The following is a 218,518-nucleotide window of genomic DNA, read 5'->3' on the forward strand; positions in this document are numbered from 1 at the left end:
CAGACTGTCAGAGGAAACCGAGGCACCGGCATCAGCAGCAAACGTCCTGCAGAACCCAGTCTGCTGAGTGTCGTAGGTGCAGCTGTCAAGATGAGCCGAAGGGGAGCTTCATCCAGGCTTCAGTCGACAACAACCCAGCAAATCTATGTGACTGCTGGTAGTAGGACGCTGCTCGAACCCCTGACGGCTTACCAAGCTCACTGTGCTGTGAGTGGAGAGATCCACACCTCTGCTGAACATCCACACACTCAGCCGACACCACCTGCTGGTCCAAAACCTCTGAGGCTCGTGTCGCAGAGGAGACGTGGAGTCGTCCCAAAACCTCGTGAGAAGGCAGTGCTGGGGCACTAAAAGGAGGAAAAACACTGAGCTCAAACAGGACGTCCCAGCAGAGACAGCTGAGACTCAGACTGAACAACGAAAAGAGGTGCAGAGCAAAGATCCAGAACAGGAGACACATGAGCACGTTGAGGACTCTTCTCAGTATGATGACAGTGCTCGTGAACCTGATGGGCGACCAAGGGCATTGGGAGTCATAGTAGCAGAGGACGCTAAGGCTGGAGATCTCAATTTACGCTGACCCTCAAGACAACACGTGCCAAGCACAGAAGACCATCTTCCATCATGATGGCCAAGAACGTCTAATTCCATCAATACACACCAGCAGGAAACTTAATCAGTCATTAAAGAAATAAATAAAAAATGGAATGTTAAATGTGTCATTTAGCAATCAAGTTTTCATTTGTGTTTCAGTTTATTTATTCATAAGAGTTTCGTCTAGTCCTGCTGGGCCCAAACATAGTGCAGGAACTGCTCTATAGTGGAAATAAATTTGACAAGTGTGTTGTTTTAAAGCCACTACAGACGACCTGCAATGATTTACTGCTTTAAAAAGGATGAAAAAGTACAACATGATAAAAACACCAGTGTTCAATAAATAACTCAATTTACTTATATAGCCTGTGTATATATTTAATTTAATTTAATATGATTAAATATAATTCAATATAATATAATCTGGTTTATTCAATAAAAAGTTTAATTTAAATTAAATGCATTTATTAACTTATAGTGGAAAAAATTTAATATAATAAACAGTGAAATAACACAACTACACTTATAAAACTCAAAACATTTATTTTACTACTACTATTATTATTGTTGTTGTTATTAGCCTGTCATTATCATTAGTATTAATATTGTTATTAGTTTATTCATATAGCAATATACAACTGGAACAGCTCAAAGTGCTTGACATTACATCCCAAACAATTACATGGAAATTGAATATAAACAAATCTAGTAGAACAATGTACTAAATAAGTGTCACCAAGTGAAATCAAATCTGAAAAAAGAAATGAAAAAGAACAAATAGTAAAAAAAAAAAATGAAACCAGCAAATAAAATGGTATGATAAATTATTTTTAAAAATCATTTTTAAAATTTTATATTTTCTACATCATTTTATTGTAGCAGCTGCCCTGCACATAGTGTGAAAACTTCATAATGAATGGATCAACACAAAAGCTCTAAAATTACTTAGAATAAAATCAGTTTCCATTAACTTACGGGGGAAGCTGTTGGAGACCATTCGAAAGCAGTTTTTTGTGTGCATTGTTTTTATGAACTAATTTCTGTTCTTCAGAAAAAAGAACCCGAACAGAACTTGCACACTTGACTGCAGGTTCTTTTCAGCATTCTTTTTTTCAATATGTCATTTTGGTGCTTTCCATCTATTGTCCTCACTGAGTGGTAGATATGAAGGAGGAGAGCTATCAGAAGAGTAAAAGAACCTCCCTACTGGAGAAACGACAGGTTCTGAGCACAGAAGCACAGAAGACCGTCTTCCATCATGATGGCCAAGAACGTCTAATTCCATCAATACACACCAGCAGGAAACTTAATCAATCAATCAATAAAGAAATAAATAAATAAATTAAAAATGGACTGCATTCTGGAGTGTCTGTTTCTTTGTATAGAAAATGAAGGATTATTGTGCTTATTACTATTATTTATTATACTGACTATTAGGCTGAGAACATCAAAAAAACATGGATTCTAGGTGTTATAACTTACTTACAAGCAGACTTGGTGTTCCCACTGTGAACATCCTGAAGGTTAGTATTTCTATGCAGCAGCGCAGGATCACAACTATTTTTTTTTTTAAATAGATAATGTACCAGACAGTTTCTGCAATCACAGCCCAATGAAGTTCAGCCTCAGCCCAGCAGATAACATGAAAAACACACAGTGCTAAAAATAAACTTCATTGTTAAGTCGTTTTTTGTGTCGTAGTTGTCTCAAAATCTAATATTAAATATTAATAATTGGTATAATCAGTGGTGTAATCCCAGCCTTGTGCCTGCAACTGCAGCACACTGGTACCAGTATCCAAATTTTGGGCCCAGGGCACAGCAGTGAGCCCATTGCAGTTGGATCAGAAAAGGAAGAGGTGCTGCTCTTTCTCAGTCAGTGACTGTGGCTGCTTCTGGATCTAACACTGTGTGTTTTTCAGGTTATCTGCTGGGCTGAGGCTGAACTTCATTGGGCTGTGATTGCAGCAACACTGTCTGGTACATTATCTATTTAAAAAAAACTGCTAACAGACAATGCTAATGTAACAGAAATGTACTTTCTGCATGGAATCAATCCTGTGCTTGTTTATGGTTATTACAAATGACTGCAAAGGAAGCTACTGGCTAATTAGATAACCTAGCTAGCTCACATTACTACAACATATTTACAGTTTGGCACTTTAGGCTCATCTACTTTCAAAAGGAAATGAGAAGAATTTGCCTGCCCTCTTTTTGCCCCCTTTCTGTCTCTCTTCACCCCTTTTCGTTTCTGAAATATGTATATGTATACATCTATTCAGCTAACAGCAGTTTAGCTCCACCCATTCATGCTGAAGTTATAAAGTGTTTCAGCCCAGACATCTTGCTTTTTGAATAAGGCCCAACACAGGGCAACCAGTCAGAACAGAGCTCATTAACATGTATCAGTCTTAACGGCACAGTAACAAAAACAGCATGATAGATTCTAAGGAATAAGGAGAGGTTGGAAAATGGGAAAATGAATTATGACTGTTTTGGTCCATAAAACCACACAACTGTTATAAGCAAACCTCAGGGAAAAAAATAAAATACAAGAAAAATATAGGATATGGGCCCTTTAACACTTGTCATTTGGTAACTCTAGGAAGCTGATGTGTAAGCTTTGTAGTTACGAGTAAGGAACTGAAGCGCAGACCCACAGGAGTGTTTAAGGCAGGGATAAACAGATTTGACTTCAGGCCAAACACTGTTTAGACCAAACCCCCGCTGTATCCCCCTCCCCAGCACCCCTCTTACTCTCTCTATGTGTCTCTAGCTCTCCTTTCTCTCTCTCTTTTTCCAGTTATCATGACAGTTGATATGTTTTGCTACACATTCCATCCAGAATTCTGTCTTCAAAGCTGGTGGAGACTGACCTCTTTTTTCCAGCCCATCACCACCAATTGCATCAAATTTGAGCAAAGTCATATGCCTTGTGAACAGAAAGAGATATATTTATCGTAGGAGAGGAGTGCTCGAGGTGACCTGGGGTTAGTTTGTGCTGTTTAAGTCATTTCGAGCACAGCTCTTCAGAACAGGAGGAATCAAAGCTATACAGTCCTAAGGCTTCTGTTAACATAATGCAACTGGAATGTACACAAAAATCTAGAAGTGAATGCTCACGGCCTTCAAGGCATATGGGCATAATGATTTATGTAAAATAAAAAAAATACATATGTGTAATTTTTAGTTCATATTTATTATAATCATCATGCTTTTTATATTGAAACTTGGCCAGTATTGTAGCAATACTCTGATTTCATTATGTTTTGGTGTCTAGGTAGATACAGCCAAACAAGCTTTCCCATTGGTTAGGACTTCAGGAGCTGAACTTAAGGCCTAAAGTGTCAGATAATCCACTGACATAATTCGGATCAGACAGTGGAATCAACCAGTCACGATTTAATTCACAATTTGACCAATTTTCCAAAATAAAAATTCTCCACTGAGTGCAGGTATGAGTGGTACTCTGACCAATGTGTTTCATTCAGAAATAGAAAGCAGTGGTGGCAGCTCTTTGCCAGGACTCTTTACTGAAAAAATCACTGTAAAACTGATACAAGGTCAAATATCTGTTAAAGGAGAAGTCCACTTTTTTTTCAAAATCTATGTAAGATTCAATGGTTGAGATGTTTTCAAAGGCATTCAGCATTTTTAGTTTTAACTTTAGTTTCTCAGTTTTAATGTGAAATGCTCCATTCTAGATAAACTCAGACATGTTTACAGTGATGGGAACCAGGGGTTGTGATGTCTAAAACACAAATATAGTCATTTTATTTACTATGCAAAACCACCAGTGAACGTACACGTCTTCTGAGGTTTTATATATGCAATGTTGATGATGTTAAAACAGTGGTAAATCTGGATTTTAAAATCCAGAAAATAGTCTGCATGTATTTTTTTTACAAAAAAAATAATTTTAGTTTTAAACCTTGCCCCTATCATAAACAATGCCCCAAACATCTGACAGCTTATTTGTGACTATTTCAAGTCATACCTTTCTGTTAGCGAGCTTTTAGAGGTGGACATCTGGTTCCTATCACCACAATTATGAGCAATTCAACTGTGTAAGTTTCTCTAGAACAGAGCATTTCACACCAAACCACTCTGAATGACTTTGTTTACATCTTAACCACTTCATTATGCTGAAATTTTCAAACATTGGTGGAATGTTTTGGATCAAGCTTTTACAATTATGGCCCAATTTAATAGTCATGGTTTGCCACTGTTAAAATCATCAAATACATATGGCTGTTGTCGGAAGAAAACCTCGTATCTCCAAAATGGTAACTTTACAGGAGAAGGAAAAAACCTACTTTAATTTTAATGCAAGTCAATGGAACCAGACATTTTTCCAAGTCATTTTGGGACGTTTATTTTGGTCTGTTCTTCATGAAATTTACATACAATGTAAAGAACAACAGGTATTTTCAAATTTTTCAAAAACTGAGGTTTTCTTCCGACAACAGCGATATGTACGTCTAAAGGTCGGTTCGTCCAAATAAAACGTTTGCTTTGGCTGTGAGCTTTGCTGTGCTTGTGATTAATCACTGCCTATATTATCACACCAGGCTCATAATAACAGCATTAAACATATCACTGATTTGCCAATGACTCAGGCAGGAGTCTGTGGAATTTCCTTGTAGAAACCAGTACCTGGGGACATTTGCTTTGACTCATATAACTGATTTCGAGGTGCAATCCATCAACCTGTTCTCCCTCATCTGGCTCCCAGTCTGCAGTGAGCAAACATCTTCGATAAAGGCCGTCTTAAAACAGCCTTCCCTTAAGGCACCCTGCTGAGGGGCAACATTTACACACACACAAGCTCAAAATGAGAGATGATTGCTAAAAGCAAGATGATAAACGATTGTGACTAAGCGCTCTGTGGGAAGTTTTGATGTGAAGCAGCAACGGGAGCCAAATGCAGAAGCTCAACCACCACAATCCAGCACGATTCACAACCGCTTTTGAATTTTTGATCAGGCTGTTAGAAGCTATAAAAGCTCACTTTAAGTGTTTCTAAATGCTCTCATCCGAGATGCTCACTCACTAAAAGGCTGGAGTCTTTTAATGCACCATTTCAAACAGCTTTTCATGCATGCTTCTGGCATTTAAGCACGAACAGTGAGAACCCACCCTTTCATACTGTATCTCGTTCTTCAAGGATTAGGATGCTTCAGCCTTTTGTATAATCAAGACATGTTTTCTGTGCAGTTGCTTTTTTCTGAAAAGAAAAGGATTTTTTAGTTGTGCATCAAATGTACACGCTTGTCAGATTTTGTACATGTATTTTAATCATCTGGTTAAAGTAAGAATAAAAATTATATGCTACCACGTGGCCTGTCAGTGTGAAATGGGTCAAAATGAAACACTCACTTACTGTCCACTTTATTAAGAACACTTACCTTGCGTTTCCACTCACCGATCACATTATCAGGAACACACACACTGTGTTTTAACTCAAAAAACGTTGCTTGAAAAGTTACTTCAAATAGTACATCAACAGAACTTGAGACATAGATTCTTGTTCTGTTCACTGACTGTTAGAAGTTCAACTAACTCAAAAATTTAAGGCAGTCCAGTAACTGATTTTTTAAGTTAAAACCACAAAACCTTCTTCTTCCACTCACTGGCCAATTTATCAGAAACACCTACCTTTTACTTCCACTCACTGGCCCCTTTATCGGAAATATCTACCTTGTACGTCTACTCACTGGCCACTTTATCAGAAACACTTTTTAAGTCCACTCATCGACCAATTTATCGGAAATGCCTACTTTGTATTCAAACTCACTGTGAGTGAACTATGAGTTCTACCTACCTTATAGGTCCCCTATACCGATGTACAGTTGCAGACTGTTGCTGATCCGTTGATAGAATTTTTCAGCCCCTCTGCTTCATTCATCCTTGGTCTATTTCTGACCACAGGGCCACTGTTGCCAGATATTATTAAAAAGATCCAACCCCAGTTTATTTGGGCGACTGAAATATTGGGGATCACGCACTAAACGACTTGGGATCACACACAACTCAATTTTTAAGTTGAAGCTGAATTTTTAAGCTGAACTGAACCAAACCAAACTCAACAAACTCACACAAACTCAGGCACTCTCTCATTACTAGGCGATGCAATAAACAGATGTAGTGCAGCTCACTGCTGCTGTTTTCTCTGTTGTTTGTGCTGATACAATAAAGAAGCAGCAGGTGAACATATTAAAGTGAAGGTAATGCAAGTAATGACATGATTAGTCTGGTAGTTTTTAGAGTTTACTTAAATTCGAATGTGCTCACACCTTAAACCCAGTTCATTAAAAAGCTTCGCTAAACATATGTGACATTTTTCTTTTTTACTTGCTGTACTTCTTTCATGCTTTCAGTTTTCACTGGCTTCAGAAGTCCATTCAGACTGAGTCGCTGTCCAGTATAGACTACTAGATTATGCGCAGAGTTAGGTCGAAAAAATTCCAACGTTTGATATTCACCTACTTCCCTGAAATGCGATCTGATACTGAGCAAGCAGCAGCAATAATTTTGCAACGATGGGCCACCACTGCAAAATATATATAGTGTGAACACTGGCATACACAAAGGATGTGCCTGGGGGATCTGTAAAAGCAAGACCTAGTATCTCAACAGAGTAGAGAATGCCCATTTATAAAGTCAAATACAAATAAAAAAACAGCCTGAGTTAAAATAAAAGCTGCTTTGTCCTTCTCAGTTTTGATTTGTGAACTGTCAACTCGATCCCATAAAGGCATTAAAGGTAAGATATAAATGGACCATAAACATTTCCAGGCCTGCCATGGCAGTATACTTTATAGTATGCTTGACAGTTTTAGTTTTAAATTTGCTGGTGTTGTTTTCTTCATCGTTGTTATGTTCATTTCCTCTTTCAATTTATGTTGTCCTCACTGGGGTAAATACATGCTTTGTAAGGAAATGCTGCAGTCGTGGTCGGGTTTATGCTAACCTGTGTTCTTGTTAATGTGTGTGTAATCTTGTAATTGATAATCACTGTATGTAATAAAATATCTTTTTTAAACAACAACACATAAATGACAAATAATGTAACTTTATATTGGGCAACAAACATCACAGAAATAGTGAAACAGTTACTTACAACTTAGACAACCTGCAATTAGTTTGGTATACCACAAGCCCCAGAGTATGCAGCTTGGTCAAACCATCCAATAATGTTCTTCCAAAAATGTAACCACACTGTGATATCATAAAAAAACACAAAAAAGGGGGCCTATAACCTGATGACTCCGGGAGCTACAAGGTAGGAGTTTTCAAAAAAGTGGCCGGTTAGTGTAAAGTAGGGGTGAAAGGTTGTAGCAGCAGGACATCACTCATCACTCTCTTTCATTTTCTCCAGATTTGTTTCTTGTTGCTGAGGTGAGTTGCTGTGCTGGTGTGGAGAGACCACTAGTGCTTTAATAAGTTTTTCATTAAAAATTATATTATCAGCATAACAATCTGAGTGAACAGTAGAATCTTTGAAATTTCATCATGAATCTCAGGATCTCGTAGTGTTTGTCCCCCTTTTTGCTTTAATGACAGCATGCAGTCAAGCTGGCAGGGACGCTGATCTCTAACAGTGACAAAAGCATCTGATCAGTGGATCAAATCCACCTGACAGTCGTCACAAGCTTCAAGGGATAAGACTAAAAACATATGACCCTTTTGTACAAAGACCCAAACATGGTCAATTTCACAAATTTCAGTTTGAGTAGTGACCTAGAAACAGTGCAGAATCCCGAATCTTCAGTTTACTTGTCATCTCTTTTCTTTCTGTGTTTTCAGTTTTTCAAAATGCGAAAACCACGTCACAATTGTTGCAGGGCTTAAAAAGATGCTTAAAATATTAGGCGCAGCTCCAAAAGTCTGTATGTATGTTTAGACATTTGACCTAAGATTAAATAATATATTGCCCTTATGATTTCTTTGATTTTTTTTATTTCTTTTTTCTTCATCTCATAAACGATTTTAAACATTTGAGAAACCATTTTTAATATAAAACGATATTTTTAAGAGGCTCAACTTAGGAATTTGTATAAAACAGATTAATGTTTATTTTTTATATCATTAACTTTATACTATGCTTAAAAATATCTATTTTATTTAAAAAAAATATTTGTTACAGAGATTTTGGTCACTGGTGTTATCAGGACTCTTATGTTACATTTTAACATACTATTTTCAGCTCTATTAAACTGCTTCTTTGGGTCGAGGCTCATCAGAGAGGAAGCATCTCAAGGCATGAGAAGTCCACACTTATAAGTAATTTTGTTTATCAGGCAGCACATAATGTCTGTGTCACCGGTGTTATGTGCTTTAATGGCTGGGTAATTAAAATGTTGTCAAAATAATCATTTCATATATCATTTTTATTACTATTACTATTTATTTTAAATAGTTGCACAAGGTCACCTGACGTCAATGAGTCTGCCAATTTACAAAATCCTCAGTTTTAACTGGAGTCACCATCTCTGGTGTTACACCATATTCATACACCAGTGACCGTAAAATATGTTTGGAATTAAGCTCTCCTTTTGCATATAGGATAATAGGAGATGTTTATATATAATGTTAAGATTATTTAGTTTTGCGATGAAAGAAATTGATAAATGTATCCGCCTGAATTCCCACTCCAAATGGAGAATGACCCAAATAAATAAAAAAGTCACAGATTTTAATGTGGTCTCAGTCTACTTTTCAGACTGTATAAATTATAGCACTAATCTCATGCGAATAAGTTCTGCTTACTGAGCATCCTGCCCTCAGGGGGTTGTGACTGGTGGCTTTCTGGTTATATAAGCAGGTTCATGTTCAGCTCTTGCTGGACTGCTAACAGGCACAAATGACTGTTTTCCATCCTGGACAACAGACCTCTGAAGTCATGTTTCAGCAGACTTTCCCTATGAAAAAACTGAATGGCGTCAGAACAAAAACGTCCCAAACCGATCTGCTTTGTCCTGTGTACATTACTCCTCCAAATGTCTTTTTCATAAAGATGCCAGTCACCATTGTGACTAATCTAGTGTCCAGACCCATCACTGGTTTTAAAAGTGCTGCCAAAGAAGGACTCAGAAAAAGACGTAGAACTAATATAAACTCTAAATGAGAGTTCAAAATCCTCATCTTTTTGAAGCCCACATTTCCACTTTAGTCATGCACATAATCTCAATATTTGGAAATGTTAAAAAAGTGCATTTTTGCTCGTTCCGTTTGAGAGCAAAAATAATTATGTGGCATAAAGTGCTGGGATGACGTCGGTGGAAAGAAATCATCCTTTACCTGTGGTTCACACATGCAGCTAAAGGTGCCTCTGAAATGACTAACCATCATTACTATGCAAGACTCAAAGGTTTCGGCTAAAAAGAGAGATTTTCGCTGCCTACTGGTCCGCGGAGAATGCGTCCACTGATGAAGAAGAGTTTATGATGGAGGAAAGCAGCAGGAACTTCAAAGGTGCTCATTAAGGTGTAATATGGAAATAAAACATGGCTCTGCGTTAATAAGACAGCCTAATGTGCTTCGTTCTCTTACTGTGAGCTAATTCATATGCATTTTAGGATTACGAATAGAGTACATTTGATTCCGGTTAATGCCGTTCCCTCAGTCTCCATTATTGGACTGTCTCATCTTAGTGAAAGCACCGTCTTTCTCAAGCACGCTAGATTGCCACTTCATTCTTTGAAAAGTGCCATTAAAACAAAGCAAGAGCTCCTCAAACAGAAGTCTGGGTCTGCTTTAGTGTCGGCTCTTGAGATTTGGATCTGTTCTGAAATGAACTCATAAATATATGCACCCAGAGGAAACAGCAATTCAGGTGTTCCAGTGGAGCCTCGGAAAGTAATTTAGTGATAAAGGTTTTCATCCCTACTCTACGAGGCAACATAGTAAAAGAACACAGCCAGCATTTATGCAACAGATTCCAGATGGTCAACTAATGATGGAAAAACACACCTCCTCAACCAAATGTGCTTTGAGGATAATTTCACCATCTGGTAAATCCCAAAACTTCAGAAACACCTAAGTCAATTACACTGAGAGAGAGAGAGAGAGAGAGAGCAGTGGAGAGAGAAAGCAATTTTATTTTTTGTAATCATTTGGAACAATTTGGGGAAAAAAATATTTTGTTAACAATCTGTTCACTTAATTTTGCATATTTGCATATGCTGATTATTGAGGTGAAAGTGGAACAACCTTCTGCAGCAAACTACTATTAATATTAATGGACAAATACTTACAAGTTTGGACACCCTACTAAGTCAGAACTAACACCCTCTGTGGCAGATATCACGGCTTGGAAACACTTTTTGTGGCCAGATTGGAGTCTTTCTATTCTTCTTTTAGGAACTTTCACCCACTTTTCCTTGCAGAATGCTTCTAGCGTTCCGATATTCTTGGGCCGTCTTGCATGCACAACATGTTTAAGATCTACCCACAGATTTTCAATGAGGCTCACGTTAAGGGACTGTGCATAGTATTCCAAAAGCTTCAGCTTGTGTTTCTTGAAGTAGCTTTGGATCATTGTCCTGTTATAGAAGGCAGCATCTTTTCTGCTTCAGTTTATTGACTGACTGTGTCACATTTACTTCCAGAATTGGCTGATATTTAGTGGAATCCATTCTTCCATCTACTTCTGCAATATTTCCGGTGCTACTGCCACACAACGTCAAAGCATAATAGATCCACCCCACACTAAACAGTTCAAATCAAATGCTTCTCCTTTTTCTCCAAATATACTTTGGTGATTGTGGAGTGTTCCATTTTTAATTGATCAGCACAGCACTTGTTTCCAAAATGCACTTGTTTTCTTTCTGGCTTGCCTAGATTTTGTGTTGCATATATCAGATGTTGATTTTTATGATGAGGTTGCGAGTAAGGTTGCCTTCTGATGACTCGTTAATGCAGATTATGTTTGTGCAGCATTACTTGCACAAACATAATCTGCATTAACAAGTCACCAGAAGGCAACCTTACTCGCACAGTAGACTCCTGTGTCAGCTAAACCTTCCTCAGGTCCTTTGTTGTCATGTGGGGTTTTTGCTTTTCCTTTTTGGCCAGCATATAAGCAGTCTGTGAGCAATATTAGAGTTTTCTTGGTCGCCCAGATCTTACCTTGACAGTTCTCCACAGTTATTCACAGTGCCCCTTACTTGCCATTTCCTAATCACACTTCTGACATTGGACATTGCAAGCTGGAACTAAGCCTTCCCCTGCTTTACAGGCATCTATTAGCTCCATTTTCAGATCCTCAGCCAGCAGCTTTGTGGAATCCATGGCTCTTGAGTGTTAGCTCAAGATCTGAATAATCATCAGTGGACAATTCCAGTCTTAATGACTTAATTAAGGCCTAGTAATGAATTAAGTTCTAACATTTTACAACTACTAGGGTCTCTAAACTTTTGCATATGCCACAATTACTTTTGACCCTTTTTTAAAGTTAATTCCATATAAAATAATGTAATGAATGTAGTGAATACTAAATAGTTTGCTACAGAGTTTGTTTACTTCTTTTCTTTTCTTTATTACAAAATATATAATTTGGCCCATGGTGCCCAAAACTTTTTCATACAACTTTATCTTCTACAGAAAAAAACACTGCTTACCGACTGCAGCCTGTCCTAAAGCAGAGCGTCTTCTCAGATGACAATATAATCAGACAGTTCAGATGAGCGTGAAAACCGGACTCTCTGCTTTTTAATGGATTCTGGGGGAAGAAGCGTCACGCTGGCATGAACCTCCACGGCTCTGCTGTCTGAAAACTGAGGGCAGACAACACACACGAAACAGACAGCCTCACGCTTACTGAGTAACTACGCTAGGTGTTCAGCTACAAGCTAGTGTATTATGGTAGTTTAAATATTTCTAAACAGTGCTGAATATATAGCTACATATATACCTCTATGCTGGTATTGATGTCATACAGCAATGTTCATTTTTAACTTTGGCTCTATTGGTAGAAAGCCAGCATTACATCCACGATAGCGTTCTGTTTCATAAAACAACACTGTATTTGTTACCATGCTTGTGTAAATACACTGTGTAGCATGGCCTAATTCTGCTGCTAACCTAGACATACATCCATGTAAAGTTACAGGGCGGGGTCGCCGAGTGCTGAGGAGCGTAGTGCATAAAAGTCACCAATGCTCTGCTGGCTCAATAACTGCAGAGTTCCAAACCTCCTCTGGCATTAACATCAGCACAAAAGCTCTGTGCCGGGAGCTTCATGACATGGGTTTCCATGGCTGAGCACCTGCATGTAAGCCTTACATCACCAAGCAAAATGCCAAGTGTCAGATGGAGTGGTGTAAAGCATGTCACCACTGGACTCTGGAGCAGTGGAAATGTATTCTGTGGAATGATGAATAACGCTTCTCTATCTGGCAGTCTGATGGACGAGTCTAGTTTTGGCGAACGTCAGGAGAACATTACCTGCCTGACTGCATTGTGCCAACTGTAAAGTTTGTTGGAGGAGGGATGATGCTATGGGGCTTTTTTTCAGGGGTTGGTCTAGAACCCTTAGTTCCAGTGAAGGGCAATCGTAATACTTCAGCAAACCAAGACATTGTGGACAATTCTATGCTTCCAACTTTGCGGGAACAGTTTGGGGAAGAACCTTTTCTGTTCCAGCATGACTGAGCCCCAGTGCACAAAGCAAAGTCCATAAAGGCGTGGCTGGACGAGTTTGGTGTGGAAGAACTTGACTGGCCCTCACAGAGCCCTGACCTCAACCTCATCAAACACCTTTGGGATGAACTAGAACAGAGATTGCGAGCCAGGCCCTGTCATCCCACATCAGTGCCTGACCTTACAAATTCCCACAGACACACTCCAAAATCTTGTAGAAAGCTTCCCAGAAGAGTGGAAGCTGTTATAGCTGCAAAGGGTGATCAACTCCATATTAATGCCTGTGGTTTTAGAATGGGATGTCATAAAAGCTCTTGTAGGTGTAACGTGTAGGTGTCCCAATACTTTTGTCCATATAGTGTATATGTGTTGGTTTTTGTGACATCACAAAAACAATTAGTTCAAAACAAGCTGTATGTTGCTTATTAGTTGTTTTGAAACCTTATGTTTACATTCTACATCAAACTCTTTTATTTCAGTTTTGGTTTTCCATGATATGGGCCCTGTAAGCTATTCAGATCATAATGGAAGGTTCTGTGCTTAATGCTAATATGAGTGAATTTTTATTTATTTATTTATTTTTTTTGCACAAAAGCAAGGGCATTTACTTTCTTATCTGAAAGAACCCAAATCATGACCTCTTTCTCTGCATGCTCATTTTGTCTAACTGCAGGGCTCCTGGGGAAAATCAGCTAAAGGTCTCCTGTTTGTCTTCTTTATGAACTGTATTAAATTGAGGAGTTCATGTGAAATGTTTATTTTAAAAGTCTTTCCTGGTGCTAAATCTTTACTGTTTGTTATTTATTGTATTGTCACTGGAATCATGGCACATTTGTATTGATCACCATTTACTGAACTCACTATGGCATGGTTTAATTAAGAGTGCTGCTAGCATAAGTTATTTCTGACTGGCAAAACCCAACAGGCCTCATACTCTAAGATACAGACACTATGAATTTCCATGCATCACTCAGTTCCCTTATAAACAACAGGTGTGTTGCTTTTTCTACAGCAATGATCAATGGTTAAAACCACAGACACAGGTCATTTTCTGATTGTCCTACTGACATCCTTTTACCCCCCAAAAGCATGCATAGTCAGCGAAATATGGTGGGTAAACAAATGTATTTTTTTAACTTTCTAAATGTGCATCATTTGTTACACAGACAATCAAACAGGTCAAGTCAATTCACTCTGCATCTTCACACCAGCTCTAATATTCAACCTAATCAGATTAATGCATCATCTGTATTTCGTTTTGTCTCATTTGCTTAAGTAAATTCCCCACGGCCGTAAGTGTGTGTGGGAGAGAAAGCCTATAGCTATTGATATTCCAGACGCTGCCTCTGCTACAGTGCTGAAATACCCTAGACCTCTCTGTATAAATTACAGCCCAATAATATCTCTCTGCAGTGGGGGACTGGGGCGCCATGAGCACAGACTGTGTTCTCTCATTGATCTTATGAGGCGCAGAGACACGGGCCCCATGCTTATGTATCCAGCCATGAAACGTCCCAAACGCCGTGCATTTGCTTTTCCAAACTGCGAGGGAAACACAGAATTAAACAAATTCCTACAGAGTTAAATTCACACCTGCAGAGTTCTATTAGATACGGTTTACTCTGTGGGAGCTTGTTCGGCACTGTTGATTTTGCTTGGAATGTCATTTGCACAAAACTACCACAAAGAAAGCCCTAAAAACAGATACTGGAAGAATAAAGGTTATGTTAAAATGATAAGTCTGCACTACACGCTCGGAAAACTATGTATATGTGCACAGTAGAGACGGCATATTGGCACTGATGGGTATAAGAATTGGGCCAATATCAGCAGAAAATGCTTGAACAGATATCAGAGGGAAAAAGAGCCAATCTAATCCAGCCCTGTAACAAATCTATCCTGAAATGGTGATGTTTTCCTGGTTTTCTAAGTGAAAATAAGTTAGCACACCCTCTATCAGGAATAAACTAAAATATGTCATTTTTTTCTGGAAATTTTAGTGCACAATTTCTGTTTAATTGCTTGGGTTTAACATATTGGAAAAACGTAAACATAAAAAATGTGCCAAAACTTTGGTGAAGGCCAAAGTTTTAAAAATACGCCGCTTACTGCATGCTTAAGTCATCTTGCTTGACTTGCTTCAAACAGTGTCCAGTTGTTAAGTAATCTCATATAGAATTGTTTACATGGTTTCTGGTAGAGATCGGCACGGGACTGTTTTTTCAGTTTTGTAGTCCTGCTCCTGCCCGGTCCTGCAGAAAATTGTAATCATTCGTCCCGCTCCCGCCCGCGACCGAAACGTTTTGCTCCGCTCCCACCTGCACAGTACTGTCACCAAACGCCATTTCTTCATAACTTCTTAACGCCATTTATTCCCAGTAAAAGCAGGAATTAAACCACAGAACGGTCTTTTGTGTGTGTATTTGTGTATATATATATATATATATATATACACTGCAGGGAGATTTACTCGAAAGAGGCCCTGAATATTCTATTGTAACTCCCGTTAGGATGAAGCAAATACCTTGACATATGTGTAATCGATTGCATTACATGCAATGCTGGAAGTGATTTCTGTTTTCTGCCAGACACATGAAGGGGTACGGGGGTATGCACCCGGGAGTTGCAAACGGAGGTTAAACGTCACGATGGCTGTCCGGCACCTACCTCATCGCTCCGACGCAGGGGCGTCCCAGCTTGTTTGAAGCTCCATATACTAAGGAGCACATTGCACGTTGTTTCGCTCAGATATGATTTAGTGGTTGTTTTACTTTATTTAAGTTATTCATTAATTTGTGGGATTTCTCTTCATGCGTGCTTCGGCCTGTTCCCATCTGCAGTGGGCTGGTTTCCCACCCGCTCCTGTGCACAACACTGAAAATTAGTGCTGTGCTGCAAGTTATTGTGGCGGGGCCCGCGTGAATCCACGGGAGTGCAGACCTCTAGTTTCTGGCACTGTATGGTATATTGTTATCAACAAAAAATGAATAAAAGTACATACAAAATTCAGGCTTCAATAAGCATGCTACTACTGTTTTACTACTGTGTTGAAATACTACTTGAGGTACTTATATCCATGTTTATAGATAATTGTTTGTCATGCAGCATCTACATAGTGTATTTGCGGCAACTTGACATGATCTGAAGGAAGCATGTGATGACTTAGCTGCGCAGTTTGGAAGATGCTTATTGCTGGTCTTATTAGAAACTTCCATTACTTGTTAGCTGCATTAGCCTTATTGCTCCAGTGCAAAACTACAGAGGCAAATTCAAACCCATTTAAAATGCTGACTAAAGGTAAGAATGTAAGTATAACAGGTGTAGAATGAGGTGTTGCAGTGAAACCTCTTACAATGTCTTCTTGCTCCTCTTTAAAAAGTGCAACCTTAGCCACATAGCTACAGCTATTACCGCACTCACATTAAATCAGAATTAACTCTGCCACTTTCTCTTTTTGAGTATAAATCATTCATGGATCTCTCTTATGAACCGCTGCAACTCTCAGGTGTAATTATGGGCCCCTAATCCCCATAGAGACAAAACTTCAAGCCTTTAATATTTCAGTGGTCATCATTTATATTTCATGATATCAGCTGTTCCCTCCATTGTCAGAGAGGTTTCAGAACTGCCCAGGAGTGAGTTTAAGTTAGAATTACAGCAGCAGTGACAATGATCAAAGCCGCTGCCTGGGGTTAGCTTTCTCTGGAGCCTGTCTGTTAGCCTAGTGTTGCTCCTCCCTCCTCCTTCACTACTCACACTCTCATCTGAAAGGTTCATGGTCCACTGAGGATAAAGGGCTGTGAGGAAGCCCCCAGTGCAAGTGAATATCTGCTGTGCGTTCAACAGTTCACTACAGTGCCTGACTCACAGCAGGACCTGCTCTTAATGCTGACAGGCCTCGCTGTCATTGTAATGAAACCTGTTCTGTGTTCTGTTAAAAATGTACCCACTGTATTCTGTATTGAACAAAGTGTATTATGTCTGTATACAGTCCGCGTGGTGCAGATGGCTGTTTTATAGGCTATAAAGCATATAAAGGAGGAGAACCACTGCAATAAGAAGTCGTCTGTGCTCCATGCTTCCTTTACAAAATATGAAAAAATGCCATTCATCCTAGTCCTAAACTCTGTGGCTGGCTGACCTGCGACACTGAGATAGGAAAAAGGTTTGTGATCAATGATGCGTCAATCTGAAGGTGACAATTCAACTGCATTGGTTTTGGATGCCAAACTGAAAATAATATTCCTTAAATATGCCCTTATTTATTATTCAAAATACTTTCAATCATAAAAATGTGCATTGTTTTGATTGTCTATATTCCACTACAGTGAAAATAATTCCTGTAGTTCCTTTTTGTGTACTTGCTGTATTTTTATGGTGTAATTTAATGATGCTTTAAATCACATCAGTAAACGTCAAGTATGGAGCTCATACTTGTAGGGATGCACTGATATGGGAATTGTGGCCAATGGCAATGCGCAATATTTTTATGTACATGTATGATGACACATTTATAAAACATAGAAAATAGGACTTGAGGTGTAGGAGCGAGATCCTAATGCATGGCCATGACTTAGTAAGGCGAGGAACGAGATAATTAAGACGCTAAGTAATTAAGTCGTGGTCACAAACTTAGTAAGGCATGGGTACAAGATAATTTGACATGGCCATGACTTAGTAAGGCGTGGAAATGAGATTAAGCCTTGACCACAGCCTAATAAGGCATGATCTTGTTCCCATGCCTTACTAAGTTGTGGCCACGACTTAATTATCTTGTTCCCACGCCTTACTAAGTCATGGCCATACATTAGGATCTCGTTCCCATGCCTTACTAAGTCAAGGTCACAACTTAATTATCTAGTTCCCTCACCTTACTAAGTCAAGGCCATGCATTAGGATCTCATTCCCATGTGTTAATATGATGTGGCCACGCATTATCTTTATTTATTTATCACCAGCAGGGCTTCGTAGGTTCCTGAGGGTTTTGTAATGTGTTGTGGCTTTTTTAATAGGTTGATATCACAATGAAAAGGAATGTAAAGGATTCTAAATGATTTAACAGGTGACCAATGGCTGATTCTAAATGCATGTAATGGTTTCCTAATGGGATCTACAGGTGTTCTACAGGAAACTAGTGGTCAATAATGGAAACCATTAAGCCAATTCCCATTAGAAGGCAACACAAACCATTTGGTTTTGATTCTAATAGCTTCTAATGGTCCTTCTCCAGCAGTACAGCTAACTGAGCTCTGGGGATTAAGAACTTATAGGCCAAGACCGACACTGTTCAACAAATACGTGACAACATCGCTGTTAAATGACAAAAAAAGTTATGTACTGTTTTCATGCAGAATTTGAATACTGGATGTGCTTCTAAAGTAAGATATGGTGCAAAATGACTTCCACAGAGCATCCATCCAGTTTCAGCTTCAATATATTCGTCTACTTGTATTTAAGCATTAAAACAGCTCAACAACATCTTGTCCTCTGGTTACTCAGACGGTTATGAATGACTATGTTAGCATATTTTAGCATGAAATCATTACTTGCCCATAGCTGCAGTTCAGTTACCTGTGTTCCTCCGCTGCAGGGAGAAGCGAAGGTGTGCAGAGACGCATCACTACCCACAACATTCAAACAAGTGTGGAGCGGTAAAATAGTCCCAGAGTTTTAAGACTACGAATCTCACAGAAAGCATGACTTACACCAAAACATCACCAGCATTGTTTAAAACAAAAAGGTCTGCTGAAAGTGAAAAAAGTGTTTGTGGGGAGAACAATGCTGGACTATTCATTTAAACGCTCGAGCGGACTGCTTGTGAGTTTACTAGCCGGTAGGCGGAGTTTGTCGGAAAACGGGTGGGAATAAAAGCTGTTTTGAGGTGCGCGCGGGGCGCTTTGCCTTCACTAGCCGGCAGAGTTGAGAACTTACGACACGATTCTCATGTCTCTTCTTCTTTATTTTGTACATGACATACGAAACGAGTTATTTATAGCTTTTAATGACTAAACGGGACATTCCTTTTCTCATTTGGACGGTTTTTAGAAATAGTATTTGAAAACTGAACTGAGCAGCACTCGCCCTCCTGTGGATGCATGCAGTATTACACAAACAGTGTTTACCTTGTTCTTTTGTACCTTGCATCCTTTTTAAGGCGATCTTATCGATTATTTCCATCGTAACAGACTCCGGTGTGTCGCTTTAATTCAGTTTTCCAGCCGGTGTGGTTTCACATCTGAACTCGGGCATAAAGAGCGAAGCTGTTATGAAGTTCAGCCGCTGACTGAGCGCGTCTGAACTTCAGTCTGAATCAGGCTGGAAAAGTGAGGAGCGTGCGTGGCTGCGTGCGCGCGTTTTTCTTGGCTGCGCGCGCTTGGCGCCGCGCAAACGAACACCGAACCGGCGAGAGAAGCACCGCGCGCCCAGCTGCAATGGCTCCACGTGAGACGCGCCGGGGAAACGAGAGCGGGAGCGTGAAGGTGTCTTCCGTGGTTTTCTGAAGCGGAGTGAGATGGCGTGCACCAGGAGAGTCAAAACTTTGGTGTCGACGTGCGTGATCCTAAGCGGCATGACCAACATCGCGTGCCTGCTGTACGCCGGGTGGATCACGCGCTTCGTCTCCAACGGGAGCGCCAAAGTCCCGGAGAGAAAGTTGGAGGACGACCCCGGAGAGACGCTGCGGATCCTGGAAAGGCTGGACAGGCTGGAGAACGTGGTCAAGCAGCATATCCAAGGTACGGACACACGCGCGCGGACACGGGGGAAGCTGTGTGGGGGGTGGAGGGGGGGGTCATTCTCGGGCCTGTAGTTTCACTGTAGTTCAGTTTGAACTTTTTACCGCTCAGCCAATGAGGTGCATTCATTTCAGCGGCTCTTTTGGAAAACAGTAACAATGCAATACGATATAACACGAAGTCAACAAAGAAATAAGGAGCGGCACAGTGTAGTGGACTTCAGATGCACGAGCAGCACAAAGCTGCAAAGAGCTCCAAAAAGTTTTGACGCACGAGGAGCTAGTCAGAGCCTTGAACTTTTTTGTGCATGCTGTTAGAGTGGATCTCTCTCTGCTGGGGCTGAACGATTAATCATTTTATATCGAAATCGCAATTTAAAAGGCTGCAATTTTCAAACTGCAAGGGTTCTTTAGTAAAGAGACTGGTTCTGTAAAGAACCATATGCATGCTTAAAGGCTTCTTTGCATGTTGAAGTTGTCCCTCAGATTGATGGAGAATGTGTTGTATGTGGTTCTGTGTAGAAGTTTTTTGAAAACGGTTCTATGTAGCACCAAAAAGGTTCTTTTATCGTTACATGTTTGACCTCATAACAATACAAGAACCTTTTTTGGTATATATAGAACCGTTGTCTTTACTAAAGAGCTCTTGAAGAACCGTCTTTTTAAAGAGTGTACTTTATCAAAGAGCTTTAAGTGGGAAAATTCAACCTAAAAACACAGAGCTTGTGTACTGCTTGTAGAGGAGTTAGATCCGGGGTGCACAACGCCGGTCCTAGAAGGCCAGTGTCCAGCACAGTTTTGTGGTTCCACTACTCAAACACATCCCCTAAACCTGACATCCAGCAACCAAACACCTGTGAGCTGTGACATCACAACCACAAACACCCAGAAACAGTGCGAATGTTGGTCTTCTTCGTTAAAAAAGGGCCTCAATTTATAGAAAACAGTGCCTGTACAGTGGTTTCTGCACTAACTTGCTGTAGACTGGGGTGCACAAATGTTTTGGCGGGCCGAAGTACAATGTTTTTGGTGGGCTGAGGCACAAAGAGGCATAAAAAAGGCAGTTAAACTTTTTCTATTTTTATTTTATAACATGATACTAAAATACAGTTTTGAAGGGCCTGCATCCTGCAATTTTCTTGTGTTTCTTGTGTTTCATCTTGTGGTCCACTTACATTGTTTATGTGGTTTTATGTACCAAAAGCAGTCATAATTCATTTTTACAGGACCATTTTCCACTCTCTCATTATCCCTTAGAATTAAACAGGCTGTTCCTGTTACTGAACCTTTTAGACGGTTTCTAAAAGTCCATGCTCTGCATATGTAATGCTTTCTACCAGGGTGTGCTAGATGATGGAAAGCGCAACATGTTGCATAGTGTAGGCTCTCCAGGACTGGAACCCCTGATATACAGAACGATGTTTTTCGGACAGTTACTCTGTTCTGAACTGTGTACCGATACTGCACAGTTACTTCCACATCTTTAGTCTCTTGCATTTCTGTGGTCCTGAGCTGGTGTGAGGGGAAAGCTCCGTGTGGGCTTTGGGGTGGGGGTGTGTGGTGTTGATCAGATTAAATTTAGCACTTGGCAGAGTCCTAGCACAAACATTAATCTCCGCAGCTGGTGTCGTGTTCCACTGATGGACACATAGGAACTCAGCTGGGCTCTAGTGTGACACTGTAGGCAGAGAGAATGAGAGCTAGCGGAGACTTTCTCCCTCTTTACCTTTCCTTATTAACCAGAGCACAGCTGTTACATTCAGAAGGTGCTAATAAGACTTAATGAGTTTTACTTGACATGAATTGCAGATAAGAGTCCTTTAAGTTTTTTATTCTTGACTTTGAGTAGTTTATATTGCTTACATTAAACTGCCAGATTGAGCTCAGCAGGTCATTGTCAAGTTCTTCTTGAAGTGTCTCAACCGTGTTCGAGGAGGAAAAGCTGCTGAAAGTCTCTGGTGCAGTGCAGGGTAAGTAAGTTTGACCGTGGTTGAGAACCGTTGCCTAAGGCTGTACTTTTTAAATCTTTTATAGCAAAAGTGTTGCACTTGGCTGTTTTGTACAGTGCTGGGGACAGTACCAGGCCTAGGGAGGAAAAGAAAACCTATGAAACTTAAGTGATCAGTGAGAAACAGGTTCACAAGCCAGACATCCTAATATCATCGTAGAATCTGGTGTGTTACGTCATTCAAAGTGGCCAAGAACTGCATACTTTAACCCCATAAAATCTCAGGCTTAATACATACTACAGCTTATTATGTAGTAACTACATGGACTACTATGCAAACTGGCTGAGTTATTTATTGTAGAAGTGTGTAGTAAAACTTTGGACCCACCGGTGGGTCCTGCCATTTAAGAGGTAACAAGAAAACATCATTTGACGTGAAAAATGACCAGTCACAAACTGTGAAGGTAATTGTCAAAACAGTGCTACAACAAAAACGCGCCCATGTTCGTCAGCAAACATGCAAAGATATTTTGTTTACTAGCTGCTGACTGTTACTAAGAAAACTTTTGAATAACTTCTAAAAATATGATGTTGTGAACACTGTCAGTCTAGCAACTAAGGCCCAATCCCATTTCTTATTTTTACCCCTACCCCTTGTTTTCGAGTGTCACCTGCCCCTCAGAACTGAGTCACAATGGGTAGTGTTTGAAATCTCCCCCTATGAAATGGGACCCTCAAATTAAAAAACATTACTTCATTAACAGGCTACTAGCAGTGCTCTGTAGGTGACCCTGTCAGTCTGCAGTGACAGCAGAGGAGGGTAAAGTTCTGCAACCTCACTGCTGGTCTTTAGTTAAATTTAGGGCGTCATATGCCTTCAAAGAGGGAGGATATGACTATTATTTATTATCGCCCAACCCTAATTCTTTGGTGATATAAAGCTGAAGTCTGGGGTTTTTTTACATTCTGGCACGTCAGGCATCAGAACTGCTGGACTATTTAAGGTGGAATGGGAAATTTAGCTAGCTAGCTACCAAGACATTAGCAAATGCTTACGATTTTTTATGCATGTTATGAAGAAAAGGACCATAATACTTTGAAATGACATTAAACTAAGATAAAACAATGATTATCATAGTTCGTTAATGGAGAAAATACTTACATGTGTGTGTTTCTTTGGTCGCTTGCACAGTCACCTTGCCTGTTTTTCTTTTTTTCCTCATAAAAAAGTGAAAAAACTCAGTTTGAAGGGCCACGCTACCCCTTCATCACAACAAAAATCGAGACACCCTACCCCTAGATGTGAAAGTGCAAAACGGAGGGCTAAGGGCTAAGTGGTAGGGGCAAGGGGTGGAATGGGTTTGGGCCTAAATCTTACTCTGAAAGGCTTATTGTTGTCATGGCACACAGAGCAGGAAACAGTTTGCAGAAGTTTGTTTACCATCAGACTGGTAGGAACTGCTCCTCAGAAGTGCGTACATGTGAAAGTGGACATTACCAATCAGAGTGCAGCTGACAAAATTCCAATAGCTGTGGCCATCTCAGACCTCTGAGGGCGAGACTAGGTTCACAATGACAACCACTTAAAGATGTAGTAGTGTCTTTGTGGGCCATTATGTATTTACAGCAGTGCCTCTGTGAATCTAGATAAGCTTGCTGTCTTTATGAAATTGGTGTATTGTAAAGAATGGCTTATCAACCTTAAAAATTAGTTCACGTTCAACTCAGGTAAATGCTTTATAGTCTCTCCAGCCTCCAGGCTCCACCCATTCATAGTAAAGTTATAAGGAGTGTTTCACCTCTGAGTGCTTTTCATAGGATATGGATATGGGCCCTTTAAATGAAACAGCTGAACTTGCAGTGTGTGCCACAGGGTGCAAATTAACCTCTTTTTTATTGTCATTTATATTAGCATTGGCTATCCTGAAACCATCTTCAACAGCCTATGCTTTGGTGCGGACATTTCTCCAGTGTCCTGACTGTAAATTATATCTGTGCACCTCACATGGAGCAGAAGTGAACTGGTTGGTCTCCTCTAGTTCAATAACGCATATATTCCTTCAGGAATTCCTGCAGTGCCATAATCACTCACACTGAAGTGCACAGCTCTCTGTTGCAAGTGTTTGAAACACTTGGCAGTGTTGTACAGATGGAAGGGATGAGCTGTAAGAAAATATCCTATCCTGATGCCAGTGAGCAGTGTCGTCATGGCTTAGTATCATCACAATATTGTTAAAATGTAAAAATCTCAAAAAATTATCTCACCCCTGGTATGTAACCCTAACCGTATTTTAAGTAAATTGCTACTGTTTGCTGTTCAGATTATAACTGTGTAAACATGGGTTGCCTTGCTGTGTACTTTGTAGGGAGGTTATTTACTTCCACCAGATGTAAAATCTGAAACTGTATGATCATCTTTGGGTTTAATACTACTGTATATCATTAATGCTGGTAAATGTCACATGCTTGGCAGCTGGTGCCTCGAAAAAATGCTTAAAAAGATTGGGCCATTTTGTTAGAGAGTTACTCTGGACTGGAAGTGACTGTTTAGGGTCAAAGGCTAAAATATATTTTAAAGGACAGAAGTAAGTGACTCCAACTGTCCATTGCATGATTTAGGTTAAGCGTCCTGACAACAAGCTTTGGCAACACATTGTGGTCACATGAAGCAGGTTAGAGCATGAGGTTGAACTTAGTAGCAGGTGACACTTTAAATAGTTGATAAAGAATATGTATCACGGTATCTCATTTTTCTGGAATGTGCGAAAGTTGGAGCAACTTGAAAAAAATTAATTCAGTGTTTGCAAAAATAACCTATTTTAGGAGATTCAGGCAATTAGTAACATAGATAAAAAAAAATGATATAATGTACTGACGTCCAGTCAGCACTTTGGTCTACATCTGTATTTTTTATAATGTATGCGGTTGTTCAGTATTCTAGAAGTTCTGATGATATACTCTGATGATATATTGTCATGCAATTTATTGTTAAACTTCTTTTCCTTTGCCGTGAATATCAACGTACCTTAAAAAATTCTAATTGTGTTTTTTCAAAGTAACATGTCAACAATAAAAATCCTCTACTTTTTCATAATTGATGCAACATTGATGATACATTTGGGAGAGAGCCAATATGGCCAATAATATCTGCCAAAACTTAGAACACACAGTTGAAACAAGATCAGCTGTAATGCACTGATTATGATCTATATATACATAAAAATGCAAATATATATATATACAAAGAAATAAAAGTGGGCCAAGTGTAGGGCCTTGTAGTACACCACAGAGAATATCCTGCTTACCTGAGACATTTTCACCTGTACTAACAAAATATTGTTAACCGGTTTACCAGTTTAACACAGTCCCAGACAGCCAACCAAGTTCTCTTAAGAAGCTTTGTAGGATGTGTAGTGTCAAATGCAGCAGTTTGAGCACATGGTCATATTGCCCACTTCTAGGTGCAGTATGAAAAATGTATTTTGCATCTTTTCATTCTGTACTGCTGGTCTGAGAATTTCACTGTCTTTTATAACATGCTTGTAATTTGTTCCACCAATTGGTGGGTATGTAAATGTTTGAAATGTGCTTTCAAGTCTAAAGGCGTTGTTGTTTTCCTTTGTCCATCCTGTGCTGCGCTGCTGAGTGAATTAGATTTTTCCGCAGGCTGTGCATTCATAGCGTGATCAAATATCCGCTGAATTTTCTGAAGCATATGGCAAAGACACGTTCTGAGAGGTATTCGGCTGTGCGTGCCGTCTGCCCCTCAGTTTTCAGACAGCAGAGCGGCGGAGGTTCATGCCAGTGTGGCGCTTCTTCCCTCAGAATCCATTAAAAAGCAGAGGGTCCGGTTTTCACGCTCATCTGAACTGTCTGATTACATTGTCGTCTGTGGAGATGCTCTGCTTTAGGACAGGCTGTGGAGCGGTTTACTGAAGGAGACAGAGTGGAGCACATTAGCAAATACAGAATTCGTCCATTTGCTCTCTTCCACTGCCTGTACAGTAATTAGTGAAAGTAAATGGTAGTGGGTGTAAGGTCACCGTGGTAACACCATGGTTACTGAGCACCAGCATGAATGTAGATGTTGCACCTCAGAGCCAGCAGCAGCTAATGCTGTTTGTCAAGCACTGGGGAAAGAAGAAGAAGAACAAGTGCAGAGGCAAATAAAAGGATGTCTAAAGAAAAATATGTGACTAAGACAACAAAATAAAGTTAAACTTTTCATCCTTGAGCCCTCAGTTTTATTTCAGCTCATCTGCAAAGCTGTAAAAACAGACACAGGATGTTCACTGTGAAGGTCTTTAACCAGCCGCAAGGCTGAAATTGATTTCATCACCAAATGTCAGCTTCTTCTCTTTGTCATTCAGGTCAGAGTTGCAGGGAGGGTGCACGGGAGGCTGCTGAACTGAGGATGACTGCGAGTTACAATAACAAGCCTTTTGTTAATGAAGCTCTCTGTCTCTCCTGTGCAGCCAGAGCATGATGGAGTAGCAGCTTTCCAGGCAGAACCGCTGCACAACCTGCACAAAAGGACTCCATATTTATGAGCTCAGGGGCTGAGAGGTCCCCAATCCAGCCCTCAAGGACCCCAAGCCAGTCCTCATTTCACCCTGTACCCACTCTCTACACAAGTAATCGATTGCTGCACAGTACGGCCTTATTAAGTATACCTGGACCATGTCAACGCCATCCTCCTCCACTCATTCCATTGGTGTCTGTTCAGTCAAGCAAATTTCTGCAGAAGTGATGATTTTATCTCAGGATAATGCCATCATTGGGATTTTTTGGCATGCAGTAATCATTAAGATTTAACTAATTCTAGGTGTGACCAAAAATCTCTAGCTGAGTTGCAACTAACAGCTTACTCTTTTAACTCCAGACTAAACAAAACCAAACAACTACCAAACATGCTGTTGTGAATATACTTAAATAAGAACTTGGTGTACGTATTAGCCCTGCTAGATGCTCACTTCATGCAGTGGAACAGTCAGCGAGGAGGAGGTCTCAGAATGAATTATGCAGTGAATAGGACCAATCACAGTCAGGGGGGAGGTCTCAGAATAAATTATGCAGTAAACAAGACTAATCACAGTCAGAGGAAGGTGTTAGAAAGAAGGACATTGCAATTAGGGCCACCCACAGTCAGTGGGAAGTCTCAGAACAACTAACCTTTTAATTAGGACCAATCATAGACCAGGGGAGGTCTCAGAAACAATCATCCAGTGAATAGGATCAATCATAGTCTGGGGGAGGTCTCAGAATGATTTATGCAGTGAATAGGACCACCTGAAGTCAGTGGGAAGTGTCAGAACAAATAACCTGGTGATTAGGAATCCAATCCAGGGAAGGTCTCAGAATGTATGGTCTGATGATTTACAACACTTGAGTCAGGAGGAGATCTCAGAACAAACAAATCAGTAATTAGAAGCGCTGTCCAACAAGCAGTGCACACCACACCAAACCAATTCAAATGTTTATGTCGGTTTTGAAATGTTTAACAAACACCTCAGTGTTTCACATTGTCTTTAAATCTAAAGACAGTGTATAATACAACATTGTATTATATGAACATTGTAACAGGGCACATTTTTTTAAGTAAATGAAACGTCAATAATAAAAATCCACTTCAGCATGTTTTCATAATCAATGTTGTCAGCTTTTACATAATCTCTATGCAACATCGATGATTTTTGGACAGTGCCCAATATCGGTTGGTTGATAATATCAGCCAATACTGACTTATAGTTTTATCGATATCAGATACAATTTCACAGATATTGTGCAGATTTTGGTTGCTTTTGTCAATCAAATGCTTCACCTGCCGAATGAATGTCTGCCGGGAATAACAAAAACATGTAAAATGTATTCAATTTTAACCTTCAGCATCAGAATGACTTGTTATTGTCATTAGTCATTGGCTATAACATGAAAAGAACTGATGAAAAATAAGAAAAAAATTGTAGCTTCCAGAGCTACAATGTTTATATTATTTAAGGCAGTGAGTCTCTGCTGTTCATTTGAATATTAAAAATGTATTGGAGTATAAATGTAAAATATAAATGTCAAATTATTATTTGGCCAACAATAATATCCCCCAATGGTTAACGGAATTTTTTGCCCGTAAAATAAGTATCAGTGCTGGCTTCGAAAGTGTCCTATCAGTTGGACCCTAATTTGGATTGTTGCACAATTATGTATCCATGAATATTAGTCATCTTCTTTCAGCAATACATGTGCCAGACCTAGAACCTTAATTTAAGCCAGGCAGTTGTGTTGGGAGCCAGAAAAGAAAACTATAACATAAACTGTGAAGTCCTTGAGGGCTGGTTTGGATAACCTTTAGATAACTGCTGTGGAAGGAGCATTGCTAGTGTGCAAATCCTCCAAGGCTACAGCCTTTTAGGAAGAACAAGTTGGCCTAATCATTACAGAAACCTCAAGGTATTTAGAATTGATTTTGAATTCCAAAGCTACAAAATGCCTAGAGGGCGTAAAGGTATAGTTCGTTTTCAGTTACTGGTAATAAAAGTCAAAACTGTCAAAAGTGGAGCTTTCGCGGTGAGAGAAGTGGGCTGGTTGTTTTGTTGTTGGTCTACGGGGAGCCGGATCTGCACCAACGACCAAAAATAACTTCTTCATTCTCTCCACGTTTCTTCACACAGCTGTGCTGGGATCAGTGGGGTGTCGGAGTGCTACGACGCTCGTATCTCATATCGTACACTTTGCTTCTGCTGTAAACTTTCAAGTCAGGCTCCGCCTGGCTAGTTTATTTTGGGCTGTCTCGTTATGGGGCTGTTGTTTGATCATTAGGGCTGGGCGCTTTTCCACATAGCCTGCACTCTGCATCCTGAATCTGTTTCCTCCCCGTGATGGATCCAGTAACGTGCCTCAAGGTGATTTTTGCCGTTGTTGTGAGTTTTTGAAAGTCGGCTTTTATTTCAGCGCTCACTAGGTCTCGTATTAATGCCGTGCTTTCATAGCTGTGAGAGGAAAAGCGAGAAGCAGGAAGCAGAAAGAAATGTTTGACAAAGACTTCTTTCCCTCAGTCTATGATCCTCTTCTGAGTGTTTTAATGTGCTGTCTTTCGCAAAAAAATGTTGCACTAATGAAGGATAGTAAAGTCATTGTGTAACTATTGTAAATGTTTGGTGTTGTAAAGGGTGAGAAAGATTTTGGACTCTGGAATGAGGGAATTTCTGCAGTCTGGCACTCAAGGCCCTCATCATTGTTGGAGAATTTCCTTTTCTGAAAAGGCTTTTATGATAAACATTGCATACAAATGCTGGGATTGGGTATTGATGAGGTCTAGACATGCATCCTGGGAAATATTTATTGTGGTGGAGATGTCAGACATGATTAGGCCTGATTTCCAGGCTGTAGGACCACCTGGGCTTCAGGTTGCTCCACATTAGACCCAGTTGTCCTCTTTCAAATTCGAGCCAGTTGGCTTCTTATAAATCATATATTCACTGTCTGATGCACTGAGTTGGATCAGGTCTGAGACTTGCTTATGTTTGTACTAGGGATGTGTATTTTGGCTAATTTTGATATTTGAGTATCCTTTAGAGGTCATGAACGAATGTCCGGTTATCCACAGGGAGGGAGAAACTACAGCAAACAAAACCGAAAATAATGACCGAAAACAATGCAGGGCTATAGGCTTACCTTCGTAGGTGACAGTTGGTATTGCACAAAAAACACAGCAGCACAAAGTAGAATACACTCTAAAAGATGTTTATTATTCAGAAACAGCTGAGGGACTTTTTAAATGTGCTCACTAAAAGGTAGTCTGACCAAGTACTTCTTTTTATTGACTTACTCAAACTCCTCCCTTGATTGTTAATCCTATCATTGTCTTTAGATATGTGTAATGTTATTGTAAAGTGAGGAAAATGAGTTTGTTGCCCTGAGGCAACATCGTGCATTAGAGGGTTAACACATCCTTGGCAATGTGCCCATGTTCAGTCACTCATTTAGCAAAGTATAACATAAGATATAACAAGCAAAACCGTCTTGTTTCACTGAATTGTTAGCCTGTATGTTTTGTCTGTTTTCCTGCAATGAAACGTAATAAATATCCAAATTACACTATTTCAGTTTTTGACTACTGGCACTTAGTACAGTTAACCAAGTATTTGAGTACCCATGTACATCCCTAGCCCACATAATTCTAATTCTCCAGTATTCATTTGTCTTGTTAGATTCTCTGTTTAGTACTCGACAGCTTCTGGTTTAGTTGACTGCATTATAAATTCATGCTGGGCATCTTATTTCGGCCTAGAGTGCAACATACTGTGCCGCTTTCCAAACTGCCGTTGAAGCTAAAGTTGCAAAAATGCCCAAGAAACAAACAAGAAGAAAAATGCTCAGTGCAAAATCTCTGCTAAGAGGCTGGTACACCATGAAGTTTGATTAATCATCTTAAATTTGTTACTACAGTCATCCTTATCTGACCACTAGTCACTAGTGAGGGCCAGACCAAAAACGACAAGCTCAGAGCCTCAAGCTTGTGACGTCTGGCAGTGAATGAGAAGGGGAACGCCGGCGCTGCGGCTGTCGTCAGTGCTTGCAGACACAGGAGTCTGGCACGGGGTGAAGTTCACTCCAGCCAAAGACCCTAGTGGGCAGCAGGCCCGAGAGCTGCATTCCATGAGGTGGATGTGATCACAGTTTCAGCAGCCTCGTTGCCTCGCAGGCTGTGTCCTCTGAGCTCTGCTTTCCATGAATGAAAAAAGGCGAACTACCCAAATAACTTTTAATAAAAAACCTAACTAAAACAAAACGTATTCTTATACTTCTTATTCGTTCCATACTTAGCATGTATGTGCTAATAAAAGCTGTATTTGAATGAGAAGCTACAGTTGAGGCTTAGGCATGCAAGAAGCTGATCTTACTGTATATATTTTGTTACTGTGGCAACACACACACACACACACTCACACACACATCTAAGCTGCTTCTCCTTCTGGGTCGCTGGGGGTGCTGGAGCCTATCCCAGCTGTCATCGGGCGGAAGGCACTGTGGCAACAAACTTACTTAAAATTAGGTTTAATTGTTCGGAATTACCAAGACGTTTTCGAAGTCTGAAAAGTGCAGTTTGGGTCAGCCCTAGTTTGTACTTTACAGTTGTTATAGTGTATTGAAAAATATCTTTTCCCCTTCCTGAGTTTCTCTATTCTGCATTTTATCACAGCGAACGCTTCAAGATCTTTAAACAAAATGAAAACTTATTCCAAGAGAATCTTACTAAATACATAATATAGTGTTTTTATTATTGTTTCATTTATTTAAGGAGCAAAGTTGCCTTTAAATGAATCACTTGTTGCATGGCCTTCAGCGTCTGTAACTGCAACCAGCTTTCTTATAGATTCTTGTCAGCTTTTCTCATTGTTGTGGAGGAATGCGAGCCCTCTTTTCTTTGCAGAACTGCTTTGATTCAGTGATAGGTGTAGGTTTTTAAGCAGCATCTTTATTGGGTTCAAGTCAGGACTTTGACAAGGCCACTGCAAAGCCTTCATTTTGTTTCTTTTCAGCTGTTCAGATGTAGATGCGTTTTTCTATTTTGGATCATTGACTTGCTGCATAACCTGATTATATTTCAGCTGCAGTTCACAGACAGATGAACGGACAGTGTACTTCAGGATTCTGCGATACAGAACAGAATTCATGGTTTCTGTTCTGCTGTTCTGTGAATTCCACTTTTGCCCAGTCCCTTTCTTATTGTAGAGTCATGAACATTGACCTTAGCTCAGGCTAGACAGACCTGCATTTACTTTGATGTTCTCCTGGAACCTTTGGTGACCTCCTCGATGTTTACTTCTGTGCCCTTGGGGAAATTTTGGCAGGCTGACCACTCCCGAGAAGACTCTTAGTGTTCTTAGGGTTCTCTATTTGTAGATAATAGCTGTGGCTCGGCGATGTCCTAGAAACTAGAAATGTTTTGTGACTCTTTCCTGTCAGTTGTCTATCAGCTGAATCTCATTATCAAAGAAAAGAAACTTGCTTGAGTAATTAAGGGGGTAGTTACTTTTTCACATGGGTGATTTGCATATTGGATAGATAAAATTGTATTTTAAAATAATGTGTTATGTGTTTATTAAGGTCCAAATTAAATTGTGTCTGAAGATCTAAAACTGTTCACTGTGACAAGTACTAAAGGAAATCAGGAGGGGGCAAATACTTTTTCACAGCACTGTATATAGTTTGATAACATATCTATATATTTTCCCTACATTTCTGTTCTATTATAGGCTAATTTTTTACTTTTTGCAAGAGTTTGGTGTCATTTTTGATGGTTACGAAGGGGAGCAGTGACCCATGGTTTCTTGACTGTGTTTGTGATGTAAGCAAGTTTAAGTCTAGGTTTAGTTTTAGGTTTTTTCCATAAATTACCTGTATCAAGAAGTTAATAAGTGATGAGTCAGTATTCTTTTCAGTGGATTTCTGAATACATTTTGTTTGAATAGATGAAAATGTTATGTAACGTCCTCAACTCCTTAGAACTTTAAATGTGCAACTCGCAACAACTAGAATGGAGACTAGAAGCTGCCAGTTGTTGTGCCTTGTGTGCGTAACAGTGGGCTTATCAGCTTAGGCTCTCTCAGTTGTTGTCCATCTGGCTGACGTTTGATCTCCAGAGAAAAGAGATCAGCATGTAATCAGACTGGAGCTATAGTAATCCTCTCCCACATGACCTCTAATGAAAGGCGGGGATTTAGGTTTTATTCAGTGCAGGTCATGTGATGCTCAGTAGTCTAACCTGATGCAGAGAAGAGAAGAGTTTATCTGTGATGTATTGGCGTGTTGAGATGATTTAGCACTTTTTTCCCTGAGCACATCATTAGTACAATGAAGGTGTTGTGTGGGCCGGACTGGAGATGTCAGATGTGATTAGTCTCGATTTCCAGGCTGTAGGACCACCTGGACGTCACATGAAATGCTTCACATGATCTGAAAATGCCAGAGCACTCTAATCATTAACGGACTCTTGCAACAGCCACTGGAAACTGAGAGCACGAAAGAAGAAAATACAGCAAGTAAATAAAGAAAAATGGCGAAAAGTCATTCACATGTGGAGTGAAGCTTTTTAATGAGCTGAGTTTACCGGCAGCGATTTTTCGTCTCTTGTCGCCCAAATCGCTGACCGCTCATCTGTCAGAACTCCAGCTGACCATTGGTTGCCATGGTTTCATTATGCCAAGCACAAATCAGATGTGTTCCCGCTAAAATTAAAAATCCTGGTGAGAAATCCTTTGTGTGCTCATTTTTATTGAATCCCTATGTCTGTGCAGTCAGTATGTGAGGAAAACAGTGTCTGGTCTTCGTGATTACTGTCTATTTGCAGTGAAAGCACTGCCGCCATTATTCCATCTCTAGTAGGAACAATTATCTAGGAACCAAAAACAGAGCGCACTGTTTCATAGTGGCAGAGATAAAGCTCATACTACACTGCTGAATGCTCAATTCCTATATCCCCTTTGAACTTAATAGTTCAGGATTAGTCTTGCAGAGCCAGACGTTGCGTTGCAACAAGAACATCTGGAGACAAACGAGTAATTTTAGGGTTAATGTGATGGGACCATAGACTTGGATTTAGACCATTCTAATTAGAGTGAAATTTTTAAACCAATCCAACATCTCACAAAGCTGAAAGGAGGGGATGATGGTGCATTTATCAGCATTGTCTCATAGACAACATGCCTGTCGTTAGCCCACAAATGTAATGTAAGTTAGCACTTACTGAAAAGTCTGCCCAATAAAGTACAATTAGGCATGTACACTGAACAGCCACTTCACCAAGTACACCTCCTTGTGTCTACACTCAGCTCCGCTTACCATATATGTGCACTTTGTAGTTCTACAATTACAGACAGTTGTGTCCAAAGAGAGGACAGTGAGTTGACACGGTTGTTTTGGAGAACTGCACTGCAGGATCAGCACAAGAAAGGCCAAGTTTTAGTGGAACCAGAGGAGCAATGGGCTGCAAGAAGCTCTTGTAGAATCTCTGACATTGTCGTCTGATGTTTCAGAATGTCATACACTTCATCCTGCGGAGAGTTAATTAAAATCACAGAATGGTGATCAAATGACGCTTAGGATGACCAAATTACATTCCCTTCAGTTCCCTGTGGCAAACTGCTGCAGATGCCTCATTGTGTGATTTAATGTTTCTGCTCTAAAGAAAGACAGCATAAAATACAAATGTGAACCATGAAGAATCTGAAGCCCTTAGGCTGTTAGTTGTTCTTTTTTGGTTTGTTGCATCCGCTTAGAGTCCTGCTGTACAGTTAATCGAGTGGAATAGACGGCTATTCAAACCCTGCCTTTGTGTATTTAGCGTAAACAAGCTCGCACGCTTGTCATTTCTGGTCTGGCGTTTTGTTTTCAGAGCTTTGATTGAGGCCTCAGTAGCTGCTGGGCATGGGCAGTACAGTTCACAGTTGGTTTTAATCTCCCCACTGAATCAGTGGCTAATCGGGTTATAATTGGGTTGGACTGACCTTTTACTCTGAACCTTTTCTGTTCCTATCATTAGCATGTATTAGCATGATTGGAATATTACACGTGACTTCATCGGAAGTTAATTACGTTTTTATTGACGCAAACTTTTCTCTCCGAGGCTTTAATGCATTCCTTCTGAAATGAAAGTCGCTGATGCAATTTTCCACTGGCGCAGGTCGTTTTCTTCCATTTCTTATTCCACTGATCTCAACGCAGACTGAAGCAGAGGAATTGATCAGTGTAATTACTTCTTACCAGGGCCAACAGTAGTCAGTCAGATGGAGTGAATGTCAATACCGGGGTAATGTGAGTGGCAGTGATAACCTTGAGTGTCACAGTGTGCTGACTTTGCATCGCTATTTCTCCGCTGGATGTTTAGCTGCTGATGACAGGAAAGGTTATTACTTCATAAAATTAATTAACCCCTTTAACTCCAGGCTTAATATTCGATTATTCTTCTTAAGGCTTATCATCCAGTAACTGCTCTGAATTATTCAGTAACTAAGTGGTGGGCGACATGCCATAAATATAGCATCACAGTACTTTAATGACAATATAATGAAGCATGATATGTATCATGATATTTCGTTTTTCTGAGTTTGTGAATACACTGGAATGGACAAAATGCACCAGCAAAACAACAGGGCCACATTTTAAAAAGTAAATGGAAAACTATTCATAAACATTTCAGCAGGAACATTCAAACATTTGGTAAAAATTAATAAATAAAATAAGATGATGTCATGATAAACTGCCATCTAGTCAGCTTTTTGTTTCCATGCATTTTTTGCAGTTACTATTTGTTGTTGCTGATTCTGTATATTTGGTCTAAATCTCTTTCTTTGTACATGCAGTTGTTCAGTGCTCTAGAAGTGCTGACCGTAGTCATCATATACTCTGAAAAGCATAATGTGATGTAATTCATCACAATAATAACTGTTAGGGATGCTGTCCTGTGATAGACTGGCCACCTGTCCAGGGTGTTTCCTGCCACTGGGATCGGCTCCAGGATCCCCCCGTGACCCGGGAGGATAAGCAGCTCAGATGATGAGCGGTGATGAGTGAGTGTTAGTGATGCACCGATATGAGAATTCTGGGCTGAAACTGATGTCCTATATTTGTCATGTACATAACCTAAGGGTTCTTCAGAATGTGCTGTAGATGTTTCTGTGTAGAACCTTTTTGAAAAGCACCCAAAAGTGTTCTAACAATAGAAGAACGCTTTTCAGTGCTATATAGAACCCTTTTCAAAAAGGTTCTGTATAGAACCATCTACAACACATATATCACTTGATTTTCTTTAAGAAAGAACCCTTGAAGAACCGTCTTTTTTAAGACTGTGGTCTATTTAAACATCACCACAGCATTTCCCTCACACTTAAAAAGGATGGTTCTTCAAGGGTTCTTTCATAAAGAAAATCGTTCTATATAGAACCATGAACACTCAAAAGAACCCTCTGCATAATTAAAGGGTTCTTTGCTTCATGAAAGGGTTCTTCAGATTGATGGAGAGCGTGTTTTATATGATTCTATATACAACCTTTTAGGAAAGGGTTCTTCTATTGTTACAGGCTTGACATCGTAACATTAGAAGAACGCTTTTTTCATTTAATGATACAAAGAACCCTTTAATCATGCAAAGACTTCTTTAAATGTTCATGGTACTATACAGAACCATTTCTTCCCTAAAGAACCTTTAAAGAAACATCATTTTAAGACTGTAGTCTATTGTATGTAGTAGCAGTGTGTTTGCAGCAGTGTACAGTCTGACTTTGACATTAAAAAAGCAAAAAAAAAACCACATAGAAAAGGCCTTAAAGCTATTTTCAAAGCACTAGAAGAAACCATGGTAACTGCTTGTCATGAATAGGCGTCTCATGTGCTGACCCGTGAGGACTTGGTGAAGAAGAGCATTCGCGTCGTCATGCAGGTTAACCTGAGGGGCTCAACCCAAATGTCACTGCATGGTCCTATTAGTCCTCTCCCTCCACAAGCATATGTTTATTTATTTATCTCTTTATTTGCTTACTTATTTATTTAGCTGTTTAACAAAGACAGGAAGTGTAAGGGGAGTGGTGGAACATGTACCAGGTATGTCTGGAAAGTTACCTACTTACAAAACATCTAAAAAGATAGAAATAGACGTTCATACACTGAACTGTGTGTGAACAAGGCTTGGCTAGTTTTGGTGCATTTGGAATCTTGTTTTTGAAGTTATTCAGTTGAAAAGATTGTTGTAATACCTTTAGGATGTTATTGTTACAGATTTGAATACCATAAAACACATATCTAAGATTAAATAGGTGAATTAAGTTAGCAAACATGTTAGAAAAGTTATACTTTGTAGCCTAACAGACTTTCAGTATAAGGTGGGCAATATGGTGATATTTTAAGGTTATTGTGATAAATTTTGTTACCTTTTCGTGAGCATATTGTGGCTATTGTCAGTAATTAAAGAACCTTGGCCAACTGTGTGTTTCATTACAAAAATAATTAGTATAATTATTATAAGTATAACTAAGTATAATTAGTCTTGTTTAATTGGATTTAGTGCAGTTGAATAAAAATCATTGCGCCCAAAGTTTTTGATGGCAGTTTTTAAAAATGCTAAACTAGTGCTTTAGTGCATAATGTCTATGTGTCAAAATATTGTGATATGTATTATTAAACGTGTTTACATACAGGGTGATTTAAAAAGATTCATCTGATTTCAAAGCGCTATAATTTTGCAACCGTGAGGCGCCTAGGAACAAATCACCTACCAGTTGAAAGAGGCCGTCACAGAGCTTCTGACTGTCACTGGAAGACGGCTCCCTTCAGTCTGTGAGGAGATGAGACCCCTGAGCAGAAAGCGTTTTGCGTTCTCCACTTCAATAAGAGTCAATCAGTCATAACTGTGCAGCGTGATTTTCGTGGGCGGTGAACCCCCAACAGCTCAGAGCGTTTGTCGTTGTTCCACAACACTGAATGATCTCCGAATCATGTTGGTGTTGTCCGATAAGCTGGAGGAGGTTATATTGAGCATGCGTAAAATTACAGAATAAACTTTATGTTCATTTAAACCGTTTACAATTTACTGCATTGTTCTGTAATGGTTTACAAGTGAAAGAAATCATTTTGAAATCAGATGAATCTTTTTGAATCACCCCATATTATGATATGATATTTTTGCCATGTCGCTCAGCCCTAACCCCCAGTGTTTTTTCAGGAAATATTTGTTGCCTTTGCTCAGCCTTAGTTACCAACCAGTTTACAGCTTGAATTCTGCAGCTTGTATAATAAGCAGTTAAACTGCTGCTGTTGTTACTGTGGTCATTGGTGGGCGGTTGTCCTCATCTCTCAGGCGGGTCCAGGGAGCAGCGTTTATTAGCATTCTTCATAAAAAGCTAAAGAGGCTCAGAAATGGTGACATTTTAACACCGCCTCTGCAGTGTACTGTCTATCAGAGAGAAGACAAGGCCAATCACACCACTGACAGCTCATCCACTGCTGAAGAGAGGGAGAGAGAGAGAGAGAGAGAGAGACTAGGACTGAGCTTGTTTGTTTAATCAGTTCGACTGTCGACTTTTTTTTATTAGTTCCATCAAAAGAACTATTTCTGTCATTTCCTCTTGGAGATGGACCGAGCGTTTTGTAAGGTCAGTACTGATTGCTGATTGTCCTTTACCGTGATCAGCCAATGCCGATTGCATTCGGGGGCAAGAGCAGGATGAGGTCACTTAACTACCGAGGCAAAAACACCAAACATGGTTTAAATTGTTTTAACAACCCTAACACTGCGACAGACTCATGTGAAATGTGTGCAGTCTTACAGCTTCATGGCCAAACGCTATATACCTTAAATCACTGTTATAGGTAATTTTTGTAGGAGTGTAACGATATGCACATTTCACAAGACAGCACATGTTGTCGCATCATGATACGATACATCTCAATATTAAATGTGTGATTCTGTGTAAAGTGTTGCTCTTACCTTCTGGCTGAAGTGAGTGTGAGAGGATTTTCTAATGTTCCTCAATCACTCCAGCAAACTGCAGACTCCACAACTGAATAGAGGTGCAAAGCAGTATCTGATTGTTTTCCTACGGAGTGAATTATTTGTTTTGTCTGTTCAGAATCAGAAGGAGCCGAATTCACAAAAGTGTCTTAAGAAAGAAATTTTTTTTTTCTTAACTTCATTCTTAAGAAAAAAGTAACAGGAAACTTTTATTCTTCTTAATAATTTTTTTTCTTACCTATATTCTTAAGAAAAAATTTAAGAACTTGTGGTGCTCTTGAAAACATTGTTCTTAAATGGTTTCTTAACCTTACGATAGCCTCACACTTGTCTTAGGCTGTAAGAGTTGACAAGGTCAGCACATCCTGCCCATCCTCTTCTGTCACCGCCAATTATCATATTTTCCAAGAAGGATTTTTTTCCTGTTGGCTGTTTCTTCCAAAACAGCCTCTAGTTCTTCTTTACCCAGACTTTTTAATGGCTTGGTTTGATGTTTTTCCTCCATTTTGCTCCTCTGAGTGTATTCAACTAAATACTGAAGTAAATAACAGTTAATACAGATTCAAAATCTATCTTGCATCGTTTATGGTACACCGTGAAATACAATGTAGCATGCATAAGAAAACAAAGAAGATTTTCTTAAGAAAATAATTAAGATTATCTTAAGAGAATAGTTGAGAACAGTTTTTTTGAGAATTGCATTTAAGAACAATCGGCTTCATTCATCAACCGTTCTTAAGAAGAAATTTCTTCTTAAACCCCACTTACGCAGTTTTCACAAAGATTCTGACGTTCACCAATGTTTTCTTATCTGGGATTTGTTCTTCGGTACGAACAGAACCTACATACACTCAAGAGCACAAAGGTGCGAACGATTCTGCGGTGTACGAACACGTCATAAATCTGACGTAGACTTTTTCTTAGGACCTCCTCAATAACATTTTAAAGAAAAAACTTATATTGGTGAATGAGGCTCGTTGTTATGAACTTCTTAGTTTTTATCTTAAGAACCTTCGCAAGTTTTTTTCTTAAGAAATCATTCATGAATCCGGCCCCAGAATTTCTGTTCTAGTGTAAATGGCGCAGCAGTTCGGAACGGAAAATTAGAATAAAAAACTGGCTTACAGAGTCCTGTAACTGACACATTTGGGTGATGCAGAAATGAGTTTGCATATTTGATATATCAGCATGAGTGTCTGATCCTCACGTTAAGCACTGCTGACGACCTGTCACCATTCAGTCTGCCACCCTTTTTTCGTTCGTGGTTATCACGTTTAGGAATATCATGGGCTGTGTTAAACAGAACTATAGAAACCATTTCCATTATAACACATTTTATAGCGGGAAATCTAACTGTATTTGATTCACAGTGCATATCGTCTTAAGGTAATTTGTGACACAAAGCTCCTTCTTCACAAGGTCTTGGAGAGGTGGCTCTAAAAAGTCTGCACACCCCCCCACATTTAGCCTAAATTCTTTCACAGTTGTCCCCTGGCATGTAGTCTCATTACAAGATCATGTCTGGCCCCGCGAGACTGCCCTAAGACAGACAGATGCAGAGTGAGAGAGATATCAGAGCGGATGAGAGATAGAGAGCAGACAGATTAGTCAGGGAGGTAAATGCTGGAAGAACACGGTGTACCTGGCTGCGACTGAAAGGCAGTGCTGCGATAGATACTGTTCTCACTGAATGTCGGTAATGATGATGATGACTTTGGCACGCGGTGCTCAGGGTGAGCATCCTTGCTTTGCCTTTGGATGCCTTTGGGACGTAATGATGAACGTATATAATTCATCCAGCCTCTCCTCCTTCATCGTTGGAAGGTCACCAAAGGTGTCTGGACTGAATGGTTTAGGCTGCTCTCTCATTATGAGCTGAGCTCTGGAGACAAGGCCTGAGCTGCCTCGCTCATAATTATCAGCTTTTCTCAGGGATTATGGGCTGCATATACTGTAGTAATTAGAGGCAATGGACTGTGACTACTGATTCATTGAGCAGAGAACCATTGAGGTGTGATGAGCAAACCCAGAGAGAGAGGAGATTGAGTTATAGAGTTGGCTACACTCTCGAAAATAAAGGTGCCAGAAACGGTTCTTTGGATGCTGTAGAAGAAGTACTTTTTGGGTCCCTAAAGAGAAAAGCGAAAGTGAAAAGTGGTTCTTCTATGGCGCCGCTCCAAAGAAACCTTTTTGGCACATTTATTGTTAAAGTAGTGGTACAGTGAGAAATCAAGCTTGTGCAATTTTCCACCTATCCCAAATGGAGTTGATCAGCCAAGACGTGTTTGGTGCCCAAATTTTTCCTCTTTTGTTTAGCGCTGCAGCTACGAGGCTGATGTTGCTAATCCTAGAAATCAATAGTCACCCAAATCTGTTCTGTGAATACATCCCAAAAACTTCTCACAACTCTCTCAAAACACATTCAGGTCTTTATTAACCTCTTAAAATCACAGGTTTATTACATACTAAGGCTTATTATTTAGTAACCACAGGGACTTCAATGCAAACTGGTCGAGCTGTTCTTAGGTTATAGAAGTGTGAAATAAAACTTTGGGCTTGCCGGTGGTCCCTGGCTTTTTAAGGGGTTAGGGTGACACAGTTTTTTGATGTGTGTTAGGACATAAAACTTCACCATGTAGCTGAAGCCACTTGGTATAGATGAGCAGTGCTAGGTTTGCGGATTAGGCTGGAATGTGGATTACACTGAAGCACCTTTGTATTCGTTTATTCATGGTCTTTAGCACAGTTCATAGTCAGTCTTGATTTTATTTGGTTAGTTAGGCTCCGGGCAGCACTGCGTGGGTTTCCTCCGGGTACTCCGGTTTCCTCCCACAGTCCAAAAACATGCAGTCGGGCCAATTGGACATGCTAAATTGCCCCTAGGTGTGAGTGTGTGTGTGAATGTGTATGTCTGTCCGTCTGCCCTGCAAAGGACTGGCGACCTGTCCAGGGTGTATACTGCCTTCCGCCCAATGACAGCTGGGATAGGCTCCAGCACCCCACCGCGACCCAGAAGGATAAGCGGTTTAGATGATGTATATGTATGTAGTTAGGCTCCATATGGGTTTGTCTTTAATGAGAAACATTAGGCCATTATGCACCCATAGTATGTTAGCCTCTATACAATACCTCAGAGATGTCATGGTCCATATATTCCACATAGAGATGAATGGCTCTCATGCTTTCTTCCTAGTATGGAGGGTGGAGTCCCCTTTTATACTCATCAGTCTGAACATGTGTGGGCTAAATCAGCCAGAATTTATCAGCCTGCAGGTGGGAAGCTTCATTTGGGGGTTTGCAGACCCCTAAGCAAAGGCTTTGTACTCTATTCCTTGCTTCAGAAATGCATAATATTAAATGCATAAAGGGGACAAAAAGGAAGCGAAATGAAAGACTGTGACAAACAAATATCCAAGAGGAAAAGAGCGTGAAGATGAAGAGAGAAGAGAACTGAAAGAAAGAGAAAGGGATCTATGTACTTGTTTTCCTTTTTTTGTCCCTGAGAGGTAAAATGTTTACATCCTGTGTGTGAAGTATTGAAAGAAGCCATAGTTTCCTTTAAAGTAGTGTTTCCCGAGTTTGAGGCCTGGGAATAGTCCTGCCTCCACAGTTCAGTGCTGTCACTGCTGAAACCCTCCTGCTTCTGCACACATCCCTAAAAATAGCATGCATTTTAACATACGTGTTGCTAAAAGAAACCAGAGATGCTGATATAACTATCACTATAGAAATCACCGCAGGTTGGTCACGATTCAAACACTAACACAGGCTAAAGAAAACAACCCTAGAGCTTATGTAGCTCCTGTGTGGCACATTTTCTAAGTTAGGAGCCTCTTGGATGTAGTTTGTGTGTGATTAGATTCATTATTAAACCTACTGGGAAAGGTGGAATAAATTACTTTCTAATTGCAGACTGACATTTCTCTATAACAGTGTGAAATTGGGAACAGAAACCATTTAAATGGTGATGTGTTCTGTGGCACGGTTTCAAAAACAAGACACCCTCAAGTAGCAGCGTTTATTCAAATGACAGTTTTTTAATGTCACGGTTTAGCATGGATGCAGAAATGTCACCTAAAGAGTGTTTTAAGCTTTTATAGTTCACCGGTTTCCGTAATCACCAGGCAGTTTGTCTGTCTGTCTGATTCAGTCTGGCCAGAAAACAGTTTCTTCTGAATAGGTTTATGCTGTTGTAGGGATGCACCAGAATGTCAGCCACTGAATATTTTCAGCTGAAAATGGGTTTTTCAGCGCAAAATCAAAGAACTTTAATGGTAATGAAAGTGGGAACTCCTTCACCGGTCAGTGCAGACGTGTTCAAATAGTTTGAGTAACAGCAGATCAACAGTGAAAATGTTGGATATGTAGGACTGTTGCACGGTTTCTACAAGGGAGATTAGACAAGAGATATGTCATCTCTGTTCGAGCTAAGGGTCAAGTGGGGAAACTGGATCAAGACCAAAGAACTTCTCCGCTACAGCTTTGGAACCACTTGAGAACACGCCATCCGTCCCAACAGCTTTTAAATGACGAAGAAATTCACAAACCACAGAGCCAAACAGCAAAGTGTGGCTAAAAAGTGATGAAATTCAGTTTCTCAGATGACCAGCAGTTCTCTGTTGTTGAGGACATTGATTACATACTTATCCTACACTGATCAGGCATAACATTATGACCACCTCCTTGTTTCTACACTCATTGTCTATTTTATCAGCTCCTCTTACTATATAGGTGCACTTCGTAGTTCTCCAATTACAGACTGTAGTCCATCTGTTTCTCTGCAAACTTTGTTAGCCCCCTTTTACACTGTTTCTCAGTGGTCAGGACCCCCATGGACCCTCACAGAGCAGGTACTATTTGGGTGGTGGATCATTCTCAGCACTGCAGTAACACTGATGTGGTGGTGGTGTGTTAGTGTGTGTTGTGCTGGTACGAGTGGATCAGACCCCACAGTGCTGCTGGAGTTTTTAAACACTGTGTCCACTCACTGTCCACTCTATTAGACACTCCTACCTTGTCAGTCCATCTTGTAGATGTAAAGCCAGAGACGATAGCTCATCTGCTGCTGTATAGTTTGTGTTGGTCGTCCTCTAGTCCTTATTCAGTGGTCACAGGGCACTGCCCACAGGACACTGTTGGCTGGATATTTTTGGTTGATGGACTGTTCTAACAGATTGACAGTTCTAATAGATGGACTACAGTCTGTAATTGTAGAACTACAAAGTGCACCTATATAGTAAGTGGAGCTGATAAAATGGACAATGAGCGTAGAAACAAGGAGGTGATCATAATGTTATGCCTGATCAGTGTACATGTTGTAATGGTTTTATTAAGGTTATTTTATCTGAACTGTTTTATTTATTGTCATTTTTTTTCGGGTTACAGTTTTCATTTTGGTGCATCACTATGCCGAGGGCTTAATCTGTAAGAGATGAGGTCCAGAAACATTGAGTAGTGATGGATTCTGCAGGTCAGTGGGGTGAGGGGAAATCCTGGAATAGTTTTTTAAAAAGTGCATCAGACATGCAGCTCAGAAAGATTTCCCCATAACCCTGAATCTTTAGTTAACGAGTGTGTTAATGAGGTTCTTAAGCATCGATCTGGTTTCCCAAAGCTAAAAACAGCTTATTAAACATAATTAGTGAATAAATCGATGTCACAAGCAGTGGTGTCAATATTTTTGAACCCCGCTGGCCTAGGCCCACCCTAAATTACTTCTCAAATTATCTTTCTGTATTAAAATCTCAAATAAACCAAAACCACAAATAAAAAAGAACTTTTTCAGCTTTTGATATTGACTGATTAGAATTCCAGTTTAGCTGATGACCAAAACTATGAGGCATTTGCTATGCGTGACCTCTTCTGAACCTCTTCCAAAATCATCTGCACCACATGGAGGCATGAGCACTGATTATTCAGAGCACCAAAGTAACCAAGCAGATCATATTTCATTAACTATACTATACAATAACTACAGACTGTTATCCAACTCTGAATGTGGTTCATTATATCCAAAGGCAGAAGTGCCAGAGTAACAGAAAAAAATCATTGCTCAAAGGGAGGTATTTTTTTCTGTGTTCTGAGCTTTCTGTTTCTCAGTTTCAGTTTTTTTTCTGATTCCTCATAGTTATGGTGAAGTGCAGTAGCCACCACCTGCATGAGTGAAATTCAAGGTTCAGCCCACCCACAAATTTATTGTTAAGAACTGCCGTCCTGCTGGTTTCACAAGCCCGTGATTTAGCTCAATTTGAGAAATGAAAAAATCACAGCAGTAGTGGCACATTTGTCATTAATAACGAGTGTCTGTGTTGTTTTTTTACAGTGTTTTCACATATAGTTAGTTTTAAAAGAACCAAACTGTGTTCTGTTAAAGTGAACCTGGAAGGGAACCAACTGCAGATGACCTCAGTTCTTTTTGTGTTCATAATGTAAGTGAACTATAAAGAGGACTCAGTTTTCTTTCTGGTCCTTTGAGATCTCAGACCACTTGTTGGCTCATTTTTGGGGCCGTTTAGATGGGTCTGAGTTCGTTTGGCATGTTCACATATGCAAAAGAAACCATGACTCAGCGGTGCTGAAATGGCCCAAATGTGAAAACACCTTTGTTTCTGTCACTGCACTTTCAAAAAGGAGTTGAAAGTGAAAGTGGGTGCGTGACACTAAAAGATACATGCCACTTTTCAGTTAACACAATATTCAGTTAACTTTTAGTTATGATATATATATATGTGTGTGTGTATATATATATATATATATATATATATATATATATATATATATATATACACATACACACATATATATATATATATATATATTTATTTTTTTTTCGTTGAGTTGTTTGTGGAAAATATTATTGCGATTTTTCTTGATATATGTCTTCAGATTGGTGCTTGAACTTATTTAACGTGAACGAGATGCGGCACAAATTAAGCACTGACTTTGGAATAGTAATTTGGGAGTATGACCAGTTTCCAACCTCATCAAATGTTTTATTATTAGCATTACAAATAGTGATTGATTGATTTGAATAATTAGATTGATTTAGATTTTTGTCCTTCACTTTTCAGTGCATTTTGTCAAAGAAAGATGCTAGGACTGACTTTGTCAAGTAACTGGAAAATTGACATACTTGTCCATGTATTATTCCTCAATAATTATGCCTCATCAAATTATTGTGTCTGGACACTTGGAGAACATTGATTACATAGATCTACAGGCAGCCCTCTTGCCATTTCCTCAACAACAGCAATGTGAACCGGACACAAGCCTTGCCTGTGGCTGCCATGACTCACTCTTTTTCAATTAGTGGACCTAAAATAACTGATGCTTGTTAAACCTGCACCCCCATTGCACACCACAGGGCCATGTCAACTACCTGCTGATTCTGCAACTTCCAGCCGGGCTTTTAAAGGCCACTCATGAACTCATGCAATAGAAGCCGTGGCTACTTCAACTTGAAAACTCCTCAGAAGAGTTCTCACAGTTTGCACAAGGTGATTGACAGAATGGGATCTGTCAGGGTTGTGGCATTTCTTGCTCTTTTTTTGGCCGTTTGTGGAGCGTAGCTGAGCTCACTCTGACACCAGGTTCAGATGCATCGGCGGGTCTCTATGAAGTGTAGAGAAGTTGCATTTTGATTACATCAGTGGCACTGTGACACTCACAAACATCAAGAGCCTTCAGATCAGCGGAGGGCACATACTTACCGTCTGAAACACAAAACTAACTCTCAAAGCATCAAGCTGCTGTGAAATTTCCCTCTAAAATATTACAAGCTCTAAAGGTTTGGTATTTGTATTTGTATATATTAGCATGTTTGGGATGGAGAAAGAAGACTAGAAAAGAGCAGGGTTGGGTTAATTAAGGATTAATTAAGGTTGGAGTAGGGTTGCGTAAGACTGGTCAGGGTGCAATAGTGTTATGTCCAGTATGATAGGATAGAATTGTGTAGGGTAGTCCTGAGTATGGCAGGATTTGGTAGGGTGGAGCAGATTGGTGTGGGGTAAGATGGAATTCAGAGCATGTTAGAGTAGGATAGAGTAAAGAAGGTAGGGTAGTGTGGTAGTAGAGAAGTAGAGAGGATTGGGTAAGGTATAGTAGGGTAAGGTTGGGTAAGGCAGAGCATACTAAAATAATGTTGAGTAGGGTGGAGAAGGATGGACTGGAGTACAGAAGAGAAGAATTAAGATAAAAAATAAGGTAGAGTATTTGTAGGGTAAAATAGGGAAGTATATTACAGAGTCAGTTAGTATAAAGCAGAGTAAGTGGACTATAATAGGATGCAGCAGGATAAAGTAGAGTCGAGTACAGTAGGGTAGAGTGGAGTGGAGTATGGTAGAGGTTGAGTACCGTGGAGTATGGCAGAGTAGGGTAGAGTAGAATAGAGTATGGTAGTATATAGTAGTGTGGAGTATAGTGGAGTAGGATACGGTGCAATGGAGTATGGTAAAGTAGGGTAAAATTGAGATGAAAAAAAAGAGTATAATAGAGTAGGGTAGAGAACAGTGGAGTATGGTACTGTACTGTAGCCACCTCTACAATAATGTGGAGTATGGAAACGTTGGGTAGAGTATAGTGGAGTATTGTAGAGTAGGCAACAGGGCAGTGGTGTATGGTAGAGTTGGGTAGAGTACAGTGGAGTATTGTAGAGTAGGCCACAGTACAGTGGAGTATGGTAGAGTGGGGTAGAGTACAATGGAGTACTGTAGAGTAGGCCACAGGACAGTGAAATATGGTGAAGTTGGGTAGAGTACAGTGGAGTATTATAGAGTAGGCCACAGGACAGTGAAATATGGTGAAGTTGGGTAGAGTACAGTGGGGTATTGTAGAGTAGGCCACAGGACAGTGGAGTATGGTAGAGTACAGTGGGGTATTGTAGAGTAGGCTACAGGACAGTGGAGTATGGTAGAGCAGGGTAGGGAAGAGCACAGTGGAGTATTGTAGAGTAGGCCACAGGACAGTGGAGTATGGTAGAGTACAGTGGGGTATTGTAGAGTAGGCTACAGGACAGCGGAGTATGGTAGAGTACAGTGGGGTATTGTAGAGTAGGCTACAGGACAGCGGAGTATGGTAGAGCAGGGTAGGGAAGAGCACAGTGGAGTATTGTAGAGTAGGCTACAGGACAGTGGAGTATGGTAGAGCAGGGTAGGGAAGAGCACAGTGGAGTATTGTAGAGTAGGCTACAGGACAGTGGAGTATGGTAGAGCAGGGTAGGGAAGAGCACAGTGGAGTATTGTAGAGTAGGCCACAGGACAGTGGAGTATGGTAGAGCAGGGTAGGGAAGAGCACAGTGGAGTATTGTAGAGTAGGCCACAGGACAGTGGAGTATGGTAGAGCAGGGTAGGGAAGAGCACAGTGGAGTATTGTAGAGTAGGCCACAGGACAGTGGAGTATGGTAGAGTACAGTGGGGTATTGTAGAGTAGGCTACAGGACAGCGGAGTATGGTAGAGCAGGGTAGGGAAGAGCACAGTGGAGTATTGTAGAGTAGGCTACAGGACAGTGGAGTATGGTAGAGCAGGGTAGGGAAGAGCACAGTGGAGTATTGTAGAGTAGGCTACAGGACAGTGGAGTATGGTAGAGCAGGGTAGGGAAGAGCACAGTGGAGTATTGTAGAGTAGGCTACAGCAGGGGTTCTCAACCTTTTCAACTCCAAGGCCCACCTGATTTTAACTATAAAGCGTAGCGGCCCACAGGAAAACTAAAATGAACTTTTTTTGATCATAGAAAACAAAATTTGCTTGTTAAAAGAACAAAAATATGTTTGCAGAGATGTCAGAAAAGGAGGAAAAGATAAAAAAGAATGGACTGTGATTTGGACCTGCAGGTCATCATTTTCACTGAAAGTTCTCTTGTGGCTTTCCTACAGGAGTAGGAAAATAAACCCACTCCACCCACTGGGCTTTTGGATTAGCATCATCACAATCAACAATAATAATAAACCTTACTTGATATCGTCTGGTTCGTCTGTCGTTGACAGAGCGAAGTAAAGAAAATAGTTTGATAGGTCCACACCGAACAAGGTAGGAGAAAGTGCCCTGATGAACCTCTCCATCTCTGGCTGGCTGTCTGCCCTGTCTCAAACTGATGTTTAATTAGATGTTTAAACTGTTTAATTAGCCCATGCTGCGATGTTTTTATTTATACTTCTCTGTTAATATTTCTATTAGTCATAATTTGGAAATGTTTGCTTCTTCGATTATTCATTATCAGGCCTAAGTTAATCTTTTTTTCACTTTTTTATGACTTACAGTGCCATTACTAGCCCACTATGAACTACTGCCTCTCCCTGAGTATAGGCCCGAGGACCACTGGTGGTCCGTGACCCGCAGGTTGAGAAACACTGGGCTGCAGTACACTTGGCTACAACTCAAAACATTATTGGTTCACTGCTAGCCAAAGCTTCCAGGAACTCTTGTCTGTAGTTGGCTGAATTTAGCCACCTTGATTAAAACTTCAGATTAACACCAAGATGTATTATCATATATAAATGTTTTAGACATCGTAGCCTTTGTGACCTCTGACAGATCCCATCCACCATCTGTTCTCAATAGGCCATTTAATATCTCTCTAAAGAGGGCAGCTCTCTCAGCTGAGATGTCTTTTCGCTGTTGCCACGGTGGCACCAGGAGGTCGAGCAGTCTGGTGTATGGTTAGATAACAGCTCTTAATGAGTGGAGCCCAGATCGTGGCCTTCTTCCCAATGAGAGGTTTCCCTTCGCTGCCTGGCCGTGCCCTCCCTCATCTTAGCATGCAGGCTGTCAGCTGTTTGAGAAATAGATTTGGGCCTGATTGTGTCAGTAATTGGGTTTAAGGCTCGGCTCTTTGAGAATGTAGTTTCATAGCGATTTAAAAAATGGCTTTCATTTGCGTTTTGTTGGAGCAGAATTTTGTTTAGAAGAGGATGCAGCTCTTAGCATCCTTTACATAAGGCAGAGATTGACAATAAATGCATTTGATATTGCATAGCTGTAGGCCTTGGTCTGACTCTGACCTCTCCCCTCCTCTTGCCCACTCCCTGTGGTTACACTAAAGCTGGCGTATGTCCAGCCTGTTCTCTACTCAGGCAGATGGGCAGCCGGATAGCGTTCCGCTCTGCTCCCCCTAGCTTTCGCTTGGCTTCCACCAGGTCAGGGAATCAATCCGGCCTCTCTGGCACTCTCTTCCCCTCCCTCTCCACCCTTTCTATCTGTCTCTTCACTTTCTCTCTCCTCTCTTTCCCTCCCTCTCTCTCTCTCCAGAGAGCTGCAGTGAAATCTGCCTCTGCGAGGAAATGAATTAAATATACTTTCCCGGGACTGCCTGCAAGCTGTCCAGCCACATAAGCAGCTCAGGCAGAGGCGGAGAGGAGGGGGTGGGGGCTCAAGTGGGTGCACAAATGTAGCGTTTAGCCCATTAGGGGACGCAGGTTCTCTACCTCATGGCCCCTGTGGCTTTAGGACGCTGCCTCAGGTAACGGTGCTGTGCAGTGACTGAGTCCTCCATCGTCCTCCAGCTACATTTGCTTTCATAGACTCGTTTGGCAGCAATTACACTATAAAAGCTTCTTACATTGCTGAGTCATTACATAGGCAGTAAATCAGCTAGTGAATCAGTTATGGAGCTGATAATTTTATTATAGGGCTGTCGCTATCAGTTATTTTGGTAATCGAGCAATCTGCTAATTATTAATCAAGACATCAAAGTTTTAGAAGAATGACGAAACAGCTAAGAAGTTTTTAGAAAGACTTACGTAAAAACACAAATTACATAAAAACAGTAAAAACTCAGTGTGTCCCATCACACAAAATAGTCATTTTACGGGAGAAGGCAAACACGTTCTTTACTTTTAATGTAAGTTACTGTAAATAAGATTTATTCCAAGTAATTTCGGAGCATTTCTGTTTATGCATTAATTCTGACGTTTTTATACAAAATAAAGGACAGCTACCATGTTCAAATGATGTATAAAAATAAAAATCAACAAAAAAGTTGCCAATTCTTCAAGAAGGTACATTTTTAGGGCTGTCCTGAACTGCATTTTACAAGTTTTGATTCTCGTTGATATTTTCAAAAAGGTACTTGAATACTCATTCTCAATATAAAAATAAATAAAACACAAATGTTTAAATCGTTTTTAGTCATTTTAACCAATTACCAGCTGCACATCATACATTCGTCCAAAGCACAAACTCTATAGAGATCCTGTCAAATCACACGGCCACTTTCTACAGTGTTCTAAACTACAGTGGAAAAGGTTTGGGTGCTTCTGGTCCTTTGTAAAAATAAGCTAACACGTCTTCTACAGAGAACACACTTCTGCACATTGTAATGCACAATTAGTTTATTTACTGTATTTAACATACCAGGGAAAAAATAAAACATAAAATGTGGCCTGTGAAAAAGTTATGACACGTTTAATGCTTTATTTTGTATTTTTTATGATATGTTAAACCCAGCAAATAAAAAAACTGTGTGCTAAAATTAGCAGACAAATGCCATATTTATGTTTGTTCCCCACAGAATTGTTAACTTATTTTCACTTTGAAAACCAATAAAACATGTAATTTGACCATGGGTGCTTAAACTTTTGCACACAACTGTATATTTGAAATAATTCATCTTCTTGGTGTGGTAGTTGCAGAGCAGCTCCTGTGCTGTACTAACAGAGTGTGGAGGAGACTCTTCTCTGATACAGCAGTAAAAATGTTTTTATTTTTGTTTTTTTTGATGATCGTAATTGTTATTTTTCATAACTCACAGATCTGCTGGTTGAGTTTTAAACCCTTTGTAAAACTGTTTAATGAGAAAATAAAGGGAGAAAAAAGAGTTAATATTTCCACCTGAAGCGATTATGTGACAGAGCTGGAGCCAGTGACTATCAGACCTGCAGCAGTATTCAGATAAGAATCACTAGATTTACACTTTTAAAATGATCTATCAGACCTGTTGTTCCTCCATGCTACAACAACCTCTTCACAAATTCTGCACTACGCATTCGTCTTACCATTTGATAATTTAAGGCACTCCCACATATGTAATTTATTTATTTTAAATATGTTCCATGTCTGAACAAGATCTTTTCTATATAAACAACCTTTGCTGATCAAATTTAGTTTAAGGCTACATTTTTATAGTAAATAAATGTTACTAATAAACTAAACATTAATACCTACTACTAAATCACTCTTTAAAATAAAGCTGCCAGAAAGGGTTCTCAGCGTGATGCCATAGAAGAACCATTTTAGGTTCCTGAAAGAACCTTTCAGTGGGTGGTTCTTTAGAGAATCACTTCTGTAAATGAAATGTGTGTGAGAAATGTAGAAGTTCTAAGAAGAACCCTTAAACCTTTTAAAAGCTCTTCACACTCATACATCTCATTTACAAACAATTCTTTGGGAATGGTTCTATTGCATTTGCTCAAAGAACCCTTTGTGGTGCCTTTTGAGAGAGTAGATCGTAATAAAAACAACAGCTTTTTACCCAGTTTTGCTTTAAAACATATCAAATAAGCAAAAACCCCCAAAGAGTCTGAGGTAGAGGGATGAGAACAGAGAGTGCTTATGGAGGCTTTCTTTTCACAGGGCAGTTTGATGTTTTATACTCTTCTTTCTCTCCTTCCCAGGTGAAAATCCTGCGTATTTAAATGGTCGATTTCTTTTTCATGTGCGGCTGTAAATGTGCACATTCTGCTGTGACCTCCAACTTGTCATTGTTCCTGCAGAGCCATTTTTCGCCCCTCAGCCATTCATCGTCCTGCCCACATCGCCAATCAGTTATTGAATATTACGCATTCATGCTTCACAGCTGCCTCTGCGTGGCGAACACTGGTTCGTTTTTCAGACAGTAGAGTTAGAAGCGGGCTGTCTAGGCCTCTCCCACACAGAGCCATTTGCAGCTACGCCAGGGGAGTGATTACCCTCCGTGGTGAATTTCTTTGAGCTGAACAGGATTCATGATGTGTAGACTGTACTGCTGAGGAAGCAATACTGTGCACTTTCCTCTGGACAACTTTTACTGTTATTCGCACGCAGGGAGCGTCACGTGACCTGCGGCGCCTTTGCCGTCCACAGCTCCTCTGTTGTTTTACGTGTAATGAGTTGCTAATAAAATTCTTTTCAGTTCTCAGGGCTCGGTGTGGAGAGCGATGGGATATTCCGGGTCGCATTGTTCTCTGCCTCTTAGCTTAACAAGGCAACAATTAAATGTGATCTGCTGCGGCTGTGTAAAGAACACTTCAGCAGCTTCTGACGCACAACACAAAAGTGAAAACAAAAGCATCCGAAACAGCAATTAAACCCCTACAATCGGCCCAGATATGCTCGGCTGGGTCCGTGCGTTTGTGCTTGTTAGCTGCGCAGGAGAGGGTCATTGGATTGGAATATTTTGCTGTAAGTGTAGTTTCAGAGGAGCACAATGAGGCCTTGACCAACTCAGAGGGAATAGTCACTGATTAGTGGATTTGGTCTGACAGCATCCATGCTCTGCTCGACATTCTAAAGCTGGACACGCACAACTACTTTGCTCTGCTTTAGTTTAGGCCTCGGCGATTTAACTAGATATCAGCAATTGACAAATAAGCCGTTGACGATGCTCCAAAGGCGATAATCGCCTTCACTGAGCACGATAGCCAAGACAAAAGGGACATCAGGAGAGAATCCAGTAACCAGTCCAAGTTCAAAAACCTAAAAGGGCATACATGAAAAAGCAAGTGAAGTGGTGCGCTGGAATAAATGTCTTTTGGTGGAAGAGTCATGTGATCTCCCACTGATTCATGGGAACTGGAGTTTTCCATATAGTCCTTTGACTTGCATGTGTAGTAGTCTGATGTTTCTTCACAAGGGGGCGTGCAAGTCACTTTTGCGTTCTATTCAAAGAGAGGGTTGGGTTATGATATAATTAATAACCCTGGTTTTTCAACAAGAAAATATTGTGCTGATTATTTTCAGGTATTATCCAGCCTATTAAAATGAATACACTTAAAGAAAACATTAGTATACACCAGGGGATGTCCAATCTTATCCACAAAGGGCCAGTGTGGCTGCAGGTTTTCCCTCAAAACAAGTTGGAGCGAGCTTGATTCCCCTTGTTTAATCAGTTGGTTTCAGTCTTCAAACTACTGATCAGGTGATCTCCTACTTTGTTGGAATGAAAACCTCCACCCACAGCGGCCCCTTGTGGATTGGACACCCCTGCTATACACTTTGAATAAGCGCAGTTAAGACTTTATTTTAATTTTATTTTTTATCCTGTTGTCTGGATGCGTTGCTGATCTAAAGCATGTGGAAAGTGTTTTAACGCGTAGTTTATGGCTAAAGCTGGTCCTCGCTCTTCTCTCACTCCATTAGCGCATGCTGAATCTTATCACTTTAACAAGCTTGCTCCGAAAACTGCCAATTTGGGTTCAGGCCGATAACGAGGTTTGTTTGATGTTTGGAGATTAAACATTAATCCCTAAAAGGAAAAGTAAATTTTGCTTTGCTTGCTAATTAAGTAATAAAAGTTTTAGGCCTGAAACTGTGAACTCAAAGTACATCTGTGTTATACTCGTCCTAGTCTAGAATTATTACTGCTGTTTTGTATTTTGTTTTATTTTTTCCAATATGTTAAACCCAGCAAAGAAATAGAAGTTGTGATGAAATGTAAAGAAAAAATGATGTATTAGCTTCATGTTCAATATTCAAACTAAGGAAATCCTGTAATTTGACCAGGGCTGCTCACACATTTTCTTCCAACTTACTCAAGATATGTTTACAGTTATATATTTAAAATAATAACTTACTAAAACATTTGATCTTCTTGGTGTAGTAGTTGCAGAGCAGCCCCTGTGCTGTACTAACTTTGTGTCTGAAAACAGTGTAACATAGGATACGTTGAGGCAAGTATGCAAATGCGAGTTGATTTTATTTAAATGAGATTCAACAGAATCCAAAAACACAGTGGCAGAGGTTAGTGGAACAGATAAATCTATGACAAGTCAAAACAAATTAAAACAGAACTAAACAAGAAACAGCAACAGGGTATATAGACAGTGCAAGACAAAGGGACTAAGCAAACACAGGGGTATAAATACTAAAAGAGAAAACGAGAAACACCTGAGACCAATGAGAGGGCGGAGCTAGAAGACAAAGAACAGGTGAAGACAGGGCAGGACAGGGGAGGAGCTAACATAACAACAAAAGCACGTGTCACAAGAAAACAAAGGCACATGGCAGACATAGAAAAACACACAGCACAGGGAAACCAAGAAAAAGGCAAAAACAGAAAGACCAGGACAAAGAGTGAACAGATGTTACATACAGCAGTAAAAACTTGTGATTGTCGTTTTGTCGTAATGAACAGATCTGCTGTTTGTGCTGGTGTGTTTTAAACCTGCTGTAAAACCATTTACTTAGAAAATAAAGGGAGAAAAAGAGCTGATACCCCCCCCAAGCAATTATGTGACAGAGAGACAGAGCTGGGTCGGAGTGTAGATTCATTATTGCTGTTTTGCTGTACTGTTTAAATGTAAATAATTACATGAATTATAATTCAATATGTAATGAATTATGTTGAAATCAGATTTACATTCTTTATCAACAGATTTGAGTTTGCAATTTTGACTGTGTTCGTGTGTGTATGTGAAAGAAAAAAAATCTGTTTTCATTGACTTACATTAAAAGTAAAGTATGTTTTTTCCTTCTCCTGTAAAGTTACCATTTTGGAGACACAAGCTTTTGTTCCAACAGCAGCGATATACATATATCACACACATATTTATTTATTTTTTTATTTATTCATTTATTCATTCGTTCATTCATCTTGCAACCCCTGTATCCAAGAAAAGGAATCTCAGCGTGCGTATCAAGACACCCCTATTATTTGGAGCAAAGAGATCTCATGGTTCTAATGTTCTAATGAGAAAGTATAATGACTGTCTCAACTGCACATTGAAAATCCTAATCTGCTCTTCGATTTTCAAAACTTCCATGACTGTTTAGATATTCAGACATTCTGATTCATCCCTAAAATATGATACAGATTGGAACTGATTGGTATGGATTCGAATCTGCACTTTGAACAAAGTTATCGATAACATGATTAAATGTGGGTCGATTTGATCATTTTCTTGGAAAATGAATAGCAAAATGTTTCTCAACAGAAAAATAACATGAAAATCAACAGAATAATGTTCAGCTGAATGTACAGTTTGAATCTAGATCTCACATCATTTTACATTCACTCCATCTGTTAGAGGTACAGGAGGCCAGTCTCTGTACCCAGCTGCACTGTGGGCCTGCGTGTGGGCAGGGTTTGTGTGGGCAGCTGGTCGTGCTGGGCTGTGACGAGGGGCTATTCTGGCAGCTCTCGACTGCCCTTCAGGCTAATCTCCTGACATGATGCATATCGCTGGCTGTGTTTCCGCATTGAGAGGTGATCTGCAGCTGAGGAGAAGAGAGAGACGGCGAGAAGCAGAGAGAGAGAGAGAGGGAAAGAGACGTATTTGGACAAAAGAGTAAACGTAACGCTTAACTCTGCGTGAACTCCGCAGCATGTAGAATAAGCTGCCTGATGGCGGCCTTCACTCCAAACATTTGCTCTGGCATGCTGAGAGCCAGCGAGACAGCAGTGGAGCGGCAGACACCAACCAAACAGCAGTGACCTCCTGAACAAACAGCTTTCTGCGCTCACTGCGGAAGAGAGAGCTGAAAATAGGTGATATGAGTCGTGTTCTAATGTAGGCTGAATATCAGGAACGGATGAGCATGAGGCTCTTCGTAAATAAGTGCTGATAGATGAGAGATGCAGCAGAGACTTGTGCACCTCAGCTTGCCTTCAGGGCAGCGCGATGTGGAGTGTGCTTTAGGGTTTGCGGTGTCCCAGAGAGCATGCAGTAAAACATTAAAATGCTTGCATGATGGGAAACCTGTGAAGGTTATATTAACCATCCAAGGTTGAATGAAAAAATAAGACAGAAATGTAATGAAACACTGCTCAAAAACCAGCTGGACGTGCTGATCAGATCTACAGTATCCGTGTGGGTGTAGCCCAGTTTTCTAATGAGCACGCCTGATTGACATCCCTTTGTCCACAAAAGCCAGCCTGCTGTGCCAGTCAAGCAGAACTATACACAATATAGAACTATACACAATGGGGTGGGTTACGGGACTTCAGTCATACTGCCAGGTATCTGATTTTTATAAGCAGACAGTCTACTTGAATGTAGGCCACCATGCGATCTACAAGTAGTGCATCATTTTTTAAAACTGCATCACTTTTTTAGCCATCAATGTGTGACATATGGCATATGTTGATAGCAGCCGTCTGTAGCTAGCTCAGGGGTGGGTTTAGTTAGACTGTTGGGCTATAGCCATGGGTCTTTTTTCTGTATCCTCTTTTTTTTTACATCTGTCTTCTGGAGCACATTTAACCAGCGCAGCTCCATTTCTAGAACAACTTTGTCTGTGTTATTTAATATGAATATGAATTATGGGCTCATACAACCACTGAATCTTTTGTGGTAAACGTATCCCTGCCTCATCCCTGCCTGAGCTGCTAGACTTAATGACTTTTGAGACCCTTTTTACTTTGTGACTTTATTTCTAAAAAGCAACGAATCCCGCAAGGGGGGGAAGCAAGAGATATAAATCTTTTATAGGGCTATTGTAATTTATTCCCATGCATGCTGACCATTTTCTTTATTGAGTGTTCCATAGTTTACTGTAGCTTTACTCACCATGATAGGCTACTGTATGATTTTCTGACATGGTTTACAAAGTTTCTTAGTTAGTACTCAGTTTTATCAGTCGGCCTTCACCAGAGTTTATCACAGTACAGCAGTTACCGTAGTCAAAATACATGAAAGTGGAACTGCCCCCTTTTTTATTTCATAGATAAAAACATTGGATATTTGAATGATATGTTGATCGCTGAACAGAAAATGTCCCCAGTTTTCAGAAATCTGGTCCACAGTGTTTACTGAAATGCACTTTTTTGCATCCATTTACTCGAGAAAGATTCAATTTTAGTGCATATGCTATCACTGTGACTGCTCCCACATCCTCTTCAGTGTAACAGACTGTTACAAAATTACTGGTCAAAGAGGTAAAGGAACCCCCCAGCCCTGTTTAACCATTTACCGTGGTATGGATAAGAGGACACTTACTGGCAAAAGCCTGCTTCTACTTAATCAGTATTTGCTTAACTTACAACCTGCACTGTAATGAATAAAAACATAAGCTGCATTCCCAAAAGCCCAGGCTGCAGTCAAGGTAGGCTGCATTTCTCGGCCCCTACGTCATAGAAGGCTGTTCCAAAGTGAAGGACCCTTCATAAACAGCCTAGAAATGCAGCCTTCGTTCTAAGTGATTTCAAGGATGCAACTGATGTACATCTCCTCCATTTCTGTGAAGAAATGAAAAAGCAACAAACTCAATGCAACAGGCTCCATTTTCCCTCATCAGTTCCCTCACAAGTTTCGCGCCGCAATTTCAAGAGGCGGGACCTTTCCGGTGATGTCACCTTGCTGCCTCATTAGAACTGTTTCATATGAGTGACCGATAGGCTACTAAGGAGGAGTCATCATAGGACAGTCGTACAGAGGACCCGCACTACCTCGGCTGCAGCCTAGGCTTTGGAACGCAACTATAGAACGATCATCAAAACTTCACAGATGTGCACTTGATGATTCACAAATTGTGTATATTAACAGCTAAGGTACAATCTGTAACTGTAGACCTACAGAGTGCACCTGTATGGTCGCTGTTTCTGATAAAATGGCCAATAAGTGTAGGTACAAGCTTTGTCTATCTCATAAACTGGCAATTCAGTATATGCCTTGTGCAATTTGAGTGTTAAAACCTGTGCCTAGTGCAGTATGACTCTATCAGAGCTTCAGGGCGGTACGCTGCAGAGTTCATTTAATTCAGTGCCGCATCCTGTTACCTCTCATTCTCTCATCCATGCCCAGCTTCAGTTACGGGGATAACAAAGGAGCTAATGAACTTGTGCTTTCCAAATGAGTCTTACATCATTCAGGCAATGATGAAAGCCTGGGAGGAGATAAAATGCCTGTAAGGAGAGTAACATCAATACAAACTCTGGAGGCAGCGAGGTTTAATCTGTAATAACTGTTATATCTGTTCTTTGGCTCAGTAGAGCTGTAGAAAATAGCTCTACAGCTAAGGTTAGCCTGCTGTTGAGGAGACTGTCATTAAAGCCGTGTTTATTCAGCGTCTCTGCACAGCCGCTGATAGCGTTATTCTGACTGATGGAGAAACATTAGATCGGCTATGAGGCTCATTAGGCTTGTAGCATGTAGCCGGCCTTTTTCAGTCGCCTCCACTACCAGATACAAACAGAGGGCACAGAAGCGTTGCGCTCTCAATATCTTTCTCTTTCTCTCTCTCACACATGCACACACTCGCTTATATTCCAGAGCCTCGTTTTCATGGCAAAGAAAAGCATTTCAGGAGAAAATGGAAATGATGTCTCTAAAAATATATTTTTGTTGTCTCCGGCCCCAGACTGTGTTTGTGTGTTATATAAAGTCCTGCGAGGCAGCGCAGAGTGGCAGCCAGCAGCCTTTAGGCAAGGTCACTGATGCCAGCTGCCTGCCGTGACATGAGACTCCAGTGGCACTCTCGCCTGGAGATGGTGAAGGGATCTTTTAGGGTCACTCTCTTCTCCTTACGCGTTCAAGGAGTGAGTCATGAACAGTGAGCAGACAACATTTCTCCCTCTACATTTCTGTGCTTTATTTGATTAATTTCCAGTCAAAACAGCCGTTAAGTACAAGTTATTCATTCTTCATCAGCCACGTTTACATGCAGCCTGATAATCTGTTAATAATCTGACTAATAACTCAATCGGATTAGAATACGTAAATGTATTCACCTCAGTCGAACTAGACTAGTCCAACTGAGGCCACTGGGAATACAGTTTCTACCCGATTGAACGAGGTGGATAATCCTGTAAATAATCCGTTAAATAGAAGAATGATAACCATGTAAACACCTGTATCCGATTACATTCCCAGTCGGAAAGTTTTAAGTACATTCTGCGCGTGTGCATTCGCGTCTTAGTGAAAGTTTATAGCGTTCAGCATGGCGGGAGCAGAAACTGGTCTGCAAAGGAGACGAAGTTTACGCTCTTTAAAAGACGGTGGTGAGACGGGCATCCAGCTCATGTGTCTCCGAACACGACGTCTTCCTCTCGCCCCTTATTTAATAAGTACGTGTGAAGCATGTTTTCCTGAGTCGCACGTGATGCTCGTTGTCATGGCAACGTCTACACTAAGTGGCCCTCTACGCATGCACAAAATTTTGGATTGGATAACTTGTAGTGAACATGTAAACAGAGATTTTTCATCAGATTGTTGAGTAGAGTGAGCATATAAACACCTCAGTCTTCTATAAGAAGAATGTATTCAATTGGATTGGCAAAAATCTTGTATGTATCTTGTGCCTGTAAACACAGCCATTGTCAGGAAAAAAGTAGAAAACAGAGAATAACACAGGAGCCTCAACAGCTAAATATAATATCAAAATTTTCTGTACGTAGTTTGTCCTGTATTACAGCTTCCATTCTTTTCAGGAGACTTGCTTTCAGTTTTTTCAATCTGCAGGGATATTTTTCCACACTTCCAGAGTTCAGTCTTCAGAAGCCGGTTGCTTTTTCTCCTTCTCAATCCAAGTAATGCCAAACACATTCAGTGAGGTTGAGGTCTGGTCACTCCATTGTTCTGAGAACACCAGCAGCTTCTTTCTTTGGTTTGCAAATGCTCTTCTTTTATATCCGTCTCCTTTTCTCAGTGCGGCTTCTTGACAGCTACACATCCTTTCAGACCCATAGCGCTGAGTCGTGATGGGTACTTGGATTGCTATGATGTAATGTAATTTTTAAAGTGAGTGCGGTGATTAAGAAAAGCTCATGGAAAGTAACAACTCTGGGCTGGACAACTTGCTTGGGGCATCTGAATATTCAGGACTTAAGCCCCAAAGTTATAGCTCTAACAAAACCCCTGGTGAGAAATGAAATATTGGAAATGCCGTGAAGTAAATAAACTTATTTGTCTCACTTTACACTCTGCAAGCTAGGACTGACTTTATTGGCACTGGCAGGTTATGAACACTACTTAAAATGCATTATGTTAGAAACTCATAATGCATTCAAAACATGGTTATAAAGTGTAATTCATTCATGTTTATAATGCCTTATATCTCCTAAAGCTTGTACTTAATGTCTGTTTTGACTGGCAGTGAAATGAAAGGTGGTCTCTGACTTTTGCACAGAACTGTAGATTTTATAAAGCAACATCTTCATGAACATAAAAGCAAGTTTTGGCCAAAAAAATCTAATTTACACAATTTACCCCACATGTAGCCGATCAGCCAAGACATTTATGGTGTCTGAAGTTTGCATTGGTTTTGCACTGGAGCTACAAGACTGATGTTGCTAAGTAATGGAAGCTTATGACTATCAGTTAGCAAGCTGCATACCTAAATCAAACACTTGCCTTAGACTGCATCGAGTTGTTCATTTATCTCAAATTTAATTGATCTCTTTCTTATCTGCAGTAGCCTCGTAGCTCCAGTGCAAAACTAAAAAATAAAAAATTTTGACACCATAAATGTCTAGACTGGCTGACTAGTAAGGTGAAAATTGTGTACATTTGACTTCCACTGCAAATCATCCAGTGAAGTTAAAAAGCCCATATTAAAAAGCCCATTTAGTGAAATTTGCTTCACTTGTTCCTGTTTGGGCCATAAAACAGAATGGCTGCCAACTAATTACATACTATGACACAAAAATTGTGTGTATGTGTGGAGATTCAGCAGTATTTAGGGCTGATGAATGTCATAAACATGGAAAATGTCACACTGTTTCATTGCTGTAGTGCTACAAGGGCATTTTGTTGTGCTTCTCAGCCAGTATGTGTTAGTAAGACCAGTGATTAAGAACTAATTGCATCCATGCATCTTAGAAATATGTCTGCTTTGATTGTAATTGCTTGGTTATTTCCTCTAAGACATGTTATTATCTCATTAAACGGAGCTTGTTGCACCTATGCATGTCTTCTAGTAATCAGTGCTGGCATGAACATCCATCCAATATGCCACCTAGTGTGAATGATTCGCAGTTGAGTTTCAGCGTCGTTTGTCTTTCCTGTGAAGAGCGCTGCATGCTGCGCAGCAGGGGGGAACAGCGTTTAGCCCACTTCAGAGTTCTCCCAGTGCAGGTAAAATCAGACTTAGGTGTAGCTACGGTGGGACTGTGTGTGTGTGTGTGGGTGTGTGTGTGTGTGTGTGTGTGTGTATACATCGACCAGCCACTTCACCAAAACCACCTTCTTGTTTCTGCACTCAGTGTCCATTTTATGAGCTCCACTTACCGTAGATGAGCACTTTGTAGTTCTACAATCACAGACTGTAGTCCATCAGTTTCTCTGCATACGTTGTTAGCCCCCTTTTACCCTGTTCTTCAGTGGTCAGGACCCCCACAGGACCACCGCAGAGCAGGTACTATTTGGGTGGTGGATCATTCTCAGCACCTCAGTGACACTGATGTGGTGGTGATGGTGTGTTGTAGTGTGTGTTGCACTGGTATGAGTGAATCAGACACAGCTGGAGTTTTTAAATCAGTGTCACTGCTGGACTGAGAATAGTCCACCAACCAAAAATATCCAACCAAAAGTGTCCTGTGACCACTGATGAAGGACTAGAGGATGAACAACACAAACTGTGCAGCAACAGATGAGCTACTGTCTCTGACTTTATGTCTACAAGGAGGACCAAGAAGGATAGAACTTTATTGATCCTGAAGGGAAATTGCAGAACGAGGCCAAGTACACTGAGGATGCAGTGTAGACTGCTGCACGTTGGACGTTTTGGTCAAACAGCTTCCCATACCGGGAGTCGAACCCAGGCCACCTGGAAGAAAACCAGAAATCCTGGCCGCCAGACCATATGTGACCAACAAGGTAGGTGTGTCTAATAGAGTGGATAGTGAGTGGACACAGCTAAAAACTCCAAACTCTAAACTATAAAAACTATGATCCACTCGTACCAGCACAACACACACTAACACTCAGTGTCAGTGCAGTGTTGGGAATGATCCGCCACCCAAATTATACCTGCTCTGTGGTGGTCCTGATATATATATAGGTATATATGCCACTGAACATGTTGTAGCTGCTCACCTGTTCTTGTTTGTGAGTTATGCTAGTTCCTAGCTACCCAGCACATGAGTTTAATGGCGAGTAGATAAAGTTGAAACTGAGACACGTTAATTGTTATCATTATCTTAGCAGTCCTCCTAGACTTCTACACCTAGTGCTATTGAAGGTCGATCTCCTTGGAATTAGATAAATTAGCATATAATTCACTGTGGTTTCACTGTGTCTGTTGTTTGCTGTGATATGCAGTTAAATGCCAGGTAAACATTCATATTTTATAGTTAAACTTTAATATACTTTTTCTTTCAGCTTATGGTAATTGGGCTTTATTTTCTTATTACTTCACTAGAGTGAAGTAAGCTGGCTGATAGTTGTCATTCTCACCATAGCGATGTCTCTGGTATAATCCTTGTTAGCTAGGTCCTCCAACTTGTAACAAGTCCCCGCAAAATGAAAATCCTGGTTCTGGTTTTGACACATATTTAATGTCTGATTCACAATTAAGTAGATGAAGCAAGTTTTTGATGTTTGGAAAAGGATATTTTACCACAGATTCTTCATAAGTATTATGTTCTTTTTGCTAACAGTACTTAGTTTATCTGTTCATTTTGAGTATTTTTGTGGTTGTCCTGCTCTAAAATGATGTCATACATCAACAAAAAGCAAAAGCAACCCAAAATTAACAACTGTTTTTTGCTCTTATCATGACTAAATTTATGTAGCTGTTCTTTCACTTCTGAAGCAGCAGGCCCACACAGAGTTTTTCAGAGATTTTCAGTGCTCTCTCTCCTCCGCTGAAGGCAAACCCAAACCCCCTTACCAGGTTAATGCAGCCCAGGTCGATACTGAGGTCTGTATTGTTGTCTCACCTCTATTCGTCTCTCAACTCTTTGGTTTGTCTTAACTTGTCTGCCTTCTCTTTCTACAGTGTAACTGCATCGATTAAGCAGTTGACATAGTCGTCCAGATCAATAGGTGTTGCTGTAAGAGAAGCGGAGGAGAGAGTCTGAGCGAATAGCCTTGTTGTATCAGTCAGAAATTGAGCTGAACTCGAACATTCTGGCCTCAGGAGGGCTGCTGAGTTTACAGAAAGACACACAGTAAATGTACCTGTTGGTTGCAGTATTGCAGATGTTGTTGGAGGTCCTGTGTTGTTATAGTATAAAAACAGCCTGCTGGTTACATACATACATCATCTAAACCACGTATCCTACTGGGTCGCGGTGGGGTGCTGGAGCCTATCCCAGCTGTCATTGGGCAGAAGGGAGGATACACCCTGGACAGGTCGCCAGTCCATCACAGGGCAGACAGACAGACATACATATACAATCACACACACACTCACACCTAGGGGCAATTCAGCATTTCCAATTGGCCTGACTGCATGTTTTTGGACTGTGGGAGGAAACCCACGCAGACAACATGCAAACTCCACACAGAAAGGACCCCGGTCACCCGACCAGGAATCGAACCCAGGCCATTTTTGCTGTGAGGCGACAGCACTACCCACTGCGCCACAATTGCAGTCCCTGCTGGTTACAGTGGACTGCAAAAAGGAAGAAATGATTAATATGATTGATATTGTTCAACCATTTTCTAGACACTTTTTACTCATCATTTTACGCCGTGATTATTAGGTATGCACAATTATGGTAGAATTATATCATATTGGCAGATAAATAAATAACAGCATTGGGCAGATGTATAGTTTTGACCCATATTTCAAACCTACATTTTATTCCATTGACTGATATTTTTTCTTGCTTTAAAATGCTTAAAGGAAAGAAAAATGATCTGTTAATGAAATAAGATAATTTGCTTAAAATTTGTTACAAGTAAACTATTCGATATATTGACTAGATTGTAGCTGATTTTACTTGCCAGGATGTCATTTTTTGCAGTGTGACTGGTTGTGACTTTTGGGCCTAAACCAGGGGTCGGCAACATGCGGCTCTTTTACTGCCCTGTTGCAGTTCCACAAAAGAATTTGATTTTCTATAATAAATAAAATAATCCTCCTTTGCAGTAAAATACAGCTCTGCTGATCGTTCTAACACAGTTTTAGGCATAAGTGGTCTTAAACGCTGGAGTTAATGTAGCCTATAACTGCTAGTTCACCAAACTTTGACCCTGAAGATCAGCACGCAGACTGCTGGTCACATAGCACACACAAGTCTTGCCTAGCTAGTAGCTAACAAAAAGGCAAAGAGAAAGATTTAAGATAAACATTGATAATTTGGTGACAAATTGACTTATTTGCATTTATAAGCCCTTAGCTGGTTTCCTGATACGTTTAATCTGCAACAAGAAACTGTCTAACTTTAAAAATAAAGTTGTGAAGCTGAAGTCATCTTCTTGTTCAAATTGTCGTGTTTCACCTTAAATGGTGCAGCAGTTACATTCTGAAACCTCAGGCACCATTTAAGGTGGAACGGAAAAATTCAAACAAGAATGAGAAGCTGACTTCAGCCTCGTAAAAATGAACATTAAGTGACATTTTACAAGAAACTGTTCTACTTTTGTGGAAAAGTTTCCTGCCAGAGATGCGAGAAAAGCAGCTATAGCTGAGCTAAAAGCTTAAAGCAGAGCAGCGTAAGTCTGTGTTGTTGTATATGTTTTACTTTTTAGCCTATACTGGAACATTAACACATAATGAGACATATTTACAGCCAAGATGGTAAAATGGACATAAAATGTTGTGAAGCTTGTTCCATTTTTGTTGAAAGGACAAAATAGGTCCTTTTAACATTTGGGTTGCCGACCCCCGGCCTAAACTTTTGACTAGATGGTGATTCCTCGGTGGTCCATGTCTGAGCCCAAGGCTAAGCTTAAATAAATCTGTTTCTCAAAAAAATGACTAAATGAATAATATAATTTTCTAGTGAGAAAGCCTTCTTAGGAAAGCATTAGCCTTGCCTGGGCCCAGAAGAACACTCCATGGTTTAGTATGACTTTCTAAACTAAATTTAAGTTTAGTCCAGTACTTTAGTAGTTTGGTCAAAATAAAATCCCTATTGAAATATAACCTACACTCAGATACAACCTACACTCAGTTATGTTTTATCATGTTTGTGTGGTCAGTCAACAGAGACATTGTCAGAAAACTACTTCATGGTGTCCTCAAAACACTTGGAAAGTATGAAATGTGTAAAAGAACATTTTCACTCAACCTCTAACCTCCAGTGGGGTAGTGAAGAGTGGAAAAGTATGGAACCCAAATTACATTTGACAGTCGGTTATTTACTGACAGTCGTTCTGCTATGCATTGCTGCAGTTCTAGTCAAGGTCACTGAGGAAGAGTTCTGAATGCTTTTCATTTTCATTTTACTGAGGATTTTATAATGCTGTATGATGTGAGCTTCAACAGAAAGCAGTCATGTATGGGAGGAAACATGGGCTAATTGCCTTGAATGGACTGTATTTTGTGCATACAGGACTGTGTGGCTTGTTTATAAGTCTTCTGTGGTCCTTTGTGGTCAGCTGGAGGCTGTGTTAGATTGAAGCTCCGTCACTGCAGAGGCGATAGAGCTGAGGACTGGCACAGTGTGCAGGCTAAAATTAAATAACCTCTGCTGTTAATTAGCATCCCTTAATTACCTGCATCAGCCTTTCAGCGCTTGTTTCGGCAGTGAAGTACAGCGAGTGAACTGCGGCTGCAGTGGCGTTGGGCTCTGCCGTCCTTCAGTATTTGCTGTTGATGGCGGTGGAGGCGGAAATTACCATCTCATTTCGCCAATTATGATTCAGTGATGCTGTGCAAAGAAAGTGCAAATGAAAAGGTTTGCATTCCCACAGCAAAAAGGGCAAAAGAAATGTACAGCTAACTTTGTGAGTCCGAGTTCAAGAAGTGTTGGTGATGTCATATGCGAGGCCTGGAGGCGAGTGGACATATGTGCAAATTTGCATTAATTATTATTTCCAATGAAAAAAAACTGGGGAAAATAACAAGAAGACAAAAGAAATGAAACAAAGGCAAACAGGGATGGACAAAGGAAAGCTATTCAAGACAGACAGTTCCCTCCAGTACTTGATATCAGTGTTGTCAGAATAAAATCTCGTTATCTCCATTTTTGACGATTTTCAGTTTTTAACAGAATTTGAAAATGCCTGTTGCCCTTTACATTGTGTGTAAATTTCATGATGATTGACCCAAAGAAATGGCCCAAAATTACTCGGGGGGGGGGGGTCTGGTTCCATTGACTTACATTAAAAGTAAAAAGCCCACCACCCACTGCCTCCTAGATGGGCACACAGTGACACATAGGGCAAGGACGATAAGTCAATAAATCAGAACAAAACTATTGATAAATATCAATATTTTCTTTTTCTTCATTTGTCTCCACCGTTTAGTTATGTCCAATTCCACCCGCTAACTGGGTCTCCTCAAATCACACGATGCTACCAGTGCTAGAGGGTGAAGGCTAGCACGAGCTTCCTTAGAGTCACGTGAAGCGCCACCACATGTTCTCGAACCATTGCTAACACAGTGGCATTGGACAGCTGAATGTGCTTGGAGGACACTGCTAACTGCCAATTCTGTTATGGTAGCTGATTCAGCCCATTTTCATAATTTAATACTGCAGGTATTTTAAATTAGCTTAAATTAAAGGTAAATTAAATTAACTTGTCAGAACAAAACCTTGTATCTCCAAAACTATAACTTTACAGGGGAAGGAAAAAATAAACTTTGGGCCATTTCTTTTGGTCCATTCATCATGAAATTTACACACAATGTAAACGGCAACACACACATTATCTAAGCAGCTTATCCTCCTGGGTTGCGGGGGGTGCTGGAGCTTATCCCAGCGGTGACTGGGCAGAAGGCAGGAAACACCCTGGACAGGTCTCCAGTCCATCGGAGGGCAGACAGACAGACAAACAGACTCACACACACACGCACACACCCCACAACCCAGCAGCATAAGCGGCCTAAAGGGCAACAGGCGCTGGCAAATTATGTCAAAAACTGAAAAACTGACCAAAATGGAAACAGCAGCGATGTTCTGGGTATCTATGAGATTTTATATTTGCACCAGAGGGAGCGACAAAGTGCCCTGCTTGATGAATCCTTCCACTTTGCTTTTTTTTTGCACGAGTGTTTCATTAAAAAGCACTTCAGAGCAAACATTTCAGCGCATTAAAAATCACATCCACTGTTTTCATCCGTGAAAATGGCTTTGTTTGAAGAACTCAGTACATCTAACATTAAACTAACACTTAAGCAGTACTATGTAAGATTTTTTTTTGTTAAAATTGAAAGAAGTAGCGTTACTGAGTCAGGTAGAAAAAAAGTTTTTTGTCAGTGAGCTGCTGCAAGTCACTCTGTAAAGCCTGAAATAATCATTTAAAAGTCACAGCCTCAAAAGAAAGGCCTGGCTCAATGTTTAGGTCTCAAATGCAGAATTAGCATTGTACTAATGAAGAAGTTTTGACTGAGTTCTCTTTGAATACTCTTTCAATACGCTTGCAGTCATCAGATTCATCCGCACAGGCAGAAACACAAATGAGTAGGCGGAGGAGAGGGTGGAGTCAGGATGGAAACCATGAGATGTGATTTTTTTTTATTTTACATTAATACTGTAATTTGTGGTATTTAGTTAAGTCCAGCTTTACTGTAATTCCTCTCATCACAGCCAGACTGAGAAATTAAATATTAGCTTTCCAAAAAACAATAAATAAGACAGCAAATGTACAGTCTCTCAAAAAATTATATAGTAGTTTTCTGTAAAAGACCTACCTAGAGAACAAGAAGATCAAGAATTTATAAATTAAATATTTAAAAATATGGGAGATCTTAAATTACACGAAGTCTGAATTTGGAGTCTGGGTTACTGAGCATTAATGTCTTGTTTCTTGGCTTATTTTTCTTCAGCTGTTTCTTTTCCCTTTACTTTCGTCTGTTCCTAGCCCCTTCTCATTGTATTATTTATTTTATTTATTTACTTTTACTTTCTTTTATTTAGTTATTTTTATGATCACTGTTATATTTTGGATTGCAATATGTTGTATTCTCTAGTCACCACAATAAGCAGATTATAGAGAAACATATACATTCCTTAGCTGCATGTTGTTAGATGTAGACATAGTTATATTTTTTATGTTTCAAGTCTTTCTCTAAATAATACAGTCAGACGTGTATTAAAAAAACAAATCAAAAGTAGGTTAATATGTGTGAAAATACTGTCAGGCTTCCTAAAGAGTGTGAGAGAAGTCAGGCGACAGCTGCCCTCTGTGTGCTCTCGCTATCAGATTCTTCAGAAACATGAAGTCAGTGACAGCCCCCCACGCAGGGCCCTATAGGCTAATTGCATCTACTCTGCTTTCTCTCCTCCACAGAGATGCCCCTGAAGGATGGGGAGGACACAACGGGCCTCTCGCTCTCTGACTCTCGTCTGTTCGCTCGCTGGGGTCATGACCTAGGCCCGGAGAGCCGCCGGGTGGCCCTGCAGAAGTTCCAGTATTACGGTTATAATGGATACCTCAGTGACCGTCTCTCTCTAGACAGAGCCATTCCTGATCTCAGACCAGACGGGTAAATAGTTCCACAAAATCACTCCTTCATCAAACACTTACTGATTCATCAGACACTCACTGATTTACCAAGCATTCACAGATTCATCGAACACTCACTGATTCATAAAACATTCACAGACTCATTAAAAAAAACAGTTTCATCAAACACTCACAGATTCATAAAACATTCACAGATTCATTAAAAAAATCACTGTTTCATCAAACACTCACTGATTCATCAGACACTTACTGATTAATGAAACACTAACTGATTCATCAAACATTATTTGATTCATCAAACACACTGATTCTTCAAACACTCACTTAGGTATATGGTTAATATATGAACATATAACTAATATATAACCTCGCTCTACTCTCTGGAAAACTGGCCTTCAGATTTGCTTGCGGGTACTTTCAGGGCGCACTGTTCACACTAATGACAGATGTGGGTCACATACAAACACAAAGGCAGAAATACTAGATCTGTAAAAGCCCCAGTTAAAGCTGGGCATTCTCTACATTAGAATTTAGCCCAATATTGGCCCCAGTTTGCCCCTTCTGACTAATATTCACTACAGGAAGTGAATTTCTAGTTCATTATTGGAATTAAATGCTCAGATGATCTAGTATCTTGAGAGGGGAAAAAAATCTTTGGACTTCCAAACTAGCTGCCAAGTTATCAGAAGCCTCCCGATGTTTTCAAATGTTGGATTTCTATAGCTCATTGTCTAGCACTTATCTATTTCATCTATTTCTTGCTGTAAAATAGAATGACATCCACATTTCTCAACCTCATATTTCTGCACAGGTTGCATTTTTGCTATGTTTCCTGAATGCACATAAAGGCTTTTGCCGAAAATTGTTATGCATGATGCACTCTCTCTGCCTAATCATGTGTGATGTTTCGTGGTAAAGGCATAGACCACTTCAACCCCCGTGCTGTGATCTGCTTTTGCTTTGTGCCACTGCTTTCTGGTGTCATTGATGATGTAGTAAAAGTTGGTTAAAGGACAGAGCGATACAGTCTCTGACCAAGACTATTCATACTGTAAGTTTTTGTCACCTTGGTTTGCTTGATGATAACACATAAATTTAATTCTTCGACTGGTCAAAAAAACAGAGCCTGCTGGACACACCCATGTATATGTATTTTTTGTCACATAGGACATTTATACATATTCTTTGTGAAATCTTTTTAAAGGCTTCCTAGGTTGTGTTTTTTCTATGTAGGTATTTTTGAATCTTTGAATGCCTACAATTGAAAGGTTTGTTCTTGTTCAGATAAGTCAACTTTTATCATGTGGTCGTTTTTTCTCATCAAAATAATGAGTAGATTGTTTGAATACTAATATATGTGATAGTGGTAGCTCTACAGCTAATCTAAGAACAAACTAAAGTTGTGGAAACCAAGAAAGAGCATCTCCCAGATCTGAGCAAAAAACTTCAATTCATGTAATGTGAAGGAAGCCTAAACTATCTCTCTTTTCTGTGGCCACCACTGCTCAAACTGACTTACAGATACCAGTGACATGGATGGTGCCCTTGGAGTAACTTGGGATTAAGTATGTTGCTCAAGGGAACAGTATGAAATAGCCGCATGTTATCAGCTGGAACCAAACCCATAGCCACTTGGTTCACAGCCAAGGTTTTCACCCTGACCGTTGGGCTAGTGCTACTTCTCTGCTTCTTTTCTCTTTCTCTGTGCCCCTCGATTTGTATGCAGGGTTCTCCACCATGTTGAGCAAATTGAATTCATCTCGAGTGACATTAATGAAAAATCGCAAGAGCGCAGTTCCGAGTTTCAGATGTAGGAGAAACAGATGAAAATATATTAATTCCCACCAGTTGGGATTTCTTTTCTATATCAGGCGAAAAGCTGGCGGAGTGCTGGAGCAGGGGCAGTCTGGGAGACGGCTGGAAAAAAAGCTTTCAGCTTGCTCTGAGCAGAAAACGTGCCCACTCTCTTGTGCTCTTAGTGGGTGTCTGAGGCTCCAGGCAAATGGCTCCACTCATTTTACCTCTGGCTTTAGGCCAGCAGTCATCAGTTCCGGTCCTGGAGGGCCTTTGGGTCTTGGATCCAGTGCAGATTCAGCTCATCAGTTAATTACGAGAGACCAGCAAAATCACCAGACAGCGCTGAACTAAGACCCCAACTGTGCTGAACTTATGCTCAAACTGCACTGAACAAAGTCCCAAAATGTGCTGAGCAAAGTCCCAAAATGTGCTGAACTAAGACCCAAATTATGCTGACCCAAGATCCAGACTGTACTCAACTAAGACCAACTAAGATCAAACTGTGTTAAACTAAGAGTCAAAACGTGTTAAACTAAGACCCAAACTATGTTGAACTAAGACCCAAGCTGTACTGAACTGGACTAAGACCCAAACTGTGTTGAACTAAGACCCAAACTGTGTTGAACTAAAACCCAAACTGTGCTGAACTAACACCCAAACTATGCTGAACTAAGACCAAACTGTGCTGAAGTAAGGCCCAAACAATGCTGGACTAAGACTCAAAACGTGCAGAAGAAAGACCCAAACTCAAACTGTGCTGAACTAAGACCCAAACTGTGCTGGACTTAGTTTCATAATGTGCTGGGCTAGGACCCAAACTGTGCTGAACTAAGACCCAAACTGTGCTGGACTTAGGTTCATAATGTGCTGGGCTAAGACCCAAACTGTGCTGAACTAAGAGCCCAAACTGTGCTGGACTAAGGCCTAAACTGCAAGGCTAAAACCTAAACTGTGCTGAACTAAGACTTAAACTTTTCCCTAGCCACTGGTGCATGGTGACATAATCAACAATCAGAAGATGTTTTAGAGCTGGACAAAAGTCATTACATTTTGACGAAAGATTACAGGAATTCAGAAATTTTGTCTTTTGCATTAAATATAAAATATGAAGTGATAAACGGCACTTAATATGACGAACAAGGTAAAGAAGGTCAATTCAGGTAGACTTCAAGAAGATGTCATGCTTTTCAGTGGAAGAACTGTAAGAAGGTAAATTTCACATTCTGAGAGGATGTGAGTTAGTTAGTGTGTTAGTGTTTATAAAGCTGATGTGCAGCCTTTGGTGATATCCTTGCTATCAAAACTAATTAAAGTGTAGACGCTGCCTTCTACACCTCTAGGGGCCCAGGCTGAAGAGGCTAGTCAGGCTTTTTCTTTTTTTCCTCTCCAGGTGCAGAAACATCTCCTACCACGCCAACCTTCCCAAAGTCAGCATCATCTTCATCTTTGTCAACGAAGCTTTGTCCGTTATCCTGCGGTCCATTCACTCGGCCATGCGCAGGACCCCCTCCCACCTCCTGAAGGAGATCATCCTGGTTGACGACAACAGCAACAACGGTGCGTATCAGCCGAGCGTCCTGTGGGACACTAGAGAGAGGGGGGGCGTATATGCGCAGTCACACTGAGCGCTCATTACTATGCCATAGGGCTGCTTGTTTGTCTGACAGGTGCTACATTGCGGGCATTATAAGCATGTGCAGATGTGTCTGCTGTTGCAGTGTTCTTGTATTAAAATGACACTGGCAGCAGAGAAAGTGTTGTGTTGTCTGCATAGCGATTCAGGTTGCACATGTGTATTTGCATTCTCTGTGCTACCCTACACTTATGGATGCTGTGTTTGGTTGCTATGGAATTCACATATGCACTCAGCACACACCCCAGTGTTTAATTACATAGTGAGCAACAAGCAGCTTGACTTTTTAAATAGATTTCTAATTGTGCTACTCTAACAAGATCACAGAATATAACCCTTAAATGTTGCAGTTCAGGCAATTACAAAAGCGTGGTGTGAATATAAATGGATCACTTCTCAGTCATAGCCCATTGAAACAAACGGAAAAGATCTGTTGAGTGCGGATTCCAAACTTTCAGTCTGTATCACATTTGTAATTGTAGAATGTAGAAGATACATTTTATTATTGTGTCTTTTGACATACTTTTTTATATGACCATTTCATAGTGTGCTTAATATTGACTTTTGATCCAATTTGTTTGACCTACCTGATGATTTAGGTAATAATTATATTTTATATAATTATATTATTTCTAAGTTTATATGGGCCTAATATTATACATTTTAAATTGACACTTTTAGTTGAATTTTTAGACAGAAGTTAATTTTACTACTTTTGTGAAATAAACATTTTATAGTGCCTTAACCCTTGTGTGGTGTTCAGGTCTGTGGGACCCATTATTAGTGTTTATCAAAATAAAAAATGATGCGATTTATAATTATTTCAACCTCAGATTGCTTGGCCGTTGCTCATTTCCTGTGAAGAACATATAAAATAACACATTTTCAGTGCCTTCACACTGTTCACCCCCCACACATTTATATTACACATGTGGTGTTAGGCTGAACCAGTGGGGAATAAAAGTGTGGAGGTGCTGTGTCCCTTCACTCTGTTCTCCTCCTACATGGCCTGCTGTTAGTGTGTGTGTGTGTCTGTGTATATGTTTGTATATATGTGTGTGTGTGTGTGTGTGTGTGAGGGTGGACATCATGGACAGGCTGCTGACTGGCTACAGCTGCTAAAGGAGAACCCTACACTGGCCACTTGTGATATTTTAAACATCTGGTATTTTTACATAAATTGTTATGGCTGTGTTGATTTAAAAAAACAGTAATGCAGCGGTCCACCAGACCACTGAGTAACAAAAACATCAACACCACACAAGTGTTAAATACCATCTTACAGTGTTTTAAGTACGCTATAAGCTCATATAGCTCTAATGTATATGCAGCAGCTTGTCCTTGGTCTTGAACACGGTGGTGAATGCTGATTTTCACCCAGAAGCAGCACGGCCAGTAAAGCAAAACATTTCTGAGGTACTTTCTTTTTTACCCGTTTAGGACTTGGGAGTGAAAAATGTGGGGAATCTATCTTCTACATAGCCTTGGTGGAATGCTGCTTGCGGTAAATGGCAGAAAATAGACTCAAAGAGTAATAGCCTCATACTCACTTTCTTATATGCTGAATATTACACATTTTCCCTTTCTGCTTCAAAAATAGCTCCACTACAGACATTTAAGCTGCTTTGTTAACATCTGAAAGAACGCCTCACTGCTGCATGTTGTGGATAATGTCATCTAATGGCATCTGTGAGAGAGTGCTGAAAGTAGAGTGCAAAAAGTATAACCATACAGCCCTTATAACTGAATAACCGGGCTGTGAAAACAAAAAAGGATGAAGGAGAGATTTTTAGAAGTAGAACTAGTATACCTGGAGGATAGGCAGCAGTCATTTATGGCTGATAAGAAGAGAGGCTGCTGCACTCCTCATAACTGGATGGAAAAATACATACAGTGGAGTCCAAAAGTCTGAGACCACATTGAAAATCTGGTAGTTTTTTTTTTCATTTGAACTTAGAAATAAACAACAGAACATTTTAGAATTAAAAAAAAATAGAAACAAAGAAAAGTTATTAAAAGGAAAGAAGTTATAAAAATGAAGAGGATATATTCAAGAATGTCACTTAGCATATTTAAGCAGATTTGTGACACTGACCATGTTAAGGCCTTAAAATTTTACTTAGTCTCTTTTAATAAAAGCTTCAGTGCAAGCTGTCATTAAAGCAAAGGGGCGTCCTGTTAAATTCTAAGAGTCACACATCCCTCCAGAACTGGCTCCTTGGAGAACTCCAAGTCCCAGAACCCTCTTGGTGATCATTTCATCGATCCCCTTCGTCTGAATACTAATCTGGTGTCCCTGTCTTGTTTGTCATATTACCTGTGATAGATAGTATTTAAAGCCAAGGCTTTAGTTTAGTCGTTGTGAGGTATTGCTTCTTTCACTAGAGCTGCTGAGTGGGCCATTCTGTGTGTTTCCTATTTGATTTCCTGTGTTTCTGACTATGTTTTTGGACTTTTCCACTTTGCCCTTTGCCTTCTCCCTTTTTGCATTGTGTTTCCCTGTTCCTGTCTTTGTTATGTTTGTTCTTCTTTGTATCTGGCTAACTTTGGATTTGACCCACGCATGTTTAATGGCCATGAGTATTGATTGTATTCTAACTAGTAAAGCCTCATTTTCTATGTTTACCTGCACATTTCTATTTCAAGAAATTCTAAAATTCATGTACATTTTTCAAAGATTGTACTTTTCATTCAAATTGTTATGATGATTATAGAATTTGTAATGAAAATCTCTATTACATTAGAAAGTAATGCAAAATAGAAGCATTTTCACTAGTGCTCTCAGACTTTTGGACCCCACTGTACCTTTAACAGAAAATTGTACAGAAGCCTCAGTGTGTCCACTCTTCTATTCTTTTCAGGAAACTTGTTTTCAGTTAAAAAAAAATCTGTAGGGATATTTTTCCACACAGTTCAGTCTAAGAAGTTGGTTGCATTTTCTGCTTCTCACAATCCAAATAATACCAATTTAGACTCATCAGTGCTTAAAACCTCCCTCCACATCTCAATCCAGTTTCAGTGTTCTATTTCCTTTTCTCAGTGAGGCTTCATGACAGCTACACATCCTTTCAGACCCATAGCGCTGAGTCGTCTTCTCACAGTGGAAGGATGGACAGAGACACCTGTGGATGATTTCAGATCTGAAAGCAGCTTGATTTTCTCCTCTCTCTCAAAGATGAAAGCTTTAAATGCTGATGCTGACATTTTGGTGGTCTACCAGGCCTTGCATGGGTGTTAGGGGTCCATTTTCTCTATAGCTTTGAAGTTTTGGAAACTTCTGTTTTTTTACTTATTTTCCTTTGCAATGGATGGGTTTCCTTGGGAGAGTTAAAGTGGCAGTGGGATGAGCAAAAGTAAAAAGTGAGCAAATTAATTACCGCTATGTGTTGTACTGTCTTGAATGCCTCTTACATTGAAAAATGAATAACTTGTACTCAATGGCTGTGTTGACTGGTAATTAATGAAAAGAGAAGGTGGTCTCTGTCTTTTGCATAGTATTGCAATCAACTGTTTAATCAATTATACAATAGTATGTTACATATAATTATACGCCTATGTTATATATTAAATATTTACATAAAGTATGTTTCATGTATAACAAAACGACAACAGCTTCAGGTTTCTAAGAGGTCAGTGTTTGAAGGCAATAGTTAAGGTGCTTTCAGAGCGCAGTGAGAGTGTTGTGGGGGTTTGGGGTGTATTACTGAATGCACTGGAGATGCCATAGCGCTGTATGCTGGGTGTATGAGTGCTGAACAGTCTGTTATTACACTGATAGAACTGTTGAGCACAGAAAATACAGCCCTGTCAGCCACAAGATTTCAGACTTTTGTGCTGTGTTCCTTAGACAGCACTTTGCTCCAGTGATTTCCACTCTGCTGACCATCACGTGTTTTGCTCGCTCAAATTTACTTGTATTGGGAGTTTTTGTCCATGTATAGGGAGTTCTTTTCCCTTCACAGCAGACAGCAGACGCTGAAGAATGTTGAACAACAGCCTTGTGAGCCTCCAGAGATAACGGCAAATCACGTACTAGAATGGTTTGTGGTTTTGTACTTGTCAAGCTGTTTTGCACTACAGGCTTCAGAACAGAATGCTCGTGCCTTACTAACAGTGGCTGCTCTGGTGAGTATGTGAAGACAGAGCAGTTGTGATGTATCAATGCTTCCGATTCTGATTCTGCTTCCGTTTGAGAATTGATCTTCACATGAAAATATTGATATTTAATTTAAAAAGGTCTAACGGCTCTGAGGTGGCCAAAGCTGTGGTCATGTGAGTAAAATTTACCTGACGAAAAATCCAATTCACTTGAATAATCACTGGCTTTGATCTGATTCAAAGTATCAAAACCCAGATGTCACATTGACTAATTGGCTAAAGGTATCAGTAATGTTTACATGTTCACTGTAAGCTGACCACTCAGTTGAAAGGAAAATACATCCAGTTTCAGTTGCTGGAGTTATGTGTGTCTGTGCATAGAATATAGCCACTCATAAGTGTGATGCATGTGGAATTATTAAGGTAAATATAATCTGTTCTTCTAAGTTTAGTGTTTTAATCAACACCATTCAGCTGCTGAAACCTCAGTAGGGTTGAGGCCCAAAAAAAGGGTGGTAATGCCAAAAATTCCAAAAATTAATCTCTCTCTCTCTCTCTCTCTCTCTCTCTCTCTCTCTCTCTCTCTCTCTCTCTCCCCTCTCTGTTACTCACAAGTGCCTTCCCAAATGATTTTGATAAAAAAAGCTTATCTTATTTGTGATGACTCAGAGAATGTGCGTCATCGGAATTGTTTAGAACACAGAACTCCAAAATAATCATAAGGCCCAAAACTGTCCCACTCATTTCTGCAGTCTCTATCTGTTCCAACGTATCAAACCTCAGAGAAATGGAATATTGTGATACATATCATTGAAGTGAAAATGTCTTCAAGTACCAAAAGCAGTTAACAACTTGCATCATGTTTTTTCAGTGATCCAATCATGTTTGGATTTCACTTGACTGCAGCTAGGACATACTGTGATCAGGTTACGATTGGGTCCCTTCAGAGGTGGCTGGAGACAAATCTTGACCACATTTAAAAGTGTAAATGAAATGTTTTTTCTTTATTTGCTTACAATTATGTAAGCGGACATGTGTCCACCAAGTGCTGACTTGCTACAAACTGAGGATAAACAAGAAGCGCAAGATGGAGGAAACATGAGGCTGGAGTTATCCCCAAACCACTATGTCCTCTGGGCTAAAGACCACTCAGCTTGTCAGTGCACAGTTCAAAAGCCAGTATTCATGATGGTATAGGACGGCATTAGTGCACATGGGATGGGTGACGTGCACATCTGTGAAGGAACGATATATACATGTTTTGGCAACATATGCTGCCATCCAGACGACGTCTTTTATTTATTTAGGCCTTATTTATTTCAGCAAGACAATGTCAAACCACATTCTGCATGTATTACAACAGCATTGCTTCGTATTAAAAGAGTCTGGGTGCTAAACTGGCCTGCCTCCAGTCCAGACCTGTCACCACTGATAACATTTGGCGCATTATGAAATGAAAAATATGACAAAGGAGACTGTGAACTGTTGAGCAGCTGAAATCCTATATCAAACAAGAATGAGAAAACATTTCACTTTCAAAACTACAGCAAATGGTCTCCTCAGTTCCCAAACGCTTACAGAGTGTTGTTAAATGAAGAGGTGATGAAACGCAGTGGTAAAGATGCCCCTTTCCCAACTTTTTTGGAACGTGTTGTTGGCATCAAATTCAAAATGGGCATATTTTTTTCAAAAAACAATAAAAATTTTCAGTTTCAACATTTGATATGTTGTCTTTGAAGTATTTCCCTTTAAAAATATGATTTAAATGATTTACATATCAATGCATCCTATTTTAATTTACATTCTGCACAGCATCCCAACTGTTTTGGAAATGTCGTTGTATATCTAGATACAATCCAGACACGACACACGTTTATGCAAGATGTGAACAGCCCCATGGTAATATAGTTGTGCCATATTGCCTAACTGTAGAAAATAATTGTGAGAAATAGGAAGTTCTTTGCATTCTGTCCTCTCCCTCTGATTCTCGTACACTCACAGACACTGTCAGAGGCGGAGTGAATCATCTACTGTTATTATAGGTTATTAATATTGTGCTATATATTGATCTATTGTTATTTCACTCCATTAACCAGTATAATAGGCAATTTACTTAATATTAATGCAGAGGCTTCCAAACGTCTACTGATTTTAACTGTAGAAAGCACAATAGCCTCCCTTTTTCATGAGCACAAGAAGATTTAAACATACCACTGTTGGCGTGGTATTGAAATATAAGCCTTGTGTTGCTTGGTATCTGTAAATCTGTGGTATCGCCCACTGCTGAGAGGAAAAGCTCAGGTGCTCTTAGTGAAGCCACATCTCAGACCAGTAAACACACACAGCTTTCTATTAGCCGACTGATTTCAGCTCACCACACAGCCTCCTGTGAATAAACAGTCCCTCTGCACCACAGGTAAACAAGTCAACAAACCCAGATTAGGCCGAGTCGATGGCTGTGCAGATCTGGAGGTAATTTGGTTAGTCAATATTGTATAACGAGTCACGTGTTTATATCTGTTTTATTACAGAGGACGATAAGGCTGTGTACCGAATGCTTTCAACTATGTTAAATTCACGTTCTGTATTTGTCTGTGTTCTGTTCCTGTGTTACCGTCATCCAGAGATAAGAAATGTACAGCTAATGCACCTTCATGCATGTGCTTCTGATGCAATAGTAAACTGAAGTTGTTACTTTTATTGTTGAAAAACAGAAACTGTTACATGCAGAACCTCATTATCCTAGCAGTCCTGTTTAAAAGTGTGGGCCAATAGCATAGGTGTCATTTTAAGCATACAGACACTGGAGCTGGACTGCCCAAAGAGAGGTCTACAGGCAGACACGGGGTTAGGTAAACTTTGTAACCCCAACCCCGTCACCCAATGAGAGAACATATATTACATATACATTGCTGTGCAAAAGAGACTACATTTTTATTTTATATGTACTTGCTTATTTATAGCCATGAAGTACAAGTCATTTATTTTTCAGGAGATATTTCTGAGGAGATATAAGGATATATATAAGATCTGCCTGAACAAGGAAGGAGAAAGTAAAATAAAAATAAGTTTAAAAATGGAGTTACTAAAACTGGAGTTCAATGACTGAAAGAAAAGACCTCAATCTTATCAAAAAATACACATTTTTCTCAAATCTATGTGTCACAGTTGTTGGCACCCTTTCGTTCAATACTTTGTGCAGCTTCACTTTGCAAAAATAACTGCTCTGTGTCATGGCAAGAGATCTGAGACCATTCTTCCATACAGAATCTCTCTAGATCCTTCAGATTCCGAGGGCCACGTTAGTGGATTCTCATCTTTAGCTCATCCCACAGGTTTTCTATAGGGTTTGGGTCAACAGACTGGGACAGTCATGGCAAAACCATAATTCATAAGTCTCATCTGACCATAGAATATGCTCCCACTGAAAGTGCCAGTAATGTCTGGTATACTGTAGCCACTTGAGTTTGTTGGTCCTTGATAGGAGAGGCTAATTTGGGAGATGTTCTGACCCCAATGCCTATCTAATGTTCTGGGGTCAGTATAGATATACATTCTGTTCCCAGCAGATTCTTAACATCTCCAGTTACTTTAACTTCTAAATTATTGCCCTGATATTTTTTGCCCTGGCATTTTTTAGAACTGTTTAGCTATTTTCTTGTAGCCATTTCCTGATTTCATTGGTTATCATTGCTGTATTTTCTGGTCTTTCTCATAGTGATGGATGACTGAGGGAATTTGGCCTGTGTGTCACCTTGTATTTATGCCCCAGTGAAATAGGACCTCATTGCTGACCATTTAGGGCGTCCTAATCACTCAAGTGAACTTAAAAATATAACATGAGAATGGGAATATACTTCAGTTAGGTTTCACTCATAAGAATTTCTGGGGATTGGATTTCCAGTTGTGACACACATAGATAGAAAAGTCAGAAGAAAACCTCGTATCTCCAAAATGATAACTTTACAGGAGAAGGAAAAAACGTACTTTACTTTTAATCTAATTCAATGGAACCAGACTTTTTTCCAAGTCATTTTGGGCCGTTTCTGTTGGTCCATTCATCATAAAATTTACTCACAATGTTTTCAAATTATGTCAAAAACTGAAAACCACCAACAAAAATGGAGATACGAGGTTTTATTCCGACAACAGCGATATATTTCATTAAAACATGCAAGTTTTTTCTTTCAGTCATTGTACTTGAAATAAAGAAAGGATAGACAATAAAGAATGTTTTTTTTTACAGCTGTTTTGCTCATGTTTACCAGGGGTGCAAATATTTGTGCAGGGCTCTGTAAACAGTACTTAAAGCTTAAAGGAAAAAATCAAGCTCCACAACGGCAAGAAACAACTCAGCACTATAAGACGGAAAAGATGGGTAGCTGTCAAGAAGCCCTCACTGAGAAAAGAGAAGAAAATACATTGCACAGAGAAACTGAACATCTGAGATGTGGTGGTTTTATAGACTGGTGAGTCTAAGTTTGCAGTTGAGATCTTTTGGATTGTGAGAAGCAGAAAATGCGACCAACTTCTAAGACTGAACTTGTAAGATGGAAAGATTTTCCTGCAAATTTATTTGAAAAACTGAATGCAAGTCTCCTGAAAAGAATGGAAGCAGTAAAAAAAGGCAAAGAGTGGCACATGAAATGTTGAAAAAAAGTATATTTTGTTGTTGAGTGTTGAGATCTGTGTAATTTTCTGTTAAATATGTTTCCTGCTTATTAATGGCCATTTTGATTTGCACACAGCTATATGTTTTCTTGCTTTAAGATGATTATATTCTCATATTATTTTTATTTCCTATTTCTTATTTTCCTTTTAAAATGTAATTTTTGCAGTATTTTAGTAACGAAAAAATTGTATAAACACATTTTTAAAAACTGCATTTTAAACCTACCTACCTTCTTTATTTGCACATTTTTTGTGTGTTTTTGATCCTTGGCCCACCACAAACATTGCACAGCCCCCATGACAAAAAAACAGGGCACCCCCGCTCTAAAGTGTGGAGATATTTCAGTTTTCTGAGATGTTTGTATGAGTATCAGCACTAGAGCGCATGCTGTAATGATGTTTGTAAGAGTGAAGACTAAGGGCAGATCGTGAAGTTCTGAAATATTCCCGGAGAGCTGGTCAATTTTAGTCTGTGTGGGCTGTAAAGTGCATCTCTCTACATCTCTCTCTCTCATTCTGACCCACATAGACAGGCTACCACTACTCTTGAGATGTGATCCCTCCTGCCTCTTCTTTGAATGTGATTGGTTAAGCACAATATCGACCAAAGTTTCATTTCTCCATCTCCTGGGTTGGCGGTGTAGGCTAGTTTGAGATGGAAAGAAAACAGAAAAGGTGGTACAGAGAAATCTCATGGTAAGAAGAGAAGCTTTACTGGCAGAATCCACAAAGTTCTGTATCAACTGACCTTCTGTGAGTTACTGGTGGTGATGGTGACAGTGGGGAGAGCAGTGAACATAAGTTAAGTGTACAAACAAATATGCGTTCATGTTGTAGATGCTCCAGAATTCTAACGTCTTGGTTTAGGGAACATAACGCAGCATTCGAACAGTGCAAAACACGCAAAGGTTATCCTGTTTAGCTGAAAGGCTGAGTGAGGGATGTTTCAGTCACGTTTCAGTATATATAAACACAGCAGGTCCAGTTTGTTGTCAAGGAGTGGTCAAATTTGGAAAAATGTGGAAGGAACTGACTAAGCTTTTAGTCTAGCATGGACACCAGCTCGCTTGCCACGCGTGTTGCTTCTTCTTCATTCTTTGGTCAGCTGTGTTAGACGACGCTGTGGTCTCAGAGCCAGGTCCTCATAGCAGGCCAACTTCTCAGCTGCTACTGATTACATGAACATCATGTCATGTTTACCAAACCCCAGCAGTGTCTGATGGTTGTAGATATAAGCATGAATTTATGAGGTGCATGGATGAGACCTGTTACCTGAGGAATTTGGATGTGAAACACATTTTGTGCTGCTTTTGCCTCACTTGGAGAAACTGCAGGACGCTTACATGTACGCATCTTTTGTCTTGTTAGAGTTATATATATTGTTTATCGTCTATGTATTGTTCAGTGAAAAAATCTTAGACTTGCTGCATTTGGTTAAGGAACAGCCCAGAAGAATAAGCCACTCTTAACCTACAAAACAAGTTTACTCAAATTTAACTATATATCTGCCCATTGATCTGTCTGACTGCCTGTCTGTCTGTCTGTCTGTCTATGTGTTCGTCTATCTGGATCATCCTATGAAAACCCGTTTTGGACTTTTAACTGACGGACTTTAGAAGAAAAATCTGTTTGCTTGTAATGACAGGTTTAGCTAATTTTGAGGGTAATTAAAAAACGCTAGCCAGTGCATGACTAGCAAACACAGCTTTGAACTATTGTGCACACATAAAACCATAATATTTTTGATTAAATACAAAAATGTTCACATAATTGCAGAAAATAATGTTTTGGTAGTGACAATTCTTACTGTTCCACACTGATTTTCAGACTTTGGGACACATTTACTTCAAAACAGTGGGATCTAACTGCTCACCATGTGGCCACGAGGGACAGGGATGCAGTCTCACTTCCTGCTCTAGAATGCAGGTGTGTGGCTAAAATAATGCTCCACCCGTTTACAAAGACTCTTTGTGTTTCAGTAGTGACATGAAAACGTGGGACAGCATTTTTTATTTAAACATTAAACTCATAACAAATCTAAATAAAAATAACAAGATTAATTAATTTTGTAATTTTGTACAGTACTATATATACGAGGTGCAACTGAATTAATTTAGAATTTAAAAAAGCAATTCGTCTGGGCAGTAAACATTTATTTGCTTAGGAAAATGCAAATATTGAAATAAATAGAAACAGCAGAATTATTATTGATTTAATGTATGACAATGTTTTCGTTTTATCATTTCGAAACCTCCTCATGGCAGACCGGTAACGCTGGTAGTCACTGTCCAACACCTAGTTTGGCTAATCAGTTCTCCATTATGTTAAATTAGGAGTTCTGCTGATGAAATTGAACAGATCCAAATCTGTGATGATTTGGGCTTTGAGGAGAAATCTAGAACTTTGTTCCACAAACTGGTTCCGAAGTTATCAGCTACTTCTTTTTCAAATAAGAAAATCATGTTACTGTATTTATGTTTATTTACACTTATTCTAATGGCATATGGTATTTTTACTGGCAATATTTTAATGGACATACAACCGTTTACTGGTGGCCAGAGTAACTTTATTTGCTATGATCTCAGCTACTTGCTGTGCTGCAGAACCCAATGTTTACAGTGAATTTTATACACATGCACAATAATTATGCCCAGACTTACACAACTGCTTCGTTGTTGCTTTAAAATAAATGCAATAATTGATATCCTCTCTATCATTAGCAGACCCAGGCCTTTCTATAGAGAATGTGTTTTTATTTTATATGTTATTTCAGACACATATAGGGTGCCTGCTGTAAAGCAAATGCCCGGCCTGATTTTCTCCCCGCTCTGCCTGTGGTGTAGACTCTAGAGTGCTGAAAGATTGATATTGATTCTTTAAGAGTGTAAGTTCTTTATTGTCCTGTAATATTGGGAACAATCCTTTTAGAGTGCAGGTTCTTTATTGTCTGTTGTAATGCTGGGTTTGATGCTTTTAGAGTGTGGACTCTTTATTGTCAGTTGTAATATTGGGAACCGAGGCTGTAGGAGTGATTTGGAAGCTAGGAGGAACATTTTAATGCTGGGGGACTGAGGTTTACTCGAAATTCAAAATAAACAGTCTGAGTCCTGCGTGAGATTTATGTTGTGTATTAATCATAGCACCAGTTTAATAACAGAAACACAGTTTTGTTATGTGGGAGATTAGGCAGCTACTTAAATAAATACTGTTTCTGCGCGATGTGAGGGATGCTGTGATGTGACTGCAACAGTTACACGTTGGCCATTCATGCATACAGTGTCTGTACTAGAAAACACTGCTGCAGTCTTTAACTGCTTTTAACCAACTTCTACAAATGTCCATTTTACAAATGGATAAATAATCAAGTCATTTATTTTATTTAGCTTATTGAAGACATTAATCATAAAAGACCATGTTGCATTTGGCAGTTTTCTGGTGTGCGATTGGGCAGTCATCTCAAGACCACAGAGGTACAAGACAATGTGGTATTTTTGTTTGATAATGGTCGTGAATTAAAGAATTTTTATTCAATGTGACATTTTTTTTTTGGGTAAAGGGGTCGTGACCCCAGGAACAGTTTTAGTTCCAGAGAATTTTTACTTCATCCTATCCAGTTTGGACACATTAAGCACTGTATTTGAACTTTTGTGTAGACAAGCAACAGGTAAAACTACATATATTGAAAAGGTGGACTCTCTTATGTCCATGCTGGGGGCATTGCTTTAAAGGACTCATTTCCTACAATTGGCTTTGTATTTCGTTGTTTTCACTGAGGTCGTTATTATGGTTTTGTGGCTTTAAAAACCGTCATAATTCGTACACACTGGCCACTCATACATACAGCAGTAGCAATGTGGATCCTTTTTCCAAATGGATAAATAGTCATATCAGTCACTCTGCTCAAAAAGAAATACTTGTAAAAGTGTACATTTGTTTACCCTCAACAGCATTTTGACTTGACCGGACAGTGGCTTCAAGCCTCGTAGACTTACTGGGAGATCTGCATGCGGCACATAATGTTTAACCCCTTAAAAGGCCATGAGGCTATCAAAGGGCTTAAAGTTTAATTACACACTTCTATGACTTATGAATAGCTCAACGAGTTTGCACTGAAGTCCCTGTAGGTACTGAATAATAAACCTTAGTATTTTATAAGACTGGAATTTTGAGGGGTTCACTAGTATTTCACATTTTATGTATTAACTGTTCATATATTAACTTAAAGAATTTGCCTGAGCTGGACCAACACCGGTGGCGTGGTGGGTAGTGCTGTCACCTAACAGCAAGAAGGGCCTGGTTTCGATTCCCCGGCTGGGCGACCAGGGTCCTTTCTGTGTGGGGTTTGCATATTCTCCCCATGTCTGCGTCGGTTTCCTCCCTCAGTCCAAAGACATGCAGTCAGGCCAGTTGGACATGCTGAATTGCCCCTAGGTGTGAGTGAACGTGTGTGTCTGTCTTTATACTAACAATGTTTGCCTACCGGTAGACCAGAGGAAGATGGGTTCCCCTTCTGAGTCTTGGTTCCAAGTTTTCTTCTTCCTGTTTCTCTTAGGGAATTTTTCCTTGCCACTGTCGCCTCTGACTTGCTCATGGTTGCTTGGACCTTTCTATAATGCTGATTTTTCTGTAAAGCTGCTTTGTGACAACACCTGTTGTGAAAAGCACTATATAAATAAGCTTTGCTTGCTTGCTTGCTTGCTGTCTGCCCTGTGGTGAACTGGCGACCTGTCCAAGGTGTGTCCTGCCTTCCGACCAATGGCGGCTGGGAGAAGCGGCTTAGAAGGTGTGTGTGTGTGTGTGTGTGTGGACCAACACCTTCTAGGACCAGAATTGGACGACCCTTATCTAGACTGTGCGTTCTAAGGCCCAATCCTATTTCTTATTTTTACCCCTACCCCTTGTTTTTGAGTGTCACCCTAACCCCTTGGAACTGAGTTGAAGACTTCCTCTACGAAACGGGACCCTCACATAAAGAAGATCATTACTTCATTAACAGGCTACTAGTGGTGCTCTGTAGGCGACCCTGCCAGTCTGCAGTGATAGCAGAGGAGGGTAAAGTTCAGCTCCCCACTGTTGGGCTTTAGTTACAATTAGGCAGTCATATGCCTTCAAAGAGGGGGGACAATTATTTATTATCGCCCACCCCTAATTCTTCAGTGATATGAAGATGAAGCCAGCTCTTCACCAGGTTCTCGTTTGAATTTTACTGTTCCACTTTAAATTGAGCAGCAGTCACATTCTGGCACTGCAGGCGTCAGAACTGCTGGACTATTTAAGGTGGAATGGGAAATTTAGCTAGCTAGCTACCGAGACATTACCATTTTTTAATGCTTGTTATGAAGAAAAGGACCATAATACATTGAAACATCATTAAACTAAGGTAAAACAATGTTTATCGTATTTTTTAACGGAGAAAATTCTCACATTTGTGGGTTTCATTGTTCGCTTGCACAGCCATCTTGTTTTTCTTTTTTCTCATAACACTCCTTTTGGAGTGTGCCTCTGAAAAACTTAAAGCTCATGTAGCCCTAACACTTTGCCCTTCCCCTCTATCGCTACAAAAATCGGGACGCCCTACTCCTAGACGTGATCGCGCAAAACGGAGGGCTAAGGGCTAAGTGGTAGGGGTGAGGGGTGAAATGGGATTGGGCCTAAGTTTCACTGAGGCTGGGGTTTTAGAGCAGACTGTGGCTGCGTTTGCGGCCGATGTTGTTGTTAATGTCACCGCAGTGCGGTGTGGGCATTTAACTTTCTTGCTGGACGTTCCACTTCATATAAGGCTGAGTCTCTGGGCAGCTCCCCAGGTCACACCGTCTGCTCACCACCGCACTGTGAGGGGACGACCACCCAGCTAATAAACACACAGCACGGCGGGCAGATGGGAAAGCAGCAATCACTGGCCTTCACCCAGACACCAATAAAAAGCCAAATAGCAGTGAGTGATGTGATTTATTGGAGTAAACAGTCCTCCGGTGCAGTGAGGAGCGCGTGGGTGAATTTAGATTAGAATGTAATAAAAGTGCTCAGGCCAGACTCCTTCACTCCTCACGCCTCACTCCTTCACTCTGTCACCTTTCATAAGTGTTCAAACACTGCAGCCCTGACTGACTCGAACACAAACTTTCAGCAAGACACTGAGAGACGATGTGGACAGAGGATCTTCATTCACTCAGTCTGTGACTCAACTGACTGACATCCTGTCTTCTGTTCATTTTCTTTCTGCTGTTTTCTTTCTTTCTTTCTTTCTTTCTTTCTTCTTTTTGTCTTTTTCTTTCCTTCTTTTTCTGTCTTTCTCTGTTCTTTCTGTCATTATTTCTTTCTTTTTAATTCTTTATTTGTCTTTCTTTGTAAATCAACCTTTCTTTCTTTCTTTCGTTTGCTTTCTTTATTTCTTACTTTTTTATTTTACTTTCTTTTAATTATTTGTTCTTTTTTATTAATTTGTGTTTCTTTTTAAAACCTCTTTCTTTCTTTCTTTCTTTCTTTCTTTCCTTCCATTTATTCTCTCTCTCTCTCTCTCTCTCTCTCTCTCTCTCTCTCTCTCTCTCTCCTCTAGATGAGCTGAGGGAGAATCTGCAGAGGTTTGTAGAGGAGACTAATCAGCGCCATCCTGACTTCATTAAGGTGGTCCGCCACACCAGGCAGGAAGGCCTAATCCGGGCCCGTGTGAGTGGCTGGAGGGCTGCATCCGCACCTGTAGTGGCCCTATTTGATGCCCATGTGGAGTTTAACGTGGGGTGGTGAGTAGAGATATTTTATTTTCCATGCAGATCTACAGGCCAGTGATTTTAAAAGTTTCAAAAATATTTTTCACTTCATTCAATTGGACAACAACCAGTATACCACATATTAACTGACTGTATTGTAACTGAAGACGTTTTTTTTTCTGGAATACTTCATTACTAGACTCTCACTGTAGCGTATTCAGTGGGAAAAGGCTTCACCCTGTTCATTGATAACAGCCCCAGGTGAACCTGAATGAGCGTAAATTTAGACTTTAGCATGTCAGCTGCGGTTTTTATTGATCAATATCTCTGTTCTGCTTTGTAGGCTTCTTATTCATAAAACAGATAATAAATATGACTAAGTTCTCTTTAGAGAGAGAGAAACTCACAGTTTATCGTGTCACCCGCTCCTGTCTGTAGCTGTCCCAGCTGAGTAATTCGATTGCCTTCAATATTCTAATTAAGGTTGCGTTCCTCCGTCAGTTGATATTGGACTGTAATTGAGCCCAACAAGGACATGTAGTGGTTTTCACCCCCTCCTCTGTACACACTGAGGCTCCATCATCTGACGTTAGAACCCAAATGCTTTGCTGTCTCTTGGGATTACTGCGTGAGGCTCAGCTGTCATCCCTCCTAAAGAGTTTATGTACTTGTTAATTATTTCCCCCTCAACCTGTCAGTGAGATGATAAATACCTCAGAAGGCTTTGGATGGATTCCAAAATGACTCAGCTCCTGAGCTGATGAGGAGAAAGCTGGTGTATTAAATAAGCTTGGAGCGTTTAAATGTGCTTCAACGTCAGTGTCCCTCTCTAAAACTGTGTGGTCAGATTTTGGTACTTAACATTTCAGACCTACATTAAAGGGCCTGTCAAAACGGCCTTAATCTCTTTATGCTTTTAGGTAAAGGGTCCTGTGACAGTTTAGTATAAGCTGTCAAATTAAGAACAGCGTTGGTCATTTCAGTTGCACTTTTATTTTTCCCTGAAATTGACTTGGATTGGATCATGTTGGAAGAAGCTGATGTCAGGTGGTTCCTTGTACCAATCAGAATTAGATTAGATTTTTAGTGAATTATTAATTGCCACACCCCACACACCCACCCACAAACCATTACAGCTGTTTGAATTCTGCTTCTACTTTATTGGAGTGAAAACCTGCAGCCACATCATCCTTTCATGGATAAGAATGGACACCCTTGGTCAACATGGTTGGTGGGGGATCTTCTAGCCAGCGAGGATTAAGGCTGCATTCAGACAGCAGAGCGTATTCTGCCCAAAACAGCATTGTATGCTACGGCAGGATGCAGATTCCATTTGTTCCACTGTGCATTGTGGATTTTTGCACCGCAGATCCTCAACCAACTTAAAAAAAAGTTTAAGTGGAAACACTCCACTCATCATGAGTCATTTTTCACAAGGTGACCAATCAAAAAAGTCAGATAAAATTAAACCAGAGAGTGAGCGCAGGGCTGTACAGTAGAAGTTTTGCTGCGTAATAGTAATATAAATATTTAGTTCAAAATATTAATTCACTGGCATATGATAACAATCCTCTACACTGATATCACAGAGGTTTGCTCGGTTTGAGAAACTGACGATGAGTACCCCTCACCACCGTAGCTTGGTGAGTAGTTTAATGTATAAACACAATATTGTGTCACTTTAATTGATTGTAACAATCAAGGCACTTGCTTACGTTGCTAGTGTTTAAATGGGCTGAGCAGAAGTGTAGAAGTCAGAGGAAGCCAGTTCCTGCATTAAGCCTGAATTCTCTTTAGTTGAGCCTGACTTAATACCAGTGAGTGTTTTAGCTAGTATTATTAGTAGGAATGCAGCATTATAGGAATTGTGGCTACACAGTTGGGTTAGTAGGACACCAACTCTTCAACCTTTTGCTCTTATAGATTACAATAAATACATCATATATCAGTTTGAGATAGCAGGAAAATGTAAATATCTGTAAATATCAGAGCGTACTTTCAGAAAGATCAGCACAATTTCAGACAAGTGGAGAGCATGTTGTTGATAGACCGTCTGCTATCACTGGATGCCTGATGCTGCCAGACAAAGAGTGCAAGTGAATTCATTTCTATCTGCATACGCTAACAGGGTTTGCCTGATGTGTTAGCCAAATTCCTGCTTACAGTTGTTACGACCCGGTCTAGGTCAGGCCGTAAGAATATGAATATAGTGGGTATTAAACATGATGTGGGTGAGGAGACGACACACCAGACATAAATATTAAGCTCAAAGACTGTATTATATGATTGATATGAATACAAACAGTGATATGAGTTCACACGCCGGCAACAACGTCAGGAATGGCCCAGGCCAAAACAACAAACAACCCCACACTAACTTTCCAACACAAACTACCTACCCTACATACAAACAAAAGAAACAGAAGACAGTATGCTAACCTACCTCCCTGACTAACCATACACACAGACAAACCCTTTCCCAAACAAAATGGCAGCCACTCCCTACAGCCGGTTCACATTTACTATTTACAAATATATATAAGATATATACAGTTTTAGGGTCAGGCTAAATCGTAGTCAAAACAAAGCAGTGGTCAGTAACAAGCAAGGACTCAAGGGTAACGAAATGCACACAAAAACAACAGCAACACAACGAGGAAGTCTCCTGTTCAACCAAGCCATCCGGGTCTCTTTAAGCAGGTAGGAGGAGAGGAAACCATGGAATGGAATGGATCAGCAGGGTCCGGGAGCGGAAAGGGTGAAGTCACGGGATGAAATCTGGAATGAATACAAAACACACAAGACCAGGCAAAAACACAAGGCATAACACAGTAGTCACTTACATGTCACTCCAGGTTGAACTCAACTTTACCTTCATTATCCAGTGTCTCATAGAATCAAATTCAGACTCCTGCCAGAAAATAAAAGCTGGAGGTTGCTTACGTTGCCCTACCACAGTCAGGCGGTTTTCCAGCTTTTAACTCCATTTGAATCTGATTGATATCAAATCTGACTTTAGTTTAATTCTCACTTTCTGCTATTGCATACCTTTTGCACGATCATGTCAGTTTTAATAATCATAATAAAAGTATAATAATAATGATCTTTACTTATATAGCACTTTTCATGCTGGTGGCAGCTCAAAGTGCTTTACAGACAGGTGATGAAACTTAACAGTAATGCAAGAAATTCTGAGTACTAATTTTACAATCATACAAGAAAATGCCAAAGATCAAATTAAAAACACAAATACCGAGAGATGTACAGTTTTAATTAAACGCTAAGTTAAAGAGATACGTTTTTAAGTGTCTCTTAAAAGTGTGCGCTGAGCTTGACTGGAGTGATGTCAAGCTTTAGTGAAATTAACCTCACATGTTATAGCTAAATCTATAGATTCAGCACAACATCAACTAATGAGAGATCATCTCAAACCAGGGGTCTCAATTTACTGGCATGAGGGCCACATTCGCCACACAAGACAGCTTTATACGGCCCCTCACATGTTTCAGATTCGTCCTTAAATATCTGCAAATCAGTTTTTATGTATTTACATAGCTTTCTTACAGGCTGCTGAAACAGGAACCCACATTTTCTTTTTTTTTTCACTTGACTGATTACATGCCTGTAACCTGGCAACAGGCCCAGATACAACAAACAACAAAAAATAACCTATTTGCAGTACATCTACAAAAAAAGACTGGACATGCACATCTGCTGGCCTGCCTTTGACAGCAAATGCTAGTCTGTCCTTGTAACATTGTACTCGTAAAGACAGGATGCTGAGTTTCTTTTATTAAGTCCCTCCTCAGGGTCATTTGCCCTTAGCAGGGGGACATGCTGAGTAGGGACAATACACATTGAAAACTCATACTCACAAAAGATTGACTGAGAGTAGATATACTGCAAGCCGGAAAACTGGACTTATGAAAAAAAGAGTTTTCCACAAGCAACTAAAATCAAGAGGAAGTATTTCTATGAAACGCAGCCAACCAACACAGGTGATTGCCATATGTCAAAGACAATCAGTGATGATGTAGAGGTGGAGCTGGGCCAGAATAGAGCAGGCAAAACAGACATGGACTGGAGCTGACCTGGAGCAGAGCCATGGTGGAGAGCAGCCATGACAGGTCAGATGTGATGGTCCTTGACAAAATGTCTGTTTCAGTCTTTTTAAAAAGAGGAATACTAAGACATGCTTAAATGACGAGGTATCCCCCAGTTTGAGATCCCTGCCTTATATTTTATTATTGTTAATTTTATTATTTGATGGTACTGTACAACAAAGATTTGTTCATTGCTGTCATTGTACAGTAGTTTCAGGTTTTGAATTTGTCATTTGCACAACATGTCAGGACATTTGTGCATTGAAATGCTTGTGGTGAGGGACAGTAGGTATGTAAAGTAATGTGCTTGACCTAGTTCTTCCCAAATAGATAAACATTTAAGGTTATTTAACAGTTTCAACTTTTGGTATATCTATACAATCAAACTCACTACATTCAAAGTGCATGTAAATTTGAGCATAATAGTTGAACAGTCTACAAAGGTGCTTGATTTACTGGTAACTAACCAAAAGCATTATCAATTTTATCTTTAATTCTAATAGTAGAATAAAAATTGAAAATAACTTTGGGTCTCATTCATCAGTATCTTCCTAAGTTTTCTCCTAAATTAGTTCTTGAGAAAAGTCTACATCAGATTCATGACGTGTTCTTAAACTGCAGAATTGTTCGTTCCTTTGTGCTCTTGAGTGTGTGTTGATTCTCTTCTTACCTAAGAACAAATCCCAAATAAGGAAACATTGGTCAATGTCAAAACTGCGTACGTGGGTTTAAAAGAGATTTCTTCTTGCTGTGTGATATGATATGTAAATGATGTATGTAAACTGTTAGGCTGTTGCTTGAATTCACGCACTGAAGCTGATTCATCATTCCTGCTTGTTTTCACATCGCATGAAAGCTTCATGAATCAGACGCAGATCAGTTTGTACATAATTAAAGGCAGTCAAATCTGCACTCTTTTTTTCCTGACCTTGATGAATTAGGACCAGTGTGTCCATCAACCAGAAATATCCAGATGACAGCTATGTATCAAAAATGTAATGGTTTATTTTTCTAAGGCCTTTTTGCCACATCTCTTTATCCCTCAGAATTAAACAGGCTGTTTGCCTTTAAGAATGGTGTACGCAAATCAACTCTGTTCTGATAGGCTGTCTTCTGTTGTGCCTCATTCAAAAAGCCGTGAGGGCTGAAACACTCCTTGTAAGTTCAGTGTGTGTGGGTGGAGCTAAATACTGCTGGTACATATATCTAAATGTTTTTGGTGACATCACAAAAACAAGGAATTCAAAATGGGTTCTTTTTGTATAATTTCCATATTAGGACTTTATGGATTGGGGAGCGAGTGGAATGTTTTGAAACAACAGTGTTTACATATTACATTAAACTCCTTTATTTCAAAAAAGTGAAGAAATACTGTTTTCAGTGATATAAGCCCTTTAAATCATGCCATATTTGTGTGTTGTTATGCTGTGGAAATTGTGTTATATTAATTTTAAAATTATGCAGCAACTCAGTGACTTGTTTGTGTGTGTTGGTGTTTAAAAGGGCTGAGCCGATCCTGCACAGGATCCAGGAAGACCGGACGCGGGTCATCTCGCCTTCCTTCGACAACATCAAATTCGACACGTTTGAGGTGGAGGAGTATCCTCTGTCAGCGCAGGGATTTGACTGGGAGCTGTGGTGTCGATACCTGAACCCACCTAAATCCTGGTGGACCCAGAAGAATCACACTGCACCCATCAGGTGGGACGGCAACACCACCAGCAGAGCTAAAGTAGAAAGCAAAAACTAACCTACTACATATACAGTTTAGGCCTTGGCTGGCAAGGCAACAAAAACAGTCCTAAAAAAGAATGTGATATTTCAGAAATGAAGAGTTGATGGAAGCAAAATTATCAGCCAATGTGATAATTTCACTTTAAATAAGTATAAAATATGTAGGTTCGGTGAGCTTCCGTGCAGAGCGCTAGGTGAGATAATTAATCTCTTGAGAAAAACTATTGGATTCGTGCCTGTGATTCAAAATAGTTACTCTCTTTCTACGCTGAAAAAAGTAATGAGTTGAGTTTACTTGCTTTTGGCTGTTTATTCATGTGGAAATGATGTAGATGTTTGAATCAGGTCATTTCAGATCATTCCTGTTTTTCACTGAATATCCTGGGAGCTTGTCCTTGAATTTGGTTGCTATAGTTTTGCATTCAGTAAATCTGCGGCAAATTTCACTCCGTTATTTTTGTTTGATTCAAAAACATACACTCACTGGAACCATTTTCTGTAGCTCGGCCTTGCTTAGTGTATAGATGCAGCCCATCCTTTGATATACAATTAGCCATCCTCCAGTCCTTCATTAAAGATCAATTTCTGATAACAGAGTTGCTCATGGTTGGATGTTTTTGGGTGGTGGGCCTCTCTCATCTAGGTCTGCATGATGAATGATATTTTTTTCATTATCACAATATGAGTTTGTATGATTAACACATCGTTAAAGGCTTAATAGATCGATGTGACTTCAAATACAAACAGATGTGCACAGCTGAAACATCATTCTGTCCTGATCTACTAACCTGTAAAAATACTTCAAATGTGATGTCTGTTCTCTCCCAAAGAAGGAAAGTGTGTAAAACGCGTGAAGCAGTAATCGCTATGGCCACAACAAACCTGCGTCACCATAAGCAGCTTTAAAAGGAATTAAATGTATATATATATATATATATCTTTATTGCATTTCAGTGAGTGGAAGTAAACGTTTCCGATAAAGTGGCCAGTGAGTGGAAGTAAAAGTTGTTGTTTCTGGTAAAGTGGCCAGTGAGTGGACATAAGTTTGGTGTTTCCGATAAAGTGGCCAGTGAGTAGAGGTAAAAGTTAGTGTTTCTGATAAAGTGGCCACTGGGTGGATATAAAAGTTGGTGTTGCTAATGAAGTGGTAAAGTGGTCAATGAGTAGAAATAAAAAGTAGGTGATTCTGATAAAGTGGTCAGTGAGTGAACATAAAATTGGTGTTTCTGATGAAGTGGCCAGAGAGGAGGAAAAAAATGGTGTTTCTGATAAAGTGGCCAAGGTAGTGATGATGATAAAGTGCTCAGTGAGTGGACATAAAAGTTGTTGTTTCTAATAAAGTGGCCAGTGAGTGGAAGTAAACAGTAAGTGTTTCTGATAAAGGGGTCAGTATGCGGAAGTAAAGAGTAGGTGTTTCTGATAAAGTGGTCAAGGAGGTGTTTCTGATAAAGTGGTCAGTGAGTGGACATAAAAGTTGTTGTTTCTAATCAAGTGGCCAGTGAGTGGAAGTAAAAAGTAGGTGTTTCTGATAAAGTGGTCAGTGTGTGAAAGTAAAGGGTTGTTGTTTCTGATAAAGTGATCAGTGTGTGGACATAAAAGTTGTGTTTCTTATAAAGTGGTCAGCGTGTGGAAGTAAAAAGTAGGTGTTTGTAATAAAGTGGACAGTTTATGCAGTATCAGTGTCAGTGTTGACACTCAGCAGTTTGAGAGATTAGTTCTTCTTAGTGATGTTTGAATGAGAAAACTGAGCCATTACTCAGAGAGACGTTCAGAAGTGCTGTAATTGAGTTTGGATGAAAACGTGCCTCAGGAAGTCTGAGTGCTCTTTGTTTTTGTTGTACCTGTGCATTATTAATGAAGCCGGTCCAGCACTCTTCCTGTGTTGTAACTCGTAGATGTCATAGACACAGCATGTACCTGAAGTTCACCCGAGGAAAAGCTGATGAATCATCGTCTGCTTGTCTTCCTGCTTTTAACAGGAGCCCAGCCCTGATTGGCTGCTTTGTGGTGGACCGAGAGTACTTCCAGGAGATTGGTCTGCTGGATGAAGGCATGGAAGTCTATGGAGGAGAGAACGTGGAGCTGGGAATCAGGGTAGAAAATGCTTACCTTTGCATATCATCACCATAATACTAGAAAACGCATTTTTATTTTTGTTATTCTAATTGAAAAAGATCAGCTTCTCCTTGCTTTGTGTGAACATTGCATGATCAGTGGATCAGTAGAAATGGTCCAGATATACTTGGAATAAGAATTACAATAAAATACATCAAAGGGTATCACTTTACTGAAGGGCAGTATTCATAACAATACACAACACCTACGTAAGCCTTTCAGAACAACTGACATAAACCTATACTGCCATTTATAAAAGCTTATTCCAACAAGGTGGCAGGTAAAATGACATCAAAGTGAAAAATGTAGCCTCTATACTAACTTCTGCTTGTTGGAGTAGGATTTTCTAGAAGTTTAGTTTATGTAGGTTTATGCTAATTGTCATAAAAGGCTTTTGTAGGTATGTAGATAAGTTACTATTTCAGAAATGCAAAGTTTTATTTCTGACAGTGACAAAATCTAGAAGGCACACAGAGTTGCATGTGTGTGAGGTGATGAAATCACACTGATGGTTTAGCAGTGAAGTGCGGATGCATATGGATGGGCTTGGGACACTGTGTAGCGCTCTTTGATTAAAGAGGATGAAAGTCAGACTCCTCTCTGCTACATCAGATGAGTCACACCTAGCTGTGTGTGTGTGTGTGCATGTGTGGGTTTGATTATTTGTTTTTGTATATTTGCAGGACAAAAATATCCCAACTTTGTGGGAAAATCAGAGAAAAACTAAGTTAAACAGCAGGGACCAACAAAATACTCCTGACTTTGTAAATTGCTTTTTTACAGAAGATCCATGTCTTGTTTTTAAAAACTGACAAAGCAAAACCCTTTCTTTAAACTGAGGTTAACAATAGGGTTGGAATTAGGCTTAGAAAATTCTTATTACATATAGATACTTAGATGGGACATGTTATTATTATTACATATAAGTACTTACATATATAGTAAAAATGAGTGTAAAATGTGTTTTAATGCTGGCAATCCCTTCCGCCACAAAACGTAGTACCCTTTTACTGTACAGGTGGAACCATAAAATATCAGGTTCAGCTCAACTTTTTCAATAATCAGTCAATCTTTGAAGTGATTCACAGCGCATGTTGTTTGCTGAAATGTATTCTGAAAATTTCTGTCCAAAATCAGCTGCCGTTAAAAAAGCTTAGTTAGTTCGGGATTTGATGTACACCTGCTGTCACACTGTCCTTTGAAATCTGACCAAATTCTGTGTCTGTTTTTATATGTGCTAAAGTAAAAGTGTAGTAACGATTAGCTGCAGTGTAAAGCGAGTCGGTGCTAAGCAGATACAAAGATTGTAAAAAAAACATTCCGTTATCAGAAAAAACAGCACAAGTAGAATACTTCTCAACCAATCAGGTTGTGGCTGTTGTATAATTACATATATGTAGTACATGTAGGACATGTCTAAGACACCTCACCCTGACAGTGTGTAAAAACAAACGTGTGTGTGTGTGTGTGTGTGTGTGTGTGTCCCTGCCTGAAGCACAACAGTGTTACAATATCAGACTGCAGCTCACTAACTTCAGCCTCCAGCACTTACATTCACAAGGAGCCACAACACGACTGTTTCACTGTGTCCTACTGACACCATAATTACCAAACACAGTCAGTATAGACTGCCAAAGATAACTCTTACACACACACACACACACACACACACACACACACACACAAAGACACACATCTTCATTGTGATTTAGCCCAAAGAATTGCCATCTGGTCACAGCAGGCTTTCACTGCTGTTCTGCCATTGTCTCCTTTGTGTAGTAGTTCCACAGATTGCTGTCCAGTAATGAGAGAGATTTTTCTGCAGCCTTTTTATAGTACAGTAAATGTTGGATTAACCCTTTCCTTCCTTAACAGTATACCTTTTATAAAGCCATACATTTTATTTACGTGATGTAATATCTTTATATTTAATTATGTAATTAACTAGTCAATTAACTAGTTAATTATGGATGAATTACATTAACATTTGACCAACATTCTGTATTGAATGTTTTGGTTCTGAGTCAGTTTTTCAAAAAAATGACAAAATGATGGGAAAAAAGTAAATGATGTTTTTTCTTGAATAAAAATTTTGTCCCTGGTAGCAGAACAACTGAGAAACTGACAACTCAATTACAACACACATTTACATAATATAAACAATATTGTCTGCACTTACAGTGTAATGGGTGAGCGATTTAGGAAAAATATCTAGTTGTGTTTTTTCTGACTAATATTGCGACTGCGATTAATATTGCAATTATTTTCTATAAATTAAGGCTCAGTTTTTTTTTTGCCAGGAAGACCAGAATATCAACTTTTTCTAGTTTGAAGTTTGACACCTGAATGTAGTGTGCCAGACTGCCAGTACGTTGTGGTTGTGATTTCACAACACATGGAGGTTTGGCTGCCTCTGATTGGTCTAACTCATCTACAGGCAGTTCACAAGCTCTGTGTTATTAGGTTAAATTTTCCCACTTAAATCTTAAGACAACGTTTTTGATAATATAGGCTATAATTAAAAAAAATGCAGCTCTTGCGATTTAAAAAATTGCGCTCTCTTAAATTGTGATTAGCTGACGTAACAGAATTGACGGTTGCCGTTCTCCTCCGAGTGCATTCAGTCCAATGACTTTGCATTAGCGGTCGTTTGAAAAGATGCGGTGGTGCTTCACAGGTCTCAGAGGAAGCCTGTGCTACCTTTCGCTTTCCTTGTGCTGGTGTTATCGTGTGATTGGGGGAGTCCTAACTAGTGACCAAATGTGGACTATATGACCAAAATGGGCAGAAAACTGGGAAAAATACAAGAAAAAAAGAATTTCTGGAATTGAACAGCTCTACTAACTACTGAACTAGAGAGCTCTCACTTATGTGTGGAGAGTGAAGAGAGGAAGAGGTGGTCTCTTTAGCAGTGGCAGGCTGTGTCTGTGTTAAGGGTTTTAGTGCAGTGAGAGTATAATGACCCTCAGCAGCTGTGCTTCCAGCTGTTTCTGCTGCCTTCATCTGAAGCTTCTCCACTTGGGGCTCTTTCCCGCTGTCCTGAAAGGAGACGTGCCTCTGACACCCTGCTTCCTCCTTATCTGATGCAGTCTAACGGAGGGCCGTTTGCTCCTGCCCCTGCAGTCTGGCCCAGGAGGCTTCGCTCTGTAGTGAAATCCCAGTAAAAATGAAAGCTGTTTTGCCGTAGAATACTAAAATAATAATAGAGCCTTACCGATGCTTTATTGGGCTTATCCTCTGGCATTTACCGCTGTCGGCTGCCGGCGTATGAAGGTTAGATTGGTAGCCGACTTTATAAAGACATGTTCATATCAGCATATCATCTCTGCCATATCCAAACCTCATAACTCTCTTTCATGTCAGTTTTTATTTTGTACACTATTTGGAAACATCAGCTGTCTTTACGCTGTGGGAACACTTCATGGTGAATGGATTAAGATCTTGTTACATCACTGAACATTAAAGTTAATTAAATATAGTTTGTCCTTCTCCTATTAAGTTACCATTTTGGAGATACAGGGTTTTGTTGTGGCATAATATATAAATGTATTCTGCCTGTATGTCCGCTGGCTGAGAGATCTCTGCAACGAATACCTATTTTTACCTGTTCTTAAACTAGTTATACAGTACCTGTCAAAAGGTCGGACACACAGTACTGTGCAAAACTCAGAGACCAAATTTCATTTATTTAATTTCCAGTCCAAACCGACAGTAAGTTATTTCTTTTTTTAAAGAGATATTTCTGAGGAGATTAGATATGTGATAATCCACTTGCATAAGGAAGGTGAAAGTCAAAGGAAAATAAGTAAAGGAAATCAGGAGTTTCCAAAACTGGAGTCTAATAAATGATTAAAAGCTACAGATAAACAGCACTTAAAGCTTTCATCTTTGAGAGAGAGGAGAAAATCAAGCTGCCTCAGGTCTGAAAACATCCACAGGTGTTTCTGTTCATCCCTCCACTGTGGGAAGACACTCAGCACTATGGGTCTGAAAGGATGTGAGCTTTTCCCTTTTTCCGTATCTTATTCTCATACTAATGGTCAAACCTTATTTTCTGCATGTATTGCTCTTCAGTTATTGTTTTGCTGTCGACCAGAGGAGGAGGGGTTTCCTTGGTTCCTCTCAAGCTTTTCTTCCTCTTGTTCTTAGGGAGTTTTTCCTTGCCGCTGTAACCATTGGTGACGCTCATGGGGGGTTTGGACCCGGATTTTTCTGTAAAGCTGCTTTGTGACAATGCCTGTAAATAAACTTTGACTTGGCTAACTTTGATGTATAGCTGTCAAGAAGGCCTGAGATTGAGAAAAGGAAACAGACACAAAAGAAGAACATCTACAAACCAAACAGAGAAAGCTACTGGTGTTCTCAGAACAATGAACTGACCACCCCAGACCTCCACCCTCCAGACCTCAACATTATTGGATGTGTTTGGGATTGCTTGGATTATGAGAAGCTGAAAATGCAACCGACTTCCAAGACTGAACTTTGGAGGTGTAGATTTCTTTGATAAACCGAAAGCAAGTCTTTGAAAAGAATGGAAGCTGTAATAAAGCAAAGGGTGAAAACACTAAATGCTAAAAAAATCTTGTGTTGTATTTAGTTCTTGAGACCTCCATGTAATTCTATGCAAAATATATGTTTACTGCTTTTTTCATGATGCTGAAAAATGAATATGTTGTACTTAATGGCAGTTTTGACTGGAAACCTTTGGACTTTTGCACAGTGCTGTACTTACTCATGAAGGGTTTTACAACATTTTGCACATTTTAGAATAATTACGATCAAAATTAATAACTACATAATGATATTACAGTACTGGCTTCATATTTGCTGTATAGTTCCTAATATTACAGCTTAATGCAATATACACTGACTGTATCAAAACCATAATGTGTCTTCAGAGCTGTATTTGTTGAACAACAGATAATAAACTGCAATTTACAGTGTGCAATATAGCAAAAAGAGATGAGTATACTCAGTGTGCTGCCCTTTCACTGCTGTCCTCCTCTTACATGAGGCCTCTTTTCCCTTCACTTCAGTCTCCTCTCCAGCCTCCTCTATCTCAGCTTCATCCTCCTTTACATCCACTATGGGTCTCTATCCTTTTGTCTCAGCCTCCTCCTTCACTACATCTTTAGCATAATAATGTTTTCTTTCTCTTCATTTGATTTGAGCTATGTAATTCCACACAGCACCACAAACAGCACAAGAAAATGTGTTCATCAAATATAGTAGCTAAAGCTGACTTAACTTAAAATTACTATGTGTCTAATTAGCTTGCAGATTTAAGGCCCAGTCACACTAACATTTGCCAAAATTTCACTAGCGAAATTACATTCATTTCAATAGAATTTGCTGTGACAAATGGTTTCACATCCCAAACTTTCAGAGTGAATAAATGCTGTGCACAAAATTTTGCTCTACTTTGGTGAACTTTGACATACAAATACATGTCTTTGACCACTAGTGCAGCTGCATTGGCTACTTTGACACCTGAAGGAGCGGCCCATTATATAGCAACCCCGGACTTCCAAAACAGAGGTAATGCTAATTTTAGCAGTGTTTAAGTGCAAACCTTTAAACATGTTCACACCACTGGCTCTAAATAAGCACAAAGAAAGACTCCATGATACACAGTGCAAAACCTTATTCTCTGTTCATATTGTCCATGTTATTGTTTGCTATCCGGTGTTGACCAGAGGAGGCTGCGTTCCCCTTTTGAGTCCTGGTTCCTCTCAAGGTTTCTTCTTGTAGCTTTCAGGGAGTTTTTTCTTGCTACTGTCACCATTTTCTTGCTCATCGGGGCTCAGACCTGGATTTTTCTGTAGAGCTGCTTTGTGACAATGCCTGTTGTAAAAAGTGCTATATAAATAAACTTTGACTTGACTCGACTCAACGTTAGCGCTTTGAAGTCACCCCACTGTCGCCAGCATTGTGTCGGATTGTGTGTTAATTGTGTATCTCAAATACGCTTATTCTGTCTGATTCTGTTTATCAGAGGAATCTTTCTGTCAGGCTTCTTAGAATGTTCTACACTTTTCCTCTGTCTCTCTATCATGGGTGCATAACTTTGAGACTTAGAGCAAAAAGATTGTTTGGGCCAGTTGAGGGTGATAACACTCGCTTTAATTTTTGTTTGCTCCCACTTTCTGTTGGAGACGGAACCAAACCGGTGAGCTGTGAACATCTCTTTTTGTCCTCAAAAGTGCACGACTAAGTCTAGCTTACCTGTGGGCCTAAACTCAGAGGGAGGCAGTAGTTTGTAGTGGGCCGGTAAAATCACTCTAAGTCATAAAAATATAAGTGGAAAAAAGATTAACTTATTAATTGAAAATCTAAGAATTAAATGTTTTCACATTATAACCAATATAAATATTAATAGAGACATACAAATAAAAATGTTACAGTAGTGGGGTAATTAAACGTCATCGGTTTGAGACAACGCAGCCGTGGCCGCGCGATGCAGACAGCTAGCCAGATATCAAGAAGTTTCTCAGGGCGCTTTGTTTGGTGTGGACTTATCACACCTTTTTCTTTAGTTTGACACATGTGAACACTCCACCTGTGGGTCTGCAACAAATAGCTGAACCGGTCCAGCAGAAACCGTGGGTCTTGGTCCGCTTCAAACCGAACCCTCTTCAGTTCACTGCTGATGGAACCACACTCTGTGATCAAACGCGGGAATTCATCAGTAGAGCTGGCTTTACTTCTCTTCTTATGGCACCTCGTCGCCTTCTTACAGACTCTCAGCACAAGCTGCTGTATAAAACAATAGACGAGCCACAAAATAATAGTGAAGAGATGTGTTTGATTTCAGTTCATGGATTGTGGAGCGTATATTGCATCCGCGACCTGAGTGGTTAAACTCAAATTGATAAAACAATGACAGAGAAGCAGATATTAGGTAACATTTATCATTATTGTTCATTGTGATGATGCTAATCCCAAAGCCCAGAGAATGGAGTGAGGTTTATTTCAAATGACTCACAAAAACCCTCAAAACTAGAGACTCGAAACCAAACAGTCACTCTTTTGAGAAAGCCAGTGGAGCATTTTCAGTTAAAACACGATGGACTGCATCTCCAAATCACATCTACCTTGTAAATTTCTATTCTTTTTTTCCCCTTTTTAACAACTATGTGTACAACTGTGTGTTTATAACATATTTTATGTTTTTTTTTTTATCATACCTGCACCTTTTGCAAACCAGAATGGCCGATCTGATCTCTTTCAGGACCTAATTTTCAGGTTTTCAGTGTCAGCATTTAAGAAGTTTATTTTAGTTTAGTTTTCCTGTGGGCTGCTATGCTTTGTAGTTATACACAGGTGGGCCTTGGGGTGGAAAAGATTGAGAACCCCCGATATAGGTCTGATTTAATTTGGCATACCTGTAAGATAATGCTAGCTAGCATTTACAGCGATGAAAGATAGCTTGATAGCCAGCAAAGTTTCATAGGCTGCATCATTCACTTTTCATTTGATCATGGAAGATGATCAAATGAAAAGGAAATAATATATTAAAATAGATATAAAAATCTAAAATCTAAACTAAACTCCTGCACAGTCCAAACACAAACATGAATCACGCCAATCAGAGGAACAAACAACAATCAAATCTGGACGCAGTCAAGGCTCATAAAATGTTAGTCCACTCTCCTTTGGAAAAAAAATATGTTGTGTTGAATGCTGCTGTAATATAATGTGAAGTTTATTTAACAAAACAAAAACTGTACATTATACACACTTTACGCAAACTGCTCACTTTATCTAGACTGCCATAAACCAGCTACCTTGCCAGCCTATTAAAACCACAACAACTTGTAATTTTTCAGCTGTGCAATTATGGCAAATTCTGTACGTTTTTACATGGTTACTTTGCAGAATCCCAAACGGTCTTTTCTTTTTGGGCTGTGGAGCAGATTAGCAGATTGAAACAAGATCAAAGCAACTCAACTGCTGCAGGAATTGTATGCAAATGTGAGATTTTTATGGAATGCTGGAGGAGAACAGACGTTTCATTCATGGCTCATCAGCATTGTTGTCAGTAATTATGCAAATGAAGCAGCCTGACAGCGAATCAGAGCACTGCACATCTGTCTCCTCCCTCTTTACTATTTGCATAATGAATGGTTGTATTGTGGTGTGTTCTAGTTCTAGTGATCTTGCGCTTGTTTCTCGCTCTCGGGACTGCTAACCCCACACAGCCATGTGATGCCTGTTCATGCAGATATGATGAATAAATATATCTCACTCAACTGCTGTTCACCAGTGTGGTCGCTTTCACTGGATTTTTCTGCCTCCATAAAAGTTTAACCCTCAGAAATCATGTCATTACTCTCTTTGTTGTATTGTTGAAATGTATTAATGTAGTTACATAATGCATAATGAGTTACGCAACAACATTTACATTCAGTTTACATTCTGAACCAGGGGTGTCAAACTCAACCAGTAAAAGGGCCGTATTAAAAAATCTCATCAAAATTGTGAGCCAACGAAAAAAAAGTTTTTATTTCATTTTTAATTAATGTTGTGCTGAAACCCAAACTGGCCATTGTTTATACAAAATACGCAAAAACATCAGCAGTAAAACACAGACACTTATAGTAGACCTTGAAATATTATATGGATACATGGAAATATTCATAATTTAAATGTCCCTAGGAGCTCAGCCTTTTAAACCTACCTATTTGCTTGGACTAGACACCTGGCATCCTTTCTTTGCTGCAAGTTCATTAAGACTCGGGATTTCTGAGCTGCTGAGCTGATGTTAAGTGTTTATACTGGCTGAACTGCAGCTGAAATGCATTTCGGTGATATGACGAGTGTGGAATTGTGCAGAACTGTGTAGAATTGAGGTGTAACTGTTGTCCCATAGACTGTTGTTGGGGGGAGGAGAGTTGGAGCACATTACATTGCAGTGCATGCTGGGGACTGTAGTGCAGCACATTGTGAAACCGGCTAATATTAATAGAAAATGAAAATACTTTTGCGGGCCGGATAGGATTGTGTAGCGGGCCTGATGTGGCCCGCGGGACTTGTGTTTGACACATGGGTTCTAAACTGACAGCTGAAGCTCTTGTTTCTGTGAACTACAGCAGAATAATAATAATATGTTTTGAATGTTTAAGGTTTTGAAGAGAATCCATCATTTACTTCATAGTTTTGGTTCACTTAGAGTTTTCTCTCTGCTTTTATAAAATCCATCATGCTGCTGTTTGACCTGTATAATCCCAATGAGGGGTCTTTTTTTATAGATCACTTTTACATTTTATTTAATATAAATTCACAATGGCCATTAAGTACAAGCTATTCACTTTTCAGCATCGGAAAAAAGCAGAAAACATATATTTGTTTCGTCTGTCTGTGTCTGTTTTGTCCCCTGTGCTGTAGCCATGTGCTTTTAGCCATGTGCTTGTGTTTTGTTTTGGTTCCTTGCTCCGCCCCTTTTCCCACCTTCCCTAATAGGGTTCTCACCTGTTTGTAGTCCCTGTCTCCTCCCTCTCCCATGTGTCCCCTATTGTTTGTAGCTATATCAAGCCCTTTGTTTCAGTCCATGGTTTACTAGTCTACGTGTCACTTTGTTATATGTAGTGGTTCTGTGCCTGCCCTCTGTTTGTAGTTTTTATTTTGTACTCAGTGTTTCTACTAGTTTGTTTTGTTTATTAAAGTTTGCTTGCGCTTACATCCAGCCTCCTTATTCACCATACATGACAATATTTAGCATTTTATCATTTTTACTGCTTCCATTTTTTTTCTTTGCAATAATGATTTTTATCATTATTGCAAAGAAAAAGGAGAGCAAGAAAGACAGAACTACCCCCCTGCCCTATCCCACTCACAACAAGCTTGCTAGACATAAAGGTGGTCGGTCTAGAATACAAACACAAACAAACAAACTTAGCCATCTGCCTTAATAATAACATCAGTAACATCGTCAAGTATAACATCTCGGCCAAACCTGAGCAAATTCAACAATTTCACATATGTGATGTGGAAGACTGGAAAGGAATGGAGACCAAGTGCGCTCAAATTCAGCATCATTACCTTTAGTTCAAGCACAATGAGGGTCTTTAAGATACATACAAAACATGAAAAATAATGTGTGTGTGAGAGAGAGAATGAGAGTCAGTGAGAGAGGGCAAAAGAAAGACAAAGAGCTGGAGAAAGATAGAGAGAAATGGAGAAAGAGAGAAATGGCCAGTGATATAGAGGAAGAGAAATGAAGGAGAATAACTGAGAGATGATGAGAGAGAGAGAGCAAGAAGAGAAAGACAGAGATGAATGCGAAAGGAAGCAGGAAAGAGGGAGACTGAGTGATGGAAGAACGAGAGGTGAAGAGAGTGAGAGAGGGAGAAAGGAAGAGTTGGAGAATGAGAGAAAGAGATGGAGAGAAGTGGAGAAAGAGAAATGGACATCAGGATAAAGAAATAGAGAGGGCAAAAGAAAGACAAAGAGAGAAATGGCCAGCGAGATAGAGGAAGAGAGATGAGGGAGAAAAGCTGAGAGATGAAGCGAGAGAGAGAGCGAGAAGAGAAAGACAGAGATGAATGAGAAGGGGATCTGAGGGGACAAAGAGAGAGACTGAGTGATGGGAGAGTGAGAGAGAAAGAGAACGATGAAGAGAGTGAGAGAGGAAGAAAGAAAGAGTGAGAAAGAGAGATGGAGAGAAGTGGAAAAAGAGAAATGGACGGCGAGATGGAGGAAGAGAAAGAAAGCCGTGGGGAGAGAGAGGGGGATGTGGAGTTGGTGGTGGCTCTCAGCTGGAATGCAGTGGGTGGATGAAAAGGAATCAGAGCGAATCAGAATCTCACTGAAGGAGCGTCGCTCGGCTGCGTTTCGCTACAGAATCTGTCTTTATAGCCTAATTCAGCAGATCTCTGTGCAAACGTGTTCTAATCCCTGAAAGCACTGCAGGCTACACTGTACTCCACCAGCACACACAGCTGCACTGTTGTATTTAACAGCTCTTCAAACACGGCCTGTAAACCAGCTCCCACTGTCTCCTCCATTACAGAGCAAGAGATCCAGAGATACAGAGTTAAATGGTGCGTACAGCTGCAAATGAATTTCCTATTATGAAAGTAAGAAGGACCGTTGTAACACCCTTTGAGCAATTTTATTGGCTGACGTGAACGATGGCTCCAAAGGCCCTGTAGAGGAAATACAATGTAGTAAAGAGTGTTTCACTGTCTTTAGTCTGTGAAAAATGGGTGAATGTCTTCTATTGCATGTATTGTGTTGTCTTGTTAAAAGGTCATTGTAACTCACTACATTACTTTACCCTTACTGCTTTCCTTGCACGCTTGATGGTCTAGTTTGCTTGTAGCCCACAGTATTTGTTTTTTGAGGGTTTAATCTGGTTTCTGCTGCTGGCTAAATTGTGATAAATTAGCAGTAATGGGGTATTTTGTTTGAGTAAATTGTTCTAAATGGAATCCTGACATTTAGAGGAATTAGTGACTGTGAGGTGCTGCATGTTTCAGGTGAATTTGGACCAAAGCACCTGCTTTATAAATGGTCCCTTATTAATGGCCCCTTACAAATCCTTTAACGCAGAGGCCTTGTTTTTCTCCCTTAATCTGCTCTTGTTTAATAACATCTTAATGCTGCTTATTTTGGAAGGTCAAGAATGTCATCTAAAAAACTGAAAATATATGGAGCAATAAGAATATACTTCCACTTCTAACTTTAAGTTATTCTGATGCAGTGGCAACTATGACTATTAGCTCTAAGCCATCAGCTTGGAACATAAATGTCAAAATTGAATTAAAACAAAGGAAAAAACACCTATTATTAATGAATTAATTAAACCTTTTGACCTGTATCCAGGTCACCAAAAGACAAGCACAAAGATATTTAATGTTTCAATTAATTACGTTTATTGTTTATTGTAAATACATGGTTATTCTAAAAATGATGTCTGCAATATGCAGAAAACTTAGAACAGGGGCATGTTTACCACTGTGTTACATCACCTTTCCTTTTAGCAACATTCAGTAAGCGTTTAGTAATGAGGACCCTGTTTGTTATAGTTGTGAAAGTGTAATGAATGTTGTGTTTGACAGTCCCGGGTCTCTGTTGTCGTATATATGTGCTTCATAATGTGCCATATGTTTTCAATGAGAGACAGATCTGGGCGGCAGGCAGGTCAGTCTAGCACCAGCACACTCTTACACTACAAAACCATGCTGTTGTAACACATGCAAGATGTGGCTTGACATAGTCTTGCTGAAACAAATATGAACGTCCCTGAAAAAGACGTTGTCTAGATGGCAGCTAAGTTGCTCCAAACTGTTTACGTACCCTTCAGCATTAACGGTGCCCTCACAGATGTACAAGTTATCCATGTCACTGCTACTACTGCTACTAACACACCCCACATCGTGGACTTACTTGTAAGTTTATGTGCAATTATATGTCTTGCTACTGAAACACTGCAATTTCCGTTCAGGATCATTAAAGTTTTATCCATCAATCCATTCGTCCACCCACCCACCTACCTACCAACCCATCTACCTACCTACCTACCAGGATGGTCTTTTCCTCTTTAACCCAAGGAACATGATGTCCATTATTTATATATTCACAACGTGAAAACTCTAAATTGCTCTCATTTGTTGAGAAATGTTGCTCTTAAATTGTTGGACTTTTTGCTTACGGTTTTTCGAGTGGTGAACATCGACTTATCCTTGCTCATTAGCACCTGAGCCTTTCATGAATGCTCCATTTATACCCAGTCATGATAGCATCATCTGTTACCTCTTCATCTGTTTACCTGTGGAAAGTTCCAAAACATGTGTTTCTGATCAAACTTCCCAGTCTTACATTTCCCCTGTCCCAACTTTCTTTGTAATATGTTGCAGGCATCAAATTTGGAATTAGCATGTTGTGGCATCAAAGCATTCCTGTGTTCTGTTTAGTTAAAAAATAATAGGATAGCTTGTTCAGAAAGTTGTGAGCATTGTTGGTTTTAGGGAACTTTTGTTGTGACTAGGTTCTGCCAGGACGTTGGTTGTTGTAGCAGAGCTAGAGAGGGCTAGAGCCAGCTAACAATAATGAATAATGAAGTCAATAAGTTACATTATGAACATTATTTTAGTTACATTATTTTCTTTGTGCTATTTTCAATTAAATACCTGTAAAATACAGATCAAAATACAAATCACTCTTCCTGTTTTTATTTCTTTGTAACCTACTGTCCCAGCTTTTTTGGAAGTGCATTTGTAGATTAAACACAGACATCTGAAGGTCTTAAAAGACATTCCGTGTCTTATTTGAAGCTTGTAATGGTCAGTAACATATATTTGAAGTAGCAGTTAAACAGAAAGTCTTTCAGTCCCTCAGTTCAGCTCCTGAAGTCCTAACAAATGGGAGAGGCTGCTTGGATGCATCTACCCAGATACCATAGAGAAAAAAAACCTGATTGGAAATTCTATTTAAATTTTAAACCCATGGTGTACAACCAAAACTTAAAATAAAAAATAAGAGAAATAATAATAATAATAATAACCATAATTAATAACTGGAATAAGAGAATTACTATAATACTTCCAGAGTTCAAACACAACAGCCATGAGGAGTCTATTAAATAAATATTAGGTAAAAATTACAGGTTTTTTTGTATTTTGCTGAAATCATTAGGCCTGAGTGCTGAGGCATCCCCACTGCTCTGATGAAACATTTTAGCAATAAGCATTTCGGTAATGATGTGCACTGTGTTCTGAATGTGTGTACATGCTTGCTTAGAGACACATAGTGCAACCAACAAAGGCAGCTTGGAGCTTCTTTTATACAGTGATAGGAAACAGTAGCACCCAGAAAGCTTCAGTTCCATGTACTGACCCATTTTACTGACCATTGTGGAATCTGCGCTCACCAACTACTCTAGTGACAGATTTTAATGAGTTATAGGGGACAAAGATAAAGTCTCTGAATGGAAGACTGACGAGACGTTCAGTAGGGGTTAACCTTATTTGTGTGTGTGTTACTAGGTGTGGCTGTGTGGGGGCAGTGTGGAGGTTCTCCCCTGTTCCAGAATAGCCCACATTGAACGCGCTCACAAGCCCTACACTCAAGACCTGCCAACCCACGTGCGCAGGAATGCTCTGCGAGTGGCCGAGGTGTGGATGGACGAGTTTAAGGACCACGTCTACATGGCCTGGAACATTCCACTACAGGTAAAGCAAACCGAGCTATGAAACTGATCATTATATTTAATATTATGTAATAAATGAAATCCCCAGCTTGGAAAGGATAGATTAGCACGCCTTTATCTTAAATTTTCTATTAAATTTGCAAATGAGAGTTCATCTGGAAAAGCAGATATCTCTGTTTTAATGAATTTTCAGAAATCATTAATTTCAGAAAACTGAAATTTTCAGTTTTTTACTGTGCTTTCCAGGTAATAATCAAATTGCAGCTGGGTTACTGATGAAGTAAAAATAAGTCAATAAAATGCATACAACTTACAAAATTAAACTTTTTTCAAAAACTGGGGTTTTTTTGTTTGTTTAAATTTTGTTTTTTGGCAAAAGCAGATAACTCCAGTGGTCATTTCATGTTAAACAAAGCCAAGTAATGGACACAAGTTTCTTTTAATTGCAAAATTTCAGGTTCTTTAACTTCAAAACATGCTGGTAAAGTGCTGAAAATTGCAACAAAAACAGCCCATTAATGGTCAGTATTAAATGTCTATAAGATCACACCTGAAAACCCTAAGGCTAATCTCAAATGGCTCACTGCTCCCTATATAGTGCACTATGTGAGTTATGAAATGTTGGCTTTTACACTGAAATATTGCTCTTTATGTCCAGTATGAATTGTGTGCACGTGGCTGAATCCAGAGTGGTTCTTTGTTAGACACACTTTGCTCTGTTTTGATGCAGTAGCCATTATTTTAAGACCTATGTGCTGCGCTTTGTAGGGAGAAAGGAGCCTTTCGAGATTCTGTCTAAAACAGTTCCCGGTCATTTTGCCTCACCTGACCTGAATACTGTGCACTGATTTGCTGAACAGATTTATCGGGTTCTGCTGGAGAACAGCGTTTGGAGAACACTGTTTGACTGTTTCTGCAATGCCTTGACGATGGATAATAACAGCTTTTATTACAACACATATTCAGAGCTCAGAATGTTCTGTGTGTTAAGAGTGACTCACAACAGATTATGTTATTAACCCTAAGAAGTTTTTGTTTGTTGAGTTCTGATATTTTGCTATAATGTTTATGTTAATGAAAACGTCCTGGAGGTCAGACGATTCACAGAGCTGAGCTATTGCACTTTGATTCATGCTGCATTCTCCGTGATTTGAGGGCTGGCGTAATTCACATGTTCATAAACCCTGTATGTGTGTAGGACTCAGGGATCGATATCGGAGATATCAGAGAGAGAAAGCTCCTGAGGCAGCGCTTGCACTGTAAGCCCTTTCGCTGGTTCCTACATAACATTTACTCGGAAATGAGAACATACGCCGACACCATCGCCTATGGCACGGTCAGTATGCGCTTTCATGTCTCTCAGCAACAAATTGATTTGTTATATAAGTCGACAGTAAGAGACATTTCTGCTCTTCAGAAGAGTTCTTTTCTTTTTCAGAAGGCTATTAGAAACCTTAGGCTCATTTAGCCAAATGCAGTGCCAGATAAATTTACTTTTCTAATGGTGAATAATAAAACATTTGTATTAAATATTATAGTCCTGTCTCAAGGCAAGCTCTATTAACATTTGTAATTCCTCCATTTGTTACAATCCTAGGCTGGCAGAGAAGTTTGCTAATTGCCATTCTTTTGTGGAATGCCATAATTAACAGCTCCATTGTGAGGACAAAGCCAAGTTGAGCTCCAGGGCTTTCTGGATAGCATATTGGCCATTAGCAGGCAGAGCGAGAGCGAAATGCTTTCTGAATTCATAATATGAATCTTTCTCTGTGGTTTTTGTGGAGAAGAAATTGGCCTGATCTGCTGGCTCTGACTGCATGTGTGTGTTTGCACAGCTGAAGAATGGCTTGCGGCCGGATCTGTGCATGGATCAGGGACCAGACACAGACAACATCCCAATCCTGTACCTCTGCCATGGCATGACGCCGCAGGTTAGTGCCTGGTCTGCTCCATATGACCATATACTGATCAGCCAACAGGGACACATATAAGTGAATAAATAATTATGTATATATATATATATATAGATAGATAGATAGATAGATAGATATTTAATCAACTACAGTAGTTAGACATTCCACTACAGAAGCCAATTTTGTTACAGATACGTGTATAAATCAGGGGTGCAATGATAGGGGTTCTGAGGGGTCTCAACCTTTTCACTCGGAACCCAGGTTTCTGGATGAACCTGAAGGCATTGTGTCATTTTTCCTCCTTAAACTGTTAACTGTCACCCCGTTTTTGCCTGATGGCATACCCAAAGTTAAAGGGGGCACTATTCCCACATTTGCGCTACAGTCATGATCTTAGTCTCATTTGAAAGGTAACGCTCACTTTTTTTCCCAACCATCAGAATAATTGTGTCAATTACTGACACACAGTAACAGAGGATAGAATGGAGGAGTTTATTTCTGCCTGACTCGTAGATCTCCAAACTGATCTCTGACATGTTTTAGATTATGATGTCTCTGTAAACATAGCAGCAAGGCTTTGAAGGTAAGGACCCACAGATTGGCTTGTGTTTGCCATTTGGTGCTTATGGATCATAAAATGGTTTGCGGGAATTGAATTCTGAGATTTCAAGCTTTCTAATGGTATATTGCATCACCATATTGCTTGATGATTTGATGCATAAAAATTATGTTTAAAAAAGTGGAAGTGAACGCTTCAGTGGAAGTGTTTTTTGTGCAAACAGCATTACACTGCTCAAATGTTTCTGTAGACTGTGGGACCTTTGCTGAGATGTGCTGGTTCTTAGCAAAGGGTACTACATACCTAGCTAGTGGTAAAGAACCACTTTACAAAGTGAAGTACTGTGAAAAAAATGAGACATCACAATCTTCAGCTATTCACCCCAGACATGCTTAGTGCTGTAACAGGACAGGGTTCTGGTTTATTAGCCCTTAGCCAGTATGGTATGCTGTCAGGTTTTTTTATATATATTTTATATATTTTTTCTCTCTGGGAAATCAAGTGTAGCTGTTATCTTAGCTTTAAGAGGCACATTTTACCTTTAGGCCTGTTTGTTTTCCCAAATAGGATGCTTTGCCACAGAGGAAGTGAGGCTTTCTGAAAACAGTCGAAAACATTGACCATGAATAGATTAATACATCTTCCAAGTAAGTCCACAGTAGCTAGTAACGGTGATATTCTAGTAATAGGTAATACTGCTGTTGTGAAGGCCAGTATCACAGTCAATATATTGTGCAGCTTTACTGCAACATATGATTTGTTGGCCAGTATTGTGATATTAGCCCTTGGCTGCAGTATTTGTCCCTCATTCAACAAGAATAAACAAAAGTTTGTAAAATAATGCAAGTCACTGGCTTTATTTTCAATATGTTACAATATTACAGCTGAAACGTAGCAATATAATAGCAAAATTTGTTTTTCATAGCATGCAGTTTTCTGCTTCTTTGTGATTTCTGGGACCTCCTTTTGTCTTACGCTTCAAAAGGTGCACGGCTGCACATAACATTAATATCATTCTGCACTGTTGCTGATTCTGCTACATGTAAAAATACACCGTATCCCATTATCAGCCTTAGAAATTCACCACTTTAAAGTCTTATAAACAATCTAGCCATTGTGTGTAGATCATATTTGAATATTATATTTGAAATTAATTATCTTTGGAATGCTTATAGCCACTTCATACATTCAGTCAGTGTAATCCTCATACAACCTGATTCTGCACAATTGGAGGTGTATGCACCGATGGTCAGATACTTCCACACTAATTTAGCAGGAATACATTAGACTACTGCTCTGCATTGCCCTGCGCTTGTCACAGCTGTCAGCTTGCAAGCTATTTTAAGTGTTGCTGTATAGAAATACTCTGTTAAGATTGAATGTGGCTGTGACAGCCAAAGTACATGTCAATTAAAAACCGCACAGTAAACTCATCAGAGTAAAATTAACTCCAACATCTGAACCCAAAAGAACTCAGCTCAGCCTGCAGCTTTGTCACTTTCACTGAGTCTTTTTTTATTGTTTGGAGTGATTACAGAAAATGCCTAGCTGGCAAATACAGCAGTGCATATGTACTGGCTGTCTTCACTGCAGGCCATTATGCACAAATTGCCACCAATGCCTGCCCCTAGAGAAGGGGTAGCTGTTCTTTATTTTAAATGTCATGCTTACTTCACTGCACTTCACTGTTGGTTGCATTTTCTACTTCTGGAAATGGAAAAGGAAAACGGAAACAAAATCACGATGTATCGCCTATTTATTCTAATGTTTGTGTTTTTTGAAGTAAATGCTTAATGCCCAGATAAATGGCATTACAAGATCTTTACTTACCATTTTTCAGGTGCCTAAGACTTTTGAACAGTACTGCATCTCTCATCATGAAATAAAATTTCCTATTTAATAAGATAATTATGCCTGTTTTCCCTGTTTTTGTACTATAATACTTTATACTAACAATGTTTTACTATCCGGTGTCGACCAGAGGAGGATGGGTTCCCCTTCTGAGTCTTGGTTCCTCTCAAGGTTTCTTCCTTTTTCCTAGGGAGTTTTTCCTTGCCACTGTCGCCTCTGGCTTGCTTATGGGGGCTTGGACCCGGATTTCTTTCTGTAATGCTGATTTCCTTGTAAAGCTGCTTTGTGACAACACCTGTTGTAAAAAGCGCTATATAAATAAACTTTGCTTGCTTGCTTCTTATGATCCAAGTAATCCCCAACACATTCAGTGATGTTAAGGTCTGGACTCTGGGGTGGTCAGTAACATTTGTGTGGTTTCATATGCTGAAAAGACACATTGTTCATTCTTTCATGACCATTTCCCAACCTCTCTTCATCTCTTACCCTGCGTTCACACCGGCAATGACACAAAGCAACAAAGTGGCCGCAGTTCATTTATTTTCAATGAGAGCTGGCAATTTCTGGCAACAGTGGTGACTACCAATAGGAATTGAGCATTGAGCAGCCTAGTACACACTTTATCTCCACCACTATAAAACGGTACGCTCCTTTTTTGGTTCCTAGATAATTGTTCCTACTAGAGATGGAATAATGGCGGTGGTACTTTTGTCACAAAAAGACAGTAATCACAAAGACCAGGTATTGTTTTCCTCACATTAAATAAAAATGAGCACACAAGCTTTCACCAGGATTTTTATTTTTAGTGGGAAAGCGTCTAATTTGTGCTTGGTGTCAGTGAAACCATGCTGAACAATGTCAGTTCGAGTTCAGAAACGCCCACAGGCGAAGAGCAACCAGCGATTTGGGGGGAAAGGAGGCGAAAAAAGTTGCTGCCAGTTTGAATGCAGGGTTAGACTTAAACAAGCTGTTTTTGCTACTATGCCTATAAGATTGATATTTGCAAATGAGCTGTGTTCTGATTGGCAGCTCTGTATTGTGCTTGATTTAAATAGCAGCCCAGGCTGAAACACTCTTTATAACTTCAATATGAGTGGGCGGGGTTAAATAGCTATAGGATAAATAAGCTGAAATGTAAATGCACTTGTGTTTGTGACATTACAAAAACAGTGAAATCAAACCAGGCTGGTTTTGCAGCTTAGTTCCCATGTAAGGACTGTATGGACTGGGAAGTGAATAATATATATTTGAAAGTTATTAATTACATACTAACTCAAACTCTTTCATTTCAAAAAAGTGTTGGAAATTCAGCCCTTTAAGACTTTTGCACAGTATGTACTGCCCAGGTTATTAAGAAATCACGCTCACTTTACAGTGTAAAAATGTCCACTGTACGTCAAATACAAGAAGAAAAGCAGAAACTTATTTAGCTGTGTGCTTTTGAAAGACACATTCATTAAGTGTATATTGATATCTAGATATATACGTGTCTCCATCCATATCTCTTCCTCGCCCTCTTGGTAATGGACTGTCTGTCACTGGCAGCCTACTTACACCAACAATATGAAGTTATGACTCAGCTATTACTTTTATGAAAAAGTTATTAACTGGAAGGCACTTCTAACTTTTTCCCATTGTGAAGACTTTTATGTGAATTCTCGGCCTGCTTTATCTCTCCACGATCTGCTGGGCTTGCACTTCTGCGCGTGCCCTCCCCTTCACAAATGATTGCAATGTTTCACGGAGATATATGGGACAGTTTCGGCTGTCGTAAAGAAAAGAAACCCTGCTTTATTTCGAATCCATAAAACCGGCTCATTATTTTCCCGCGAAAGCCCGCTGCCCTCGTGCCACTGGATGGATTACGCTGCTCGGTTCTACAGCAGCAGAAGCGCAGGGGGAAATACGGTGGAAAGTGCTGCGTTTGGCCCTGAGTTTTCAGCTGCCCGCGCTAGTAGCGCTCTCCCTCAGAGGGGGATGAGGATATATTGCAGAATCCGTGCTGACAGTGATGTTTATAGATGATAAGTTGGAGGCAGGTTCCAGGAGCGTTTCCACGGTAATGATACTCAATAAAGATGGATGCCTTGGACCATAACCAGGGACAGTTGTTTCTATACTACCAGAGAGAGAGAGAGAGGGAGGTGGGGGGGGGGCAAGCAGGGAGAGGCAGACAGAGGGAGGAAGAAGCAGAGAGGAGAGAGAGAACAGGGAGGGAGAGAGCAAGGAATGAGAGACAGAAAAGAGAGATGGGGGAAAATGGAAGAGAGTGAACGAGAGAGACACAGTGAAAGAGAGAAACAGATGTAGAGAGAGAGAGAAAAAGAGAGGAGATGGGGAAAAATGGAAGAGAGTAAAAGAAAGAGTGAAAGAGAGACACAAGTAGAGAGAGAGAGAAAAGAGAGAGTGGAGACGGAAAAACGGAAGAGAGTAAAAGAGAAACAGTGAAAGAAACAGAAGTAAAGAGAGAGAAAAAGAGAGGAGACGGAGGAAAATGGAAGAGAGTAAAAGAGAGACAGTGAAAGAGAGAAGAAGTGGGGAGAGAGTAAGACAGGAAAACAAGAAAGAGATGTAGAGTGGATTAGTAGGAGGGAGGGAGAGAGAAAAAGAGAAAGGGAAAAACAGGAGAGAGTGAAAGAGAAAGTGAGAGAGACAGAAAGAAAAGTGGAGAGAGAGAGGGAGAAATGGTCAGAGTGAATCTGTTTAGTCAGCAGTAGTGTTCACTTCTCACAGCTGCTGATTTCATGTCTAAACCTGCTCACACGTGGCTTTTTGGAGCAGACAAGTTGGTGCCAAGTGATAAATTACAATATTTCTACTAACTCTGTCCAGACAGCGGCCAGCATTTGCAAAAACTAAGTTATAAAATACTGTAGTTCATCATTTCGCTGTTGTTGGAACAAAACCTTTTATCTCCAAAATGATAACTTTACAGGAGAAGGAAAAAACATACTTTACTTTTAATGTAAGTCAATGGAACCAGACATTTCCCCAAGTCATTTTCAGCCGTTTCTTTTGTTCCATTCATTATTACATTTAGACACAACGTAAAGGACAACAGGCATTTTCATATCATGTCAAAAACTGAAAAACGACAAAAATGGAGATAAAAGGTTTTGTCCCGACAGCAGCGATTAGCAACACTATTGTTCAGAAATTTGGAATGTATGTTTTCACTGTTATACAGCCAGTTTGGTTGCAAATAAATGTATAAATAAAAAATGTATAAATTACAAATAAGATTATAAATAATAGACGTGGAGCTAAATCTACATGTGTCCAGACTGATTAACAGAGATGTAGAAGCTTCCTTACTAACTGAAAAGGCTGTAGAACATCAAGATGAGGTTCTAATAAATGTAATTAATAATACTATAATACTATAATAATTGTTGTAAACAGACAATTGCAGGATATTATTTATCATTTAGAAATTTCTCAGTATCATACTTGACATATTGAATAAAACATCTACCATTTTGCGCAGGATATTTTTATTGTTATTTTTGTTTATGAAATTTCAAAGATTATTAATATGAAGCAATTCCAGACCTTTCAACAGTAGCGTGCTGGCTACACACATTTGCTTCTACATGTACAGAAGCGTTAGTATTCATGTGTTCCTGAGCTGTACGGTTCCGTGTGTTCTCACATTCAGGAGATTTAGTGTGGATTTAGCTTCCTCCACACTCAGCACACGATGTTGATTGATTTATTTATTTTTATGTTCCTTTCTTGCTGACGTTCTGGCTTTGGCTATGGAATTTGCACGTATTTTGTGCCAAAACGGAACGTGAATAGCATTCATCTTTTCTGTCAGTGGATAGTGATCTACCCAAGGCCGCATTATCCTCCAGTATAGTAGCAGAAAAGCTCTGAAGCACTGAACACTAATCCTCTACCTGAGGCAACAAAACAAACCGCTCACGCCTCGCTGTTTGCCTCGTTTAATTCTCTTTTACTTTTCTGCACATTCTTTTACTCCTCACTGTTTGTCAGAAAACCCAGAAAGATGAGAACTTCTCTTAACGATGACTGTGCATACAGTTCTGCGCAAAAGCCTCAGGCAGCCATGAAAATTGTTTAAACCTTTTGCTCTGTTTACTCAAGGAGTGTTTTTGACAATAAAAAACCACTATATAACTTTAGAAGAAGTTAGGGCTTAATCACTTTTTGTGTAGTTAATAGCAATTAAGTGACCCTCAAGAAAGAGCTCTCGAGTGGAACTGGAGCTCCACTTTGCTGTTACTTTTGTTAGTTTGCTGCTTGTTGATTTATTCATAGGTGTCACAGCTATCGCTTTAAAAGCCATTAAAAAGCTGTATTTGAATGAGGGCTGCAGTAGCCAATTCAGTCACAGCAACACATGGCGTGCTGCAGCTGGGCTTCAGCCTGTATAACTACAGATGGTTTAAAGGGTCAAGAAAAATGTATTCATGACGTAAAAAGTGTCGCTAATAGTTTATTGCATTATTAGCAGGTTAAGTTATTAATGTTGAGTTTATAACAGCACAAAAACAAATACAAATAAACATAAACACAATAAAAAGTGATGGTTTATGTTACAAAATCGGCACAGGTCAGATGCACGCAGATAAAAAGACAAGGTTGAAGTTTACTTGATAGTTTGGTAGTGTTACAAAGAGCGTAGTCATAACAGGCTAGGGTCAGTAACAGAGAAGGACAAGAAGGACATCCAGAGATAAATCATAAACCAGTCCAGGATCAAAAATGAAGAGCACAAATAGTACACAACAATCCAACCAAAAAGGACAGGTCAAAAACACGACAAACAGGTCATACGCAGAAAAAGCTTTACAGACAAAGAAGACTCAGTACACACTTGAAGGAGTTGGCAAGACTCCAGTGAACTAAACTAAAGCCTGGGCTTTTGCTGCCTTCAAGTCCTGTTGGAGATATTGGAATTCCAAGATTAATGCACATGAACACCACCGCAATGTCGTATTTACTAGTGGGAAATTGATTTTTCGAAGAGCCCTGGGTTTCTGAGTTGGGGCGTGTCAACAAAAACGTAATGGTAATAGCTGATAAACTGGCTGTATTTCAGTTTCACCCTTAACACTTTACCTTAGCAGCTTTACACATCATCGTTTCAGATGCATAAGACTTGTGTGAGTATTTTCATATACAGTCATTGCTTCATGTAGAAAATGAGCTCTGACTGCAGTTTTCTTTTTCATTCGTTTCTGTCTTAAGGCCCCTTTCAAAGTGTGAGCAGCTTTAAACGGTTATTATTCTAAACCCTGCTAGAAAAGCCAGCATAGGCCAGCATCCCTGGTCACCAGCAAAACCAGCATATGTTGTGCATATGATGTGGGAAAGCATTCCCAAGGCGGAATGTGAGTGTTGGAAATATTCTGTTAAAAATAGTACATGGATGCAAGAGTGGCAGAAAGCATATTCAGCTGTTCGAGACACTAAGATCAATATGGACTCAGATCTGTCGGGAGAAGCGCTTTCAGTGGGAACTGCACTCCGTCTGATTTTAGAAAGCCATTCTTAGCAGCACTTGATGTTTTCACCAGTACAGCTGGCTGCCTTTGATGAACAAAACCCACTGACTTGATTCCTGTGCACTCCCGGGCTCCTTTCCCAAACCCATCATCATAAAAATCATTTTTTAAGATGACAGAGTCAGGATCAGTATCACAGTATCAGTCTGTACACTCTCTTACAGTTAATACTGAGAAGCTGCAGTTTGCCTGCAATAACAAAAGCATGGTGTAATTTTATATGAACTGTATCTGACTCGTAGCTTGTTGAAAAAAGTGGAGGAATTCTGTAGAAAGTGATTCTGAACTTTCAACACATACTACATTTGTGTTTGGAAGTAGACAATGTGATATTTTATTATAATTCAAATTTGATGAAAAGTTATTTTTGTACTGTCTTGTATGCAGAAGAAAAGCACATTGTTTACATTTCACGGTTTTTTTTTATTAAATCAAACAGAAAAAAGTCAGGAGTGCAGGCTTAAACTTGCGGATACAGAATGTAAACTGAACACAAACAATTAAGGTAACACTTTATTTGGGGTGGTCCTTTGTAGATAATTAATAAGCTTAACAGAGTATCAGTAACACATCAACAACATATCAGTGACTCAGCAGTAGTGCAGCATCTGAATACATTGAAGTAAATATCTTGTAGATGTTCTGTTGATACGTTACTTACATTAAGTAGATGTATTGCTAATATGTTACGTCCATTACACAAAACCTAATCCTCACCCAGGCTCTAATCCTAACCCTCATGTGTTTTTGACTGAGAGAGTCTGTTGAGTGTTTGTTTGCATCTGAAATGGACCACTCAACATAAAGAGTCCCCGTAATGAATTTTGAAAGTAACTAAAAAGTAATTAAATTAAACGTGTAATTACATGTGAACAGTGGGGGAGAGTAGGGCACAAGTTGTGTGTCGATTGCTGAGTTGTGTGTATAATTCACAGAATTCATCTATGGCTAGCCAAGCTAAAGTTCAGCTTCCACATGGCAGGGTTAGTTTTAACACAGTGTTACAACTAAGCGCCCTAATATAAACACTGGTAGAATGCAGATTCATCCAAAAAAAAAAAATTATATTTCAGTTTTATCACACTGACATTAGCTCTTCTTCTTTGTGGTCAAAAATATATCACGTTTGACACAATCTCTTTCTCTATCTCCTGTTTTCTACATAATTTAAAAATTGCCCTTTATGTTGTGTGCAGACTTCATGATGAAAGGATCAATACAGATAATCCAAAAGTACTTGGATAAAAAGATCTTATTACATATAAATACATTGAAAGTATAGTAAAGTAAAGTAACGTGTTATAGTTTTGCTCGTATCTGTGAGTGTGTGTGTGTGTTATATATATATATATATATATATATATATATATATATATATATATATATATATATATATATATATATATAGGTGTGTGTATGATACTATGCCACTTCAAAACACAAGTGCTTTAATGTGAGCGCATTGTCAAGGACGTATTGTTAAGTACGTGTTTGAGAAGGCAGGTGTAGCGCAGCTTTATTGCAAACTAGGCTAACTGTTCTAGCTGATATTCGCAGACGTTAGGTCAGTAAACAGTGGAAACATATTTCTCTGACAAACTTACGTGTTGGCACATCTTCCACTGAGGAATCAAGACCTCATGTAGAAGATGAGTCCCTATCAGCATCCAGTAAGTGTAAGTTGCAGCTTTAGCTAACATATGAAAAGGCAGCCTCCGGGCTCAAAGTGTGCCAAGAAAACATCACACCACCTCCACCAGCCTAGACAGGTTGGCTCTATGGATTCATGCTGTTGGCACCAGATTCTACCCCAACCATCGGTGTGCCTCAGCAGAATTTGAGATTTGCAAGACCAGGTCATGTTTTTCTGGTCTTCAACTGCCCGATTTTGGTGAGCCTGGGCCCACTGCAACTCAGCTTTCTGTTCTTGGCTGAAGCTGATGTGGTCTCTTGCTGTTGTAGCCCATCCACCTCAAGGTTCGATGTGCTGTGAATTCTGAGATGCTTTTCTGCTCACCACTATTATACAGAGTGGTTATCTGAGTTACCGTAGCCTTTCTGTCAGTTCAAACCGGTCTGGCTATTCTCCATTAACCTCTCTCGTTAACAAGGCATTTCCGTCAGTAGACCTGCTGCTCACTGGATGTTTTTCTTTTATTGCACCATGCACAGTGAGCTCTAGAGACTGTTGCATGTGAAAGTCCTGAGAGATCAGCAGTTATAGAAATACTGAAACCAGCCTGTCCAGCTCCAACAAGCATGCCATTGTCAGAATCGTTGAGACACACATTTTTCTTCATTCTGATGGTTGATGTGAACAATACCTGAACATTTTTAGTGAAATCTGGAAACTGCATTCACCTTATTTTCATGTTCACCCTGCAGTCATGTAGTTTTATATTCAAGTTAAATCATTGAAAGTAATAAAAACTTTCTGATGAAGCTTATTTTGTCCACTCATATAGCTTTTTGAATAGAAAAAACTCTTTCTTTATGGTTTTGGGTGTATAAGACAAATGGGATTAATCATTATTAACAACACAAACTCAGAATATAAGTAATAAGTCTCGACTTAAAAGTTACAATGAACTTAGCGCTCTAATGCTCTTGGAGTGCTTGTATAACATAAGCCTAAATCTGATCAGTCACTGGTGGTCAGTATGTCTAGGTTTTTTGTAGTCTGACCAATTTGGTTGGTCACGTTGGTTATAAGTGGTCCGTGTCATGGCCAATAGAGTGCCGTAAAAAATTCTGTCGGGCTGACTGGTGCAGATTTTCTCAGGAAAGCCTTGTTTTCCAATAGGAACATGGATTAAAGCATTATTGTGATTGAATCGAGTCTTGGCAGGAGCACTACTGCGTTAATGATCCAAAGCAAACACATAGCATGTTGGAAGAATCTGTTTTCCTGATAAGGTGCTTCCAATTACCGCACCGTCAGCCCTCCTCACATCTATTCATTAAAGCGCAGAGCAGTTAATTCTGCATTAATTTCAGCATCTGCTTCCATAAGATACATTTGTCCTAGAACAGGTCGGAATTATATTTCAGACCAAACAACGTTGATGAAAGCTACATTCTTATTATGTAGGACAAGGAAGGGATGGGGAATTAAGTCGCTTGAATGGCTGTCATTTGATAAAAGTAAGCTGCCTTCAAAGATCATTCTCTCTTAAGCCTCTTACTGTACTGTTCCACACATCATATAGATTGAGATATGAGTCACAGCTTTCAGAAGGGAAAAATCAGTCTGATGAATTATTAATTCTTTTCATGTGTATAATGCATACTTGTCTGATGGACAAGCTGGCCCACAGTTGGCACACATTTTTAAATCTTTCCAACAGAAAATGCTCAAAAGTGGGTTGCTTATCTTCAATGATTCGGCTTATGCAAAGTTAAGACTGGTGTAGAAAAATTAATTGGTGTCTCATGCATTGAGATAAAGTTTAAGCAAGAAAAAAAGTAAAAATGTTGATGTTTATTTTTCCTTAAACTTCTGTTTCTTAGCCATGTATGTAATCTGTAATTTGTCACATATTAAGGAATCCCTCATTTTCTTTCAGAATGTGTACTACACCAGCTCCCAGCAGTTGCGTGTGGGTGTGTTGAGTCCGACGATTGATGATGATGATAATAAGTGCCTGGTGGACGTGAACGGACGCCCGCGGCTTCTGGAGTGCAGCTACGCTGGAAACAAGCACATGAAGCTCTCCTGGACGTTTACTCAGGTTTGCTTCTGTCATCCAAACCTGTGGTCCTGTCTCACAAAACCCTACTCCTGTCTCTAATACCTCTGCTCCTGACCCCCAAACCTCTGCTCCTGTCTCCTGTACACACTTAAAAAGATGGTTATTCAAGGATTTTTTTAGTAAAGAAAAATGTATAAATAAACTTTGAAGATGAACCATAATTAACTGTTAGCAGGATTTTTGGGACAGGAGTAAGGCTTTGTGGGACAGTAGCAGAGGTTTGGGGGACAAAACAGTGTTACACTTAAAAAGGGTGGTTCTTCAAGGGTTTGTTAATAAAGAAAATGGTTCCATACAGAACCAGGAACACTCAAAGAACCATTTGCATGATTGCAGGGTTCTTTGCGTCATGAAAGCGTTCCTCAGAATAACTAAATAACAACTAAATAATTCTATATAGAACCATTTTCTTGACTGAAGAACCCTTGAAGAACCACATTTTTTTTAAAGTGTACTTCTGCTATTGTCCCCCAAAGCTCCCCTCCTGTCCCCCAAAACCCCTACTTTTGTCCCAAATATCTTGATAATAGGGAATAATTGTTCATCTTCAAAGTGTACCTATATGGTAGGTGTTTCTGCTAAAATGGCCAGTGAAGGCAGGTACAAGGTAGGTGTTTCTAATAAAGTGGCCAGTCGTAGTTTAACTATGGCAAATGTGTCCTGCAGAGAGTGAAATTCGGGTGTCTAAAAGGCAGTACTACAGTGTATGTGAGAGGTGGTGTGAATGGCTAGCCTTTGCAGTCATCTGCAGTCATTATTTGTCCTCAGAATAGTCTTCAGCACCCCCTTCACGTTAAAGGCCATTATTCTTCACCAGCTCGCTGCCTCATTAAGCACTGCTGTCCCCCAAGCCTGCTCATTATCACATCACTGCTTTAGTAAATCTTTAGTAAATGTCAGAATCTCTGTCTAAGTCAAAGAAGTCCACAGATTCCTCCCTTAAACTTTCAGACATTGATCTTTGGCTAGAACCAGCTGTACGAACTGTTATCATTCATGTTAAGATAAAAAAAAAAAAATCTTTTTTGCAATTTCCCCTTTAAAAGTAGATGAAATCTTATATATCTTGGTATGGTATAAGAATATTATAAGATTATTAAACCTATTTATGGGCACTAATGAACTAATTCTGCACTCCTGTATAGAAGTCCACCACCATTCATTTATTATTTCTAGTCAAAATGTGCGGTAAGTACAAGTTATTCATTAGCAGAAAACATATTTAACAGAAAATTAGACAGAAGCCTCAAAACCTATATATTATATTTTTTAGTATATGTGTGTCCACCTTTATTACAGCTTCCATTCTTTTCAGGAGACCCACCTTCAGTTTTTCACACCTCAAAAAATCACAATTACAAGTTGGTTGCGTTTTCTTACAATCCGAGTAATCCCAGTTACCAATTTAGACTCATCAGTTCATAAAACCTTTCTGCTCAGACACCCAGGTTCGGTGTTCTGGTGCAAAGGCTCTTTTTGTCTATTTCCTTTCCTATAAGAGCTTCTTGTCAGCTACACATCCTTTCAGACCCATAGCGCTGAGTCGTCCTCTCACAGTGGAAGGATGGACAGAAACACCTGTGGATGTTTTCAGATCTGAAGCAGCTTGATTTTCTCCTCTCTCTCAAAGATGAAAAGTGCTGGTCTGATAGGGGGGATTGTTATTTTGGTGGTCTACTAGGTCTTAAACAATGGTTGTTTTTGTGGTCTATCAGGTCTTACATGGTAGTTATTTTGGTGGTCTACCAGGTCTTACACTGTTATTGTTTTGGTGGTCTGCCAGGTATTACGTGGTTGTTGTTTTGGTGGTCTGCCAGGTTTTACATGGTTGTTGTTGTTCTGGTGGTCTACCAGGTCTTACACAGTTGTTGTTTTGGTGGTCTACCAGGAGTTATATGGTTGTTAGGAGTCTCAGTTTCCCTGTTTCGTTTCATAATGGTTAGAACTCCAGTTTTAGAAACTCTTATTTTTTCACTCTTTTTAGTTTGTTTCTCTCCTTCCGTGTTTAAGTGGGTTATCTTGTATCTAATGTCCTGAGTAACATTTTCTGAAAAATGTATAACTTGTATTTAATGGCTTATTCAACTGGAAATTAAATAAATTAAGGCTGGTCCCTAACTTTTGCGCAGTATTGTACTTCCTTCAAGCATTATGTCTTTAAAGAAAATTGTCGGTGCAGTGAGACAATTTCACTTGATAAAATAAAACAAGTATAAATGTCTGTAAAAAGGTTTAATAGTCTTATAATATTCATAACACTTATAATGAGAAATATTAGAGAAACTGCCTAAATTTGAGATGTGTCTGAGATGCACTTGCCAAAATCCCATTTTTTGCAGTGCTGGATGTTTTTCAGATATTAAGTGTTTAGAATTCCTTTGGGTTTCCAGTGTCATGCCTCAGGAACACCTCAGCTAATTCAATTCCCACCCTGTTCTCCAGCACTGCAGACATATCAATTTCCTCTTCTCCTTGCATCCTGTTCCCTTCGCTAGCAGAATAATGCATGATTTCTTTATTAGATATGAGGCGGGAATTAGCGTGCCAGTCTGTTCATGTCAGGAGGTGTCATCTCCAGGGTGTGCGCAGCATCTGAGCTGGTTATTATAGCCTGATATGCCATCACCCTGAAAGCGGTGTCACAGTGCACTAGCGATCCAGCGCTATCCTGCGTCTGTGCTGACAATAGCAGGCGGATCAAAAGCGCTCAGACTGGCCCTGGGGACCGTGTGCGATTTCATACCTCAAACGAGGCGAGCGCTCCTCTTGGCCGTTTGACGCCAGCAGCCTTTTCCGCCGCACTCAGATGGAGAAAAAAAGTCAAATCCACCGTGGCCAATTCCAGACTGTGAATTATTGATAAAGGGGCCAATGAGAAAGTGAATTGTCTTTGGGCCTGTGGGAAAGGCTCCCAAAATGAGCTCGGATCAGCTCGCGTCTGCTAACCATCTGCTTTTGTCCTCTAAGTAGGGCTGTTTCTGAACATTCGGGATCTCTAAGTGACATACTGCTTGGGGGCCTCACCTCCAGAGGGGTTAACTGGTACCATATTCTTAATTTCGTGTACTCAAGTAAAATATTTATGGACTTTTCTAAGTATCAAATGCTAACACTTTTCTATTCTAGTATATCGTCAGTGTCCAAAGAAAAAAATGTCTCTCCATTTTTGTTGATTTTTATTCATTTGAACAGAGCAGCTGCCCTTTACATTGTATGAGAATTTCATGATGAATGGACCTATAAAAATGCTCCAAATTAGCTTGGAATAAAATCTCTTTACATTAATTTACACTAAAATTTAATGAAGTTTTTTTTCCTGTAAAGTTTGGAGATACTGTTTTTTCTTTGGACAGGGATGATATTTGTCACAAAAGGCATCTATTTTTTACTAGAGCTAATGATATTGAATTACTTCAGTACTACTAACTAAAAATTTTAATGTTATTTAATAGCAAATTTCAATACCTATGTGGTCGGTCTCATCAACATCCATGCTTGGTCCAAAATCTAGATTGGTGATTGGCTGTTTAGCCACCCATTTTAATACTGGTTTTAAAAAGTCCACTTTGGCTTGCCTTTCCCCTCAGGGGGAATCCCAGGCACCACCTTAAGGGCCGTTCCATTACTTTGTTAGTGAATTGATTTAGATGAGATCTCAAGAAAGACTTTAGCAGTACAAATTGTCCAGAAATCATTGTGATCTAACACATTTCTCTTTTCAAACCTAAAAAAAAGGCAGACAAAGCTGTGTCCAGCAGTAGAAAACTTTAAAGTGCTTTATGTTGTGGCATCGGCGTAGAAAGAGATCCAGGAGAGATCATTATTTCTGCCATGAGAAGTGCTTTTTTATTGACACCAGCAGAAAAGGTGCATGCCATACAGACGGAATGGCAAGGAAGGTCACTACTGGCCATATCGCTTCACTGTACAATAGACACACAACCCACTCGAACCTGCAGTCAGACACAATAGAACACCCTCAACTCATACACACAACTTTAACTAATGAACAACATTAACAATAACAAAAACAGCAACACATGTGCTTCTCAGTGATGGGGCGGTGCAGCTTTGCATACCATGCCACTTCTGAAATGTGGAGCGTGTGCTGGACGCCACAATATTTGTAAATCGTAGCATCTGATTTGCTGGGCTTTAACTACTTCATGTGTTATACATCACTGCTAATGTAACGTCATTACTAGTGAGCAAGCTAAAGGCTACATGGCTAACAATAACAGAAATAAAGGCAGTACACAGCAGTTCTGAACCGAAGCTACAGCCAGACAACACATTTATTCACAGACATTATGTATGTTATATTCAAACCTTTAAAAAAAACAGGTTGCACTACAAAGTTTGCATGGCTACCTCCGCTTCTGCTGCTTACACAAGTGGTTACTTGTGTAATGTAGGTATGACGCGTGTCTGAGTCAGAGTTAGTGAGGTTACCCTAAAAAAAGGAAAGAAACAGGCCTAAATGACTTTCTGTTTGTGTGTTATTAACTTCAGCAATTCTTGATCAGTCTGCAGCTTGTTGCATATCTAGATACCCCACTTTCATCTCACACTCCTTTCTGGTTTAAGCCACACCCACGTTCTCTTTGTAATTTAAAAGAAGGCATAGAAAGGTATCATACAGGAATCAGTATCAAAGTCTCAGTATTGGTATTGAAAACTTTTGAACGATACTCAGTTCCACTTCACTCATTTAGTTCCTTTTCTGGGTTTCATTTTGTTCTGCGACAGTAGTTCAGCATCTGTGCTGCTTTGTGATTGGAGATTGACTTTGGAGCTTGATCCTTTTATTTTATTCTTATTTTAGGCTGATAAATGCTGCATATACTAAAGAATTCCACTACGGTTCTATAAGTTACTTAGCATTTAAGTACAACCCCAATTCCAAAATTGGGACGGCGTGTAAATAAATGTAAATACAAACAGAATGTGATGATTTGCATGATTTGCATCTCATACACCCATATTTTATTCACAATAGAACATAGAACACATATCAGATGTTGAAACATTTTACCATTTCCTGAAAAACATTAACTCATTTAGAACTTGATGGCGACAACGCATCTCAAAAAAGTTGGGACAGGGGCAACAAAAGGCTGGTGGTAAGTGGTACTAATAAAAAACAGCTGAAGGAGTAATTTGCAACTAACTCACAGGACTGAGTATAAAAGAGAATTTTAGAGAGGCAGAGTCTCTCAGAAGCAAAGATGGGCAGAGGTTCACCAACCTGTGAAAAACTGCATCTAAAAATTATGAAAACATTTCAGAAAAATGTTCCTCAATGTAAAATTGCAAAGACTTTAGATATTCCACCATCTACAGTACATAATATCATCGACAGATTCAGAGAATCTGGAGAAATCCCTGTACACATGGGACAAGGCCGATGGTCAATATTGGATGCTCGTAATCATCGTGCCCTCAGATGGCACTGCATTCAAAACAGGCATGATTCTGTACTGGAAATCACTGTGTGGGCTCAGGAACACTTCCAGAAATCATTGTCTGTGAACACAGTTCACAGTGCAATCCACAAACACATGTTAAAGCTTTATCATGCAAAGAAGAAATCATATATAAACAGGATTCAGAAACGCTGCCAACTTCTCTGGGCCTAAACTCATTTAAGATGGACTGAGGCGAAGTGGGAAAAGTGTCCTGTGGTCCAACGAATCAAAGTTTGAAATTCTTTTTGGAAATCATGGACACTGCATCCTCCATGCTAAAGCCCTCCCAGCTTGTTATTTGCACACATCTGTGAAGGCAGCACTAATGCTGAATGAAATATACAGGTTTTGGCAACATATGCTGCCATCCTGACAGTGTCTTTTTCAAAGAAGGCCTTGCATATTTCGGCAGGACAATGCTAAACTACCCTAGCATCCACCACAACAACATGGCTTTGCAGAAGAAGAGTCCGGGTGCTGAACAGACCTGCCTGTAGTCTAGACCTTTCACCAATAGAAAACATTTGGTGCATCATGAAACGAAAAATCTGGTAAAGAAGACCCAGGACTGTTGAGCAGCTAGAATCTTACATCAGATAAGAATGGGACAACATTCCTCTCCCAAAACTCCAGCAATTGGTCTCCTCACTTCCCAGACATTTACAGACTGTTGTTAAGAGAAGAGGGGATGCTACACAATGGTAGACACGGCCCTGTCCCAACTTTTTTGAGATGCGTTGCTGCCATCAAGTTCTAAATGAATTAATGTTTTTCAGGAAATGGTAAAATGTCTCGCTTTCAACATCTGATATGTGTTGTATGTTCTATTGTGAATAAAATATGGGTGTATGTGATTTGCAAATCATCACATTCTGTTTGTATTTACATTTATTTACATTTTACACAGCATCCCAACTTTTTTGGAATTGGGGTTATAGATTTTTGAGCTGCTGTTTTGCCTCTGCTCAGTTAGTTTTTGGAAAGGCACTTTCCAAATGAATTATTGATTCATTATTTCACAGACGTAACTGTATTTTATTTGTGTTTTGGGTTAGGTGTGGGTTTAGGCAACACTCGTTTTTGCTTTCTTGATTTTCTTGAACAGATGATGTCTTCACATCCTCTGCCAATTCCATGATTGACACAAGTGATGTTTAAAAAAAACAACACTGTAAAAAAAAAAACAACATTGGAGGCCCTGAGCAACTGCTCGTTCTGCTTATTTTAGGAAACAGCCTGTCTGCAAGATCTATATATATGTATTTCTGCATGTATATGAGGCTCTGCTTGCCATCACACCTGAACGCATCATTGAGCTTTTCTGAACACGTGTTCTGGGGAGATATTTTATTTAGTTGACGAACAGTTTTGAGCACAGTGGTCGCTGTGGCTGGTAATGGTAGTATGATTAATTTAACAACAGCGATGTTGAAATGAATGAAACTCGAGCACATCTCACAGAGGAGAAGCAGCAGATGTTAGTGAGCGCGTGTTCCCCTCGTGTAAAGTCTTCATATGGGAGCACAAGTCAGGACCACAGGAAAGGAGTTCAGACCATACAGAGAGCTCTTATACGCATCAAAAGTTTGGGGACCCCTAGCTTTTCGATTTGTTTTTAACACAATTTGTTATTATTAGACAGCATTATTAGTGACTGTCCATGCTGTCTTGGGAATAAGACCGAAGGCCACACATTTGATGACCTCATTGTGATGTCAGCACTCCTCTATACTCAGACCTTACAGGTTTTTAAACCACCTTTGGACCAGAAGAGTTTCACTGTGTACTTTTAGCAATAGTTTGGAAAAGAAAACCTGCTCCTTATACCAAGAAAGATGCCTTGAATACAGATAGTAACACAGAGACTTCCCCAACACGCAATCAAAACACTGTCTTAATGTCCTTGAAATGGGCTGCAGGTGTGCGGGAGAGGAGGAGAGTGGGCGGAGCCAGGGAGAGTCCAAGTCAGTCTCCTCAGAGGTTGGGGTATGACAAGGGGGAAGACCCCTGCCGTGAAGATAATTCACACCTCTAATCCAAGACAGCCATGCTGAGATAAATGAGATACTGCAACTGCAGCTTCCTTCGTATCAAAACATTGTGTAAAACTGCCACAATAATCAGTAGCATAAGTAGTAACACTTCATCTTCCTTTTGCCCACTTAGGAAATCAAAAATCCAGCTCGCTTCCGTTTTGTAAATCATACACATTATACAAATATTATTACATATCATACATACTGTCATACAAATGGTGTAAAAAAGCATAAGGACACAACTAAAGGACCCCAAAAATCATTAGCAAATTGCATTTTATGGCTGCTGTGAAAAGGGGTTAAGTTATACTTTATTGATCCACCTAAAAGGGGGCGGTCATACATCCAAACTGGGAGCAGCACAGTGTGACCAGTAGGGCAGCTCCACCTGGGGCACTGGGGGGTTAAGTGCCTTGCCCAAAGAAACATCCAGAGATTTTGGTCATGTCTTTGGACGAGAGATTTGAAAACTGGTTGCAGGCTCACTTCTCTTACCGCTCAGCCAGTGACCACGCCTTATTCACTCAAATGTCATAGTGAAATCCAGCCATTACTCAGAGGATTTCAAAAGAAGACACTTTTGACTGGCAGTATAGCTCAGAATATCAGCTGTAGCTTCTTTGCACCTACCTACCTACAGTGCCTTTGGAATAAACATAAGAATAAGATTTAGTCCTGTTTGGTTAGGTCTTTTGTTAGGTCGTATTTATGAAATATGAGGTTCTGTTATGGCTTCTTCAGTGTGTTCTGTTCAGAATTCGCTCCAAATTAGTTTGTGGACATGATGAGGAATGTGTGTGAGTACACCTGCCTGAGTGTAAAATGTGTTGAAAGGCAACGTATAACTGTAAATAATATTTATAAGGACTTTATTAAAAATGTTGAACGTAGTGCGTTATTTACTGCAGCTTCGACTGCAGCCTGTACTGGCCACTTTATTGGAAACTCCTACTTTGTACCTTTGTATCAGCCATTCTTCATCAGTGGTCAGTTTCTGACCACAGAGCCATTCTTGGATGGTTATTTTAGGGTGGTGGAGTACTTTTATCTTAGCAGTATCACTGATGCATGGCAAAACCTCTGTTGAGAATGGCCCACCACACAAATAATATCTGGACAGTGGTGGTCCTATGGTGGGCCCTTTCCATTGATGGACAAGATCAAGTTTTGAAAATGTACAAATTCAGCATCTCTAAAATCAAAGTAACGTGTTACTTAGAATTACAAAAAAAAAGGATTTGATTTTAGAGATGCTGAAATTGTTTTTTAGTTTTTTGGATTTTAGTTCATGCAGGACTGTAGGTTCTACAGTGCAACTCTAACAAACAATCCCAGCTCCTACTAATCAAAACATGTGAAACAATAAATCTGATATGATGGCTTACAGGACAAATGTGAAGTTCAAAGAAGAGGACAAAAGAGCTGGTGGCAGCCAGTCAGTTTTGCAGGACAGTTCAGTTGTTTATCTGTAGTAATACATTTCTGCTTGTGTCTCACTATTGTGTTTAGTATAAGTTATCTTGTTATCTCATTTGGGTTCTTGGGTCAAAAAGTCCAAGAAGCCCAACCATAAACCAGGTGTTCTGTGATATATGACTTGATTCCACTTCCAGAGTTTGAAACATACTTTCAGAGTCAGGGCTCTTGTGTTTCTCATATTAACCCACTCATAATTTGGTTAGATGGTTATATGGTTTGGTTATATTAGGTTATAATCCACATTTGGTGTATGTTATTTTTCAAGATTCACAAATTCATCCACATTCATTAAGAGAGTGTGAACATAAGGCAGTCACACATAAATCAAATCTAGTCTGGGTTAGAAGCTGTTCAGTGTTGAGGGAAATGCAGCTGGTCAGTTCACTTTAACACCTTCTGGGTAATTACTCTGCAGAATCAATGACCATTTTACCTCCAGAGGCTCTAATGGGCATCTCTGGACCTCCCCCTCACTCAGCTGTTAACGATGAGTGAATGCTTACTGACTGCTAAACATGAAGCAGAATTCAAGTGTTTACTGTATGAGGAGCTTTGGTTTGAGGGCGCCAACCTAAAAAATAAGTGGCCAGTGAGTGGAAGTAAAAGTGGGTGTTTCCGATAAAGTGGCCAGTGAGTGGAAGTAAAAGTGGGTGTTTCCGATAAAGTGGCCAGTGAGTGGAAGTACAAGTGAGTGTTTCAGATAAAGTGGCCAGTGAGTGGAAGCAAAAATTGGTGTTTCCGATAAAGCGTCCGATGAGTGGAAGAAAAAGTTGGTGTTTCTGATAAAGTGGCCAGTGAGTGGAAGTAAAAATTGGTGTTTCTGATAAATTGGCCAGTGAGTGGAGGTAAAAGTTGGTGTTTCTGGTAAAATGGCCACAGAGTGAAAGTACAATGTCAGTGTTTCTGATAAAGTGGCCAGTGAGTGGAAGTAAAACTTGATGTTTTCAATAAAGTGACCAGTGAATAACAGTAAAAGGTAGGTATTTCTAATAAAGTGGCCAGCGAAAGGGTGCAGAAGGCATCACAGAGTGGTCCTATCACGCTTCAGCTTTCAGCTCTGTCTTTATGAATTTGGACCATCACCTTGCAGCCCTTTAACTGTGCCTTTTATGGATGGGTACAGTGAGGCAGAAGGAAGGCCTGTATGGGATTTGGATTTCACATTGTGTTAGATAATCGGATCAGTGAGGTGTTTGGCCTGTAGCCCCTGCTTTCATCTCTCAGCCTCTCACAGTGCCTCTTTAGCAGTGCACGAGAGAGGCTCCTCATGGCCCTCCTTCAGAACCTTGGAAAAACATCACTTGAGTTTTGACACAGTTTTGTACACAGCTTAAAGGGAAATTCCATCGATTTAAAAAATATATATGCATAATTCAACAGCTGAGACATAAACATTATCCAGAGTGGTTTGATGTAAAATGGTTCATTGTAGAGAAACTTTCTGACTCAGATTTCTTTACAGCTGTGATGATGGAAACCAGGGGTCACGATGTCTACAACACAAATAAAGCCATTTTATTTACTATACAAAATGACCAGTGAACCTACACGTCTAGTTCTTATGTCATATTCATATTGGTAAAATAGTGGAAACAAAAATATGTTTATTTTGCCTTACAACACCCTGCATGTACCTCTCTGCCATGAATGGGATTAAAAAAATGTTTAGACCAAAACCTTACCTCCAAAATACCATAAAACAGTGTCTCAGGCGTCAGGCAGCATTTCTTAACCATTTAATGTAAGAACTTTCTGTGAGGGAGCTTTCAGAGGCATTAAACGCTTCAGACGTCTGGGTCCTGTCACCACCACTGTGAAAAGTTCTGACTCATAAAGAAGTTTTTCAAACTAAACCACTCAGAATGACTTTGTTCACATCTTACCCGTTTAAGTATGCAGACAATTAAAAAAAATCGATGAAATTCCTCTTTAAAAATGTGACAAATCTGAATGTATTTCTGAGCAAATAAGAGGTGTCGGTGATCTGTCTGGTCATGCTGGCCTTGTCTCTCCATTTTTTTATAGTCAATCTGACCTTTACCCCTTAGAATTAGCAATTTTGATAATTTGATAATTATTTCTCACTCGCAGCTCATTGAAACAAGTGGAGGAATGTTTTATTATGATTTGAACAGTCCTGTATATCAGAAATTAACAAGAAGTTTTACATGTTTGCCTCATTTTTTATAATTTCTTGAAAAACAATCAATTTCTTGAAACTTTGCTGTTTCTTGGAAAACAGATAAAGTCAGATGTACAGACTCAGACAGGTAGATACAGAATGATAATAGAATGTAAATGTAATCCATTACATTACAATGTAGTTAATTACATAATTACTATAGCAGTCACAGCATTTAAAGCAGGTTGACCTCATGATGTTCTCTGTCTGTTACAGGGAGGTTCCATCCAGAACAGAGAGTCTAAGCTCTGTCTTGAGTTGGTCCAGAACAGTGATACGGAGGTTGGCTACCAGCTCGCCTTGCAGAAGTGTACTGACCAAAAATGGACAATTACAAACATACTGGCTGGCAACATTCTCTGAGGTTGACGCTACATATGGCACTTGATTTCTGGCGCTGGACACGTCCTCCCTCTGCATACAAAGCCTGCGTTTAGACAGCAAAATCATTACTTTCTTCTTAAATCCAGTGTGAACTGGGTGAGTTTCTGCAATACTGAACAGTAAAAGGTTCATGAAACGAGCTCTTCAGCTGCATAACAGGCATTCCCACAAGAACGAGGGCAGTCACACAAGAAAGAAGAAAAACTGATCTCAATCGAGCTTCATGTCCTGCTGTCTAGACACAGCCATGGTGAGTCTTCTCTATGGGAGATTAGCACACTGGAAAACTGATGCATTGAATTTGCTTGATTCAAATGTGCATCATTAACAAAGAATCTATTACATCAACACAACTTTGTCTTTCACTTTACTTTTGCCTGTATATGTGCTGATGTAATATATTTCATATATGAGGAAAAGATGAACACCTTTAAATCAGGTAAAGTCCAATAGTCTGAGACCACAAGTTGGAAATAAACATAAAGTTTTAGAATTTTGAGAGATTTAAGACAAAGAGACCAGAAATATTGAAGATTCTGCACTTTTTCTAAGTTGCTGTTCAAATCAAAAGCACATTTGTGACGCCGATGTTGAGGTCTTTGCACAAAAAAGTCAGATTGTTTTTGAGTCTTATCTATCCAGTGAAGCTTGTTTTCAGGCGACTCTTGGGCAGATATGATCTACTCATCAGAGGCTTTGACACAAACTATTTCACACAAGCAGCTTGAGTACATGCTGTGTTTAAGCAAATACCAAATATCAATTTGATGTCAAATTCTCAAGTTCATGTAAATATTTCCAAGATTCTGCATTTCGCTCAAATTGTTATGCTGATAATATAATTTGTAATTAAAACTTAAATTAGAAAAGAATTCACTAGTGCTCTCAGACCTCTGGACCCTACTATATATCCAATGCATCATTTCTTCAGTGTACAGTTTTATACTACTGAGTTTAATAAGCACCCTGATGTCTGTTTCCCTCTCCCAAAGACATAATGAAATAAAGTATGAAACACCTGTTTTATACAGAACCGATTTAGAGAAGTAGTGGTTGTTCAGTTTCAGAGGTTTGAATTGCTTGAATGTATTTAACGATTGTCTGTCATACGGCTCTATTTGGTTGAGCGTTTTTGCTACTATGTAGCATCAGTTTGCAACATCTTCATTTTCATTTTCGGCTTTTTTTCCCTCTCGTGTCTCAGGTTTGTGGCTGATGCATATTATACGATTAAGTTAAACTGTTTTTGACACGCTTATGTCACAAAATGATTTTTGTAAATGTAAATAATATTTGTAAGGACTTTAATAAAAATGTTGAAAGAACAAAGTGCGTTTTTACTGCAGCTTGTACTGGCCACTTTATTGGAAACTCCTACCTTGTACCTTTGCCTTAGCTGTCTTTTATCAGGGGTCAGTTATTGACCACAGAGCCATTCTTGGATGGGTATTTTAGGGTGGTAGACTACTCTTAGCTTAGCAGTAGCACTGATGCATGGCAAAACCGCTGTTGGCCTTTCCATTGATGGACAAGATAGAAGGGTGACTGACAAATTATGCATTTGCGAAGTGCAACTACATGGTAGGTGTTCCTGATTAAATGACCAAGTAAAGTTGGTACAAAGTAGGTGTTTCCAATAAACTGACTGAGGTTGTTTTTTTACGTCCTTTTATAGTGAACCAGTTCTGTAAGGATTTTGTTTGGCTCATGAAAGCAGCTTTATGTTAGACAGAGACTAAAGATGCTCCTTAGCGGTGCAGAAAAGTCATTTTCTGCTTAGTGAAAAGCGCAGCCCCTCACAGCCCACCGTTCTGACACGCTGGGGACAAAAACCCTCCACATTAATCAAAAGCTGCTGATGGCTCGTATACCTAACACCCCCCAAACCCATCCTAGCATAAAGATCATTAGAAGATGGTGGAGCAGAAATGACGTTCGGTGCTCTCGCTAAAAGTTAAGATGAGTTTAATGCTACAATGCTTTGGGGAGAACGAGCCTGGAACATTTAACCCCCCCATCTTCTGCAGGATCGCTTCATACAAAATGAATGAACTCTGAGTAATAAGAGAGAGCAGAGGTGCTTCTTTAGGAGATCATTTATGCAGGAGAAAAGAACCCAGTACACTCGAAGAAAGGGAGATGCATTTAATTTGCTTGTATACATTCCCACCTTAAACCATTGATGCCCACATCTGAACATTTTAATTCAATTCAATCAAATCTTATGACTAAAAAGTGAGCATTTATCGCTTTATTATGATGTTAACCCTCTACTGCACGCATTATGAGAGCAATTGTAAAAAATATTAGATTCACTTTTCTTGCATAAAATAGATGTAATTATTAAATTCAAAAACATTTTAAAAAAATGTGTGCAGGGTCCTTTTGGAGTGTGTTGCCTTGAGGCAACATTGTGAGACAATGAGAAGAAATGATGCAGAGCCATGTTCCCTGAAGTGGTGAGGCCTGGCTGTGACTGGCTAAATCCATTCCACTGTCACACAGTGTTGCTTCTAGGCAATATATTTCTGCAAATTCTTACAATGAAAAAATGTATACTGAATGCTGAAAAGGTATAAAGGTGCACAATAAGAGATAGTATGACCAGGTACATGCTTTTTATTGACTTAATCAAACTCTACCCTTTATTTATAACCCTGTCATTGTGTCAACCCTGTCAAATATGTTTAATGTTGTTGTAAAGTGAGGGAAATTAGTTTGTTGCCCTGAGGCAACATCGTGCAATAGAGGGTTCAATCTAGCCTTTTGGTCACATAGGACTACTTACTTTCACAGAAGGCTATGGGTACTGTTAGATGTTCATCCATATTTTTCTACACCCCCAAAGTTCAGTCTTAGAAGTTGGTTGCATTTTCTGCTTCTCACAATCCAAGGGAATCCCAAACACATTCAGTGATGTTGAGGTCTGGACTCTGGGGTGGTCAGTCCGTTGTTCTGAGAACACAAGCAGCTTGTTTGTTTGATTTCTTCTTTTTTGTCTATATTCTTTTCTCAGTAAGAGCTTCTTGACAGCTACACATCCTTTTAGACCCATAGCGCTGAGTTGTCTTCTCACAGTGGGAGGATGGACAGAAACACCTGTGGATGTTTTCAGATCTGAAGCAGCTTGATTTTCTCCTCTCTCTCAAAGATGAAAGCTTTAAGTGCTGTTTATCTGATGGGGACAGTTTTGGTGTCTACCAGGTCTTCCAGGTGGTTGTTAGGAGTCCATGAAATCTGTAGCTTTAAATCAAAATTTTGAACTCCAGTTTTGGAAACTCCTGTTTTTTTCACTTAATTTACTTTCTCTTTCCTCATGCAAGTGGATTACCTTGTATCAGAAAAATCTCTGAAAAATCAATAACTTGTGCTTAATGGCCGTTTTGAATGGAAATTAAATAAGTGATGGGTCTCTAACTTTTGCACAGTACTGCACATTCAATGCATCATTTTTTAGTGCACTTGTACAAATGACCCTCAAAACAAAAAGTTCCAGACACTTTTTTTCAGGCTAAACCTCTATTTCAAGTCAGACAGGATGAAACCTTATGAAATGTTTTGTGGAGGGAAAAGCTAAAGTAGCGTAGCAGAGTTTTGGTACAGTAGACTGCACTGTAGCTATGAGTCACAGGTCTCATGCATTTCAAAAGCTCTGCTGAACATGGGACAAGAGCCTGTTTCCTGGTCAGTGAATAGGTGAGTGCTTATTGATAGTGATGTTCACACATAAGTATGTAACTGGGGACCACAATTTAATGCACAATTATTACCTGTCCTCATAGAGCAGATATCAAATGTTCATGTTGGGGCTGCATAATATAGACAAAATACTAGCGCTGGGATTATACTGCTACATATTGTGAGTGTGACGTGCCTTGCAATATGGTAAAGGGTTTATATTTTAGAAAATCATAATATCTTCTATTTATTTATTCATTTGAATATTTAGAGTTTGGTGTAGTATGTAAACACAGTTAGTTTCAGAATGTACCATTCACTCCCCAGTCTGTACAGTTCATTTATGGAAACTAAACTCAAAAACATGTCAATGTTACACTTTATTGTCCCTACAAGGGACATTGGTCAATTTGCTGCCCAGTCTGGGAGAAGCACAGTGTCACCAGCAGAGCAGCACTGCCTGGGGTAGTGTGGGGTTGGGCTCTTTGTCCAAGGGCACAACCAGGAAAACCCAGTCAGTCCTGCGATTTGAACTTATGGTTGGTGGCTCAACTCTCCCACCACTAGGCTACCAGACACCCCTGTTTTTATTTCATTATTAACAAAAAACAACACATTTTAGGGGGGGGGTAGGTTCCTTGTCCAAGGGCATAATAAGAGGTTGGTCATGCAAAAATACGACTGTTTTTGATGCATAAAACAACACGAACATCATAAAAGGCCCCCAGGTAAGAAAAAATAGAAGAAATATATAGGATATGGGCCCTTTAAAAATTGGCCTGCATTATTTTGACCAAATTAACTAACTTTTTTGTTTGATTATATATCTTAATTCATGAAAACACTCCTCTGCAACTGTGATTGGTCAGGATGCTCACAACACACAGTAGATAAACAAGGACTCATTTACACATTGCAGCTCTAGTTGTTTACTATTGTTCCTCCTTCTCGTCCTCTTTGTGCGGCAGTATTTCTGGTCGTTATATCTGCCCCTGTCGGCTGAGACAAACGTTAGTCTGCTTCTTCACTCATTGTCTGATAATAAGACACAATGCATTTAAGCCCAATTAAGCCGCTGCTCTTTCGTTTCACCTTCAGCGTCAATAGTTGTGCTGGAGCTTTCGGCTTTAAACAGCTGAAATGGGTTTCCACACTCACTGTGAGCTCAGTTCATTGGATATGAACGTCCATACATAACTCTGTCCTTGAAACGCTCCTCAATGACTCTTATACATTTTCATGCCTGAAATGAAAGATCCACCTTTATCCTATCAGACCCTGGAGATCAGGACGTGAAAGAGGAAACAGGATGTCAGGACATTAAAGGCCTCTAATGTTTGAAAGCCTCTTGGCATTGGGAGGTAAAACACATTGAGAAGAGCTTTCAGCTGTCTCGGTAAAGGTTTAAAGTAAAGGCACGCTTTCTGGGCTTTTTTTAGACATTCTTATCCACCCCATGTGGTTATGTGAAATGCACTTTTCCTGCAGCGTGCTTTAACCTCTTAAGCAGAGGACACACCAACACAACCTTTACCAGCACACAAAAACATTCAGTTCAGTTTAGTTTAATTCAGTTCAGGTTCAAGTCAAGTTAATGTACAGGTACTGCTGGAATGAAACCTCATATCTCTCATATCTTATTCTTATTTTCTGATATATGCAGATGGCCCATAATTCAAGCAATTATGGGCCATTTCTATTGGATCATTTCTCTACACACATTTTCTAAGCCCCTTATCCTCCTAGGTTGTGGGGGTGCTGGAGCATATCCCAGCTCTCACTGGGTGGAAGGCGGTAAACACCCTGGACAGGAAGCCAGTCAATCACAGGGCAGACATACAGACACACACATTCACACACCTAGGGGCAATTTAGCATGTCCAATTGACCTGACTGCATGTCTTTGGACTGTGGGAGGAAACCCATGCAGAACATACAAACTCCACAGAACCCTGGTTGCCCGGCCGGGGAATCGAACCCAGGCCCTTCTTGCTGTGAGGTGACAGCGCTACCCACTTTTGTTCAGACAGTGACATACAAACATTACACTACTGTTACAGGTTTTATGTGGTTAAACACACACACACATTTTCTAAGCCACTTATCCTTCTGGGTCGCAGGGGGAGCTGGAGCCTATCCCAGCGGTCATTAGGCGGAAGGCAAGTAACACCCTGGACAGGTCGCCAGTCCATCGCAGGGCAGACACACCAAGGGGGCAATTTAGCATGTCCAGTTCTCCTGACTGCACGTCTTGTGGGAGGAAATGCAACCTCCACACAGAAATGACCTTGGTTGCCCGGCAGGGGAATCGAACCCTGTCCCTTCTTGAGGCGACAGTTCTACCCTGTTTTGTTCAGACAGTGACAGTACAGTTGTTACACTACTTTTACATCACTTACAAGTTCACTCTGAAGACGTTTGTTTTTGTTTGTTTTTGTTTTTTGTCAAAACCTACTGAAGGACGTGTCTTCTGAGGATATGAGTGAATTATCTACTATTGTCATCATATCTTCATCAGCATCATGTTGAGTTTACATTTGAGACCTAAAACATTGAGTTGGACCTTTTTTTGTGTGCCTGTTAGTGTGATGTTAACATGTGAAGACATATGATGTGGTCCAAAAAATTCCTGCCAAATCCGTCCTGGTACCTCTGATCTTAAATGACTATTTCAGGCTTGCTGTATTTTAGTGTTTTCTTTTTTCTGCTTACTCAGTAATGCTGCTTCTTTCACTCTAACAAAAATATTACATAGTGCTGCTGTTTATCTGATGGGAATATTTTTGATGGTCTGCCAGGTCTTGCACGTGTGTTGCCATTTTCTCAGTATTTCTTATACTTTTTAACTCCAGTTTTGGAAACTCCTGTTTTTTTCTCACTTACTGCGCTTGTTCAAGTGCATTATTTTATATCTAATGTCCTCTTAAACATCTCCTGAAAAATCGATAAGCACATAAATAAAGGCTGGTCTCTGACTTTTGCACTGTGCTGTAAATCAACATTTGGGTTTTGGAGAAGAATAAGTCAGTGTGCTCTAGTCCAGTCGCAACCCAAATGTTAAGAAGAGCCATTTTGTCTTTTCAATAAAAATCAATCCACATTGGGAGCGACAACCTTTTATGTCCATTTTATTGAAGTAACATTTTACCATCTTGGCTGAAAATATGTCTTAATGTGTGCTAACGTCCTGGTATAGACTAAAAATGTAATATAAACAAAAATGCAGACTTACTTTGCTCTGCTTTAAGTTTTAGCTCAGCTTTAGCTACTTTTCTCACATCTCCAGCAGGAAACTTTTACACAAAAGTAGAATAGTTTGATTTTTTATGAGGCTGAAGTCAGCTCCTCAGTCACCAGCTTCTTGTTCAAATTTTCCCATTCCACCTTAAATGGTGCCAGAATGCAACTGCTGCACCATTTAAGGGAAGCTGGAGTGCTTATAAATGCATAAAGGGTGAATTAACAGATATAGGCTAAAGGGTTAAAGGGTGAATTAACAGATATAGGCTACATTAACTCCAGCACTTAAGACAATTTCTTGTTAAAACTGTGTTGAACGATCAGCAGAGCTTTATTTTACTGCAAAGGATGATTATTTTATTTTTTACTTACAATTCTAATTCTGCTGTGGAGCCGCACGCTGCCGACCCCTGCTCTAGGGTCACAGCATGATAACCAACTAAGATGAGGCTATAAACTAGGTGTCCATTTGCACAAATAAAAATTTGAACTGAATTATTCAAACAGAGAGACTTTCTTGACTCCATTTCAAGACAACTTCTAAAGGTGAGTTGCTGAAATGCTAATATCAACCCAGCCCATGATGCTAATGCCTAAGAAATCTTCACAATTGGCTCCACTGTATATATAATGCTCACACACACAGCTTACAAATCACTGTTTCAAACACACGCAGGTCAAACAAGGTCAAGGTTATTTTTCATGGGGCACCATTACTGCTGTATGGATCTCAAAACACACCTGGAGCCGATACCAGCCCTGATAAAGACAGTGGGGAACTCCTTCCATGCCAGCTTGTGTTTAACTGCTGACTATCCAGTTCATTTACGCACAAGGCTCGTTAATTCTGAGCCTAATCATTAATCAAGGTCAGAGAGAAGCAAGCGACTCCATTTAGCTGTTTCTTAGATGAGAATATTAAACCGTTCCTGACCACCAGGAGCCAGGAGCACTCCGAAAGCTTGTTACCATTCCAGTGAAATGCTGGGTCAGCAGCTGTGAACCTGGAAATCACAGCCCCAGAGGCTGAGGAGAAGCTCCAGCTTCTGACTTGATTAAATTAGAGAATCTCCAGAGAGGAGACAGTGTATGGGTTTATCTACTGTATGCAGCTGTGTGGAGGACGGGGCCAAGCAATTAAGAGTTTCTCAAGATAGACAAAAAATTGACTTTATCAATATAATAAAGCAGAGGGAATTACTTTTGGGTGATGCAGCCGTTTGCTTAGCATACTCGATATACAATTTGCACTGTATAATGTATTATAGTGAAGATAATGAGGCCCACAAACCAAATGAAATGAATTTGGTATCTTGTCTGTCTTTGAAATTGAAAAAAATACTGACACAAACAAATCAAAAGTTATTAAAGGGGCACACTGGACAAACTGAAATATGTAACCATTACTACATGTGTTGTAAACAAGGCCACTCGCCTCTACAGGGGTGCCGCTATAGTCCAGAGGGTGTGATTTTCTAGTTCAAAGACTCTATAATTCTCTTTAGATCATGTACCTTAAAGGTGGGAGGAACTACTGGAAAACTACGGCTGGAGGGGGGTCCCAATGCTTGTATTTAGTATTTGTGAAATGCATGCTGGGTATTGTACTGATAGAACCCTGATGGACAAACATATAAAAAGGATACAAAATTGTGAATTCTTTCAAATCAGAAAAGCTGATGGACGCAGTGTTGCATTGCAGAACATTACATAACATGACAAATAACATATCAAATACTAGTTTTAGGCCTTAATGGCTCTAAATTTTTGCTTTAAGCCTTTTCAGATTTGATTCATAAACACTACTTTGCCATCAATTATTTTCAAAACTCAGACTGTTAATAAAGCTTGTCCACTTATGACGTCTGTCGAGTTTTATCTAGGAGTCATAAATCACTTTTACATGAACATTTTCCAGCCTCTCTTTATCCCTTACAGTTAAACAAAGTGTTTTTGTTACTGTGCCTTTAAGATCGCTATATGTAAATGAGCTGTGTTCTGACTGGCTGCCATGTCTCATTCAAAAAGCAGGGCTGAAACACTCTTTATAACTTCAGTGTCAGTGGGCGGGGCTAAACTGCTGTAGGTTAAATGGGCTTATGTATATGAAAATGCTTTGGTTTCTGTGACATAATGAATTAAAAACAGACCATTTTTGCTGTTTAGTCTCCATAAATGGACTGTAAGCACTGATGAATGAATGGCACGTTTTGACAGTATTTACATACGACACCAAACTTGCCGTTAATGAATCTCTACCAACTTTCATTGACCCATAAAATGCAAATTAAAGCCCAAAGTGGAAACATAAAGTGCACATGGGTGGGTGCTGAAAAACAGGATAGCTTTGCTCCTGCAGTGTTCACTCTAAGCCCATTGCTCACCAAAGGCAATCAAGTCAAACCCCCAGACACACTTACTTATGCCTCTAAGCCATATGTGAAAGCTGTTCCTTTGGGCCCACGTCACCCGGAACGGGAGCAGTAAGATGGACATTGTTGGAAATATTTGTAAATTGTGCTGCTTGCTGGCCCCAGAGGCATGGAAGTGAATCATTGAAGGAGACATCTTCAGTATTAGTGGTGCTCTCTCTGAACTGGATGAGAACCATAGCCTTTGAGATGGAATATGCTGTTAGGTCTCTCAGAGCAATATTCCTGTGATGGTTGAAGGAGGGCACAGATTTCTCAACATTCAGACTCTTTTCCTCACCATGTATATAATATTCGGTAGATGCATTCTGCTAAACACATCACTATCAAATCTCATTGAAGTACCGGTTCAATTAACCATGCTTTACAAAATCTACTTTCTCAGCTTACAGAATATTGCCTGGAAGATTGTGTGGGACAGTAATTTAAAAAAATAAATAACTGAGCTGTTCATGATCTGTAAAATTATACAAATGATTCATTTACATTGTGAAACAGTCTACAGCCGAAAACGCATTATATTCATCATTACCGAGAAAATGGAACACCACTGACATCTAGTGGTCACTTTAGGAACTTGACCCTGTCAGTACTGGATTGATGCGCGTTACCTCTGTGTATTTATATGATCTTGGTGCTTTTGGACGTACCTTTGATACAGGAACGTGTGAAGTTCAAAACAATTTCCCCATTTAATCCAACAGCGGTCTCGTCTTCTATACTTAAAGGGGAGCTCCACCAAGTTTTCAAAATTTCTGAGTTATTTAGTTCTGCAATTCAGAATGGTTTGATGTGAAGTGGTTCATTGCAGAGAAACCTACAAACTCAGATTTCTTTGTGGTAATAGGAACTAGAAGTCACGATGTTTACACACTATATAGCCATTTTATTTATTATACACAACTACAAGTGAGCCTGCACGTATCTTCTGAGTTTTTATATATAATGTTGATGATGGTAAAGTAGTGGTAAATTCAAAAATATATGTCTATATATAATTTGAAAAAACTAAGTTTCTTCGTTCACATCTCAGTCATTTCATGATGTAGAATTTTTTGGGGAAAAATCGGTGGAGGTGCCCTTTAAACATGTTTCTGAACAGGAACGCTTGTCTGTGAGCGCTTTGTCTCTTCAGGAACTTTCACGCAGACGCACCCCGATGTGTCCAGGGGGATGAGAGCAGGTTGAGCAGGTTTTGGAGGTTTTTCGCGTTTAAGCTGTTTTTTCGGACATGTCTCAGAATGCAGTGAGGAGAGGAGCTGCAGAGGCTTTCAGATTTAGCAGAATTGTGAATGTAAGGTCGTTTTTGAGCGCGGTTCGCCCGCTGCTGATTAACGAGCGAAAGTTCTGTGATGGACTGAAGGACAGCGGAAAGAGCTTCGACCTCTCTTTACTGCAGTTCCTGGTCTGTCCTCTGTCTAAAAACCCTCTCAGGTATGAACTTTAAACTGCATGAATGACTGCTTTAAAGATTAAATTAACAGAATAAGTAGTGGTTAAAAATTTGCTTCCTTTTCGCCAGCTTCGTGTTCGACTTTTCCCGTTCCACCTTAAATGGTCCAGTAACTGCTGCACTATTTAAGGTGGAACGGCAAAATTCGGATAAGTTGACCAGCTTTGTGTGCTGTATTGTATTGAAAAATATGTATAGAATTATAATAATACTGCAGAGATTTCTGCAAAATTCCTATAAGAATCGTGTAATAAATACTAATAATTGGACAATGAAACACTACAACAGGAATATTATATAGAGGCATAAATGTAACTAATTATTACAGAATAATTGTATATATTCTCCTGTGTTTTTTTTTTTGTTTGTTTTGTTTGTTTGTTTTTTTTTAAAGATTGCACAGCTAGAAAGTATGAAAGCCCATTCCTGTCAGAGAAAACAAAAATCACCAGATTTTTTTCCTCCTCCATCTGTTTCTGGCAGCAGTGTGTTAAACTATTGAGTATCTCAAGATAATGACTTATTTTCCTTGACTTAGTATCTCGAAATAATGAGTATGTCAAAATAGTGATTGATGTTATATATAAAAAGTAAGTAGTCATTCGTTCAGCAAAGTAAGTCGTTATTTTGAGATACACAAGTTATTTAAATATAATATGTAACTATTTTGATATACCAATGTTTAATTAAAATTCTGAGAAGTCAAAATGTTGACATCCTGCTGCCAGAAACGCAGAAAAAGAAAACATAACCTGGTCTTTTTTTCCTTGTCTGCCTGTCAGGAATGGCCTTCCACAGATGAGTGATGTCTTACATTCTGTCTGTTAAAGTCGAACTGTAACTTAATGGTAGAAGTACACAAACTGAGTTAAAGACAAGTTAGTCTGTTAAAATACTGAATCCAAATTGTATTACAGTAAATTACAGTAGTTCACTGAAATGTACTTAAGTATCAGAAGTAAAACTAAATGTATGTATATGGTGTAATATGTAATATGTTCAAAAATGATCAGAGAAGAGGATAGGGTTTCAGTCCGGTCCTCTGGAGCACCCAGCCAGTCCATGTTTTATTCTTTTTCAGTTCCAGACCCCCCTGAGCAAGGTAAACAAAGGGGTGCAGAATGCTGATAACCTGCTTCAGCTGTGTTAAGAAAAGAAACACAATAAAAACACTTGCTGGGGTTCTCTACAAACTGGACTGAAAACCCATTGGTGTGGAATAATTAAGAGTAGGACTAAGTGTGTGTGAGTGTTGGCTTGTGCACTCCTGTTGTATGTTCTAACACATCTGTCTGTTTTTAGGTATGATGAAACAACAAATGAACTAATCAACGAAGAGCTTGGCATTGCATATCCCATAATCGATGGCATCCCCAATATGATTCCTCAAGATGCACGGCTGATTAAGAAGACAGAGGGAACTGAAGAACCCAGTCAGCCTTAGGTGGATCTACAGCATTAGCCGTGTGCTGCTGTCTCTTGCACTAAGTTTAACAAAAACTGCCACAATGTTGTTTTCCCTCTCTACTGTCACTGTGCTTGTACCAATTCTGTCCTTATTTGGACTCATGTACTCTGCAAGTGTGGATGAAAACTTCCCAGAGGGATGTACAAGCTCCAATAGTGTCTGTTTCTACAGTCTCTTATTGCCAGTCACTATTCCTGTTTATGTGTTTTTCCATCTGTGGAAATGGGTGGGAATCAAGCTGTTCAGACACAATTAGAACATTGATTTAATTAGAAATGTAAATAAAGGTTTATGTAAACAACATGACACATGGTCAAACCTGCTTTCTTATGAATAAACAAGCCATGCTTACAACCTTTGTGGGTACTGATAAAGTTGAAATGATCCCTGACTAACTTGAGTTAACACAATAAATTTAATTAGTTACAACCCGTCATGGTATAATTTCTAACATATCTATAGTTTATAATATCCCTAAAATTAACATATCAACGAGAACAAGTCCAAAGAACTTGGACTGGTTGAAACGTTTTGCATTAAATACCAATACACAACTTGAAATTTTAGATGCAAGTGCACTCTTTAAAAAAAAAAAGTGCCATAAAGGGTTCTGTAAATGATGCCACTGAAGAGTCACCATCGATTCTCTACGGAACCATGCTAGAAAAAGAGAAAAAGACATATATGAGTCTGAAGAACCTTTTAAAAGCTTAAAAAACTTACATAAATGTGCCAAAAGGGTTCTTTTTATGATGCCATAAAATAACCACTTTTGGTTCTCTAAAGAACTTATAGTGGATACTCCTTCAGAGAACCATATTTGTAAATGTGATATATGAGTGTAAAGAACCCACATATAACAGGAAGGTTCTGATAGGACCGCTCAAAGAACCCTTTGTGGCACCTTTTTTAGGAATGTACACAAAGTTTCTATACCAGTTTAAAGTTTCTTCCTAGAACATCTGCAATAGGCAATGTTCTTTAAAAGTAATTTTTTTTACTTTGAACTTATTTACAAGCTTCTACAAGATTCTCAAAAGAACTATCGATTATTAGGTTTATTAGGGTATCAAAAACAGTTCTTCTGTGGTATTGTGCAAAAAACCCTTTCAGGCATATTTCAGATATAAGAATACTTTCATTAGAATTCTACTCTGCTTACTTCTTTGCCTTCTTATCAGCACTTCCTGAGAGGACCATCAAAGGTGACCTTGGCTTTGGTGAATCTCCCTCACCCTTCAGCTTAAAGAAGAAGGACTCGTTGAGTCTCGTCTGAACCACCTTCAGCTGGGAGAGGTCAGCTTTGCTCTTTGAAAGGATGTCGCTCTCGTCGCTTGATGTTATGTCTGCTGTCTTCAGCTCTGGACAATTCTGGTCTTCGGTAGGTTTACCGTCCCACCGATGAAGGCCCACCTCTTTCCTGGATCTGATAGGTAGGCTGAGGTCCATTGGTTCTCCAGCGCACGTGGACGCTGTGCTCTGATGAAACCTGAGAGAGGTCGCAAGCCCGGGAAAGGTGAAGAAGTTTTCTGTCTGGGTAGAAGCATCAACTGTCTGCTTGCAGGATGGATTCTCTTGTGTTGACGTCCTGCATTGCATGCTGTTCTGATATGGTGGAACAGCAGCAGCCTCATCAGTGCTGAGGCTGCTGGAGATGTCTGCACAGGGTTCTGAGAAGCACTTCTGTGTGATAAACAGATCTTGACTGTTGATGTCTTCAGTTGTACTTTGGGACTCTGTGCCATTTTCTTCAACTAATGGCTTGCTGTGGCTTCCAACTCCAGAGATCACAGGGTTAAATGATGGTTGTTTGTCTGTGGAGGATGGCTGTGTTTGAAATTTATCTCTTAGTGCAAGCAGAAGTTGTGATTTAGGCAGAATCTCTTCTGGTGACAAGTTGAACATAACTCTCCTCTTATGTGGGATCTGCTCTTTCAGTGTTGAGCTTTCATCTAAAGTTGGCTTCATGGGCTGCTGTTCATCAAGCTGCACAACAGCCTTGTACACTCTTTGATTACTCTTTTTAGCCTGTTTGTGTCGCTTGGACAGGCTTGGTTTCTCATGCTGTGTCAGCAGCAATGGAAATTCTTCCTTCAGTCTGACCTCATTCTTCTTTTTCTTTTTTCTCTTCTTGATTTCAGGCATCTGTGTAAAGGTGATTGACGAAAAGCAGTTGGTGTCATCCTTCAGCCACTGCTGCCCCTTTGTCCTTTTCTTATTCTTAACCAACTTTTCCCTTTTTTCTTTCTTGGACTTTTTCTTTTTCTTTTTGCACTTTTTGGAGTCCTCAAAAGTATCATCTGATGGGATGCTCTTTAACACTTTCATAGAAGCCATCTCCTTCTGAAAGATACAAGCAACAATCATTTTGTGGGCTGTGTTAATTTTGCAATCTTTCAGAACGCTTCTAAACAAGGACACACAGTGTCATTGATGAAAAGCACCAAAAGCTATGTTAGTGCTAGCAGCCCCCCCACGCAGAGAACCTTCAGCCTGCTAAACGTGGGTGGGTGACCAGTCAGATTCATGAGGTACAACCCACCTGAAAACATTTTAGTTTTTGTCAAAATTTAATCGTATCCAATCATTTTAATTAAAATAAAGTGCATTTTACTGGACAAATACACAAATTTAGTCATATTGCGTCACGCCATCGGCTTATTCAAACAGTGGCACCAAAAAGTATAAGAGAAAACCTGTAGAAAAATTTCAACCAGACTGCACTAAGGGTTCTGCAAAGCACAGAGGCGGAAACGTCAAAGTCTGGAGCCGTTTTTTCTACAATGGTGTCCGTGAGCTTGTGTTCATTGGTGGGATCGTGAACTCAACACAAACCTGCAGATGTCTGCAAAGAAACTGTTTAAACGATCTGAAACATCCCTGCTGCTAAAAACAGCACAGACCAGCATGCACTCCATGTTGGTTTAAACGGGCCTATACTGGTTTAGGCTGGTCTAGTGCTGGTCTGGTGCTGGTTTAGATTGTCATCCAGCTTGGCCATGCAGGATGACCAGCACAGCAGCACACCAGCATGCTCTATGCTTTTTTTCTAGCAGAGATGCCAGACGCCCTTTAAAAGAATACTTTGCCAAAAAGAAAAAGACAATCTTCGAATGATTTAAATAAAATAAATGGATTGACATTTTGTTTAATAACATATTGAACTTAACAGATGGTGGCACAAATACTTAAATACATTTGAGCCCACTGTATATAAAATACTTTCATGTTCATTAGCTTGTTAGTGAGTACAAAGCTTTAGAGCAATTTCTCACACCTAGCTTAAACCTAAAGCTAGATGGAAAAGGCTTTTAATGGTAATAACTACGGGACAGTGCAGTCTGGTTAAAGACTAGACATTGTCCACATCAAGAAAACATATATTACACTTGTATTACACATATTAGCTATATGTTAGCTCAGTTGTTAGTATTTGTCTGGCCTCAGTGATTTATTTGGGGAATATTTTTGGGGAAAATTACACCATCATTTCATATAAAATGTCAGTTACTGCTTCCATCCATTCTACACACAATACATCTATAGTTGAGCCCAAAATCATTCATACCCATGCCAATTTTAGATTTAGTATATAGTAAATTTCTATTTTACCAATAGTTTTCTTCTGGCTGGAAATGATACAAACAAGTGACAAAAGACAGTACAACAGTGTGCTATAGATATAAATGATACATTTTAAGTATTTTTCTACGTTTGTTTTTACATTTCTACGAAAAATGCCATGTCCAAAATTATTTATACCCTTTTTCAATAATCAGTGGCAAAGCCTTTATTTGCCATCACAGCAAATGGTTCTTATCATTTCTTAAAAGCTTGTTACGTCTCCACTGGGATTTTGGACCACTCCACTCCACACTTTTGCAATGATCTCCAGGTCTTTTGACACTGGAAGACTTCCTTGGCATCACTCTGGTCTTTAGTTCCCTCCACAGATGGGATTCAGGTCTGGAGTCTGACTGGGCCACTCCAAAATGTTGACATTGTTTTTACTTAACCATTTCTTGACCACTTTGGCTGTATGTTGCAGATCATCGTCTTGTTGGACTGCCTGATGTTTTTTCTTCAGAATCTTAATGTAGTCCCCTTTCTCATGATGCCATTTACTTTGACAAGGCTGCCGGGGCCATTGGCTGAAAGACACCCCCAAAGCATTACATTCCCACCATCTTGCTTGACTGTGGAGAAAGTGTTTTTTAGGGCTGTTTCTGTTGTTGAAAGTCATGTCACTGTGGCCAAATAACTACATTTTTGTCTCATCCAACCACAAAACTGATGACCAAAAGCTTTCTACCTTGTCCAGGTGAGCTTTTGCAAAGGCTAGGCAAGATTCTATGCCTGCCTTGGAGAAGTGAAGTCTTCCTATTGCAGCGTCTATGGAGAACAGCCTTGTGCAGTGTCCAATGGAGTGTCTGTCTTGAGATGTTGGTACCAGAATTGCTCAGATTCATCAAGATGGCCTGGGATTCTTCCTGGACTCTCTTGCCAGCACAGGGGGTCACTTTTGGCTTCCTACCACACCCTTTGAGATTATACAGTGTGAAACTTATTATGATTATCGCGGCTGTCTGAATAACACCTCGTATCTCCAAAATGATAACTTTACAGAAGAAGGAAAAAACATACTTTACTTTTAATGTAAGTCAATGGAACCAGACGTTTTTCCAAGTAATTTTGGGCCGTTTCTTTTGGTCCAATCATAATGAAATTAACATACAATGTAAAGGGCAACAGGCATTTTCAAATTATGCCAAAACTGAAAAACGTCAGAAATTGAGATACGAGGTTTTGTTTGCTTTGTACTGTGGCCAGTGGCACTTGAAAACGCTTGGATATGGCTTCATAGCCTTTCTCTGTCTTGAGAGCAGCCACAGTGAGCAACTGGAGGTCCTAAGCTCTTTAGTTTCAGCCATGACTTGCAATTAACTAGCAAGTGACTAGAGAACTACTGTATCGGCTGTTCTCAACTCACAGTGGATTATGGTATGGAAGCATTTTCTCAAAAAATTGTGACAATTTTAAGGGGTATGAGTAACTTTAGACATGGCATTTTTAATGAAAATAAAAAAAACACTTGTTCCTTAACACCTTAACACAATGTTTTTGTCACTTGTTTATGTCATTTCCAGCCAGAAGAAACCTCTAGGTCAAATACAAATTCACCATAAATCAAAATTTGGCATGGGTATGAATAATTTTGGGATGAACTGTGTATCTGCGTGGATAAACCTGAGTTTCGAGAAGTCTCTGTGAGAAATTTTAAAAAGGGCAAACGATTACAAAGTGAGGGAAAAAAGAAATGCAGGAATCAACTCAGACAACTTAAGTTTTCTGTAATTTACAGTATGACGGCTACGACGCATAAATCAGTTGGGTTTGTACAGTTTTACTGTTTCTCTGTGAGGAAAAGTACAAAAAAACGCACATTCACCTTCCTCTGTTCTGAAGTTAGCTTCTTGTACTAACTTTCCGTTCCACCTTAACGGTACAGGCACCAGAATGTACCTGCTATACCGTTTAAGGTGGAACGGAAAAAAAGAACAACCTCAGACATGTCTTCTGGCTATCATGAAATGCTAACTGGTGACTCAGGTAGAAAGAATAAAAACATGAAGAAAATCATTAAACGCCTCATGAACCACATTTACTTGAAAGACTTTACGCATATGGTCGACACTTAGTGATTCCGAATCACCAAGAAGGGAAGAAAAGCTTACCTGGGCAAAGTTACGAGTGACTCCTTCTCCTTTTGCGTTCACTTTTATATTGGCTATTTTGTTCAAGCATTTATCAGGCTTTGCGCGCTGGATGCTATGCGCATGCGCAATGGCGTCGAGCTGCATTCATTTGAGCGAAAGAGGTGAAACAAAAAGCTGTCGTGAAGTTTCGGCGGTGTTTTAGGAGGGGAAAAAATAACTTAAAATGGTAATGTGTCTGTTAATTCAGCTGATGCCTGCTCACCCTACGTGGCTGCCTGGAAGTGATGGGCGATTCCATGAACCCTTAACCTCCTGTTGAATCAGCACTGCAGGCCTGCGTGCGTCACTGTTTGAGGGCCTGTGGGGTCTCCTGTCTGAGGCATTTATTTTCTCACAAAAGGGGGGCACCCTCCTCTTTGTCGTTTGTTGTGGGAAACTGCCTTAAAACCTTTAGAGCCGAATCACGTCAGCAAATAATGACCAACGTGATTTCCACAGCCATTCATGTCAGGGCTCAGTGAGAGTATCACTGGTGAAAACAGCTCTTTCTGCCAGGCTCCCTCGGACTTCCTGAAAGGAGGATATCTGAATATCTGATTCATGGTGAAAATATAAAATGTCACTAATTTGTGTTTCTTAACATTAAGGGTTCGTTTCCTGGACATGGATTTAGCAAAGTCCTGCACTAATCTGTAATATTGAAATCCTTTTCAGTTAAATCTTAGGATTAACTGTAGTCTGTGAAACTGGCCCTAAGAGTTTCCTTAAAGTCAGCCTGAAATCCAAATTCTTAGAGGGAAATTACATGATTTTTCCAAATTTCATAATAATTGAATCATTGTGATGCAAACAAACTCTGCTTTATTCGTTGAGAACAAACAGTGTATAATTATTGGTAGAAGGAAAACAAAAGGAAGCTGACCACATCAGGGGACAAGATTGTCCATACATTAGAGCCATATGATATTTCACTGTGGTGTGGATGTTGTGGAAGAAAGATATCCTCGCTGTCCAAACAGAAACAAGTATCTCCAAAATAGAAACTGTACAGGAGAGGGCAAAAACATTATTTACTTTCAATGTACATTAATCAAAAGAGATTTTATTCCAGGCAATTTTTCAGTATTTCTGTTGGTCCATTCATCATGAAATGTAAAGGACTGCTGTCGTGCTCAAATGATGTAGAAAAAAATTGAGATGCATGTTTTTTTGGACAGCGACAATATTTCTGTTTCCGATGAATGATGATGTTGAAATGTTTATTGGACAGTAGTCATTGGGTCATTGGGAGCACGGGCTGGTGTCTGGCTTTGTGCTGTGCTGTTGGTGGATGTCACCATGGTGCTTTGTGTGTGCAATGTCAAGCAGATTTAAGGTTACCGCCTGCATGCGTAGTTCCAGGTGGGTGCCAAGCCTTTGTTGAAAGGAAGCCCCTCCAAAAAAAGAGGGTTTGCTCAGAAGACCCCTTGTGTAATGATCCAGAAGGTGAAAAGGTGCTTTCCTGAATTGTTTTTGGTATAACTGTATAAGAAAATGGTTTTGCAGTGCCTTGTATATTTTATTTCCATTTTACAGCTTGCAACTGTTTTACTTGAATGGCAAAGTAATGTTATGCATGCACAGGGGTTTTTCCTACAGTTTGGTAGTTCTGAGAGTATTAGCTGCTTTCCACTTGTTTGTTCCAACTGTTTTCCACTTCTGATGCTCCACTACTTTAAACACTACATTCATTCTGCCCAAAAATGTTCGTCATATGTGATGAGCCCTGTGGAACTATGTTTAAATATGTCCTAGGCAGAGGTAGAAATAGTACAGAATAGTACAGAGAGACTGTACTTAAAGAGGATTCCACTTCTCGACGTTTCTGCATTATTCAGTCGTTGAGATGTAAGCAAAGCCATTAAGAGTTTTGATGTGAAATTGCAAAGAAATGTCGACTTAACCTGCAAACTGAAATGTTAAGGGAAAACCTCTCAACATCATTGTATGTTTTATTCAAAGGGCCATTTCTGTTGGTCTAATATTATATATTATATAAATGGGCAGAATGAAATTTACATCAAGATCTGTGGCCACTTGCCTAAAACGTCTTAAGTGAATTCTGATGTTTAGTTTTTTGAGTTTAAAAGTAAAGTGAAGTAAACCTTAAGATTTCAGTTAACCATGGAAAACCGAATTTACCATATATGGAAATTAACAGCCTGTTTTGAATTCATTGTTTCTGTGATGTCACAAAAACCAACCCATTTACATACATTCACCTGTTCTGCCTACAGCAGTTTAGCCCCTGCCCACTCACTCTGAAGTTCTAAGGAGTGTTTCAGCTGTGAGTCCTTTTGGAATGAGACATAACACAGGATAGCCAATTAGAACAGAGTTCATTAACATATATCAGTCTTAAGAGCACAATAACAAATACAGCCTGTTTAATTCAAAGGGATAAAGAGAGGTTAGAAAATGGTCATGTAGAAATTAATTATGCCTGTTTTGGTACATAAAACCACACAAATGTTATAAGTGGACTTAAGGGAAAAATAAATTACAATAAAAATGTAGGATATGGGTGCTTTTTTACAGTTGCTGAGTTTAAATATAAATTTATAGCTTTAAATTGATCCCTTAAGCATTTCCTGTAAGATAAATAAGACGTTTTATGCAAGTGGCTACTGATTTTCAGTTCTTATGCTAAGTAATCTGCTGATGGATGGAACTGAGGCCTCCTACATGTTAATGGACAGTAGCAACACCTCAGAAGATAACTACACTCTCTCCCACGTGTCTTCCAATTGGAGTGACGTTGTAGTTGGAAAACTGGGAATACCCCCAAAGCTGCTGGACCTGAACCCCCTCTGACTCAGAGGAAGTGGATCTGTGAGGAGATTTTCCAGACACAACAATGTTGTTTCTGCTTCTCATCCGTGAAACCTGTTTAAACACCACATGCATATTCCGTCATTTCTTATCAGCACTGTACGACATTATTTTCATTCCCCTCAGAAACCTCAGAGAAGTTCACGGAAGTTAGGCCTGCTCTGACTGTCAATATTAGGCTTGAATGGTGTGAAATCATGAAAAATGCCAACATTAAACATACTGTCATTACTAACAGCAGACTTTATAACTTGAAGTGAAATTTTGCACCACAGGACAGTGGAGAACCACACTGAGAAGTTATGAGAATCATTCTGAGTGCTGCAAGTTATGCTCATTGCAGATGATGTTGCAAGACAGTGTTCAAATTCATATTCTTCGCCTATTGGTTAATGAAGTTACTTATGTATAGCAAAATCACTGAGGATGTTCAGTGTCTGCAGTATTGATATACCGTATTTACTCTAGTCTCAAATCTACACTAGGTGTTACACATTTGGGAGTGATGAATAAACGCATAAATATAGTGTAATACAAATGTCCAGTGTACATTTTAAAGGGAAATTCCACAGATTTTTCAAATTTCTGCCTAATTCAGGATTGAGAAACAAAGTAATTTAGAGTGGTTTGATGTGAATTGTGTTATTGTAGAAAAACTTACAGACAACAGATTTTGGTGAAAGGATTAGGAATAAGGGGTCACAATGTCTACAACACACAAATAGCCATTTCTGCTATTTAAAACCACCAGTGAACCTACATTTGTCTTCTGAGTTTTCATATGTAATGCTGTATATGTATATCGCTGTTGTCTGAACAAATCTCCATTTTTATTGTTTTTCAGGCTTTGACATAATTTGAAAATGTACATACAACACATCAATATTAAAATCAGCTGATCTCATAAAAGCCTTTTCTGCACTGTAAGGAAAAACATGTATATCTATACTGTTGAGCTTAATGTAGACTTTGTCACTATGTTTACACCTATCTTTTACACCTTTGCTAAGTGCCGCACCACTGGCTGACCCTTGTTTTTGGGTTTAAACTGAATTTCTTCTTTTAATCCCATGCCTAGTGGAGGCACATGCCTCATATGATGTGAGTAGCATTGGTTGAGCATGAGGTAATGAAGTTTTTGAGTTGAAAGCTCCCCTCTGCCCTCTGTACACCACCTAAGATGAGGTTTAAGATCTCATCCAAAGGTCAAAGGTCTATTTGTTTGGTGGGTGTCATCTAAACAGGCCATTCCCTCTCCAGGCCATAAGAGCAGTGCTGGGTTCGCGCAGGGGGTCAGCGCCTTTAACGCAGGACCCACTGGCCCATAAATCTTGTTAATGCGGTATGTAAACAACTTAAATTGCTTACCACCTGTGAAGTTTGTTTCACTGAATGCTCATAAATCACAGAGTAAATGCATCAACAGGTGCAATGCACCAGATCAGTGTCCACCACTGGACATCTCCACTAAGCACTATTGGATACAATTTTGCAAACCTCGCTTTTTTGCAAACTACTAAACCTCACATACCATTAAACCTCAGATACAGGATTCACACATTGAAAAGTTGCTGATGTCCTCTCATGACATCACCGGACTGCTAGGTCTCTGCCGTCATCTTTTTTCCCCGTCAGCAGGCATGGCTCAGAGAGAAACCCTAACCACGCGGTGAGGAAAGATCTATGGGGAGGACCTGTTTGGTTGCTCCTGCAGATGTACTCTCTGTGTCATGACATGGTCATTCCTGTGCCAATTTTAGAAAACTTCGCTCATAGTTATCTAATGTGTCATCTTGCATCCATAAAAGTTGGACAGAGCCGTGTTACTTTTCTTGGGGTGCCTCATGGTCACCTGTGGCTCTAGCAGAGCCTAAAGCTGCCACCTGGAGCACAAACCATATATGTATGTAACACTTCTGTAGTTTTGCTATGAATTTGGCCATAAAGAAAGACATGCAACAATAGAAAGTTTAATTTAGTTTAGTTTCTTAATGATTTTGATGATGAGTTTACAAATTGTCTGGAAACTGATGACCACCTAAAATGAGAATGAAAATAGAATGGGTGAGCATATCTTCATACTATTCATTAATGTGGTCAAATAATTCATATTATCAGATCAGTTAAACTAAAAATATTATGAAAATATTATATTAACTCCTTAAATTCCCAGCCATAATACATTCTCTGATTTATTATTCAGTAATTACATAGAAAGCAATGCAAACTGTGGTGGAGTTAGACTAAAAGTCTGCAATTAATATTAGAATACATAATTATTATAGTTATGATAATATTTTTCTTGATAGTTCAGCTATAAATATTTATAGACCGCATTGCATTTTCTATCTGAATAAGTAATAAATAATAAATTCATTTTACATAGAATTTCATGATGTGGCTGCCCTGTCTTCAAAAATCTTCAAAAAAAAATAAAACAGTTACACACTCTTAAAAAAGGGTTCTTTAGTAAAGACAATGGGTCTATATAGAGCCAAGAACACTCAAAGAACCATTTGCATGCTTACATGGTTTTTTGTGTAAAGTGAAAAACCAGATATATGTGGTTCTTTAAAGAACTCCTTTTAAAAATGGTTCTTTATAGCACCAAAAAGGGTTCCACTATTGTCATGAGAGTGAGTTAACATATGGTTTGCCCCATTCATTTGATTCCCTTGATTTTGTAACATTTGTAGTAGCACATGTTCGTTTACTGAAAAAAAAAACCTACATTTTTCTAAATTGAGATTGTAGAAACACTTTTACGGACTGGGTTTGTAAAACGAACAGCACTTAAATCATCATAAATAATATGTACCATGCAAGCTAAGTATTTTACACACGCCTAATAGAAAATAAATTGCCTGTATCAGTTTACTAACTAACTTACCAACCAACTATTTTGTCCGTTCAAACTACTCTCACAATCACTGCATTTTTATATTGGTAGGTAACATTTTCTTGACTTTTCAGCATGTCTCTAAACCCGCCCCCCCACCCCTTGTCAAATTATGGCATCCCCTCAGTTCAAGTTCAGCTTCACTTAACGAGCTCCTACGTAAAAAGTGATGAAAGTTGAGTCAGTCTGCATGAGCCGTTTTCCTGTGGATCATTTCTCCCCACCCATATTCCGACAAGCCCCGCCCACCTGCACTACGATTGGCTTGTAGTTTACGCTCACTCAGAGCCAGCGTTCTAGAGCGGCGGGCTGCTCGTGAATGTGAAGAGCCGTCCAATCCGAGCGCAGGGGCGGGGCTTGTCTGAATACGGGTGAGAAAAAAAGAACTCCAATAATGAAGTAGACTCATCAATGGGCAGAGGGCTATAAAAGGAGCTCTGCGGAGACCAACACTGATCTGAACTCCTCAAACTGGCTTTTACTCTCCTGCAGCAAGAGGCCACACACGGTTTACAAGGCCGGACTGAAGCCACCAGCAGAGGTGAGTAGAATTTCAACAAATATCACGACAGTTTTCTCATTATGTACTATTTAACAATGTTAAATGCAGGTTACTTGTTTATATCATATCCTAAGGATCATAAGGCTTACGTCGTTCAAGCCTTCATATGTAATATTGATGGAAGTGTAGTGTTCATAGCCACACTAAACTCACCTTTCTGCTTTTTTAACAACATACAAAAAGTGTTCCAGGAACTAATCCTAGTTTTAAGATAAAAGTGGAAACTAGAGGTGATGTGTCAGACTAACCTCACCTTTCTGTTTTCAGAAAAATGGTTTCCATCAGAAGTTTGGACAACGTGGTCGTCTTTTTGTCTGTGTGTATTTTGTATCACACGCTGCATGCGGACAGCAGGCCACTGAGGTTAGTTATTTCAGTATTATAGTAAGTTCTCTCTCTAATACCGGTGTAATCGCTGATTCTCGCGAGATCACGTGTGAAACTTTTTTGACGGTTGATTTCTGTCCATCGAGTAAGCAGGTTTTATACCAGGGTGAGGTAAAAGATTATTTTAATAAAACTTCTTATAAACTTATTATAAAACTGCAGTCGAAATTATTGGCAGCAGAGGAACTGAAGATTATTAGGCACTAATTCATCTTTTTGGGATCATTTTGGTCTAAAATAAAAGGCTAAAGGTCTGAAATGAGAGCGGTTCTTGTGCTAATCCAACAGAAGAGAACGAAATTAGACAGGACTGAAATATAACTGAGGAAAGGTGGGTTCATTTACTTTCCTCACAAACAGAGTCTCCTCGAACAGAACTAAAATCGTTGTTTTTAACGTTCTCAAGAAAGTAAAAATCCATTAAAACTGCCTTTAAGTGCAAGTGCAAGTACAAGTAATTTTGCATTTCATCCATCTATGATATATGAACTAGTTAGATTTGAATTAAAAGGTAATTAAAGAATCACCAAAGCTCATGGTTTAGGTATTTGGGTAAAATCCCTACTGTAAAGTGTTATGGCTGTGAAGTATTATGTCATTGCCTGATCTTTGGTTTTAAAATGAATAGGTATTGATAATGGGCTACTGATAATGTATTTAAGGTGAATGGGAATGCAACAGGTAAAAACATTTTTCATCCTAATACATGCAAAATTATGGAATCAAAATATCCATAATTGACTTATTGTTATATCACATCCTATTGTTGACATGGTATAAAAAATGGACAGTTTTGCAAGAGAGATAATGTTGTTGTTGCTGTTTTTTTAATCAGAAGGATGGTATCTCCTTGCACCCCCCCTCAAGTCCAGCCCTGTGAAAGCAATGTCCTGTTTTTATTTCTGATTGTCCCAGAAAGCCACCTGACTTGAGGGGTGTTAGGTCCTTTTTGTGCAGATGCTGCATACACCAATCAGCCATAACATGAAAAAACACCTTCTTGTTTCTAGACTCACTGTCCATTTTATCAGCTCCACTGACCGTATAGGTGCACTTTGTAGTTCTTCAATTACAGAATGTAGTTCATCTGTTTCTCTGCATACTTTGTTAGCCCCTTTTCACTCTGTTCTTCAATGGTAAAGACCCCCAGAGGACCACCACAGAGCAGGTATTATTTAAGTGGTAGTGGCGTGTTAGTGTGTGTTGTGTGTTGTGTCCTACCTGGCACTAGGTAAAACTACAAAGTGCACCTATATGGTAAATGGAGCTGATAAAATGGACAATGAGTCTAGAAGGTTTTAATGCTATGGCTGATCGGTGTATATCAGCATATAACATATATATAGCATGTTTATATATCTATAAAAATCCATTTAAATTACAGTAACCTCACTTGAGTGGGGGGCTGTTCTTATGTTGGTTTAAAAAGTGTCCCACTTCAGCTGAACTCACTCTGTCTTTCTCTCCGTGCAGCCGCAGGTCCATCAGCGAGGTGCAGCTCATGCACACCGTAGGGATCCATAAGCACGAGCAGCAGCGGCAGCAATGGCTGCAGGTGAAGATGATCGAGCTCCACACGGCCCCGCTGAGCGCGAGCGGCGACCGGCGCCCTCTACCCGAGCACAGTGACGTCACGCCGAGCGACGCGGAGCGATAAAGTGGACAGTTACCTCTGCTGTGGGTCGTTTTGGGGGCGGGGGGGGGGAGGGGGGGGCTGTCTGCCTAAATGCTCCGCGCTTTCCTCTATCCTGTGAAATATACTGCTATTTATTTATTTTTCTATTTGAATATTTATAATGTATTTCTGAAAACAGTCTATACACTCTTACTTGTATGGGCAATATACAGCTGTATATATATATATATATATATATAGAGAGAGAGAGAGAGAGAGAGAAATGAGAGCTGACAGCACTTTTATGTTTTTGATTTTTTTAACTAGCATTTTTTAAATAAAAATTTACTGCAGCCAGGCGAGAATAGAGTAGCGTGGGACCAAAATACTTTTCCAAAGAAGCTTGAAAACAAAATAAGAGCTTTCTCTTAGGACCCATCTATAGGAATAGTGTGTGACATATGCTACTTCGAGTATTCCAGGCCCATTTTTAAAGTTATTTAGTTGTTCTCATTAATCCTTAGCAGGTTGGCTGCATTAACCCTACAGTGTATTGAATCGTGCACTTTGACTGCTTAAAACATTATTTATATATATTTCCATGCTTTTAATGTGTCTGCATCTATTTTTATATTGATCTTATATGTTTGAAAAATGTATTACTCCAGGAAATAAAAGAGGTATAATTTACAACAAGATTGCCAGTATTATTTTTTTCATGTTAAAGTATTAAAGCTACAGTGGTCTTTAAAATATGAATGATGCGTTAATATATTAACGTGCAGCAATAATAAGCAGCTGATCGGTGCAAGTTTCTATGGTAACTCCCATCCATGGTTCACAATCTGCGCATGCGCCTTATTATAGCACCTTTGCCCCCCTTCCCCGGTCTGTTGACGACAGAGCCAACTGACTAGCTGTTGCTGGCGTTTCTGTTTGGTCAGACTGAAGTCGAAACATGAAACATTTTAGGCTGAATTAATTTTATAATTTAAGGCGTTGACCCTTCACCCGAAGTACTGGACTGGTGAGAACCCTCTGAAATGTTCTCCTTTTTTCGTTGAGCCGAACTAGCCAGCCAGCGCTACCTAGTTTAGCTAGGTTAGCTCGCTAGCGAGTAACTTTAGTTATTAGCAGTTATCTAACGGTCTGCTTTCGCTGCACGTTAACGTTTCTGCACAGTGTTGCTCGGTAGCTAATGTTGCTGTGTGTATAAAGCATATAGGTTACAGTGCTTTAATAGCTTTGTCTGCTTAAAATGAGCTAAATGGTTAGTTAGCTACACTAAACAGGAAGGATTTGTGGTTTGTGTGTGTCAGTTAACGTAAGCTGTGAGCAATGCAATTCAGTAGAATGCACAGCGGTATAAAAGTTGACTTAAGCTACCTTGTTAGGAAATGTATAGGCATGGCACCTACTATCAACACTGTTTCGTTTCCTTACAAAAAGTCGGTTACACAGCCACCCGTAAACTTTAGTCGTAGTGAACGTCTTGATAGTACTACTGAAATACAGACTTAAAGGGATATTCCACTCATGTTTCAAAATTTCAGTGTAATGCAGTGGATGAGTTGTAGACAAAGTCATTCAGAGTGGTTTATTGTGAAATGTTTCATTGTAGAGAAGCATAACTCACTTTCTTGAATTTCTTTATAATTGTGGTGATAGGAACCAGGGGTTGTAGAGTCTACAATGCAAACATAAGCATTTTATTTACTGTCCAAAACGACCAGTGAACCTGCATATCTCTTCTGAGATTTTACATGTAATGTTGATGATAACAAAATAGAAGGTTGTCATCCAGAACTACTTTACCATATGATAAAAAAGAAAGGGAAAAAGGATCTTAGCTTAAAAATATTCAAGCTATCATAAAACAATAGTGTAGATATCAGGCAGCGTCATTCATATCGTTCATAACCTGTATCATTCATAACCTGTTAATTTGTTAACTTTCTCTGATGTAGCTTTTACAGGCATTAAGCTCATAGACGTAGGGTTCCTGTCAACATTGTGAACAATTCGGACTCTGTACGTTTCTCTAGAATTTCATATCAAACCTCTCTGAATGACTTTGGTTGTATTCTAATTATTTAATTGTGCAGACACTGTGAAAAACTGCTGGAATTCCCCTGAAAATGTTTTTCATCATACCTCTGCACTTTTGGACATTTCTGAAGTATAAATACACAATATTTTGCTCAAAATGCATATAGGGTTTTAATTATACATTCAATGTACACTTCATTAGAAATCCCTTCCTTGTAGCTCCACCTTGCTGGTGTACAGTCACAGACTTTTGTCCATCTGTTGATGCCCAGTTTGTGTTAGCCGTCCTTTAGCCCTTAATTAATGATCAGCTTCAGCAGAGCACAGAGTCTGTATTTGTACACCTCAAGAAGTGATCATTGAGTGGAAGTACAAGGTAGGGCTTTCTAAGAAAGTGGATGCTGAGTGTATTACCTCTGTTTGTAAATTGTTGATTAACTTGCTATGTGTGTTTTGGAGATTTTGCTTTCTGAATAATTTCAAATAAGTGAAAGACCAATGGGAGGCCTTTGAATGCAGATGTATGTAGCTGACTAATTTTTATCTTTCATTGGTAGGGCATGCCAGTCGCTGACCCATCAACTGCAATAAGACAGTTTAATCTGGAACGATGGCTGCACGTCCCATCTCTTATGATAGCAACTCCAGCGACACCGAAAACTGTGAGCAGAGAACGAGTTGTCGCACTCGCCGAGTTTACAGACACTCAAGGTAGGAAGTCTGTGCAGCGCCAGCACTTGTTGCTGGTGTTCTAGAAAGTGGTGCTAGTGTACTACATGGAAATTAACAGTCATTGTATAGAGGTTTCAATTACGGACCAGTGCCACAAAAATGTAATTAATCTGAAGAAGGTAGTTCCCACAATCATGTGAAAAGGTAATGATGCTACACAGATTTCTGAGAATAACCAGTGGCATAACATTTTCATTAAATGTCAGCAAACACCATGATGAGTTTTTTTTTTATTCCTCAGCCATAGATTTCTTGAGGAAGGTCACTTGACAGTTTCAACTGAAATACTTCATTTGTCCAAGGCAGGGTTCTCATGTTTTAGGTTCTGTAATTTACTAGATGCAACTTATGGCAAAAACTTTATAATTCTAATAAATGAGTACTGGCAATAGAAATCACTAAACTGTACAGAAGAATTTGGTTCACAAGACCAGAAGTGAGAACCTCTATTCTAAGCTCAAATGCACTGTTAGTGATATTGTTAGAAATACATACGCTTACTTCAACATATTTATGTTTGGGTTTGATTTTTGTGTAGGATGTACCACTCTCTGTGTGGAGTCTGTCAGAACAGCAGATTTTATTCAGTTGTTGTGGCTGGTTTGATTAAGCTTTTGAGGAGCTAAATGTATTAACACCTGTTAGTAACAGAAGGAGCTGAAGATTAAGGTTGTGTGTGACTGGGACACATGTAGGGAATCTGTTGTTTGCCTTGAACCTTAAGACTAACACACTTTTGTTTTACCTACTACTTGTTTATAATACTTGCATATATTAAGACACCATGGCTAGAATTATAGAAACATATTCATCGTATATGCATTATTTTAAAAATGAACAAATATGCTTCAGTAGCAAATAACTGTCAGGTGTTTCTCTAAAAAAGAAAATGTTAAATGTTTATTAAAGTCTAGGTAGCACAATGGAATTAGTTCTATGTCTGACCAATCAGGTCACAGGCTCTGCATTTGTAGTGGCCAAAATGTGAAATGTAGTGGCCGGGGCAATAAGCAACTTAAGTTAACTTATGGATAATATTTTATCTCCTGCTATGCTACAGTCATGTATATTGTATGTAAATTATATTACTTGTACAATGTGCTGTGCTACAGCGTCATTTGGAAAATTGAGCAGCATTTTATATTGCAGATCTTTTGTTAAAAGGAAAGTGTGGTCTGTCAATTGAACTTTAGGAAATTGTCATATAAAAATAAGCCGTGTAATAATATGCTTGATTACTACACACATGAGCTTAAGTAAAACAGAGGGTGAATATGGGAAATGAAGACATTATGTGCTAAAAGCTCTTTCATTATACTTTTCCTTGTAAAACTCTTTCAAGGGCTTTCTTTGTGTCTTTTGAAACTGGATGTAATATACTTAAGCACCTTTCACACATGTACTTTCATATAGGAATTAACAGTATTTAAACAGAAAGGACTTAAGTGGAGCTCTCGAGGGCTACATTTTAAGGTTATCTCAAGGTCACTGATGAAAGATTCAGACCCCCTTATTCTACATTGTTCCTTATGCAGTACTGTGATATTTAAGTATAAATCATATTCTGTAACTTCGATGATTATTTTATGCATTTATCTTTAGGGGTTTTTCCCTGCATGGTTAACACAAAAGACAAGAAAATATTGATTTTGCCCAAGTCACAGCTCATTACACCATCATTGTTTTTTCTTTTGTCAAAGTGTTATTCTGCATCCTTCTAAACCTCTCTAAACATTAGTGGCGTAATCACATCCCAGTCATTTTTTCGCATAGTTGGAACTTTTTAGCAGCATCTCCTGGTCAGAGTTCTCTCCTTTTTTCATTGTTACATGTCCTACGTTTGTCATGTGGCATAGCTGGCTGATCTGAAAGGCTATCTCTCCATGATTTCCTTTGCAGAGTGATCAGAGCAGTGTGTTCAGGTGTTCATTTTGTGGCATGATTCCCTTGGTTTGTTATTGTGGTGTAAGCATGGGCAACAGTGCTTACCATCACATTTCGTGCAACATGTTATATGAAGTCAAATATGAGTAATGAAAGAAAATTTGGAACAGATCTGAACATTTAGACTACAGTGTCTCTCAAGACAAGCAGTTTGAATGGCATTTCAAACAACACACAAGTGTCATTTAGATTGCATTTGTAAAATAAAAAAAAATCACATGCCATGTGTGTTTTTTGGTAAGTTGTGCTCCAGTAAGTCTACTTGTGTTGAAATTAAAAAGCTTAAGTAGCGAGTACAATTTTGGCCGTTGCTAGTGTGCTTTGCAAACTGTTTAGTCTGTTCCAAACCATTGGTGCAGCATTATCAAGTGCACTATGTCAGAATTTGAAGAATAGCCATATACAACTTAGTTATTTCACAAGTACTAGTCTGTAATGTAGTATTCATGCTCTCTGAGCAAAATTGTAGTGTGCAAAACACCTATGGAGCGGCAGGAGTTTAAAAATGTGTCCTATTCCTACTGTGTTATGTTCGTAGTTGTTTTAGCAGTGCGAAATCTACATGCCGCATCCATCACTGACGGACTCACAAGTTTATGCTAACCAGCAGGGAAACACAATGATACTGGAATAATTTCAATTTTCATTTTAGTTTCATCATTTTGGACACACAATTGCTTTTAAAAAATGATCAGTTTCTGACTGATGTTTGTTGGCTAATATTATTATTTTTTTTTATTTTATTTAATTTTTTTATTAGCCCTTTTTTTTTCAATCCGAAGCTCATACTGTATGGGCTAAATGAACACCTGAAACATACTAGCGTGTTTCCACTACTTTTTTACCTGCGATATAAACAAACTTTATTTGCTCTTTTAATGAGCCAAACTGGCATTTTACATTTTTCAATTTTAAATCAGTTGCTTATTTAAATGACAGGCATCAAATAAAGCGCTGCATGATGCTGAAAGCAAGAGGTGACTGGCTTTTGAGCACAAGGAGTCATGCAGAATTATGCTACTGCATTTTTGTTCAGGTGTAGCAGCAGCATTTAAATAGAGGGCGAGTGCACTCACCGCACATTACTTACGTCATAAAACTGAAGCACAGATCTGCCAAAATAAAAAAAATAAATTGGCCGTTTTTGTGTTTTCTGTAAAAATCTGACAATTCTGGTCTTGGCCAATTTTGATTGTCCATCCCTGGTTTCTATTTGACCAATATTTTAAAGTTGATATTTGATATTTAAGTTGTATTTATTGGACTCAGAGGTTTGGAGTCACATTTCAAAAGTTTGAGATCATTGTTTTCAATAAAACAGTACTAAAACATGGGGAGAATGCATATAAATGTATAACATGATTCCAATATGACTACCTCTCTAGAACTGCACATATTTCAACCAGAGCTAAAAATGGTGGCATAATGACAGAGAAAGCCATATAACAATGATAATTAAGTTATAATAAAATGAACACGCAGAATGCCTCATATTTACATTTACATTTACATTTACATTTACATTTACATCTTATCCAGAGCGACTTACAAAAAGTGCTTTGTCTATCCAGAGGAAGTATCTTTGCTAGTTACCAATAGGTTAGAGAGAAAGCCAGTCCTGAGCTCAGATACTGCTAGAATCAGAGTCATTATAGACACCTAGAGAAAAAGGAACAAAGTTAAACACAGAGCAGTGCAATACAATACAATACATAAGTGCAGTACAATACTTTACAGTCAATACTTAATTCAGTGCTCATTTAAGTGCTGTATAAAGAGATGTGTCTTCAGTCTGCGTTTGAAGACAGCAAGAGACTCTGCTGTACGAACAGCCAGTGGGAGTTCATTCCACCACCTGGGTGCCAGCACAGAGAACAGTCTTGATGCTTGCCTTCCGCGCGCCTTGAAGGATGGCGGGTCAAGCCGAGCTGTACTCGAAGCTCTAAGGGCTCGTGGTACAGTTCGAGATCTCACCATTGCCATCAAGTAGGGAGGGGCTGGTCCAGTTTTGGCTTTGTAGGCAAGCATTAGGGTTTTAAATCTGATGTGTGCAGCTACAGGAAGCCAGTAGTCAGGCCTTGAGATGACCAGAGACTGCACTAGCACCTGGGTGGCCTCTCAGGTGAGAAAGGGTCGGATCCTCCGGATGTTGTACAGGAGAAATCTGCATGACCGAGTAAGGTTTGCAGTCTGAGTCGAGAACGATAACTGGCCATCCAGAACCACACCAAGACTTCTTGCCTCTACAGACGGGACAATCGGAGAGTTCTCAAATGTGATGGCAAGATCATGATGAGGACCTGTAGTTGCAGGGATGAATAGCAGCTCAGACTTGCTAGGATTGAGCTTCAGGTGGTGGGCTGCCATCCATGAAGAGATGTCAGACATTCATGCCGAGATCCAACTGGAAACCTGTGTGTCAGAGGGCGAGAAAGAAAGCATTAGTTGAGTGTCATCAGCATAACAGTGATAAGAGAAGCTGTGAGATGATATAACATTGCCAAGAGAGCTAGTGTAAAGAGAAAAGAGAAGAGGACCTAGCACCGAGCCTTGTGGGACACCAGTGGAGAGCCTGCATGGAGAGGATGTGGACCCTCTCCATGTTACCTGATAAGAGCGATCCGCCAGATAGGACTTGAACCACTTCCACGCAGAGCCAGTGATTCCAAGGTTGGTGAGGTTGATATTTAAAAGTGATTTAAAAGTGATTATCAAATCTAGATCAAGAAATTATATAATAAGTAAATAATTACAGTATGTTATTCATCATTTATTAACTTTTTGGTGTTCCCAAAAAGCTTATAGCACTTAGGATTTCAATCAACACTGTACAAGTCAAATAAAATAACAGCGGTTATTAATATGACAGGTGATTCCAAACTTTTGAACGCTGGTTTTTGATATAATGTTTTTGAAGTAGTGGTCCAAGATAAGGTATAAAAGACGCCTCCTTGTATTTAATAAGACATATAAAATGAAATAGATTTGCGTTAAAAATTCTTCTATGCACAAAAAATCTAATATATTTTTATATAAACGCTTATATGCTAATGTGCATAGCAGCCCTAGTTTTCTAAGCGAAGTGCCCACTGGGCTATTAGAGGAGCGAGCACGTTTTTTGTGTTTAATGGACATATTTTTAGGGCTCCGTCTACGTCAGCCCGGCTCCGTCTCCGTGTCACAGAGAGCAGCCATTCATACAGGCAGGCGCTGCTCCGGGTTAGCGTGCCACTGAGCGGCAGCAGAAGCACCGTGCCCGCCTCGCAGCAGCAGCAGCAGCAGCGCGAGCCTGCTCAGCCCGAGTGTGCTCGAAATATGCTGAAGTTTGAAAGGAATGCCCGAGGATGCTGAGCACGCGGGCAAGCCTGCGTGGTGTGAAGGCGCGAGAGTCCTGCGAGCCATCGTCCCTCAGCTGCTCCCGAGCTGCTGCTTCGGCTTTCGGTCACCGGGCGAGGCGGACGGGTAGGTGGACCGGGGGAACAAAGGAGAGAAAGAGGCGCTCGCGCGGTGTCCGATGAGAGCTCGCGCGCGTGCGTTTGTGGGTTTGTAAGCGTAGCTATGGAATGATTAGCTTCGAAAGGAGATGCATGGCTTCCACGTTAAATGAATTATTCTGTCGATGCCTCGTGTCCTTTTGTTTGAGCGATTGTAAAGCAGGTGCGGACTCTAACCTCAGTCGATCCGTTAAGCATTAAGAGTAGCAGACTCAGCGAGGGATGAATTATTGATGTGACTTTCTCTTTAAGTAACACAACGCGTTCTGTCCCCGTTAGAGCTCTAGAGGAACGAGTGCACGCAGAAAAGGGTCTTCATAACTCGAATCGTTTTCAGGACTAGCCGATGGGGCTCTCACTGAGTGTGACTTTGACACCTTGAGGGTGGGGAGCACAGCACCGCTCAGACCTGTAAGTAGTAACAATAGGGGGCAGCACAGCTCAGACTGCCAGGAGTCCTGAATGTAAGGATGTGTATAAGATACTCGACCTACATTAGATAAGGTGTAAAAATCTCTTGGATGTTTATGCCAGTTTTTCCAGGTCGAGTGAAAAAGGATATGCATACTTTAGTGTTTTCTTGCTTCCATCATACATGATTCAAACCTCCAGCTAATTCTAGCCCTGTACAGGGTTAAATGAGGTTAAATAAGCAGTGCAGATGAAATACAGGGCTACGATATGGAAACTGGTTTATGCTAGCTTTGTATAATGCTATAAAGTGTTTTAAGTAGAGGTGCTATACATGTTTACAGATTCAGTTCAGTTTTTAATCTTGAGGTCTCTTGAAGATTTGATTTGATTTTCATTATTTTATGTGTTCAAATTGTCTTGATTCTGTAGAGCTCTTATTATTTACTACTGCGTACCAGTTTATACAACTACAGATGCAAATTCTGTGATTTATAAGTGACTGGAAAAGAAAAAGCTCAGTCATCTGAGCCTGAGTGCCTGCACAGCAGAAGTCCCGCCCCTCCCTCCCCACTGTACTCTGATAGGATGCACTCAGATTTTTTACCGTTGACTGGTTTTCATGAAATACAGCAAATGAGAGCCACTCGGAAGAGACCAGTGATGCAGTATTAAATTTTGATACGATATTTTGAATGCTTTGAACGTTTTGTTAACATCAGCAAATTTTAGTGCACACTTTTTATTTAATTGCTGTTTAATATTTAATGGAATTTTATTAATAAAATATAAAATGTGCCATAATTTTTGCATAGGCCACAGTATATATATCCCCCCTCCAATGTGTTAAATTCAGCAAATAAAAAGTAATTGTAAAGGGGTTTGTATTTATTTTCACTTTGAAAACCAACGAATGGAACTCAGCCAGGGGTGCCCAAACTTTTCCACACGATTGTATATGTTGGTAATTACAGGGCAGGAGTTTGGGTGGTAGGCTTCTCTGTGTTGACCAATCACAACCAAGCTTGTACTTTGTTTAGAGACAAATTAATCACTCTCATAGCATCACTTTCAGATGTTCTACAGAAATGGTCTTTGCCGTTATGGATAGGCAGAACGTGTCCTATAACATGAAAGTTTATATACCACATGATGTTTTCAATTTCTAGCTGGTGTGGAGTTTATCAGTGCTCTGAGCAAAAGAAACTGGCTGATGTCCACGTGCTTGAGTTGGTTAATGGGGTCAGATGGCATTTGGCTGGTTCTGTAGTGCAAGGAAGCAGAAACCCAGGAATCTGGATGGGGTCAAAGACTTTCACTCAACTAATATGAGCACTATTTCCAGCCTATTCATCATTTATTCAACCAGCAGAAAATTTGGGCCCCCAAACGCTTGACTGGGTTCGTGGTAGGCTAGTGTTTGTGTGGGCCTGGAGAGAAACAAGCGGATGTCTCTCTCTGTGAGGATGACAAAGGGAAATGTTTTGAACTCCAGTCTCTATGCCAAAGCTATTCATCTTCACTCTGTGCTCTTGTGCCCTTGCCCCAAGGGCCAGCGTCATCATGTTGGGTAATGTGGTCCCAAAAGATGAAGACACATTTTATCAAAAAAGGATCTGCATTCCACTCAGAAGGTGTGATTGCTTTTAGAAGTGGTCCTAACTGATTCCCTAGTGAGAGTCTGTACTTGTTAATGTTGCACCATTTGCACATTGTCCATTGTTTGTTTAAAATGGTTAATTCTCACTGTCTGCAGCATTACTGAAGCAAAATCAGAATGGAATTCATCAATAACCTAATCAGTGTCATCACCCACCAAGGTTACATTGTCCATACCATAGTTATGAGTGCTCTCATGTCTAAGTACTTGTGTTTGTGTTGATTTTGCTTTTTTCCTAAAGTAGTTGAAGGGCATCTAACTGCATTGGCTTTGTCAATTTGGTTCAGTGACTTGGTCAAGGACACAGGGCTCAAGCTCATGACTTGTTAATTAATGGAAAGGTTCTCTGACCACTAAGCTACAACCATTCACCTTTGTATATAGATGTGCACAGTACTGTGCAGAAGTCAGGAGAATATCATTCATTTATGTAATTTGCAGTCAAAATTGGCATTAAGAACAAGGTATTATTTTTTTCTAGTGCTGTTTCTGAGGAGGTTAGATATAAGACAACCCTTTTGTATTAGGAAGGGCAAGTCCAAGAAAATAAGTGAAAAAACAGGGGTTTCCTGAACCGGAGTTTATAAAATTATTACGAGAAATAGAGAAAAATGGAATTCCTCATAAGATCTGGTAGACCACCAAAACTGGCACCATCAGATAAGCTGTACTTAACAGCTTCATATTTGAGAGCTAGGAGAAAATCAAGCTCCACTCTTGCTAAAGATTAAAAAACCCACAGCTGTTTCTCTCCTTCTACTGTGAAAAGACAACTCAACGCTGTGGGTCTGAAAGGATGTGTAGCGGTCAAGCCGTTACTGAGAAAAGGAAATAAACAGAAAAAGGAGAAAATATGTAAATCAAGCAAATAAGCTGCAGGTGTTCTGAGAACAATGGACTGACCACCCCAGGGTCTAGACTTTAACACCAATGAGTTTGTTTAAAATGACTTGAATTGTGAGAAGCAGAAAATGCAACCAGCTTCTAAGATTGAACTTTGGAGGTGTGGAAAAATATCCTTGCAGATTTCTTTGAAAAACTGAAAGCGAGTCTCCTAATAAGAATGGAAGCTGTAATATGGTAAACAGTGGATACACTTAATACTGAAAAAATACGTTTAGTTGTTGAGGCTTTTGTGTAAAATTAAATAACTGAACAGTGTTCAAAAAATTACATAGGAAGTGCTAATCATAGGCACATAAATACATTATGTTGAGGGTGCTCTATGGAGTGGGCTTCAAAAACTTGAAAAAAAGTGAATATCCATGGCACTCTTAAATGTAAGTTGGCTATAGACCCAAAATCTCTTAATGCCTCATGGCATGAGCTTTCATCGAGGAGAGTAGCGAATGTACAATGTTTCCTGACCTTTGCACAGAACTATAGATGTATATGTTTCGCATTATTTTGTTCTCGCCGTTGAGTTTTAGCCATTTTACAGCATTTGTTAAACTGCAGTAGTTCAGTTCAGTCTAGTTTACTGCAGACTGTTGCTGCGTATTCCAGACTGCAGCAATGCACTCAGTCACCCCGCTTCCTCATTACAGGTTAGTGTGCGCGTGCGTTTCCGCATGGTTCTGTCTGACTTCTGTCTCTTGTGCACCTGTGTCTGTGCGTTACTGCAGTAGTCAGCCCCGGGGTTCTCAGCTGGAGGCCGAGGCGGTGAGAATGAGTCACGGACATGGGGCCAGCAGTGGCCTGGAGCGCTGCAGGGAGAGGCGTCGCTCTGGAGACCGCTCCAGGGACTCATCCCACGAGAGAGCTGAGGGCCAGCTCACACCCTGCATCAGAAACGTTACCTCACCTACACGACAGCAGCTCAGCGGTGAGACAGGGACAACCAAATTCATCCTAAACATACTTGCCATCATGCCAAGCCATAATGTCTGTGCATGTGTTTTCAGGTGATAATGGTATGATGTCAAGATATCAACAACAACAATAAAAATAATAGCTAATTATTATTGTTGTTGTTGTTGTTATTATTGCTATTATTATTATTATTATTATTATTATTATTATCATTATTATTATTATTATTATTATTGTTAGTAATAGAAGTAGTCCTTACTGTTAATCTTAACTAACCAACCATCATGAGACAGTTTACAGCTTTATCTTCTTCATTGTTTATTTTTTGTACCTCCCCATTCAACTACAGTTCCAATTATTTTCTAGTCTAAAATAATATTTTATGCTGTATTTAAGGCTGATATAAAAGGCTGCAGTGATTATCGTGAGAGAGTACTGCCAGCAGCCCTTAGCAGCGCAGTTAGCGCTCTTGGTCTAAAATGCGCTTATTTTTGATTTTATAAGATCTATTTAAGCTGTTTATGCTCATGGTTAGTTTGCCTTGGGTGTTTTTTGTGATTTGTTGTTCAAGGCTTATCACAGGATCTACAGTATGGCAAAATGCATATCATGAGATAATGTCATACTGGTATTAATTTTATACCACTAATCTTCTATTATATAGATTAGGGCTGCAACAATATGTTGCATTATATTGCATCATTGTCTCGTAGCTAGCATGTTAAAATGGGACATTATAAAGCACTTGTTCTTTGCTTCTGTGCTGCTAATAAAACCGTCTGTTTGAATTAGGAAAACCCCTGCTCTGCCATTCTCAAATATTGTATGTTTATAACATTGAAATACTCTAATAAACTGTAAATAGAAACATTAACATAAGATACATTTTTAGGCTATTTTTTGCTATTTTGAGAAATGTATTAAATGGACACACCACTGTATTGTATCAAAACAAAATATGAATTCTGTATTGAGTAATCTGAATATGAGTTCTAACGCCCCACATATTTTAGAGCATAAATAAGTAACTTGAACTATTTGTGTTGTTTTGGCTCTGCACTCCAGCAGCACAAAATAATTACAGCCCTCTTTTATAAACAATCTTGCTATTTCAGGGAACTGTAAGTAATATGGAAATTGCCTTTGCAGTTGTTCCTTAGCCGGATGTTTTTGCATCATTGATTCATGCACAAGAGAGCTAATAAAAGTACTAGCCTTGATTCTGTATGTGACATCTGGAGTCTGCTGTTGATATCTTACAATATGAGGATCAAAGATGCCAGTAAAGCAGGCTCAAAAAACAGAGTACATCACTCAGAGATAATGCCAAAACATTAGCTGTACCAGCATCAGTTGTTTTTGAAACATACCAAGAATCATGAAGTTTTGAACTTGGCAAACAGTCTGGCAGATGGAGGTTCTGGGGATGGCAGAAGAATATTTTCAGTCATGACAAAAACCTGATCAGCATATCAAGAATGTTGTGCAGGATGTAAACGATTATTTGTCAGACTGAAAAGAAGGATTTATGATTTGCTAAAAAACGAAGTCTTTCTCAGTCTTATGGACAGATGGGAAGGAGATTAACCTGTACAAAGTGATTAATAATAATTACCCAAAGCATATCACCTCAGCTTTAAAACGTGCTGCAGTTGAACTGGCTCAATGATGACTGCTTGCAATAGAATGAAGTGTACGTACAGATCTTAACTAATCAGGAGTCTTTGTTTCAAAAGATGGAATGTTTTTTGGTAACACTATTTTGAGTAGTCCTTTGTAGATGATTAATAGTAACACATCAACAACATATCAGTGAAGTAGCAGTAGTGAAGCATCTAAATACATTGAGGTAAATACCTTAAGATGTACTGTTGATACGTTACATGAAGTAGATTAACTATGTTACTTCCATTACACAAAACCTAACCTTACCCAACCTTACCCAAAACCTAATCCAAACCCTGCCCCTAATCCTAACTTTAACCTTAAGCTTAACCCAAAACCTATTCCTAAACCTCACTCTGGCCCTAATCCTAACACTAACCTTAACCCCAACCCAAAAGCTAAGACAAACCCTCATCCTGACCCTATTTCTAACCCTTACCTTACCTAAAAGCGATTCCAGGTAAACTTACACTTACAGAATGGTGTCAGCAGCATGTCTATAACAGCTTGTTGAGGATGTTGAGATGGTCTGTATTACACCTGTTAAATGTTTAGTGACCTTTCAGGTAAAACATCTACAGTTATGTATTTGGACACTCCAAATAAAGTAAACAAACAACTGAATTCAGGAGATTATTAACTGAAGAAAAGACTTTGCAAAACAGGATTGAAAATGGCTACATTGCATGCCAAGCAAAGAATGTGGCTATAGGCAGTCAAGGATTTTAATCTGCTAGAGTACAGAGCTAAAGCAATAAACTATCCAATTACCATTGGACTACACTGTATAAGATACTCATTATTATTATTATTGTTATTATTATTAGATTTCTTGTTTTGTCATTGTTATTGTTATATGCATGAATGGTGGTTGCATTCTGACTTAAACTCACAGATCGAGACAGGGAAGTGGGCTCATGGTTGAGATCAGCAAGCCCCAGGCCTCAGAAGGGCTGCTCCTCCGGCTCTGTCTGTGGAGATTCCCACAGTAAATCTCATGGCTCGGACATGATTTATGTTTATGAAACTGCTAAGGAGGGCTCCCGCAGCATCAGGACTGCAGAGAGGGTCACCCTCATCGTCGACAACACACGCTTTGTTGTTGACCCTGCAATCTTCACAGCTCAGCCCAACACCATGCTGGGCAGGTGAGAATGATGATTTTTTTTTTTTTCATTTGTAATGTTGGTATTTGTGTTTGTCGTGTATCTTTCTAATCTAGAAGGCTTAAGGGAAATATGAGTGATACATTAGTGCTTGTACAGGACCCTGTTGTAAATGAGGCTTGTGTTCTCAATTGGATCTTTATTCGTTTAATAAGTTTATTTTGAGTGGAATTGAAAAAAAACTGAAATAGCAACAATGTGTTTGGCAGAATGTTTGGAGCTGGGAGGGAGTATAACTTCACACGGCCCAATGAGAAGGGGGAGTACGAAGTCGCGGAGGGCATCAGCTCTACCGTATTCCGAGCCATTCTGGTGAGTGCACTTTGCTTCAGAAATCTTTGTCTTTATTGAGGTTTAAATATCCTGCTCAGACTGTGTTTACAGTATATTGATTAAGTGTTGGATTAGACTGCAGTATCACAATCTTCATGACTTCAGCATATAGCGACTCTTTTTCAAGCTCATTGCAGTGATTCACAGCGTTTTAAAAGGAAAGAGGGAGAATCAGCAAAGTGTGCTGCTGCTTTAGTTTGGCCAAGATTCAGGCAGAGTGTCTGGTGTTAAGGCCTGTTGATGTCCAGGGATAACTCATGCTTACTCTTTGTGTTAAATGGGCTCTCTCCTTTTGGTGTGGTCTCTGTCCAGGTCCTTTTTGTTTTCCAGCAGAATCAGAAATCATAGTGCCTTTTTCCCTCTGTACTGAGGTATTTTTGAGTGAAACAAAGTATCAGGGAGGGTCTCTGAGCTATTATCTCTTATTAGGTGGTGGTGATGGTGGTGGTAGTGGGAAGTGGAGGTGGAGCAGGATTATTAGTTAATAATTTCCCCGCATGCTGGTGTGCAGTGATGTAATCAAAACTCAGATGTTTTAGAGATAGGTAGAATAAAATTTTTAATTAAAGATTACAGGAAAACGATAATTTTGTCTGTGATATATGATGAATTGTGCTTGATGTGAGCAGGGACATGGACTAACAAGGTTAAAAAGGGCAATAGTTGACTTTAATAGTTGTGTTAATGTTAATGTTTTTCAAGCCAACTTACTGTTCTTCATTTTCCTCTTATTATTATTGTTCATTCACAGCAACAACCTAGCAGCATGTTAAGAACTACATGGGATAGCATTGCATTGGCTTAGCAACACCTTAGCAACAACCTGAGATAGCAAAGGAATCACCAAGCAACACCTTAGCAGTTACTTGGAATAGCATAGCAATGGCCTAGCAACATCTTAGCAACCACCTGTGGTAACAGAGCAGTTGCCTAGCAACCCCTTAGCAGCCACCTGGAATACCATAGCAACGGCCTAGCAACACCTTGGCAACCACCTGGAATACCATAGCAGTGGCATAACGCCTTGACAAACACCAAGCAACACCCTAATTACAAGCTGGAGTACCATACCAACCTTGTAGCAACACCTTAGCAACTACCTAGAATTGTTAAATAAACCCAGTTAAGTAATCAGAAATAATCAACAGTGTTCTGCAGCTGCTTTAACCTATGAAGCAAGTTTGTTCATGAACTTTCCCTTTCTGGTTTGTGCTGTTATTGGGCAGCTCTAGCAGTGAGAGGTTTGTCTGTTCATGAAGCTTCTGGAGTGCTCGCTGGTGCTGAACTTGACAAAGTGGCTTTGAACATGATCTGTTGTCAAATGGGACATGCAGTTGTAGTTACTTTTTAAGCCTCAGTGACATTTTGTATTCAGTATTTGCAAAATCGTGCTTATTAAAATCATATTTATATAGTGTATAATATTTGAACTTGTGTGAGAAGTCGGCTAGGCCAGACGAGACTAAATCTGTCATGTTGAGGGTTGTTTTGTTTTGTTTTGTTTTGTTTTGGGGTTTTTTTGAAAGGGGAAGTGCAGCACAGATAATCAGTGTAGCGTTATGCAACGCCTCTTTTCGAGGATAAGCTACTAATACGGCACAGCGTGCTGCTGTTTTCATTTCTGTGCTAGCTTGATCCCTCCGTTTGCTCTAGCCTCCAGAGACGCACAGCAAGAGAAAAAGGTAAACCGCTCCCTCACTTCCTCGTTTAGCTATGTGCTCGTTTGTTGTCTTTGAATAGTAAAAGGAAAATCTGTTGGAGGCCGTTTCCTGGATATTAATAAGAAATTGTTTAAGCTGCAGCGAGCTGTGTTGGGAACTAGATTAGGGAGAATTGTCATATGCCAACACTGTAGCAGGTCTGGCTCCCTTCTAAGTCCTTTGCTTTTATTCTGAGCATTTCCAACATGAAGCTCAGGGCAGTAGAAAACGAGGATGCGCTGAGCGCTTGGAGAAACGCTCGAGCCCCACTTTGCAGAACCACTCAGCCCCTTTTGAGCTCCTATTTTGTAGGGAATGTTGCACTCCATATTGTTTGTGCATTCGAGTGCTTTCCATTTGGCAGGTTTAGAATGCATCAGTGTGCATGAGGGGAGGGGGCAGCGTTGTGTAGCTGACGAACCATTTGCTGCGCTCCGCTGTGTGTCTATTTGTGTATGTGTGTGCAGTACCGCTGCAGTAATGGCTGCCCGCTTGTTTTCCCCCTGCGTCTTTCTCTCTTTTTACATGGCAGGATTACTACAAATCAGGGATAATCCGCTGCCCTGATGGGATCTCCATTCCCGAGCTGAGGGAGGCATGTGACTACCTCTGCATCTCCTTCGACTACAGCACCATCAAGTGCAGGGACCTGAGTGAGTATTCGTTAACATGCATTGAAATTCAAGCTGTCTGCCTGAGTGGAAAAGGACTCGTCAGGAGTGTAGATTGCCGGATGCTAGACAGATTGAGTCATTAGTGCTGTGTCTTGGATGTCTGCATCCAATGGATGACTCCTGGAGAGAATGGAAATAGGTCAATAGTTTCTGGTGTGCCTGTCAGATATGGGTCACTGGCCGCAATGGCTATTGATTGAATTGTCTTCGGTGTTAATTTATGCCTGCTTCTGACCTTTCATTTTGCATGTCAGCACATGTTACTGAGAGAAATCCTTTCTCTGTCTCTGGGCGAAAATGCTAGCAATATGCATGCATATTGGTAAACACAAACAACTGAATTACATAATATGTAGTGCCTCCATTGGAATAATCAGCTGCGAATGGCACACTTTTAGAGTACTTGCAACTGTAATTACTGTGCTTTAGTATATTCATCAATTATATGTAGTGCTGTGCAAAAGGCAGAGACCACCTTTTCATTTTTTTAATCGGAGCAAGTTACTCATATTTCAGCATCAGGAAAAAAACAGAAAATGACAGAAGCCTCAACAAATAAATATAATATCAGTTTTCTCAGTATTAGTGTGTCCACTCTTTGCCTTTATTACATATATTTATATTTTTCTGCGCCTCCAAAGTTCAGTTTTAGAAGTCGGTTGCATTTTCTGTATGTAAGATGTAAGTAATACCAAACTCGTTTAATGATGCTGAGGTCTGGACTCTGGGGTGGTCAGTCCATTGTTCTGAGAACACCAATATCTTCATTGTTTGATCAGAAAATGTTCTCTTTTTGTCAGCTACACATCCTTTCAGACCCATAGTGATGAGTTGTGGAAGGATGGACAGAAACAATGGTGGATTTTTTTTTTCAGAGCTAAAGCAAGAGTGTAGCTATAATTTTCTCCTCTCAACAATGAAAGTACTGATGGTGATAGTTTTGGTAGTCCGCCAGGTCTTGCACAGTTGTTAGGAGTTCAAATTTCTCTGTATCTTTTAATAACCTTCTCAGAAATATCTCTTAAGAAATTAATAATTTGTACTCTGTGGTCATTGGTTTGGCTGGAAATTAATTAAATGAAAGGTGGTCTCTGAATTTTGCACAGTACTGTACTGTATAGTATATAATAACACATGCACACAGTATGTTTATTACATTGCTACTGTATTAGATTACAATATATCATTATTTACAGTATAAAATAATAATGTAATAATAATCTAATCTAATAAATATAATTTTTGCTACCATAATTGTAGATTAATGTCTGTTATTTTCTGTGTTCTTTAATTGCTATTTTATATTGAGCAGCACCAGATTCTGGTGCATAATATGTAGTGCTAACTGACGAGCAGTTTAAACTGGGATATTTAAAGATGTTTGTTCTATTTTGTCTTGAATAGGCGCACTCATGCACGAGCTATCCAACGACGGTGCACGAAGGCAGTTTGAGTCATACCTGGAGGAGATGGTGCTGCCGCTAATGGTGGCCAGCGCCCAGAGTGGAGAGAGGGAGTGCCATGTTGTGGTGCTGACCGATGATGATGTGGTGGACTGGGATGAAGAGTACCCGCCGCAGATGGGCGAGGAGTACTCTCAGAGTAAGTGCTGTTATCAGTGTGGTGTTATTTATATTCCTTTCATAGAGGGTTTAAATATAGAGCCAAAGGGCAATTTTCAGATGAAACTAAAATGAAATGGAAAGAAAGTTGTAATTGCAACAAACAGCAATGAAACCAGCTGTGTTTATTGTATTTAGAATTAATCTCAGCTTTAAACTGAAAAATGTATGTTGTCATCATGGTGAATACACATATGACCAATTTTCATTTTTTTCTCTTCTGTTTTTGTAGTTATCTACAGCACAAAACTGTATCGGTTCTTCAAATACATCGAGAATCGAGATGTAGCCAAGTCCGTTTTAAAGGAGAGAGGACTGAAGAAAATCAGATTAGGCATTGAAGGTAGGAGATTGGGTTACGGGATGAGTGATAATGGTTCTTACCACACAATTCTAATTTACTTACCAGCATATTGTTCAAATTGAATGCATGCCTTTCTGAATGTTTTTTCAAATGCTCTTTTACAGTGCATTCCAACCCTGGGACTTAGAGTACCTTGGCTCTGCTCATTTTAGTGTTCTGCTCCAAAACACCATACTTTAAGTCAATAAGGGCTTATAATTAAAAGCTATATTTGACTGATCAGTTTTCGTGGAAAAGCATCAAGGAAAACACCCAAATATGCAGGGCAGGGGATTTCCTGGACCAGGGTTGGGAAACTTTTTAACTACATTATCACTACATTTAAAATAAGTGATGAGGATTTCAGAATCACATCGGTATTGGGAGATATTTGCTTTGAATAATATTTTTATAACTCTCTACAAATAAATGTTACATTTCTCTGTAATGCTAACCCAGGTGTATGTATTCCAAATTTCTACAATTTGTCAGTATTACCCTATTGGTATCAGCAGATGAAATGGCCCATAATTTCTATATCGATGCATCCCTAATTAAAATTGTTAGAGCTCATTCTTTTCTGCAGTAGTATAAACTGTGCATGTGGTCCTCCACCCTCTCAGGTTATCCAACCTACAAAGAGAAAGTGAAGAAACGTCCCGGCGGTCGGCCTGAGGTCATCTATAACTACGTGCAGAGGCCCTTCATCCGCATGTCCTGGGAAAAAGAAGAGGGCAAGAGCCGCCATGTAGACTTCCAGTGTGTGAAGAGCAAATCCATCACCAACCTGGCAGCTGCCGCTGCAGACATCCCTCAGGATCAGCTGGTGGTCATGCACCCCGGGCCTCAGGTGGATGAACTGGACATCCTCCCCAACCACCAGCCCCAGCCAAGCCACCACTACGATCCTGATCCGGACGCACCATCCCCGGCAGTCTGACCCACGCCCCCCCACTGACCCAATCCCACCCCAGCACACACAAATCACTGCAGTGAGGAGCCACCCCAGACGGGCAGCCAAAACCACATTGCCTTTCTGACCCTCTCTTCTGCCTTACGAGTCTCAGAGACCAGTCTGCTGCCGCAGCAGAGGAGCAGAGGGCACACAGTATGATTCTCGTTGGTTTGGTTTCTAGAGCAAAAGATGTTTTTGTTTTAATGAAAATGAAATCCACCACCCACCTCCCTCAAGGGAAAACCAGAAACATAGCCAGTAATTGCTCTTTGGATATGTTTAAAGAGGAACAGCACCTCATAGAGAATGACTCTGATTATTTATTCTTGATCATGCCACTTGTTCACCACAGAGCAAGCTACTGCAGCTAGATTGTCAGACTGTCTAAAATGATGCAAGCACACATGGCACCTGAAAACAATGCTTCATAAAAGCACCAGAATGTCACAAGTGCAGCACAATCATATCTCAAGTAGATAACTGAAATAGCAATAGTCCTGACATTTCAAATTTGCCACAAAGTGGTCTGTCTGGTCGAAATCCAGTGATCCCCAGTCTTCCATAGGAAAGGCAAAGGCCTGGAGCTGGGCCCAAGATTACAGCATAACCAATCCAGTAACTGTTGTCCAAGGTGGTAACAGTTACTGCTCAAGCTGATGAATTATGCATTGGGATCTGAAATTATCACTGGATGAGGAAGGTGACCGCTGCTTTAATTGCTTTATTTCATGATGATGGTTGTGGCGCTTTGTTGCTGTTGTTGTAAGACTAAGATGGTGGTACAACGGAGCCTGAGCCACTATCGTGGTGCACCTGTGGAGCCTCACTGTGATGCATGGCCTCTGAGTAATGTAAAAGTACACAAGTGATGTCACAACCTTTTATTGTACTGTTCTTCTTTTGTAGCAGCAGTGGGATGCCACTGCTCCAAAGAAGACTTTGTTCTGAGTAGCATTTGTTGTTTTATAGCTTAAAAGATGTTATTTTAATAAAGGTATTTAAATCTGATTGCTTCAGTTCATTAAATGCAATAGTAAACAGCACATTAGCTTTAATGTTAACATTGCTAGTACGTACATTACTATGCGAAAGTCAGAGACCACCCTATTTTTATTTAATTTCCAGTCAAAACAGAAAGGAGAAATAAATTAAAACACAAATTTTCAAAACTGGACTTTTAAACTTTTTATAAAAGGTACAGACAAAATGGGACTCCTAAAATTAGGACTACTGATTCCTCTTGCAAGACCTTGTAGACCACCAGAATTGTCCTCAAAACTGACCACCCCAGAGTCCAGACCTCAGCATCACTGAATCTGTAAGATTACTTGGATCGTGAAAAGCAGAAAATGCAACTAACGTCTAGGACTGAACTTCGCAGGTGTGGAAAAACGTCCCTGCACATGTCTTTGAAAAACTAAAAGCAGGTAGCCTGAAAAGAATGGAAACTGTTATAAAGACAAAGGGTCAACACACTATTTACAGATAAAATTGATATGTAGTTATTGGGGCTTCTGTGTAATTTTCTGTTACATGTTTTCTGAGGTTTTTGGTTTTTTTCCTCATCATCCCAAAAATGTATAATGTAATGGCAATTGTGACAGGAACAAATGAAAGGTGCACTCTTGCACAATACTGTGTATGAAATATATATATATATATATATATATATATATATATTTATATTTCATATATATATATATATATATAATGTATATAGCTGTTGTCGAAAGAAAACCTTGTATCTCCAAAATAGGTTTTTTTTTCATTTTCCTATAAAGTTACTATTTTACTTTTAATGTAACTCAATGGAACCAGACGTCTTTCCAAGTCATTTTGGGCCGTTTCTTTTGGTCCATTCATCATGAAATGTACACACAATGTAAAGAACAACAGGTATTTTCAAATTATATCAAAAACTGAAAAACCACAAAAATGGAAATACGAGGTTTTCTTCTGACAGCAGGTATATAATATATATATAATATATATATATATATATATATATATATATATATATATCTCGATGTTGTCAGAAGAAAACCTCGTATCTCCAAAATATTAATTTTACAGGAGAAGGAAAAACCTACTCTACTTTTAGTGCAAGTCAATGGAACCCAATGTTTTTCCAGGTCATTCTGGGTCGTTTCTTTTGATCCATTCTTCATGAATTTGCACAGTATAAAGGGTAACAGGCATTCTCAAATTATGGAGATGTAATGGAGATATAAGGTTTTATTCTGACAGCAGCTATATATATATATATAAAATGAACATGGCTGATAAAGCTTTCTAGTTCATAGGAAGCCATTGTAGGTCACCGTCTCTGCCTCTCATTTTCCAAAGCAATACTTCTGTCTCCTGCTGCAGTGAATTAATTATTTCTTTCAAGATTCTGCCACTGGATGGCAACATCGAACAAAAATATCACAGCATTTGGACCAATGGAGAGCTGAGGAAAGCAGTACAGCAGAAGCAGAAGAAATGGCATGAACACGCCACTTGCGTCACACAGTGACTCACTGCAGAGCAACAGTGAGTAGCCCTGATAATAATCTCATAAAAGTCAATATCCAAAATGGTTTCATGCAACAAAAAGCAGACTACTGCACTGCATAACAGATTCAGTGTATGGTTATATAACACGAAGACAGGAGAAACTTTTTTTTATTTTAAAAATATCCACTGCTGTTACAATACACTTTTACCTTATATATTTTTGCATAAAGTATTCTTACATGATAGAATTACAGCATCTGTTACAATCTGCATATAGAATATTTAACATTTATACCGTTTGTAGTGTAAAAACATAAAACCACAAAAAGGTGTTATATATATAATCTTTTTGTATGAGGATGGGTATCATAGTGATGATACAGTACAGTATATACAGAGAGATGTGGGTGATGGATAAAACTCCATAAGAAGAGGATAGCTTGGTGTCTGTGTTTCGAGTGGGAGGTCCTATATTTAGACAGCAGTGGTGCTGTTTCTCTGCACTCCACTGCACAGGAGCTGAAGCATAATTCCTGTTCAAATGGCCACACGCAGAGAGGCTGTAGGGGTTCGAGTTTGGGCCAGAGTTTAGATCCAGGTATAGCTGGATCAGGGTCAGTCCACTGCTGTGCCATTCTCACAAGGGCCAAGGCAGGTCACTGAAGTCCACAGGTCCCCCCAGGCCAGCGTCGGCCTCCAGGAGGCTCATAATGACGGCCATGGCCGCCTCGTCGTTGCTGGGACTGCTGGAGCCAGGCTCGTCCATGATGTCGATGCTCAGATGGGAGTTATCGCCTACAGAAGATTGTTATTGATTAAAAAAAATGCTCCTGTATTTAATTTGTAATTACAAAGTGTTGTAATGCTGCAGTCGTAACAAAACCTTCTCTGAAATGGTAACTTTATAGAAGGACACAAATATTCTTAACCTTTAGTTAATGTAACAAAATCTCATTATCAATAATTCTGGACCATTTCTATTGGTGCCTGCATCAAGGTGGTGAATGGTACGCATTTTTAATTTTGGTGCAAAAGATTTTCAATGGTTTCAATGCTATTTCTGAGATTTAGATATGAGCGTGACAACGCACTATCAGAGGTGGGGTTTAGTGTTTATGCATGCACAAAAATTATTCCACATTTTTTCCTGAATATGCTTTGTTTCCTAACAAAAACAATGTAATAATTTTTTTTTCAGCTATTTGTGAACTAGAACATTGGCACTGAGGAAACAGAACACTCCAGTATCGATTCCTTAACTCATATTTCCGATGCAAAGGCCAAGTTTAAAGCTTACAGTAAAAATGACACTCACTCATTATGGAGTTGTTGGAGTACGGGTATCCTATCGAGTCCGGACCAGGCACGATTCCAGTGGAGGGCAGGTCTGGGGTGCCTCCATTTTGAATCTACAAAGCAAAAGTGTGTCAGGATCTCCTCACTGCCTCAATCAGCAGACGTGTGTTTTGTCTGATCGTTCCTTAGTTTACTTTATGGGTGCTCAATCCTGGTCCTGGAGATCTACCACCCTGGAGAGTTTCAGATCCAACACACCTGGCTCTCATATCCAGATGCTCCTGAAGGCCTTCGTTAATTGGATCAGGTGTGTTTGATCAAAGGTGGAACTACGCTGTGCAGGGTGGTAGATCTCCAGGACCAGGATTGCGCACCCGTGGTTTACTTGATGAGACAAATTAAAAAAGAAGAGCTGCTAAAAGACTTTACCAAGTTTACTGCTTAACACTGCTCAGAAAACAGTTCGAATAGATTACATAACAAGCTCAGAACAGGCGAGAGAGAATTTGTATTCTTCTCACTTTCTTGCCCCCTGGAGAGCAGGTGTCAGGAGGGGGAGTGCTGGTGATGTTGAGGGGGCTGGAACCACAGCTGGAGGGGGAGGAGCCTCGAATCCTGTAGACGAGAGAGATTTGAATTAAAATAGATTTGAATTTTTCCACAAACTTTGAGATACAAAAGAGATACATTTTATCTAATAGGCAGCTATTTTTTAAGGCACATTTACTCAGCTTTTTTAGCTGATCTTGTTACTTAAAAGGGACAGTCTGGCCTAAAACTAGCACTTCATATGTTATTTGTCATGTTGTGTAATATTCCATAGTGTAAAATTATATCCCTCAGCTTCATTGGTTGAGGGATATAATTTTACACTATGGAATATTACATAACATGACAAATAACATATGAAGTGCTAGTTTTAGTTCTAGGGACTATCGTGGCACCACTGTAGGAGGCCAGTAGGTATGTTTACCAAAGATGGTAGCAATGGTTGCATTTTTCATTTCAGCAAGGGCCAATTTAAGATGTTCCAGTAGTCATGTGTGTGGTTTGTGGTTCGTGTGTGGTTTGGGTTTTTTTTACTTCTTTTTTTCAGGTTGAAATCACAAAAGCTCTTTAATAAAGGTTCACATTTCTCAATAAGAAATACTTACTGGTTACTTGTAGTTGTGATCTAGATTAGTTCAGTGATTCTGATGTGTTTAGATAAGTAAACAAAAAAGTCCATGGAGTGATTTTATTTTCCAAAACCTCTCGAGGCCAGAAAATCTCATTTTTAAATTTCATAACTTTTCAAGCTTTTTAGAGCTGTTAAATGAAATTTGGTGCAGTCAGTGAGGACGGAGCTCACCTCTCCATCATCTCCTCAGCGATCATCCGGCCGATCTTCCCTGCTCCGGCTCGCGTTCCTCCTGGTATGCCCGGGACAGTCTGAAGAGGCCGCCTCCCTCCTCCTGTCAAACACACCAACACATACATTTACACATTTACTCAAATCTCTGAACCACACCGGACCACAGCAGCCAAAACATCTCTGCATGCTCCCCACCTCCATCATTTACTATTTTGCCCTTTTCACAGCATTTTATAATCCCACCCACATCCAATATAAATAGCATGGAATGACTCATGAGTTTAGATGAGAAATGCCCAGTGCCCTCTTACAGCATCTGTGAAAAATGACCAACCCACAAGATTCGGTTTTAGGACTGTACATTTTGCACATCTTGCAGAGCACATCTGTCACATCCCATTGTGCACAACTGCACCTGTACAGTTTTATCCCACCTGAACTATTACTGTAAATACTAGGGGTGCGATATTACACAAAAAACAGAGTTGGTTTGATACAGTGGTATCCCAATATGTTAATGTTTGCACTGTTTGCACCATGTGTGCAGTTTACATACGTGTACACAAGAGGAGTAAAGATGCATGTATTTTCAGGTTCCAAGCATTTTTCAATACTAAGGTCAACATTCAGTTCAATTTTTGATATTTTGTGTTTTAAAATAGTGTTTTGACACTACAGAGCAATCTGGCACACACCCTCAGAAGAGACAGAGGGGCGTACTGGGTTCAAATTAGATTTTTCACTACAGATTGGAACTGTTACACCCTTAGCAAACAACAGTTTATACTGTTCATATGCATATTTTGTGTCTATTTATTTGTGTGTATATATATATATATATATATATATATATATATATATATATATATATATATATATATATATATATATATATATATACACACACACACACACACACTTACACACACAAACACACACACACTTCAATTTTTTATTTTTCCCTGTTTTCTCCCCAATTTGGACTCATTCAAATCCACCCACTACTTAAGACTCCACTAATCACACCGACACCACCACCGCTAGGAGGGCGAAAGCTAGCACAGGCTTCCTCAGAGACCTATGAAGCGCCACTGCATCTTTTCAAACTGCCTGTAACGCAACGTCATTGGACAGCTGAACGCGAAAAAAAGCACCCACCGCCAGTTCTGTTACATCAGCTAACAGACGCCTGCGCTGACTAGCATTGCGTTGTGTGATGGGGGAAGACAGCAGAGACCCAGAGAGTGTGACCAATTGTGCTCTTTTGGACCGCTGGTCATCAATGGCTGTAGCATCACAAGAGAGATCTCCTGATGACAAGGCCAATGCTTAGACGGTTGCGGCACTCGGGAGCCCATTTGTGCACTTTTTGTATTCTGTCTGTTTATGTATGCAACAAGTACACCATGACAAATTCCTGAAGTCGATAAAGTAAATGAGTCCAACTTAGCTTTTATAGTCGCCACCCTGCTGTTATAATTCAGACATATACAGTAAGTAAACTTGTGGTAAATTGACTGACCATCTCCTGATGTGAGGACGCTGTCCATGCTCTGAGGGGACGAGGCAGACTGGTAACTGGGATCGGCTCCATCCAGCACGCTGCCTCTGAAACAGCACAGAAAACCACATGAGTAAGGAGACTGGAAACAATTCAAGCTGCTGCTGTGTGGGGAAGATCTGTACGTGTAATAAAGAGCACTATGTGAAAAATGTCACATCGCATTTTCTGTTGTTTCTGCTCTATCTATAAAAAATAGTAGCTTAACAGCACGGGAGCAGCGATCAAACATCCACCATTAGTGAACCTACCTATGCTGAGGTAGTGGTGGTCGTGTAGACAAAATACAATGTCGACATATCATTAACTCATTTAAATACAGAATTCAAAGAGTTTAGAGTAAAAATATTGAATTGTCCTCTATGCTGCTATATAGAATATACATTTCTTGTTACTGAAAGCTGCAGTTGGTCAGGTTTCATTATGTGCTGACACTAACTAAATTCAAGCAAATAATTAAAATGTTGCAAAAGAATTATGTGAGTTTGTTCTGCATTGTACTTTACATTGTAAGAGCACTAAAACGCATAAGCAGTGGCTCAGTAAAGATCAGTGGTGGGTATCTTCTGTCTGTTTACTGTCTAATATCACCGTTATGATTTTAATCTTTATCAGTCCACTGGAATCTGCTGTTTCCTGTCATGTTTAGTTGATTCACAGTTTACACTGTTTGTGCTGCAAATGCATTTCCATCGCAATGTATTGCAATTTATTCATTTTTACCATGAAAGAATACATCCAATTAAAGCCAGCTTATAAAGTTTTATGTGAAATGCAGTGATTTTTAACTTTTTTTTTAAGTCAATAAGCCAAAATATTCATAAAATACATGGATGGAAATCTAGTTAGTATCCAGGACAGAAAAGTTTATTGTGATGTAATTTAATAATTGATAACAATATCATTTCACCATATTGACCACATCTGTCTAAAGTAAAGAGGAAGTTAGGAGACAGGCCTTACGAGACGACTGTGTTGGTGGAGACGATGTATTCCACTTCTTTGGTCCAGGGGTTCATGAAGCTGAACCAGCGGCTTCGCAGAGTGATGAAGGAACCGTCCTTAATCTTAAACTTGTAACAGTTTGTGTTGATCTTTTCTCTCGTCTGTAGAACTGGGAACAACACAAAAGTTACTTTCCTAACTGCCTTCCTTTCATTCTTATCCACCAGAAGAAACAGCTGAACTCCTGTCAGACTGCCAGACACAAAGGATGAGGAGAGATAAATAATTAAATCGACTGGATAAAATGCTTACCTTGTCTGTGGCAATCAGCGAGATGGCCAATGTCCTCCTGATGGAAATACTCATAGAACGACGTTCCCAGGAGCTCTTGCGGTAAATACGCTAGAATGGCTGTCGCCCTAAAAGGAAACAAGCAATGTCATGCGGCTACGTTCATATATACGTTAATTACTTAATGCCTATACAAATCAATGTCTTCATGGAGCAGGGCAATCTAGCAGTCTGGATCCATTAAAAATCCAATAAAAAACATCATCCAGGATTAACACATTAGACCTGCAGCGAGCCAGCGATCTGAGACACTTTTAAAGTGACGAACTGTTTGAAAGCATTAGACATTTAAAAGGCCTGCCTGAAGTGGATCGGCGTAAATGTCTGAGAGAATGATTTTTCTTGACAAGGTGTTTTGACACAAATAACGAGGGGCTTTTAAAATTCTCAAACTGTAAGTCACTTTAAGCCAAACTGAAGACCTTCCTATTGAAGTCCAAGTATTTCAAAGGGTCTTATGTTCATTACATACATATTCAATTTCAGACTCTAATCTGTAATCTAGACATTTTGTTATATGTTGTTGTACTTAAGTTTTCATTCATTAGTGCATAAAATCAATCAAATCAGAGCACATCATGGACTTTTCTCAAAAGTCTGATGTTGATTTTTTTATGATGAACATTTTTTATTGATTTTGATCTTATGTGGTTTTGTATTAATCTATTTGTATTATTGCAACGACACCCTTTACCCTCCCCCACTTCCCACCCCAATTAGGTGTGTACTACATTCATGACCTGACCTAATCCAGTGCAGTATAAGGCCTGTATCTGTATCATAAAAACAACCTCGTCCTTTTTTTCTTTTTTTGTTTAGGAAAATGTAAAATATAAAATTGTCTCACTCTAAGCGGAATCAATATTTTAACGTTCTTACAACCCAAACATAACATTCCTAGAACAAAACCAGAAAAACAGATAATCCTGTTCATTTTACTAGCTGTGTGTAGGCCTATTATAGTACAATAGTAGGTCTGGATGGCTATTCAACTGGGCATTTGCTTTTTTTTTTTAATTATTATTATTTTTGATTTTTAGAATAAAAATATCACATATAAATGTGAGATGTGATGTTGATCCAATACAATTCAGGACCCTGAAGGTAAGACATAAATGTCAGTGGATTTCAAATTACAGGGCAAATTTCACTGAACTCTTAACATTTCTGCATAATTAGATTGTTGTGATGTAAATAAGTAATTCAGTGGTTTGTTATGAAATGCTCTATTCTAAAGAAACTTAATGAATGCTAATCAAAAACTGTTTAGATATTATTCACATCTATAGTGACAGGAACCAGTTTTCTGAAGCACCTCCAGCCTAAAAATGTATTTATCTAAATCCATTCCTGGCAGAGAGGTGTTTTATGTCACAGTTCCCAAAGAAAATGTATTTCTTCAGAGCTACCACTATTTTACCATTTTCAACATTACATATCAAAACTCAGAAGACACGCGTAGGTTCACTGGTGGTTTTGGATAGTAAATGAAATGGTTATATTTGTGTTGTAGTCACTGTGACACCTGGTTCCTATCAGCACCACTGTAGAGAAATCTGACTTGGTAACCATTTCACATCAAACCACTCTGAATGACTTTGTTTACACCTCAACCACTGAATTCCCCTTTAACATTTTTGTTTGTAACAGTTAAGGATGACTACATTTTTCATTGCATTTTTGTTCCTCACAAGAAAACAGTTAATTTCTGGTTTTCATTTCTGTTCCTGAAAAGGTTTGGAGCCCAGTTGGAACTACAATATTAACAAACATAAAACAGTTGACGTAAGCTCAATCAAAATCAATATAACTGCCTCTCAAAAGGTTCGGGCACGTTATGTTACATTTAAAATATTATTAGTTTTGAATATGCTGAGATTATTACAAATTGCCAAAGGAAAAACAAGCTTAAAAACCTTTTCTGATAACATAGGTGTCTCCAAACTTTTGACAGACAGTGAGTCTCCATCTGGGGACGCTGTGGCGGTGACACAGACACTGTGTCCAGTTCTCACCTTTGGTCTACAAAGACGAACTTGCCGTCGATGGCGTGGCGGGAGACGTACTCGGTGGGTTTGACGCGGATGTCTCCGTTCATGGGCTGGGGGACAATGTGGGGGTGCAGGCGGCCGATGGCCACCAGGCAGCTCAGATTGCAGCCTTCGTTGTCAGGCTCATTGTCCTCATCCAGGCCCATCTTGGTGGGCGGCCAGCTCTTCAGGTAACCCGTGCTGTGGATGGTGCAGAAGCTCTTGCGGTCCGCTGTTAGAATAAAGTGCAAATAAGGTTAGAACAATGTTAAAAACATACTGCTAGCCAAGCATGCGACAATCTAAGCCAGGGTTTTTTAGTCCAGTACTTGGAGAACTCAAGCCAGTCCACATTTTTATTGTACTCTTACATACCTGAGCCAGGTACTAATTACTATAAACCCACTATTATAATTAACCACCATTACTAACTACAGAAGTATGTAGACTGTACTACAATTATCCACTATAACTGTAATTAAGAGTCTGTAATTGAATAGTGTTCAGTAAAGTGACTTTATTTAAGGATGTTATAAACAGTTGATTTTGATCATACTGTTATCATTATTATTATTATTATTATTATTACTATTATTATTGTTCATTTCATTATAATCGTAGTAGTAATAGCAACAGAAAAATCTGTATTCATATTTATATTTTATAATCCTATAGCGTTTAAGCCAAATTGTAATGTGACAATAAATCTAATCTAACCAGCTTTCTACAGCCCCTAATCACCTGGCTCACCTGGGGTAAAAGGGCTGGATTAAAAACCCTGATCTGACCAAAACATCTGTTTTCTGAGACAGTAATGGACTGGCTGTCCATGCTAAAACAACCCACTGTCTTTTAAAGTTGAGAAACGTTTCACTGCAGGCACTGTTCAGGTTTACTAGCCTTGCAGGACCAGGTGTGATCTCCTAATAACCACGTCTGGGGACAACTGAGAGAAATTTTAGGCTAAATGTGGGTGGGAATGTAGACTTTTTAGAGCAAGAACAACCTTAGTGTGAAATTTCTAAACCAATCCAACGCTTCACAAGGCAGAGCTCAACTCTTGCAAGGTGAAGTTTCATTAACCAACGAATTGTACTCCAGACGATAAAAGATACTAGAGGAATCTGTGGGCAGGTGTTGTAGGGAGCGTATCCTTGTTAGCAGCAGTTGTTGCTTCAATCCATCACCAAGTTTAAAAGTGGCCCCCAGACTTGATCACATCTGGTCTAGTAAGACTGCAGTTTTACACAATTTTTAGCTAAAAAATCTGCAATGATTTTTCAGGTCGACTGCTCAGTCAAGACGACAGTTTTACTGGCTTGAGGGAAAAACAACTTAAGCTCTTTTTTAAAATTTATATTTGATTGATCACATAAAGCGGAAAAAAGCATTGTTTAGATGAAAGTCTGATAAAGAAGGCTTGAGCTACCTTTCTTTTTGGAGCAGGTGGAGGGGAAGTCTTTGTCCTCCATTTTGACGGAAGGCCGGTTACACTTCATTCGGCAGAAGAACGAGCGACGAGCTCCTGAGCAGAGTCTGGAAGGTCCAGGAGTGATATCGGTCTTCACCGGCAGACCAGCTGCAGACCAGACAGAGAGAAAGAGCGAGACAGAGAGAGAGAAAAGAAGAAAGAAAAAAAAATTGTACAAAAGCATGAAAGAAACAAAGCAATGTATAAAAGAAGTGAGAAAGAAAAAATGTGTAGGAGAAGAAAAAGAAAAGGAAAAGGAGACAGACAGCACATTATTTACCATTATTGAACTTTCCATGTACTAACAAAATAAATTGTTGGCTTTCTTCCTAGACTTGGCTGAGTTCCTGCACTGTCCAAGGCTGACATCCTAAACACTGAACATTCCCTAACACTGTCAGATTAATCTCGGTGCTTTATTATGAGTGGTTGAATACAGCTTATTATGAGTTACTGTACTTTTGGCATCGATGAGTCGTTCCCGTGGCGCTGTGTCTGATGACGACAGCTGCTCCTTCACTTTGGCGATGTCCTTCGGATGCAGATAGTCAAACAGACTTTGACCAATGAGGTCATTCTAAGAAAAAACAGAGAAAAAGTGAAAGTAAAAGACTGTTATCTTACAGCTGTGCAAGCTGATAAAAAACAAAAATACCTGACATGAAAGTATAAGTCATTCAAAAATGTACCTGGGTGTAATTTAGAATTTTATAAACGGACTCAGAGACGAAGAGAATCTTGCCCCGATCACATCCAACAACAAAAAGGAAGCCATCAGCAGCCTGAGGACAGCAAACAGAAGGAGGGTTACACTAGCTGCTCAGTTTCACTCAGAATTAAACTATCATAAAAGAAGAGTAAGCACAGCCCCAAACCTACCCTCAATATTAAGTGCTTCAGTTCATCATCTGATAAGAATGCTGGTTTATAGTTTGCTTCTGTGTATGGGTTGGTAGCACCTGTAAAGAGAGAGAGAGAGAGAAATCCTCAAACTTTAACATAAGTTACAAAATCATAAAAGAAACGTTTGGCTACATATCAGTAAAAAGAGATATTTACCTCGTAACGTCTTCATATGCTGCACAGCCATGCGTAGCACCGTCAGCTTGTCAAGCTTGCGAGACATGGCGTTGCACGTGGGGACTAACGAAGCCAATTCATCTATAAAACTGTTCATCTTGTCTCTGCGCCTCTTCTCAATCTGACTGTGGGCTTCCCTGCAGTGGAGAAGACAGCATGGCAGCACACACAATATACGCATTAATTAAAATGTTTTTTGTTTTTTTTGCAAATAAGCCCTCCACTTTCCTCCAATTTGCAGTTTTTTCTTTTTTATCCCATATGCACACTACACACTGTTTAGCCTGGGTTTAACCTCAATTTGGCCCCTTTGACCAATTTTCACAATCTGAAGCGATTTCGTAGGAGCTTGGTCAGAAGCATGGTGTAGGACGTTTGTGAGGGTTTATGTACCAACAGCATTCAGAATTCATGTTTACACTTCCAATCTGTCTTTACTCTTTAGAATTACACAGGCTGTTTTTGTTACTGTGCCTTTAAGACTGATATAGATAAATGATAAATGATCTCTTCTGTTTGGCTGTCCTGCAAAAAACAGTTGTGGCTGAAAGACTCCTGGTAACTTCAGGGTGAATTGGTGGGGCTAAACTGCTGTATAGACTGAGCATACAGATAAATGTAAATGAGCTCATGAATACAAAATGGGCTGTTTTTTCAACATATGGACTAGGAAGGGAAGGGTAAACTTAGAGACCTTATAAATGTTTACATACTACCTTAATGTCTTATTTTTAAGAGCTGAGGAATATTCAGTTTTCAATGACACGGGCGTTTTTTTGTATTCTCTAAAGTTAATATTATGATAATTTTTTTTTGTTGTTTGTTTTTGGATAGCAAAGAAAATAAGTTTGCTTATTCAAATAAACACAAAAAAAATCTTGGCCAATTCAGATTGTGCATCCCTAATCAAGCTATTCATGTAGGACAAGAAAAGTGAAACATTATTGCCCAAAAAGCATAATTCATCATACATATGCTCTCTCATTATACATATGTTTTGTACTGTAGCATTACCTTGCATTTTTTATCCGGCCCTGCTGTTCATCTCTGGAATTGAAGAAATGGGTTTGTGAGTCAAAACAAAAAAAATGTATGCTACAAAATGAATGTAAAATTAAGTGTAATTTTTTTAGGGCTTACCTTCCAAGTTGTTTATCCTTGTCTGTGTCCATACTATCACTGTGGATATTTAAAATGTAGAGATTAATGAGACTTCGGGATAAAATAGGGATGGAAGACTTCAAAACTCACCGGTCCTGACTCATATAAAACAAGTTCAACTGCACATTCAATTTATGGAATTTACATTTATTTATGGAATAAAAGAAAAATACTCACTCAAATGAAAATCCATCAATCCTGGAAAAACAACAACAAAATAAGATGGTGTTATAAAAAACAGCACCAATTCTCAAAACCTGTGACGTGTACATCCACCAACCACACTGGTGCATCATCACTGAGCAGTAGGTGTGAGGAGGAGGAGGAGGAGGAGGAGGAGTGCTTGTGTACTCACTGGTACTCCGTAGCGCTGCCCTTTCTCTTGCGAGTGTAGTCCAAGCCCGGCGTGCCCACAGAGCTGCTGATGAGGTCCGTGGAGCTGGGGGACATGAACTCATTCATCGTGGAGGAGATGTCCATCCTTTGGTCTGCCATTAGATCATCTGAGCACACAAAAGAGAGTCACTGTCACACAAAATGATCCCTCTGGTTACACATGAAAACAGCCAGGAGAAAGTCTATAACATTGTTGTAAGCAAATCAGCATCTTTCAGCAGAACAGACAGCACCAGATCCAGCTGCTATATTAAAAAAGTACTTTTGTAATTTTTAGTACTTTTTTAGTATTATATGTATTAGCACAATTCCCAATCACAATTCAGCAGGTATCTAACCAGACTTATCTTGCCTGGGGGGCTGTTAATGTACTACTACAACACAAAGACAATTGTGCCTACAGACACTGTAACATGCTTAGCATACTCACCACACAAATTCATTCAGACAGATGTTTTCAACACATGTCCAGCATGAACCTGCTGGGATTAGACAGAGTGAGGGATATGAGTGGTAATATTTTTATATTATTGTGATCTTATTTACAGCCACTTACACTTATGGGAGTAATAATATTCACAATATTTCTACAAACACACAAGCAGGTCATTCAGGAGGTGTTGCACAAGGCAGGATTTCTCAGTTAGCCAGATAAATCAAATAGTCACATAAGCCCAAAGTCAAGTCCAATAAGAGGTCAGGGCCATCCCGGTTGGACAGTGTCGGCTGTTGGCTTTAGTTATCCAGCTCACTGCAAAGTGACAGCTTGAACACATTTTTCTTTCACTGAATCACTGCAAAAGAAACTGGCAGAACCTCACAATGGCACTAACAAACCACAACGAATATTTGTAGCTTGTTTTCATTCATTTTCATCATTTTCCCATGGGTGTGGTGGCAGTTTTTCCATAGCAGCAACGGTATGGACAGAGAAGGCTGTGCACACCTCCACTAGCGCATGAGGCCAGTTACTAACTCCTTTGTAAACTCCTGTCCAGCAGGGCTGCACAACATATTGTTTACTAATCATTAATGCCATATTTGCCTTTGCAATACTGATACTTCAGATGGCTACAATGCAAAAGATCCCTCAAACCAATCAGTTATGTGTTTTACAATGTACTGTGTGCATCTTGACCAATAGGGATGGCACAATTTCAGACATCAGTATCAGGACAACTTCAAGAGAAAATGCTGGATGAGACACAGGAAAGAAAAAAGACTGAATCCAATCAAATCCTGAAAAAAATCTAGCCTAAAAAAATAGTGATACACCATAGAGGCAGGCCATATAATGATATTTTATCATTATCATTATAAACCATATGTTTTTATGAGCATCGCCCATACTTAAAAACACTGACCAACTACATGTTTAATTACAAAGAGAGCAGAATTAATCATGTCTAATGCAGTCCAATGTGTGGAACAGTGAACACCATTGTGCCCATTGTGAGTTTTGGATGGCAGTCCTGGTGCGTTGGGTCAGTGTGTTTAAATATCGTGATATGTATTCTGTATCGTGAAAAATTATGTATTTAGGCCACACCTAATGCACTGAATGAAAAATCTTGGCTGAAACCAAAATTCAAAACATATCCGCCTGAAAACCGAAACCAGTGCTTTTTATTTATCTTTTCATTTATGCTTATGTTTTACGAAAGTAAAACATAGAAAAACTACAAGATAATGATAAAGACAGAATTAGTCCTTTCAGTGAGGCTAAACTGAGATGACATTACATAAAAAAACAAATCATTTAATTCCATTATTTTTAGTTATACTTTGCCCTTTGGCTCTGCGGTTTGTGATTGTTTTCATCATTTCAAAACCTGTGGCTACAGATAGTGTCGCCGCGCTAGCAGGGACTTTCCTTTCGGCTTTAGTTGTTTTGCTGTATTCTGCATATTGAGTGTGTTTTCAGGTGGTACCAAACATATAGTGGAGAAGCTCTTGGGCGTTGCAGCCTCTCTTAAAACTTATTTAGAATGTGTTGTAAAGTGTTATAAAGCACTTGTCTAATTCCCCTCACTGAAACTTTGGAACAGTTCCACACAGCTGACATTTTTACTGTTTATCTGCAGCTCAAACTGTTTAACGTGTCTGCAGTAAACAGCACACACAGCCGATGGGAACAATCACTTTTCTCATTACGTTCCAGTTAACATTTCTGTGCGATTCTCTAGGTGGTTTGGTGAACCATGGTGCTCAATCCAACAAGTGTCTTATTTGCAAGACATACCACAACTGCAATATGTGGAAACAGAATCATGCTACAAGTATTTTATCCATGCCATACTAATACATTATACTATCCAGGCAGTAGTAGTGGGTGGTACACAGGTTCATCTGGTATGACTGAAATTCTTGTCATGTCACAAATACATGAAGATATTGCAACGTAGAAACAGCGCAAATACTGTAATCTTAGCATCTCTAGCCGAGAGACTGAGCCAGCGGTGTTTCAGCCCCTCAGTCGCCTCCTGCTGTCTAGAATGTTGCATTTGAAGTACACTTTGTTTTTGAGGCAGGGGACATAAAGGAATGGCGGGTCTTTTTGGACTAGCCTTTGCCTAACGCAGACACCAGAGTGATTACTGCGCTTCCTCTCATACCGTCTGAGAAGCCACCTGACTGGACCAGCCGGGTCAGAGAAGGCCATGGTCAAAACCTTGTGTGTGAAACAAGCCCTGGACCAGCTGGTACTGAAGCATGAATAACTGTAATATTTTCCAATTTCCGGCAGTGTCTGACAGTCGGAGGCACGAGTGTACGGGACACACAGGTGCCAGTATGTAACGGCTGCTACGTTTAAGGTGGAATGGAAAATCCAACAAATAGCTGCTGAACAAGAAGCCAATTTCAGCCTTGCAGAAAATACGACATGAAATAAAACTTAGCGCCATTTTTGTCATGTTATAAAGCACTGCTGTTGTACAGTTTTGTGTTTTGTTGTTTTTTACTATTTTTACAATAAAAAACATTTCAGATTTATTTTGGTTGTTACATTATATATGTGCCCCCTGCTACTACCAAGCAGCATTGTCCGGCACATCTCAGAAGACAGAAGGCTAAATGATGGACTCTGAACCATGCAGACGCCTGTCTGCGTTTTATGCTGAACACCGACGTCACATGGAAAGCATTCACAGTAGGATTCTTGAGGACCCTTGGCCTCGAATGACATGTAACGCGTATCACATGGGAATCTGGACTGATATTTCACAGCATCTATGACCAGGAGAGCTCAACTATGGTCAGATTTCTCAACTGTTTATGGTGATTTTCTTAGTCACAATACAAGATAAAAAAAACCAGCTGCCACACAATAAGGGCCAGTTTAAAGGTGCCATAGAATGGAGTCAGCAAATCAGAGCAGAGATCATCAAATTATTCATGCGCCCCCAAAAAAGGGAAAACAGCTTGTTTCGTTCAGGTGTGCTAAACTGCATCTAGGCATTTTTCACCCCATCCAAAGTCACATTCCTTCTATGTAGACATCAGAGAACAATTTACACTACTGAATAAATGCACTTTTAAGCCCCTCCCTAGATGTGGGCAGTATACCAGTTTATCCAGTTTACCAGTTGAAATTCTACCTAAGGTTTGAGTTTTGTCATAATCAGTATGTGATGCCGTTTAGCTGAATGTCCAGTGAGTGAGCGACGTTTCAGACAAGAGTTAGCCTTTAGCCTAGCATGGACACTACACCGCTGGATCAGCTGTTGGGAGGGAAAAAAACAGAATGTATCTGATCTGATTTTGTAACAAATCTAGCCTGAAATTTCACAGATTTTTTTGTGAAAGAGTTTAACTAAAGGCTGTGGTTTTTTATCAGTCATGCTGTTGGCTATGTATTTCTTCATTTAGGTTACCAGAGTTTTTAAACTTGGTACTTTTAAGATGGCCATCTTCAGTGAAGTGCTTCAGTTAAAAACAGTTCATTTTAAAGACAAGCATTTTTCAATTAACAACCAAAATTTCAGTACTTGCATCAGAAAAAAAGTGGTATTGTGCCGTCTTTTAATTTACTGGGTGTTTCCACTGGTGGGTCTACAAGTATACTGCTCCTTTATCAGTAGTACATACACTTCTTTCCAGGTTAACGTAGGCTGTTCGTGTGCCAATCACACTGAAATCAAACCTGACAAACCGGGTCTAAGCACTGTTTCTCTCGTTGCTTGTGACACAAGGTCAACCGGACGTTCCTCATTTTAAATGACTGATTTTACACCATTCACTCAGTTCGGACTTTGCAGTGTTTGTTTCCAGACCAGCATGCTACTGGGGCCCTGACTCCCTCAGCCACACTCAGCTCCACAGTGGGAAGACAGACACACAGGTCAGTTTAATCAGCGAAGCCCTCCGGTTGCCAGGAAACTTTCTGTAAAAGCATGCAATCTAGGCCACGTTCAGATAACTAGGAGAAAGCACCATTCTCTCAAAGCACTAACCAAATTGCCGTGGAGCCCCTTCCGTTTAAAGGGAATTTTCCACTGACCAGTCAGACTCCGCTAACTTAAAACACGAAGCAAAAGCCATAGGAAGTGACATTTCGACAAGGGTACACCTTGTCCATGGTACTCTTATTGAACCATGGCACAGCAGATCACCATTTAACTGTTCTCATGAACTTTAAGTTAAACTTTTCTTCGTCTTCACTATACGGCATCCTATATTAACCTATATATGCCTAACTTTACACTAGTTGAAAGCTTTGGCTACCTTCATGTGTTGAATTGCATGAGAAATAAAAAGAAAGTAAGCAGGAGAAAGAAAGCTTGAACTAGGTCATTCTAAATTTGCCAATTTGAGAATTATATTGTGCATGGAAAATACAGTCTGAAGCCTTGGCACGGCTTTTGTAGACCACTTGTCTATGTGCTGTATAACAGTCTGGAGCAAATGGAATTCATATGTATATGCCAGCATCCATGCAGACAACAATTCAGTAAAATGTCAACAGGTCAAGTTTGTTCATTCCTCTTGAAATTTGTTCCCCTGACTTTTTTCACAATTTCTGCATCATTCTATCTCTGAGATGTAAACAGTCATTCAGAGCGGTTTGATGTGAAATGGCTCTTTGTAGAGAAACTTAGACTTATTTACAGTGGTGATGATAGGAATCAGGAGCTCACGATGTCTACAACACAAATATAGCCTTTTTATTTACTACCCAAAACGACCAGTGAACCTACACGAATTCTGAGTTTTTATATGTAATGCTGATAATGGTAAAACAGTGGGAAAACACAAATAACTGAGTTCTCTGGGCACTATTTTAAAAAGAGGTTCTGATTCCTATCACCACCGCCATAAACAATTCTGACTTGGTAAGTTTCTCTAGAATGGAGCAGTTCACATCAAACCACTCCGAATGACTATGTTTACTTCCACATTCATTTCACTTAATGGCCCAGAAAAAACCATCTTGGCAGTGGACCCCTTTGGTACAGCACTGTATCTCTGCAGGCCTCATGCTTAAGGTGTGCACGAAGAATGGAAAGTGAAGGACGGACGAATCATAACAAGCAGGACACAACTCTCACTGTGTCAATGAAGTACTGTTCCCACCCTATAAACTATACTGAATAACTCACATGATGAGCTTAATACAGGATACAATGTGTAAAAACACATCCGGATACACAAATGCCTGAAAAAAAAACTGATTAACATAAACCTAATTTGGACTGGATTACATTTATATAGGGTCCTGGGATAATTTCCTCTATTACAGGTGCTACTCTGTGATTTTATTTCTATCTGGTTTGGCCATGTCTGTGTTTTTCTCCCTCTTCCCCTGAGAAAAATTACAAGTCGAAATTATCTACTGTTTTTAATCCTGATCATTTTAGTCCCATCTGGATACACATCTCCGAGATTTTCCAGGCAGATGTTGCCACCTATTGAAAAAAAAAGCTTTTTGACCAGCTTGTTGATTTAGTCACATTGCGCGTCCATATTAACCACTTTCCGAATCGTGAAACTGTGGATGGACTTGAAAAAGTCTCTCAACCATTTACTGGTAGACCCTTATCTCCATCCTCTCTACACTGGGAGAGCATGAGCAGGAGAAGAACGAAAATACAGGCAGAAAAGCAAAATTCCACAGGCAAATTAAAGGGGTGATTATAACGGCAAATTTATGTATTAGGTATTACTTCATATTCACAATATCAACAACTTTTAGTTTTGTGATGCAATGTGTGGGTAGTACTATATGAATGAGACAATACATATTGCAATTGTATATTATGTGTTAAGCTTCCTTTGGTCCATATTTTCTCGGAGCTAGCCTGAGCAAAAATATAAAGAAATTGTACAAACAAATCAAACCATGGGGCTAAACAAAGTGACTTTTTTCATTTATGATATTACATCTAATGTTTTGGTCACATGGGACTACTGATTTTTAACAAAAAACTAATCCAATTTGATTGTAAGTATGAAAATGACATCTAATTTAAAAAAAGTTATAACAGGTACTGTTAGATACTCATCAAATGCACAAATATACCAAATTTCAGTTCTCTGACATTGTTCCTCACCATACTAAATTTAGTTCTTAACCATGAATAAATGTAATATATTCTAAAGTCCATTCTACAGTCCATAATGCACATCTGGGTAGATTTAGTCCTGATTTCTACATTTTATAATTCTTTATGTATCAACATTGGTAAACATGTACATAAAAATATCAGACCTCAGCCCTGAATTCTCATATCAGTGCATTCCTAGTATTTATTTAAATACCTTAATCAAAAACACTCACAGAAAGAGTCATGGTGACATGGTGACCACAGCACACAAATAAATACTGAGGTTTGCTGAGGGGCTTATTTGCATATCAAAGCCTTTCTCAACATCAGTACCGCAACAGCTATAAACAATACAACGTGCAGCTGTTCTTAGAGCTGACAGAACGTCACTGCGATTTAAACTTGAACTGTTTCTCATTCTGACCACAGCGGGCAAGCAGAGAGACAAGCAACTTAGGACATTCAGAACAGACAGACGGCGCACTCTTTTAGGGCTGAACGATTTGGAGAAAATATTTAATTGCAATTTTTCTGACCAATACTGTGACTGCAATTTAAATGCAATTATTTTCTATAAATTAACTTCCAGGCCTGTTTCTTAGTCTAGAAGACCAAAATATCACTTTTTCTGACAAGAAGCTTGAACGCTGAGTGCGTCCAGTCAGTTGTGATGTCACATATGCAGAACATGGGTGTTTTGTTGCTTCTTATTGGTCTAAGTTAACTCATCTACAGGCAGCTGACAAGCTGTGTTATTAGGTAACATTTCCCAATTTAAAACTTGCTTAGACAACAATGTATGTATGCATGTATATATATATATATATATATATATATATATATATATATATATATATATATATTTATGATCCATAATAAACATTGCAGAGTGCGTTCTGGAACCTGCACTCACTCCACCTGCGATACCGATTTAAAAGCGATTAATCTTTCAGCCCTACTCTACTCTACTCCCCCTTTGTCAAACAACCCCCCCTCCCCAACCATGTGCACTAAAGCCATGTGGAGCAGCCCGGCTTCGGGAACAGCGTGTACCTTAACTGGACACGGTGGACATACGAGCTGACAGGACGAGAAAATGAATTAAACGCAGTTCACGCGCTTTTCTAGGAATGCATATCTACAACTGGCTACGTGAGGACCAACCCACAGAAACACATTAGTCACGGTGTGCTCAGCAGTCTGGAGGCAAGTACGGGCGACTTCAACCGGCTCGATGTCACCTCGACCTCTTCCGTTGATGTGGAAAACCTACTTTCGGTTTTTTGGGCGCCTGAAAGCGCACCTGCCGAGTAATACACCTATGAAATGACCATAAAACTGGCTCGCCAGTGTGGCCAACAAGGACCGTCTGCCAACGAGGCTGAAGTTGGCTTCGTATTCGCCAGCGTCTTTTTCGAATTCTCCCGTTCCACCTTAAACAGTGCAGCGGTTACACTCAGGCGCCTAAAGACGTCTGAACGGAACCGCTGCACTGTTTAAGGTGGAACGGAGAATTGTGAATAAGAAGCTAACTTCAGAGACATCTTTTGCCAGGGAAATGTCACTAACGCCCCTCCTCTCCTAAAATCAATAACTATAACATGAAGGGCAAAATCACACACAACGTCCATCGACTACAGCCTACATTACAGCACACATCACTCATAAATATTCAGACATAAAGCCGAGGACACTTACCGGAGAGATAAAACGGCATCACACTTATTTGGTGCTGGTTGGGCGGCTGGTGGGTGAGGAACTGTGACATAAACGGAATCAGTCTCTGACCTACTTTTCTTCTTTTCGTGTGACTATCGGGCCACTAACCTACATTTCCCACCAATTAGGTCTTTGGAACAATCCTATGCAGCGTCTTCAGCCAATCAGAGAGCAGCTTACAAACCACAAACGTGAGACGGACACTCACGTCAGCCAATCGCAGCGCTGCGCTGCTGCTCACGATTCAGAGACATGGCTGAGAATGGGTGTATTTTTTCAGAGCACATATGTAATTACATGTTGTAACGCTGTAATACTAACGTTTGGAGTTATTAATGTGAATTCTTTTGGATCTTCTAGCCTGTATTACTCCAGTATTAACTTAAGAGTGATTACATCCAGCTGAATAGGAAAGTAACCCAGAATCAAAAAGGGAAAGAAAGGGGCAGATATACAATACATTTGTTATTATAAGAGTGCATTTAGAATATTTTCCAGAACTTGTGGTCAAAATAGTGCCATTAAAACCTTTATGGCACATCAATTTGCACCTTAATATATCTAGTGTAGAGATAAGAGTGGAGATAAGGCTGGTCAAAAAATAAAAAAATAAAGATTGTCAGATGTTTTACTGTTTCCTCCAGACTGCAGACAGCTATACTGCAGGAAATGAGTGCTGTGTTTTTGTATTCAGATGATTGCCTTCACCTAAACCTGAACCAGGAAAAACAGATCATCAGTCATTTATGGTTCTGTGTCACCCGCTGGGCTCACTATAGTAGTGAACCAATGGAGGAAGTGCATATTCTCATTAAAAATATGTATATCTTTCGTAATGCTGCACAAACATAGCTTTTGCAAGGTCTTACAATATAACTTTACAGCAAAACGCCCCTATAATTGTGACACAGTTTCACATTTAAAGGGCCCATATTGTGGAATTTTCCACACTTTCATGACATCTACGAAAACTCTTAAAGTTTCAAAACACAATATTTCCACTCCATAAGGTGCAAAAACAGCCTGTTTGGAATGCATTGTTTCTGTGATGTCACAAAAAAACTACAAGTTTACATATGTCCCACTATTTGGACTACAGCAGTTTAGCCCCGCCCACACACGCAGAAGTTATAAGAGACGTTTCTGCTTGGACTTCTTTTTAAATGAGATGTAATACAGGGCAGCTAATCAGAACAGTGGTCATTTGAATATATCAGCCTTTAAGGCACACAGCCTCGTTAATTATGAGGGGTAAAAATGGAAAATTGAATTATGATTGTTTTTGGTACTTAAAAATCACATAAATCTTATATGTGCACCTCAAAAGAAAAAAATGAAATGCAAGAAAAATGCAGGATATTGGCCCTTTAATGTTTTTTTCTGTCTGTTTCAGTTATGCATGCAAATCTTGTATGGTCTTCATAGAAAAGCTTTGCCAACAGAATGGGTCAATCTGGAGCAGCCACACATAAACCTAAGGTCACCATGCCCAGTGGCAAGCATCAGCTAGAGGAGTATAAAGCCCCACAGTATTTGGCTAGGGAACAGTAGAACTGCATTCTCTGATGAGTTGAAGTGATCCAGAACTAATCATCCAACATCAGTACTTGACCTTACTAATGCTCTTGTGGCTGAATGCAATCAAATCCTCACAGCAATGTTCCAACATCTAAAGCCTACTTATCCCTAAAGGGAAATTCCACTGGTTTCTCAAAATTTCTGCATAATTCAATCATTGAGCTGTAAACAAAGTCAGTTAGAGTGGTTTGATGTGAAACGGGTCACTGTTGAGAAATTTACCAGCTTGGTTTTTTTTACAGTGGTGCTGATAGGAATGAGGGGTCATGATGCATCGTAAAACAATGTCTCAGGCAACAAAAAACATACTCAGAAAACTTTTTTTTATAATAGCTTTGTGTGAGGTTGCATTTAGACACTTCAGATATCTGGTTTCTATCACCACCACTGTAAAATCTGATTTGTGATGTTTTTTTTAGAACTGCACATTTCACATCAAACAACTCTGACTGATCTTGTTTACATCTTGAAGATTTAATTATGCAGAAAAAAACTGTGGAATTCCCCTTTAACATGTGTCATCCTTGTTCTGTACCTGCTGGGCCTGGATGGTGCATCTCCTCAAGATTATATGCAGAGATTATATGCTACAATTGGCACTGTAGTTCAGATAAAAGCTGTGCTAGGTGCTGACACTGATGGACAGACTTAACACTGCGCACACTGGCCATGCTCTTATAAGAAAGGTTCTTAGAATAAGGTTTTAATGGAAGTTTGAATGTGAATAGAATATTACAGGAATTTCTGTAAGAATCTTACACTAAACACAACAAAAGTATTACAGACTACTATAAAATAGTAATACAACAGTATTATATGGAAGTGAAAGTATTACAGATCATCATAAAAAAGTATTATATTGCAATGCAGAAATAATAAAGTTTATTATTGTTTTACTTCGGGCCTTTTTTGCATAGGGTTTAATCAATGATGGCATATAATTCTCAATGGGATTCACAGAATTGCACTGAAGTTATAAGGGGTGTTTCAGCCCGGATCGCTTTTTTAATCAACCACAATATGGGACAGCCAATCAGAACAAAGCTCATTTACATCTATCAGTAAAGGCACAGTAACAATGGTGGTGAGTGCAGAAAGGCAGTTTAAAAATAAAAAGATGTTGGAAATGGTCGTGTAACAATGAATTATGACTGTTTTTGGTACATAAAACCACATATACGTTATAAATCAACCTCAGGGGAAAAAAATAAATACAAAAATTATAGGATTTGGGCCCTTTAAGGCTGACTGGGGATCAGAGTTCCCACACTCAAACAATCAGGCTGATTTTAAGTCACTTAAAAGTGCTGTGGAACTGCATTGGTCTGTACTGGATTCAAGGAAGCAAGGATTTTTTTTAAACAAATAACTAAACGCTGGACAACAGCATGAAATTGGTGCTGCTACATAAAATCACACAAATGTAATAAGTAGATCTCAGCAGAAAAAGAGAAATTCAAGAAAAATGTAGGATATGGGGCCCTTCATTTTTTTCCATTTTCTCCAGCGCTTGCGGAATGACGTCACGTGCAAACCGCCTTGGTCATCACTCCGCGTCTGTTTTGTTTTGTGCTGATTAGAGAAGTTAGCGGGCTGAGGTGTTTAAAACACGTACAAAAAGAGCGGTTCGTAGTATTTAAACAGTACCTTATAGCCTGCAGACTGCAAGAACGAAGGGAAACCGTCTAACCAGCTGAGTCCAGCGATGTGAAATGGCCTAACGGAGCTGACAGTGTCGCTGAAATGACAAAATAATGTATCTTGAATGACTTGCTAAAGCTGACTAGACTACACAGCTGAGCTGAGCTGAGCGCCGCGCTGCAGCGTCTGACCAACACACTGTGTTAGTCAGGTTAACTGCCACTGTATTCAGAAGTGGCTCTCTAAAATTAAACACCATCATATAAGGTAAGTCAGTCATTGTTACATTTGTGGTGCCAGCCGATCTGAATCAGCAGGTCGCTTTTAAAAGGGTTGAATTCTTCAAAACAAGAGCTGCGTACGTTCACTTAAACTCACAGCTGCAGGATGTACAGTCTAAAACGCTTAACGTGGCGAAATGTATTAAAACAACAACCTAGGAACGCAAAACCTCTTAGCTACCTACCGCTGTTCATAAGTACTGCTGAAAAGATGAACCTGTGATCCAAGAGAAAAGCAATCTTTTTCACGTTAAGCTTTTAGCTTGTAATGGGTTTAATGGGAAGAAAATGATTACTTTCCTTCTGGATCACAGGTTCATCCTTGCAGCACTAGAGAGTACCTATTATCAGTAATAAGTAAGTGGGAGGTTTGGTGGTCTTAGGTCGTTGTTTTTAGTATATTTAGCCACGTTAAAGTTTTTTAAAGTATGCTTTTTAGAATGTCCCAGTAACAATATTTAAACTGACTCATTGCAGAGTTAAAACAGGCTTGTTTTACAGGGGAAAATTACACCATGGGTGCTGAACAAAGTGGAGATGCTGAGCATAAGCACTCAGACTACAACTCTTCAGGTGTGTTCTGCCATTCTCATTCACTGATTATAGACAAGCTGAGTGGGGCAAAAAGTATTTTGTTAGTTTAGTGAAAGAATGACTCAAGTAAAAGTAAAAGTGCCTTTTCAAACACAACTTGAGTAAGTACTGAATAACTGCAGTCAAGCCTTTTTAGTACATCCAGCAACTGTCAGCTTAGGAACTGAAAGTTGTTTGGCATTGTTCTTCTTTCGATGCACCTTTGGTCTAAAGTACAATCATAAACCGAAAACATCAGAGGTGGGACCAGTCACAGAGCAGTACGGATGCTGTTAGTGGAATTAGTAACTAATCCTCAGGAAAGCACAAATCCAATTACTGAAGATTATTTAACTGAGTAAAATGTATCTGTTTACTACCCACCTCTGCAGATGAGTAACTGTTCTTGATATATGAGGTCTCTGTTGCTTCCGTTTTCACATTAAGATTTATCTAATAGCTTCCCTAACATTACACATAATCCACAATAGATTGTATGTGCGGTAAAGCATGCGTATTGTTGAAGTATTAAAAAGAAAAATTATTTTATATTTGTCTTTCAGTTCATCAGTCCGGCTACTCTAGAATGGATGAAACTCATAACGCACAAGACAGTCATTATTTACACAAAAAACAATACTATGCTGTCATGAATGATCCGTTCACCACTGATTGACAGTCAAGTAAATGTGTATTTTTATTGTATTAGTTGTCCCTTCACCAGCTAAGCACAGAGCGAAAATGGACGACATAGTGGTTGTTGCTCAAGGAACACAGTCGTTACGCAACATCCATAATGATCCTGATGTCATCAAGCTTCAAGAGATCCCCACCTTTCAGCCTCTTCTGAAGGGTAAGAGCTTTTATTATTGATTGCAGTACCTCTTTGCTCAGTGTCTCTTGTCAAACTTTCAAATTATTGCTGTTGTCAGTAGAATAATTGAAATGCACCAGTTATGCTTGACAGCATACAACCTACTTCCAATATGAGTGTTAGTTTCCTTGGTGTTTCACCAGGGTAGTACTAACATTGTGCCTAGAAAAATACAAGCCAGTTGGACTTTAAAGGTCCGCATTGTGAAAAACTGAATTTCCCTTCCCGTTTCTAAACCAAACAGTTTGATGTATGTAAGCATTATTAAAGTTTCAAAGTTTACTGTTCACTGCTCAGTCTATACAGTCTATATATGGAAACTCAACTGCAAAAACAGCCTGTTTTAAATTCAAGGTTTTTGTGATGATACAGAAACCAACACATTAACATACACCGGTCAGGCACAACATTATGATCACCTCCTTGTTTCTACGCTCATTGTCCATTTTATCAGCTCCACTTACTATATAGGTGCACTTTGTAGTTCTCCAATTACAGACTGTAGTCCATCTGTTTCTCTGCATACTTTGTTAGCCCCCTTTTACCCTGTTCTTCAGTAGTCAGGACCCCCATGGACCCTCACAGAGCAGGTACTGTTTGGGTGGTGGATCATTCTCAGCACTGCAGTAACACTGACTTGGTGGTGGTGTGTTAGTCTGTGTTGTGCTGGTACAAGTGGATCAGACACAGCAGTGCTGCTTGAGTTTTTTAAACACTGTGTCCACTCACTGTCCACTCTATTATTATGCCTACCTTGTCAGTCCACCTTGTAGATGTAAAGTCAGAGACGATAGCTCATCTGCTGCTGCACAGTTTGTGTTGGTCATCCTCTAGTCCTTCATCAGTGGTCGCAGGACGCTGCCCACAGGACACTGTTGGCTGGATATTTTTGGTTGGTGGACTATTCTCAGTCCAGCAGTGACACTGAGGTGTTTAAAAACTCCAGCAACACTGCTGTGTCTGATCCACTCAGACCAGCGCAACACACACTAACACACCACCACCACATCAGTGTTACTGCAGTGCTGAGAATGATCCACCACCCAAATAGTACCTGCTCTGTGAGGGTCCATGGGGGTCCTGACCACTGAAGAACAGGGTAAAAAGGGACTAACAAAGTATCAGAGAAACAGATGGACTACAGTCTGTAACTGTAGAACTACAAAGTGCACCTATATAGTAAGTGGAGCTGATAAAATGGACAATGAGTATAGAAACAAGGAGGTGGTCATAATGTTATGCCTGATCGGTGTATATACGGCTTTTCAGCCTACAGCAGTTTAGCCCTGCTCATTCACACTGAAGTTATGAGGAGTTTTTCAGCCTGAACTGCTTTTAAATCAGTCACAATATAGAAAAAACAATCAGAATGGAGTTCATTTACATATATCAGCCTTAAAGGCACAGTAACTATACAGCCCGTTTAATCCTAAGGGATAAAGTGGTCGGAAAATGAAAAAAATAATTATGCCTATGAACCTCAGGGGAAAAATAAAATACAAAAAAATATAGGATATGGGCCTTTAAGGCTGATTGAGGATCAGAGTTCCACAATCAGCCTTAAAGAGCACATTCAAAAGATCAGGCTGATTCTAAATCTCTTAAAAGTGCTATGGAACTGCATGGATGTACATTGGGTATAATGATGCAAGGACTGTTTTCTGAAGTGATGTTGGAAGGCAGAAAGGATTAAATATTCTTCTATGGCAGCTTTTTTTTTTTAACAAAAGAGCTAAATACTGGACAGCATCATGAAACTGATAGTGGGAAGGAGGAGGTAGATGGTTAAAGATGTACAAAAGATGGTTGAGCACCGCTACACCCTTAAAAAGGGGGTTCTTTAGTAGAGGCAATGGTTATTTGTAAAACCATGACAACTCAAAGAACCACTTGTGTGTTTTTATATTCTTTCTCATCATATGACTGTCAGCCAGAGCATGTTGTTAACAGTAACCAGTGATGTTAACAAAGCTAACGTTAAAGTGCCCAGACTAACAAGCTTCCAATAACAAATGGGGGATATTTTTTAAAAGCATGTGCTGTATATGTGACCTTGATGTGCCACACGCTAAGTACTGCCATCTAGTGACTGTATGTTGTTCAGCCTAAGACATAAGTGTTCTGATGTTGTCAGGTGTTCTGAGTGGGCAGACTTCACCCAGCACGGTGTCTGTGGAGAAGCTGGACTCAGTGCAGGTGCTGCAGCTCTGCGTGCGCTACCAGGACCACCTTCACCAGTGTGCCGAGGCTGTGGCCTTTGACCAGAACGCTCTGGTGAAAAGGATCAAAGAGGTACTCCAGCAATATACTTTAACACAGGGGTTCGGTAACTTTTTGAGTGCACAAACCCAAATGGACACACACTGACCACTTTAAAAGGTGCACCCAACTTGTATCTACATTGTCCATCTTCATTGTCCATTTTATCAGGTACACTTATCCTATAGGTGTACTTTGTAGTTACAATTAGAGACTGTAGTCCATCTGTTTCACTGGATAATTTGTTACCCCCTGCTCCCTTACCCCATTCATGAATGGGTAGGACCCCGACAGACCACCACAGCAGAGGTATGATTTGTGTGGTGGATTATTTTCAACAGTGTGTGACACTGACATGGCAGTGACATGTTAGTGTGCATGTGTTGCACAGAGTGGATCAGACACAGCAGTGATACTAGAGGTTTTAAACAATTTTCTGTGATGCTGGACTGAGAACAGTCCACGAACCAACAGCGTCCTGATGCCATAAACTGAGCACTGATGAAGGACTAGAGGATGACTAACACAAACTATGCTGCAAAAGATGAACTATTTTCTCTGAGTTTACATTTATACATCTACAAGGTGGACCAACAAGGTAGGTGTGTCTAACAATGGACAGTAAGTGGACACAGTGTTTACAAACTCCAGCAATGCTGAGAATAATCCAAATTGTACCTGCTCAGTGGTTGTCACGTAGGGTTTCTGACCATTAATGAACAAGGTACAGAAAGGCTAACAAGGTATGCAGAGAAACAGATGTAGGTGTAGAAAAACAATTTGCCCCTATGTGGTAATATGGACAGTGAGTGAGCATTTTCTGTGACCTTGAGCCCTCTCGGCTACCCTGTATCTTCTTTATACTTCAAAGTTTAGGCGTCCCTGGTCAAATGACGTGTCCTAAAATATGCAGGAAAATGGCATATTTATGTTTCTTATAGAGGATAGGTCGACCTGTGTGAAATGTGACCGGGGTGTTCAAATGTTTGCATCTCTACATTCTTAAATTAAATGTCTTCTCTGAATGTGACTCTCAGTAATATTTCAAAATAGTACCACGCAAAAACACTCTTCATGGTTAAAGTAATATATGTAATATTCATTTGCAAAATAAATTAATAAAACAAACCTAGTAACCAAGTGAATACCCCTCCCTTTCCAAGCATGTAGTAGAGCCTACGGTGGCCCTCAGGTGTTTTGCTGTCACCTGTTCCAATTTTGTTTTGCTTCTTCAGATTTTTGGTTCTTTTTACTCTGTAAAGCTGGTGTTTGATTTATCAGTAATGGGCTACTGTAGAAACACGGCAGCCTCTATTAGAAGAGGACCCGCTCCTCTGTAGATATGAGGCCTCAGTTGTCACTAACCCTGCTTCTGTATATCTACCTTCCTGCAGACTTCAGGTACAACCTTAATCGACCACACTAGATCAATCTAATTATTAGCTTCAGACGTTCTTGACTAGTTGGATGAGGTGTGTTCGCTGAAAGGGTTGTGTTAGCTAAATAAGGTGTGTTGGGTTGGAGGTGAAACCTGCAGTAAGACAGATCTCCAGGAGCAGGGTTGGTGACCACCGCTATAGGGACCACTGCTCAGTCTGATCTGTTTTTCCAGATGGACCTGTCGGTGGAGACGCTCTTCAGCATCATGCAGGACAGACAGAAGCGCTATGCTAAATACGCAGAGCAGATCCAGAAGGTGAACGAGATGTCCATGATTTTGCGGCGGATCCAGATGGGCATCGACCAGACCGTGCCTCTGATGGAGCGGCTCAACAACCTGCTGCCTGAGAGCGAACGGCTGGAGCCCTTCAGCATGAAGCCAGATGGAGAACTCAAGTAGAACAGTACTGGACGCTTGGTCCAGAATGTGCAGCCGCCTTCTGGGCTAGAGAGCACCGCTAAGACATTTATTGTGGATTTTCAATGAAGGCTGTGAGTTGAGTGTACTGGCTGCATGCTTTGTTTGCCTGGACCTGGAGTCATTTCACTGTTAAAGACTTTAACTTGTACGTAAAGGTACAGTGAAAATGTGAGACTTGAAATGTGGGTGAATGTCAAGAACAATTAGAAAGTCTTGTGTAAATAAAAATGAAAGGCTTAATAATATTAATCTTTTAAATACTATTACAGTTAGAGGCTCAGAGGCTTTTTCCAGTCGAATCTGATTTTGTTCTGTTATGTTTACATGTCAGTATCTTTGGACTGCAAGCTAAAATGATCTTGGCTTCTCTTGAGGTTGTGATGTCTACAGGAAAAATACAATTTGCTACAAAAACATCATAAAAGGTAGTAAAATGTAGAAAATACTTACCACACAGTTGTTACTTTCCAGGATTCCAGTGAACAAATAAAATCTTTTGGACTGTGACAAAATTAGAATATGTCTGTAAATCAATTTTAGTTTTTAATCCAAATTTTCTTGAAGGCAGGATAAGCATGATTGATGTCATCATTTATGCACTAATCGAACACGGCAAAAAAATTTTTATCTTTACTTTTATTCAACAGTTCTGATGGAACAATCTGATTGGTTGAAACTTTTTTTTTCCACAATAACTCATTCCGCTAAGCACCAGTTGCTATAGTACGACTAATGGTTACTACACATTTCTTGTCTTTAGCACATTAAAAAAAAATTTTAAATAGAGACATTAGATAACTTCTATAAGATAATATTCCATTTGGTCAGATTTTGAAGAAGATTGTGACAGCAAGTCTATATCAAATTCTGAACTAAGAAAGCTTTTCAAATAGCAGCTGTGACATTAACCAGAAATGAACAGAATACAATTCAGCAAAAAGTTGTGCTATGAAATGCTTTAAAGATCGACTAGAAATAAAATGATATTCAGGTTAATTTGGCAAGTATTGAAGTGCTTATATAAACTAATGTTTTGAGGTTGAGTAAAGAGCAACATTAGAATCAATAATTAAACCAGATCGTTTGCAAATCAAGTTATAAATAAAATATTATATAAAATATAATAAATGATAATAAATGAAATACTGAAGCGCATCTCAAATCTACACAAAGTCAAAAACAAGTCATTTGACTCGTTGCTCTGAGAACACCCCTACGCATTTTTGCAGTTAGATTGTGGAGGTAATTTTGTGCCAAAGGTTTCAAAAAAAATTCACAAGCAAAATATTCTTTATCAAAATGCAAATGATGAGAGTTTTATTAGAACTTATTTTTTCCAAAGATTATTATTCCATTACCTGTTACTCCAAATCAGTTGACCAACAGACAGAGCAGGTGAGCTCTCTCCTCTAAGACCCCCCCACCCCTAAAAATTAATGCTGAATCTTTTTCATTCACTCACTCACACACTCACTACCTTCCACACTCTCACACATTTATTCCCTTGCATACTCATTCACTCACAAAATGTTGCGCTTGCACACCGACTCACTCATTCATAATACTCCAATAATACTGCACGTTTTAAGGTTTCATGAGAAATACATTTATTTTAGTCAGCATGTGAGATGCAGGTTGTAACAATACTTTGTTGGAAAGAAGATCTGCAGGAGGAAGGTGGGTGACCACTCTTCTATCTGTCTGCACACACTGACACTCACACACACACATTTGCTCACTCACTCCCTCACATACTCCCTTGCACACTTACTTACATACACATTCACTCACTCACTCACTCACACACTGCCTCATATACTAACTCAAACACTCACTCACATGTTCACTTACACTCATCAGTACACTCATTCACTTACTCACTCTCTTACACGCTCACTAATTCACTCATTCACTTAAACATTCACTCACAAGTTCACACATTTATTCACTCATTACCTCATCCAAACACTGACTCAATAACACACTCACTCAAACCCTCACTCATTCATACACTCACTAATTCACTCTCATTCACTAATTTACTCATTCATTTAAGCACTCACTAACACATATTTACTCACTAACTCAGTGATAAGCTCACTCTCACATAACTCATTCACTCCCTCACACACTCACTCTCTAACACACTAATTCACTCACCCATAAGTATATGTTGAATGTGTGTGTGTTTTGAATGAGTATGTTGAAGCAGTGTGTGTGTATTTTGAGTGCAGAGTAATAATAAGCCGAACAATAAGTTGGACTTTTCAAGCCAATTTAATTTTTTCTCTTCGTAACATTTTTTCTCTGTGTAATATAATTGTGTCAAAATACAAATACTAAATTTCAATACCACTATAAATCCGAGTAAAGTTCAATTAAGTATTTTCGACTCCAATAATATTTATAAAGCATTTCAATTCTGGTGCTTTTTACATTTTGTGCGGTCTGTTATAATACTCTAATATCCAGTTCAATAAACTGCACAAACCTTTTCATTTCAAGACATGAATCAGAACCTTAATAATACTTCTTAACCTATTATACACAACCAAGACACCAAGATATAATGCTTTTATTTATTTACTTTTCTCTTTTGCTGGCATTTTCCTGCTGGTCTATAGTTGTTAGACATGATGGAAGGTGGGCTCTTTGGCATTGGGCTCTTTGTCTTGAGGGTCAGTGTAGATGATGATCTCTAGCCTTAGAGTCTTCACTCTGCTGCTATGACTCTCTGTCCCTTTCATTGTCCTCCTCTACCTCAGGCAGGCCCGGGGAGATGGACACACGCAGACAGAGCATTTGTGTTTGAAACAAGTCCAGGTTGATGCCAAGTGTCCCACAGAGCTCTGCTGTTGTCCTCCTAGATCTCCTTCTCCGGCGCAGATAGACCACAGGAACTTCCTGCTCAGTTACAGATGGAGCAACATCAGGTTCACGAGCACTGTCATCATCCTGAGAGGAGACCTCAACGTGCTCATGTGTCTCCTGTTCCAGATCTTTGCTCTGCACCTCTTTCTGTTGTTCAGTCTGAGTCTCTGCTGTCTCTGCTGGGACGTCCTGTTTGAGCTCAGTGTTTTTCCTTCTTTTTGTGCTCCAGCACTGCCTTCTCAAGTGGTTTCAGGACGGGTCTATGTCTTCTCTGTGACACGAGCCTCAGAGGTTTTGGACCAGCAGGTGGTGTCTGCTGAGTGTGTGGATGTTCAGCAGGAGTGTGGATCCCTCCACTCACAGCACAGTGAGCTCGGTAAGCTGTCAGGGGTTTGAGCAGCGTCCTACTACCAGCAGTCACATAGATTTGCTGGGTTGTTTTTGACATTTTGACCTCTGCATCTACAACATTCCGCAGATTGGGTTCTGCAGGAGGTTTACTGCTGATGCCGGTGCCTCGGTTTCCACTGACAGTCTGCACAGGCAGCGGCGGAAGCTTGGTGGGTGCTCTGGGCCTTGGGTTCTTCTGAGGCTTCTTCACAGTCTGGGGTTCTTTTTTCCAGATATCTGGCAGAAAAGAATTGCTGCCCTTACTACGAAGTGTACCATCACAGGGTTCCAGGCTCACCGCCATTGGCTGTAGAACCTGTTGTTCCTCCAGTAGGAAGGTTCTTTTACTCTTCTTCTGATTGTTCTTCTCCTTCATGATTACCACACCTCAGTAATGACAATAAACAAAAGTATGCAAAGAATTACATTCGAATAGTCTCCAACAACGTCACTGATCGAGTGGAAATCCAAAAGTGATTTCTTCTTTGATGGACGTCATATATATATATACCCTCATACGTCCCATTGTGACGTCATCGACATGCCCATATTTGGGCATATCGGTTTTCCACATATTAACGGTACTGTACTAATAACATTCTAACGTATGTAATGTACAAATACATGACGTACTAATTATAAAGTAAGGCTTTTGAGAAAAGGGCATTCTGACATTATTCTGACATACTAACTCAAAATCTGGAGAAAATAAGTAGTTATTAGTTGCTTGTTTGACCTCGTAAAACTAAATTGAGAGAAAATAAGGCACGGGGCTCATAGACATCATATCCAGGAGTGGGGCACGCGTCGCCATAAAGCTCCCCAATAGTTAAGAATAATTTGTTAATAATTATTCCGTAATAAAACATTAAGAAGTATTTGTTTTACTTATTGAATAAATACCATGGTAAATAAGCATTACTAATAATACTATAATACATTGAAATATTTTGGTTTCCCCCCGGCTTGAAAAAACTTGGTTGCGCCCAGAGCGGGAAACAGGAGCGGGGACTTTCTCTGGCTTCACACTGACGATCCCAGTCAAGATCGTTATAAACAGCTACAGTTTCTGCGGGTACGACGACTTTTAATGTGTTTACAACAGATTTTAACATGTTACTGTATAAAAAGGTGAGGTGTTTATTATCCAACAGCACAAGAGACTGTAGACGTTTGGCAGTATATCTGTGTTAAGGCTGATATGTGTAGAGAAATCAGGTCGTCATCTTATCAGGAATATAGAATTGCAGGCCAGACTGATTTGAGTTCATTTGTTTCATTGACATTGAAATACATGTTTTCTATGAAAGACTAGAACATTTAAATGCTGTAGTTCGCTTGGGTTGAACACGTAACTTACTTTTTTACACAGAAATACAAGAAGATAAACTAACCTAACATTAAAAGTCTGACTCCCTGGTCAAATTACATGTTTATTTATTTTTGTGAAACTAAGTGAACGCATTCTCTACAGGGAACACAATTAAGTGACATTTTCAGCAAGTTTTAGTGAACAATTTCTGTGTATCTACTGAGTTTAACATAATGGGAAGGACTACAATATAAAAAGTGCTATATCTTTAGCACAGGCCACATTTTATGTATTATTTATTTATTTTTACCCGGAGTGCCCAGACTTTTGTTGCATACGATTCTGGGAAGAAC

General features: G+C 39.6%; 5 protein-coding genes across 8 annotated transcripts; 4 read left to right on the forward strand and 1 right to left on the reverse strand.

Moving 5' to 3' along the window:
• The first annotated feature begins 19,644 nt into the window (after positions 1-19,644).
• galnt18a (UDP-N-acetyl-alpha-D-galactosamine:polypeptide N-acetylgalactosaminyltransferase 18a) lies at positions 19,645-136,039 on the forward strand. The gene is made up of 11 exons (XM_036568228.1): positions 19,645-19,972; positions 68,891-69,086; positions 72,255-72,421; positions 87,823-88,006; positions 93,580-93,777; positions 95,790-95,904; positions 109,914-110,099; positions 111,276-111,413; positions 111,913-112,008; positions 123,501-123,665; positions 135,068-136,039. Exons 1-11 carry the CDS (start codon positions 19,750-19,752, stop codon positions 135,212-135,214), a joined length of 1,815 nt encoding a protein of 604 aa, XP_036424121.1. The 5' UTR covers positions 19,645-19,749; the 3' UTR covers positions 135,215-136,039.
• A 9,683-nt stretch (positions 136,040-145,722) lies between these two features.
• zgc:162634 (uncharacterized protein LOC555881 homolog) lies at positions 145,723-147,860 on the forward strand. 2 transcript variants are annotated; one of them, XM_036568229.1, is made up of 2 exons: positions 145,723-146,019; positions 147,341-147,726. In XM_036568229.1, exons 1-2 carry the CDS (start codon positions 145,817-145,819, stop codon positions 147,480-147,482), a joined length of 345 nt encoding a protein of 114 aa, XP_036424122.1. In that variant the 5' UTR covers positions 145,723-145,816; the 3' UTR covers positions 147,483-147,726. The 2 variants fall into 2 exon arrangements, with proteins under 2 accessions (XP_036424122.1, XP_036424124.1); XM_036568231.1 differs by having other exon boundaries at positions 145,742-146,019; positions 147,341-147,860.
• Positions 147,861-162,438: 14,578 nt separating this feature from the next.
• btbd10a (BTB (POZ) domain containing 10a) lies at positions 162,439-183,013 on the forward strand. The gene is made up of 9 exons (XM_036568232.1): positions 162,439-162,584; positions 164,164-164,317; positions 173,473-173,672; positions 176,220-176,472; positions 176,700-176,802; positions 179,056-179,176; positions 180,602-180,799; positions 181,052-181,162; positions 181,786-183,013. The coding sequence occupies exons 2-9, from the start codon at positions 164,217-164,219 to the stop codon at positions 182,100-182,102; spliced, it is 1,404 nt and encodes a 467-aa protein (XP_036424125.1). The 5' UTR covers positions 162,439-162,584; positions 164,164-164,216; the 3' UTR covers positions 182,103-183,013.
• A 1,755-nt stretch (positions 183,014-184,768) lies between these two features.
• arntl1a (aryl hydrocarbon receptor nuclear translocator-like 1a) lies at positions 184,769-204,638 on the reverse strand. Of its 3 annotated transcripts, none has more exons than XM_036568235.1 (19): positions 204,505-204,638; positions 196,692-196,740; positions 196,221-196,368; positions 196,043-196,063; positions 195,845-195,883; positions 195,719-195,751; positions 194,684-194,841; positions 194,504-194,583; positions 194,314-194,406; positions 194,084-194,201; positions 193,583-193,732; positions 192,139-192,385; positions 190,085-190,191; positions 189,791-189,941; positions 188,789-188,874; positions 187,264-187,366; positions 186,434-186,527; positions 185,932-186,025; positions 184,769-185,411 (listed from the first exon to the last, which is right to left on the reverse strand). In XM_036568235.1, exons 2-19 carry the CDS (start codon positions 196,702-196,704, stop codon positions 185,254-185,256), a joined length of 1,893 nt encoding a protein of 630 aa, XP_036424128.1. In that variant the 5' UTR covers positions 196,705-196,740; positions 204,505-204,638; the 3' UTR covers positions 184,769-185,253. The 3 variants fall into 3 exon arrangements, with proteins under 3 accessions (XP_036424128.1, XP_036424127.1, XP_036424126.1); XM_036568234.1 differs by having other exon boundaries at positions 196,692-196,743; XM_036568233.1 differs by lacking the exon at positions 196,692-196,740 and having other exon boundaries at positions 196,221-196,353.
• Positions 204,639-207,643: 3,005 nt separating this feature from the next.
• borcs5 (BLOC-1 related complex subunit 5) lies at positions 207,644-214,104 on the forward strand. The gene is made up of 5 exons (XM_036568236.1): positions 207,644-208,011; positions 208,527-208,598; positions 209,308-209,451; positions 211,607-211,764; positions 213,344-214,104. The coding sequence occupies exons 2-5, from the start codon at positions 208,541-208,543 to the stop codon at positions 213,569-213,571; spliced, it is 588 nt and encodes a 195-aa protein (XP_036424129.1). The 5' UTR covers positions 207,644-208,011; positions 208,527-208,540; the 3' UTR covers positions 213,572-214,104.
• Positions 214,105-218,518: the final 4,414 nt, after the last annotated feature.

The sequence above is a fragment of the Colossoma macropomum genome, unplaced genomic scaffold, assembly GCF_904425465.1.
Source record: "Colossoma macropomum unplaced genomic scaffold, Colossoma_macropomum, whole genome shotgun sequence".
NCBI lineage: Eukaryota > Metazoa > Chordata > Actinopteri > Characiformes > Serrasalmidae > Colossoma > Colossoma macropomum.

Bases quoted from the DNA above. Each gene is read 5' to 3' on its own strand.
- galnt18a (XM_036568228.1), top strand. From the start codon at position 19,750: ATGGCGTGCACCAGGAGAGTCAAAACTTTGGTGTCGACGTGCGTGATC. The intron at 112,009-123,500 runs GTTAGTGCCTGG...ATTTTCTTTCAG, and splicing joins GCCATGGCATGACGCCGCAG to AATGTGTACTACACCAGCTC. The intron at 123,666-135,067 runs GTTTGCTTCTGT...TGTCTGTTACAG, and splicing joins TCTCCTGGACGTTTACTCAG to GGAGGTTCCATCCAGAACAG.
- zgc:162634 (XM_036568229.1), top strand. From the start codon at position 145,817: ATGTCTCAGAATGCAGTGAGGAGAGGAGCTGCAGAGGCTTTCAGATTT. The intron at 146,020-147,340 runs GTATGAACTTTA...GTCTGTTTTTAG, and splicing joins CTGTCTAAAAACCCTCTCAG to GTATGATGAAACAACAAATG.
- btbd10a (XM_036568232.1), top strand. From the start codon at position 164,217: ATGGCTGCACGTCCCATCTCTTATGATAGCAACTCCAGCGACACCGAA. The intron at 173,673-176,219 runs GTGAGACAGGGA...TTAAACTCACAG, and splicing joins TACACGACAGCAGCTCAGCG to ATCGAGACAGGGAAGTGGGC. The intron at 180,800-181,051 runs GTAAGTGCTGTT...CTGTTTTTGTAG, and splicing joins GGGCGAGGAGTACTCTCAGA to TTATCTACAGCACAAAACTG.
- arntl1a (XM_036568233.1), bottom strand. From the start codon at position 204,574: ATGTCACAGTTCCTCACCCACCAGCCGCCCAACCAGCACCAAATAAGT. The intron at 190,192-192,138 runs GTGAGAACTGGA...GTTTCCTTTTAG, and splicing joins TTCGTCTTTGTAGACCAAAG to GGCGACAGCCATTCTAGCGT. The intron at 187,367-188,788 runs GTCAGTCAATTT...TGTGTTTGACAG, and splicing joins CGTCCTCACATCAGGAGATG to GAGGAGGGAGGCGGCCTCTT.
- borcs5 (XM_036568236.1), top strand. From the start codon at position 208,541: ATGGGTGCTGAACAAAGTGGAGATGCTGAGCATAAGCACTCAGACTAC. The intron at 208,599-209,307 runs GTGTGTTCTGCC...TTATTGTATTAG, and splicing joins CTCAGACTACAACTCTTCAG to TTGTCCCTTCACCAGCTAAG. The intron at 209,452-211,606 runs GTAAGAGCTTTT...TGATGTTGTCAG, and splicing joins CTTTCAGCCTCTTCTGAAGG to GTGTTCTGAGTGGGCAGACT.